Source organism: Sceloporus occidentalis, unplaced genomic scaffold (assembly GCF_023333645.1).
Source record: "Sceloporus occidentalis isolate IW3139 unplaced genomic scaffold, rSceOcc1.0.p SCAF_5, whole genome shotgun sequence".
In the NCBI taxonomy this organism is placed as follows: Eukaryota; Metazoa; Chordata; class Lepidosauria; order Squamata; family Phrynosomatidae; genus Sceloporus; species Sceloporus occidentalis.
In genome coordinates this window covers 130,662,939-130,951,296 of record NW_028316985.1, presented here as the reverse complement: position 1 = coordinate 130,951,296, position 288,358 = coordinate 130,662,939, and the positions used below count along the sequence as shown (strand labels likewise).

Sequence of the window (288,358 nt, the reverse complement as noted above, 5' to 3'; positions counted from 1 at the left end):
GATGTGCATCTTTTCAACACCTGGATAAGACATCTGGGACATCCATGCATCCTGGGCTCCATGACAGAAGAACAGTGGGACACCAGTGTGCTGAATACATTAATCTAGAGCCATATCTAAATTTGACTTTACTATGGAAATTATTCAATTTTGATCTTGTGCTAACCCAGCAATTACATATAAATTATTTTGCGCTAATCCAGTTCTACCCAAAGGCCTAAAACCATATTTTATGAAGTATAGTACAAGTTAAATAGCCCTTATCCAAAATGCTCAGGACCAGAAATATTTTGGATTTCAGACTTTTGAATATTTGCATATACATAGACAATGAGATATCTTGGAGCTGGGACCCAAGTCTAAACATGAAATTCATTTATGTTTCATACACACCTTATATGCATAGCCTGAAAGTAATTCTATATAATATTTTAAATAATTTTGTGCATGAAACAAAGTTTGTGTACACTGAACCATCAGAAAGCAAAGGTGTCATTATCTCAGCCACTCATGAAAAATTTCCAATTTTTGAGCATTTTGGATTTTTGGATAAGGGATACTCAACCTGTATATAACTATTTTAAATGAACATCACTGCATTTCCCCATCGGCATTCTCTTATGTAAAGGCTAGGGGAATATGTGGTCCCTTTTTTCATTGTAATGGGATTAATGAGGGGAGAGAATACTAGAGCTGAAAGATGGCATGTAAAGTTTCAAAATTCTTGAAAAGGATGTGTGGATGCTAGACAGAGTAGGCAAAACTGAAATAATATGACTAGAAATTGTTTAATAAGAAGTAGGGGAAAGGTGAATCAATATCTAGAGTTTGGATTTAAGATTTACAATTTAGGAGGTTATCGCACACCAAATCCCTGCTGGGATACAAGTGGGTTGTAACCATCACTGATGGATCTTATCATACTGCCCCATGCCCAAGCAGTAGGCAGCCCATATCAAATCTGGTCTTTTGCAACTTTTCAAGAACGGGAAAACTACTTTTTGCACTCTGAGCCCAGTTTGCAGCAATTGAGATAAGCTGAGGTCAAAGATTGAAAGTGGGAGTAGAGTGAAAAACTGGGACATTCTAAAATCAGCTGGAGAAGTGGGATGATAGAAGGTGAATAGGAACTGTCCTTGCCCAAATTGGGACAGTGGGAGAGTATGGTATTTCCAACCAGTCCATATTATTCCTCTTGGGTTTTCCAGTCTTCACACAAATTACTCAAGCGTTCCGAAGCAAATTAGTATGTTCAGGTATAGATTCCCTTCTTTATAGTTTTATTCCTTTCTATTTATTTTTATTGCTTGTCATAAGCACATTTCAACATCCTTTTACTGCACAGGGGGTATCATTTTGGCTTCACAAGCAACACTGAGAATAGAGAGAATACTGGTATTTTTTCTAGGTTCCTGAAAATTATAAAGTGGTTAAAAATAATCTTCAGAAACTGTTCTGGGAAAAAACAACAACAACCCTCTGCTATACAACAAAGCTTATAGAAACAAGAGCCAAGACATGAAGGAAAGGTCTGAGGAACCAGGGTTTTTGACTTCTAATAAATAGGGTATCATTGTGTATGCTGAATTGAGGAGCAGAGATCATTTTCCAGGAGGAATTGTTTTCACTATATTGTTTGTCTTATAAATGCAACATGCACCACACGCTCTTCTGGTGTATTGAAATAGTTATTGTTTCATGCTGTTTTTTCCCCTCTTGCCTCCCACAGCTTCTTTGTGATGCTTAAGCAAACCATCAGAAACTGTTTATGTCTGATGTTGTAGAAACAGAGGAGGCAGCAGAAAAAATTTTTTGGACATGAATAGCTGGCATCAAAGAATGATATTGCTGAAGATGTTGGTTCTGCTTCTCTGATTTAATCATCACTTTTATTTTCAAGCACGTGGCCACCATTTTCCTATCCAGTATGGTGGCCAATAAGCTACTTCATGATATTGACTTATGATAGTGCTTTAAGTACAGGGAAACTCCTAAGGATCTTAAATAGATATTTTTCTATTCTATTTTCTAATGACTCTATCCATATCCTTTGTTATGTGTTGATATTCTTTGTGCAACACCTACTTTAAACTGTTTTTATTATTTTTTAAGGAAATAGCAAGCAAATTAATCCCACTTAGCAGTAGTACAAATGAGATTAATAAACCAACTGCACACACAATGGCAAACTGTTTGAGGAAGCTCATTTCAGATGAACCTATTGTACTGGACCATCTCTGCCCAGATTTTGTTACTATACATTTTTAAACCTTTAACTACATCTTTAAAATGCTTCACAATTACATAAACACACTGTAATTTACACAGGTGTAAGTTCATTCATTATAGAAGAAAGAACAAAGAGCCTTGTAACACCTTACAGTCTAAGAGCCTGGAATCGTGTAGGGGTTGTATGATTTTGTAAGTAGACTTACATCTGTGGGCATTACAATTGGGTTGTTCTGTAACATTCAGATCCAGTAAAGGGTGCTGTTATGACACTATATATTAGAGTCATCAAAGTGAATGATGTACCTGTACAATGTGATGCACATCACATTGGTCCCAATGTGCACCACATCAGTTTGAATGCACCTTGGACACTAATACACATCAGGCACTCTTGACAGTGTTCTATGTAAGACATCTTCACAATTCAGTACAGGGGTTTCATAGCACTTCTTCCATGTAGCTAAATATACATAAATATATATAATGTAACAGGTCATATAGAATTCTGGTTTAGATTTATTGTAGCATAATCTTTCACTGAGTACATATCACTTCTGAAATACAAAGAATGAAGTTCATTCTAGTTCAGGAAGGCTCATGCTGTAGCTTACATTATGACGTATTAATCTTTAACATACCATTATCCTATGTTGTAAAAAAAGAGTAAAGTAATTAATTCTTAAGCTGAAAATCATTGTGTATCCTCAATGCAAATACAAGGAAGGGTTTCTATTCAACTAACAGAAATTGTTTGTATGAACTAAGTGCCCTCCTTTGACTTTAACTGAGTAGGTGTTAAATCATATTTCCTCTGAACATGTCTTCATTTTTTTAAAAAAATAACTCAAAAGAAGTTTGTTTCCTCAAAGTCAAGCTCATAAGACTTTCTTGTATTTGTTTTAAGTTAGATATATTGATGCTCTGCCTTATTTCATTCTATAAGAGAAAATGTGAACAAGATAGCAATACAGAAAGCTATGGACAAAACAGTCTGGAGTTTTCCTTTATACTGTTCCATGTTTGCTTTGATACTGTGATCTGAAACATTAGTAAAGTTTATACTGGTTCCCTCATAATAGATACAAAGATGAGAGGTGAGATAGTATTCTATCCAACAGGTCACTAAGAAGATACTGTTCCTGTGTTAAAAATAAAATTTACCTGAGTGGGTCAGGGAGGAAATGTTCAAACCTCTGGTTCTGTCCAAACACAGTACACTTCTGGCCCTTCCTCTAAAATTGTTTATTTTTCAAATCACAGAACCAAAATAGTTTGGGGAAACAAGAAATACACAGGCAAGTATAACAAATAATTTACAGTGGGCCCTCCACATTTGCTGGTGTTAGGGGTGCAGGCAAGAACACCACCTCAAACATTAATTCTACATTTTTACCATCCTTTCTTTAATGTCAGCTAATCAGATACAGTTGGCCCTCCATATCCATGGATTTTTTAATCCACGGATTCAAGCATCCACAGCTTGAAAATATTCCCCCAAATATATAAATTCCAATAAGCAAATATTGATTTTGCCATTTTATATAAGAGGCACCATTTTACTGTGTCATTGTATATAATGGGACTTGAGCATCCACAGATTTTGTTATCCAGTTTTGTTATCCCCCCGGGGATCCTGGAACCAAACCCCAGCAGATACCAATGCCCCACTGTATACAGTGTATTTAAAATGGTTGCCTGAGAGAAAAGAAAACATTGAACTGATACAATGGGTGATTTGCTCCAGGACAATGAGCAGAAGTGAAAGATAGGTCATAGTTGCAGCATGTACTGTTACTCCTTTCAGAAAGAAGAGTAGGTTGGAGAACAAAGAGAAACAGAACTCCAGGACAAACTAATAAATCATGTGTACCTTCTACATCTCTGCATCTCTAACACTGTGGCAAGTATATGTTTAAAACTGTACAGGCGAAATCTATTGCAGAAGAATTACTACTTATTTAGCTCACACCAGTCAGGGCAAAATGGGAGGATCTTCCCTCCTCCCTGTTGCATGGATCATTTTGTTCACTTGCCAGAGAAGAATTAACCACACTAACTTCATGAATGGCATATGTAATTACCCTCTTTGGGTGTGTGTTAAGAGGATAAGAATTTATATATTTATATATATATATATATATATATATATATATATATATATATATATATAGTGTGGAACTGCAATTCCCTGAATCCAAAGCTGGCTGAAGGATTCTAGGAGCAGTAGTTCAAAAATAACTTTTCCAAGATGTGATCCAGTGGAAAAATGACCTCTTCCAAATTCACCTGGAATTCCACATTCCTGATCTCACCACTGGAGCAGCCACTAGGCAGTAGGCAGGTCTCCATCTGAGGACCTCATTTCTGTTTCTGAAGAAGATATGTAGTATCCTTTGGGCCCTCAGCTCTTTTCCCAGGGCTCCTTAATCTATTGCTAGTCCAGGAAAACTTTTGTCATAAAAAAATCTGTTATACTTCACGGTGCCACAAGATACTTTTTTGTGAGTGTTTGCATTCTTTGAAATTAAAATGTAGCACATTATCTGAAAAGGAAAAAGAGCTTATTTCCCTGAAAACAGCTGTTCTCCCACAACCAGCTGCTTTGATATCTGACAGGATGAGTTCAGGCAAAAAGAAAACCATTCAGTGAAAATTCCTCTCTTTTTTCTGAAGAAAGAGGAAATGAGGGCAGCCAGGTTAAGTCAACTGCCAAGGAAGCTCCAACTTGCCACAACAAGCAAATGTAATACAGGGATTTTTGAGGAAAGGAAAACAAGCATCATAATAGCCCTATTCAAATCCTATTCAGGAGGCTGCAGGAACATTAAGAAGCTAATATAATTAAATAAATGTACGCTATACTCACAGTTGTGCTGTGTGCTTATATAGTCAGAAAGGATACAGTAGAATGTGAGAAGGTGCACAAGAGGGCAACCTTTAAAACAATGGATGGTGAAGGAACCATTTTCATTTCAAAGAAAGATTAAAGTGGCTGGGATTTCTTAGTTTAGAAAGTATGGCTTTAAGGAAACATAGTGGCAAGGCTTGTAAAAGTATGAATGGAGTGGACAAAATATGAACTGATGGACAAAAGCTCTCATACCATATACCCTGATTCAGAGTATTCTATGAGGACAAGCGGCATGCCGCTGCCAATACTAGGGTTTGGGAGTGTGCAGTAACCACATGCTCCTGAACCCTAGCGTGTAATGGTGGCAGCATCATGGTAGCATCCTGTCCACACAGGTGCCAACATGATGACATAAGCGAAGTGCAGTGAACAGAAGTCGCTGCACATCACTTACGTCACCAGTGTGCCAATGGCACACTCGTGACATGCACCGGTTGCCTTAAAAAGAACCTGTTTTTTCCAGGTTCTTTTTACTGTGGAGGGATGCTGCACGGTTTGCCTGCTGTGGCGTCCCTCCAGAGTTAAAACAGATGCCTCCAACCCACCCTTTTGGGGCGGTATGTAACGTGCCTGTGTTTCTTTTGGTTGTTAGACAGTGAAAGCAGTAGAAGGCAGTAAATAGCCACTAGTGGGTTATTTCTGAAGGTAGTGTTGGTCCTCCATAGTCACAGGCCAGCTATCCATGGTTTTATGCATCCACGGCTAGCCTTGCCCCATATAAGACAATGATGGTGAATGTACAGAGTTGCATCAATGTGGATGCAAACATATTGCTGTCCACAGACTTATATGGACTTTGGATCTCATGTTATTTTGTATTTGCAGGGGTGGGGGGAAGGGCAGGAACCAAACTCTCACCAATATGGAGGACTGACTGTACTTGGAAACTTTTAAGAATTCTGAGATGTGCTATCATATCATATGGTAGCATGAAGTAGTGGTTTGAGCGTTGCAGTGAAACCCACTGGGTGACTTTGGGCAAGTCTATGCTCTCTCAGACTGAGCAATGGCAAACTCTGAACAAATCAGGTCAAGGAAACCCCATGATAGGTTTGCTTTAGGGTCACCATAATTTGGAAATGACTTGAAGGCACATAAGAACAACAACAATATTTTTATGTCAATAAGTATATATGGTAATTCATTCTTTCAGCCAATCAACATGGTTAGCTTTGTTTCATGGAGGGCAGCTAATGGTTTCTGCTGTGATGAAGCAGGGCAGCATCAGGGGAATTTTTTTTCTCTCTTGTTCTTCAGAGAGACTCTACAAATCATACATTTGTTCGTGTTAATGCTCTCTTTGGGAAATTCTGTAGTTCTGCACTCCTGTACCTCACCTCTCAGGATCAAACTAGAGATGGTTTTGTACATTTTCAAAAGAGGTTTTCCCTCAAGAGATTAAAGAAATCTATTTTTATTTTTATTTTTTTGCATTTAGCATGGTTTGTGTTGAGAACTGGCCAAAGGTAAACATGGGTTTAATTTGCAGGTCTGATTGTCAAGGCATCTCTGGGGAAATCCCATTGTGGGAGGAGAAACATGGTTTATCTGCATTCCCCTTCACATCCAGTTTGATCCTCAATTAGAATATCAAGAAAAGAAGGCGGGATACAAACCGCCGCTTTGTAGCGCTTTGCCGCCGGCGCCATTTGCTCCGCGTGGGAGCTGCAGCAGCCAAACCACGTGGCTCCCGCGCGGAGCAAAAAAGAAGCTCCATTTCAGAGCTTCTTCTTGCGGCGCACTGATGATGTCGTGAAGCGCCACTGGCGCATTCGCGACGTCATAGGCGCTGCGACACATCTGGACGCTATGCGTCCAGTACATAAAGATGGCGGCGCCCATGTGGAAGGGGCGCCGCCATCTTGTACGTATTGTATACGTACTAGGGTTAGGGGGGTGCGGAAGCACCGCCTCTTCCTAACCCTAGTACGTATACAATACGTACTATATGGCGGTGTGTATCCCGCCGAAGAGATAGTATTTTGATCCTGGCTGTGAAAACACTACAGGTCCACTCTGGATGAAGCTGAGTAGACTACATTTATGCCAGCAGCCACAGAACAGACTAATGTTGTCATTTCTGAAACTCATTAAAAGTTTTAGAAACATGTGAATAGATCTGCACACCCACTAACATGTTTACAACTTCCTGCCAAAAAATACAACCAGGCATGTCCCAATCTGACTTTATGTTTCAAGAAACTTGGCAGCAGTTCCATAAACAAAGCTTCTGAATCAGCTGGTAGTTGCATTTCAGTTATGTCTGCTCAGCTCTTTTTCAATGGTAATCTGCTTTTTGATTGCTGAAGAGTAAAAATGAGGGGAGGGGGAGAGGGACAAACAGGCTATACACTTGGTTGCATTTGTCATATGACAGTATTGCAATTCACTAATTATCATTATACTAGACCATAAATGAGATGTGGTTCTCAACTAACCCCCCCCCCCCCCCCCCAGATTTCTATGGGGCAAGGTAAGCCATGTTAACCAGTTGTACTGCAAACAAAAAGTCTTGGATGGAGGAAGAGGCTTGGATGGAGCAGTGGCAACATGCTAGAGAAGAAAAGGGATGCTAGAGAGAGAAAAAGGAATAATTATGTCTTTGGTCAATAATTTGTTTTATTTGCTGCTTTTAATCCTTCCATCCAATGTTGTGGAGATATTGTTGAAGAGTGGCCATTTCTATAGTACAGAAACTCCAAGGAAACATGGGCTATGATCCTATTCCTTTTTTGGCAGAAAATTACTTCAACAACTGGTGCTGGTTGAGTCTTTTGAGCCAAAGTACTATGGCAGGAATCATCCCCTGTACCTTTGTTGACTGACCATTTCCTAAGTCATTCCTCTCATCATGGCTTGTTCTCAGGTCTGATCACAGCTAGACAGCAAAGAATCAGATGGTTCTTAGCAGACATGTCCTCAGCCATGAAATACACGCTCTGCGTCTGTCTCAACCCTTGGGAATGAGCTAGCCCTCAAACAGGGAGGTCTTGGGTACCTTCTTGCACAAGTGACTGAAATGTCTAATTGCTCATTGCAATTTTCTATTGTTAAACTGAGTCTTTCAGTATTAACAAAAATAGCTGACTATTGGCAAAGGTATATTTTACTATACAAGTATAATAAAAATAGGAATGTTTTGCAACATTGCCTGAGCAGAGACTGGATAATAGTCTTGAAATCCTTGTAACTGATAAGTCCAAACAGATTGTCACACTGGGGACAATATTAATTGCTATGTACTTTGTACAATATATTCAGTTTTATGTTATTTTTGTTCATTTGGCTGGTAAATACAATATTGCAAATTAGATCAAATTTTTCTTCAGTCACACACATTATCAGTGTTTCCTTCCAGCAAGCAGAAGATATGAAAATTACCTTCCCAACTAAAATTTCAGTTTGCAAAGTGTTTGCAAACTGTGAATTAATTTGTAGTAGACTTCCACAACTGCCAATGCCAAACTGAGTGAAAATAAGTAAAGTCTGTTTGTAAGAGTAGCAAAGGTTACAACCATACAATCACAGATCATAGATATTTCGCATTATACAATTATAGCTCTATCATTTCATTTCAATTGCCAGTTATGTGCAATGGAATCTTGTACATGGAAATAAGTAGGAAAGTTCAGAAAGAAAGCAGGAAGAGAAACTTAGTGATACAGAAGGAAGACACAGCGTAAGGGAAGAGCTATTAGGAAACAATTAAATACAAACCAATAAAAAAAAAACTGCTGGAGGGAAAGAAACTGACTGCAGGCTAAAGTTCCTTGTTTTTTGTTATATAACTCCTATTGGACTCTTACTGATAACAGAATACATGAAACACTGGGGTTTGTAGTTTGTGAGACACCACATTTTCTCTGGCAGAGCATTCTAAATACCTCTTCCTACATTACAAATCGCAGGACATTATCGGATGGAGCCAACTTTCTATTTCTAATGTCTCCCAACTTCTGGTATTAAGTATAAATATGGGGTAAGATGTTTCAGGCCAAAGTTGTAAAGCTGTAAAATTCCTAATTGAGATAGTGTCTGCTTCAATGCCAAAATTTAGAAATTCTGTAGGTGGGGTAAGGGCAACAAAATAAATATCACAACTGGTCACAAATTTTAAGACTAATACCTTGATATCACACTGAAAACAGGGCTTATACAGTTCCTGTTACAGCTTACTCAGAGTATCTTTCATCATACATTGTTGCAGGGTTTCATTTCCACTCCTTCAAGACCATATGAGCCACTTCTGCTTTTAACTTCCCTCACCAATGTGTGTTCTTCTCATTTTGTATTGCTTAAAAGGTCATATTCCAACTTTAGAAACCAAGTTTTTTTTAACCTCTATTGAGAATTATGAGGAAAAAGGCCTATTGTCTTTCCAAGGATTTTCTTCATGGTGTACTTTCAATTTATGCAAATCATCTCTGGTTATTTTTGTTTTCTTAATGTTCAGCTGTAAATTGTAAATTTGGTGTGCTCTATTATCCAACTTATGTTTGCAGCATAATAATGCCTAGTCTGTTTCTGAATGCAGCTTGGACATCTGCCCGCCTCCATATACAGTATAGAATTTAAAGCATCACTTTGCTTCCATGGGAGATTAACGCAATGCTCCTGTGATTGATCCAAACCCTGGTCTCCCCTTTCTTGGGAGTTGGAATGTAGACTGAGTGTTTCCAATATGTGGGCCATTGTTTCATTTTCCATATTGTTTGGTCAATTGTAGTTAGAACTAGAGTAGATTGTTTGTCTGTGGTTTGAAACATCTCTATTGGTATGTCATTTGTTTTTGTTGATTTATTTCTCCCAAGTGCTCTGAGTGCAGTTTCCCTTTTGCTTTCCTTGCTAGCTGTATAGTATAGTATACTCTTAGTTTAAAGTTCCCTTTGGTTTCTCAGATCTTATGGAAGAGGGAACTTGTACTTCCATACGTCCATACGATGCAGGGAAATCTTCTATTTCTCTATACTGATTATTATAGTAGTTCTGTTTGTCTCTGCACATAAGTTCCTGAGCAGTTGCATTCAGGGCTCTGACCCTATTTCTGTCTTCTTTTATTTTGTTACTCATCTGTCCTCAATAGCTTGACAACTTTCATGTCATTTATTGAGTTTTTGCCTTTTTTTCTGGCTACAGAAAGTGTCTTTTTGAATTCTTCCGTGACAATATCCCTGGCTCAATATCCAGAGTTCTTCTGGCTCCAGATCATTTAGGCTAAACAGTGCAAATCTACAGCTTTTTGTAGGTTTTTCGGCTTTGTGGCCATGTTCTAGAAGAGTTTCTTCCTGACATTTTGCCAGCATCTGTGGCTGGCATCTTCAGAGAATGCTTGCCTAGAAAGGAGTTGGGTATATATATCCTGTGGAACCCTGGTAAGGCAGGAGTGATTTGCATGTGTCTTGTTCTGTTGCTAATGGCAGGTCTGAGAACAAGACACATGCAAATCACTCCTGCCTTCCCAGGTCACACAGTGTGTGTGTATATACACACACGCAACTCCAAATTTCAATGCATTACAGCTTTAATAGATAAAATGCAATGAATTAATCTTAAGTGTCAATAATATATAAACATATTTTATTAGCACTAAATGTCTTTTTATTGAAAATTGATACAATTAAAATATTACTATGTAATTAATATTAAAAAATGAAGAATAAAACTAGGATAAAACATTCAGAAATGGGACTTCAACACAGATTGGCATAAAGAGAGGAAATCTTGAATGAGACATGACACACAAAGTAATAGGAATAAAGAACACAAACACACACTCAGAGGCAGCATAAAACAAACAGCCTGCTTGTGCCTTATTACATTCATAATGTAATTATATAAAAAGGAGCAAACTAGCCCTGCTAAAATTAAGATAAAATGTATGTGTATGTTTGTCATATTGTATTGCTATTTGTTCCATTGTGTTTGACATGCAGATGCTGTAACAAATTTCTCACATTTATTAGACATTTGGAGTTCTAATACCATGATCATGTATTTGTTGTTGCTGTGTTTCTTCAAATCATTTCTGACTTATAGTGAGCCTAAGGATACCCTACCATGGAGTTTTCTTGGCAAGATCCATTCAGAGAAGTTTTTGCCAGTGCTTCCCTGTGAAGCTGAGAGTGTGTGGCTTGGGTAAATCCACCTAGTGGATTTCCATAGCCGAGCAGGGATTCAAACTCTGGTCTCCAGAGTCAAACCACTATACCACACTGGCTTTGGATATTTTTCTTTGTATTTGTTTCAGCATTTGTTTTAACATATTTTGATATATGTATTGCTCATTTGCACTACCCCTGAAAAAGAGATTAAAATGCAAAATCAGTGTTACAAGGCATGAGATACTGATAATGCATTAGTAAAGCACAATGCAACACATTGCATTTGTTTATATCAATAATCACCAGAACAATAATTAATTCCTTTTATTCAAGTAACATTTTAAACACTGACCATGCAGACCTTGCCTACCAAAGTACCTCAATAGCAGGTCCTTTGTGCAGTCATGATAATTAACCTGTTATAAGTTTTGGTTTGGTAATAATGGCTCCTTTGATTTTGACAGGTAATGTAGTAAGTCACACCAAGAATAGATTGAAACGAACCACCAGGTAGAAATTAAATAAAGAGCCATTTCATCTATTGAACATATTAAATATTCTGATGGGGAAAAAGACCTGACAACAGTGACATAATCAATACCAGTGATATAATGATATAGAAGTTTGAATAACATGTTTATAAAGTGATATCAGTAAATCCAGTGTTCCACTGTGGTTGTAAGAGAACTTTTCTTTGGCTTTACCAAAGACCAACTAGTTAATTAGATTTTGTTAAATTTTTCATTAAATTATTGTAATGGTAGTTAGTAACAGAAGCACTTAATCATAGAATATGAAGAGACCACAAGGGCCATCCAGTCCAACCTGCTAACAATCAAAAAACTCCCAACAGATGGCCATCCAGCCTGTTTTAAAAAAATAATAATCCAAAAAGGAGATTGCACCACACTCAGAGGCAGCATATTCTGTATAGCGAGATATCACTCATCCTATATCTGTGCATTTCATTTCCATAAGTAAAATGCCTTACATTTTTCCCTGTTAAAATTCCTTTTGTTAGTTTTAGCCCAGTTCTCCAGTCTGCTAAGGTCATTTTAAATTCTGATCCTGTCCTCCAGGGTATTGGCTACCCCCTCTGCCAATTTGGTGCCATCTGCAAATTTGATAAGCATATTCTCTATTCCATCATCTATCAAGATCTTGAATAACACTGGGCCCAGGACAGAACCCTGTGGCACCTTTGGGTTTGGTTGGTCAACCAATTGCAAATCCACTTCGCATCATTGTCTAACCTACATTTTACAAGCTTATTTGCAACGTCACAGGGGACCTTGTCAAAGGCCTTACTGAAATCAATATATGGTATATCCACAGCATTCTTCATTTACTGAGCTTGTAACTCTTTCAAAAAAGAGATAAGCTTAATCTAGCTTCGTACTGATGTTAGGCTGGCAAGATGGTAATTATCTGAGTCCTCTTCCCCCCCCCCTTTTTTTTTGAATATGAGGACAACATTTATTCTCCTCCAGTCTGCTAGGATCTTTCCTGTTTCCCAGGAATTCTCAAAGATAATTGACAGTGGCTCTGAGATGACATCTGTCAGTTCTTTTAATACCCTTGGATGTAATTCATCTGGCCCTGGAGACTTGAATTCATAAGAATATCCAAGTATTCCTGTACTACCTCTTTTTACCTATTCTGTGCTGCATTTCCCCTACTGCACCATCTCTTCCATTTTTGCCAAGCTTCAGGGACTGGGGATGCTGCTTTATAGTGAGCTAGTGACTACTAGTGCCTTCCTCAATCAAACCTCTGACCCACTTCCTATATACAGATACCCTGCTTCCTTGAGACCATGTGCTGAAGCAGAGGACCTGGGCCTACACACACAAAAAAATTAGAAGACTATCAAGCCCCCAAGCAAGCCTCCTCCCATGTCACACAAGTCATACACATACCCCCAATAATATGGGTATGACTACATTCCATTACAATTATAACTTAATGAAGGATAACTTCACTTGTTCTGCAGTGAAACAAAAGTTATGTCAATAGCCATACAGGAGGCTCACTAAACTGGAGAAGAGGTATATCATGTGGTTCAAGTGCTGCCTCTTGTGCTCTGTTATGAGTATTGCCTTGAGATCAAGACAGATAGGAGGAAAGTATCCTTTTTACCACAGGACAGTCATTAAATTAATTTAATATTATTAAAATGTAACTATTGTAGTTACTTTTGAGGTACTTTAAAAAGTGTAACTATTATAGTAAATAAATACTTGAAGCACTGGAATTATAACTAACTTCTTGTTGTTTGCCTTCAAGTCATTTCTGATTTATGGCAACCCTAAGATGAATCTATCATGAGGTTTTCTTGGCAAGATTTCTACAGAGGAGGTTTGTCACTGCCTTCCCTTGAGGCCGAGAGCATGTGACTTGCACCCAGTGGGTTTCATAGCTGAGCTGGGGATCAAACCTTGGTCTCCAGAGTCCTAGTCCAACACTCAAACTACTACACCACATTTAAAAAAAACAACCTTCTAATCTCTGAAAGACAGAACAGAAAGGGCTATACTAAGTGCACAATGTTTTAGCCACATTCAGAGGTACAATAAAGAAGCGGGTTTGCAGTTTGGTGAATTTTACATTTTGTCACAAATAAAATTAGATAGTATTCAAATATTTTTGCAGCACTTGAAATGCCATCTGATATAAAAATAAGTAACAACAATATTAAAGTAACAACAATATAAAAATCATTTTTGCAATATAGCTAGTCCTTCACATAATAGATTTAGAACACAAGTGAATTCTTACTATTAAGCAAGATTTTCTTATTGCTTAACAATTCATTCCAACAGTCTCAAGGATGCAAATAATATTTCTTCTCAAAACAGTCACATAACAGGTTCATTGCATCTTGGAATGAAATGGTAGTGGACTGTATTCATGAAAATGAATCCCTTGATTTGTTGTAATCTTCATAATTTCTCCATTTAACTTGTCATCTTCAAGAAGTTTTATCAACCCTTCGGCAATTAATTGTGGGCTAAAAATAAATTTAGATTATAAGAATTAGAGATAGTATGCTTACAGATATGCAGAACATACCCTCAGCCTTAGAGCTATTAAGGAAAATACAGAAGCTAAGTAATACTGCAACCCTATGCAAGGCTAAATATACTTGAGTATCTATGCATACTGGAGGCAAACCATTTGTGATACACACATGAATACACAGATACACATCCAGGGAATAATTTCAACACTTGTTTAAATCACCATTTAAGTGTTCATATAATCCATTGTATTTTAAGAACCTATACTGCAGGCACGTACCTGCATTTGCCCCACAAAAAGTCTCTAGCCAACCCTATCAGCTTCCCTTCTGTCTTTATATCCCATATTTGTTCTTCTCCCTCCCAAGTTACATTTGGTACTATTAAAAGTTTCACTGCAGCATGTAATTTTCTGATGGAGAGACTAATTATTTTCTTTACACTGCTGAGCCTCTGTGCTGGAAATCACTCCCCCCTATTGCAACAAGACTTTCAATAAGCTTTTGTTGATATAAATGGAAGCTTTTAAAGAAGACTCAGGAGACTCACACCACCTCTGGTGCCCAACTTACCTCTTCTGAATTTGGCTCAATTTCAGTTTATCACACGGACCTTTCTCTCAAACAGCAACTTATGGGGCCCGAATTCAACACTGGAGGGAACAGGAAGCCGTTTTGAGTAAAATTTCCATGTGATAAAATCAGCCTAACTTCTGGATTTGAGCCAAATTCGGAAGAGGTAAGTCAGGCACCTGAGGTGGTGTGATAATCTCCTCAGTAAAGCAGTGGAGAATCAGGCTGCAGAATTAATAGTTTGACACTGCTTTAACTGCCATGTCTTAATGATATGGGATTCTGGGATTTTAAAATTTGTGAGAGTTAGCCTACTTTGTCAGAGAACTCTGGTGCCACAACAAACTACAAATCCTAGGATTCCATGGGATGGAGTCATGACAATTTAAGTGGTGACAAACTGCATTAATTCTGCAGTGTGACAGCAGTTTCAGTGTGATTTGTACCCTTTGTTCCATTGCAGCCACGTGTGACTCCTTGAGGCCCATTTCAACCTGTGTCCTAGTTTTTATACCACTGCAGCCATCCTTATGAATAAAAGCAGACCTGGGGCAGGGGTTATTATTTGGTTTGCATAATTAATTAACTTAAACCCAATGAGAGCTAAACATCACTACAATAAACATCTAACTTAATGTAAACCAAAAATGGTGCAAGCACATTCACAATTTTAATGGATAGCTCTACACTGATTTATGTGTTGCTCTGTTTGGTATGGGCTTGTTTGCTATGACCTGCCAAAAGGAGAGAGGAAGAAGGAAGCACTCAGTTAATCATATCCCTCTCTGCTCTTGGGCCACTCCCTTGTAATTTAGGGTTGATGCTTCTCAGGCTACCTGATCTGGAGGACTGTCAGTCCCCCCCTCCCCCAATGTGCCAGTGTGCTCATCCATACAGGAAGTCCCTGGAAGTATGGAGACTTTCCAATTCTTTCTGCTTTGATTTTACCAGCATACTCATGGTGTTACATCCAAACTGTTTCTCACTCACTCCTTGTGTTGTTTCTCCTTCCTCTCCTACTGATCACACATCATATCTAGATTCAGGCATTTTAGAAATGGACTTTCATCAATTTCCACTGAGACCTTTTCATAACATTACACTAGATAAGCATTGGGATCATTTTCTTTTATCGCTAGTATTCCTTTCCTTCACTTGATCTCTGTTTAATCTGCTGTACTGGGAACAGTTACTATGTTTCTTAGTGATGCCCGTCTTACCTAGCTGTGGGATAACAGAAACACACTGCCATGGAGATGTAAATTGTATTTTGGGAAATGTAATTTTAATTTAAACTGACATGGAGAGTGGAAATAAAAAAAAGTCCTTGTAAGTGTTGGGAGTTCCCTGGGAATACTTCCGAAGGGGGAAAATGTCATGTAGATCTCCAAAAAAACCCAAAACAAAACAAAATCACCACCAACAACAAAACAAAGGGAAAGGACAAGAACAAAACCAGGGACTTTCTGGTTTTCCAGTCCATTCAGATGGGCCAGTGACTTGTGCTCAATTGACTACAACTGTTTATTTCCTGGAAACATGCCAGGGATGGCAGCCTGTTGCTTGCAGATTGGCATGCTGGAACCATCTTTTTTAGTACTGGTTTAGTGCGGGCTGAGACCTAAGTCTTGTGGGAGAGATTTACACTTATACTCCTATATGAAACAGGCAGGGCTGTGAAAAAGAGAGGACAAGTGAGGCGATAGGGAGGTCAGTAATGAGATTTGCAGAACAGAGTCTACAAGAGTTTAGATGTGGAACAAGACTATTACTAAGAAATGGCCTGGGAAAAATGGGAGTAAGAGAGCTCATGGGGAAACTGGACAGCACTTGGGCCTTGCAGGTCCTCACATTTTTTCAAGTGATGTTAATTACTCACTGAGAATAAAGCCAGAGTTTTATGCAACACAAACAAGTTGCTTACTTTAGTTGCAGTTCTTTCAGTGGTCATTTCACACATATGCACTCTCATGTCCCTCCATAGTCATTGTGGAAAGCTGAGGCATTTTGGGCAAGACTCTCACTCACTCCCACTCATTCCAAATATGGCTTCTGCCTCTTCACTCAATTACAGTCAGCCACAATGATACTCCACAAAACGTTATTCACACTTACATGCCATACTTAAAGGAAAGAGGGCAAGTTGTGCGAGTTCACAGATGGTTACTGAACAACCACAGTTAAAGTTAAACAGCCTGTTTTTCTTCTTTGCACTCTCTGTGACTCATACATATGGGAGTATAGAAAGCTACACTCACTGCAAAGAGTGTAATTGAAGAACCAATGCCAGCACTAGTTTGCCAAAACATGCCTCTTGTCTGTCCCTCAGGTCCATGTGGTAATGTTAAACAAAGGTTGAAGGCAGGGGCCAAGTTTCAAGCAGTGGCATTCCTGTCAGAAAGCTGCCAAAGCATCCAGTCTTCTAGTACAATGCTATCTAATGGTAAATGGAACATGCTTGTCAACAATCTTATTGTTCCAGACATACATTTAGAAAATGTTTGCAATACTTTGGCTCACCCTTTACTGGGCCACTGTACTAAACAAAGAGTTTTGAAGCTTACATGAACTCTCTGGTCTAGCTGAAATAAAATAAGTAGGCTCCTCAGACATAGAAGGAGTACAACTAGAGGCCTAAACAGATGGCCCTAAAGAGGAGGCATCATGCTGCCCTTTGTGTGTCTGATCGGGGCTGCAACAACTGCACGCCGTTGACTGAATCCGCCATTTTTCCAGCCCCCAAAGAAGTGGCAAAATGTGGTGGCACTTTCTGGCTCTCCTTTTGGGGTGCATCATCTGAATGCCATGCTAAAGGAGCATCGTAATGCTGCTCACCGGGTGTGTGGGTAGCATGATAGCGGTTTGGGGGTGAAGTCAGGTGGGTGTTGTGCAGCCCCAGGCCCCCACTCTACCCCAACACTGGCCCTTTTGGGTGGTCTGTTTAGCTCCTTAGACTGAGAAGGATAACTACAAACAAAACAAAACAAAATAAAAAAATTCAAAGCCATGTGAAAATGTGAAACTACTTTGGATAGAAAAGTTATTGGAGGGATGTAACACCACCTGTTCCTTGTGAAATCACAGAAAGGGTAGATTGCGATGGAAAGCAGATCAGTTTGCCAGCCTCTGTGCTAAAGTAATGATGACCAATAAGACAGTCTTCATTGCCAGGAAATAAAGTTTGGTGGTACCCAATAGCTCAGTGGGCTTTGATATGAGACAAGTTATTGCAAAAGTAAATACCTACAGGAACCAATGGCCTCTGACACTGAGATGGGCTGTCAATCCACTTGAAAGTGTATATGAGGTCAAAATAAACCATATTGGCTGCCTTTTCTTGAAGGAAGTTGCAAAATTTGGTCTACTACTGCAGGAATTACAAAATTTCGTACATCTGTTCAAATGACCACCCAACTTGACTAGACTAAATGTCCTATTACATTTGGAGATAATTAGCTAATTGTTTTGAAGGTATGTCAGTCATAGACTGTTTGCATACTTTCAGGATGTAGCTACTGTGGCAGTAACATGTCTTGTTTGGGTATCCTTTTGAGGGGAATTAAGCCAGTCTGGGTGAGTTCAGAAGTTGTCCCAGTTCCTGGAAGGTAAATTCTCTCAATATAAAGGCTTTTGGTCCCAACACCTCACTTGGAAGTGACAAATTAATCTAGAACTATATGGGGCTGACCATGGGTTTGATTCTGTCAGACACCTGTGCAAAAGATGAAGCAATGATTGAATCTGATGTAATTCAGGCAGATGAAAAGGCATCAATCAGAAGAAAAAGTCAGCGAACAGCTTCTGGCATGTGGTGATTGCAATCAAAATCAACAAAATGGAGTACAGTGCGCCCGCGTCATATGCGGATGCACCATATGTGGCTTTCAGCATATGCAGAAAGCTGTGAGGGAGCCTGTGGGAGTGTGCGGGGCACAAGAGGTGGCGTGTCCCATTAAGACTAATGGGGTGCATGCCCATGGCGCTCGCGTGCCACTGCGCCATGCACGAGCCCCATTATTTTCAATGGGGCTTGAGCATACACATTTTTTTATGCTGGGGGCCAGAACGGCTCCCCTGCATAAGAAAAGGGCGCACTGTATGATGTTGTACAGTGCCTTCGAATTGCAAAGCAATGTGAATTTTGTCTTGATGTAGAACAGTTTGCTTTTCTCTTTTGCTACTTTGGAAAATAAACTAATAACTGTCAATTATCTTCCTGAGATATGTGATCTACTGCTAGGCTCTCTTGAATCTAAATGTGAAACATATCTTAATCCTGAAATACATCTTCCAATTGGAGCAGGTCTTGGACTCATTAAGGGACTGTGCAGACAGCCCCAAAGGGGCGGCCTTAAGCTGCTCCTTTTACAGCCAGTTCAGGGCCATAGCAACTGCACGCTGAACCCCCAATCTGGTCTTTGCAAGGTGCAAAAAGGAGCTGGAAAAAGCAGGTTGTTTTTGTGCCCTGGAAAAGGCACGATAGCTGCAGTGCTGTGGCTTTACAGTGCTCCTTCATGCAGATGCAGCACCAGAGGAGCCCCATGATGCTGTGCGCCATGTGGAGCAGCACGTGGCATCACGTCACCCTGGGGGCAGAGTCAGGGTGTGTGTCATACGGATGATATGCTCTGACTCCACCCCCAAGCTGGCCTTTAAGATCAGTCTGCACAAGGTCTAGTTTTTGCAAGGTACTGGCGAATAAAGTGCCACAGGACAAAGAGAGAACTGAAAGTTAGAGTAGAGTGCATCAGTTCAGACTGAGAGGTCAAATCCAAGGGTAGGCATGTACATTCATGCAGGTACATTCCTTCTCTCCATCTTTTAAATATAATCTCACTTTGTGCGTACTTTACTCACTCTAATATACCGTAGAATTTCATCATATCTCTGATATTTTCTTTGTAAGCTGAATATTGGCCCATGTTTTCTTCCTTGTCAATTGATTGTAGAATTGGTGTGTTGACAAAACCAGGACAGATAGCATTTATTCGTACACCATACTTTCCAACTGAAGAAGCCATCTACAAAATATATCAGATATGTTAAATGTTAAATGGAGAGTCTGAGTGGCTTTGTATTCAAAATATTCCAGGTTCAGTCTTAGAATCATAGAATCATAGAATGGAATTGGAAGAGACTGCAAGGGCCATCCAGTCCAATCCCCTGTCATGCAGGAAATCCAAATCAAAGCATCCTCGACAGATGGCCATCCAGCCTCTGTTTAAAGACCTCTAAGGAAGGAGAATCCAATACACTCCGAGGGAGTGTGTTCCACTGTCAAACAGCCCTTACTGTCAGGAAGTTCCTCCTAATGTTGAGGTGAACTCTCTTTTCCTGTAGCTTGCATCCATTGTTTTGGGTCCTAGTCTCTGGAGCAGCAGAAAACAAGCTTGCTCTCTCCTCAATATGACATCCTTTCAAATATTTAAACAGGGCTATCATATCACCTCTTAACCTTCTGTTCTCCAGGCTAAACATCCCCAGCTCCTTTAGTTGTTCCTCATAGGGCATGGCTTCCAGACCTTTTGCCATTTTAGTCACTCTCCTTTGGACATGCTCCAGTTTCTCCACATCCTTTTAAAATTGTGGTGCCCAGAACTGGACATAGTATTCCAGGTGGGGCCTGACCAAAGCAGAATAGAGTGGCACTATTACTTCCCTTGATCTAGACACTATACTTTTATTGATGCAGCCTAAAATTGCATTGGTCTTTTTAGCTGCCGCATCGCACTGTTGACTAATGTTCAAGTTGTGGTCTACTTGGACTCCCAGATCCCTTTCACACATAGTTTCATTCAGCCAGGTGTCGCCCATCCTATATCTGTGCATTTCATTTTTCCGCCCTAAGTGCAGTACCTTACATTTCTCCATGTTGAATTTCATTTTGTTAGCTTTGGCCCAGCTTTCTAGTCTATTCAGGTCATTTTGAATTTTGGTCCTGTCCTCTGGGGTATTAGCTACTCCCTCCTAATTTGGTGTCATCTGCAAATTTGATAAGTATGCCCCCAATTTTGTCATCCAAGTCATTGATAAAGATGTTGAATAGCACTGGGCCCAGGACAGACCCCTGTGGGACACCACTGGTCACTTCTCTCGAGGATGAAGAGGAGCCATTGTTGAGCACCCTTTGGGTTCGGCCGGTCAACCAATTACAAATCCATGTAACAGTTGACTTGTATAGCCCACATTTTACAAGCTTGTTTTCAAGATTGTCATGAGGAACTTTGTCAAAGGCCTTACTGAAATCAAGATATACTATATCCACAGCATTCCGTTTATCTAATAAACTGGTAATTTTATCAAAGAAAGAGATTAGATTTGTCTGGTATGACTTGTTTCTCTGAAACCCGTGTTGACTTTTTGTGATTATGGAGTTGCCTTCTACTTGTTCACAGACTCTCTGTTTAATGATTTGCTCTAGAATCTTTCCTGTTATTGATTTCAGACTAACTGGAGGATAATTGTTGGGATCCTCTTTTTTGGGAAGCCCTGCCGTTAAAAAGAAATAAGGCAAGAACTGGAGAGCCATTGCAAGTAAGATTAGACTAGAAAAGGGAGGCATCTGGTCTAGGGTTGGCCTGCAAGTTCCCCATTCCTTTGCAGAGGGAGAGGAATCCCTGCAGAAATAACAGCAGAGCTTCCCTTGAGCTTGCAAATATATCCCCACTGTCATCTACAGTCTCTGTACCATGGCATGACTTGTCCTAATCCAACTATAACTTCTGCTAGGAATACAGCCCCTGACATCATTCAGTCCATGGAAGGCTTCTAGCTTATTCTACTTCTCTAGAGTAGTTAATACCCAATTTAATGACAAATAGCTGACTTAGTAAAAGATAGCTTCTTGTGTTCCTCCATAATCCTCATCTATGTTTACAAGTCTTATTTTGTTCAAGTTAAAAAATTGATACTATACTGTACAGTATTTCCAAACCTTGCTTCTTCATCAACATTTTACTTGACTTTTTAATGGCAAATGGCATAGAAAGGAGTACTAAGTGTTATTAACTCAAGATATGTTGTTAGCTATACAGGTTGAGTAGCTCTTATCTGAAAATCAGGAATGCTCCAAAATCTAAAACTTTTTGAGTGCCTTCATGAAGCTTCAAGGGTTTAAATTTGGAATGTTTTGGATTTGGAATTTGGAATACAAGTAAGCTAGCATTCACTATATTTGCAAGGCTGGTGAGACTGGAGAATGAAGTAATGATCCCTGAATTGACAGAAGGTGTGGATTTGCACCTAGCACTACACGGTGATTTCATAGATCCTTGTGTCATTCTCCAGCCTCATGTCTCCCGAGATTCTTTCCAAACCTTGCAAATACAATACAGGTACATACTATACTACTTGTATTCAAAAATAAAGTAAAATAAAATCCCAACTCCAAAATACTTCTGGTCTTAAGCATTTTGTATAAGGGATATTCAACTTGTATTAGAATTAAAGAAGCAAAATTACCTTTAAAGCTCACTGGAAAAATTTCCAACAATGTGGTCCCTTTGCTTAACCATGATTTAATGATTTATTGCTTTAGAAAGCTTATTACAACATTTCCCAACTTGGTGCCCTACAGACCTTTTGATCTGTAACTCCCATCTGACCCAGCCCGTCTAGCCAATGGTTATGATACTGGCAGTCCAAAACTTCTAGAGGGCATCACATTGAGAAAGACTGATACATCCATAGTTGGCAGCTAGCAAGCTGTGGGCCACATCTGGTCAACATTTGTATGACAGTTATTCCATCATTTATCAGTGTCCCTTCAATATCCCAAAGCAGCCCTTCTGCTCACGGCAATCTTTTTATATCTGAATTTAGAACAAAAAGGAAATGGACAGATGTATACACATGCAATATTACTTGTATCTCTCATGTAATTACTCTGTTCACCACACAACACAGAATATGCTAATTTGAAGTTTCCAGTCTCAGAAAGATACCAGTACACTTGTGGAAACAAATGGAGAAGAATGGACTTGGACCATTGGCCCTTTACTTTGGTTGTCAGCTGACTCATTGATCAATCTTGTTGCTGAGCCCTAGTAAGTGACAAGGAGACAGACTCATATCCAAAAATTGATCAACATTTGTCATTTTGTCAATACAACATCTGTTCAAGGTATGCTAATTTATAATTGTACCTATACTACACTGAATACTTGAACATTGGACACAAAAGACATTTGTGAGAACTGGAAAGAACCTATTCTCTATTAATTTAAGCTGCTGTCAGACAGGTGTATTTCTTAGCATTGTTGTCACATTATGCAAATTATGTGAGAGACAATAAAAATACAGATAATCAAATTCTGAAAAGCAAGAGTGATTGTAAACTACACAGTTGCTTTCAGCAGATGAAATACCAAGGTAGCTGTAATTCAGATAATGAAGCTACTTTAGATACTGAGTGAAGGGAAAATAGGAACATAGATTTTTCATAAGGAAAATTGTGAGATTCTACTTATACTCACAGCAATTGAACGTGTAAATCCAACTACCCCATGCTTTGATGCAGAATAGACTGGCTGGTGAGGAGCTGGCATAAGTCCTTCAATAATAGAAAGAAAAGGGTCACAGATATTAATTGATGTATATTAATTTTTCATATAAATTGATATATTTTAAATCTGAGAACTGAGTAATACCTGTGAAAATAAAAAAAGAATCTATTTAGCCAAACACTTTCCCCTTTGGAGAAAGATGAGTTATTATTTATATTGTTTTTGTGTGCCTTCAAGCTGTTTCTGACTTACGGCGACCCTTAGGCAATCCTATCATGGGGTTTTCTTGGCAAGTTTCTTCAGAGGGAGTTTGCCCTTGCCATCCTCTCAGCTTGAGAGAGTGTGACTTTACCCAGGGTTACCCAGGGTTTACATGGTTGAGTAGGGACTTTAACCCTGATCTCCAGAGTCACTGTCCAACACTCAGACCACTAATCACGCTGGCTCTATTATTTATATTATTAATATTTGTATTATTTATATTCCCAGTCATTAAAAATAACAAGAGAATAACTTTAAAATGAACATTTCAGAAACATGTGACAAACGATATGAAACAAGGGCAAATGATTTTGCTTTACATCACAAGCACTCTCTCTCTCACACACAGTCCATATATATTGCATGAAACTGTTCAATCCATGTTCGAGGAATTGCAAAGGTGCAGAAAAAGCAGTTTGGGCTGGTGGCAAATAACTGTAAGTTGGTGCTAGGTGAAGTGGAGTGTCCAAACTCTACTCAGGGAATTTAAGTTTCAGACCATTGAGAGTCCTCAATATGCTGGAAACTAGAGAAAAGATTTCGATGGAATCATAAGTGATAAACTTGCATACCATAAAGCTCTAACTAGGGAACAGAAACACTTCTTTACCCTGAAACAATTGTCTCCTTCCACTGAAATGACAGACCATTTGGTATAGTAGGAATACAGAAAATAAAAGTGTCTTCCAAATGAAACAGTGTTTTTCTCTCTACAGAACTAAATTAGAGTGAGAAGTCACATCCCCCCAACTCCCATTAGTTAAGAATACTGTATTCTGGGTTGGGTCTGTTTCCTCTGGATGGAACAGTTCCTTTAATCCAGAAAAGGCTTTTGATTCAGGGGAAGTACCCACTGATCAAAGAGAGGGAGGTGGTATTTGTTGATTACTCTTTCTTCCTGCAGTCTTCTATGCCATCAAAAATCTGCTCAGGAAGCTTCGGAGTTCCTTCCAGAATAGTGGGAACCGTGACACTGGGAAATGCTGGGAAACGGGGTACTGGAAATCACTGATTCCACTCCCTATTCTGGCAGCAAGAACTGGAGCAAGTCCTCTTAGGGAATGTTATCATAAGTGAAAAAAGAAGCTGTATTAAAATCAATATATATTTTCAAAGTTTTAAAAAGTGAATGTTTAAAAATTAACTTGTGTTCCAATTGGGTACTTGTAAAATAGTACTGAATGGGAGTGGAGGGAGTTGGCAATTAGAAACTGAAAAAAAGGGGGGCCTCATTGCTAAATCTCATATATACACAACATTAACAGTAGAACAGTGTGTTAGGTCTCAAAATTATGCTATGGCTTTCTAGAAATAATGCATTTAAAACACTATTCTTCTTTATCAGAGATCATTTCAGGCTTGAGGGTCCCTTTATGCACTGCCCTCTGTGGGTTTCCTCCTCTATCTTTGGGATGCCAGTTGTGATACTCCTTTGAGCAGCTCTGTGTACCTGACATTTTAACATAACCTTTTATTGTGGTTTTGTAGGGAAATTAAAATAGCACATTGCTCCCTGCCCCATTCCTGATGAGTAGAGCTTGGTAAAGGTGTCACTATTTGCCCGGTAGCCATGGAAAGATCAGATTCTAAATGCATTTATTTGCATTTCTAAAGCTCCACATGCATTTCTAAAGCTCCACATTTGTAGACAATCAGAAAGTGAGAAATTTGGAGTAGAAATATAATTCTGGAGGCATCTACAAATTATTATTTCTTTATTCTGCTCACATTTGTTTTTTGGTTGGTTGTAACTCAGGGGCTGTGCAGACCGCCCCTTTTACAGCCAGATCAGGGCTGCAACACCTGCATGCTGCAGCCCCAATCTGGCCTTTGCAGGATGCAAAAAATAGCTCCTTTTTTACACCCTGCAAAGGGAGCGATAGTCACGGTGCCATGGCTTTACGGTGCTCCTTTGATGCTGGGTCATGTGGATGCAGTGCCAGAGGAGTGCTGGGATGCCATGTGCAATGTGGTGTGGCACACAGCCTCATGCCACTCTGGGGGTGGAGCTGAGGAATACATCATATGGACACTATGCTCCAACTCTTTCCCCAAACCAGCCTTTCCTGCCGGTGTACATAATTCTCATTTATAAGTGCTTGGCTGAAGCAATCCCTGTTCACATCTCTACAGTTTGTCCCACTAGTGCTTTGAAAGCTGTATGGGTTTTTGTTCTTGGTTTTTTTATTGTTATAACTTCCCTTGTTTACTTAAACTGGAAATAATTATGCTTAATGGATACATAGTTTCAAGCTTGAACAGTGCACTTCAAGCAACAGGAACTTCAATGATAAGAGTTTGCCTCTTATTCTCAACAGTGTTTTTATACTCTTTATCCAATCATACACATTTTTACTTGAAACTAACACCCATTAATTTCAGTTGGGTTTTTTCCCAGACAAACAGGCATAGGATTGCATTTTAATGTCAGAATATGGTCCTTATCTACTTAAAAAAACTTTTATATCATTAGTATTTTTTATAATGCAAATCACCAATTAATTTGTCATTTAAAGCAATCATGACTAGATTGCTATAAAAATGTGGGAAGGATTGTCTGCATGGAGGTTTGGAGGACAAACACACACACTAAAAACCGGGTTTAGGGGACTGACCAAGGGGGCTATCTTTCATGATGATAAAAGGAAAAGAGAGAAAGTGGTCATACTTAAGTGTAGAATCATGTTTCCAGCATTCACTGCTTTTCTTTTCTTTCTTTCTTTTATTAAACAGGGATACAGAAGTGAGAAAAGAGGTGATGGAGAGGGTGCAGCCTCCCTAATGGGCAGAATATTGAAGGCATGCTGCTAGTGGTAAAAAAGTGGGTACTGACAATGATGATTATGATTTCTGCAGAGTTTAAGAATGTTGATGTTTGGTATGTTTGAACTGGTGTGCTTGATCCAAGCTAAATATCCTGTTTGAATTTCATAGTATAGTCCAGTGGTTCTCAAATGGCATGGTGGGACCCCCAGTGGGATGCAGGACTTGCTCGGGAGGGGAGCACAAGATTGGGAGACTCTGATTCCTCCTCCTCTTCTTCCCAATTTTTTTATGTGTACAATTTATAGTGCTGAGTCAAATATTGAATATATTTAAATAAAACTGTTCTAATTTGAACAATGCTACTTCCCTATAAGGTGTTAAAAGATGAATATAGATGAATGTGTGAATGAAAATACATACACTAAAAAAAACAAATTATTTTTATTCATATGCTGTGCTGAGTGGAGTACATGTGATATCTTCACGTAGATGTAAAGAGGGGTGGCTAAGAGTAAAATGTTGAAGTATCACTGGTATTGTCAGTACTGTTCTGGCACTGTGGCAGCCTCAGTTACACCCCTAAAGGGTTTGGAGGGCAATTCTGCCATGTTTTGGCCATTTTAGGCCCAGAGCAGACCATTTTTCCAACGGAAAGTGACCAGAAGGTTCATTTACGGGTCAGATCCTGTTAGAAATTGTCCCCACCTCAGTAGTAGAGCTTAAAGGTTCTGCCTTGAATATATGCTACAGAAAAAACACATATATCAGAACACAGATAGTTTTAAATTACAGCTTTGCCTTAAAGTAAAAACAGGGGCATGATAACTGAGAGATTCTTGGAACTCTTGTCCAGACAAGTAATTGCCCTAAACTCTTGAGCATGACATCCATGAAACCAAGGGCTCAATCAGGCTTGGCACAGAAGTACAATGCTGGTGATACATAAGACACCAAAGTTTTACTTCTAGGACTGCTATGACATCAGACACCTTCTATCTTTCCTCTGCTTATCATTTCAGTAGTACAACTTACAGTTCTCTCCCTGTGTCCTTTCACCCTCAACAGTCAAAGACATGGGGTGGTGTTACCAAAGGCATGATGGTATAAGTAATACAGCATAGGCAAGTGTGATAAATGGGAATACCTCCCCAGATAATAAAGGATTAACTGTGGGAGGGTGTCCTGTTACTTTGTGAGGAGAGAACCTTAACAGCAAGTCTGCCTAAACATTATGGGGCATATGTGAGAACTAAAGCCCTTTTTGCTGTAGGAATGTCCTTTTTACACATGTTCACTTAGCACCTTTTTCAATAGGAGGCACCAGGTGAGGTTTATTCTTTAGTTACTGTTTGTTTTAATTTATCTGTTCTTATGCTGCTAAATCTGAAGCCAGGGGAACTGGTGTGGTGATGGCATCATTAGAGTTGGTGTAACTCATGGTGTCAGCCCTCTTCTCATTGACCATTTCCTATACCAAACCATACAGAATCCTTACTAATGTTTTTGTACTGATGTTTTCTAAACCATATTATATGGTTTATTAACATTTTACCTTACAAGACAACAAATTAATCACATCCTATCTCAAAAGTGTTCTCAGCTATTAACTAATCCCCCACACACACATTCTATGTATTTATTTTTACCTCTCCCCCACCCTACCAAAGAACAGTGTTTTCTTTTAAATTTCTTTTTCCTCCCATGTGAAAAATCATTTTAACTGTTTCCTTAACAATTTCACATCCCTTCTCCTCTTCAATAAACTCACTTATTATTTTACATTGTACTGATATTACTTATTAATCCTAATTTCCATACATCACTGAATGTCATGGTAAAAGTTGTGTCATAAACAAACAGCATAATTAAAATTGTACTTTTAAATTACAATATCATACACACATCCTAAATGTATTTATATATACATAGTTTCATATGCGTAAGGTGAACATTTGGTAAAATGTGATGCTCTTAAAAAATAGCTTTTTAAAAAATTAAGGAGTATTTTTGACATGTTAACATTTATTTTTTTTAAAAAAAACCTGGGGCCTCTCCTTTCTCCTCCCACTGAGCCTCATTCCACACATACCATCTCTTCAGTATTTTAATGGGACACAGGTGAATACCATAGCCTGTTTCTGCAGATGTTTGAGGAGCTGTGGTGTCATCTCTTCTTAGGGTAACACCTGGTGTAGTCTGCCCCCCCCCCCCCAGTGATGCCACTGAAGTGTAGTGCTTTGAGTGCTGAAATAGGACTCTGGAAGAATCAAATTTAACCCATAGTCAGCCATGGAAACTCATTGGGTTACTTTGGGCAAGTCACACTTTCTCAGTTAGAGAATGGCCATGGCAAATTCACCACTGAACAAATCTTGCCAAAAAAACAAAAACAGACAAAAAACAAACCACTCTGTGATAGGGTTGCCTTAGGGCTTCCAACTTCCATAATTCAGCAATGACCTGAAGGCACATAATATCATTAACAACAGTGCTGCTACTTATCTTCAGGCTGATATGTTTTATGTGTAGGAACTTTATGTAAATCTCTCTGAATTTTAATGAGATTGTATTTTATAATGTAAAACAAAGAAACAATCTTCTTACCAGCTAGTGATGCTATATTAACAATAGCTCCTCCAGTGCCTCCATTTTCAGTTTTCATGTACTCTAGCCCAAGATATGTTCCTCTAATCAATGAAATCTGACACAGAAAACACAAAGGAGATAACCATATGTAATACTATCTGTCTGGCATCAATCTATTAAATTGATTTTTTCAGGGTGCATTCAATATTTACTCTTAATGATGAAGTTATTTCAGTTATCATGGTAGTGAGAATTTATTTACCTAGGCTGCATCTACACTACAGAAATATTGCATTTTGACACTGCTTTTAACTGCCATGTCTCAATGCTATGGAATTCTGGGATCTGTAGTTTTGTGAGATATTTAGCCATCTCTGTCAAAGCACTGTAATGCCACAACAAAGAACAAACCCAGAGGATGGAGCCTATCATCACTCCTTTACTTGCAGGATGAGATAATTGGCAGGTTTTTTTTTTCTTCCTTGGAGGAGGCCAGGCAATCAGTCACTTTGGGAGGCTTTTCCCTCCTTTAATCAATTTGACTTTGTCCTTTGTCACCTTGATTGTATTTCTGTCTGTATGTCTTGTTTCCTTGTTCATTATCTTTCCCTCTCTCCTCCACATGTTCATCTTCTCTTTCTTTCTCAATCTCTCTTTTCCTTTGCTTTTTTATTGCTTGGCCAGCTGAAAATTTGGTTTTGGATTGTGGTGCCCCCTGCAACAGTTTTGTGTCAGAAGCCAGTCATTTGGATCTTTCCCCCAGTCAGTGACTGTGTTTCACTACCACCAGTGGCAGTATGTGCCACTGTGATGCCAGTGATCGTGGCTGGGGGTGGCTGCACTGCTCCACCATTATTGGTGTGGGGGCATTTTGCTAGAGCTGGTTTGTTCTGCTCTGCTCCCACCAATATCATTGGTGTACTAGTTGTGCTATTTGGGGGGAGGAATCCTCCCTGATGTTAGCTTTTGCTGATGTACTGTCATCAATTCTCTCTCTACTTTTCATAGAATCATAGAGTTGGAAGAGACTTCAAGGGCCATCAAGTCCAAACCCCTGGCATGCAGGAATACACAATCAAAGCACCCCTGACAGATGGCCAATCCAGCCTCTGTTTAAAAACCTCCAAAGATGGAGACTCTACCACATTCTGAGGGAGTGTGTTCCACTGTCAAACAGCTCTTACTGTCAGAAAGTTCTTCCTAATGTTTAGGTGGAATATCTTTTTCTGTAGTTTGTATCCATTGTTCCGGGTCCTCTTCTCTAGAGCAACAGAAAACAAGCTTGCTCCATCCTCAATATGACATCCCCTCAAATGTTTAAACAGGGCTATCATATCACCTCTTAACCTTCTCTTCTCCAGGCTAAACATCCCTAGCTCCCTAAGTCGTTCCTCATAGGACAGGGTTTCCAGACCCTTCACCATTTCAGTTGCCCTCCTCTGGACACGCTCCAGCTTGACAACATCCTTCTTGAATTGTGGTGCCCAGAACTGGACATAGTATTCCAGGTGAGATCTGACCAAAGCAGAATAGAGTAGCACTGTTACTTTCTCGATCTAGACACTATACTTCTATTGATATATAGTCTAGAAACTATTGGATCTTTTAGCTGCAGCTGTTGAGTCCTGTTCAGTTTGTGGTCGCTTGGATTCTGAGTGATTAAGCGGAATATAAATAATAATAATAATAATAATAATAATAATAATAATTATTATTATTATTATTATTACTAGGACTCCTAGATCTCTTTCTCATGTACTGTGTGTATCCAGGGTATCCCATCCAATATCTGTGCATTTCATTTTTCCCCCTAAGTGTAGTACTTGGTACTTTTAATTATTTCCACCACCTATCTGTTTTGCACAGTTGGCTTATAACTTTCCTCCATTCACATGTTATTTGAACACTGAGTGAAGGGCGTTATAGTTTCTTTCTGTGTTCTTTTGGGTGAGAGAATGGAGAGTTTTGAGCAGGGGTCGGCAACCTCCGGGCCGCAGGCCGGATGCGGCCCGCGGAGGCCTGCCGCCTGGCCCCTGGCTGCTGTTGCCGCCGCCGCCGCCGCGGCCACCCGTCACGGCTTTTCGCCGCTCTGGGCGCCGCCATTTTGGGCAAAAAAATGGCGGCGCCCATAGCCCCAGAGGCCGCTATGGGCGCCGCAATTTTTTTGCCCAAAATGGTGGCGAAATCTCGCGCGACCTCAGGGAAGGTCGCGTGAGACTTCGCTGCCATTTTGCCACCCAAAATGGCGCCGCCCAGAGCGGCGAAAAGCTGCGATGGGCAGCGGCAGCGGCAGGCCTTTAGGAGGCCCGCTGCCGTCCCTGGGGCCCGCCAGGAGGGCTCCGAGGGCGGCAGGGGGCCTCTGGGTGGCCCTTTGCCGTCCCTGGGGCCCTCCAGGAGGGCTCAGAGGGCGGCAGGGGGCCTCTGGGGGCCCGCTGCCGCTCCTGGGGCCCTCCAGGAGCGCTCCGAGGGCGGCAGGGGGCCTCCTGGGGGCCCGCTGCCGTCCCTGGGGCCCTCCAGGAGGGCTCCGAGGGTGGCAGGGGGCCTCCGGGGGGCCCGCTGCAGTCCCTGGGGCCCTCCAGGAGGGCTCCGAGGGCGGCAGGGGGCCTCTGGGGGGCCTGCTGCCATCCCTGGGGCCCTCCAGGAGGGCTCCGAGGGTGGCTGGGGCCTCTGGGGGGCCCTTTGCCGTCCCTGGGGCCCTCCAGGAGGGCTCCGAGGGCGGCAGGAGGCCTCTGGGGGGCCCTTTGCCCTCCCTGGGGCCCTCCAGGAGGGCTCCGAGGGTGGCAGGGGGCCTCTGGGGGACCCTTTGCAGTCCCTGGGGCCCTCCAGGAGGGCTCCGAGGGCGGCAGGGGGCCTCTGGGGGCCTGCTGCCATCCCTGGGGCCCTCCAGTAGGGCTCCGAGGGCGGCAGGGGGCCTCTGGGGGCCTGCTGCCATCCCTGGGGCCCTCCAGTAGGGCTCCGAGGGCAGCAGGGGGCCTCTGGGGGGCCCTCTGCCATCCCTGGGGCCCTCCAGGAGGGCTCCGAGGGACGGCAGGGGGCCTCTGGGGGCCCTTTGCCATCGCTGGGGCCCTCCAGGGGGCCCTCCAGCGCTGGCGGCCCCCACCAGCTTTTTTGCCGGTCTCTGATGGGGCCTGGGGCCCCGTCAGGGGCCAGCAAAGATGGGGAGACCTGGCCCCCGGAGGGTGGAAGCTCCGCCCCCGGCATGCGGCCCCGCCCCAGAGGATGGAAGCTCCACCCCTGGCACGCGGCCCCGCCCCGTAGGGTGGAAGCTCCACCCCCCGCATGTGGCCCCACCCCGGAGGGTTGAAGCTCCACCCCCGGCTTCGGCCCCCCAGTCGCCTGAGGGACACCAACCCGGCACCCGGCTCAAAAAGGTTGCCTACCCCTGGTTTGGAGGATGGCATTCTCTAAAATCCATTTGCATTTTTATTGTGATTTTTCTCAGTGTTTTTTCTTCTGTCTCATTTGTTTTGCTCAGTATCTATTGTTAGAAAGGTTGGGTGAGGGGGAAATTGATTATTCTGTCTCTGTCTTTCTTTTTCCTACATGTCCTTCACTGAATTGTTGCTGCAGGGCAGACTGATTTGTCCTTTAGAAGAGCCAGAGTGGCTCAGTGAGTTAAGCCTTAGGAAGATCAGACAGTATTTCTGACCTTATGAGTATAAACCCGCCCTGCAAGTAGCTTGGAATGTACTCATTTATTTATTTAGTGCTGGTGTTGAAAGCTAAATAATTTATAGCTTCCACATTCCCAAACAATTTTATCAGTTTTAGACTGTGCTTTGTTTTTGTATGTTTGAATGTTGGCTTAATCCTGTTTAAATTAGTCTGCATTCATTCAGAACTGATGGTGGCGGCACCTTGTCTACCTCTGAAGGCTTCAGATGGGACTACACTCAAAAGAATTGAAAAGAATAATTCATTTTGCATTTGAAATATATATCAAACTTTATTTGGTCTTGATGGGCTGACTTAGATGGCTGTTGCTACACTTTACACTTCAGTGTTTAGATGGCTTTGTTTCCCAATCTTTCTTTGCTCTTTTGATGCCCAACTGGAAGATGGAGATGATGGCTTCTCTAACTCCAGGAAATCAGTGAAATACATTATGTGCCTGACATTTGGGTAGCTGAGTTTAACAGATTCATCTAACAACTTATAACAACAACCGTTGGTAGAAGAGTTCATGTCATTAATGTCCAACTGTCTTCCTCCCCTAAGCCTTTAGAACACTGCATGATTCACTGAAAACTTGCTGCTAATTTGTAAACAAGACTGCTCATATTCTCCCATTTACAAATAGATTGGTTCTATGTTCTATTGCTGGGGGACAATTTATACCAGGAGATCCTGTAAGTGGATGCTTTAGTGCACAGTGGTACAACAGACTATGGCAACTACTCTAGAACTATGGGGCTCTACAGACCACCCCTAAGGGGTGGAGGGATGCCTCCCCTTTCCTGGGATGATCAAGGCAGTGGCAACCTCATGCCATGGTCCCAACCTGGCCTTTGGAAGGTGCAAAAAGGAGCCACAAAAAGCGGATCCTTTTTGTGCCCTCCAAAGGGTGCCATAGCCACGGCAGTGTGGTGTATAGCACTTCTTTGATGCTGTGTCTGGAGTGGTGCATGGCATCATGGCGCCCTGGGGGCAGAGTCAAGGTGTGCATCATCAGGATGCTGCACCCTGACTTCGCCCACAGGCCAGCCTTTTGGGCCAGAATGTTCAGGGCCTATGTATGTGAGCTAATTACTGTAAAGGAGTTGATGAGTGTTCTGTGTTTGGATGTTGGCTGGGTTTAAGCTTATTGACTTGCCCATATAAACCACAGTTTACAATTTGAAGACCACTTAAAGATCCAAGGTTTACCCTGACTGAGGACTGATGTTAATTTTTATAAGGCACCTTAAATACCCTAAAGCTGCAATTTCCAACCTGTGGGTGGGAGAGCCCTTAGGGCTTCATGTTCATTTCCCAGGTGCTCCACCACCAATGAATACCAAATGCTGTAGGCTATATTTTAAAGGAACAAACTGGCAAAACTACCACTGAGTATTCCTTGCCTAACAAATTCATGGGGTTGCCATAGGTTGACAGGCAATTTGAAGGCAAATACACACAGAGAGACCTTTCCATTAACCCATGATTGATGGCTTCCTTCTCACTAACTGTAAGTTTTAGGCTGCGTTCTATGTTCTATGTTCTATTGCTGGGGGACAATTTATACCAGGAGATCCTGTAAGTGGATGCTTTAGTGCACAGTGGTACAACAGACTACGGCAACTACTCTAGAACTATGGGGCTCTACAGACCACCCCTAAGGGGTGGAGGGATGCCTCCCCTTTCCTGGGATGATCAAGGCAGTGGCAACCTCATGCCATGGTCCCAACCTGGCCTTTGGAAGGTGCAAAAAGGAGCCACAAAAAGCGGATCCTTTTTGTGCCCTCCAAAGGGTGCCATAGCCACGGCAGTGTGGTGTATAGCACTTCTTTGATGCTGTGTCTGGAGTGGTGCATGGCATCATGGCGCCCTGGGGGCAGAGTCAAGGTGTGCATCATCAGGATGCTGCACCCTGACTTCGCCCACAGGCCAGCCTTTTGGGCCAGAATGTTCAGGGCCTATGTATGTGAGCTAATTACTGTAAAGGAGTTGATGAGTGTTCTGTGTTTGGATGTTGGCTGGGTTTAAGCTTATTGACCTGCCCATATAAACCACAGTTTACAATTTGAAGACCACTTAAAGATCCAAGGTTTACCCTGACTGAGGACTGATGTTAATTTTTATAAGGCACCTTAAATACCCTAAAGCTGCAATTTCCAACCTGTGGGTGGGAGAGCCCTTAGGGCTTCATGTTCATTTCCCAGGTGCTCCACCACCAATGAATACCAAATGCTGTAGGCTATATTTTAAAGGAACAAACTGGCAAAACTACCACTGAGTATTCCTTGCCTAACAAATTCATGGGGTTGCCATAGGTTGACAGGCAATTTGAAGGCAAATACACACAGAGAGACCTTTCCATTAACCCATGATTGATGGCTTCCTTCTCACTAACTGTAAGTTTTAGGCTGCGTTTCATTCTCCTCTGTCTACGTGTCAAGGTAAATCTTGCTTAGTTTTTAGTGTACCCATTCACAATTGGTGCTTTCACTCCTGCCATTATTGTGAATTTAGGGGAATTTTTAATCAAACTGATTGGCTGGCAGAAAACAAACACAATTCAAACATACTTCAGATTGTGACTGGATGGGTTGGGTGGTTGTTGCTTGGAATTACACCCCATCTAGCTTTGTATTTTAGGGTAGTTGTTATTCCCCAGCAATCATTTGAATTTCAATGTAAATCGGACCTTGAACAGGTTGATAGGTAGTTACTACATTCTACTCTCTCAGATTCTTTAGAGCTGTTTGCTATGCTCCGATTGTTACAGTTTAAACATACAACAGACTTTCAGTCATTAGACCATCAAAGGTCAGTGCTGAAATAAACGGAGGCTATTCTGACAACCTACTCCCTCAGCTTCTGGAGAACAGTTGATGAATTCTAGCCTGATTAGTTCATGCTTCAGTTCATTGTAATTCTGTTCTCTTTGTCACCAGAGCCTTCTTCATTTTTGGTGGGCATTTTGAGGATCAAGAAGCTCTACAATAAGCACACAGCTCAGTATTGACAAGTGAGTAAATGTGGCATGTGACAGAACCACTTCTTTCTGCTGCTTTGGCAGTAATTTGCACACAGTTGCCCCTTTCGTTTATGCATGGTGTGTGTGTGTGTGATTTCTTGGGGTGGATCTGGTCTTATTGAATCAGGTACGCTAGGACATCTTAGAGATTCACCTGGTTTGACTGTTAGAACAGGGTTCGATTCCCAGCTCACCTATGACATGCACTGGGTGACCTTGGGCATGACACATGTTCTCAGCCTTAGAGGAAAGCAATGGCAAACCTTCTCTGAACAAATCTTGCCAAGAAAACCACATGATAAGTTTACTTAGGGTCATTGTAAGTCAGAAATGACTTGAAGGCACACAACAATAGCAACAACAAATGACATCTTAGTGTCCTAGGCTTGGCTGCAGTGGTCTGAACTGCTTCAGTTAATAATTTGCAAAGAAACCATTGGCCACAACACAATGATTATGTGGCTATAAATTCAACTGTTTCCATGGGGACCCTATTTTGGGCACAGATTGATTTCTCTCATTCAGCCATTATTCTGATCCAGTATCCTTTTTTTGGGGGGGGCGGGGGGGCGGGGAGGGGAACCAGCAAATCTTCTGATTTGTTTTTGACCAATATGCAGTGCGGATGGATGACTTTTTGGTTAACAGGTGAGAAAAGGGATACCAAGCGTAGGTGGTTCCAATATGTGATAGTAGACCTGGGGCCAAAACGAGCATCCAGATTCTACCTCCCCAGGAAATATTTCCACCGCATCACACAATGAAGACTTTGTCCTCCTGGGATTGTCTTCACTACAGAACTCACTACAGAACTGCCCTTCCCATGTGAAGACACTCCATAATTGAATCAGGTCCTTGGCCCTGCCCCACGCAGACAGGATGATGCGAGAGCAGGGGGGGGGGGGAGAAACTGATGCAAATGGCCTGTGTAGACATGCCCTCAGTCTAAGAAAGCTTAGGCTACAAATTTATTTCTCTCAGGTCACAAAAGTGCTACAATACCCCTTTGCATATTGATCCAAGGTTTCCCAAATTTTGGTCCTCCTGGTATTTTGGGCTTCAACTTCCAGAAGCACCAACTAGATTGGCCAACAGTCAGAAATTCTGGGAAGTGAAGTCCAAAACATCTGGAGGATCAAAGTTCAGTAACCACTGACCCAGAGTAACATGATTATGGCACGATACACATGGGCACAAAGCGGCATACTACCGCTGATTCTAGGGTTCTAGGCCACGCTACTGTTACTGTTACCTACTGTTATTTAGTTACACAACAAAGGTCAGTATTCATTTACCTAAGTGGCTGGAGGTGACTTAACTGCCTGGATAGACATACAGCTATATTGATGTCAAAACACTGCCATAGACTCCACTAGCTGTAGCTACTGTCAGTTTCCTTGTCACATTTTCTTCCTTGGAATGTTCCATGGTTTGTTTGTTTGTTTTTTAATCCAAGTTTTGGATCAAGAATTGATGCAGGGACATCACTAGAGGGATGTGGACTGCACCAGGTGACACCCTAAGGGGTGTGTGTGACACAACTGCTCTCCAAACATCTGCCTTTTGTCAGAAACAGGCTATGTTCATCTGTGTCTCTTTAAAATGCTGAAGAGATGGTGTCAGTGAGTAACATCACATATTATAAAAATTTTACTTTCATCATATGAAAGTATGTACATGTAAATACATTTAGGATGTGCATCTGATATTGTAATTTTTAGGTATAATTTTAGTTTTGTAGTTGTTTATGTCACAACTATTACCATTACATTCAGTGATATATGGGAATTATGATTTATGAGTAAAATAAGTACAAAAACATTACTAAGAATTCTGTATGGTGTGGTTTGGGAGAAGGTCAGTGGGTGACTTGAGTACTGGACTATGACCTGAGAGCAGGATTTGAACCCTCAGCAGGCCATGGAACCCCAGTGGATGACCTTGTGCAAGTCACATTCTCTCACCCTCAGAGGAAGGCTGAGACAACCACCCTCTGAACAAATCTTGCCAAGAAAACCCTGAATTGAAAGGCACACAACAACAACAACATTTAAGGCATTAAATCCTGTCTGATCTTGGAAGCTAAGCAGGGTCAGCTGTAGTTAGTACTCAGGTGGGAAACCACCAACAAGCTGTAGGCTGTATTTCAGAGGAAGGGACTGACAGAACTACCTCTGAGTATTCCTTTCCTAAGAAAACCCTATGAAATTCATAGTGTCTCCATAAGTCTACAAACACTTTGAAGGCATATACACAGACGCACATTCCCAGTGAATAAGAGATGAGAGGTGGCTAATGACTTTAAATCAGGGGTCGACAACTTAGTGGCAGCCAGGGGCCAATATTTCTTCCAAAACTACACCCCTCCCCACAGGCCACACACCTACCACAGCAAGCCCAAAAAAACCAAAAATAAAACCCAACAACCTTTTCCTGCAGACTTTCTCAAAATGATGGTAGGAAATGAAATCATAGTTCTTCCTGTCACCATTTTGAGAAGAAATGAGGTGCTTGTGGGGTTGTGTAGTGGGATCTTTTTTTTATGCATTGGTGGGGTTTCTCAGTGAATTCGGGCAAAAAGTGCTCAAAATCATGCCGTTTATATTTTGTGTGGGATCAAGAGGCTGTGGAGAATTGAGGAGGAGAATCAGGGGCCACATCTCTTCCACTCTTGGTTTACAGTGATTCCCAAACTTTGGTCCTCCAGATGTTTTGGACTTCAGCTCCCAGAATTCCTGATTGTTGACCAAGCTGGCTGGGGCTTCTGGGAGCTGAAGTCCAAAACACTTGGAGGACCAAAGTTTGGGAATGCCTGGTTTAAATGAATAATGATTTATTGATGTCATCAACACTAAGCTATTTTTCTGCTGGTCCCTCAATGCTCTTTTCTCCCTCTCTGCAGAACAGAAACCAAAGAGATAAAGTAAAAATATAATAAGATTTTCTGACTTGGAAAAATGGCCACTGAAGCAAGTTCAGGGACCCACATTAGAATCGGGCTGTACCTGGATGGTGGTTTTGGTGAGAAAAACCATGCGATAACACTAGGGTACAGCTCGAATAAAGCTTGAATTCAGCAGTGGTAAGATGCTTTTTTAGTGGTGTGCTAATCCTTTTTGTCTACTGAATCCAGGACTTCTAAATTAAGATTTCTGTATCACTTTATATTGCTGTTAACTACATACTGAAGAACCTACCCAATCAAAAGCATATAGTTTCTTCTCTAAATTCCTAAAGACAATCCATATTTCTCTCTTCAGAAAATACAGATGCTCTTTTTTTAAGGTGGGTGTCATGTAAATATTTAATGCACAGATTGTACTTACTAAATTAGTTTGGATGGTGAGCTCCCAGTTATTTTCATTATTTACTCCAGCATTGTTAACCAAAATATCCAACTGTCCAAAATGGTGAACTATCTTCTTAAATGCATCTGTAAGTAAATTGTGGGGTGTATTGGAGGTAATTAATTTTAAAAAAATACATTAAAATAATGGCAATCTGAAGTATGAACTTTGCTTAAATAAAACAAGTGAAGCATATGATTATACTCATGCATATGACATCCCTAATTCTTCATGAAGTATATTTACTTTGTACCCTTTAATTAACAGAATGGGAAAAAACTAATTCAGAGTGATGCATGACTTGTCAGAAGTAAGCACTGAGTTCAGTGGGATTTATTTGCATGCTAATATGTACAGGTTTGCAGTCTGTCAGTTTAATCCAGCTAGTGGGTTAAATTGTCTTTAGTGTCACTATCTTTGCAAACTGAGCATACACATAATCTTGTTGAGTTCTTTTATAAATCCCTTGCTGATATTATTTATTTATTTAGGTAGGTTCATTTTAGTAGCCATGAGAACAAATTCCAGTCATTTTTAATTTCTGTCTCATTTCAAATAAAAAACACTATAAAGTCCAACTGTCTGCAAAGGTAAAGAACTTCATTAATTAAAATTAATTAATTAAAATTAACTAAGCTGTTGTTGTGTTGAGATTTATTATTGCTGTGTGAACAGCAGAGACCTAGTATAGATTCTAACCTGCTAGTAATCATGAGTAAAGAACCAAGGTTTAGCAGTTAGGCTGATGAACCCAGAGCAAAGCATATAATTTGTGAGTTGATGTATAGGTGCAATATGTATGTAGTTGAAGGAGATAAATTAATCTTTTAAATTCCCTGACTTATTCCTGATTTCTACTTTATGAAAATATTTTTTCTCTCCTCGTGTCCTCATGCCTCCTCAACAACTTTGCCCTTTATCTTCTTGCAGTTTTTAAGCGTTAACACCTGTAACTGGGTGGACCCATGAAAAACACAAGATGACATGCCTATGTGCAGAAACCAACTACACTGACAACTGAATATTATTTTCAGTGCCGGTGATGGGATACCATCCTCCATTGCATCTGAAGTGGAAGTGTTCATTAGGAGAGCCAGCCCAGCCCAGCAGTATACACAATTCTATCTTCCACAAAAAGAAATCACAGTCAGGGGTGTGGTACAATTTCTCTTTAGCATCTGTCAACTGAAATGAAACATGGTATTCTGCCTAGGATCAGACTATACTTATACAGTATATGCTTTGTCTATACACTCTACCAGAGTTGTGCAATCCTGCCAAACTGACAGAAGATCTCGCTACATATATTTTTTCCTCACGAGTCTTTGTCATCCCCGTTAGGGAATTATTTAATTTTCTTAGTGGGGTTGTTTGTGTTTTAGTGGGCTACAATTGGAATAACCTGACACCTACATGACACCTAGTAAAATTTAATCTATTTATGTCTGAAGAGTCACAAACAAACATATTTGTGCATTCCATGTTAAGACTCTTATTCTGCAGATTTCATGACTTCACTATCTAGTCACCCTTTTGGCATCTGCTCTTCCAGAGGTCACAAAGTTGCTTTTAATTGAGCAATGGTAAAATGATGTTCTGGATTTCAGATCATAATCCTAATACCGCTCAGTTATGGATGGCTTCAGCATGACATATTAATTCTTCTCAAAAAAGAACTTTCCAATTAACAGTCTTCTGTTAGTTGCCTTCATTTTCATTCCAGTACCGCTTTTGACCAAATGTTTTGTCTTCCCTACATATTATTATAAAAACTGACTCTTGATTTCATTTTTCAAACTGTTAATTTCAATACCCAAGGGAAAAGAAGTTCTACATTAAAATTGTTTTCTTTTTTTAAAAACAACAACAACAACAACAGAGTACCAGACTTGTAAAATAGTTTAGCACAGTAGAGGCTTTGGCACAAGAGTGACAACTGCTCTGTGATGTCTTTTTTTCTTTGCACTATGTCTATACACTCAGCCTAGAACACACATCCTTAATATTTGATATTTTAGAGTGGATACTTTTTTTTAATAAACCCTTTTTCAATGTAGCCTTTTCTTCAGAATTCCTAATTGAAAGGTTTTTAAGTTCTCTTTTCTTCTCTAGATGTTAAAACAGGGCATAAATTATGTGTGTGTATGTGTATGTGTAAAATTCATGCCTTGTTTTAACATCTAGGGTAGAATCTATCTATCTATCTATCTATCTATCTATCTATCTATCTATCTATCTATCTATCTCTTTAATATATCTTTACTTACCTTTTAGTTTCTCTTCATTTGAAATATCACAAGGAACAAAGATCGTCCTCTGTGCATCAAACTGCTTGTCAAGAGCATCTTTGCAAGTCTTACCTACTTCCACATTCAGATCTACAAGAGCTACCTATGTGAAAAGGAGATAAAGTATAATGATCAACCAACGCCTACACAGATTAAGTTTTTCATGTGGGAAGGAGGGAGGAACAGGCAGCTTGAGAGGGTTATAAGCAAATGTAATGCCTGCATTCAGGGATACAGTAGCTTTTATGTAAAATAAAATGAAATTTGATATGCACTATATGATATGCTGCCATGGAGTCTTTGTAATGAAAAAGGCTGGACAGAAATCAAATAATAAATAAATAAATGTGTTCATGTGCCTTTTAGTTACCTGTCGACTCCAAGAATTTCATAGGATCTTCTTAGGTAAGGAATGCTCAGAGGTCATTTTGCCAGTTCCTTCCTCAGAATTATAGCCTACAGTACCTGGTATGCTTTTGTGGTCACCCATCCATGTACTATCCAGGGCTAACACTGCTTAGCTTCCAACATAAAATGGAATCTGGTGCCTTTACGGTATTTAGTCCCTAACAATAAACAAATAAATATAATTTGCATTACATCCAAGCATCTTTAAGCATCTTTTTTGTTTAAATATATGATTTAGTTAAGTGTTCAATGCATACAGGTTTATACACTCCATATGTTTAATAGTGTAATCTTATTCATTCAGAAGTAATTCCCAATAGGAATGACTCCTCAGTAAGCTAGGATTGCAGTGCAGGGAAACCCTTCTCAGGGAGTAAGCACATTTCAATTTAGTGGAATTTCTCCTTCAGTGTAGATAGAATTTTACTATGACTATATAATTCTCATTAAGGGCCCAAATAAACTAAAGGCACCAGATCTTAACTTGAAAGCTAAGCAGTGTCAACTCTAGTTAGTACTTGGATGGCAGACTGCAAAATGAATACCAGGTGCTGTAGGTTATATATTTCCAAGAAAGGAACTGACAAAACAACATTTGAGTGCTGCTTGCCTAAAAAAAAAATCTATGAAATTCATGGGGTTACTGTAAGTCAACAGGTGACTTGAAGGCGCGCACGCACACACACACACACACACACAGAGTTCTCACTGTATATGTGTATATTCCGCACCAGAAGCAAATTGGATGATATTTGAGGTCCCTTATTATTCTAGGATTTCATCAATTCATTTGAAATATGCTGCTGTAGGAGAGTTCTAAGGAATAGGCAAATGAAGACTGAACTCTTCTGAGAAGCTGAAATAACTTAACTAAGGCTATTGTACTTTGAACAAATCATGAGCTCACATGATTCACTGGAAAAGATAATAATGCCTGGTAAAGATGAAAGCAGCAAGAAAAGAGGAAGATGACAATCCAGGTGCACTGACTCAATCAAGGAAGCCATGGCTCTGAGTTTGCAAGACCTGATCTGATCTATTAACAACAGGGTCTCTTGGAGGTCTCACTGGTCTCTTATTCATAGGATTTCCATAAGTCTAAGTTGAGTTAGAGAGTCAGTGCGGAATAGTAGTTTGAGAGTTTGGGCTATGACTTTGGAGCAGGGTGACCAGATGTCCTCCTTGTCCAGGGCATGTCCTTCATTCAACCTTCTGTCCAGGCAGATATTCAAAATGTCCTCCATTTTGAGCATGACTAAGCAGCATGAATTTACATTTATATTAGTGTTTTTAGCTTTTATTTTGTCATGTCCTACATTTTTCTTGAATCTTCTACATTTTGCAGTGACTACTCCTCTTTTGTGGTTATGGCATCTAGTCACCCTCCTCTGGAGACCTGGGTTCAATTCCCCTATCAGCCATGGAAACCCACTGGGTGGGCGAGTCACACACTCTCAGCCCTAGAAAACCCTGTGATAGGGACACACAATAACAACACAGCTGACTTGATGGTGGACCACAACTATGGATTCACACACACACACATGGACATGACTTCACATCACAGAAAGAAGCACAGATTACTCTGTTGGTATGATCATGTGTGTGTACTTTTCTTTCTTTTAAAAAATGAGCAAGTGCCAGTACAATAAAGTTACTCTGCTGTTTATTGCCTGTTTATTCCTGGGATAATGGCCCTTTAATTGTGACATTGTGTGAAAATGTTAATCGCAACTGCACAATTTTCATGCGATTTTCACTGTTTAAGCCCCTGATTTTCCCTGTGTGATAAAGTCCTAAAACTGCCTGCCAGATGAATAAGACTCAGGGAGGTCAGGGGCCTGAATTTACAGGATCTAAGCAGAGCAGGAGAAGGCAGAGGGTCTAGGAGATGTCTCATCCACAGGGTGGCCATAATGATAGAATTCACTGTGCCGTGCCAGTCTGCAGAATCAGTACGTAGAGAAATCTTGTAGCACCTTTGAGACTAACTGAAAGAAAGAAATTGCCAGCCTGAGCACAGACAGTGGTGTCCTGTCTGCACCCAGAGATACGCATACAGAGAGCAAGGTTTTGACACAGAAATATATGTTACATCTGTAATCTCCCACCTCTAATACACCAGCTGCACATTTCACCATCACTGTTTTATTTGTATTTTGTAGAATGTATGCCATTGGCAGGTTTCATTTTTATCAATTTTATTGTTTGTATGTACAGCGCTGTATAATAATCATTATAATAATAATAATAATAAGCAGAAGAAGGAAAGCCAAGTTCTGAAGTACAGCTGCAGTGTGAACCAACAAAGGAGGAGCCAGGTTGGTACTTTTGCTTTTTGTGGTGTGCCTTCAAGTCCTTTCTGACTTATGGCAACCCTAAGGTGATCCTATCTTGGGTGTTTTCTTGGCTCGATTGATTCAGAGGCAGTTTGTCACTGCCTTCCCCTGAGGCTGAGAGAGTGTGACTTTCCCCCAAGGTCACCCAGTGGGTTCTCATGGCTGAGCAATGGTCCCCAGAGTCCAACAGTCAAACCACCGCCAACGCTGGCTTTACAAACTGGTCCTGTGTGTGGTTGGCCTTCAAAAAAAAAAATTGTTTGCAACTTTTGGCAACCCTATTATGGCAACCTCAAGAGAGCTTTCCCCCTCACCATCCTGAGGCTGAGAGAGTGTAACTTGCACCATGGGAACCCCATTCTCCAAAGCCATAACCAACATTCAAACCACTGAAGAACTTGTTGATGTGTCCCTTTGAGTTGTTTCTGGCTTATGGAGACGCTATGGGGGGTTTTTCTTGGCAAGGTTTCCTGGGGGGAAAGGCTGAGAGAGTGTGACTTGCCCCCAGGGGGTTTCCACAGCCAGGCTGGGATTCGAACCCTGGTCCCCAGGTTCCAACACTCAAACCACTAACCCCCCACAATGCTGGCTTTACAAACTGGTACTGTTTGTATTGGATACCTTTCTTGGCCAACCCAATGTTGTCTCTATTTGTTAAATGGCCAGGACAGCTCCCTCTGAATGTTTTTGGTCCTGTGTTACTTCAAAACATTTCCCACTTTTGGCGACCTTGTTTTGGGGTTTTCTTGGCCAGTTTCCTCAGAGGGCTTTCCCCCCTTACCCTTCCCTGAGGCTGAGAGAGTGTGACTTGCCCTCAAGGGCTTTCCAGAGATTCGAACCCTGAGCTCAGACCACTACAGTGCTTCAAGTCGTTTTCTGAGGCCACACTGGAGAAGGCTATGGACTTCTGGGAGTTGGAGTTTGCTGTGGGGCCCAGAACAAACTCCAATTCCTAGTATTCCATAGCCTTGAGCCAGAAAGAGAGTTAAAGCGGTGCCAAAGCGGGTTGTTTCTCCAGTGTGTGGATGCAGAGTAGAAGCATGGAAGGCTCTCCTCCTCCCATCCAGTCCCTTCTGGCAAGGGAAGAGGGAAGAAGTCTCCAGTGGGGGACTAGAGGCTCCCCTGGGCTCCCAGGTGAAGGGAAGGGAGCAGCCAGAGGAGGAGGAGGGCAGGCAGGGCTTACCTTGCAGCCCTTCTCCAGCAAGGCTTGCGCGAAGGCTCTCCCGATGCCCTGCGCTGCCCCGGTCACCAGCGCCACTTTGTCTGCCAGGTGCATCCTCCTCACGGGCTCCAAGGGGGCTTGGCTCGGCTCGGCTTGGCTTGGGCCACCCTTCCTTCGCTGCTGCTGCTGCTCTTTTGAAGCTCCCCGCGCGCCTCAGGCTTTGTTTTGGAGTCTGGGCTTTGCAATAGAAGGAGGAGGAGGAGGCGGGAAGAAGAGAGGAGGAGGAGGAGGAGGAGGCACACCTCTGGGGGGGAAAGAGAAAACAGCCAAACACAGGGGCTGGGAGAAGGAGAAGGAGAAGAAGAAAGCCCTCAGACTAGTCACCTGCCTGGAGGTTGCTTCTGCCCACCCTCCTCTGCCTCCTCCAGCTCCACCCTCCAGCTTCCAGAGAGCATGGCTCCCTCTTGGCTTCTGAGGCAACAGGCCAAGACACACTGCAGAAAGAACCCACTTTCAGGCTGCTTGAACAGCCCTGGCTCAGTGGGGGGGGGGGGGGGGGGCTGGGGATTGTAGTTTATCCAGGCATCAGAGCCCTCCATGACAGAGAAGGCTAACTGGCCAAAAATGGGAGGAAAAACAAAACAACAGCCAAGAAATGGGTATACTATAGATCACCAAGTACGAATGTTAATGGAGAAAGGAGTGCTACAAAAATTCTTAATGGAGATCAGAAAATAAGAAATGTTTCTCTTATATCTATTTCATTGTCATTTCATGTTCATTTAGAATCGTTCAGTTATATATATATATATATAGAGAGAGAGAGAGAGAGAGAGAGAGAATTTTTCTAGCATTCCTTTATTCATTAACATTTGTACTTAGTGATATATAGTATACCTATTTGTTGTTTTTCTCCCATTTCTGACCAGTTACTGTGTAAGCCTCCTCTTGTGTTGGTTTCCTTAGGAGAAGGCTAAATGCCTCACAAAAGTACAGCTCTCAGAATGCCCAAGGCAGTTCAAGTGGTCAGACTGGGTTATTTCTGCAGTGTGCTTTGGACAACAAACCAACGTGCCACCCTCCTGGCTCCTCCTTTCTTTTTATTTGTCTGCACTACAACTGTACCTCAGTTGTTGTTGTTGTTATTATTATATTGTATTATTATTGTTCTTGTTGTTGTACCATTGGCCCTCCACCTTTGCAGCTTTTGACTTTTGTAGATTTGACTTTTGGGGGTTTTTCATACATAGATTTTCTCTAGGAGTTCCCCCAGAGCAATTCTGCTGGAGGTTCACCATAGAATGGCACTAGAGAACCTAGACGTTTAGAGAGAAAATGCTTCTCTAGCCATTTCTGGGTCCTCCAGCGTGTTCTATGATCAACATCTGGCAGGTGTTGGCCACAGAGTTGCACTGAAGGACCTGGAAAGTCCTAGGAGCTTATCCCAAGGCTTAGATAACCCTGGGCATGGTTTCCAAACCCTTCACCATTTTAGTCACTCTCCTTAGGACACGCTTTGGTTTAATCATGCTCCTTAGGACATGCTCAACATCCTTTTTAAATTGTGGTGCCCAGAACTGGACACAATATTCCAGGTGGGGCCTGACCAAAGCAGAATAGAGTGGCACTATTTCTTCCCTTGATCTAGATACTATACTTTTACTGATGCAGCCTAAAATCGCATTGGCCTTGTTAGCTGCCGCATTGCACTGTTGACTCATGTTTAACTTGTGGTCTACTGGGACTCCCAGATCCCTTTCACACATAGTCTCATTCAGCCAGGTGTCGCCCATCCTATATCTGTGCATTTCATTTTTACACCCTAAGTGCAGTATCTTACATTTCTTTGTGTTGAATGTTATTTTGTTAGCTTTAGCCCAGCTTTCTAGTCTATTCAGGTCATTTTGAATTTTGATCCTGTCCTCTGGAGTATTAGCTATTCATCCTAATTTGGTGTCATCTGCAAATTTGATAAGTGTGCCCCCAGTTCTGTCATCCAAGTCATTGATAAAGATGTTGAATAGCACTGGGCCCAGGACAGAGCCCTGTGGGACCCCACTGGTCACTTCTCTCCAGGATGAAAAGGAGACATTGTAGAGCACCCTTTGGCTTTGGTCAGTCAACCAATTGTCTAGCCCACATTTTACACACTTGTTTGCAAGAATGTCATGGAGAACCTTGTCAAAGGCCTTACTGAAATCAAGATATACTATATCCACAGCATTCCCTTCATCTAACAAGCTGGTAATTTTATCAAAAAAAGAGATAAGATTTGTCTGGCATGACTTCTTTCTCTGAAACCCATGTTGACTCTTTGTGATTATGGAATTGCCTTTTAGATGTTCACAGACTCTCTGTTTAATGATCTGCTTTAGAATCTTTCCTGGTATTGATGTCAGACTAACTGGACGATAATTGCTGGGATCCTCTTTTTTCCTTTTTGAAGATGGGGACAACGTTTGCCCTTCACCAGTCTGCTGGGATCTCTCCTGTTCTCCAGGAGTTTTCAAATATGATTGCCAATGGCCCGATATTACTTTTGCCAGTTCTTTTAATACCCTTGGATGTAGTTCATCTGATCCTGGGCACTTATATTCATTTAGATTAACCAGGTATCCCTGTACTATGTCTTTACTTATTCTGTGCTGAAATTCACAGCTATGCACATAGATGTGGTTCCATAGTGTGAACAATAAACCCAGAATGTGTGAGTGAGATTATTTGCATAGTCACACTAGGAAAAAAAGAATCCTATGACTGCAGTGTAAGTACTTTTTCAACAATCAGTCCTAGACAAATTTCAAAAGGATAGGACATTCATCACTAGATCAGTTTTGAGAAACACAGTTGGGTAATAACCTTTGAAACAAGTGGTGTTCTGTTTTACTGAAGTAAGGCAACTCTTTATTCAAAATTGCTAAATTTGGAACCAATTAATGAATAAAAATAAGACATATGTATCTCACAAACTTATACGACATGACTCTATATGTGTCTGAGGCAAATAAAGATAACAAAAAAAAAATACTTTAAATTGTTGCATTTCCTATAAATTACAAGTCTATTTATTATTTAAATTAAAATCATATTTCTAGGTTGCTTTTAAAGGTTAAAGCCCTAGCACAACAGTTTATATAACCAACACCCATATTATAACAGCATAAATAATGAAATCAATAGGTACAAGCAACAAGTAACAAATATCCAGCCCAGACAACAGTTAGGGCTGGATATTTGTTGCACTTGTTTCTCCTAAAAAACAAAAAGAGTCCACTCAGACACAATAAAAAGAAAACACCACAGAAAGCATAAAAGTGTTCAGGGTGATTACCAATTTATATTGACATACAGGGAGTTTCCATGTTTTTAGGGATTTATATTGACATATAGGGAGTTTCCATGTTCCTAGCATGATTACTATATCTTCATAAATCACCAGTTATATTTTCTGACCATTGAAGCAAAATAAAGATTGCATAATTCTGCAAAAAATTAACCTGATTTGTACTACTTGTTTTTCCTTTGGTCAACATGCTAGCTGTGGTTTATACTAAACATACCTAGATCTATGTTCTAGATTATGTACAGAGTTGCATAATTTCACATATAGCTATTGCCATTTCAAACTCCCCCTCTCAATAATTTCCATCTTCCCCTCCCAAGATCTGTCATTTGATTTTACTTAATCAACCAGAGGAAGGTAGTTCTGACCTTGAAATCATCAGTTGCCATTTTAAGAATAAATTAAAAAAAGAGAAAGGCTCTATTTTGGCAGTGCAAAGCAAAAAAGTAGACTAGGATTTATATTAATTATTATATCTTACAGTGCAAATGTGTATGTGTGCTTAGTGGTCAGATGGTAAAGGACTGCACAGTCTTGAAATGATTGCCTTGTAAGGTTTAACCCTCCATGGGTATTATACGATGTATGTACTATAGCATCTGGTCTTGACTCTTTTCTTATTTCTTTGTATTTATTTCCAGTATTGTAGATTCAAGTTGACTGACTCAGACGCAAGTAACTTCAATGACTCTACTTGGACCCAACTTAGCAAAAAATGATGCTCTGACTTCTCATGTAGTGCCCGACTTGCTGGTGTCATTCACACACACACACTGAGCACAAGGGGACAGCAAATCCTAGAAGGGGAACAGAAAATACGCTAGCTGACCTTCTTGAGGTGGAAGCTTTTGACAAGCTTTAGAAGGCTACCCCGTTGTGCAGTTGGGACAGTTTGTTAAGCAGACCTCACAGAAACACATGCTGCCTCCTTTTTTTCTGTTGAAGTTGGCTGCCAGACATGAGACTGGTCTTGAAATTATCTTGCCAGGACATGAGACTTGGCTTGAGATTTAAAGGTAGAAAATTGACATTTGACTTGAGACTTGGAGTAAAAGACTTGAATACATCACTCTTTATTTCCATTGTTTTAAGCCACATTGCTGTGGATATAGTATATCTTGATTTCAGTAAGGCCTTTGACAAGGTTTCCCATTACATTCTTGCAAACAAGCTTGTAAAATGTGGGCTAGACAAAGGAACTGTTAAATGGATCTGTAATTGGTTGACCGGCTGAACCCAAAGGGTGCTCAACAATGGCTCCTTTTCATCCTGGAGAGAAGTAACCAGTGGGGTCCCACAGGGCTCTGTCCTGGGCCCAGTGCTATTCAACATCTTTATCAATGACCTGGATGACAGAATTGGGAGCATACTTATCAAATTTGCAGATGACACCAAATTAGGGGGAATAGCTAATACCCCAGAGGACAGGATCAAGATTCAAAATGACCTGAATAGACTAGAAAGCTGGGCCAAAACTAACAAAATGAAATTGAACACAGAGAAATGTAAGGTATTGCACTTAGGGCGGAAAAATAAAATGCACAGATATAGGATGGGTGACACCTGGCTGAATGAAACTACGTGTGAAAGGGATCTAGGAGTCCAAGTAGACCACAAGTTGAACATGAGTGAACAGTGTGATGCGGCAGCTAAAAAGGCCAATGCTATTTTAGGCTGCATCAATAGAAGTATAGTATCTAGATCAAGAGAAGTAATAGTGCCACTGTATTCTGCTTTGGTCAGGCCCCACCTAGAATATTGTGTCCAGTTCTGGGCGCCACAATTCAGAAAGGACATTGAGAAACTGGAGCGTGTCCAAAGGAGGGCGACAAAAATGGTGAAGGGTCTGGAAACCATGCCCTATGAGGAACGACTTAGGGAGCTGGGGATGTTTAGCCTGGAGAAAAGAAGGTTAAGAGGTGACATGATAGCCCTGTTTAAATATTTGAAAGGATGTCATATTGAGGAGGGAGCAAGCTTGTTTTCTGCTGCTCCAGAGAACAGGACCCGGAACAATGGATGCAAGCTACAGGAAAAGAGATTCCACCTGAACATTAGGAGGAACTTCCTGACAGTAAGGGCTGTTCGACAGTGGAATGCACTTCCTCGGAAGGTGATAGAGTCTCCTTCCTTGGAGGTCTTTAAACAGAGGCTGGATGGCCATCTGTCAGGGATGCTTTGATTTGGATTTCCTGCATGGCAGGGAGTTGGACTGGATGGCCCTAGTGGTCTCTTCCAACTCTACTATTCTATGATTCTATGATTTCAAGAAAAGACCTTCTATGGCATTTTTCAGTTTTGAAAACTCATACGTACTGAGGTACAGATGGAAGAACAACAGCAAGATTCAAGAAAGAACAGCCAACAGCAAAATCGCAGAATGGCCTTGTAAAAGAGAAGAGTCTTTAAGGAGTTATTCACACAGTGAAAACAATCCAAGCAGAATCTGGGCAGAATCTTTGTTGTTCACATACATTTGGAATGCATGTGATTAAGTTTTTGGAGGAACGGGGCTGCCAAAAAGTCCCACTTAGCCCAGGATAATCGATGTCAATTTTTTTTCCCTGAGTTTTTTTAAAAGATTTGGATTCTCAGCTGTTTAAATAACTTACACAAATATACTCAGGATAAACCAAGGTAAAACTTTGCATGCCTTGAATATGCTTTGAATACATTCACATCATCTATTCCTTCTTTATGCAAGTGCTGACACATGTGAGCAACCGAACTCACAGAGATGCATATAGATGCAGTTCCATAGTATGAACAAAAAACCTGGAATGCGTTAGTGAGATTGTTTGCATAGTCGTGCTAAAAACAACAACATGAATGACCCTTGTCTAAAACTATGTAGTGATAGAGCCAAACAGATTTTGGGGGGGAACAAAGTCATATTATGGTGTCTTTCATACTATACAATTATAGCCTATTGATATCACTTTGACTGTGATGAGACTACTTATTTTCCTTTTATTTTTTTCTTGAATTTCTACCCAACATCTCTTCTGAGATGGGACCCAGAGTGGCCGTACCCAATGAAATCCTGGTTTTGTAGGATTCTATAGCACTAGAACTCTCTGAGGAGAGCTAAGATGGTATAGTGATTTGAATGTTGGAGTAGAACACTGGGAGATTGGGGTTACAATTCCTGCTTGACATTGGAAACCAACTGGGTGACCTTGGGCAGGCCACATTCTCTCAGCCTCAGAGGAAGGCAATTGAAAAACCCCTCTGAAAAAAATTCTGCTATGAAAACCTTGTGACAGGTTCACCTTAAGGTCAACAGAAATTACTTGAAGTCACACAGCAACAAAGACTGCTCTGACGGAATTGTATGTACCTCATCAAACCACAAATACCATGATTCCATATGATGTAGTCATGGCAATGAAGGCGGTATCAAAAGTGCTGTAATCCTGTGGCATGTCTACTGAGAAGGCCCAGTTCTCAGTACCTGCCAGTGCAAGGTACTTGATAGGCTTGTGCAGGTGCAAATGGCCTTTGAAATAACCTGACCCAAATTGTTAAACCCAGGACTTGGAGCTAAGTGCTGGATCAAGTAGGAAACCAATTAACTGATGTAGAATTTGTATTATTGAATTTGTATTATTATTCTTGAAGCCATTATAGAGAATACATGGTGAGTCAGAGTTGCTTCTGTGCCAAACCTGGCCTGCCCTCTGATTTTGAAATGACTTATTCAGAAACTTGTTGCAACACGTTAAGGATAACTCTTGGTTGTTTGTTTGTTTTTAAAGATAAACTTTTTATATAAAACATTTGATTCACAATTGTTTAGGATTTCTGTTATATTGTATCAGTTTCTGAACAGATGTTTGGACGTTATCACTCCCATGTAACATCCCATTTAAGTTTGTAGGGATTACTTTTAACTAAATGAGTTTGAGTATCTACTAGATTTTATATATTTTCTTTTAAAAATTGGGAAATCAGCCACACATCTTGTATGGGGCTTGTATCTTTGGCTGACCAGGCTTTGTATATTACAAATGGGTTTTTTGCCCTATGCAGGGTAATATTTTGTTTTTGGATGATTTGGAACAGGAGGTGAGAGATGCTAAGGAGATGCTTGCCCTTTGTCCGCAGCAGGTAGTGGGAGGAGAAAGGTAAGATTACAGTGCACTTCTGTGGCACCTATTTTAGTGAAAGGATGGCCTCTGGAGCTGCATTATTAAGTCATGGGACTAGGGGGATGTGGAAAGAGACTGCCCTTAGGGCTGACCCAGAAGCTGTGCCTTCACTTTCAGTCATGCGCCATGAAGGCGGAAATCCCTATGTTTACCTTCTATTAGAGCCAGTCTGGAAGCAACCCAGGTATTTGGGTTTTCCTTGAGGCTCTGATGTTCACCTAGGTTCTAGGAGAAAATGAGGAATGGTCTGGTGGAGACCTACTGCCTCTGTTGCATTCTCACCTGGTTGCTCCGCCTTCTGTTTAACACAGAATGTAAATAATAGTTCAATATATCAATAGAGTGGCCCTTATTTAACCGAAAATCTTGTGTCTTTATTCCCATTTTAGGTCAGCAAGACTGATTTGCTCCATTTTCTGCTCAAGACCTTTAAACATGTTTGGTGGATGTATGGTAGATCTGAAGAAAGTAACAAGCATTGCAGGCACAATCTGGAAGACGGGTCCAGACATAATGGACAGTAAGAGGAAAGGGTTAAGATAGCTGAGGAGAGTGGAGCTGGATGACCAAAGTTCAAAGTAGGGATGTAGCAGAAGAGGACAGTGGAGAAATGATGAGGAGTTTTGAAGAAAAGATATATGTACCATATAAAAGATAAGTACAGAAAGAAATCAAATGAATACAAGATCAATCAAGTCCAGATATCAGCCACTGGAGATAAAAATGGTTAACAGGAACAGTAATGTAAGCCAATATCTGAATAAACACAATGAACCTTTGTACTAAGCAGGCTTTGGAACCATTGCTAATTAGCAGGATTTAAATATTTTAAATAAGTAAAATAAATGACTTATACAGGAATATGTTTCAAACATAATTTAAATGTTTGTCAAATAACTTCCAGTTAGAATATTCACATTGGAGTCCTCTTTGAAACCTTCCTTCACAGAGTGCTAGGAAAAATATGTCTTCATAGATAGAAAAAATAATACTAAAGTGCTGAATACCTCAAAAAATGTATTTCAGAACAACATGAAATGTTACAGATTCTCTTCTCAGTTTTTGCAATTTCTAGTATCTTGGCCTTCTTCATTGCATATTCATGAAGTAAATGTTTCTGAGAAAATGCATGTGAGAATAACAAATCAAAGGAAGTATTTTGACAGGTAGAGGGAAAATTTCCAGATTGTTATTATTAAGGAGCATCCATATGATATAAAATTGCCAAGCTATGCAGATGTGCTTAGAAAGAATGCAAAATTCCACTAACTGTTCTTTTTCAGGTTTATAAAACAATTGTAAAATTCCTATATAAATAGTTCCTGAGATCATATGGTGGTGTTCATTTCTGAACTGTGTAATAGAGAAAGCCAGCTAATACGTATCCATGTGGAAAATGAAATATCTGTTCCCTTTTACTTTTGAGCAGGAATATATGATTACATTGTAAAATATACATTTAATTTGGAAAGTTTTGCCAGTGTGCAGGGGCAACTTTCAGTGTTACAAAGGACATTTAATATTGCATTATTTTAAATTATTTAAAATATTCTTGTGAAGAGAAGTAGACAGATACTATAATTATGACCCAATTTTATATCAGCTATATAAGCAGACAGAAAGTATATTTATGGCTTTATTTTAAGAGCTGCAGTGGAATTCCCTTCCCTTGAGTCTTCAGTAAATTCGGAATGTGTTTGAAGATGTAGGATGCTTTATCTACTCTATTTTTGTATGTGTGTGCTTGTGCCTGAAATTAAGATGATGGCAGGACTGGAATTTAAATGTTATTCCTCTGCACCCACCCTTTCCATGCATATGTTGCTCTTCCCTATTCTTTGAATTTGAATCATGTTATCACCTCTCAGAATCTTTCAGGAGGCAATGTGGATATGAACAAGGTTATGCTAGAAAATCTTAGAATTGGTGGACATAAGACCTGTGCTTATACTTGACAAAAGTAGATTAGATTTTGACCAAAATAAAATAAAGTAAAACAAATCAAAGGATAACATATTTTAGTGTGAATTTAGCAGAATTTTAGTGTGAAATTAGAATACTAAATTAAAAGGAGACATCATTGAGCTTTTTAAGCTTCAGGTTCCTTTCTATTTAATTCAGCCATTTATAACCTTTCACATGTGTAAGCAATAATGTGATAAATTTTGCAGATTAAACAATAATTACAACTATTAAATAAAGTATCAGAAAATAAGGGAACAACCAGAATATATGTTCCTATAAACCACTGCTTATTCCAAAAGTGGAAGAAATAAACCAGATAAAAATATAGATCTTCTTGTTGTTGTTGTTATTGTTGTTAACTGCCCTCAAGTTGACCCCAACTCACAGCGACCCTGTGGATGAGACATCTCCAAGATCTCCTATTGTGTACTGCTCCAGTGAGTTCCTGCAAATTCATGCCTATGACCTTCCTGGTTGTCCATCCGTCTGGCATATGGTTTCCCCCTCTTTCTACTACCTTCTACCTTTCATAGCATTATTGTCTTTTCCAATGATTTGATTCATTTTTTCCAATTTCTCTTATTGCCTCATCTACTTCACTTTTTAGAATTTGGGGTTCATCTTCATACTGTTCTTCACTCTATATGTCATTCATTTTTTAATCTTTTTTTTATATAACTCTTCCGTGTATTATAGCCAACATCTTTTTATTTTTTCTTGACCTATTATGTTCTTTTTCTTGTTATAGAACATTCCAGCTCTTGGTTTGAACTTCCTTTTGAGTTCCTAGATTTTGTAGAAGAGGTCTCTCTCTCTCTTTTTTTTTTTGGTTATCGTCTTTTATTTCTCTGCATTGGTCATTATAATAGTTCTCTTTATCCTTTCACACACAGTTGTATTCATGGTTCTGATTTTGTTTCTAACTTCTTTTACTTCTCTTCTTTCATCTGTCATCCGTGGTTCCCTCTCTTTCCTTTTGGCCACTGTTAGTGTTTTTCTGCATTTTTCCTTGATTATGTTCTTGGCTTCTACCCATAGTTCTTCAGATTCTCAGTCAATTATACTTAATGCTGTGAATCTGTTTCTTACATTGTCAGTAAATTCTTATTACCATATGATCGTATTACAATATGATATTTGCTGAATCAGCTGCCAGTCCTTAGAAAGCTGTTAGGAGCAGGACCTAACAGAAGTATTGCTACAAAGTTATTGTAGAAAGGCAAGCATACATGCCAGCTTTATTATATTATATTATATTATATTAATTATTATTTATCTTAGGTATGCCAATGGTAGTCTCAGGGCAACATCCAATGAAAACAGAACTACATAAAGTGGTCTGAAAAACAATTCTAAATAAGATCAATGGGATATTTGCACCTCCTTCCTCCATATACCAGGAACAACAGATAAAAGCAGATCTTTATACAACCCAATGAAAATGCCCAGCAGGATGAGACAATTTGCATGGGTCCGCTAGAGTAACTGCATATTTGCTCCCATTGTCTGGGTCTGTCTAAGTATTGTCAGGAATCAGGCCCTTATCAGAGCAGTATCTCTAAATGCAGCACTTGATTTTACCAGTGAAGGACTGAAAATCAGAACAAGTAAATTAGAGCAAGTGTGTAAAATAAAGGGGATACTCTCAAGGACACTATTTAGGTCAGCAGGTGGTGGTAATTTTGCTCTCTCTCCCAATGCTGCAGTGACCCCTTGATTGCAAATCAAAACAGCTGCTATTTGCATGTGCCACTTTTCGTTTTGCTACTTGGTTTCATTAGGTGTTCCAGCAAACCTTTTATTCAAAATGAACAACATACACATGTAAAATGAAATAACCAGACCAGGTAAGCCTTGTGTAAGTAAACAAAAATATTTTGAATCTCCTAGAAACCACTTGAAAGCTTTTTCCAAAGTGCATCCAGGAATATTTTTTGTTGGTCCACTAGCCTCAGTTTTTCTTATGATTTTCCTTTTGGTGGCTAGACTTATAGATCGGTGGTTCTTGCTTGGAGTACCTGGTGAGGCAAGCTCATTTCCTCTTCTCTTTTCTCTGTTTTTCTGTACATGCATCCTTAGTAAGGGATTCTGGAGGCAGCTTCTGTATACATTGTCTATTGGAAGCAGGCACACACAGCATAAATAGTATCATTCTGGGCAGAACTCTGCACTTTCCCATTTCAAACTTTTATTGCACTCTTTACTGCAGACTTGCTGCTACAACCTGACCTGGATAATCTGTGTGAAGCCCTCCACTGTCCTTCCCAATGCTGATGCTGCTAAAAATATTCTGGCTACATAGAAGATGAGGAGAAAAGGGGGGTTGTTGGGGATAAAAAGCCTTTGTAAAAAAAACAACAACCTTATTTGCTATTGGACTTGTTAATGTTAGGAACTGGATCTTACTTCAGGAAAATCAGTCAGATACACTGCTAAATACTGTGTAAAGGGCAGAGATTGTCTTTGCCTGAGGTGGTCCATTGGTACAATTACAGAAAAAGCTTGGTGCATTTTTAAGGAGGAACATTTTCATGATTAATTTATGAAAGTAAGAGGAATCACTACCCAAAAATTTTAGCTTGAGTTTAGAAGAAAGAATATACAGTAAGGTTCATTATTCTGCTACCTTGGTTTGTATCTTAAGGAGGCAAAATCATATAATAAATTTTATTGGAAACCTCTTTATTGCCTCATAGATAAGCTTCAAATCAAACTTCAGAAGATGTAGGAATGATGTACATGGAAAGGAAACTGTGGCCTGTTACAGACAGCCAAAATAAAGCTGCTTCGAGTCACAGTGGAGGTATGGTGTTTCAATGATGTATGTGTCCTAAGAGTCCAGAAGCCACACCAAAGCCACGCTCTGGTCCTTAGGGATGGAGTGTGGCTTTGGTGCAAATTCTGGACTCTAAGGACGCATGCATCATTGAAACACCATACCTCCACTGTGACTCGAAGCAGCTTTATTTTGGCTGTCTGTAACAGGCCTGTGCTTGACAGACTGAGGATTACACTCCTGAGGCATTTTAGAGATAAGGCAAAAGTATAGATTCTCTTGAGAGAATCTGTATAAGGAAATTCAATCAAAATTAATCTGCAGGACATGAACGATAATTTGAAGATAACCCAGACAACAAAAAAAGTGTTCAAATGAACAACTAATCTGACAAATAGATAAGCAGTGGTGTTTAGTGTGGGTGTAGAAGTAATAATTGACAGGGTTCATCTCAGGAAAGATTTGAGTCTATCATTGCACAGTTGTGGCTTTCTATTTTTTTTTTTAATGGTGACAGTAGGAGAGGAAAAACAAAAAGTATTATTTACATGGGTGCCAACTTTGACAAAGCAGATCATGATCTTTTAGTAGATTTCATAGATGCTGCATATAAGTAGCATTACAGCAATAATAATTGCAACAATTTAAATATAGCATGTTGACTTGGTGCCCTGAGTAAATGTGGAGGATCTTTTTTCTTTGCTGGTTGCAGAAAGGTGTTTTAAACAAGCCCTGAAGAACTGTTTGAGTCCTGCATGTGATGTAGAAATAGCTTGAGTGGAATCCTTTGAGACATAATGGGATACTTCCTATGGTATAAAGCTTTTCTATGGCAAAACCAAAGACTTGTAACAATCTGACAACTGAAGAAAGTGGAAAGGGACTCCTGGTGTCACATCAAGAGGTCTTTAGGCAGATTCTCAGAAGTTGTTACAAAGTACTTGTTCTCCCGGATTTCATAGATGCTGCATAGAAGTGGTTTATGGTAAAGGATTCTTATAATGTCCTTTTTTTTTCATTTGCAAATGGCTGACAGTGAAAAATAAATATTTAAGGCAGAAAAGGAGAAGTGCAGAAAAACTGATAATGGAAACATGCTGGAATGACAAATCCCACAATCCCTTCTCCTCTTCTCAGGACACCATTATGCCAGATTCCCTCTCCAGGCTGGCCCTGCAATTCCCAACCCTTAGGCACCTGTCATGCACTTTGCCCTTTCTTTCCCAGATCAAGATTTGTCCCTGGATTGGGTACTTGGGCCTCAAACTGATCCCTATAAAGAACTGTGGATGTGTTGTTCTCCGTGTTTGCTGTGGTGAGAGTGACCACAGCAAGACTTAATAGGAACAGCTAGAGACAATTGTAAACAACAACAACAACTATAAGTTTATTTTTTTTAATTTTATTACAAAACAAAACAAATTACATTTACCTAAACCACATAACACAAAACATATAACATATATAACATATAACAGAAGCATCTTATCAAAATACAGTCATCCACCATCCCTCCCTCCTCCCCCAACCCAACATAAATATCTTTTACTCTCTCCGCTTCATTCTTCCTAAGACCTTGACAGACATTGACAAGACTTCCTTGGTCAAAACCCTTACTGTTTCATTATATTTTCTAACTGCTTATCTGTGTGTATCTGTTTACAGATGTTCATTTTAATTTTTTTCTATGACTTCACCCATTACCCTTCTTACTATCTTATTCTAATTTTTTACAGTGTAAAGTTCTTTAGCTAGTCAATTCCTTCTAATCTAAGCTTACTTACATTCATAAGTACCTTGTTAGATTTTATCTTGTATGTTTGGCCATTTCTCCTTTATATAATTGTACATTTTTTCCCAGTTCTTCTTATCCTGCTTTTTCTTCTCCTCTATTTCTGAAATCGTTTTTGTATTTTCTCTTAATCTTTCAGAAATTATGTCTATTTCCATCAGTTTCATCAGTTTGATAATCCACTCCTCTATCTCAATATCTTTCTTTAATTTCCAATATTTTGCATATGTTAACCTAGCAGCAGTCAACATATAGAAAATTATTTTCCCATAGCTCTTTTCTATCTTATCCTCCAACATATTTAATAACAAGATTTGCTATCTAAATTTTAAATCCACATCTAATATATCTTTGATTCCTTTGGCTATCATTCTCCAAAATTTTTCAGCTTGAACACATTCCCACCATGGGTCAAAAAAGGTACCTGTTTCCCTTTCACACTTCCAGCATAAGTTTTGTCCCTTTCCATAGATTCTACATAATTTTTCAGGAGAGAGGTGCCATCTATACATGATCTTTACAAAGTTTTCCTTAATGTCCTGACTAACTGTATAGGTATTTCATTTTTTTCCCCCATGATATTTCCCATTGTCTTAATTCCAATACTTTCTTACAATCCTTTGCCCGTTTTATCATATTTTCTTTTATTAAATCTCCTTCCATTTGAAATTTCAAACAATTATAAGTTTATTAAAACACTTAGATAGCACCTTAGTCCCTGAACTATTTAATCATTCATAGCCCCCCAAAATCTTATTCAGGTCCTTCTTCTGGCTACTTGTCTCAGCTCTGCAAATCATATCCAGCAGTAGTTGTGTTGGCCATACAGCATAGTATAATAACATTCCAAATCCACAAAACACTGATACTTTTATCAAGCCAACAAAAATGCACAAAATACATTATGCAAACTTTCAAAGCTCCACTGGCTTCTTCATCAGGTAAAGGTAATAAAAATCAAACAGGTGAAAGAAAAAATGATGATGATGGAGTCACAGGTATATATTTTGTCAAGAAGTTTTTATAGCTGTTCTCAGGTAAGATGATACAGAGGGGTATCCATGTAGGCAGAGGCCATTCGGAGTAGAGCGATAGAGGTCAGGGGGTCTTGGAGGTGTCTCACCCATGAGGTTGCCATAATTGAGTCTAGATCGGTTAACAACAGCAACAACAAAATACCAATTTTCTCTTGTCTGTCCTCTGTCAGAGACAAGCCTCAGTTTTGCATCTTTCTCCCCCCAGTAAGTCCCCTTCCTGGCATTTTTTGGGCTGTGATTGGCTGGCACCAACTGGATTTGCCCAGTTCCCCTCTTCACAACCATTTTCTCCTCATGGTCAAATGGCTCTATAAATATTACACTCTTCTTTAAGCAAGGCAAGTTGGTCATGAATCAGAAAAGATTCAGAGGAAGAGAACCAAGTGAACTTTCCTCCACCACAGTGGTGCTATTTCAGCTGCAGTGCTTCCTTTTTAAGGTCAGTTGTGCTTTGGGAATGACAGGAGGGAAAACTAAGCAAACATTATCCCTCCCATGCTTTCATCTTGCTGTTCTAGCTAAAAACTGACCATTCTCCCTACTATGATGTTAATTTAAGGACTCATCTCTTTTAGGATGGCTCCCTTTTGGATTCTTACAACTTGGGTACATAGGTAGTCAGTTAACTGAGATTTCTGTTTTATGTATCTTGCATGTTTCAATAAGTCAGGCACGGGAGAATGAAAATGCACATGGTCCTATTAGTGCTTACCATTTCAGCTGCATCAGGAGATGCAGCACCATAGACCTGGGGTCTCCATCTCTGATGGGAGGATGCCTTTAATAAGTGATATGTTCACTTACGATGCTTCAGATAAATATTTTTTTAATTTGCCCCAAAGCCTTGTAATAGAGCATTTCTATATAGATTTCTTAAAAAAAAACAAAAACAAACCTAACTTATTTACAACTAAGTAACTGGATAGTGCCTTCCCTGTTACGTATATAAAAATAGAGATTTACAGAAATTTCTGTCTTTTAAGTATCTTTGAAACCAATTTCCCATGCCAGTTCATGAATGCATTGTATAGAATTAAGTCCAGTTGAAATAGCTGGGGATGATACTGAAGAAAATGCTCTTAGAATGAAGATTTAACATTTTGATCTAGCTTCTGTAACTATTCACAATACTCTTTCTGTGTTCATCTTGGCTATAGTAGTATACATTGAATTCTTTAGGGAACAAGACTGAACATGCTACTTTTATGCAAAGTGTATATATGGTACGAATTTGGAATATCTAATCTAGTATCACTCCAAAGGAAGAAAACAACAACAACAACCACAAACATTTTCCTGCTTGTGTTGAAGTCTGAGTATAATTCCAAGAATTTCAAGCAGATTTTCATGAGATACGAAACACAGTAATTTTTGTAATCTGTTTGTAAATTGTAAATTTGCACAACCTTCACATTAGTTTACTTCTTTAAGATCTTTTAAAATTTTAATGTTTATGAAGAGAGCCACCATTGCATACATTATTAATAAAACCATTATTTAACAAGTTAAATAATGAAGAGAACCACCATTGCATATATTATTAATAAAACCATTATTTAACAAATAATATCTGTAAAGCTTGGTTTGATTTGAGGACAGGGAAAGAGATGTTTTATTGATTTCTTTTCTTTCTTTTTGTTGTTGGTGGTATAGGCTACTCAATGATCCAAACAGTAACATAACAGTCCCAACTGCAAGCACATTTCTTTGTTTTCTGATATGTCCTTGTGGTTAGCTCCTATTTTAGAAAATGGCTGGATCAGCAGACTGAGAGGTGGTTTTTGTTTTGATGTCCCACAGGGACAAGCTTATCTAAGTTTTCTCACAGAAGATAGATTTACGCTTCTTACCCTCCATGGAACCAAGAAACTACATTTGGCTGGCTTGAAAAGTTAATATGACTCTTAATCCAAACTAATGAAAGCATTCTGCTTTAGTTAGTGGTTTATATTAGCTTCCATTTTTGTAGTTAGTGTAAATGCTGAATTGCTTATTTAGAATGAGAAGTAAAGTAGGACAGATTCCCTTAGTGAACAAAGATTGTATAATTAAGTGAAAAGGCCCTAATCTCCTTGCCCTGAAATAGTATGAATGTCCTACTTGCACAGTAGCTAGGGCCTGAGAGGATTGGGGGTGGAGGAGTAACTCAATAACCAGGTCAATAGAAGTCCCAGACTCCAGTCTGGGAGCAGGACAAGATCGATACAATTCAGAATCAAGGAGAGGAAAGTCTTCAGTCACATGTATTCTTCTGAACACACAGGGATTTGGAAAGCTCAGCAGAGTTAGATCTGGTTGTGGATGGCCATCTGTCCAAAGTGCTTTCATTGTGAATTCCTGCATGGCAGGGGATTGGACTGGATGACCATCATAGTGTCTTCCAACTCTATGATTCTATGATATTTGGATATGAGACCAACAGGGAGTACCAGAAATCTCCAGGTAGGATTAAACAAAAATCCAGCCTGATATCGAGCAGAATTGCTGACAGTCAGAGTGGACAATAGCAGTTAGTATAAAGACAACTTCCTATGTTTCTTTAGTAAGAGTCAGGTAGAAGGTCTGGTCAAAGGTATTCTAGGCAGAGGCTTGACAGACAAGGGTCAGCCTGTCCAAATCTACTTAAAGTAATTCTACTCAAGGAATAGCTAGATAGTCAAGGAGACAGTATACTGTGTCTAAACCTGGTATAAAGGTGTTGTTGCTCCTGATGTGTTTGCATCATGAAGTGGTCTCCCACCCTCATAATCTATGGGAGATGGAATCCATTTCATGGTGAGAACACATCAGGAGCCTCTTAGGGCCTGAGCAGACTGACAGGAAAAAAAGCAGCTCAATCCTGCAAGTGGCTGGATGCATGGATGCCTAGGAGTGGATTTGTACAGCTAAAATTAGTGTGCTGGCTGTGTCCGTTCCTTGAGACTTCAGCTCTGGCTATAGTGACACATGCCTTGGTTACGTCCCATTTGGACTACTGTAATGCACTTTCTGTGGGGCTACCTTTGGAAACTGTAAAGGTAAAGGTTTCCTCTTGACATTAATTTCTAGTCATAACTGACTGTTGGGGATGATGCTAGAGGCTTATTTTCCCTTTTAGCAACTTTTAGAGGACAATTTACCAGCGATGCAGGCAAAGAGCCAGCATTGTCCAAATACAACTTTGGTGGCCATGTGGCTAGCATGATTGCACTGGATGTTGTTACCTTCCTACCAAAGTGATACCTATTTATCTACTTGCATTTGCATGCTTTCAGACTGCTAGGTTGGCAGAAGCTGGGACTAGTGATCGGAGCTCACCCCATAACTGACACTTGAGCCTCGAACTGCCAACCTTCTGACCTTACAATTTTCAGAATGCTGACCAGGGCCAATTATATAGTTTATAATTCCCTTGTTAAAACAGCTTCACTGTTTTGTTTCAGGGCAAAATTCAAAGTGCTGGTCATGACCTGTAAAGCCCTGTACAGCTTAGATCCAGACTGTCTGAGAGTTCATATCTCCCCATTTGAACCTGCCAGAGCCCTAGGATCTTCAGAAGAATGCTTTCTTTCAGTCCCACCACCTTCATGTGAGGACGCCTGGGAGAGCCTTCTCAGTGGATGCTCCCACTCTCTGAAATGCCCTTCTACTGGAGGCTAGGCTGGTCCCCACCCTGCTTTCCTTCCAACAGAAAGCAAAGATGTTTTTGTTCAAGCAGGTTTTATCTAATCATTGTCAGGGAGGCCTATGCATGGCGTGTGCGCGCGTTCTGTATATGTCTTTTAGCTTTTGTATTTTTAGTGTAATCTTAACTGTTTTAATGAGATGATTTTAATTGTTTTTACGTTTTTACCATTGAGGTTTTAACCAGCGTTATCTGGGAGCCACCTTAGCTCCCACTCTGTGAGAAAGGGAACACAATTAATTAATTAATTAATTAATTAATTAAAAATTAATGGCAGACTCAGAAACAAACAAACAAAAAAACCCAAGATCATCTATGCCATCAAGAATTGCAATATATTATTGATCATCATCATTATAATTATCACCATCATCACCACCACTGTCACTTAATTGGGCAAAATAAGACTAAAATTTGAGGGAAGGATCCAATAACATTTTTAAAAAAATGCATCCAGACCTCAGTGAAATATGGATAGGCCATATTTATTTTTTGACAATTTCCAAATACATTATTTACCCAAACCAATCTGTTCAGGGGTCAAAATGAATATTTAGATCATTTGTCTGAATCAGGTCAGAACCACACATACCCACATAAAGTGCAGATAATCAGGAAGCTCACTAAGAAAAAAAACATGCTTGAGCATGTGTAGTTTAGTATACTCTTCCTTCTAAAACCTAAAGGACGACAGACAGGATTTGCACACATCTGAGGAATGGATTTGTACACATCTGAGGAAGTAGGCTGAAGTCTACGAAAGCTCATGCTGCCAATTTCTTTCAGTTAGTCTCAAAGATCTCTCCACATACTGATTCATAGCAACACTGTCTTTGTGATAAAGGGTAGCATTCAGTTGCTTTTTGCTAGGAATCTTTTATCCAAATTACAGTGTAATGTTTTACATGTTTACTCAGATGAAAGTTCCATTTTCATCCAACTTACATTGTGGAACCAGTAAAGGCAGCTAGGACAGAAATTCCCCCCAAATACCTGTCAGACAAGTTAGATGAGTGCTTGAAGAAAAATACAACTAACATTGTTTTGGATGTTGCATCAATAAAGGAACTTGGGGGGGGGGGGCTTTCAGGTAAGAGAAGGAAAAGGTTCCTAGGAATGACAGATATGGTCTGGAAAGTTATAGGGTAGTTTTATGACAAGATAATAATTTTTATTTTGTCACTTGATTCTGGAATAACATTAGATCTTATAAATAAAGCATACGCAGTTGGCAGGAGACACAGTTAACAAAATATAAAGTTGTATTCTTGGAAGTTGAAGCATTTTTACAAGCTTTCTTTAATTTTAGGAAAATTCTGAAACACATGTCATATCATTTTCCTGTGATAAAAAAATCTGTCGGGAATTGTAAAACTTTACATAAAAATCTCACTCAATGTTTCATATTTCTATGGTTTCATTACATACTTTCCAGCTGGTGAGCTGTGTGACAGTATTTTTATTTCAGCAGAAATTTAATTTCCCCTGTACATAGCTTTGACCCAGTATGACCCAAGCTGCATGAGCACTGCAGAAGTAATCCAGTTTGACACCACTTTAACTGCCATGGCTCAGTGCTATCAAATTCTGGGAGATGCAGTTTTGTGAGACATTTAGCCTTCTCTGTCAGAAAACTCTAGTGCCACAACAAGCTACAGTTCCTAAATTCCATAGCACTGAGCCATGGCAGTTGAAGTGATGTGTAACTGGATTATTTCTGCAGTGTGGATGCAGCCCCAGTCATACTTGGTGCAACTGGCAGAATAAGGGTCCTTGTTGCAATTCCCCCTTGAGATCATTCATGTGAGAGGAATGTCAGTCAGCTCCTTTTGGATTGACAGGAGAGCAGACCCCTCTTTATTACCATGGCTGATGCCTGGTAAGTGAGGAATAGGAGACTTTCATAGTCCCTACATAATTTCTAAACTAGGGTAGGGAAGGGATCATGAATATGTAACAGTCACAAGTGCATAACTCTAGGTTACACATTCGTACCTATCATAGAAGATTCTGGCTGGTTTTTTACAAACTGAAAATTATCCAGATCTAAAATTACTAGTTAAAAGCAATTGAGCTTGCTGTGCCAGAGAAACCTGGTGGCTTTGAAAAATTCACTGGCAGTTCTTAATTCTGAGCTCTTCTAAACATAAGACCCTTCAGAACAGGATAAAAGACATTTTCTGTATTTCATATTACAACTGACTTTCAAAAATATATCATTTTGTTTTTTTTTTAATCCTGTACAAATACCAAAGTCATCATCCTCATGGTTGTTATTGTTTCATTTTATGAGAGCATTTATATCCCGCCTTTCTTTGTAGTTGCGATTAAAATCAAAATGCAACACTCAAGGCTTCTTCTAATCTAATACTAAAATACTTACAATGAAATCTTTCAAGTATAGAGATATGATCAATTTTCCACTTTGAAGAAGAACCTTATCGACAGCTTCCTCTGAATTGTTTCAGTTAAATAAATGCTTAGCATGACTGACAGAGAATGTAAATCTGTGGTCAGTCATAAATAGCAAAAAGATATTATCTAATTTAAAATTGAAATGGGTAGGAGGGAGCTGGCATTAGACTTTTAAAAGTCAAACTGTTATCATGTATTAGGTCTGACCTACCTCTATATGTGAGAAAATTGTTCTTCCATTTCTTTTCACAGTGTTTCCAATTATCATGGACTAAGTATGTTAAAAATGATGCTATAAAAAGTCTAACAAAGTAGAAGTCCCTGATACCTTCACAAGCCTTCAGTGACTTATTTTTGGAAGTGTATTTCATGTATATAATGTGTAAAAATTACCTCATAGACAAGGTACACACTCATGAATATCTGTTACTGGAATGTACAAAACAATTTGTTTTCATTGTGAAGTCCCAAATTGTGAAATGTGAAAACCCACAAAAATCCAATTTGTTTTTATTTCAACAGAAAACTAAGGCTTGAATGGCCTTGTTTTTTAACTGAAAAAATATTGTATAATAAACTTCTTTTGTGTGCTTGGTAATTTAAATGAAGACTGATGATTTCTCATGTGTGGATGCTGTAAAAGGGAAAAAAACCCTTATTAAACCCTTATTGGTGTACATGTTTCTTAATAGAACAGCCCTCACCTTGAGTGCAGAAACAATTGAAAATTTCCTAGGAAAGGTTATCCAAGACATGAGTGACATGAATCAGGAAAGAGCTTTGCAAATGCAGGTGAGGTAAACAGTTTATACTAATTTTATTCCAGTCTTTCTGGTGTCTATAGTTACTCTAGACTCATACACTATAGAATATTACTCACATCAGATTCATATGTTGACTAGCAGCTGATCAAATAAAGCACATAAGAGAGTATTTAATTTTCAAACTTGGAATTTTGGTATTACCTCTTTCTTTTTGAGAGTATGCACTATGCTACAATTGTTTATATGAATGTTTTTTACTGATGTTCTTACTGACTTTGCATACTCTTTTTAGACTTTTAAAAATATTTTCTTTATTAAACAACTAAAAACAAACAATAAAATATGTCAATTTTACAGAATCTTGATCAAAAAAAAATATTCTTCAAACTCCCTCCTCCCCCTGATCCCCTATAACATCCAAACTTTCTTGAACATATTATATTCACAGCAGTTTATTATTTATTCCTCATTTCTATCTTTGAACTATCAACCACATCTCCCATCTTATATAATATTTTGTTTTCTAGAAAAGAGTGTTTAATGCTGCTAATATACTATTATATACCTCTTATCTTTATACAAAACATTCAAGATGCAATACAGATGGTATCTGACTCCAGATAAAATTGCAAAAATGACTAACAATTGTAGAAATAATTGCCGGACATGTAATATGGAAGTTATTATGCTTCACTGTTGGTGGGAATGCAAGAAAGTTAAAAATTACTGGACAGAAATCCATCTGATAATGCAAATAAATAAATAGATAGATAGATAGATAGATAGATAGATAGATAGATAGATAGATAGAAAATTCAAGACCATAATAAATAAAGATCCAAAGATTTTAGACTGTTTTTGAATGCCACTGCAAATGCCATCCAGAGCCATAGGGGTGTTAGTCTGGAATACCAGTATACGGAGGGATCTTGTGGCACCTTTGTGACTGAGCAAACTAAGTTGCATAAGCTTTCAGACTTTCATGACAATACCACACTACACTGTTATTGTGCTATTATTCCACTCTGACTGTGGCTGGCTCCCATGGAATTCTGGGTTTGTAGCTTAGTGAAGTCTAATGCTCCCTGGCTGAGAAATCTAAATGACATGCCTAAACTGCAAACGCCAGGATTCCACAAGAGGCAGCCATAGCAGTAAACAGTATAGAGCGATATTTCTTCTAGCCTAATTCCTCAGATCATGGAGTAAACATGCATCTGAGGAAGCAGGCAATGAGGTGAAGTAGACGTAGCAAAAGGAGGTGCAGGAGGATGCTCACCCTCGATCCCTGTGGGACCATGGCAATCAGACATGATTCTGAAGGCAGCCATTGCCACAGTCCCAAACACGTCACATAAAGGAGTGATAAAAACTCACTTCCTTTGCGGCCGGGTTTGGTCTGCATTAGGTGGCCCCAGCGTGGCTTCTACTTCATCTGGGGGTGTGCATAATGTGCATGCCCCACCTGCAGATAGGGCCAATGGCAGCCCTTTGGGGCCATCTGTTTGAGGTCTAAGTCTACAAAACCTTATGCTACAACTTCTTTTGCTCAGTTAGTCTGAAAGATGCTACAAGAACCCTCTGCATGCAAGTGCTATTCTTTGGCAGATCATGTTTTAGAAACATTTCAGTAAATAAATGATTCCATTCCAGACAGAACCTGAAGCTATGGATTTGCTTTGGTAATTAAAATCAGCAGGTGAAGTTACCCTATTGCCTTTAGGCCAAAAGTAAGCCCTAGAGATGCCGGTGCCTCACCCCCAAAATCCTTTTGTGTAGCCCTTGACTTGTCCAGATCACCCTTTTTCTTGCTTAAAAAAAGGATTTACTAAAACCTTTCAGGAAGAGCAATTCATGAATGAGCACAGATTAATAACTATAACAGTACTGGCTGTGCCAATTTAACTGTTTGATTTCCCATTTAGGTATCAATGGATAAGCACAAGCTTTCGTAGACTTTTATGACATCACCACACTATAGTTTTATTGCATTATTATTCCACTCTGATTGCTGTGACTGCCTCCTGTGGAATTCTCCTGAATATGTTCCAAGCATTAGTTTTGCCTGATGTATTGGACCAGCATTCTCATTCCCAAATGTACCATATCTGTGCTTTTTGGTTACAGTTCCTTTTTTCTTTCCTGGACTATCTCCAGGGACCAGTATGATAAACACTAACAATATTATATCATATTGCATGTTATATTTATATTATACCATGTTATATCTATATTATACCTTATAGTGCCATAGAACTCTTTCTTGGTTTCGTGGCATCAGGCTAACATAGCTACCCTATTAAAAATAAAACAGTAGTGAATATATTGATTCCCCTTTGTGGAAACCCCCACCCCTCCACAGGTAATCCAAAACTCCTAAATGTGGACTTAACATTGGATGAGAAGCAAGCATTCCTGCATCCCCACACCAACATTTTCAGGGGTGAATTGCATGGATAGCTTGGAGACTGAGCAGGGGACTATGCTGAGCTGCGACTTCTCCCACTGTTCAAGTCCAGGAGTGTCCACTGCACTAGATCCCAAGCAGAGTTATGGATGGATTCATTGATGGGATATAGGATGGCATCCTAACTTTCTCTTGATGTGATGTTACAATGACAACCAGATACTGTGAAGAATATAAAATCAGTATGCTTTCAAGGACTGTGGGTGATACATGACTGCAAAGAACTTCATTTTCAGCAACAAATTGGAATCTTTACAGCAACTCAATGGGCAACCCAGCTTGCAGAACTCACACACAAATAATTTTTCTGTTGTTTGCGGGCATGAATCACATACAAAGTATCTTCAGAACATTCCATAAGGAGGAGCAACACAGAGGAATATCTTGCTGCTGCTGTTCCTCCTCCTCTTCCCTGAAATGAACTGGATGGTGCAAACACACCTTCAGAGAATATCTTGCTTCTCATGCCCAGGTGTTTTGGAAATAAAGCAATTAAGGCTGCCAGTCCTATTTAGTAAACTAGGAAGGCTGCCAATAGCATTTTTGACATGATGATTAATTTGTATTCATCCAGGAAGCATAATAAAAATTTATTTCTAATGCTACTGTGGAACGAGTGAGACCAGTGATTTTAAAAGGTTTCTTTGTTTCCCTTTTACATTTGTAGAAATCAGGACATGTTTCAGCATTGGTACACCTTTTTATGCAATAGCATTTTTGTGGTATAGCCTTTTTCTGGTAGTCTAGTAACTAGAAACAACATTGCTCTAGCTGTCCCTACATACACATGTGGGGCAGCATTTTGTCTGAAATTTGGGCAAAATCTATATTTTTGAAGAGAGTCAACGTGAACACTCAAATTTACTTGTAAACTGAGGCATTGGACTTCTGTCATAGGCAGACACTAATGTATCCAGTACAAGAGGTGTTGTTCAGATTTTCTTTCTCATACTAAATTATTTGACAAGCTCTGAATACTCTATACATTGTGTTGTTGCAGTAGAGGCAAATAGTTTACTATGGCCTGTTACAGACAACCAAAATAAAGCTGCTTCGAGTCACAGTGGAGGTATGGTGTTTTAATGATGCATGTGTCCTAAGAGTCCAGAAGTTGCACCAAAGCCACGCTCCAGCCCTAAGGACTGGAGCGTGGCTTTGGTGTGGCTTCTGGACTCTTAGGACTCATGCATCATTGAAACACCATGCCTCCACTGTGACTCGAAGCAGCTTTATTTTGGCTGTCTGTAACAGGCCTATGTATGATATAACACATACAATTGAAACTGACCTTTTTGGTTGTTCAAAATATCTAGTCTTAGGAAATTTCAAATTGGTTAAAATATTCAGTTAGGCAAAGCATTGTGACTCCTATTTTGGATAGTCATAACCAACTTATGTATTATAGTTGAGCTAAGAAGTCATTCACAATATATAAATCAAGGAATGAAGATTATTTTCAAACTTGGACTAACACTTTTCATTAACTTGTCTATCCATATATTTTATTTCCCTTTAATTAATTGCAAATGTTCTAATTTTCCAGATTTTTTTTTATTTTGGTCTGCATTAGGAGAGATGTGTTTACATATGTATATGCATGCATGTATTGATATACTATCTATACCTATATATAATATATATTATTAACATCCTTAAGAATATATTTTAAGCATGTGAAAAGACAGGGAAAATAACTTCTAAAAGAAACTGAAATAGTACAACAACATGTTTACAAAGCAAAATCCAAATTGTCCACTTAGGTGTTTGAAATAATGACATCTTTGCTTTCTGATAATTTAGTGTACACAAACTTGTTTCATGCACAAAATTATTAAAAAACATTGTGTATAAAATTCCCTCCAGGCTATGTGTATAAGGTGTATGCAAAATATAAGTGAATATCATGTTTAGACTTGAGTCCCAGCTCCAACATATCTCATTATGTATATAGAAACATTCCAAAATCTGAAAAATTGAGAAATCCAAAATACTTTGGTCCAAAGCATTTCGGATAAGGGGAACTCTACCTGTATGAGTGCTACTACTGCTAGCAGAAAGGGGCTGCAATTAGATCTGAGTAAATGTGTGAAGGGTAGGTTCCCTTAGGAATATGTTGCTGTTGTCAGCTATCTGTGGAACTCATTCTTCTGTCCTTTCAGTCATGCAGTGCACTAAAAACAGGAACAGGAGGAAAAATTGTGGTAAAACCTGCTGAGGCATGCATGTCACTCCTGAATGATGGATGTTTTCTGCTCCCCTACTGTGAGGTAGAACTATCCTATTTTCTTTTCTTTCTTTGTGGTTTCTCTGTTGATAGCTGGCAGCTGCTGTGGGTATATGTGATGACAACACACTTGGTTGTTATTGTTTTTTTACAGTTGTAGTCACAAGGTTCACAACAAACTGACGTAGCAACTGAGAAGTAAAATAGAAAAGTCAGTGTTTAAATGTTTGCCTTGTATTAGGAGGGATCTGTTAGATAAGTAAAAAGGCAATTCCTTACTAATGCACATATGCCATTAATCTTGTAATAAAGTCCTTTTAGCAAGCATCAGCTAAACACAGCATCTGACTTTTTGTGAACGTTTTATTTTTGTTTGTGTTAAAGCATTTTCTCTCTCCACTTACCTTTTTGAATGGTGCCAGTATTCAATATTATAAGTAGTAAGCTCATCTGTATTTAGCTTTATCAATACGGATGGAAGGAATATCCAAAAATATTTGAAAATTGATTGGAAAACATGTTTTTGTTTGTTTAGAAACCATGATGAGAAGAATCCTGGTCTGATCAGAATTTTTAGCACTTTGGAATTTACTCTGCAGGAAATTTGCATGTCTCTGTTTTGTGCATAAAGTAGCATTAACTGTGTAGGAGAAAGCATTTACAGAAATGTCAGTTTCCTCTGCAAAAAAACCCCAAAAACCCACAGTAATTCAGGATTTATTCATGCAAAATCTGCACATGGTTCATGTAGCAAAACAAACAAACAAGCAAGCAAGCAAGCAGTATTTTGTATGCAGGAAACAGCATTTTTCTGTGCAGAAAATAATATTTCTGTGTAGAAATATTTTTGCACAGAAAAGTCTGTTAACACAGAGATGGCAGTTTTCTGCTAAACATTTGGGGACTGAAGGAAAATTTAATTTGATGGGAAGAATTCTTATTTTGGAGTGGACAGTGACTTCCATTCTATAGCTAAGTCCTTTACTAAAGATTGGCGCCTGAAAATGTCAACATGAATAACTTAAGTAGGTTAGTTTTAACTGGAACTCTTGCAGTGTAGATCTCCATTTCATTCCACAGTACTGGGGTCACTGGGACAAAGATGTCAGTTTCCAATTATCTTAAGGAAGGGCTGATTTATGTGGAAGAAGTGTTCTTTCAGACAGAATGATCTCAAGTCATTCAAGGATTTGTCAGTAGGAGGATCCCCCCTTCCTTCTCAAAATGAACTATTCCTAAAAACAAAGGGATGTACTTCTATGTGGTGGCTGTCCAAAGAATACATGAGGATTCTGATGAATTTTTAGACTGCTGAAGAACTGTGTCATAGAGAACTGGGAAACAATTTATATGCATATTGGAGAATTTCTATATATGCACTACATACTCACCCTTAAAGAAGAAAACAGGAAGACTGTATGGGTTTAGGCCTTTGGATCAGTCTCAGTGTCCTGTTAAAGGATGAGACTATAGAGATAGGTTCAACTATTCAAAATCTAATCTCATATCCTGAGCTTGTTGTGTTTTCAGAAAAAGAAGAAGATTGTGTCAGCATTCTAATGAGAGGTCATAACCAAAATAGCATGAGAAAGTGATATGAGTCAAGCTCCCAGCTTTAACCAGCGCTATCAGCAGTCCCATTTTCATGATCTCCAAAGTAAACTGAAGTTAGGAACAGGCAAGATTACAAATGTTCTAGCTAGAACACACACTGAAGGAGTAATTTATCTTGTGTTTTTCCAGGAGTTGATAGTTTGCATCTGCATCAAAATAGTTAGCTGATGAATGGGAATGTGTTATTTTCATTTGCTTTGAATGAAAAGAGTGTTATTTGAGGAATCTTGCTATGATAGAATGATCAGTCCAATATCTTTTCCCAAAGTTAAAAATCAACAGATTGACAGAGGGAAAAGACCCCAAAAATAATTAAAATATAAATAATGATAGCCTGATAATTCTCTTCAGATTCGAAAAGCAGGATTAATATATTTATTTGAAATGTTAGCAAACACTTATCTTTGCTAGCATTGCACAGTGGAAAATGTATTCACTAACAAAATGCAGCAGAGCAAGTATATGGCCATTTAAGGATGAAATGGGTACAACTGTTTTACATCTTTGAAACAGTGGTTAGTAAATCATAATAGTATAGCTAATATCTATGGCAGTAAGAACATGGAAAACCTAGGTCTTATTTCTGTAGAAACAGGAAAAGTCCAGATTATTCTGAATTTTGTTCCAAAAAGAAAATATAGGAAACATAAGAAATACATTTAGTTCCATGAAATATACATCAATTCAAGGTGCTTGTGAAGAGATTTAAATTTCCAAATAGCTTGGGACTTTGATACTTAGCTGATGAATGGGAATGTCTGATATTTGTCTGATATTTGGATCTTTAGTACTTCTGTACTGAGAAGCAGCGTAGATCAAAACATTAGAGACAACCTAATGTTCTAACTCCTTCCTAGCAACTGGAACTTTAGTACATCTGAGATGAAATGGAATTCCAAATACAAGAAATAACTATATGAGGATTTTAGAAGTAAATCAGCCTGTGCTTGGTAGATTATAGCAAAGCCTTTGATTGTGTTGATCATGAAAAATCTTAAAGAAATGGGTGTGCCATGAAATTAGATTATCTTGATGACTGTACTACTGTCAGGACAAAATATGGAAAAATGGAATGGATTCCAGTTGACAAAGGGTCAGGCGAAGCTTCATTTTATCACCCTCTGTTTAAGTTGTATGCTGAACATATCCTACTTAAAACAAGATTAGACTCAGAGGAAGGAGGATTGAAAACATCGACAATTTAAAATATGCAGATAACACCATACTGCCAGCAGAAAGACTACTGAAAAAAGTCAAGAAACAAAATGCAAAGGAAGGGTTACCTTTGAATATTAAGAAAACAAAAATAATGACCACAGATTATTTACATAATTTAAAAACAGATAATTAAAATAGTTCAAGGTTTTCCAGACCTTGGCTCAATCAAGAATCAGAGAGGAGATTGTAATCACAAAGAGACTGACTTGGAAGGCCAGCTATGAAGGGAGGGGAGCCCTGGAGGCACAGTTGCTAAAATGATAGTACTGCAGCCACAACATTGAGAACTTGATTCCACAGTGCTCCAGGTTGACTCAGTCTTCCATCCTTTTGTAGATCAGTAAAACGAGTATCCAGTTTGTCTTATAGATTCTAAACTGTTTAGAGAGTGCTGAGTTCACTACAAAGTGATATAGAAATGTAAATGCTACTGCTATTGCTATGAAGGAAGTAAATAAATTTAAAGATTTATCATTGAAAGTAAAATTAGCCATCATATTACCGATTTTTATGCATGGTTGTGAAGAATCCAATGCTCAAACCACTACACCACACTGGCTGGGTCCTGATTTGATTTGCCATTTGATCTGTTTGTTTTCTGTTTTGGTAGTAACCTCAAATGTGCTGTTTACTTTAATACTGGGTAATACAGCCATGGAAATCAGCTGTGTGACCTTGTGCAAGTTACAATCTCTCAACCTCAGAGGAAGGTAATGGAAAAACCTTTCCAAGCAGACCTTGCCAAGAAAACCCTAGTATAGAATGACCATGCGCTGAAGGCAACTGGAAGGCACATAGCAGTTATCTACACACTACATTTGAAAGTTAATGTTTCCAAAAAAAATTAAGGTGACAAGGAAGAGCCTGGGATCACATTCAGCCCTATGCGTATTATCTTCAATCCTACCCTAGTTGCTAAAATGGGAATGCAAAATGTAATGATATGAGTCGATAAAAGATTAATGTTGTCATTTCCAGAAAATGGGTTGGATTCAAATTTAAGCACTTGCATATAGACTGGGGGAAGCAGATCCCACCCCTCCTTCACATGGCAGTACATCCGTTTCTCTCACAATGTGATACATAGTTGGATTGGAAACCTGCTGAATGCAATACTCTATAGTTGAAGGGGCTGAGAGAGCTTGAAAATCAGGTAGAGACTGTCATCCTGTGAATATGATCTCCTTACCCTCCATGTCACATTTTTTGTGAGCTGGAGGGGTTCCTATGGGATGAACAACAGAAAAGAATTCTGTATACTCCAGCCCAGGTTAATATACCTAAATCTGGGTGCAACCCTATCAGCTATTATGCAATTAGTAATATAGCCATCAAACCATTATATTAGGTTTACTTAAGGTAATTTCAGTTTCACTTTTTCTTTTCTTTTTAAATCATGCCATCACCTTGCCTCATGGTTCTTCTATGGCATTCAGAATTCTTGGCCAGAGAACTCCCGTGACTCGCCAGATGACAAACGCCAGGATTCCCTATGATGGAACAATGGCAATTAACGTGGAATCAAACTGCTATAATTATGTAGTGCGAATGTGATGTCAGTTCTTGAATTTATGGGGGCTTCACATATTATCCTATTAGGATAGTTGTCTGCCTATTGCAGCCCAGAAAAATAGCTAATAGTAGCCAGACACTCCTTAAGAGGTTTTTCTAACACTTCTCTCTTTTTTTCTTCCAGGTAATAATAATAAACAAAGACAGAATAATTTTACAATGCTTTCTGACTGTTGGTATGAGAAGCCCTCTGTCTCAAAATGTCCTCAGGCTGAAAGTCACAAAACACTGAAGAGTATTTAGCTTCACCCGCACTAAGCTAACCTAACTTTTGACATGCAGAACAAACATGTAATATTTACTAAAGGTTTTGCTTTTTGTTTCCATAAGACATGACTTTTGCTCCAAATCCAAAGGCTGTCCTAGGATTACTCACTACAAAGTATTTGATAACTATAGTGAAAACAGTGTTGCAGAATCTGAAATGTTAGAATCACGTATTGGGAAGGCTGCCCTAAACATCTCTGTTCAAACACGTTTGAAATACCGTATGTGTTATCTTTAAAAGGGGGGAAAAGACCCTAAATATCCTATTAGGATAGTTGTGTTTCAGATGATGCATATTGCAGCCCAGAAAAATAGCTACAGGGAAATAACTACCAATTTGAAAATGATAGTGTATTTGTATTGAAGATCTGCCATGTTACATATATCAGTGTTTACTTTATACAAATTTAAGAATCAAATACTTAGACAGAGTACTTTTGGGAAGGGCCTTTGGTCAGGTCTGCAAAGTAGCTGAATTGCTACCCATAATAAGAGCAATGTAATGGAGAAGATGGCTTCTTCTAGTTCTGTGGCTGCAGATGCATAGTATTTCTTTCTGGAAGACCCATGTCATTAGAAACTGATTTTTGAGTTCATTGATCTTTTGATTTTATGATAAGTGATTTGTTTTGGGTTTTTTTGGTCAGCCTATGTTATAACCTATGGTTGAAATGAAGGTCACACAATCTTTTCTACCCCAAAGTGTGCCTGCAATTGCTACATTAGGGGCCATGTGGGCATAACTGCATGCTGTACACACGCACAAGTGATCCTCTTTCTTCTGGGAAGCAGTGGATACTCCATACCTAACAGTCCAAATAAAGATAGTGCTTTTTTGACTGCAACCTGCAGCAGAGAAATAGTGATCTGTAGGAAATTAGATTGAGGAGATGGAGGGGTTGAAGGTATCTTTTATATCCTTAGGAAAATTAAATGAACAGGAATGAAATTCATCTTTTCCTCCTCCTCTACAATAGCTGTATCCTCCCAACCCCTATCCCATTCTTCTCTACATTCTGAAATAGCTCAAAGGAAGACACAAAGAGCCTGAGAAGATGGAAGGGGAAAGCCAGCTTACCCCTGGGGTTTCCTGATTCATGGGGAGAATGTGCTGATTGCACAGCCAACTCCCATAATGGGCTGACAACTGACACACAGTCCACACTGCCCCACGTCCTCTGTGAAGATGGATCCACCAAAATGGAGCCTTCATGGCTATAAGCCATGCCACACCTTTATTTTTTTTCTGTACTTCTGCAAATGTTTGTGCATGAGTACACAGTCACTCTGCCAATGACTGTCAATAACTTCCCTTGTTCAACCAGCCACCAGCCCATTGAATGTCCCACACAACTGGCCAACTAATTCCATGATCGATTGACTGCCCATACTGTCAACAATGCCCCAAGTGACACATTGGCACAGCATGATTATGGAGCCTCTCTGTGCATGCCCTCTTTCTCTCCCTCCCCACCCCCATGGAGCCCTGCTGGACCAGCCAGTTTGTTACTGTATTCACTGTAAATCCCTTGTACTGCTGCTGATGATGTTTGTCATCATTTCAGTTAACGGGGTGTGTGATGGGTCAATGGTGCAGTTGTCCACTCATGTGCTTCTGCAATCAATTTCTGGGTTGTGAGGAAAAAAATTATGGACAGCAAAGGTGCCAACAGTGTGCCAGCCCTTTCTCCTATCTCCACACTGGCATGCACTCCACATACTGGTGAAATAGTCTACTCTTTCCAGCTGGAACTTGAGCAAACCAGGATGTTTTTTGCTCAAGTGTTAAGCCCTGGAGTGTAGCTTGGGTATGTTTTCTTCCTTTTTCAGCCAGATGTGTTTTCTGGACAGGGAAGGTTTAAAACTGGGTGGGGCTGTTTCTTTTAGCCCATGTAGTCAGTCCCAGATATGTGATTACATTGTGTTTTTACACTGAATTAGTAAACTTGCCCAAAGTCTTACCACTTTAAGAAAAAGAGGATTCAGTTGTGGTTGGGGCTGCATTGGTGGAAACAGCCTTACAAATAAACACACCTCAGTGGAAGAGTTTCTGGGGACAGCTTGAAATCTCAAGTTCTTTTTCTCCTGACATTCCAAGTCCCTACATCCCTGAAAAATGCAAAAAATGGTTGGACTTACTGTGAAGCCAGTGTTGCATTGGGGTCTGGACCATTCCTTCCCTTCATTAAACTTAACAGTATGCTGCTGCTAGAACTGGTTGTCCATGAGAGACTTTGGTCAAGAGGCATTTCATTGACTATTCAAAACAGTAATTCCTGAACTTTCAGGTGAAAGGCTGAAAGATGTTGAGCAATGGACAGGAATTTCCAGTCAATATTCTTTGCATTTTTACTAAATATATTTTGTTTAAAGAAAAGATTAGGGGGGAAACTACTGTCTAATATCCCTTAAAAAAATCAGAATACACCCAAGACTTTTGTTTCTGCATATGTGATGGGGTGGGGTGGGGTGGGGGAGAGAATTTCATATTACTTTTTAAAGACAGGCAGAACGTTTCACCTTACATGGCCCTTGCAGTTGTAGTACAGATAATATTTACTGAATCAAGCCTAGAGATAGCAGTGTATATCTTGGACTAAAAGTTCTCAAATCAGTACAGTCCTTGCAAAGTTCAAATAAAAAGTGGCACCAAGCACCATTATGAATGAAGGCCATTTTATTTGACACATTCCCATCTTCTTGAACTTTTAAAGGTTATTTCACATTATAATATATTTCTGTCTCATTCATCATGACAGGAACACTAGGAGGCTGGCAAGATAATTAATTACAGTCAATTTAAATAAAGATAAAAAGCAGAATCATGCCACAAGCTAGTATTTGAACAAGAATACTATTACTTAACATGTACATTTATTAATTAATGAAAACATTTTGTATCCAGCCTCACTTTTGACATCAAGAATGTCCCCCCCTCCAAAAAAAATTGTAGGCGTACAATCTCAGACATAAACATAATACTAAAACATTAAAATAAAATAAAATGAGTCAAACACAGGCCATGATATAAAACAACAAAAAGATAACAATAGGGGGTCATTTTTTCTGGCACAAAACTGACTACAAAACCTCCTTGGAGCTGTGGTTGGCCATTTTGCTATGTTTAGGGAGGGGGCTTTTCACCCTTTAACCTGAAATAATACATTTTTGATACCATCTATTTTGATTCAGACATGAGACATATTTTTGTTGAGGATGATTGACAATTTGTAGTCAGGAAACTGACTTTTCAAATTACATTAACATTAGGATACGCCATAATGCTTAATTTTCCATTTGGTTGTCACAGCTGTGTATAATGGAAATGAAATAAATTAACTGGATACCATATGCTCTTTCACCTGTACAATTTGATTACATCGAGTCAGGAAGAAAGAACCAAAAAGCGCACTAGTAACTTGTATAGCTAAGTCAATTCTGAATCTTTATTAGTTGATGGAAACTGATTTCCAGAAACAAGCAGCTAGTATTGCGTGTGATGAGTACAGAGAGCAAAGTGCTGTGTTGAATATTTTCCATATTTTATATGTGAGTACATTGCCTAAAATAGAGTTAATGAGCAAAGGCAATAAAGATAAAGAAGCTAGTTAGTTTTGTACAAGGTTTATTGGTTGAGCTGCACAATTCCTATTTACTCCTTTTTACAACATTCAATATTTCAGCTTCCTTGACGATTCAGTGGGGGAATGTTTCCTATAATTTAGGGAAATTTTTACCCTCCATATATTTTTGAGTTCAACTTCAAGAAGCCCCAAGAAGTATGGCGAATAGTATGTGGAAGCTAAGAGTTCAGGCCATCAAAATGTGTTTCAAAACTATTGGACAAATGTGTGAGAAAGGGATCTAATAGTGAAATTATGATGTGGAGGTACTTTATTTTAGGTCTAGGCAACTAGTGATGGAAGGTAATTGCAGGCTCATACATCACCAGGTTGAAGAAGTGCTGAGCCTGTTTTAATGATCAGGTTTGGTACTTGGGATATCATTTAAATTTAATATAAAAACCCAGAGAAGATTAATTGACATGGAAGATACCAGGCATTGCTTCCTGTGGGCTTGTTCTGCATAAACTTCAAAGATCCTTTCTACTCTTATCAGCTTCTTGTTCCATGTGTGAGCCAGAATCAGACCCAATACAGTCAGAAAGCAGTCAGAGATACTCCAGTGGAAAACTATGACAGATCCTTTTCTGCAATTGATACTGAGGGGAAGATGTTGAAAGAGGTTTTGGGCAGTATCTTCAAGTGAAGTGCATAATGATGCAAAGATAGTGCTGAAAGACCTAATTGGAGAAAAGGAGGGTCAAAGAGTTTTTCCCCAGTATTACAGGCAAAGGAGGTGTCAGTGAGCAAGGCCAGTTAATGAAATCAAAAAAATCAGTTCTGACAAGTACAAAACATGCTTAAATATTAATGGTTGCTGACCCCAGCTGTAATTTGTGACAGTTCTGCTGTTTCTTAGAGGATGGCTTATTTTGTTTTCACTAACATTGATCCACTTTACTTACAGAGCTGTGCTGTTTTAATGTGTGCCATTTCATTCATGACTGCACTCAGGTTTGTGGGTTTTTTTTTTTTTTTTGTAGTTTTCAGTTTTTATTTAAATGTATCCCCCCCCCCCCCCCCCCGGTCACAGACACTCTGCATCATATTCAGTGTACGCTAGATGACCACTAAGGCCATAGGTTCCACAATGCCTGTTGAGTGGGAAATATAATACACTTGGATAAAAACTACACTCTTAATATCCCAGGGTTGCCAAAGAGCCTGATAAACCTCATATACATGCTATTCTGCAATAACAGAATTTCAAACTTATCCATTTTAAATAGGATTGAGTGGCAACTGAATGAAAAACAACTTATTTACTACAAACCAGTGAACCCAAAGAAGTTTCAGTGGTGGGTGCTAGAATACTATGCCATCTCCAGAAGTTGATGTATAAAATCAGGCCAGAGAGCTGTTCCAGAACTTTATGTGAGGGAGGAAAAGGCCATCCAATGTATAAGAAACTCATACTCAGGATCTGCTTTCCCACACCCAGATGTGTCATCTCTGGGATCTAGGGCACAAAATCAGGCCAGAGATATTTCAGCACCTTCTCCAAGAAGAATCTGTTCGTCAGCCAAAAGAGGAACCTGATTTTTCATTACTAGTGATATGAATCTTCTATAGTTTTATTTGTAACTTATTCATTTTCTTTTTTGGGTTACATTTATTATTTCATGGGTAACTCTTTTTAAATTTTCTTTCCTTTGTTCTTTGTAATGGCTTCTGTTTCTTCTATTTCTACTAATCTGATACCCATATTTTTCAAATTTTCCCTTTTCTTGTTCCTTAAGGAACTGCTGCTTGATTGCTCCTAAAGTTACTGTACTACTTGTCTCCTGATCTTTTCACCTTCTTTCTCTCACTGAAACCTGACTTCTCATCCATGATGCTAATACTTCAGCTTCCCTTCCTTCAGAGAAGTCTCCTTTCTCATAAAAGTCATCATGCGCTTTGGGTTGGGTGTATTAGATCTTCTGTTACTTGATTCAGTCCAATTTCATATTTTCCCCTTTCTACCAGCATACTGTTTCTTTTTGAACACCCATATAAAATTGCATAGTTTTATATTTTTATTAAACCTGCCTTTGCCTCTGCCTCTCTGCCTGTCCCTCTAACATTAAAATCCATCAATAATACCTTTATTGTATCACTGATGAATTTTTGTTTGTATTTGTTAAATGGCCCAAACAACTACCCCTGTCTATTTTCTCTATCAGATTATATGCCTTTGGCACGGGTGGCTTTTTTGTTGTTCTTTTACTTGAAAAACACTATGTACACTGATAAATATATGATAATACAGTAATAAGTATGGGTGGTTTATGTTAGGTTAGCATCTAATAGGAAATATATATGAATATACAATGAATATCATCAAGTCTCTGTTTTTGCAGGGTGTGTGTGTGTCTGGAACAGATCCCCTGCAAAAACTGAAGGCCAACTGTATATTGATAAATTCCCTGGTTATTCCTGAGATAAGTGCTCTTTAATCATGATGTTGCCTGAAAATCTTCACCATAATTGTGTGATTTAGGTGGGCTATTGACTCTTTAAACCTCCAATTTTCCTGCTGTGATAAAGTCCTATGTTTTTATTATATTCATCTTAATTGGAAAGCGAGCTTGCATCCAAATTTTTGGGAAAAGCCCTCTCCTGCTCCATGCACAATGATGGGAAGGTTGTCTAAGCACATTTGCAGTCTTACTGGACAAATGGACAAATGAGTCAAAGGTGTTCAGAATAATTTTCTGCATTTTGTCAGAGAACAGTGACTTCTCTTTCACCAAACTGGTGAAACTGGCCTAGATGGAGAAAGTAACAGTTGTAACAAAATTTCTATGATAAGTGAACTGTAATGAGATGCACTACATATGCCCCCACAATTTATGTTTACTGTCATGTTTGCCCTTTGTGAGACTTTTGTAATAATGTTATTGCACGGTTTTATAATAAATATTTTACATCCCGCATGAGTGTTCAGTATCACAATAAAATAAAAACACACTTTGTTATATGACAGTTATCTGATGACCCAACTTAGCCTTATGAATATATTATTCTAATAACTTGATCCAAACGTAGTTATACGTAGAGTAGATTCACTGAAACAAATGAAACTTAAAAATGAATAAAGTCCAATTCATTTCTCATTGAGGTTCTACAGTACTTTTTAAATCCTATAGATGTCTGCTCAAAGGAAACTGCTAAAAGGAAATGAAACTGTTGGAGCCTAAAGTTACATATGGATTTACCTGGAGGTAAGTAAAACACAGCAGGATCTCATTGAATCCAAAGAGACTTAATTTTATTGAGAAATATCTCAGACAGTATTGCTAATGATTTGTTTTCCCTGTTGCTGATTTCCAAGCTGTTTTTGCTTTACTATAGAACATCACAAAATCCAAGAAATCAAATGGAAATTTAAATAATGAATGGGGACCAGCAGGGGAACACATTACAGGACCAAGTAGAAATAAAATGACAATTGAAACAATATACGGAAGAACTATATAAAAGAGATAAAAGAGTGACAGAAGGTGCTGGAGAAGTTCTACAGATACCAGAGACTGCTAAAAAGACAAATGAGTCCTAGAGAAAATTAAGCCTGAACTCTCTCTAGAAACCAAGATGAATAAACTGAGATTGTTGTACCTCAATCATATCAAGAGAAGACATGACTCACTAGAAAAGATAATAATGCCGGTAAGGCAGAAGGCAGTAGGAAAAGAGTAAGATCACATTCCAAATGTATAGACTCAGTCAAGGGAGCCATGGCCCTGAGTTTTCAAGACCTAAACAGGGCTGTTGATGATAGGATGATGTGGGCTGCAGCTACACTTCATTTTGACACCTTTTCAACTGCCATAACGCAATGCTATGCAATTCTGAGATTTATTGTTTCATTAGATATTTAGCATTTCTTGTCAAAGAGCTCTGGTGCCCCACCAAACTAGACATTTGAGGATTCCATAGCATTGAGTTATGGCAGCTAAAGTGGTAGGAAACTGTCTTATTTCTGCACTGTGGCAGCAGCCCTTAGAGTCACTGTAAGTTGGAAGTTGGTTTGACAGCAGTTAGCAACAAAAAGTTGTTTTCCATTTGTACCTGTAACATTTTAAATGTGACTCAACAATGGCAACTCTTAAGCTATTTGATTGTACTATGAAGCAATTAGCCATTCCCCTTAATTTCATCAAGGAGGAGACATGAGAAAGAGATATTTACATAAGGAGTAAGTGAATGGTTTATCTCTCTGGCAGTGGAGTTGCATAGCGAAAGCAGGAAACAGATTAGCATACAATTCTTTCTGGCATGCATGTTTCCCTTTGGCGCCTGACTATGGTTCACCACTAGTAATGTGATATCTTTCAAGTATTTTTAATTTGACATTAGGAATGGAGCACCAAAGCATGTATACACATGTTACTCTTTAACAGGTAATGAAAGAGAGCCATCTTGTGGTATGCTTGCAGTGGTACTGACAAGTACAATAATGCTATGAATAAAGAGTGGTATGAGGACACAAGAAAGTGGAAAAGAAATATCACAGGGTTTTAGGTAATTCCAGGATGGGGAAAGTATGTTGTCGGACAGTTCTTCAACACTGGCTGTGCTGAGTCAAGCTGATGAAAGGTCTAGGTCAACAACACCTGGAGGGCCATAAATTGCATAATGTCATTTGTACACATAAAATATTTGCAAGCAATGCACACTGAACAAAGTGGGCATTCTAGTGTTGTTGCTGTTTACAGTTTTTGATACAAATGTAATTTTACAGCTCTTCACCCAATTTATTGTTGTGTGCCTTTAAGGTGTTTCTGATTGGGGTTCTAAAGAATCACAACAGTTACTTGGCAAGATTTGTTCAGAGAGGGTTTGATAATGCCCTCTTCTTAGAGTGAGAGTGTGTGACTTGTCCAAGGCCACTCAGTGGGTTTTTATGGCTAAAGGGGGATTTGAACCCTGTTGTCACAGAGCTCTAGTCCAACACTCAAACAACTACACCATGCTGACTCTCAGTTCACTTAAGTGTTGTTGTTTTTAACTGTCCTCAGCTCAGCCCCAGCTCTTTGCTACCCTGTGAATGAGACATCTCCAAGCCCTTTGTCTTCCACTGCTCTGCTTAAGTCTTGCAGCTTCATGCTCATGTCCTTCCAAATTGAGTCTAGCCATCTGTTGTGCCAGGTGGCCTTCCTCTCTTCCTACTGCCCTCTACCTTTCCTAGCATTATTGTCTTCTTAAGTGAATCATACCTTCTCATGATGTGGCCAAAACATGACAGCCTCAATTTCATCATCTTCATGTGAACCTATCCTAGGATTTTCTTGACAAGATTTTTTTGGAGGGAGGTTTGCCCTTGCCTTCATCTGAGGCTGAGAGATTGGGATTTGCCCAAGGTCACACAATGGGTTTCATGGTCGAGCTGGGAACTGGGTCAAGCAAGGCTGCATTTTACCACCCTATATGGTTAGCTTTGGTTTGAACAATGCACAACAATCAGATCCAGCTGATGATAGAATAAATCTTAATATTATTGAATATTAAAATTAGGATTGCTCATGTCATTATATTTCCCATTTCTGTGTATGGTTATGTAAGCTGGACATTGAAGAAATCTGACAGAAGGAATATATATATATATATATATATATGAAATGTGGTGCTAGAGAAGAGTTCTATAGATTCTGTGGATTGCTAAAAAGACAAATCAGTGGGTCCTAGAGCAAATCAACCTGAACTCTCCTTAGAAGCCAAGATGACCAAACTGAGGCTGCTGTACTTTGGACATATCATGAGTAGACAGAACTCACTAGAAGGCTGGTGGAAGGTTGTCAGAAAAGATAGATGGTTGTCAGAAAAGAGGAAGATTCCCAGCACCAATGCCCAGTAGTTTCTTGCCAAAATTTTATGTTTCTTTTGAGAAACTGATGGCTTGCTAAATGCTTGGGAGTTTTCTGTAGCCAAATATTAGGATCATATCAAATTGAAAATTGTTATAATATCAAAATAAAATATAGTTCCCTTGGACAAGACTTCTTTTATAATGCTGATAGTAAACAGAGTATTTGGGGTTATTGCCTACTGTCTGCTCTCCTCAAGACCTCCAGCACAAATATGGTAGACTCCACCAATGTCCAGTAGGTTCTTGGCCAAACTTCATTTTCTTTTGAGAAACTGATTGTTTGCTAAATGTTTGAGAGTTTTCTGCAGCCTTACGATCATATCAAATCTTTTATCACTGATACATGGCTGCTACAGTGTGTTTTCTTTTTTGGAAACAGTGATATAGCTCAGTGTGGGTTCAATTTCTATCTTATCTTTTGTAGAACAAAGGCAGGAGAAGATTCAGGAATGGCAGGGCTCTGTAAGAACCCATCTCAGGAAACATGGCACAGCACCATGACGGCTGCCTGCCCTACATCTCTTCCTCCCTTCTACTTGCCTAGTGGGAGAAAACTATTATGTGATCAGTTATCATAGTCCTATATGTTTCTTCATTTGAGAAAGCATTGTTCAGCATCATGTATAGATTTTTCCCCTGTATCAATGCCAGAAGTGTGTGAAAGGGCAAATACCCCGAGGCAGACATAACAGAAGTATTCTCCCTGCTCCCCACAGTAGAAATACAAGAAATTGTCTTATATTGGGTCAGGCCAATTATTTCTCTTTCTCTCTGTTTCACCTTCATGTCCATCACATCTTTTTAAAAATAAAGTGCAGAGTTGCAGACTCAGTGCATCCTCCTGGTCGGAAAAATACAGTGTGGCACTATCAAATCCAGCTTTTAATAGTGAAGCCAAGCTTCCCAAAAAAACCTTTAAAACAGAAATCAAAGTAGGTAGGCAATAGAGCAGCCTTCCTCAGGAGCCTGCCTTTTGCCCATCAGCCCAAAGTAACAAGGCAACTTTGGTGAGGGATGCTGGGAACTGTAATTTAAAATATCTGGACAGCAGCAGATAGAGGAAGACTTCAGTAGAGGGAATAATGGACAGATACAGCATGACATATTCTGGGAATTCATTTTAGAGAACAATCAAGACACTTACAACAGTCAAGGCAATGTTTATACTGTTGTCACAGTATCCTTATTTGTCTTACAAACTGCTCTTAGATCAGATAATGAAGTTTTCAATTGCTCCTATAGATGTGATTCCTCCTTTTATGAAATTTTAAAATTATGTTTAATTTTTGTACATATATACAAATGTTAAAAGAGCAACTATGTATGCAATAAGAGCAGCATATACATATATACAATGTACATTTATGTAAGATCACAGTGTGCATTTCTGATCCATGGAATGTAGCTTATTATTTCTGCCTTAATGGATATTAGTATAACACTGCTTCAAGTTGATGTCAAATTATCATTTAAAAATATTATTTAAGTCTGCATCACTACCTGTAGCTATTTCAACAGTGCATTAAAATGTTGGGAAAGAACAAAACATATCAATTAAATCACATTTTCAAACAGGTCACTTCATCTGATATCAAGTATCATATCTAAGCAATAGCTGTACAAATCTGTTTGCCTAAAAGGTCATAAAGGAGCCAGCACCTCTGAGACTGACTGGGAAGAAGAAATTTCTAGCAGAAGCTTTTGTGGATACAGTCCATGTAAACTAGACACCCCCCCCCCCCCCCCCGCCCAGTTAGACTGCAGAAAGAGAGAGCAGTCTTTAGGTAGAAAACCTTATTGGTCCAGTGGCAGAAAATTCTACAGGCATGTCAGTCCCACTTCAGTTCAGCAAGTAGTGGGGACAGAATGTAGTATTCCAGAGGTGGGTTGTAAAAGATGCATACGATTCTCATACCCTCAATATACCTGAGATGTATTGAGGGTTTGGACCTGGAATAGTTAATTCTCTCCCATTTGTTTTGATTAAACTGGGAAGTGTTTCCTTTTCTCTGGAAGCCCAACGAACAGGAAGAAAACAACAACCACCCTACCCCATGCCTTACAATTTTATTTTATTGCTTGTGTTATGGTAGATGTTCCATAATGGTTCCTACCTATCCACCTGATACATAGAATTGCTGTTCCCATGTTTGACTGATTTGCACCACACATAAATGAAGCATCCAAAAACATTCTGTTTACTTTTCTAAATAGCTGATGATCCCAAACAATAAGAAAATAATAGCACATTTCTTTTTGCCCTTTTAATCAGTGAGCATCTTCAGCTAGGGGATGCGAATTATACTGTTTTGATGAAAGATGGTACTTTCTTCTTGGCTGCTGCTTCATAAACCCATTCCAATGTGTTCTTTTTCATCCTTTTTTCTCGTTGGATTTTAGCACATCTCCATATAACTCAAGGATGCAGACATTCCATAGGCCGGTTTATATGTTACATGCCCTAGATGAAATGACCACAAATAGCCTCCCATGTTGAATTTTTGATTGAAAGTCCACTGGGGCAAACCCTGACCTCTTGTATTCTCTAAAGCTCCAGTATACAATGATGTCAATCAATCAATGTCACAATCATAACATTTGCCAGGCATGCTGTTCATTCAATTGATCCTTATTGCTGAACAACCACTGAAATATAAAAGTAAATTTGGCTAAGGGCGATTTACTTTCCCATAAGCTAACACATATCAAGTAATTACAGGTTGATAAGGGTATATGAGACATTATTGCATTTGCCATGGGATCCCTCTTTTATTCTGGCTGGGAAATGCAATGTGACTTATCCTGTTAACTCTTAAATAAATCAACAATAACAACAACAACAAAATATTTGCAAATATTCTACCATATGCACTATGGTGTTGCTAGCTAGCTTATATGGTACTACAGCTCTCACAATCACTTACCATGCTCTATGCTGGCTGGGGATTTGGAAGATGAAGACCCAAAGATCTTGAAGGCCAATGACATATTCCTATTTGTCAGCAGCTAGAGAACAGGAGCTATGTGGGGGCATTATATAAGCGCTTACTCATGACTTTAACTCACCTGCAGCTTAAAAGGTATTTTAGGAATGATGACTGATACCATCCAAAAGGGCAATAGCTTAAACAAATTTATGTGCATGTCCTCTTGCAGCTGCAGACAAATTATTCACCTCACAGGGCACGCTTGCATTATTTTCAGTATTTTCTTATGAGCACTTCCTATTTTGCATCATAGATCCTGCACTTAAAGGGAATTTGCGGGATTTGGTACATTACCCTTCAGGGAAATTTTATTCAATTTTTATATGGGCCACTAGGCTTGGAACAAAATGTCATATAGCTCTTTAAGCCTGAAGAGAGTTTAAAATGAAGTTTGGGGATTTTTCTGAGGAAATTGTTGTCTCTGAAATGTTAATGACAACATAGATATCTTACCTGGAACCCAAAAATACTGTGTATGAACAAAAGTTATTCTGTCAAATACTAGGGTTTTAACAATTTATCGTTCTGGCTGCACCTTCTCACATACTCCTGCATGTTTGAAATTAAAGGTTTCCAGAACTAGAAGAGCATGGGAAGAAGGCTTCATGGGGAAGGGGTTTGAATAATCTCTTGATAGGTTAACATTTTTGCTTCATTTGTTTTGCTTAGAATATACCAAAAGTTTCAAAATGTGCAGATGGGAGAAAATGAAACTGACACATTGTCCATCTGGCACAGTCTGTATTTAGAACCAAAGTGTTAGTGGTGTGGTATTAATGAGAAATAGTAAGATAGAGAGGACATTTGCAAAAACAGATTTGAATCACACAGAGCTTCCGGCCACCACAGATGGATAGGATTTCTCCAGTTGTCATCACATCAGGAAGTGGATTAATGTGACCCTGAGTTCTCACCAATGCATTGCCCACAGAAGGAGTATAACCAGATAGTATATGACAATTATCTATAATTTTCATTTTATGAGTCTGGATTAGTGAAGGAATCATGCTAAAAGTCTCCTAAATCTTTTATTTTAAAAATCACTGTAATCCACCCTAGAATCCTTATAGGACTCCATCATCTCCCAAATTCTGCTGTCGTGTTTCATGATTATAATATCCCTTCTACTGGTTCCAGTTTATTATCCATTATCCATTAGACTATCAAATGTCAATGCTTAAATCATGGCAACACCTGAGCAGCATCTTGAAAAATGGTAGCTTTTATTCTTGTTTTAGAACAAAATATCTACATTTATATGAACACCATAGGCCACACAGATCTGAACACCCCTGTCACCAGAGCATGTTAATTGCAGTGCTTAATAAAGAAATAATACAAGAAAGAAAAAAAATGGAATTTAATAAAATTCATGCATGACATTTTTCATTGGATTTACTGGAAATAAATACTTCTAGACATGAATTGGCATTTGTTGTTGTCTAGACAGAACTCACAGAATGATATGTTTAAAAATTACAGACAAATAATTAACACACTATTTTATCATCGTCGTCGTCATCGTCGTTTTTTGCTGTTGCCTTTTAAGGAAGCTTGGCGCACTATCACACAAGCTACTGTATATAAAATTTAAACTTCATGTTCAAAGCTTATGGCACAATTTCTTTTTACGTAGCTCACAATTAAATATCCATAGAATGTTGAAATTAATATTAGTTCTTTTCATCCATTTTATATCCTCTACTGTAGGCTGACATTGCAAACTCAAAGAATGGTTTTTGCATATTTCATGGAGATGAAAGTGAAGAAGTGCAAAAATACTGAAGCGTATCAAGAATACAGTATGAGCCAGCATTTCATGGCCTTTTACACATCAGTCTCATTTACTTCCACAAACCTTCCAAATAGGTAATAACTTAGAGACTGCCATGCACCATATGTTTTGCCTGGAGCCACCATTTTGCCTGGAGGCACTTCTGTTGGAAACAAAAAAGCTCCCATATAACACACACCTCCCAAAATCTTGTGTGTGCACCTTCTTATTTCCAGACAACTTAATTTGAAAAACAGATTTCAAAACTATTTTGAAAAGAAACAAATTAAAACATCCTTATGCCTGTTTAATACAGTTTTTTCTTATCCATTATCTACTTTTTCAGTAAAGTACAGATTAAAATTCTGCACCAAGTTTTTATATTCATGACCAAATTAATAAGAAGCTAATCTCAGAGAGATAAACATTCATCAAGACTTCTACCTCAGTCACCCAAGAGCATAGGTCTTCTGTAAAGAGATATTTATTTTGTATCCTCTCTGACTGTCATTTCCTTTCATTAATAAATTTTGTCATTGTTTAAATTGGGCTAAATCATACTACTGGCCACTTTTCTCTAAAAATATTTTATTATTTTAAGGTAAATGATAATTTTAGCTTTAATATTATTGTCTCTTCTTGGTCCAACTCAAAAGAATATTCATTTGCCTAATCACTTATCAGTTCTGCAACAGCAGAAAAATATAGTGGAAGCAATTGTCCCTTTAACTCTAAAGTGCACATTTATAATTAAATAGAGGTCTACATGGTATTATACAGAGAAAATATGTATTTTCACTATAGATTTGTAGTTCTTGCTCTCAAATATATAATTTTATCATAATGTTATATTTAAGATAAATAAATAAATAATACATGTCATTAAGGGTTCTTCCAGACAGATTGTTCCTAGTACTGCCAAGCAAGAGATATTACAAGTGGGGCTATTTCATTTTTTCTTCTATACTATTTTTGTAGTAAGAAAGGAAGATGGAAAAAACAATGAGAAAACCTGGGAAGAACAAAAGTTGAAGACGATGTCTGAACCCCTTATTGCCTGGAATCACTATTCATGAAAAAAAAAGTCATTTGTAATGACTTCATGACCATTTAAACAAGTAGCGCCTTCTGTCAAAGCACATTCCTTACACTACTTGAGTACAATTTAAGTAACTCTTCTTTCCTTTCACCCATAGAATCTTTTCAAGAGCACACTATTATGTTTGGAAGTACAACCAAGCCATCCTGCAATATCATGCAGCTAAATGTGTAGCAAGCTGACAGCTGTTTAGAATTTAGGAAATCTGTAATAGTGGAATAAGACTGAAATCTAGGATAAATTGACACTAAATTTTTCTTCATTGACTGCTAAAATTCTTAAGGTCTGCAATTTGAAGCTGTATACATTTTTAAAACACCATAAAGGAAACTATCATATTAGTCCTAAGGTCACGTGCCTTTTACCTTTGTTATATTGCACAACCATTCATAGGAAGCTACTTCATACCAGATCAGACAATTTGTCAATTCATCCCAGAATTCTCTAACTTGCAGTGGCTTTCAGTTATTTCACATGTTTTGCTATCTAATTATTTTAACTGGAAATGCAAGCAATTAATCTCGAGATCTTTAGCTGGGAAGACTATCACCGAGCGATGTCCCATCTCCTAAACCGGGATGGGTAACATCAAGCAAATGGGTCTCATGGAGCCCCATGGCTATTTTTGCAGTTCCTGTTGCCCACATTTACATACACCACTGATCTCCTCTGGCAAAATCAGTGGGATTGATCTAGCTGCTGACAGTTAATATGCTGTGGTAAAATGCTGGTGGCACTACCACAAAAAATTGTGCTTTGGGTCTTCTCTTCTGGAAAGAAAGAAATGCTTGACCTCCAAACTGGTGTGGGAGGGTGGTCTCATACCCTCTAGCACCATGAAGAGCTGCCACAGTTGCTGTTGAATTTTGGCAGAAAATGCAACAGCAATGGGAATTATGGCAGCAACTGGCAGTGTGGGCTTGTGGGGCTTGGTGGAGTCTGATGCAGGCCTCTGACCTCAGGAAGACGACAGCTCAAACCCTAAACTATCACAAAGTAGTTTCTTTCTGCAGCACTTCTGTAGAGGGCAAAGAAGATAGTGCTGTCCTGTGCTGCTTTCTCCAGCATCTGGTACAAAAAGACTGCCCGTGTATTGTGCTTCAGTACTGTGATGGCAAGGAGCAAGATGTATTCAATATATTAATTCCAAATGTCTACTCAAGAAACAAGTACTTAACAACGGTCAGGAATGATTGATTAATGGATCATTTGAAATTCTCCCTGGAGATTTAATATCAACTATTCTGAAATGTGAGAAAGCCAGTGTCATGAAGTGGTTTGAATGCTAGACTAGGGTTTCAAGAAACTAGGATTTCAATCCCTGTTCATGGAAACCCACTAAAATCCAAAAAACACTATGGAAACAATCTAGTTTGAGACCACTATTTGTGCATCTCCTGCAATGCTAGCTGGTACTGATCTCAGCATGCCCCATTTTAAAACAGTTGTTTTGCTGAGACAGTGAGAATTAGGTTTATGTCCAAAATGCATTACATTCTTTCGATCTGAAAAACTAAGAAGCTGAAGTAGGAGGAAAAGACTGAAGAGTGGACTGCGATCTATTGGCATACGAACCAGAGGCATATATGCCAAAGCTGGCTGACTGTTTAAATCACAGTTCAGGGCCCTTACTCTTCCATATTCAATCCAAAGAATAATGGACTATATTAATATCTTGACATTGAAATCAATGTGTATGAAGCAGTTGCCCTCATGATGTTTTAGCTGTTTGAAATAGCGACACATGAATAATGGACAGCAAGGCTACATTGCCACCTTTCATGTGATTCATGCCTTCCTAGTTCACCAGCCTAACCTCTCCACATTGGGCAAAGGTGTGAGCTATGCTCAGGTAGGCTCCTCAATACAACCATGAGGAGTCCTACAATCATGTAGGGGTCTAAGTTGTGCGGAAAAGCCCATGGAAGCACAAATTGTTTCAGATTCAGACATTCTCTTTTATCTCCTCTGACAGGAAGGGAATAAGAAGAACTGGCCATGTATGAGGAGACAAGATCAGGTGATGGCCTTCTGTTTTTCCTCTAGACTCAAGCCCATTATAGTGAAGGCTAATACCTGGAGTGGGCTCTAGACTGAAAGAGACCAATTCTACAATGTCTTTGCAGACAAAAAATAAATAAATCTGTTTTTAATTTTATGTGGCATGTAAAAACCATATAGGCCAGTATTCTGTTTCCAAAAAGCCAGTGCAGTTTCTTATGCTGATGTTATTGTGCCTTCCAGAAGACTTTTGAACAAACCCTCATGAAAAGAATCCACATATTTTAGTAACTAGTTGAGCTGAAATTAACCTTATCCATTTGCTGCCTTGCTTGCAAGCTGTAAAGTTGTACTGTTTCTATTGATCCTCTAGGTGGGATAGGGCATAATTCACCCACTGTGATGCTCTCCTTCAACTTCAAAATTATGGCTATCCACAGCCATGATAATCAATCTACTGCAGCATATTGCAAGTAGATCAGAAGAATAGTCACCCACTTGCTTAGGCAACAGCTTCCTTAACTTTCTGAAGCATGCTGCAGCATAGTGCTGAAACACTGGAAGGACTGATCAGTTGCCTAGGCAACTTGGGGATGTTTTCTGTTCTTCCTGCAGTGTACTGCTGCAAACCTCCTGGTGGCACCAATCACCACATCATGTGTAGCCACAAAACCAACACCAGTAGTTCTTCTGGGTCCTTCTCAGAGGCCAGAAAAACCACCACTGAATTCTAGATTGGTTAATATTTTAAGACAGTTCAAGTAATTACATTAGTGGACTGCATCCAACAGTTCAGTGCTAAAGAACACCACAGGCTGAGTCTTCCTTATCCAAAATGCTTCTCTTGAAGCATTTCAATGGGTGTAGATGCCAGAGGTGTTTTGGATTCTAGACTTTTTTAAAATTTGGACTATTTGCATATACATAATGAGATATTTTGGAGATGAGACCCAAGTCTCATGTTTTGTACACACCTTAATGGCATGAAGGTAAATATATGCACAATATTTTAGATAATTTTGTGCATGAAACAAAGTTTGTGTACATTGAACCATGAGAGAGCAAAGGTGTCCACCTATGTGGAAAATTTTGGATTTCAGACTTTTTCAGATTTTGGAATTTTGGATGTGGGAGACTCATTCAATACTAGTAATGTGAATACAAGGGAAGCACTTTGTCACTGTATTATAATCTTTTAGCATTGGCTACAACATTTTAATAAAGGTGTACTAAAATCCATTTGAATTGTGAGATTTTCTAACAGAGCCTGTAACAGAGTCATTCCTGGATTGATTTATAATAGGTTGTCATGTGCCTGCTGGTATTCTGAATTTTTAAGAGGCACTAGTCAGTTGCTGGTAATTTTTTAAGGGGTGGCACAAGACAACATAAACCATTCTTTATCATTTTATATACTATAACAGAAGAGTGAACTGAATTAGGAGATAGTTTTGGCAATATACCAGTTTTATCTATTTGACATTCATGATAAACATCATACTGTGTGGAATTCATACTGCTAGTTTGCCTTCTCTTACCCCAGGTTACAAAGTGTTATCGTTATATCGTGACTTCTCTACATGATTGTCTCCTGATTTAGAATGACATTTATTTTAGTACCTTGTCTAACACAAAACATACCAATAGTATTTCTAACAGTCTTGGCAAATGTTTTATATTGTGTTGAAGGAGAGCCAAAATAACTTCCCTACCTGGGGCTAGTAGAAAGGTCCAAGGAAACTCTGTAATGAAATTAGAAATTGTTGCAATGTGATGTGCTGGATTTAAGAATTAGGTTATAGGAGGGATCCATCTGCCTTCTGGACATAATATGGATAATAGAATCCCTTCTTGTTGAGTGTGGAATTTTACTATAAGATGGTGGCTATAGCCAGAGGCTTTAGGCCTCTTCTTGTTTGTTTTATGTAGGTAAAGTGTTATGACTTAGTCAAGAAGCAGCTTCACTTTTCAATGAATACCCAAGGAGTTATTTATAACAATTGGAATCAGTTCACCAATACCTTGCTATTTCCATTTTTTCCCTTTAAACCATACAGTAAGAACCATATAGCAAAATTTTTCCCATTGGTGGCTTTGGAGTGTCTATGAATTCTGTTATGCAGATGGACCATATATAAACTGAGTTATAGTCACATTACTATTTACCTAATAATGCATTTTGAAACCTTAATTGGTGTAGCAATCATGCTGAAAGAAAATTCAAATATATATACTTAAAGTATCGTTGTCCAAACACATGGGCTGTTACACTCCTAACCCAAGTTTCACATTGAAATTTAAATTCTTTAAATTGTTCAAAAATAAATATTCCCACAATAAAATATGTCTCCAGATAAACTAAACTAGAGCTGTTTTTCATAAAAATCATAATTTCATCTAGTTTTTCTTTAATTCTCTGAGAATCACTGAAAATCACATTTGCTTCTTTCTTGTTCTTTTATAGTCATCTAAGTCATTTAGATTCTTACAAATATACTATAGAACTTTCCAATATATTATTTGATACTTGAAAGCCTTTGTGGCTGAAGAGTGGGAAATAAATACTTCAAATAAATAAATAAATAAATAAATCTTTTAAACCACAAAGGACCATCACAAATACTCAGACAAAAGGATGTTGAAGAATATACCAATTATAAGTGAGAATGATATTTACAGCCAGTATGGATAAAAAATAAATAGAAATAGAAAAAATATTTCCTTAATATCCTTTCATATCTATATTTGTCATGGTCATTTGCTTATGCATCTGTGTTTGAAAGCCTCCCATTTCGCCAGTTCAATGGAAAAGTTTTTAAATGGTTTCTTCAATGTTTGGCCCTGTGCAACAGTCCTGATGTTTGTCTTATTCTATACAGTAGAGTTACCAGTTCAGGATCATCACAAGTCCTGACATTTCTGGGCCCAGATCTGGGACCTCAGTATGACCCCTGGTGATATGTGTCATGCATCAAATACCAACCAGAGTTGTTCACAGCTTGTTGTTAAAACATACACACAGAGAGACAAAATGTATTTTCTTCTTTGGCAATTAAAGCAGAAATCTTATCTAAAGAGGCTGTTCCCAGCTCTGGGTGACCTGAGGGGATTGTTCCTTCTCACTCAGCTACTTGCCTTTACCAGAAAGTAGTTGCAAAGCAAATGAAGCAAGTGATGCCACAACAGCTGAGAATGAAGGAATACATTAAGTAAATAGACAGATTGCCCATGGAGAATCTTTGCAAGTTGAAGCAAAAAACCAATGAATCCTTGCAAGCTGCTGTTCTAACTGAGATTTGAACACAGACCTCTCCTGTTGCCTGGAGCCCAACTCTCCAAAACTGGAGAATTTGTACCTCATCTTCTGCCTGGAGATGATACAAGAAAACTGAAGACTCAAGACCTGGCCCTGAGATCTGGCAAACCTACTATGCAAGTAGAGAAGAAAAGGAAAGAATTGAACTGACTATTGATCCACTATTTCAGGATGCACTACGATAAGTTCAAGATAAGAGAAATGAAGGGAACCATCTTTTTTTCTCCCTTTCATACAATTGCCCCCAGGAAGTAAAGGTAGATCAGGTAGTATCACTGCTGTTGGATTACCGTAAAAGGCACCATGCAAGAGACCCTACACTGTCTACCTGCTACATATTTTTAACATCAAGTTCAAAATTAAAAGAAAATGAAGGGCAGCCCCTAACCATCTTATAGCTTCCCTGCTATAAACAAATATATTTTATGAAAAAGTTAAAATTTGGGCTAACATTGAAAACTATAATTTTCATGATAATTTTGACTATTCATCTGCCATGCATCTTACGCATTTTGCCTCTGAGAAAGATTCATGTACTACCATTTCCACAGGATATTGGTCTGTATATGTAGACTTGTATACAGACAATATGCGAATTCTTAAATAATAACATAAGAAAAGGCATATAACTATTTTAAAAGTAAAATATTTGGAACATTTATGTTTTGCCATATTCCAAGGCCAGAAGAAAAGCTGTTAACTTCACAGAAATAGTACTGCGTCTGATTTACAACCTATAATTATAGTATACTTTTTTATACGTGTTATTTAGGTTCAGTGTCCTAGCATTGCAGTCAGATGTGTAATCTGGTAGCTATGTTTTGTCTTTAAGCAGTAGCTTGCATACTGGAGGTCTTCCGCATTGTTGGAGCCCTATTAAAATTACTAGTGATTAAATTTCACTTAATTTTTAAAAATTATACATTTTTCAGTGGTGTTTGTGGAAGAAAGACTGCTGGTGAATAATGCTATTTAAAAATGAAACAGAATGAAACAAAAAAACAGGCCACACAGCTACTGTATTTAACTTTATCCAAATAAAATGGGGCTTAATTTTGGCTCAGTCAAGCTTCTGCTGTAGTTTATAGGGCAGGGGGAGTCTATCAAACTGAAAATAGTTCCAGCAATAAGATTTAACATTTAAAAGCAAAAAAGAAGAAGAGAAGAAAAGAAAAAGAAACCCTTGTAGCTATCAGCAGGTATCAACTGTAAGACAACGTTTGGATGCTCAGTTTTGTCCCTTCTTCCGCATCTATAATTAATGAAAGAAGGAATCCAAGGGATTGTGAAATCCCAGAAAAAGCAGAGCGTCTTCATGATTTAAACTATCCAGATTAGAACCACGATGTATATTTTATTAAAGAATATTGATTTTGCTATTATAGGAAATACTTTTCTCCACATTGTGTCCTACCTAACTAATAGATATTTTAGAGGCTGATTAATTAGCCCAGCTATTTCACATGTATAAAGCATCCAAATACTTCACCAATACATATTGGACCAAATTCACTCTCAGGGCGGACTTTTTATTGCAGAATTTACACAGGTTTAGTAAATAGCATAGACTTTCTAGATCATAGTCATATGCGTGATAGTGAACACTATCCTATATTTCTGCTATTGAACCTGAATTGTTTTCTTTCTGTAAAAAATAAAGTATACAGACATAAAATATTCCAAGCAATCTATTGGTATTTGGCACTGGGGTATTCTTTTGTCCAGCCAGAATATACTGGGGGGGGGGGGGGGGGGGGAGTCTCATTGGAGTTTTTGAACAAAACTCACCAAAACAGACTTATGTATCCATTCTGACACCCAACATGTGGATGCATTTTGGGATATTTACTATGCCAAAATACATTGAGATTTGGCTTAGAGCAGAAAACAAATGTCTCAAAAGGCAATTATGCATTTCTCCCCCATCAGTGAGGGATGGAACTTGCAGGCTAATTTTAAGCATGTTTACATGGAAGTATGTTGCAGTGATCTTAAGGATAAGCACTTTCTAATGAGTATGTATATTAGTAGGCAATAATTTTTCCATCAATTTCCCACAGTTTCAATACTTTTTAACTTAATTATCCTTCTCTGGCTTATTGAAATACTGTCACCGGACTGCGTTATACTAATTTGTGACATGGCTGGGAACTATCACTGGAATCAAAAACACTTTTTAAAAAAGGATTTTGATCAATTCAGCACATGGCTTATTTCAGAATGGTACTGCAGCATGACTAGAAAAATCAATGGGATCTCATTGACTTAGTGGTTTGTGGTTTTCCTCACTATGAAATATTCTGTAGGAAGTTTCTCTTTGTAACCTATAGCCTATAATGTGTCCTGTGCTTATTAGAAAAGCCACTGACAGTGCCCTTAAATCTAGAAAACATGCGTCATCACTTAAAAGGGAAATCTCTTGAACAAATAGCTACATTTTTCAGAATTAAGACGAAGGCAAATATTTGCTTGTAAATTTAAAGGAGAGTTAAAAGTGTAATAGCAACTTTGTTAGTATGGCACTTGTCTAAAGACATCTGGAATTTCCTTTGATAGATTTGAAAAATACATTGAATTAAAAATTGTAGCAAGGAACATCAAAGAATGCTGTACTATTATGTAACACTATGTATAAATTTGTTGGCAGTAGAGTTTTAGTCTAGAATGTTGTGATTTTACTTTGAAAAATTAGGTTACTTCTAGTTAATAACAAGTAGAAACACTGTTGTAGCAAGTACTGTATCTTCATAGGATGTCATTCTTCTCTCTTTGTGACTTTGCATAGCAAGTCAAATATTATTTACCCCCCTCCATGCCCTTTGCGAGCCTATCAGTACATGTATACTGATCTGTACCACCAAGACGGTTATGCCCTGGAAATCTTAATCTTGCTTTTGGTGAATGTCCTCGTGCCTAACGATTTTATAGATGACCCAGTAAAAAATGTTGAATATCAGAAAAGCTAGTGGAAAACAAGCTCGGGAGATGGTGTCAATTTTCTTCGCCCGATCAATGAATACCTTCCTCATTTCTTCAGGGGTTTTTGGTGCAGGTTGAGTTGGATTATTTGGCCCCTTTGGAGCTACTCCATCTTTTGCTTGTATACATGGTGGTCCCATCCCATACCCTGTGAAACTGAACCGATTCTCTCTCATGTCATCATCCTGTAAAAGAAACAAAACAAACATAAACAATCCCTAATGGGATTATAAAGACCTGGATCATTGTGACAATCCTGTATTCCAAATATGTGAAAATTAGCACGCCATACTTCATTCTTTTCTTTGTTTTTCAGTACTGTAATCTTTTGTTGAAAATACAAAAGCTTCAGTAACCCAACAACTGCTTGCTGCTTCTCAATCTATTTACTTCCATGTCAGTCACAACTTTGCAGTTCCAGAGTATTCATTGACAGCAGCTTGCCTGTGAATTATTTGAATCAAACATCTTCTTTTGCCATACTATGGCCAAGGAGCATCATGAGAGAGTTTTCCTCCAGTCACCTAGAAACTATGAAGGCTATAGATGGACATTACATAATGTAAGAGGAATTCTTGCCTAGAGCTGAGTAGTACATGAACAGTGTACACTATATAGATTTTTTGTTGCTTATTGCATGGGGGAATAGTATATGAGAACTGCACCTCTGTGAGTAACTATGCTGACCTATGTCTTTGTATACAGACAAAGTGTAACAAGGCTGCTAGCAGAATATATGAAAGCATAGAGCAAAGACCTTTAGGATATAATGTTTGGATTATTGGATAAAATGCTGATGCCAGATAGTGCCCTTAAAAACTTCATACTCATGATGCAAACTCTCATTAAAACTATATTTTCAGAGAGAACAAAGGATATGGGTAATGCCAATGGAACATATTTAAAGTGCTGAATTGTGGAAGATATTGTACTAATAGTAAAAAGGAAAAGAATAAAGATACCACAAGGAATCTTTAAATGAATGTACAGAATGAAGTGGGCAATGTTCTTTCCTGTGCAAGGGGCCTTTTGGACAGCCAAATATTAAATCCTGCAAAATCTGGGCTACATCCAAATTATTATGAAGTAAGATTTTAATGTGCACTTCATTTTTGCAACAGCTGTTATTTGGAAGTAGCAGTTTTGAGTGCTGGAAGGAGAGAATTATAATGATCATTTTCTTTGGATTCTTCATTGCTTTTCTTCAGTGCTTTTCTTTGGATTCTTCATTGAGTACTATCACTAGTATTGACCTCTACATCCTAACCATTTCTTTTCACCTTGTGACATATTAGACAGATACTGCAAAAAATATCAAGAGTCTTTTGCTCTTTCCTTAAATAAAAGTGGTCAAGGAGGCTAGAATAATTTCACCTGCCTGGAAAAGAGGAAACATAATTTCATAATATATTTCCTCGTTTTATATTATTTTATATCATAGCTTTATATAAATCACATATTAATAGAGAACTCTCACATTAATTTTGTCTTAGTGCCACACAAGACAATTTGCCATGTCATTTTTTTCTAAGCTGCATGCTTTATTCTAAATTTCAGCTCAATTAAGACTATTTAAAATATCAATTTTAATATGACAGCAGCAGAAATTGCTTCCACCTGTAGATGGAGCCAAACTAATTTTTAAAAAAGATATATAAACCTCATATATCAATAACAATTCACCAAACACATTTCTAGATTGAGTTTGCTACATCTATTGCTGCCAACGTGAAAAAGAAAAAGAAATAAAAAATGATCCAACACCAAGGAAATGAATAAACTGTGAATAACTAACAAATAAAGGAGAATAACAACAAAAATGTTATCAAGTTGCAAAGCACTGGTAATTGAACATCTCGCCTAGATTTGCTATGGCTGCTGTGATACTGCAGAATTAGTGCAGTTTGACACAGATTTAACTGTCATGGCTCCAGCCTATGGAATCATGGCATTTGCAGTTTGTTGTGACACTACAACTCTCTGACAGAGAAGGCTAACTATCCCACAGAACTACAAATCCCAGAATTCCATAGCATTGAGTCATGGCAGTTAAAACACTATCAAACTGCAAAAATTCTGCAGTGCAGATGTACCCATGTGGTTGGCATCCTGTTTGTTAGTCCCAAATAGAATAGATGCATTCAGTCAATTGTTGGAACATGTAGATAAACCTAAAGCATTCAAGTCAGGACTGAAGGAGATTTTAGCCTTGTGTTAGAACTTGAATGACAGATTGTTAAGGCATACTAGGTGCTATAGGCTATATTTGAGAGAATAGAGCTGGCAAAACTACTTCTGAGTATTCCTTGCCTTAAAAACCCTATGAAATTCATGAGGTCACCAAAAATCAGTAGGTGACTTGAAGGTACATAGACACACACAGAGAAGCTGTAAATATTGTGGGTGTTTTTGCACTAGGGTTCCCGACTACATGAAACCCTTAAATGCTAAGATAAATAGTATGTATGAATGTAATGTCCATTTAAGTGTTTGACTGTTTTAATTCTCATGGCTTAAAATAGGGTTTTGGTTGGATATATAGTTTAATGTTTTTAAAATCTTGTGTGCTCTACAGCAGTTTTAGGAGTTATGTTTTAATGTATATCACTTTGCATCTCATTCAGGAGAAAAGCTGGATAGAAATCAATCAATCAATCAATCAATCAATCAATCAATTGTAACATTGCCACATATTGGTGTGGTAGACTAGATTGAGGGCACTAGAATATGGTGAACCTAAAAGAGAGACAAAAGCTCATGATGCTTGGGGAAAAGGGAGATTTTTGTTCCCTAGTCTCCTCCCTTGTCCTCTGTGCATTTATAGAACTCTTCCCCTGCACCACATTTCAACCAGGAATGGGAAATATGATGGCATGGACAATCCTAACTTTATATTGGATTATATATAACACTTGAATGATATATGACACTACAGGATCTTGTCTAGTTCCTTCATAGTGGCCCTTTCAAGTCTCCTAGTCTTCTGATTTCTTGAATGCAAGTCTCCATTTTGTTTGATGACTGAGCCAAGGTATGGAAAATCATGAATTATTTCAATGGAGATTATCACATTCGCTTTATAGTGATTTATCCCTGATGGGATAAAGTTGCCTAAAAGCCGGCTCGGCGAGGCTTGGCTTTAACCCCTGTTTGCGGTTGCGGTCTGCTCTCGTCCTCCAGCTATTTTAGTCCGAATTAGAGGTTTTTAACCCTGGCAAAGTTGCTAGTTATAATGGTAATGAATTATTCCCTTCTTTGCCACAAGCATTGCCACTACTAGCATAACTTCACAGTATAGCCATACCTGTTTGCCATCCAGGTAATATAAAGAGGAATGGAACTGCCAGATTCTGTACTAGAAACATTATGGAAGTAATGATTTTTAATTCCACCAAAACTAATTGGCATCTCGTAAACCAGAGAGCCTGAATGATCTAGTGGTTTGAGCATTGGACTACAACTCTGGAGATCAGGGAATGATTCCTTGCTCTGCCATGGAAGCCCACTGGGTGACCTTGGGCTAGTCACACACTCTCAGCCCCAGAAAACCTTAGGATTGCCATAAGTCACAAACAGCTTGAAGACAACAACAACCCTAGAATGGCAATTTTAGCAAGGTAAATAATGCCACACATGCAAACCTTTGGGCCAGGTCATACTAATGTGAATGAGCAATACTGTCAAGCTCTGTATTCCAGATTCAAGTAATGGGACATAATGAAGGAGCTTGAAGATATACTGAAGCTAGAAGCACTTTTATTCCCACAAAAACATTCATCTCTTGGGTTAAAAGGATAATTTCATTCATTGATTATATTTATACTTGGCTATACGTGACTTTTACAAACACATCTAGAAATACAATTCATCACCTCTATTAACACTCTTTGCTTAATTATTTTCCTATTAAATGTAAAGTTGCCCTGATTTTTCATCAGTTATGCTCCTTTTTCCTTACTCTACCTTACTCTGTAAGAAATTTCCATACTTTACTCTGTAAGAAATTTTAGTATTTCATCATCTGTATGTAGGCATGGTATAATAGTTTAAGCGTTGGACTAGGACACTGGGAGACCATGGTTTGAATCCCTATTCAGCCATGGAAACCTACTCATTGACCTCTCAGCTTCAGAGGAAGGCAAGGAAAAAACCCTCTGAGCAAGTTTTACCCAGGAAATCTTGTGATAAATTTGCCTTAGTATCACCATAAATCAGAAATAACTTGAAGGCACACAACAACATTGTGCCTATAGCCTCTACCTTTCAAATGTTGTTGTTGTTGTTGCTGCTGTGTGCGTTCAAGTCATTTCTGACTTATCGTGACCCTATAAAGGGATTTACTTGGCAGCTTTTATTCAGAAGAGGTTTGCCATTGCCTTTCCCTTATGCTGAGAGCATGTGACTCATGTGGGTCTCATGGCCAAGCTTGGAATTGTCTCGTCTTCAGAGTCATAGTCCAACACTCAAACCACTATGCCATGCTAGCATACCACCTTCTGGTATATCTGGTATTTTTTTTTAGTATGACCCCTAAAAATGTAGAAATTAAAAAAAAAACCCACACGGTTCTTAATATGCATGCAGGTTTTTCTAAGTCAATGTTTCTTAATACACATGCAGACTTGCTAAATCAAGTATCATCTCAGGAGCCATCAAAGTAAGGGGCTGGGCTGCTGTCTTGGCATATCAGCATCACTGCACAAAATGCCCAGCCTTAAAAAGATGAGAACATTTCATTTTGTTTAGGTCCTTGACTATACTAGTTTGTGTTTGATGCATATTTTGGCCATTTATTATTCTTAGCAAGTGTACACAGCTATGCCTGTGCCACTCAGGACATGGTGACAAGAAAGTGAAACTAGATTTTTCTGTCTTCTGTTGCTGTAAGTCAAGGCGGACAGCTCTGGTGGGTTTGAGGGGCTATTTCTGCCCCTCAGGTCCCTGAGTCAAAAGGATTACCAAAAATACAAAACACTTCAGGTTTTAAGGGAGCTTTTTGAGCCTTCCAGGAAAGGCAGTTCTCCCGTTTTTGGGGGGGAGATGGAATAAAAAAACCCAGTTTGATGCATCCATTGGAGTCCAAGACCACAAGGCAGTGCCTTTCCAATCAAGTCTTTATGTATTTTGGAGGGGATATTACTGCGAAACAGATACACTGTAAACAACAATGATTGCTTTGTGATACACTGCTTGTACTATGTTTGAGAAGATGAAAATCTCAACAAGAAGTGGTAATCTGTTTCATGAGTCAGGTAGCTACCTACAGGTAGTTCAACTGTAACTACCTACAGGTAGTTCAACAAATTAGCATGACATGGTTCAAAATAGCCCGTCTCTTTCAGCTCCCTTCTATTTTCTTTGATCCCCAAAGCAAACAGGGATCAATATATTTACTTTTGTTTCAGGATTCTTGGAGAAACTCTGCTGTGAGATCAACTTGAAGCTCCTTCTTGAGTATTTCTAAGAGACATTGGCAGCTCATTGTCCAAGCAAGGGACTTTACTGGACATCAAGAGACTATCAATAAGGTCTTGGCACTGCTTTAATTTTATAATAGTAGAAGATCCTATGATTTGTGTGTTGTATTTATAGTGTGAGCCAGCATGGTGTAGTGGTTTGAGCTTTAGACTGTGGGGCTGTACAGATTGGCAGTAAGCACCAGCTTGGGTGGCTTAGGGGCATGGTGTTTGGACAATGCACACCCTGACACCAGCCCGCCCTGGTGTCACGTTGTCTGCCTGACTGCACAGTGGGAAGTGTTATGACGTTCACATGCTGCATGGAAAAAGGAGCATGGAAAAGTGCTGCCATGGTGGCAAGGACACCATTTTTCCAGGCCAAAAAGAAGTGGCATTTTGCTGCTTCTTTTTGGACTGGAAAAATGCCGCTCCTTTGGGGCGGTCTGTTTTACCCCTATGACTCTGAAGACCAGGATTTGAATCTCCATTCAGCCATGAAAACCCACTGGATGACTGTGTGTGAATTACACTCTTTCTGCCAGGAAGGCAAAGAGAAACCTGTCTGAACAAATCTTAACAAGAAAACCTCATGACAGGGATGCCTTAGGGTTATCATAAGTCAAAAATTGCTTGAAAGCACACAACAACAGCAGCTTTATATTGTGTTGTTATATGTATTTAAGTGACTATAGACTGAAACAGACCGGCAGTAAACGCCAGGTTGAGGATGGATGGGGGCATAGTGTTTAGATGACACACTCCATGGTGCCTCCCCCAAGCCAATGTCACACCACCCGCCTGACCAGATGGAGGGCAGTGTTGTTTCATGGCAGTGGTGCAGCGTTCATACGCTGTACACCACAGGAATGCAGAAGAGCCACCTCCAAGGAAGAAAGGGTGGCTTTTTTCCACCCCAAAAAGGAGGGGCATTTTGGTACTTCTCTTTGGGCTGGAAAAACTCTGGATTGGGACAACGGTGTGCGGTTGCTGCAGCTCCAATTCAGCCCCAATCCTTTAGGGCCATCTGCACCTGCCCTGTCTTTTTATGTTTCTGTATTATATGTATTCAAATCCAGTCTTGTTACAGTCAACAAAAGCACTTGCAGAAAGTAAGACTTAGGCTTGCAGCCTTAATGTATTAATTTCAAGGACATTTTACTATTGAAGATTCAGATATAAATTTTATGGGACACATTAACATCAATCAATGTTTGATTCAGTTATAAAGAAGGGGGGTGTCTTTTGAGTACAACATATGTCATCACATAGAGGTCATATGGAATTAAACAGAGTTCATATGGAAAGACATTAGTTCAGACAAATGGACTGGGCTGTTGTTAATGACTGGATATCATGTTATGACAAATGGGACATCTTTTACAGAGTTTACCCTTAAATTTATATTGTAGATTTGAGCCAATGTTCCGTCTACGACTTCTGCACTTCTCAAGCCATTGCTACGCCACAATGATTCACTGATTTCATTTCCACCAAGCTTTCCCTCATGAAACTTCCATCAAAATGGAAGGAGGACCAAAATAAATGAAAAAAAAGAAAGGAAGGGGAAAAAAAGAAAAAAAGAGGAAAGGAAATTAAAAAGTGATTATTGAGTTAAAACTAAATAAAAGGATGTAGTCAAGCAGGTGCACCAACTGATTCACTCTCTAAAGAATGAGATACTGTACTGTGGCTTCAGTTAAAAAACTGAACACTTCTGAAAGGTAAATAAAGAGTATTAAAATATAGCCTGAGAACAAACTATGTTTTTTCCCTAGCACAAGTACAAAATTAGTATGCATGCTTGCTTTTTTAAAGCTGGAAATGTCAACAAGCAAAGCAATAGCCATATGTATCAATTATGTATGATACATCTCCAACTTGCTCTCTCCACTGTCTTGTAAGAGCTTTCTAAAGGGCAAAATGGTGTACATTTTAGATGTAATCATCATAAATATCTTCAGAATCAGCCTATAAGTATGAACTGAGTAACAATGATTTATGGAATGATATTTTTACAATGTGATTTCTTCCCAAAAGAATGCTGGTTGCAACTGATTTTTTAAAAATCTGTTTTCCATTTGTTTTTCATGTTTACATTATTGATAGCCCTCATACATGTGATAACTTTGGGTTTTATCTCTCCTTGAAAATGCCTCACAACATTTCTTCTTGTTGTGATAATGACAAGAACGTGCTCCTAAGTCAGCAAGGAATAAGGAAATACATTATCTGTCCATGTTTTTGTTGAAGTTTGTGGCCAAGGTCACTTTCAGTTCTTGAGCATTGTAGTTTATATCTGAAATGAACTTGCCCCTGTAAATCAGACTTGGAATAATGCAGGATGAATTTAAAGGTCAAATATATCTGCTTCAAGGTACAATTTACTGAGGAAAAAAGAAATCTAAAAGTCATGTTTGTGTGATATCTGTTGGAATGATGCACAGATAAAGCTATTTCGTTAGAAGAGTGCCAGAAAGTTAAAACAAAACCAATCAGAACTAGTCACATTTATTTTTTTAAAATGATCTGCTTACAATCTCACTCCAAAAATGGAGGAGGTACAAAGTAAATATGACACTGAAAGTGTTGAAACAAACGTCTTTTGTCTAGCTTGTCTTAGTACACGAATTAAATGGTGATACCTAGTATGTACAGGAGATAACATTTCTTCCCCACTTCATCATACATACAACTTTACTGCAGTTTCCAGCTTATAGAACCACACTAGGCTGGTTCTGGTGTTATTAATACAATTTCTTGAATATGTAAAGAGGTGAATGTGGAGCTCTGCCCAGCTCCATTGTCAGTTCTCTCTTGTGGAAAATGACATGCTTGAAGAGATGTTTTATTTGCTTGAAAGTTCTCTTGGTCAGTAAGGTTCCTGATTTTCATGAGAACAGGAACTTCTCCTCTTCAGATATATTGTTTCCCATATGATGAAAATGACAATAGAAGGTGGCAAGACTAGGAATTTCCCTACTCCCATATTCAAGAAAGAGTAATGTGTAATATTTTGAACAGAAGCAATATTATTCAACAGAGCAGAGGAGAGTAAGTTGATTAATCTCAACATAGTAGGTTGGTTAATCGCAGATAGGTGACAACTACTGTTTTACAAAGAAATTGATCAGCCAATTTGGAATTCACATCTTGAATATTGAAGTCAAATTCCAGTTTTGTAATCTGATTCTTTTCAACGCTATTTCTAATGACATTTTTAGAGCACTGGCCCCAGGCAGAATAAGACAGCTTCTTATATCCAAGAACAGATGGCAAGTGGTGCCTGAGTAACTACTTCATTGTTCTTCACTTTTCTTCACCCATAGCCTTTATCCCTTTATTTATATCCCACCTTTTCCCCAGCAGTGAGACTCAAGGGATATAGAGCTCAGTATCACCATGTCTGAAAACTGATACTATGCTAAACCGGTTGGTTGTTTGAGCCATTTAAATGGAACATTCATAATGCTCATAAAATAAACTTAAGGTGAAATTCCACAAATCTACTTGAGTCATTTATACTCTTATTTTATTTATTGATTTCTGATCATTTCCTGGTTAGATAAAGTTCAGTGTTTCTTCTTTTACCCTAGTTGCAGAATGAGAAAATGCAAATCTATGTCTTAAGCTAGAAAACTGGCAACTGTTTAGCCACTGTCAGATGGTTCACAAAGTAAGCACTTTATAATTATCTGAAGGCAAAGGGAATAGGAAAAGCCAAGTCAGGGAGTCAACGAAACCCAGCTGCTTGGTCTGATTTGCTGAAGAGAAAATCAGTTGCTCTTAAAAACCTTAACAAATTGTCTGTGCTTTACAAAAAAATATTTTCTTACACAGGCACTTCAGCATAATTAAGTTTCTCACTTCTGTGGATTCTGGCACACTATCATCTGCATCATCAGAGCTTATCTGGTAGTAATGTTAAATCCTCCAGTTAGTTATCTGAAACTGCATAAGCCTTTAAATTATCTGTGTATACACATATTTAAATCTGTATCCTATCTTGTAAGAAAGACTATTGGCAATTAACTCCTTGTAATATGGGAAATATTTGCAATTGTAAACTGAAAATGTTTTAGGAAACAGAGATGTCTCTAGTGCTTTGTGGCTTTGACTTGCTTATGGAGAAGGATGAAATAAGTTTCCATTCTTCATTTAATAAATAATTGCAACCAGTCCCAGTGGGGGTTATATTACTCATCCCCCCCCCCCCACAAGAAGTTGCTGGCTTATGAAAAGGCACCATAGTTTTTCTACTCTGTGTCCATCATTATAGGACATCGTGCCACTACTGATCTCCTCTTTGTTTTCTCCATAGATCTCAGAGGTTTTATCTATGTTATGTGCATCGTCCCAGCCACATTAAAAATAGAAATGAAGGATGAAGGCAGAAGAATAAAAGAGACAGAAACCAAATTATAAAACAGAAACTTAAAAGATGCTAGGTCTCAAACTGGAACTTTTTAAAATATATATATAACTAAATATTTATGTATTATAGTGTATGATATTGATGATGCATATGGACACTTGTTTTTGATAGAGGCAAAACAACTTGAACTATCTTCTTCCATCACTAACAGCAACAGAGACTCAGTGAGAGAATTATATAAGAAGTGGCCCTCCTGCCTGTAGTTTGCAGACCCCCTTCTCTTACAGTCATCTTAGAAGGAGATTTATCCCTTGGATCAAGTGCTTTGTAAGTAGCACATAGGCTCAACCTCAGTTTACCTTGAAAGGGTTTATGATAAGTTGTGATAAAAAGATTAACTCATCTCAAATGTGTAAATCAAAATACAGCATTCTACTTAAAATGCTTACAGTGTAGTGTCTAACTGACTTGAAATGATTTTCCTTGCCTCTACCTCACACAAAATGACTGGCAATTTTCTAATTAAAAAAAAAAACAAACCCAGAACAAAACAGGGTGCAAAACTTTTGCTAGAAATAAGGTTCTTGTGTTTGATAAAAGCTTATAAAAACCCTGAATGCAACTGCCCAAGCCTTCCAATGAGCCAGTGCAGGAAATTATTTTAACACATCTCTTACCAGCAGTCTCCATCATGAAGGGACAATCTGCTAGTATTCTCTAGTGGAGAAATTAAACTCTGTGCAGAAAGCTTCTACATGTCTCTCCACTCAAATCCCTTTTTAATCCAGACTTGGAAGGTTTCAGTGGGATTTGTGAATTACTGAGGCCTTGTGGTGACCTTATGTAAAGGAGGGAATGTCATCCTGTGTTAACATGTTATTTCTACAGCCATTTTTTAGACAGTATCCCATTGTTACAAAGTTGACAGGCTCCCCAATGCCCCCGGCCTGTGTTTCCCTAACTTAGGCTTTCCATATTTACCTTGTTCTTCTTCCTCTTTCGGTGAAATCTCAAAAGTTCTTTATGTTGTCTTGACACAAAGTTTACAGCTGCATATTCCAGGAGTGCCGAGAATACAAAAAGCAGGCAAACAGCCATCCAGATGTCAATAGCCTTGACGTATGATACCTATAGATAGCACAGAGCAGAAGACTGCTGGTATTAGAAACACAGATGGGAAGTTTAGTGTCTCCTAATGTCAAGGGAATATAAATGTATTTCCTCACATCAGAGTAAAAACTAGCTGTATAAAAAAAGACAAAAGACAAACCTATATGTCTACTAAAAGTAATGCTTTATGAAAAACTCTTACCCTAAAGGCATTTTCCTAAAACTATTTGTGCCATTAAATATAAAATGTTTAGGATGAAATACAGCATCACAATACATGGTGTCAACACCAACAATGCAACTGGAAAAAACAGCCCAAATCTTCAAACTCAGTTTTCCCCCTACATTTTGAACATAACGAAAAGATTTCTTATGTTTGACTATGGCTGCACTATCAGCTTGGGCAAATGCAGTACCCCAAGTATGCAGATAGTAGATTGGATCTGAAGAGAACCAATTCAGATAAGCACACAGGAGTTTTTGCATTTTCTTGACCTATTTGTGACCCACATAAACAATTTCTAGATGCAATGGCCCATCATGAACCATATAAGATAGTGCATAGGGTGGATAGTGCAAAAGAGGAGAGAAGAGAGAAGTTCCTTCCAAATAGATCTTTAAGGGTATATCTACACTCTCGAAATAATGCAGTTTGACATCACTTTAATTGCCATGGCTCCATCCTACAGAATCCTGGAATTTGTAGTTTTGTGAGGGACTAACTATGAGGCAGAGAAGGTTAAAGACCTTGTAAATCTATAAATCCTAGGATTCCCTAGGCTACAACACTTAAAGTGATGTAAAACAAAATTATTTCTGCAGTGTAGATGCACTCTAATAGCTTCCAGAGACCTGCAATAAAGGCCGGCATCAAGGTGGAGTGGCGGCGCGGTGTCCACATGGCGCACATCTTGACTCCACCCCGATGTCAGTGTGACACCACATGCCCCACTGCACATGAGGCAGCATCATGGCGCTCCTCTGGTGCTGCATCTAGATGACACAGCACCAAAAGAGTGCCAAATAGCCAAGGTGGTGGCAACTATGGAGCCGCTTTTTGTGGCTCATTTTTGCACCACAGAAAGGCCAGATTGGGGCCGCAGCATGTAGTTGCCACAGCCCTGATCAGATACTCAAAGGGGCAGCATGTGCAGCCCCAAAGCAGCATCTAGCCCGATTTAAGACTATTTTTTTCCTCCTCCTGAAACGTACTCTTACCCACTCCACATTTTTCAGGTGAGCCCACAACCCATTCAGAGATAATTTTCATGAAGTGCAGTTGGCAAGGGAATGTGGAAATTTACTTTCAAAAACTGCCTTAAAGCTTCAGTTTGATGCACACTCTCCTAAGTTTAAGTCCTACTGAAAAAAATGGGTCTAGCTTGTAAGTAAAATACTTCCAAGAAAAGATTTTGCTGCAGATTCACTTTAACCAATGTGTTCACATGTCATCACAAACAAAGGGAAGAGCGCAAATTAAATATAAGGCCCGCATCACAATTCTGTGTAGCAGACGATGTATCTAATTTTAAATATGTGTGTCTGAATGGGAAAATAAAAACCATATACTCTTTTAATTCTAGAACCATGTCCTAAATGTGAACATTTTTAGGACATTTCTCAAAACAAAATAAGTGAGGAACTGACCAATTCTGACAGTTTCACATAATGCTTAGTTTCAAACTAATCTGGCCTTTTATTTAGAAATAATGATCAAAATTGTTTTTTGACAGTACTAAAGCATTAATTCAGTTTAAGTAAATTAGAATTGATGAAACCATTAGTTTAAATCAGATGGCTAATCCCAACTAGAATAGAGTAATTGCATCAGTAGGACATACCTAAGTGTTGATTTATCATTCAGAAATCAATTCCTTAGAATTAATCTAGATGGAACTCGCAATTAGATTTTAGCTATTAATGATAAAGGAGCTTAATTGTCTAGTATAGCTAAAAGCAGTCTTAAATTTTAAGGGACACATGCGAAATACAGTACAGTATTTCTTATTTCCTCAGTCCTTCCTCCAGCCATGGTTAGGTCTGTTTTCTTAATAGGTGCACTGTAATTTTTTTTTCTTCTGGAAGCATTTGAAACTCTTTTAAGAATTAGCACGTATACTATTTTCTGGGGACAACATGACAAAAGAAATTAAGCTACAAAGCTGATTGAACTGTTCTCTTTCTTCCCAGACACTGGTTAATTATTTCCTAAAACTGAATAATGAGTATTAAAACATTTAAACAATGTGAGTTATTTTCAGTCCAGTGATCTGAACGGTGCTTACTGTTTGTTTGTTTGTTTATTAAAAATCTATTTTAAATATGTCTGTTAACCTCCTTGAGCACTACTCTGTTTAGCAGAAAAGTGGAACAAAAATATAACAATAAATGTATGTCTATAGAACTTTCTTCCTCAAAACTATGGTGGTGTACTTTTTACTGTAAAAAGCAACAGAGATTGATATTGATGTAGTAATTAAATAATCTGTATCTCCTTAGTGATGTCTTAGATTGGCAATCAGTCAGTAATCTGTGATGTAAGTAGACATAAGGAGATAGATAGATAGATAGATAGATAGATAGATAGATAGATAGATAGATAGATAGATAGATGGCTGGCCCAGTCTGCAGTGTCTCTTGTGTTCCTTGATTCTTGTTTGCACACTGTGTTTGGTGGTCCCTACAGCATCCATCCCAACATCCAATTCACTATGGAAAAAGAAAAGGAAGGAACACTGCCATTCTTGGATGTCCTAGTCATCCACACACCGAACCAACGTTTGGGTCACACAGTATACAGAAAACCCACACACAGAGACCGATACCTGCACAAGAACTTCAAGCATCACTCAGGACAAAAAAGAGGCACAATTAAAACACTGGTAGACCGAGCAAAACGCATCTGTGAACCCCACTTCTTGGAAGATGAACTGAAACACCTAGACCGGGCTCTACAGGCTAATGGTTATTCCAGATCAGACATCAGAAGGGCTGTCAAGCCCAGAAAAACCCAGAGGAGTGAAGACAAGCAGTCACCCAAAGGGAAGGTATTTTTACCAGACATCAAAGGAGTCACAGACAGAATAGGCAAAGTGGTGAGGAAGCACAGCCTGCAAATAGTTTACAAACCGACAAAGAAAATCAAACAAATGCTTTGCTCAGCCAAGGACCAGAGAGACCCTCTCACAGCCGCAGGAGTTTAATGCATACCATGCAGCTGCTGACAAGTCTACATAGGGACCACCAAGCGCAGTGTGCAAACAAGAATCAAGGAACACGAGAGACACTGCAAACTGGGCCAGCCAGAAAAATCATCATCAGCAGAACATGCCACAAACCATCCTGGGCATAAAATACTGTTTGAAAACACTGAAATTCTGGACCATGCCAACCACTACCATGTCAGGATGCATAGGGAAGCCATTGAAATCCACAAACATCTGGACAATTTCAACAGGAAAGAGGAATCCCTTAAAGTAAACAAGGTTTGGCTACCAGTCCTGAAAGATAGCCAGATAAAGACAAATGCAAATGAGAAATCTCTCAGGGTCAGGGGTTTCCCAGCAGACAATGTGCACTAATCAAGCAGACATCAGTCCTCTTGTACAGACCCTCACACCATTAGTAACCAACAATACACATGCAAATCACTCCTGCCTTTCCAGATCACACAATATATATAGCCAAGTCCTTTCCAGGCAAACATTCTCTGAAGATGCCACCCACAGATGCTGGCAAAACGTCAGGAAGAAACTCTGCTAGAACATGGCCACATAGCCTGAAAAAACCCACAAAAAACTATATGAAGCCTTTGACTTCATATTAAAACTTTTTTTTGGACAACAATCGGCAAGTTTCACCTATACAAGACTTAAAAGACTTTCCAGATGTAACAATACAGGGACATATTGAGAAATGCAATGTTCTCTGTCTAAGAAAGGAGCAGCGAGTTTCGCACAGCACAGGGACCACATGGAACTCAAGGGAAGCTACTTTTCTGTGCTAATTGAGTTGAAGTTTTATTACCTGTCTTTTATTGCTCTTTGCCAGCACTGACAAACCTCCAGAACAACTGAACTACATGAGAAACAACATCTGGCACAAAGTGTAAGCCTATGACTCCACCATCATCATATTTCTTCTTCTGTATGATTTTAAAAAATGTTTTGTTTGATGAAGAAGCCAGTGGAGCTTTAAAAACTTGTATGATGTATTTTATGCATACGGTTGGCCAATAAAAGTATGGTTCTTTTGTAGATTTTGCATTCTTTTGTATTCTCTCCCTCATGGCTCACCGCTACATTCCCAACATGCCCCCCAGGACTAAAGCTCTACCTCAAAGAAGGGCCACATGGAAACCTCTGGGATGGCTGGAAGTGGCCAGAAGGAGGAGTCAGAGACCAAATCTCCCCCTCCAGTGTTGGAGCTTTGCTTAGAACTGTGGAGGGAGCATCTTTCCTGTGGTCCCTGAAACATTCTCCCTGGCATAATAAAATTTCCCTCTAAAACAAAAAAGATTGCAATATGTACTAAAGTAGAATCAACAAAAAGAAATCAACAAACTATTTCCCCAGTTAAAAAAACCACTCCTATAAAATGACTGACATTCATTATTTATCGTATTAACAATTATTCATCATTCGATGACCAATGGTACTGCCAATTTACTCTTTCTCCATAGTCTTGGTGACTGCTAGAGGAAGGCATAAAGACACCAAATCATATGGTAAATGTTTTGAAATATGATAACCACGTTTCTGTTTGCCTCAGGGAAGAAGTATCCCAGGAGAACTGTAAATTTTTCCCAACCCTCAAAGACAGTTCTACATTTGTGGACCAGCGAACAGAATTGCTTCTTTATAGGCACTTTTACTTCCAAAAGTTAAGAACTGCTAGCCACAAGAAGAAACTGCTAGCTACAAGAGATCAGGTAAATAGGTAATAGAGAAGGCAGTCAATAAAGAATTATCATGTATCAATGAGCTTCTATAATGATAATATAGATTTGTATAATGCATTTGGCATAGTCAAAAATATAAAAAAGTAATTAGTCTGATTTAAAATGGGAAACCTTCTCTTATCTTTCCTCCTTCAATGAACTCTGGTATACATATCTTACAAGGAACACATACTTCAAGGCTCTGAGGGCTTGAGCCTGCTATGCTAAAACAAAACACAATATTCCAGAATCAACCAAAATTAAAATGCACAAAGTCCAAGAGCTTGCATACCTTTGGGAGTGAAGCCCGTGACCCTGAGCTCTGTGTTGTCATAGTGAGTACAGTTGTTATACCTAAAGCAACTCTGGCTGGAGCTGCATCCATATTGATCCAAAATGACACCCAGGACAGTATGACAATCAAGAGACTTGGTATGTACATTTGAATGAGATAATAACCCATCTGTCTTTCGAGGTGGAATCGAACTTCAATACATGTAAACTTGCCTGTTTACAACAAAGAACAACTGTTAGTGGAATTAGCATTGTTTCTCTTTACCAAATAGTTCTTGATGAGCAATTTTAAATAGTTTTCTGTTTATAACAAATTGTGGAAATTTTCTAAAGTGTACCAATTTCTGTTTACTTGCTTATTGCTTAGTTATTTAATTATTAAAGAATGTATGTGATAATTTACTATAGCTCTGTTCTGCTTTTATGTATTTATCTTTTTAATGGGAGCTTACAAATGAAGTGATAAAACAAAACAATAATAAAAATTATACAGTGGCAGTGGGTATCTTCTATTTCAGTGGGATAGTGAATCAGAGGAGCTACAAAAATATTCCCTACATGTAATATGTCCAGTAACTTGGACAGTTCCTTTAACACCCTCACAGCAGAAATAATCCAGGTTGACACTGCTTTAACTGCTATGGCTCAATGCTGGGAATGCTGGGAATTGTAGTTTTATGAGACTTTTAGCCTTCTCTGTCCAAGCTCTCGGGACACAACAAACTACAGTCCTCAGAATTCAATAGCACTGAGCCATGGCAGTTAAAGCAGTGTCAACCTGGATTATTTTTGCAGTGGAGATGCAGCCTAAAATAACATTCAGATTAAAACTCAGGGAAGATTCACCACACCACTAATGTGGGAGCTATAACCCACCACTAAACAATAGTCCATTAAAATAATTTTTACAAGAAAACCATTAAGTAACACTGAAAGTAAGGGTAAGAGACAAAACCTTGATTAAAATATAGTGCAATAAAATCATCACAAAGCAGAGGCTGAAGGCCAACAGGGCTATCTCCAGACATTTTGCTTCCTGAAGTGGAGAAGTAAATGGAACATAGTGCATAGTTCACAACCCTGGGGAAGTTATGTTTGGCACGTGAGACAGAAAAACATGTGAGTGATTCTGTCCACACACCAACACTTGAGCAATAAAAACGCAACGATAATATGTTTAATGACATATCGATTTCCTTCAAGATACCCTTGTCTTATGTGCCAGGCCTATAAAAATGTACCTGTGGGACAAATTCACGGAACTCATTAGAAATCACTTCTGAATAGACATGCATAAAATTGCATGTTAAGGCAGTCCTTAATAGTAGAGCATTCCTGCTTACACAGCAATAAATAAATAAATTTATTTGCACAAAAATAAATCAAAGTAATAGGAATGTGTAGAAGTGAAATTAAATATTATTTTCTCAGTGTGAGATAAGAAATCATTCTTTCTTTGGGAGCCACAGACTTAAAGCCTTAACATATTGTACCACTTGAGCTCTGTTTTATATATTATTACTATTATTATTATTAGTAGTAGTATTTTAAAAAAACTCTTATTGAAGGGAGTTCATCACTGACACAAGGACGTCTATAACTGTCACAAAGGTGCTTGCTTTTCTGTTATGGTGTCTATTGAGCAACAGTTCAAATTAATATATCTGTGGATAAAATATAAGCTGTACACTCTAGTAGGTGCCAATGGTGGTTTCCAAGAGTTCAAGAGGAAGGAGTTATAATAGAATCAGTTTCCTGTGGTATACAACATATTTTGATAGAAGAACAGGTTGTGTCAAGAATCCAACCAGTATAACACAACTGGGCTACCAGTGGAAGTCAATAGAAGGAACTCCATACTTTACTTGAATCCATTGGTGTCACTCAGCCTCTGGATCCATTATTGCCACTTGGAGGCTCAGATGGAATCTGTAGTTTGGAGCCCCTTCTGCATACTTACGCTGGTAGCCCAGATCTATCTGGATGGAGGTAGGTTTGAGTCAAAGTCTACACTCAACTAAAGTAAAATTATATTATTTTTATCTGTTTTTGTTGGGTTGCTTTCAAAGACTGTCAGAGTCCTTACTTTCCCCTCTTAGTTCAGAACTGAGGCTCTTGTCTTGGACTAATCAGTGCAAATAGAATATCTATCTATCTATCTATCTATCTATCATCTATCTATCTATCTATCTATCTATCTATCATCTATCTACAGAGATATTTTGAGGTTTTTGTTGTTGTTACAGTGGGCCCTTGGTATATGTTGGGGTTTGGTTGCAAGACACACCACTCACCCTGTGGACACCAAAATACGTGGACTCCCATGTCTCATTAAATACAAACCATCCGGTAAGATAGTGTACCTTGTATAAAATGGCAAAATCAAAGTTTGCTATTTGGAATTTATCTATTTTAAAGAAATTTTCAAACCATGGATGTTTGAATCCATGCATAAAAAATCCATGGATATGGATGACCGTACTGCTTGAGTCCATACTTAATGCCTCTGTCCACTGGGATTTCTGGTTTCCTTCCCTCCCCCCCCCCCCCCCCCAACATTTCCCACCTTTAATCTCAGGAATCCTAGCAATAGTACCCCAGATAGTTCTCTCCAATTTTCTATACTCTTTTAAACTACAGGAATCTTAGCAAGATTCTCTCCTATTTTCTAATCTATCTTACTGACATTATTATTAACTTTATTTATTTAGCCTTTCTTCAAATTGGGACTCAATAGAGCTCTAAAAAAGACTCTAAAAAGGCATTTCTTTATGTGTTATGGCACACCTACCTATTTCCTTCTGTGAAGCCCTTCATTTGGAGTTTCACCTTTTAAATTTGAAGCTGAGATTAGACAACCACCACAAATACAGTCAGATTTTGAGGAATCTAACATGATTTTTATGGGTTATAGCTGGTCCCCCCCCCTTTTTTAGTGAGCTTGAGTTTGAAATTTTGACTTGAAAATATGCACTGCAATTTGAACAACAGCTATTCTTGCAGATTTTGAGACATATAGTATGACATCCTTGTAAATTATAAACAGATGCAGAGATGTTAAATTTCATTGTATTGTAGTTGGATATTCGTTTTTGTTTTTGTGTGAGTTGTAACCTAATTTGTTTTTTTTTAAAACTGCATTGGGAGGTGACACAAAAATTAAATATCATAATATATTACCTCCTTGGGAAAAGTGACCTAATACACATGCACTTATTAGTCTTCCACAATGATGGTGATGTTGCTCATTTAACATAATAACTTCTTTAGTTGCTACTTGTTGGTGTCTGTCAAGATATCCATGTACCTCACTTTAGGGGCCCTGGTGGGCTTAGAGGCAATCAACAAATGCCTTAAAATAAATAAATATCTAGTGTTGTAGTGATCTGAGCATTGGACTACAGCTCTGGAGATCAGGGGTTGATTCCCCTCTTGTTCATAGAAACCCAAGTGTGACCTTGGTTGAGTCACACACTCTCAGCTCCAAGAAACCCAGTGACAGATTTGCCTAAAAGTCACTAAAACTTGGAAACAACTTGAAGTCACACACCAAAAAATGAAACCCCACCCGCCTTTCACCAGTCATTGCTGCTCTGTGGTTATATATTTTGAATATGTTGCTGAATAATTCAACAATTAACAGTTAAAGAGTATCAATTGTCTTTTGGAATTTTTAAAAATATGTAAATGTTCTTTATTGTTTAAAAAAACACACAAAAATATACAAACTACATAATCAACCTAATTACATACTCAAACAACCCTAAAAATTTGAAATTGAAAAGACTTCCTAAGTACCTAATCTCCATGATACCCCTCATGAAAATCATCTTCCACCTAAAAAAGCAGCCTATTTAGCTTTATAACAGCTTTGTGTTACTAAATTAATTTCACTCCTATTATGTAAATCTCAACCATGTTTCCTATTTTTATTTTTCATTTTTCCAAAATCTTCATCATAATTCCTTTAATTTGTACCTTTAAATCATTATGTCCTGAATGTCATTTAAAAAAATTCAATCTATTTAATAAAGCTTTTAATAAATTCTTTTGGACTTCTAATAGAATAATGTATCTCTTACCTGTATTGTAATGTTTGGTGCAGTAACATAAATCCTTATCTTCTTTTAGCAAGAATTGTGGTAAAGTGAGACCATCTGCTACTTGCACAGCACCATTTTCTTGCCATTCAAAAATAAGATCATTCATTGTATATCCAACTAGGGAAGGAAATGAAAACATAGTTTGGATGAAAGAGAATATAACTGAAATGCCTAAGATGATCAAAACAGAAATAAGGGCCAGTTACAGACCGGCACTTGGGACGTCCGCAGGACGTCCCATTTTAAAAAAGGGGCGTCTCTTCTAGACGCCCCTGGCTCTAATACGGACTCTGTCCGTACAATATGGCTCCGGCCGTTCCACACGGCCGGCGCCATCTTTACATATCGGACGCTGTGCGTCCGAACGTGTCGCGGTGCTAATGAGGTCGCGAGTGCGCCGGCGGCGCCTCGCGATGTCATTAGGGCGCCGCAGAAAGAAGCTCCATTTTGGAGCTTCTTTTTTGCTCCGCAAGGGAGCCGCATGGTGTGGCTGCGACAGCTCCCTTACGGAGCAAGCGGCGGTGGCGGCAGACTGCCTCAAAGCGGCGGTCTATAACCCGCCCCGGTCAGAATAGACATCTACTGTCAAATGAAAAAACCTTCATCAGGTAAGAAGTGTGCAGAACTGATTCAGCTTTTGCTAGGATCCTAGTTCTCTCTCAGTCCTTCAGTGTGTTGATATGAGCCATGTTAGGCTATCTTGAGAGGGGAACAGTAGCAGTAGTTCAGTATTGTTATTGACACTGACAGAGAGGCAGTATGATGTGGTTGTTGCTGCTCTGATCCCCCTTGCTCTCCAGCAACCATGAAATGGCCACTGGGAGTGGACTATTGCCTTGTAGGGGCGCTGCCACAATAATCACAGAAGCATATCTTGGAGAAAAGGCCACAACTTTATTAATTGCAAGCAGCAATAAAACAGTATAGGGTTGGCCCATAGCATGAGGTCAGGATCTGGCAAAATCGACCAAAACCCCAGTTGCTCGATACCCAAGGCCTGCACCAGGCCTGCCGTCGGGAAGACCAAGGGACTATGGACCACCGGATAGCAACCAGCCAATTGTCCATATTTCCACTAGCCCCTAGTCACTGGGCCGCATAAAACATAATGGCCCCCGCAATGGCCATACGTAACCGCTCAGCGTACCCAGGTTCCTAAGGACTCCCTCTCCAGTGCTCTGCAGCCCTGGAGACCATCCACTCCAGATCCTGGCCTATGCTGCCGCCCCTGGTTGTGACAGTAACACCAATCCAAGGGTGGGAGGGTGGGTAGCTGATCGCGAAAGACCCCGGACTCCACGCAGCACGGCCTTATATAGGCCAAGTCCGGGGCGGGGCCAAGCTAGGTCACTCCTCCCCCTCAAGGCAGCACCAATCAGTTGCCTTGGAGGACCAGAAGGAGCGACCATAGAGAAGCCCTCCGGCCGGCTAGAATGGCCACCCCCGGAAGTACCATCTCCAGCCCCGCCCACAGCCAATCAGGAGCCTCAGCCGCCCTGCAATGCATTCTGGGCGCGCCGAGGCCCACATCGCCGGCGCTCCTGCCGGCGGCAACATGGCTGCCGGGTCATTCCGGTAGCCATTCTTTGTATCAACATGGTGAGTCCTGCAGCTGGCGACAGGGGAGCCATAACACAGTTTTGGATGGAAACCTTTTATGCCACGAGAATCAGACAAGATCTTGGTCTCAGAGTGAAAGGCCATATTAAGCCAAATATTAATTTGTAGCTAGGTGTCAGGGCTTGTCTCTCGCTCCCTTTATATATACACTTTTCCCTCCACGTTCGCTGGGGGTTAGAAACACAGGACCCCCTGTGAATGTAGAAAACTGCAAATAACAAAAACACTATGTTTTTACCCAAAATAACACCTCTCTAGGAATCTCTAGGTTCCTAGTGCAACTCTGATCAACATATGGCAGACACTGAACATATAATTGAGCTGGAGGAGCTACAAATGTCTAGTGGAGTGTCCTCTCTAGGAATCTCTAGGTCCTTCAGTTTGACTTTTGGTTAAAGTTGACCATAGAGTTACGCTGGAGGACTCAGATATTCCTAGACAGAACATATTAATAAAATCCGTGAATAATCAAATCCGCAAAAATCAGAGCCACAAATGTGGAGGGACGAGTGTGCGTTCATGTATAAATTATGTTTCTACTAATATAGAGATCACAGAAACAGTGGGTAGCAGGGCAGAAATCCAATTGTTTGTCTCAGTTAGGGAAGAATCAATGAATCTATGAAACATATAAATGGTGACTAACAACTTCCCATTGATTCATTGCATCAGTGACTTAGCTAGGACTAACAAGTGAATTGAGGCCAGCGTATTAAATACACTAGCTGTGTAATGGAAAGTTGCATCATGGAGGCCAGTATTTAGTTTCTAGTATGGAAGATGCTGTGCCTTAGCCTGGAAGTCATAACCCAGAGTAGTAAAATGTTTTGGGTTGGAGAGCTACATCCATTGTTGGCTGGGGGTGTACAGGCATGCATACATACACAAACATGTGCAAACTCCTCAGACATACTCATCTAAGTACCACTAGTGTAGCAATAAATGTTCAAGTGCAGGATTTCATCATGACAGCCTCTACTTTTCACCAGGAGCAGGACTCCTGGGCCTTACAATGTTTGTTAATGTCTACTCAAAACCAAGCCATCCCCAATACTTTTGAGTATAAAATGACAGTCAAGTATAAAATGACATTATTGCTGGGAAAATCTATTCTCCCTCAAGCTACTGAGGGGAATGCAGCTAAATGCTGAGGGAATAGGGGATTACAAGGGACTGGTGGATTATAACATTGTTGTTTTGTGTCTTCAGGTCATTTCTGATTTATGGTGACCCCAAGGTGACCATGTTATGGAGTTTAATTAGCAAGATTTATTCAGAGGAGGTTTTCCATTGTCTTTCCCTGAGGAAGAGAGTATGTGACATGCCCAACGTCACTGAGTGCATTTCATGGACAAGCAGGTAATCGAACCCTGGTCTCCAGATTGTAGTCCTTGCTAATCAATTTTTTTAACCAGTTCAACCATGTGAGCCATTGCTCTACTATACCACTGCTGACTGCCCTCCTATCACAAGTCATTTCCATTGCTGTTTGTCCATTACCACCAACCCTGAGTATACAGCTATTTTAAGAATCAGGAATCAAGTGGGAGGTTGGGCAAAATGAGTGAAGTCCTAATATGAGAGCCAAAGGGGATACAGTTGTTCATCCTTCTTATAACCTAAAACCTCTCCAATTTCAAGATTCCATCATGAACAGAAATTTCAAATTTTAGCATTTCCTGAATCATGAGTGGAAGGCCATTATATTACTCCAAGTGTTGACTGAAAAAGGAAGCCTGATGAAAATCTGTAAGATTTGTTAAATCCTAGCTTTAATTAAGCCCTGGATATTAGCATTAAAATTTCATTCTATTGATTTATGAAATGAATTTTTAAAAATTGTATTGTCTAGAGTTTCTGAATATAGGGGTGAAACAGATTGTCATAAAGCAGCCCCTGCCAAAGGTGGATTTTGGCTGCAGCAACTGTATGCTGTGGCCACAATCCACTTTGAAGCCAGCCAAATAAAAAGAGCTGCTCTTTTTTCAGGCAACAAAAAGCCAGCTTCTGTAAACATTGTGCCACTGAAGCTGCTCTGGTGTAAATGGCTGCCTGGACGGTGACACAAAAAGGCCATCTATTTCTTTTTTCTTTCATTGATTTTCCTTTAAAATTAAGATCTAGTTGGGCTATAAACTGTGTAGTTACATTCTTTATAAAGCAAAATGATGATTGCATGCCAGAATGTTATCTTGTCAATAGATAGATAGATAAATGGATGGATGGGGTGGGGTGGCGTGGCGTGGGAGGCAGGAGTGGAATATCTTATGTTAGATTTCTGTCCTCTTATGAGTTTGTGTTCCTTTTATTAACCAGAACAGTTATCTTAAAATCAGTTTGAAATGGATTTCACTTTTAAATGCACAACATCATACAGCATCACACTATTACAAATCCATAGGGGAACCTTTCAGCCAGAGATCCACAGATGCATATCTTGTATCACACACTGTATGGATTCAGACGAAAACCAACAGTGTATAAAAGAAATTAGCATTTGAAGCATGTAGATTGTAGCCAGGAGAAAAATCTCCTGAGTGCAACTCATTGAACTGACAAGAAACAACTGCTGTGTCAAAATGGATTTTCCCAAATGAGATTCATTCATTTAATATGTATTTTAATTATAATTAACTGCCATGACCACTAATTCTTTCTATGATAGAATTAATTTCTATGTGAAACAGCATGACAATTGTTGCTACATTTCCCCTCTTTATCCATAAACTCATTATTTTTCCTGATTCAAGGCAACTTGGTGCTCTGCTTTCTAAGTGCTATGTTTCAAAATCACTAAGAAAATAACAGCCCTCTAAAATTATTCATATATATATATATATATATATATATATATATATATATATATATATATATAAATAGAATTAAGAACACTAGAGTTGGAAGAGACCACAAGGCCATCCAGTCCAACCCCCATGGATAACAAAATCCGTGGATGATCAAGTCCCATTAAATATAATGACATAGCAAAATGGTGTCCCTTATAAAAAAGGGAAAATCAAGGTTTGATATTTGAAATTTATACTTTTTTGGAACATTTTCAAACTGTGGATGCTTGAATCCGTGTGTAAAAAATCTGTGTATAAGAAGGGCCGACTGTATATGCAATAGTGCATAAAATTAACACTATCCAAAGCATGCTTGAAGCAAGCCCATTCCGGGGGGAGGGGGGCACACCTTTGCTGGCCCCAAAGCTTCAACACTGTCTGTGATGTGAAGCAAGTACCTAAAACATACCTAGCAAAATGAGCCAAAGCTCATTGCTATATGCGTTCCTGGTAATATTCAGAATTAATCAAGGTGTCCATGTTTTCCTGATTAACTCTTGGTAATGATAGTCATTGCTACTCAGTAACATCCCATATATGCTTATTGTAATGAATGGGTACTGTATAGCAGAAATGTCTTATCACATTGTACACTGGGAAAAAGAAGAGTTCTAGGTTCTACAACAGTTTCTACCCACTATACACTGAAGTAGTGATACTCCATAGCAAAGGATGGCACCCAAATCCATGAATGCTCAAGTCCCATTATATACAATGTAGTAAAATAGTGCCCCTAATATAAAATGGCAAAATCAAGGTTTGCTTTTTGGATTTCTTTGTCATGAATATTTTCAAGCCATGGGCAGTTGAATCTGTGGATGCAGAATACATAATATGGATGGCCAACTGTATTTTAGATTACTTATGATTTACTCTGCTCAGGGCATGGCAGGGTCATAGACCAAGAAATTTTGCTGCCTCATCTGAAAAACAGAATGGGTGCTGCATCCTATTTCATGAACAGAAACTGACCAGATTGGCAGGTCAGTCAATGAACAAACATGTTCCAATGCACCTGGAGGCAGCACACTTTCTTAGAAAATGTGTTACAAGCCATATGGCACAAAGCAAGTCTGCCTGCCAACATTGTGCTGTCACTCCCTGTGAAGCAGCACCTGCAACCTGTTGCCCAATGGTATGGCTTGCTTGGAAGCAGAAACAAAAGCAAACCATGAGCACGAGCTACTTTGTCAGATCACTGGGAGTAAACAAACCCCTCACGCCATTCTTCCATTACTCTCACTCTGAATGGGATGAGGAATGCCTTCCCATTACCTCAGTAACTGAGTAGTATTCACCAGTGATGTATTCAAGTCTTTTATTCCAAGTCTCAAGTCAAGTCTCAAGTCTTTACCTTCAAATGTCAAGTTGAGCCTCAAGTCCTTGCAAGATACTTTTAAGTAAAGTCTCATGGCTTAAGTCTGGGACCAGCTTTAACAGAAAAAAAGGAGGGGGTATGTATGAGTGGTGGGTGTTTGAGGCAGGAGGATCCTTCTTCTAAAGCTTTGCCAATGTACAGCAGGGACAAGCTACTGTGTAGACCTGAAGCCCCACCTTAAGCCCATTGCCTGACATGTATGCTGTTTCTGAATGAAGTTAGGCCAGCAAGCTGGCCACTAAAAATATACACGTCTTGAGCTGAGTCAAGTCAGTGCCTCATTTATTGCCGAGTCAATTCCAAGTCAAAACATTAAAGTGGCTTAGTCTGACTTGAGTGCAAGTCAGTCGACTTGAGCCTACGCCACTGGTATTCACTATATCTTTGTACTGTCCTGGCAGTTTCATTGCCTGCCAATACAAAGAGACATTACTTTTGGCTTCATCAAGATCTAGTGGTACTTAGCACTTCATATCTAGCTGAAGCAGAATGTAGGTAGAATATGATGCAACCCTAGCACTGCAGTCCTATACATTACTCAGAAATACTTCCCAGTGAGGTCAATGGAACATACTCCTTTGTATGTAGGTATAGGACTGCACCTTAAGTCAACAAGGATTGGCAGACATGCCTCAATGTCCTGACTTCATACTGTTATGAAAACATCACTAAAGAACTGGATGAATGTTTGCAAAACATTCAGTTTAGCACTATGCAAGACTAGCAGCAAATTAAGGCATTTTAAAATATTTAAGACGGCAAATTTAAGTGTCCTAATGCAAGTATATTATTTAATAAGTCTGCTGGTTCTTATTCTTTATAATTCTCTGCACACGAGTTCTTTCTGCCAGTATTTTTGTCCCTTGTCCCTTGTTATTTTTAACTCACTGAACAAGCTGCTGTAGGGTAAATATTTCATTTAAAATTGGCAGAAGCAAAAATAAAATAAAATATTATCTCTATGATGAACTTTGAACATTCTCCACAGAAATATATTTATGAAAACATCAATATAGCACAAGATGCAAATACATTTTGAAATGTGTAACTGACAACATGTGAGTTCAGTTATTTATGACCTAAATAGTCAAGTGACCTAAATAGTCACTTCAGTGGCATGCAGCAATCTGCTATGGTCTCGGCTTCTGCTTCCCAGTCTTTTTGCCTCACTGTTAACAATTTTTCATCTGTGCCCATATGTGTTTGTATGTATGTTGTCTCTCAATCTTTCTTTTTCCTAGCCCATGAAGACTAACATTACACGTACATAATTATTTGGCCTGTAGTTCCCAAAACCTTATATCACAGTAAATTTGTAACAGCACAATCGTATGGATAAGAAATGTGCCCTAATGGGTTCAGTGAAGCTTTATCCCCAAATAGGAATGCTTAGGATTGCACCTTTAATCCTTAAAGTACTAAAATGCTCTTTTCCCTCTTTTGTCTCTTGACCTTGCTATTGTAAACTAAAGGCTCTTACTGAATGGCCAAAAGACTTGGGATTTTCTGGTCATTGTAGCTGTACATTTCAGCTCAAATAACAACACAATATTTTTTTCCTAATTTTCATCTACCACCATTCTAATATGAGCCACAATCTATAAGGTTTTTGTTTGTTTTTGTTTTGTTTTGTCCCAGGTTCCTCCTGATATATTTTTAGGTCATACTGATGGCATTTCAAATGGAGATTTGACTCATCACAGAGGTTTGCTGATGACGTGCATTCCCTCATTGCATCTCTGGTTACGAGACTAAATTATTTCTCCCTTCTCTCTTTTTTAAAGAGTTATATTGTTAAAGTATATAATCTTATATACGGCTGGATACTGAACAGTTACAAGGTGTCAATTCCCAAAGCAGAATGGAACTACTAGGAAATCTGTAGGAGCCCTAATATATTACTCCTCTGGGGTTTGATACAGTATCACTTCCCTAAATTCTTGACTGAAGAGTCTATGTACTTTTCAATTTTTGACACCAAAATACTGAAGTGATAACTATAAACTAATTCAGGAATAATGCATATCCTGTTAAAGCACGAGTAGATGATAGGTCAAGAACAAATGTGGTGTAGTGGTTTGAGTACTGAACTATAACTCTGGAGATCAAGGCTTGATTCCTTGCTTGGCTGTGGAAACCCACCAGGTGACCTTGGGTGAGTCACACGCTCTCAGCCCCAGAAAACCCTGTGATAGGTTCACCTTAGGGTGAACGTAAGTTGGAAATGACTTGAAGGTACACAACTACTAAAACAAGAGAATGGGCCACAGGTTAGAAGCACTTGAAAGGATATATGAACTTGTCACTGTGAATTTTGTAGTCTGCTCCTGTTGAACTTTCTCTTTTGCATGCATTGGGTAACATTAATATTCAATACAGCTTAACTAATGAAGGGTCACATTATTGCACTGGCATAATTACCAGACTATATGTGAGCAATGCCCGAAGTACTGACTTGGAATAGGCAATGTGGAGTGTATGTGATGTGATAAGAAAAGAAAAAAAAAGACCATGGCTTCTCCTAAAAGCCTTTCAAATCCAACTATAGCATTGCAGTTCTCCATATTTGATAACTGATATGTGGATATGTATTCATCAGCCAACATACCAGGACGGTTTTACCTTGGATAAAGTGCTGCAGTAGCTATATAAGAATAAGTCGCACGCCATCACAGAGGGTGCATGAACACATGATATGGATAAGCAAACAACTACACATGGGAAACAGATACTCCATCACAACATTAGTAGCAATGTGTTACAGGCATGCCAATCATTCAGGAGGCAAACCAGTCCCCTACCCAGTGTTATTTTGTAGAGGAAAATAGCAGTGTTATACCTGCAGGCCTTGCCATCACTGGCTCTTTTCTGCCATTTTTAACCTGAAGTTCACATATCTGAATAAAACAGCCTGCCATATCTATCTAGGCTCTCCTCATGATGTAGGAGTTGACCAAACAGGGGTTTCAGTCATAGTGGGAGGGCATCACAGATAAATTTCATTTCTTTGTTTCAGATAGTCACACTAATGGATGGCCAACAGGGCTGTTACAGTAGGAACAATTCCAGTGAGCTGACCCCATTCTCTTTTTTTGCATTTAATTACCCTTACATGGTTAATAATGTATGAAAGTTGCTTCAAGTGAGTGGCATTTCTGGTGATAGGGCTTTGGTGATACATGTGCTGCCACTCTGCAGAAATAAAGTAGTTTGACACCACTTAAACCACCATGGCTCAGTACTATGGAATCCTGAGATTTGTAGTCTGTTGTGGCACCAAAGCTTTTGACAGAGAAAACTAAATATCTCACAAAACTACAAATCCAAAAATTTAATAGCATTGAGCCATAACAGTTAAAGTGGTGTCAAACAGCATTGTTTCCTCAATGCACATTGGGCCCCAATGCTATGGAATCTTGGGATTTGTAGTTTGGTGGGGCACCAGAGCTCTCTGACAGGGAAGGCTTAATATCTGACAAAACTACCAATTCCAGAAATCTATACATTGAGTCATGGCAGTTAAAATGGTGTCAAACTGCTTTATTCTGCAGTGTGGCAACAACCCTGGTCTACCAGTTAAGTGTGAACTCTAAGCTTTTCAGATTTTATGCAGTTGAATTGCTTCTTCAAGTTTGTTTTTTAGATTCTACTTTTTATTTCTATACCATTTAACACTGCCAGCATTTATTTTAAACCACATGATACCATCCCCTTTGCTTCATTTGACTGCAAAGTGCTTTGGACACAATGGGAAACTCTGTACTGTTTTTTGTACAGTAAGTAATTATTCACCAAGAGCTCAATGTGATTAGACATTTGCCCTATAGTTCTTCAAGTCACAGTGACTTGAGTTCTGCTCTCATTATTTTTTTACAAATGACTATTTAAGGCACATGTTCCAGTGCAGCTTTGCTTTACTAACTGAATCCAAATGAATCTCTAGGCATCTTGCAGTGGCTAAGGAATATTGTCCTGTTGACTGCACTGATTTTACTACTTTTCTGCAAGGCAGGCCAACAGCATGCCTCCTGGACAGCCAAACACACGAGCCTTTGCCTTAAGATTAGAATTCCTAAAGCTAACTATATCACAGATTCTTTAAGCATGACCTGAGCTCCACTTGAATAACAAGTAGGAAAACAAGTGCTTATTATGGTTTCCTTTTACATTCTACTTATTTTCAGTTCAACTGGAAGATTATTATTGCTAATAAAGGTCTGACATACTATGCCTTCCCCCCACCTCCCTTCCAATGCAAACTGGGCACTCCATTTAACTAAAAGTAGATAGAAATTTAACTATTTCAAAGATGATTTGGATAAAGAAGAAGTACTCCCTCTTCTCTGCATTTCTGAATTCTATCCACATTTGTTTGTTTATGTCCATCCTTTCAACTGGCAGGATTATTTCCCCCAGTCGAGGTGCCAACCAGAATTTTGATACAATCAGTGGCTGAAGTGACAGGGTATTTCTCAATAAAACCATTTGGACCCACTAGCTTCCTGGGAAGGCTCATCTTTTCCAGTCCCTCATTCCCACATAGACTTTCATTTCTGTTAAGTCTAAATCCTACTATGTAATGATATGTCTATGACTAAAGAACTACAGCATGGTTCTCCACACTCAGATCACTGTCATCTCAGCAAGTAGGGAAAACCAATTCCAGAGAATGTCTTGCAGAGAGTGTGAACAGATACAGACTGGGACAGGACTCTAGTTGCCATGGAGGCCACAAATTCATGATTACTCCCCTCATAGTTGTCTCAGCATGGATGTTGGGAATACTCCAACAAAACAATCTGAGGGGACTGCAGCAATCTTTGCAATCTGAAATCACCACAGGCAGTTTAGAAAAAGTGATGGTTGTGCACCAGAACAATCCCAGTGCTGTCTCGGGAACCCGTTTCAGATGCAAAAATGCAGGTTAGAGGGATGGAGTGATGGTTGTCTTGGATGATACAAATTATCGGGACCCATTTCAAACTGGCTTCAGAACAGGTTATAGTGTTGAGATTGCTATGGTTGCCTTAGTGGATGATCTTCACCTGAGTGTTGACAGTGGAAATATGTCACTGCTGGTACTTTTGGACCTCTCAGTAGCATTCAGTACCATGATATCCTTCTGGAACACTTGGGATATGTGGGAATCAAAAGAACTGGGCTTCAGTGGTTCCAGTCCTATCTCTCAGGAAGGTTCCAGATGGTGGTGCTTGGTGATAGCTGCTCCAACTACAAGGTGCCATCCTATTCCTAATGCTTTTCAACATCTACATGAAACCACTGAGAGAGATCAGCCAGAGGCATGAGGTATGGTGCTATTATTATGCTGATGACACCCAAATAAATTTCTCCATGCCTTCAAATACAGCCTCAACTAAGGATAGTGTGTCTTTTCTGAATGAATGTCTAGAGAAGGTAATGGGCTGGATGAGGAAAAACAAATTGAAGCTGAATCCAAACAAGACAGAAGTGCTTGCTGTCAAAGCTCCTAACCTGGATTTGAAGGTATGTCAACCAGTTATGGATTGGCTTCCACTTCCACTGAAAGACTGTGTTTGCAGCTTTGGGGTGCTTCTGGATCTATTGCTCCAAAAGGCAGCTCAGATAGATGTGATGGCCAGGAGTGCTTCTGCAGTTATACCAGCTGCACCCTTACCTAGAGTCGGAGGACCTAAAAATGGTAGTGCTCATGCTGGTAACCTTAAACCTGGACTGTTGCAATGTGTTGTAAAGTAACCCACTGTGGGCTACTTCTGTACCAAGTTTGGAAACTTCAGTTGATTCAAAACACAGCAGCCAGATTTATTTTTGGGACATCCAGGAGTGATCATATCATGTCAGTATTTAAATCCACTGGCTGCCAATTAGTTTCCAGGCTAGGTATAAAGTGTTGGTTATTACCTTTACAGCCCTACATGGTCTTGGTCCAGGTTATCTATGGGATTACCTCTTCCCTTATAATCTGCCCCCTACACTCAGGACCTCTGGAAGACAATTACTCCAGTCAGACAAGACTAGGTTGACAATTGTCAGCCAGAGGACTTTTTCTTCAGCTGTCACTTTATTGTGGAATGACCTGCCTGATATTTGACAGCTGAATAGGCTGTCTCAATTTAAAAGAGCATTGAAGACCAGTCTCTTTCGTCAAGCTTATCCAGATAATTTTTAAATGATGAATTTTAAATGATGGATTTTAAATGTGGATTGTTTTAGAATGTCTGTGTCTTATTTGTCCTTCTAAACTGTGGTATATTTTAATTAATATGTTTTCATTGATGTTGTGCATTGTTTATTTGTTGTTGTTCCCCACCTCAAACCATGGGGTGAAGTGGATAAGAATTATTATTATTATTATTATTAGTAGTAGAAGCAGTAGTAGTAATATTGACAGACCACTCAGCTCCTTCTTTCCATCTGCCAAGACACATAGTACCCATTGTTTATCAAAGATTTATCATAATCCAGTGATGTACAGTGCGCTCGCACTATATGCAGGCGTGCTTTACGTGGACTTGAGCGTACGCGCTCAAGCTGCAGGGAGTGCACGAGGCGCAAGGGTGTGGTGCGTCCCATTCAAATGAATGGGGCACGCGCCCATGGCACCCCACATGCTCCCACGCTGCCGCGCCACCGCACATGAGCCCCATTCTAATGAATGCGGCTTGAGCATAGGGGGAATTTGCCTTACGTGGGGGGGGGGTCTGGAACGGATCCCCCGCATAAGACAAGGGCCCACTGTATTAAAGTCTTTTACTCCTAGACTCAAGTCAAGTTTCAGGTCTCTACCTCCCAGCTCCAAGTCAAGTCTCCTGTCTTTGCAAGACATTTTCAAGCCAAGTCTCAAGCTGAGTCTTACGTCTGAGAAACAACATTAACCCTCCCCTCCCCCCAAAAAGAGATGGTGGCGGCCATGGAAAATCAAGATGTGCACAAAGTCAGGTAAAAAACATTATCTGAAGGGAAGAGCAAATGTGTTAGGCCAGTGGTCCCCAAAAAGTGCTCTTTAAGGAATTTTGGACTCCAGCTCCTAGAATCCCAGACTATTGGCCAACATGGCTGAGGCTTCTGGGAGCTGAAGCCCAAAATCTGTTAAAAAGCACAGTTTGGGGATCACTGTGTTAGGCAATGTGCTTGAAATGGAAGGGTCCTCCTAAAGCTTTTTAAAAGCTTTAGAAGGCTCCCTTAATGTGCAGCGGGGACAGGCTGCTGTGTAGATTTCAACTCCATTGTCTGATGCATTTCTTGTTTCTGTAAGGCCAGCAAGTCAGTCACTAAAATATATATAAGTCACAAATCAATTCAATCCAGTGCATCATTTATTGCCAAGTCAAGTCCAAGCGACTTGAGCCCAACTTGAGTTTGAGTCAGTTGACTCAAGTATACATCACTGCCATAACCCTTCCATCCTATTCAGTATTAATACTTTCAGCCTTGTCATTAAGATTGCTCAGGGTCAGGCTCTCTGAACTGGGAGAGATAGAAGCACTTTCAATATAGATGTGTTTTTTTTTCTGGATCAGGAAAATGGGTATCTTTAGCCTATCACCACCACCACCACCACCGCCACCATCATCAATCTTTTGTGCACCAACACCATCTCTTTTATGCCAAGAAAAGATCATGCTGCAATGAATTAACAATGTTTAATAAGGTGAAGGAAAATTTACAATAAATATGAAAATACTATGGTTACACTTACAGCTTTCCAGCTGCATTATACATGTTTGGACATCCATTGGGAAATTTTTGAGATCCATTGGACAGGAGAGTATTAAAGTCAGTCTGAAATAAAACAAAACAAGGATTAAAAATTGTATTTTGGATGACACATATTCCCTCATATTCATGCATTTACTATACGCATGCATTTGTATACAAGAAAAAGTAGAGCTCTTGGCAGCCAGCTCCACACATGTAATTCAAATATAAATTTACAGTCATTTGATTATTTCAAGTATTAGATTTGAAAGAAGTAAATTTGTCTAACATACTGAGAAAGATATTTTAAGGATTTTAATTGTACGTATGTTACCTGTGAGTAAACCCCAGATGTGAATTATTTCACACCTACCACAACCTAAGGTTTGGTTCAGATGTTATCCTGCTAGCTCAAATGTTCAAGACCTGAGTCTGTTCAGTGGCTTGAGAAATGCCATACATTTCAGCTGAACTTTAGTTGAAATCCTATTATCTGTTATCAGTTAAATTGACTCTATGCTGCTATAATATGAAGGCAGTCATGGGCAAATGGAACTCTGTACTATTGTTAATTATATTTGAAATGTTATCATTGTTCTACCACAGTCAGAAACTACTGGAATGGTCTATAAACTTCTTCAAAAACTTCATTTTTCATGAAGCCAAATTTTGGGAAATACAATGTCAGCCAGACTGATTATGAGTATTTCTAGAAATGATTATATAACACTGGTCTTGAAGTCCCTTCACTGGCTGCCAACTAGTTTCCAGGCAAGGTACAAGGTGTTGGTGATTACCTTTAAAGCCCTACATGGCTTGGGTCCAGAATACTTGAGGGAATGCCTTCTTCCATATTGTCCATCCCACACATAAAGGTCCTCTGGGAAGAATTTATTACAGCCTATTACAGAGGTCTAGGCTAACAGCAGTTTCCCAGAGGGCCTTCTTTACTGCTGCTCCAAAATTATGGAATGACCTGCTGGTGAAGATCCATCACATTTCCACTCTGACAGCTTTTAAGAAAGCACTCAAGACGGATCTCTTCCGGCAGGCCTTTCCAACTTAGTTACCCCTCCCTAGATATAGAGATATAGATATAGATCTGGATATGAACCTGACTTGAACATGATCACAATTATGAATACCAGATGCTGGGAAATAACACTGGAAAAGGACTATTGTTTTCCTATGCTGCTTTTGGACTTCTCATAGGCACCTGGTTGATCACTGTGGGTAACAGGATACTAGACTGTATAAGGTCTTGGACTCATCCAATATGGATCTTCCAGTGCTGGCTAGTGGTTTCCATGTTAATGGGATGATGAATCCACTCTAGATTTTCATCATTCAGGTTCTGGTTCAGGTTTGCACACACACTCACTGACTGTTGCCAGGGAGGAAACAATTAACTCCGTACTCTTCTAGATAACAGCAGTTAAGCCAAAACAGTAAATTAAACAGGACTCTCTAAGAACATGCTTGCCTGTAAGCGACCATTTGCAAAGAGATAATTCAAGCCAGTCCAAGGTTCTGTGTGTCAAGAAGGGAAGTCAACCATTCCAAGTGTTCAAGAGCCAAATAGGTTTGTCAGCCAGTCCAGTGGTCACAGTCTCAGGAATTAAGAACAGGAACATCTAGCCAAAGCTGGAAAGCAGACAACTGTTTCCAGCAAGAAACATGAGCATGAATGTTCTCTTGAACTGGCTGCATCCAGCTGTCCATGATTAAGAGTGCTTCCCCTGTTCTTTGGCAAGGAACCTCATAGACTGTCTTTGTTTGGCTTTCTTCTCAGCTCACCAGGTCCAAGAGCTTGAGGGCTGTGCCTCTTCTTCTGAGTCCCATTTGTTGTGCTGGTGCCTGTGCTGGACCAGCTTCAGGTGAGTCCTGACTTTATGTCCCTTGATGCTGACATTTCACTGGAAGAGCTGCATGATTGTCCTCATCCTATGAGTCCAATTCCTGGCCCATGACAGTATAGGGTTGGGGAATTAGGTTCATCACCCTGGATAGAGTTCAGCATTTGGAGGATAGGAGTCAGTTATTTAGACAGTTCCTTAAATTTTTGGATGAAAATCAAAATGGATTCCCTCCCTCAGTAGTATGGAGGCTACTAGTCACCACTAAGTTCTTCTTTTTGTATTCTTCTAGTGACTTTCATGAGAGGGACTATTTAGAGGCAGTCACAGAGAAGGTGACAAAGTGTTATACCATGTCTAGAAATCTAGATGCGAGTCACTAGCTAATCATTATAAAACTGAAAAAAGGCATTCACACTTGCTTCTAAGGCCTGGAACAGATGGGCCAAATGAGGTGGCTTCTGACCACTTTGGAGGTGTGGAGTTCAAATGATGCATGCCTCCAAAGCAGCCTGAAGCTGTGCTGAAGCTGCACTCTGGTCCTTTGGACCAGAGCAAAGGGGAGCTAGGGTAATCCAGCTTGTGGTGATGCAGACTGGATCCTGTGGCCTTGGTCCACTTTGGTGGTGGGCTGTGCAGTCGGCATGGTCTCAACCTGCTTGTGGCCCTTACTCAAAACAGCTCAGTGGTGACTTAACTGGCCACACATGTCCCAAACAAAAGAGCAAATCTTCTTATTACACTTTCTATCTATCACACATGGAGACCCCTGCAGAGGAAGCGAGGATTATAATGTTTCTGACAGATCTGTTCCTTGATCTGGGCCAGGTTTCTTAGAATGTCTTGGACTAAATATAGATATTTTTCTGCAGGTTTTCTATTGGGTATCTGAGAAGGCTAGGATGGTTGGTCTGTGGCCTTGCAGAGGGAATAAGCTTTTAAGCATCTGGAGAATCTACATTCTTACTTCCAAGCTCTCAAGACCTCTAAACAAAACATGCATGGTCCTATTTCTCTATCCATATTTATCCCTCATGCATTCCTCCATGCATACTTCTATGACATGGGTCATATATACAACATTAGTCTCATTGTCCCATGTAAAGACAGTTTCTTCATCAGAAATTTACCTGATTGAATAAAGAACATTTCCATTTTTAAAAATTCGTAGCAACTTGTTATCTGTTGTGACTTCATGAAAGTTTGCACCCTTTTCATTGGCAAAGAACAAATCTGGCTTCCAAATAGAGTCCAGCATAGATGGATCTAAATCTAAAGAGTCATCTGGGTATTCACTATAAGCAAGACGAGGATCATTCCAGTTCTGTCGGAGAAAGATGTTCACTCGATAATCCTAAAGCAAAAGGAAGATAATTTAAGCTTTCATATAAGACAGCTCTTTATTTTCATTTTGCCGAGGGATAAGGATTTCATTAGCTTCATCTTATAGCATAAGCCATTGTTTGTGCAATAATTGCACACTTCATCTTTGTAGTTTTTGGACGTTAAACATACTTATATATTAAAATTGAAACCACATTACAAAATTCCACTCCTGGAATTTGCAAAAAAGCAATCACAGTTCTTAAATACTAATAACTTTCAGAGCATAAGGTTTAAATGCTTTAAACATGTATTGTTTTGTGTCAAGAAAGAAGAGAATTATATTTCCAGTATAAATTGCTTTCCTGTAAGAGGATTACTAAATTATACTTTAGTTTCTCTTTTCACTTTTTATTTATGGAAAAGAACCAATTGTCCATAAGACAGAATGGATATATAAAATTCTTCACCAAGACTCTTGAGTTACATGGGGGGGGGGGGGGCTTAGAAAGGTTGTAGATGGGTGCATGCATTCTTTATTGTGCTCAACCAATTCGTAAAGGGTGGCAGAGACAGAACAAATCTGGGAGATGAGCAGACCCTATCCTTTTTGGAACTAAGAACTTCCTTGGTTTTCTATAGCTGTAAGAGTAGGTATTGTCAAATACATTGTTAGGATAGGACTGGGGAGATACTTCTGTATCACCAGTCATCTATGAAGTTCACTGTTGTTTCTTATATGACATATCTAGTTTATATAAGATGGGGTGATTTTATTAAAATAATCAAATCTAATCTACAAACTGTGAACCACCACATTATAATAACATGGAGCATTCTATTATACTCTTTAAAATTCTAAATTAATATAGAAAGAACTCATCATACATTATATTTTGAATGCATGCCATTTCCTGATATTTAAGTATAGATCTTTATAATGCTCTTAAATTTTCTACCAATTTCAGTGACCTTTCTATTTTACTGGACTACTATATATTCACTAGTTATGAAATTCACTAGGTAATCTTGAGTCACAATTAACCCATTTAACCTAGACCAAAGGTTTACTGTAAGAAAAAGAGTGGGGGGAAATGTGTGTGGTAGTGGGGAACACACTGAACCACTTTAAAGAATGGCAGAATACTTTTCATTGCTTTTTTGGTTTTATGAACAAGAATGCTGGACTATTTTAAACTCTGCTTGGTGGCTAATCCTATAATCTTTCTATTATATTTATCATTATAATTCTTTATATCTTCCTCAATGCATATACTTATCTTTCTATACATGTCTGCTCAGATGTAAGTCGTATTACATGCAATGGAGCTTACACTCAGAAACATTGGGATAGCATTGGCATCTTAAGGATTCAAATCCTTCCAAAGTGGCTTGAAAGTCATTTGAAGGAAAGCAAGGCATTGAGGCATCTGTTCGGCATTTGGTCCAGTTGCACAGAAATCTGTTTGGAGCAGCTGGGGTTTTCTCCGTCTGCCTCCCTTGCTCTCTTGCTCCTTCCACAAGGTAAGTGGTGATAGGTGACCCTATTGAGAGGACAGGATGCTCCAAGGAGATATCTGTTTCTAAATATTGTGTTTTGCATTTGTTTCCACTGACTTTTTTGTTTAATTGCTTGCTAATATAGAAATGTTAACATACATAGCACAAAACAGAACAACATAAGCATAATCAAATATTCCTGTGCCACAGATCTTACTATTTTTTGCTAATTTTCTCAATGAAAGAAGCAACAAATCATTTTAGAAATTTTCTTCTCAATGTGTGCAAGTCTCCAAAAACTGCCCAATTTGCAGTTTGTAATTTGAGACATGATGGCTCAGTGGTTAGGACACTGAGTCTGACAATTTCAAGAACCTCAGGTTGGCAGTTCAAGGCCCAAGTGCCACATGGTGGAGTGAGTTCTCATCACAAGTTCCAGCTTCTACCAAACTAGCAGTTTGAATGCATGTAAAAGTGCAAGTAGATAAATAGATACCACTTTGGTGGGAAGATAACAGTGGTCTGTGCAGTCATGCTGGCCACATGATCACAAAGTTTTCTTTGACAATGTTGACCCTTCGGCTTAGGAGATGAGCACCCTACAGTCAGACATGACTAGACAATCACATTTACTTTTTAATTTTAGATTAATTCCGTGCCAAATTTGAACATGGCTGTTTCACATAGAAAAACAGCATTATACCACCGGAAACAATATTTTATGCACATAAAATTAATATTGCTAGACAGAAATATAATTTTCTACAACCACATGCAAAGTTTGTGTAGAATAAGTCCCAAACTACAAAGATTCTTGCTGATCTAGGGTTTTTACCTTGGTGGAAGGAAGGTAACAAATGACAGAGAAAAAACAAGATCAAAAGAGAGCTAAGGATCACTGCAAAAAAGTATAAGCAAATGCAATTACACATGGAAGGGGAAGTATCAGCAGTCATTGAAACCATGGATGAATGGACCTGGATCAGCCAATATGTTGCTGAGAACAAAGAGTCATGTATATTTTGGTCCTCTGTCACTGAGAGGATGATGAAGATGAAGCGCACTTGTAAACTGCTCAGTATGAACTCCCACTTGTCTGTGCCCCACTGCTCCAGACCTTTTGTTTTTCCTCACCACTCTCCCATCTTTTGCAAGAAATCAAGAGATCTCAAAAACCTGCATGTATGTTGTTATAATAGATTATCACATGGAGGATAAGGTGGATCACTCCCATCCTTATGCCATCCTTATCATATGATCACTGGAAAGATGATCACACACATCATGCTTATCCTGTCATTATCCTGTCAATGAAGTAGAATTGTTCCATCAGTTTTCTATTAACAACAACTTCTGTTATTAAAAATGACAGGTCCATTCCACTTCATTTACGGGATAATGATGGGATAAACATCTGATAATCTTCACACGACTGCGCAATAAAGACAGGAGCGATCCGCTTTGCTCCTATCCTTTTCTGTGTGACAATCTCCATATGAATGAAAGGTGCATTCCTCTGCATCCGCACATGAATATCCTGATGTGTACAGTATGGGCTAATCTAGGGACTACTTTACCCCAGTAGCTATATTTTGTACATCAGCTTCTACTACTCATTTCCCCTTTTCTGAAGGCCTTTTTAAAAAACAGAGGGAAAGTCCGTCATTTGTATGACAAAAATATGTATTAATAGATTAGAGTGAATGTTCACCTGATACATTGTGACAGCCTCCCCAGCTGTGGAAAGTACCCAGTGAGCCATCAAGGCAGAATTAAAACCCCTCTGGCAATCTTTGCACTTTCAGTAATAAAGCTTATGAGGATCTTCATTGAAAACTGAATATGTCCTTACATTTGGGTGTTTAGAGATGACCTTCCTAGCTGTTCTTCTGGTGTGGTATATATGTTCAGTGACATTATTCAAGATTCTCTACCACATCTTATATTTAAAATCCCCAAAACAGTGATATCTTTATGGATCCAACCAAAATATCCAATAAAATGTTGCTGTTTAGTGGATTTTGGATGTTATTGTACTTTGCTGTATAGTATACCCCGGATACATCTCATATTTGTTTAGCCTTCCTATTGATGGTGATGAAAATGGCTAATTTTGAAATTAAGTTTTATTTAGTTCATTACATTTCATTTCTATGCTGCCTTTCTCCCAGAGAGAGAGAGAGACCCAAGGTGGCTCACAGATAAAGTGACTTTTAAAAATTACAATAAATATATATAAACAATTAAAATAATCTAGCTAAGAATGATATAAAATAACATAAAACATACAAAAGCTTTAAAACATAACTAGAGCACACACCCCATATAAAAGCCTCTCTGCCAACGATTACATATTAAAAACCTGCTTGAACAAAAACATCATTGCTTGCTAGCTAAAGGAAAGCAGGGAGGAGACCAGGCTTCCCTCCCATGAAAGGGAATTCCAGAAGGCAGAAGCAGATACAGTACTGAAAAGGCTCACTTTAGTGTCCTAATCAAGCAAGCATGTGATGCTGGCAGGAAAAAGCCTTCTCTCATAGGTCTTAGGACCCCTAGGCTCATCGGGGGGGGGGGGGAGGATACAGTTTTTCAGATAGACTGGACCTAACCTGTATAGGGCTTTATAGGTCAGAATCAGGACTTTGAATTGTGCCAGAAACAAACTGGTACCCAATGAAGCTGTTTCAACAAGCCAGTTAATATACTCCCTAAAACTGGCCCCAGTCAGCATTTATAGCAAAATTATCTTTCAGTGCTCACTGAATCTGTCTGTGAGGATTATTTGTCATTACCATGATTGTGTGATGAACACTGCAACAAGTTGGCAGAAGCATCCGTATTGTAATTCACAATAGTCATGTTCATTTTCTCAAGATCATTCAGTGAAAAATTCTTTCTGTCCCTCATTTCAAGGAAGAAATGGATGACCACAAAACAATTACTATCCCCGTTGTTGTTATTGTTGTTGTTGTGTGCCTTCAAGTCATTTCCAACTTATGGCAACCCTAAGGAGACCCTATCATAAGGGTTTATTGGCAAGATTTGTTCAGGGAGAGTTTGCCTTTTTCTCTCTTTGAGGCTGAGAGAGTTGGACTCACCCAAGGTAATCCAGAGGGTTTCCATGCAAAAGTGGAGATTCGAACACTGTTCTCCAGAGTTGTAGTCCAGTACTCAAACCACTAACCATGCTAGCTCTCTTACACCACCTCCTAAGTACAGTTGGCTTTCCCCATTCACAGGGGTTAGGGGAAGAAGATCCCAACTAATGTGGAAAACCTGCAACCCCCCCCCCCCAAGTGGCAGCCACTTCCAGGGCAGGAGGGGTTTGGGGAATGAAGCGCTCTCTTTCTCTGGTCCTTCCCACCCTGGAAAGGCTTTGCAGATGCTTCTCCCAAGCCTTTCCAGGGTGGGAGGGGCTCAGGGTTTAACATTCACAAATAACCAAAACAGGGAATGTCAAAACCTAGAATGTGGAGGGCCAACTGTATATCTCTCCTTAGTTTCCTCATCACCACTTTTGTTTTCTCCTCTTTGTCTCAAGAGCATCTCAACAGATCTCTGTTTTCCTCCAACCTTTGTTTTTCTTTCCAAAATAGCAGCTTTCATTGCTCAAACAAAACCATTATCCCCATCCTCATCCTCATCATTCTAATTTCATTACCATTTGTTCAAACTTGGATGAAAAAATTTGGATGCTTTCCAAGACCCATAAACAGCTTTTGCTTTAATCTTTTTAAACCAAACTTATTAGAGTTGGATACTAATGTTAAAAATACAGTGAATGATTTATAGCACATTTCATTTCTACCTGAAGTGCTTCTAAAGCAGATAAAATGTACAGGCACAGACATACATATATAAAACATGGCTGTTTAATAAAACAAAACATAAATAAGAGTCCCATGCCTCACACTGCTAACTCTAGCAGGGTGTCAATGTCTGAGCCACTGAGAGAGTTTACCAGAGGAGGGAGCTGCTAGCCTGTTTTCTGTTGCAAACCCAGCAGGCAAGTAGGCAGAGGGTAGTATTTCAGCTAGTAACCCAGTAGGAATCAGGTGCAGACCTGAGCAAGAATAGTTTCCTTTGCTTTTTTTTAAAACTTTCGAAAGCACATCCATTTTTCATGGAGCTTTCTCCACTAGCCCCTTGGAATTTCATCTATTTTTCAGCTTGTCCTGGAGAAAAAGTGAAACTCAGACAGAGCAATAAAAGCCCTACAAGTTTGGTTTTAAAGGTGCAGTGGTGCTTTCGCAACCCTCAGCTCATGCAAATTTTTAGAATGGACAAATCAGTCTTATTTGTAGACCATGCCACTTTTGCATTTTGGAAATGAGTACATAATATATCTCAGCTCAAAACATACATTTTTAGATGTGTTTTGATACCTTTTTTGAGTGGAGAACGATCACCACATTACAAGAAGTGCATCGCTTCTTGGATAGCTACATATAGACTTGACTATATAAGTCTACCTCATGTATACATTGAGGGAAGGATTTTGGTATGACCTGTGGATGAGTCAAGGGTAAAACATAGGGACATGTAACAAACGATGTAAAGGAGGAAGCAAAGGAAAAGATGCTGAAGAGCTTGCAAAATTCTGGCAGGCATAACTCACTCATTTCCTAATCCTAAAGGCTGAACGGATGAAGAGGGAATTAAAGTAAATGGTGGCTGTGTGATATATGTGGGATGCCACCAGGCACAGGTTGGACTAAATAAAAGCACACTTGTCAAATTTGCCAAGGAAACTCTATGAGAGGTCCACTTTAGGGTCACCATAATGACTTGGAGGCACACAACAACAATAACAACAATTTTATTATATATAATTTTAAATATTAGAGTATTGGCTAATATTTATTTATTAATTTATAACATATTTATATATAACAAATATTTAAATATATTCTTTCAAAAGAAAATGGCAAATGGGGCATTCAAAGAGGCTGATGGGATTAAGTTTACCTCCTTACCGAGCCTTCAAAAGAGAGGGCAATCCAATCCTTCCCTTGTTCAAGGGAAGGATGGCCTCAATGGACTGGATAAGGGAGGGTAAGGGAGAACAGAATTTTTCTTTCACTCAACTAAAACATTATGCTTAATTTTTAAAAATAGATAAAAACAGGAGGCACTGTGAGACGACATCATATTAACTTGTACCCTCCCACCATCCACATCATCAGCACAAATGAGCCTGAAATGAGCCTGACACATTGGATGGGAAAGCAGCACAAAAGTGACACAAGGCAGTAAAAAACCTCAGAAAGTCTGGAAAAGACCTTAATCACACAGCAAACCTCTACAGACAGAAACTGGATTGACAGAGTGAAAACTGGAGGTGTCTCCTGCACTTTAGTGGTTATATAGAAGACTGATTTTCAGTAGGTGTTGCTTGTGACCTGGTTGCGTGACAAGCAGCACCTGCTGAGATTTCCACTTCTACATAACCATTAAAAGTATCGGAGCTGTCTCCAGTTTTTAGTCTGACAATCCTGTTGCAGATGTTATCCCTCAATGTGTGCAGGATGACAAGAATAGTAATGGAAGGGAGAGGAGAGCTAGGATATTTGTCCATTCTCTTCTCCATTGTGGGTTCATTGCACAGAGATGGAAAATGCCTGAACATGGCTGCCTTTGCTGCAAGGCCTTATGCAGACTCTCTGAAATCTCTCCAATCTCCTTTCCTCTCTCTGATCTTTAGTGTTCCCCCACAATATCCTCACATTTACAGAGGCCCCATACAGACAGGCCAAAATAAAGCTGCTTCGGGTCACTTTGGAGGTATGCTGTTGAAATGATGCATGCATCCTAAGAGGCCAGAAGGTGCACCACAGCTGCGCTCCAGTCCTTGGAAGTGGAGCGTTGCTTTGGTGCGGCTTCCGGCCCCTTATGATGCATGAATAATTTAAAAAGCATACCTCCAAAGTGACCCGAAGCAGCTTTATTTTGGCCTGTCTGTATGGGTCCAGAATCTCCTCAGAAAAACTCCTACAGTTTCCTAAAGCATTTCCTAAGGGCCATTCTAGTCATTCCATTAACCCTGAGGTCTATTAACACATGCCCTCCAACTTTGCACATTTGAAAAACAGGACACACATTAGAGTTGTTATTGCGGAAGAATGCACAAGCACAAGGAGACAGATCAGCAATTTGCTTTTGCCTGAACAGGAAAAGTGGGATAACAGAGGATTAATGGGGACTGTCCCTTCCAAGTTGGGATATTTGGAGAGCATACCAACAAATAAAAGATGTAATGTGGGAATCAAAGGACTAGATAGGTTACTTTGCATATGCAAAAAGATTACCTCCCCACTCCACTTCACTCCATCACAATATTTGTCCAACAGTATACTTCAGTATAACTGTAGAAGTCATTGCATGTCGGTTACCAGGTCAGAAATATCTTGTTGTTGTTGCTGTGTGCCTTGAAACCTTCATGTTTCCTACTTATGGCAATGCTAAGGTGACCCTATTGAGGGGTTTTCTTGTTCAGAGGAGGTTGAGATGTGACGGGCCCAAGGTCGTCCAGTGGGTTTCATGGCCAAGTGGGGAATTAAGTCCTGGTCTCCAGAGTTATAGTCCAACAGTCAAACCACTACGCCATACTTGGCTTCCAGAAGCATCCGAGCCCTTGAGATTTTAGGACTCAAATCTGAGGCTTTCAAAATGACTTCCCTCACAAGCTCTACACTGAAAACAAAACAAACAAATACAAAGTGAACTCCGCAGTTCTTTTTTTAACATGCTCCCAAGCACTGCTTTAAGAACACATGAGAATTTTAAGTGGACACCAAGAAAAAATTCCAAGCTCTATATTAGAAGGAATATGCGCCACAAAAACTTTTACTAGATCTATTTCTGGGAATCCCATGATGCATCTACATGGGCCAAATAAAATAATCTCATCTAGTTTTCACAGCAAGCTGTCCAAACAATGTACAGAACACTTGGGGCCAAATCTGGGCCTTTTCATAACCACAAAGCTTTAATCCATGGAGAAAATGGGGATTTATCTCAGTTTTCAGTGGAAAATCTGGATATTTGTGCATGTGAATGAAATGCATTCCATAGTGACATTGATGTGAAGCTGGGGAGGAGTTCAGACATATATACATTCACACTCATGGGGTCCATGGACATGATGTGATTTATTGGATCAGGGTGTATTCGCTAGGGAGAACTGTGTGGACAAGTCAGTGGTCACTGCAGATCAGGGTAACCTGAAGATAAACTGGATTTTCCCGTCAATGTAGACATGCCCTCGGTCTCTATTCCCTTGAGAACATGTAGGACCAGAGTTTGGGTATGTTGTTTTTTTAAGGCTATAGTTCCTAACATCATGTAGCCATTTCATTCCTAATCTCCTCATAAGATTGCTGCCTGGCAACAGAATCCAATATATACAGTGAAGCCTACCATATTCAATGGTACTTCTCTTAGGTAGGTGTGCATAGAATTACAGCCTGAGTCACTAAAATAGCAGGAAACATGACATTCTTTCAATGGACAGCCTGTGAAAAAATTATGGTCTTTTGAAAATAGCAGTCTTATTTCATTTGTTCACTGTTCCATTCAGTGATACTGTTTTATTTTAGGTAGATGAACTATTCTGAGCAAATGAATAGGGTTCCCTTAAATTATCTTCACCGTTTTGAAGGTCAACTACCTATCATATTGCACCAGGCATGTTAAAGGACTCTTAGCTAATCATGCTCTGTCTAGATCAAACTTCTCTTAAACATGACCAGTTTTTCAAGAATCCAGGAGAATGGTGGCTAAGGAACTAGGTGTTCCATTATGTAGCTGGAGGGCTTGAGCAATTCCTCATGCATAGAAAAGTGCAGCCTTTAGTAGGTATTATTTATTTAAAACATTTATACTCTGCCTGTTTGAAGTGCAAGGCTATTCCCAGCAGAACAGAACAATAAAAATAGCAAACAACTTTTTAAAAGAGAAATAAAGCCGAATCAGCAGCATCAACAACACAAGGACACAACATTCTAGATCTTTCAGAAGTGGTACATTTTATAAAATCTACCATGGCTGTTAGGACTAGGGAACATACATTTTTTAACTGTTACTACTATATAATACAAGCAACATAAGCTAGAAAGGTGTTGTGGTCCAATCACATCTGGTGGTCCACACTTTTGCCAACCATGCTACAAGACCATATCAGTTCTAAATCTCAACAGATTCCATAGCATCCAGATAACTGAATTATGACCTTGCTCTCCCAGATATATCTATTTGGTGTGTGTACATGGAACAGAGAGAGTCACTGTGGTGTAGTAGTTTGAGTACTGGACTACAACTCTGGAGACCAGGGTTCAGCCCTAGAAAACCCTGTGATAGCTTTGGCTTAGGGTTGCTATAAATCAGAAATGACTTGAAGGCACACAACATGGAACAGAGGTCACCCTATAGAATATAAGTTAGGCATGCATAGTTTTCAGCTTCCAACTTAGTTAAAGAACTGCTATTCCCTTTTGGCCTAACCATTAACTAAGTGGGCTAGAGTTGGGGCTGATGACATATGCTCACTAGCCATAATATAAGCAATGAATTGAAAAGACAGTCTATAATCTCTCTCTCTGTATGTGTGTGTTTGTGTGTGTGTTTAAAAAATGCTGTGCATTCTACTTTTGTACAAGAGTATTGAAGGTGACTTATAGTAGTAAAAGAATGCAATTACATCAAGATGACAGGTGATGTGGAGTTTTAAGGCTAAGGGTCAACATATAAATTGAACCAGGAATGTAACTTATAAGTAGGTAGTTCAGTTACTAGACTAGACAGGACACATTGACTCTTCCTAATCCCTACCATGAGACAGATAGCAATATTCTGCACTAGGTGAATTGACTTCAAGGACAATCCCTTGTAAAGCATGTTACAGTACAGAAAAAGAGAGATTACCGTACACTCTATATGTAGTACTTAATTTTTTTCAAATAGATCAAGGTAAAAGCTCAGAGGCATAAAACTGGCTATGTTCGTAAAAGACAGCCCTCTCCCCATCACAAAATAGTGGGGCATAATACAAGCATATTTAAATACATTTATGTCCTATTGAACAACTTACCACATAACAGCATCCAGCCTTAATTTGTTCACAGCCTGTGTTGCAACTGCAGACTTAGGCTAGGATCCTGTAATAGATTATACTTAACTAAAGAGTTTATCGCTTGGCTTTTTAATTCAGCCTACCTCTCCTGGTTTAAATTTCAATATAACATCAGGATGCAGCCCAAATTGAAACCTAAACCAGGAGAGGTAAGCCAAATTAATAAACCAAGCTATAAGCTCCTAAGATCTAAATACAGTTGGCCCTTCTTATACACGCATTCAAGCATACACGGTTTGAAAATGTTCAAAAGAAGTATAAATTTCAAATATCAAACCTTGATTTTCCATTTTTTATAAGGGACACCATTTTGCTATGTCATTATGTTTAATGGGACTTGAGCATACACAGATTTTGTTATCCACAGGGGATCTTGGAACCAAACCCCAGCATATAACAAGGGTCCACTGTAAATTATCTTGGCCCATCCCAAGCTGCCCAAGCCTGATGGAAATATCATTCAATCATGCCACAACCACATCAGAATGGCCCTTCCTCTCCCCGTGGAGCTGATGCCCAGTCAAATAGGCTGGGATGTGTGTGCAATTGTGGCAATAGTGTCAAAATTGTGACTAATTAGTGATTGCAAATAAAAAATATTGCCTAATTGTTTTGTACTCAAGATAGCTACTTATTAAATAAAACAGAGCATAACAGATTTAATTTTTCCTTCAGGTAACAATGGTTTCTTTACACTAGTCAACAGCTAAATTCCAAGCCACACATTCATCTGTCAAGCATTGATCACGTCAGTTCATATCAAGAATCACAAATACTGAATTCCTCAAGCACCCTGATTCAAGTGTATGTTGGCGTAAAAGCTTCTGTTAGAGACCAGTTGCCCCAATGTCCCTGGAGACAAAGCTATCACTGCCACACACCCTCTTGTTAAAAAGATATGTGAGGTTTGACTGTTCTCTGCCCTTGAGAAATTCCATGTGTGGTTATTTTCTGTCACAAATTGCTGAGGGATCCATTTCCATGATTGTTAAAGGCCTTGAGGCAAGAATTAGTGCAATTATACAAGTTGCAATTATACAATACAAGATGATTATAATCGTTCCTTTTGGCCTTAAAATTCATTTAAATCCTTTTAAAAAACAAAACAACAGAAACAAAACTTCAAGCCTGCAAAAGCCATTCAGATTGGACATTCTTTTCCCATAGGTTGTTCACACAGTGAAAGTTATTTTGACAGTCTTTTCATTACAAATCAACCTCATTTGCCACAAAACATGGCTATTTTCTTTTAGAAAATTTAACAGGTAACATTTCAAATTAAACATTTGGAGGTGATATGAGACCAGAACACAGTAGTGCACTAACTCCACCAATTAAATAAAATTCCTGCTTTCATTTTACTTCTAAGGACAATCTAGGCAACATTTGAATGATATAAGAGATTTTTAAAAACTCAGAATAAGCAAAGGGTAATTTTTCTAGATTGGATCCTTCTGTGGGTTTCACAGAAGGATCCAATTTTTTTAATTTCCTGTGGTCTCAATCCAGATCAGGCCTTCTACATTTGTTCCCCCCCACCAAAACAACAACAACAGATAAATTATTTAAAAATAATATATTGTAGGTGAATCACACCCACAGCAAGAGGCAAATTTGCCTACCTCCATGCTAGTGTTGCAATTCAGATTGGATTGCCCACTAATATCTCTAAGGTATCATCTCATTTAGTGGATTTTCCAATTGTTTACCCTCCAGATTATTTGGACTTCTAGTTCTCAATAGCCTCTATGAACACTGCCACTGATCAGGAACATTGGGAAATATACTCTCAATCACCTGGAGAGCACCAGGTTGGAAATTGTTTGACTACTTAAACCCTTAGGAAGAACTTGATTGATAGTTCTTTATGCTAATGTGTTCGGTCAGATAACAGCAGTGGATGTGTAATGTAGTTCATTTCACAGCTTGGCATGAAAAGAGGAATAGTATTAAAATATTATTATTCATAAATGTCAGATCAACCTAACACTAGCCTCAACAAGAGCAGACCAACTGAAATCAGGGGGATTTACATAAACAATGATGAACAAGTTTACCATACATTTAAATGGAACTAGTTCAGTTGGGACTAATCATTGATTTTTTTTCAATGCCTTATATGCATTATCTTGAGACCTGTTTGCATGGGCCAAATAAACTGGCCTCCTCATGTCCTCTCCATGGGGAGTCCAGAAGATGCAAGGCCCAAACCCAGTTCCAGTACTAACAGATCAGTTGATGTCCAGCATGTTCAGCACCAGAACCAGGCTACATCCCCTTTAATATTCTTTATTAAAAGTTGCCTTTTGCTCCAGATGCTCTAGGAAGATCTGTCTGGAGCCTTGTTACAATACCAAGTGGCTGTTTGAAATGTGTCCCATTGAGCTATCCAGGATGTCCACCACTGTTACCAGTTGCTTGCTCTGAGGTCTGAACAATGTGCCCGGCCATGTGATATATCACTGGGTGCCTTGTTCTGACCTCAGAGTGAAGTGACCCATGGTGGATACACTAGGCGGCTCAGCAGGACACATATGAACAGTTGCCTAGTGTTGGAATGGAGGGCTTTTGTTACAGGGAAGGGTTGGGGCAGCTCTGTTTTAACTTTGACTGCATCTACCCTGGGCTGTCCCTAGAGTATCCTCCTGGCCATATCAGACAAGAACCAATAACCTTACAACAGTAATCTTTATATTTTATCATATCCTTGATCATAAGTTAGTATAATAATTTCCATATTACAGACAGGATGGGGGGCTGAGTAGTTTAACAGACTGCCAGGAATTAAAATGGGAACTTTTTGGTATGTGTGAAGCTCACTTGTATTGTGAATAGCTGAACTGCCTGGGCTATTTGGTATCTTTTTCAGGTATGTCAGGTTGAGGGTTTTTTAAATAATAATAACAACTTATTTATTTATAGCCCACTCAATCATGAGGAATCCAGGCACGTTACAATAATAATATGTGTAGTCAGAGGACTGAGTCATACTTTCTTTCTTTGATAAAGCTTTCATTTGTATGACATTAATTTGTATTTAGCTCATTAATTTTTCAAATTTCAGTTTGTGTTTTGGAAAGCATTGTTTCAATAGGAAACTTTCCTTGCCTTCCACTATCTGTAACATTTGCATTTTAAATATGAATGGCAGGAAATTTTCAGTCTTTTGAGTACTTCTTCATCCCATAATTCCAGACAACCCACAGAGAGATTAGACAAAGGGTCACATTTCCAGATGCCATTAAAATACATGTTTCCACTTCCCCTATTGTGATCAATAGGAGATCTGCACTGTCTTCTCTCACCAGTATATTTGACAATTTAAATCTGAATTGCATGCAATTTGCAAATTCTATAGAACTTTCCAAGAGTGTCTGGCTTTCCAAATTTTCAGAAGAAACAGACTTCTAGAGGCAAGAGGAAAATAATTTCTTTTGAATGTATCTGACCTAGAAATTCTGGGTCAAAAGTTTAGTGGCTTAATTGAAATCTTCCTTTCATCCTCAGTTTGTCAGGTACCCACAATTCTGGCTCTCCTCTTTCCCAACTGCATGGCATTTGTAAGACTCCAGTAGTCCCTTTGGGCATCAGGCCTGCCATGTTTTTAAGTGATAAGACTCCAATCTAATGAGCAAAGGCAGGCAAAAAATGGCAACAACTAATAAATATATTCTGTAATGGAGGAAAAAGAACAAGATTAAATAAACAATTTTGGTATAAAACACAAAGAGAGGGAGGGTTAGGCCTTCCCAATTTAAGAGGATATTATGAGGCTAATCAATTGAGATATGTGATAGAAGGCATGTTGGGTGGGATAGGTTTAGAATGGCTGGAAGTAGATACAGAAGAAGTAGATATGAAAATATGGAATTTTTTAAAAGAACTTTATTAGGAAATAAATAAAAATTATTGGAAACCCACTTACGAAAAATATAATAGAAATATGGTATAAACATAAAAAAGAATTAATGAATGAAGATTCAATAATAACGCCAATAATAATGGAAAAGAAATTCCCAAAGAATTTGAGAGAATTGTTAGATAAGGAGTTAAAAGAAAGGAAAATAGACAGAATAGAAGATTGGATAGATGTAAGAATAGAGAAAGGAAATATAAAAGAAAAACTTATGGGAATAAAAATTTCATGGTTTCACTATATGCAAATAGAACAATGGATTAAAAATTGGAGGAAAAGGAATGTAGAAAAGAAAAAGTATACACAATTTGAACAAATAGTTCAGAAAGGAAGAGAAATTGAAGAAAATAAGAATATAAAAGGAATTACTAGTAAAATTTATAAAATGTTGATGGAGAATAAAGGAGGAAAAATAAAAGGAAAAACTTTAAAGGGATTATGGGAAGAAGAATTGGGATGTAAAATAAATGACAAGGAATGGGATAGAATTTGGGAACAAAGACACCTGAAAAATTTATCGGTTCGGATAAAAGAAAATTATTATAAGTTGATTTGGAAATGGTACCTGACTCCAGTGAGATTACACAATATTAATAAGAATAATTCAAAAAATTGTTGGAAAGGCTGTCAAGAAGTCGGGTCTTACATGGTGGTGGCAATGTAAATATGTACAAAATTTTTTGGGAAAAGCATTATTAGAAATAGAAAATGTTATGAATATAAAAATAGATAGAAGACCGAGTATTGTTTTGTTATCGTTATACAATTCAGAGAAATGGAAAAAAGAAGAAAAAGATTTGGTAACAAATTTGCTTCCAGCAGCGAGATTAATAATAGCAAGGTGTAGGAAAACGAAAATAGATGTAGAAGTGGAGGATTGGTACAAAGAGGTTTGGAAATTAGCTATTAATGGTAAGTTGACAAGTAAATTGAAAGCAAAAAAAGGATTATGGAAAAGAAATGACTTTGAGGGGATTTGGAAAGAATTTGTCGAGAAAGTATTGAGAAAAGAAGATGGAAGATTACCTCCAGAAGACGAACTGAAATTTTGGATGGAACATAAGGATGGAAATGGCTCCGGGGAAGGGGAGCACTGAGGGATATATAAAATAATGTGTTAAAATATAATAGTATGTAAGAGAATGTAGGAAGATATTTGTTTATGGAAATATTATAAAAAATTAAATAAAAAATCCATAAAAAACAATGCTTTAAAAATTGGAAAGAATGATGTATAGACAAAATTTACAAATTGACATATTTGGACATTTGGTCGGCTTTTAAAGAAATGAAACTTATGCAGTTATTTTCCTTTTGTGTTTTTATTTTCTTTTGTTATACTAAAACAATATCATATATAACAGAAAACCCTTTTGGACATGAATAGAAAATATATATTTTTAAAAAAAGCCCACCCAACACCCTCTTTCTTTCTTTCTTTCTTTCTTTCTTTCTTTCTTTCTTTCTTTCTTTCTTCTTTTTTAAAAATAAACCTAGGGAATTCCTCACCTCGTCACCCCACCCAAATTGGTTAAGATCATTGAAAATTGTAATAATTTTGTCTGTATAACTCCACAAACCCACCTCAACTCCCCAAACCCCATCTGCTGAAAACTGACCAAATATAAAGCCTGGGTGAAGTGACATCACTTTTAGTTGCACTGGCTGTATAAACGTGGGGGGGGGGGGGGGTGAAAAAAGGATCCCACTTCTCATCGGGTCTCTAGCCATAGTCTAGAGACAAGAAAGAGATAAATTCAGTAAGATGAAGATGAGATACATTTGGTTTCTTTAGTTCTGTGTTTCTAATACAGTTGCCTCCTGTAGGCACATGGCTGTATTCCATTTTTAACCAGAATTGGAGAGGAGAGGGAGGGACAGCATAAGTGATATGAGTGCAGAAAGCGAAATGAAAGGGGGGGGGGAGGAGACACTCTTTTTGCCTTGAGCACCAAGGGCATGGACGCCCAAAAGATTACCCCAAAAGGTGTGTGGCCACAAAGGAGGATTACCCATAAAGGCATGTGCCCCTGCCCCACTTAATTAAGTAGTCATCAATGTCCTTTTAGCTTACACTGAATCTTAACTGTTTCCACCGCTGCTGGTTGAAGCGGTACCTCCCCCCCCCCCCCCAGCTTGTGAAAAGGAATGTATTTGACAGACACGCTCAATAATGAACCATGTACTCAAAGGTGTGATTGCTGACTGTAACAGCAGACATATAGATTTTTATGTAATCTCTGCATTTAACATCAATGCTACTGCCAACCAGTCACCAAGGAAGTGAACTGTGGCAAACAATTTGCTGAAGGCCTGCTTGGTAAATCATGCAGACATGCTGCTGCTTTCTATACACTTTCATTCCTAAGAGCAAATCTGTGTTTATTATACATATTTATAGTTACATTGTTGTATATTTTTTGCATACTTTGCAAATTTACACTCTGAGACCAGTTGGAGCTTTTATACAATATGTATTTGTCTGTGTGCCTGCGTTTATATGTATATTTGGGAATTAGAAGCTAACCATGGTCTAAATACCCTAAAGGCACCAAATCCCATCTGATCTTGGAAGCTAAGCAGGACCATCTCTGGTTAGTACTTGGATGGGAGACCACCAACTAATACCAGGTGCTAAAGAGTATATTTCAGAGGAATGGCATCAACTGGCAAAACCACTTCTTGAATATTGCTTGCCTAAGAGAAACTGTAAGAAATTAATGGGGTAACCATAAGTTGACAGGTGACTTGAAGGGGCATGCATGCATGCACACTCATGCACACACACAGAGAGAAGCTAAAAGAGAGGGAAACAGCTTTCAAATTCCTCTGGCCCAGCTCTCTTTTCAAATGTATATTTAACAAATGGGTGTTAATATCAACTTCATACATGTAGCATTCAGCTTCACACACACACACACACACACACACACACACACACACACACACACACCGTTTTGACCTTAATTCCTATACAAAGTTAATGGGAGTTAGCCATAAATCTTTCTCCATTAGTATAATGCATCCTTTATACTTGTTTATAACTGTATAACAGAAAAAAACAAAAGGAAAAAACAGAACAAATTCATAGTCATCCTTTGCAGCAGTGCCATTCACAGCTACTTAATGTGTGCATTAGGAATGGATGAATCTGCAGCCTGCAGGCTTGGCTGATATAGCTTTCACCTTTTTCCTGTCTTAAATTCATTCTGCCCCATTTCTGCATCAATCTGTGAATATTTTTTTTAATTCCCACAAAAACTGTATGCACCCACATTGTGGATGAACTTTTCCTAATGCAATGAATTTCCACACATCATTTTCCATGACATATGCATTTCTCTATGACCATTTCCCTAAGATACACATTTATGTGTACAGTACTTTAAAAAAGACAGAACTGTTGTTTTACAAAATTCAGAAAAGGGTAAATGCTGACAGATAACAGCTTTTCCATTTGCACACTGGTTCCGAAACAGGACTGGCCAACTCTGTTTGTCATCTCTTGATATCTCAACTGAGTGAGAGTGAGATGGTCTCAAGTAGTAGATGTTAGGAGATGTCAGCAAAGTATTGGTGGAGGTAGCCTTGTGCCTCTTAAGCTAAAACTTGTTGACCTTAGGTATAGTGAATAAATTCAATGACCAATCCAATCAACTTTTGTACATGGGATGGGAAAGGTTCTATCTTGTCCTTTGCCTCAGGCAGCAACATGTGTTGGGGCACACATGCTTGGGAATAGCAAAATCTTTCTCCCACCTCAGTGGAGATGTCAGGAGGTGACAATATTTATTTTTCCTTGAGCAAGTCTACACTAAAGACTCTCTGACCTGTTTTGCCCTGGACCTGCCCCAGTACCTGTTTCCCTACAGGGACATCAGGTACTTGTCCACATGTGGTGTTGAGGAGGAAAAAAACATTTCTGTACCCATTACCTGCTAAGGACTGGTCTGGACATTGAGGTAAATGGTGGTAAGTGCCAGGTAGCAATCTGTCCTGCCTCTGTATCCAGGACAAATCTATTGTCCACGCTACAGGGAACACCAGCATTCCCTGCAAACTCCAGAGAAAACTGTGCGTATTAAAAACTTGGATTAAGGTAGTATACCCTGAGCTTGGTGTGTGTAGAGCTGAACATAATATGGCCTTATCGCACCAGATTTTTTTGGGAGGGCATCTACCCACCCACCCACCACCCACCCCCACTGTAGACAAGGTCCTTATGCTGCAGAAAGCATGGTCTGCTGATACTTACAGAACAAGTATCCATTAGGGAAATGAGAAGAGACTGGCCACATACTGTTCCTAGAAACCCCTTTTGTACAACTCACGGCTATACTTGATCTTTCATTATGGAAACAGTGATTCACTTCTTCAGCACCATTTCACAGCTACACTTCCAATCATTCCAGAATAATTTCATTGGCTTCAGTGTGGCAATTGTGAGTAATGGACATGTGTGTTGTGACATGTTTTGCCTTTAAAACTGATGCAATTACTAGAACTTCAAAAAATAAAATTCTTTTTTCTTTTGTATTAGCGGTAGACAACTAAATGAGCTCCCAGCCATTTTAGAGGACATCAGCTGGCAATTATCAGGGGTTTGGGGAGGTGTAGCCAAAACAGCTTTAGGATTCTAGATGGCTTACTCTCTCCATACCATAAATATTCAACAAAGGGTTTGGAGAAGAATCTTTTCTTAGTAGGGAAAGGTGACATCCCACTGTGATTTGTGAGTGTGGAAGAGCTAGCTGCTTCAAAGCTGTAGCAACTAAATCTGTGATATCCGAACATTAATTGTTCCTACAGTAGTTGAAGCCAGCAAGCTGCTCAGGTGAATGAAACCAAGTGCAGATCAAAACATTATCTGGTTTGTCACCAATTTTCTGAGCTTTCTGGCAATGAATGTGTGTCGTTAAGTGGATCTTTCCAGGCCTCTGGTATGAAATGCAATGATGTTGAAAGCTTCACTTGTTGAAATTTTACTCATCTTGTAGCAGGGTACAGGAGACATGTCAAAAAAGAGTTGGAATGGAATCTTAATTTCCCAGTTATTCTTCCAACCATGAAGGTGATGTTTAAGGCTGAAATCCCTTCTGATTATGGACTTACTCAGACAAACTCTTTTGACCTGACTTACCTAAGAATACCTCACTGAAAAGAACAGATCTACTGCCACAGTGTGTATATGCACCCAGTCCAAATGATATTCCTATTAGCAGCTAACCTAGTAATGCTTGTGAGGAGCAGCTTGGCAGGATGAAGACGCAAGAGACATGGTTTACTTTTTACAGATAATTGGCTCCATTGAAGTAACCTGATGTTCAATTTATTCCTACTGTCACTGACAGAGCAACTGCAGTATATTTACTGGGCTCTTGCATTATGTTGGCTTCTTTCAGAAGTAACTTCATCAGGGGGCAACTATCTCCTTTTAAGCAGCTTAAGGACAAGGAGACAGCTAATCTCATTTGAAGAAATCATAGCAGCATTATGACAAGGGTCATTGACTGGCTTTTCTGAAGAAAGACCTCTTCAAGAGCAAGAAACTCCTACTGTTGAAAAGCTAGCAAGCACAATGTGGCCTTGATGCTTCCTCCTCAAGGAACACAGCATAAAACAATTGCTTTCTTTACTTTTTGTATTGCTTTCTTTGATGCAGAGCTACTTTAGTAGCTCCTTGGAGGTTTCTGCTAGGAGCACAGCTAACAGGTTGAAACCTAGGATGTTTCTTTAAGCCCCTCAATGGCCCAGTCCAGACGGGCCAAAAAGGACGTCCTCATCACGTGCAAGGAGTGCCTCGGGGCAGTGCTTCTAGATGCCCTTCGCCCCTCGCACGTGACGAGGGCGTCAAAATGGCAGCGCCCTGTATAGATGGGCATCACCATTGTTACGCATGCGCCATGCGACATCCACATGGTGCTGCGCAGCACTTGCATAATGAGTGCACCAGTGGTGCACTGTGGTGTACTTGTTACACTGCCACCGCCGCGTAGAAAGAACCTGCTTTTTACGGGTTCTTTTTCCGCTGGCGGGAAGCCTTGCCATTTGGCGGCTGAGGATTCCCTCCAGCAGAAAACCCTTTTTGGATGGTCTGTACCCTGCCATAATTAGGGAGAAGAATTTTGTCACACATACAGAAGACAGAGCAGTTGTAGCTTCTCTTGGAGCCCCAGTCTCTTAATTCTTATATTTTAATATGTACATGGATCCCAGGATAGTGAAGCAGATGATCTCTATTCTAATTTTGTATTTATTTTTGCAAATCCATTTTTGCTTCTTCACTTGACCTATTAGTTCTTTTTCTAAATGACATTCTTTACCATAGGGATATGGACCAGATGTTTTGGCCCACTAAATTCCATGTGGCCCATAGTCAACAGCAAGAGTTCTTCAGAGCTGAAGTATATGGCATCCCTTGTGGTCCAGATACAGTGAGAATGCCATGTGATTCCCAACCTGCTATACCCACTTAGACTAAGACCTTACTAGGACTCACCTCTAGGAAGGCAAAGTTAACATAAAAGCACAAACCACTGGTGTTTAAAGACCTGGAAAACTGATTTTTAAAAAGAAAAATAAACCTGTACTCCAGTATGCATGATTATGCAGAATTAAGCATACATAATTATTAATTTACCTAATTGTAGAACCTTTTCTTTAATGTTCAAGTTTTCAATAAAAACAAAATAATAATAATAAAAAGAAATGACACACACATAACATACACTCATAGCTCAAAATCAAAGTGATGAACTGAAATGAAATAATTCACAAACATAATTTCTTAACTGAAGAGATATAACCTAAATATATGGTTCAGATGCAAGTATGCAAGTTCAATATAGAATGTAGCTTTAATATTCATATATATATTCTATTTAGAATATAATAAACATATACTATAAAATATAATAAGATGTTATGCCCTCGCAATCAAAGCATTATTCAGACACTTGTGATCCTTACATTTACAGAGCATTTTAACAATGCTTCAACATAGGAACTTTAACGTAGCAATATTTTCCTTCCACATAGTAAGAAAAATTTAGTGACTACATGGAAAAAGTGATATCTATGCTGAATGTGTAGGATGATGCTGTTGTTGGGTGCCTTCAAGTTGTTTCTGAGTTATGATGACCCTAAGGTGACCTATAAGGTTTTCTTGGCAACAATTTATTTAGAGAGGAGAGATTGCCATTGCTGAGGCTGTGAAAGAGTGTGACTTGTTCAAGGTCATCCAGTAGCTTTATTTGGCCCAGCAGGGATACAAATCCTGGTGTCCTAGAGTATCCTGGAGTCCTAGTTCAACACTCAAACAATTATACCATGCTGTTTCTCAGCATTAAATAATCTCAAGTAAAACTAGTTCTCCAAAAATGTTAATATGTAATAAAAGTATGTAACTAGCCTACTTTAATGTTTAAACATTATCTTGTGCCATATAGTTACACTAGATGGTAAACCAGGAGAAAGGTCACAAACAGAACTGTGTGTGTTTGAAGTATGCTCACATTCTCAAAATGATTGCTTTGATTCTGACAAAATTTGACAATTGCTGACCGCAAAAAAGTCCTCCTCTGAGCAGCATTGATGCATAATTTAGAAGGAAACTATTACAGAGCAGAGGCAAACCTCTGTATTCAGGGCGGCCGTTTACTAGTCAGTTCTGAAAACGGATGTACTAGGAGCAATGAAAAAGAAAAATTATGCAACAGTTTCTCATTGACTGCACTCAAGACCCTAGAGATTGATGTCTGTTGTGTGCACTCACTAAATGATAACCTTGATTTTAGAGGCAGGGATTTCTGGATGGATTAAAGAGACCATAAAATGTGGGGGCAGGACCTGCTAATGGCAAAAAGCAACAACAACAGAATCTTGTAAGCACTTCCAGAATGACAGAGATAGGGAACACTGCCAGTCAAAGGATATTATAGAGTTACTCTATCTTTCCAGATCTTGGAAAAATAATTTTTGGATTACAGCTTCCAGCATTCATCAGCTATATATTTTTTTTCACCTACAAATTTTTAGTGGTAAGATGAGGGAAAAAAGATGAAAGAAGTGATGGGAAAACATAGGTGGTTTATTAACTGAATGGGGTATAATCTCCCAAAATTCAGAGTTTAAGGCATGGCAGTGTTATAGTATGAGTTTTATCTAGTAAACCTTTTTTTTAAATCACAGCTTTACAGTTACAGAATGAGTGGCATTATTGTTCATTTGTTACAATTTTCTGGGTGCAAAAATTAATAACAAACAGATCTTAGAATGCTAGGTTTGAAAACTAATATCAGTAATGCTAAATGTTATAAATTATCAATTGATCAATTCACTAGCATAAGCAGAATAATGATAAGCAAATATCAGTTCACTAGCATAAGCACCAGTAATTGGAATAATTTATTTTAACACTTCATCATTGAGTAACTTGCTGATTAAAACATGAATGTTGAGTCAGGCCACTGGATTTAAAGAAAATGGCATGGAAGTTGTCACTGTTGATGTTAGGGGAATATTTTGTTACTGACTCTTTCAGAAGGTCTCTTTATGTTGTTTGCCTTCCTCCAACTTGGATTTCTCTCCCCACATCGACTACAAGACCCATATTGAATGTACACCCCTTAAATGTGACGAGGGGCAGATATTTGCAGACCCCATTTTTGAATTGTGTATGTCACTCTAATCAAGCTCCAGATGTTCTCCATCATGTTGTATTGCTTTGTCCATTCTATATAATTATGAGGGAAAGATTGTTAAGAAGCTTATTGGAAATGAATATCTGTTTGGATGAGTTATTAGTGGAATACTTATTGGAAGATCGGAACCCACATATTACCAGGTTAATGGCCAATTTTCTGGTGGAGGCAACAAGATTATGGCTTAAATTTTAATAATGATCCTGAAGTTTTATTGTAAATGAATGTTGTTTTTCTATGCCTAATAAAGGTTGACTGACTGACTGACTGATCCATATTAGAATTGTTGTTGGGAGTGGTGCGAGTCCACCATGTCTGGGAATTGCCAAATTGGGATAGACTGTTCCAAAGCACGGGATCTCACATTTCAGCCTCTGCAATTTAACTTGTCACTCATCTTTCTGTTTTGCTACTGCCCACCAACATATCCACTTCATTCACTCTTTGAATGCCTTATTTGTTATAGGTTAATAAGGAGTGCTTTACTTCATTTCAAGGGCACTAATCTGCTGTAAATTCAGCAATCTGTGGGCAACTATAAAATCTGGCCAGTGAATTCAAGCATGGAGAATTCTTAATCTGAAATTCTTGAGAGATTCTGATTGTGGCCCAAAACAGATGGGCCAAATAAAGTGGCTTCTGGGGTGTACATTTACATGACGCATGCCCCTGAAGTGGCTGGAAGCCACACTGTGCTGAAGTCGTTCTCTGAGGCAGAAAAAGCAGACCTCAAAAGAAGCAGATTAAATCTGCTCCTACCAGCTGTCTATTTGGGACCACAGTGTACAGCCCACTTTGAGAGTGGGCTCTGTGGTCACCATGGTCCTGGCCCAACTGGGGTTGGAGCAACCAGAGGCCATTCCTTCTGGGCTGTCTCTTTTGGTCGACTATGAGAATATCTTTTTCTACAAAATAAAATCATTGCATCCTTTCTGCTTTCTGCTTTCCCTCTCTCAGACAAGAAATGTGGTCTGCAAAAATCAGTGATAAAGTGCCTTTCCCTTTCTTAAAGGGTATGAAGTATTATGTAATAATTATACATTGTAAAAATAACAGAAACCCATCCAGAATATAATCAATAAAAGAAGAGGTGTTATTGAAAGGAGTTACAATGCCTGCTCCATACCAAAAGGCTCAAAACACTTTCCTTCCATATAGAGCCATCGGGAACATTCTGAAAGGGACCCAGCTACTTGAAGGCAATGATTTTCTTCTAAGCAAACAAATCACTTCCTTCTATCTCCATCTCCTTCTAAGATTCACTTTTCCCCTCTGCCCCACACCCAGTCATTCTTCTACTCCAGAAGTTCAACTATCTGACCTGGGCTCCAGGAAATTTTCTCTCCCCACTCCATTCTTCCCACTGACTTTCTAAAAGAAAACAAACAGATTCATCTGTTTAACAACACAGCCGTGTGACCCATTTACAACAAGTCCAGTCTTGGGTGTCTTGAACTTGTGACTGTGATGAGATACCCAAATATGCAATCTAAGTCAAATAGGCAGAGAAAGAGGAAGTTTTGGGCAAAAAGGTTGAGAAGGTTGTGAATAGAACATGAAAGGCAGAAACAGAAGCAAGATGGCAAAGTTATGCCACCAGAACACATAAGTTGGTACACTTCTCTAGTCTAAGTATGCTAGAAAAAAGGGGGGGAAAGGCTGTGGGACAGTGGGGGGAAAGAGTGGAAAGGAGTACATATTTAAAGTCAACCACAGACAGATATTCTCATATCCTTCAATGATATTCACTGTCCAAAGAGCATTACTAGCAATAATATTAAATGAAGATAATTCTTCCAATGAAATGAATGGATTCATATGTTTATGCAAACACTTTGCAAGTACATCAATAAATATGCATACCACTGGACTACACTGGTTAACCTAAACCGAGTTTGTCTCATTACAGGAGGTTCCATATATTAAGTAGGTGCCATGGAGGATGATTTTATGCATGTTTGTTCAGAAGCAAGTCCAATAAGATCAATGGTCCTTATTTCTGGCTCAGTGGCAACCCTAGGCTCAATAGTCATACATCCTAAATATGTTGAAAATTGAAAGTTTGAGATATTGTACATCTTACCATAGTTGTTTCTGCAATGGATCCAAAACTGTTTATAAAGATGTTGCATGTGACATTTACTGGAGGCCCTGAAAAAAATATTAAGGAGATGCAGAAATTAATGCTTACACAAAAGAAAAATATGCACTGCTGTTAAAATATCTGAATAGATTAAACAATGATAAAAAGACATCAGCTCTGCTTTAGAAAGAATAAATATATTTGGTTAGCAAAAGAAACTTAACGGATTGGCACTGCTACTGTATTACCTTCATCAGTGATCACTTAAGTTGCTAGAAGGACTGTTTCTAAACAGAACATTAAGAACATGATAGCTGAAGGAAAGATCTGTCTACCTTTGGGTAAATAAATATATGCTTTGTAAGCCTATAATAATCAGTAGTAAGCCTGTCACTTTCAATGAAACAATGCACTTTGCAGCCTTGCGATGTGATGACTAAAAAAAACCTGACACTGTTTTGAGTTTGATCTATTCCTTTAAGATAAATCCAATCATATTTTACTCCTCTGACAAGTTAGAGGGGGTTGTCAAACAGAAGAAAAAGGACATACTCCCTCAGGTATCTGTCAAAGACAGTCTAGACATGTTTTCTGCCTTAATATTAAACATTTGGAGAGGTGCAAGAAAGAAAATCCTCCTGAAAGCTGTCTGCATAGCAATTTGTCTCATGTGTGTTTGAATGCACCAACCGCTGTTTCCTGATTTTCAAAATGGTTGAGAGCTAGTGAGCTAAAGACAATTCGAAATCCAGCCAGGTAGATTAGTGAACCGAATTGTTACTTTATTAACTGATATGCTATTTCATCTATGCAAATAGGTCCTACAAGCAAGAAAGTCCATTCAAAGCCAATACCTAGGGGAGTATGAACAGCACTTCTGAACTGTTGATAAGATGGAGATAGACAGGACTGGACATGCTATGAGGCAATAGGGGGAAACCACCTCAAACAGCAGATTTTGCATGCCATGGCTATAAAATAAATAGTTAGTTATTTAATTTATTCTTGCATTTTTACAGTTAAGGAGAAGAAAGAGTTGATGTGATATTTCTTCCTCCTGTTTTAAAATAACACCAGAAGGTTTGTGTATTATAGATCTTGACAGTGAGGGAACAGGGATGCTGTTTGGTGCTCTGCCTCATGCAGCAACATGACACTGGCACACACAGTATTCTACTGATAGGAATAATCCTGTGTTCAATAGGAGAAGAGGGTGGTTACGTATCACCATGAATGCATAACCTTCAGGAACATTTAAAAAACTTTTAATTTAGGGCTCAGTTGGGCCTGTTGGAAGGAGCATGCAATGACCCCTAGCCCCATTCTACATACAATCTACCAAATTATTTGCAATTTGTCCTTTTGTGGTTTAGTACAAAGGTGGTATCCAGACCGGCGCTTTGCACCAGCCTGGATACGTGCTAGGGTTGCCTTGGGGCATCCTTTACAGACGCCCCACAACCCTAGCATGTAACCACGGCATAAAAATGGCAGGGCCCTGTCTACATGGGAGCCGCCATTAAGACGTCATGGCTGCGCCACAGCCAAACAGCACAGCACGGCCGTGACGCACATGCACCACTGCAGGGTGCTTGTAGCGCCCTTTCAGCAGTGCCGGAAGGAGCTCTGAAACGGAGCTCCTTTCGCTGTGGGTATCACTGGCACAGCCCCAAGGACACCCCTTTCCAGGCTGCGGGGAAGCGTCATTTTGCCCCTTCCCTGAGGCTTGGAAAAGCGGCTGCCACTGTGGCCACTGAGGCCCTGATCCATCGGTTTGTATCCCACAAAAGGGGCGGTCTGTATCCCATCAAAGTCTTCTTTTCATAAGATATCAACGTTAGAACAGCATGAATCCAAGTGCTAACGTTCTTAGATTTTGGAGAAGAGGCACAAGTTTCCCATTGCTCATGTATATTTAAAGGAAATTAAGATGGAATCCATCTTGAACAAACATTAAAATTTCTTTAAAAGCACAAAACAGATGTGCTTTTATACTTCTCCATTTATTCCAGTGTTTGGCTTCTTTTGATTAATTTCTACAGACTATTTTTCATGCCTTCTTCTCTAGGCTAGTTGTACCTTTCAGCTAATTCCCACATTTAGGTTTTTCAGATCTGTTTCATTACTTTTCCTCTCTTTTGCACAAGACTATCTGCTATCAACTTCCTTTCTTTCTGTATTTTTCTACACTGTTGTTATAACAAATATTTAAGGCTTATCTAAGATCAATCATGCTGTTTTGGCTCAAAAAGAAATCTATCCTTTGGGGTCTATTAGAAGCTTATTTGATAGGAAAACATGCTAGCTTCATATTTACAGTTCTATCAAGCTCTTCTTTTCCACCAGTATCCTACACAGATTAACTATATTAAAGGGCTGCAAATTTTGAAAATTCTGTTCTCACAGACACTAGAGCTCACAGGCAAAGGCACCAGAGCTAAAATGAATAATTTTAGCATTTTTCTTCTCTCTGTGAGAAAATCATTGGAAGCTGCAGTTTTTAAAAACCAGTCACAGTTGAGGACTTATTGTCTGAAAAAACAAACAAATCAAAACAAAATGAAATCACACACAACCCTGCCACACTTTTTTTGCACATTTCCTGTGCAGAACCAAATTTCCTGCACAGAGCGCACCTAAGGAAATAGATGTGTGCATTTTTTTTCATGAAAAATAAGTCCTGAACTGCAAAGCTTCTCACCCATCTAGGCTTCTCCTTGTCCAGATTTTCCAGTCCTGGAGAAAGCCATTGTTTTTCCTAAACACATTTCAAAACATTTTAAAATATCATTTACATCTCTAATATATTTTTGTCCTCCAGCCCTGAGTTATTCTCCACTGCACTTTCTGGTGATAAGTGAACACTTATTTTTCAAAGTGAGTGTAATGTGTTTCAAAACACTTGAGTGCTAGACCTAAATGTTGGAATATCTGGTTTAACAATTTTTATTTGTCATCAACCACTGGGTGGCTTGGAGAAGATGAGTATCCCAGTTGCAGATTCACATCAGTAAAATGGAAATACAGTGGGCCCTTCCTTTACACAGGGGATCTGTTCTGGACACCACCACCCTCACATAACAGGTATGCTCAAGCCCCATTGAAAACAATGGGGTGTGTGCATGCACTGTGGAGTACTGCATGCACCACAGGCACATGCACCATTGTTATTCCACAGCATGGCTTCAGCATAAGCTGAAAGCCACGTATGGTGTGCCCACGTATGGTGTGGATGCACTGTAATTACATATTGCCTAGAGTGCTATAACAAAGATAACAAATGCTTTTGAGAGCAACTAATAAATGTTCATATCTAGTTCAAGGAAACTGAAAGTGAACCTAAGGTCATTCTGGGGTAAAAATGGGAATCAGCATCTGACATGGAAAAGAACCTTGTTAAAGAATAAAAACTATGATGGACCATCAGATTATGCCTGAACTAATAAAGCAACAGAATCACTCGAAGATTAGAAGAGTGCACTGCCACCATTTTGCTACAGGCTAAAAACCCAAAACCATTTTTTAAGCTTATTTATAATGAGCTAGTCTGTCATAAGGAATAAGCAGTTCAGTTGCTGCTAATGCTTTCCTGCATGAAAGTCAGCAGTGAGCAAACAATGCAAAACACAATCCATAATTGAAAATGAGTACAGAAAAACAATCTAACTGCCTGAACATGGTTGAACAATGCTATGAAAAACTCTATGCCCTGGCTCACTCAATGGTCTTTTATACAAGATCAAAGCTTTTTCAAATATGATGTGAAGCTGTTAGGATGAATATGTAACAAAACTTGGTGTCAAGACAAATAGAGTATTATTTCTTCAGTATTTCAATATTATAGGACCCAGCGAGCCATAGTTGGATTATGGAGACCAGGACTGGAATCCCTACCTGGCTATGGAAACCCATTGGATGACCTTGGGCAAGTCAAACACTCTCAGCTTCAGAGAATCCTTTGATAGGTTCATCTTAAGTTCACCATAAATTAGAAATTACTTGAAGGTACACAACACATTTCTGTACTACAGATATCAGAAATCACCATCTTTGCATGACATATGGTATACCTACAGTGCCAAATTAAAGTATTTTGATGCTAAAGCAGTTTTCCATGACTGTATCCTACATAATCCTGGGAATTGTAGTTTGGTGAAGTATTCAGTCTGGTCTTCAGAGAGCTCTGGTGCCCACCAAACTACATATCCCAGGATTATGTAGGACAGCATCATATCAGTAAAAGTGATCTCACACTGCTTTAATTCCGCATTATGGGTACACTTTTAGAAGCCCTTTCCCCCAATCGATGTTCTTTCTCTCTCCTTGATAAAAAAAAAAATCTGGATTTTCAATTAACTGGTCCTAGTCTGTGGAAGACAAGGTAGACTCCAGCATGTTTAAATTATGTCAACTTTGATATTGCCCAAATTCTATTACTTATTGGGGTATAATTATCCCTAGGGACTTATTTCAGGTGATTCATTTCAATATAAGATTTAGGGAGCAAGGGAGATCTCCTCCTAGAATTTAAATGAAAAGGATGCAAATTCCAATCAAAGAAGGAGGGTTCAGCCTTTCAGATCTTCTTACACACTACTGGGTATATCTGTTATCTTGTATTAATTCCTGGATATATCCACTTAAAGTACAGAATCCACCTTGGCCACCCTTGGAGTCTTCATTTATGGCAAATGGATAGTACTTGATCCTTATTTTATTAAAAAGGGCAGTGTCCACCCAAGAGTTTCAGCAGTTAGAACTGGCAAATGCTGTTTCATCAACTACAGTTTGACCCATATACTCATGCTGAATTGATTTCACTGAGAAATCCAGATTTGAAAATTGGTACGGAATCATTTTTTTATGCAAGTTATGAGTTGACAATGGGATTGTTACCTTAAATCAGATATTTAGTGTTGGTTATGAATGTTTTCAGTTTTGCAAGAGCAGTTTAAACCACCTCTATCAACTAAATGGCAATATCTATACCTGAAATATTTGGGCCCGAACAGACAGGCCAAAATAAAGCTGCTTCAGGTCACTTTCGAGGTATGCTGTTTAAATGACACATGCATCTTAAGAGGTCAGAAGCTGTGCCAAAGCTGCTAGGACTGGAGCGTGGCTTTGGTGTGACTTCTGGCCTCTTAGGACACATGCATCATTTAAATAGCATACCTCCAAAGTGACCCGAAGCAGCTTTATTTTGGTCTGTCTGTTCAGGCCCATTTCTTACAATCCAGATTTGACCCTGCAGCTTAGTGTGCATCTGAGGTTCCCTTAATATTAGAGACCTTAATTGAGACCAATGAAGTATCCAGACCAGTAACTAACACACACACACACACACACACACACACACACACACACACACACTATTATCTATAAATAAATATTAAATGAATATGAAAATGTTAGGAAAATGGCATAAAGTTGTCTCTAGGGAAGAAACTCAGAAAGATGTGCTATTTGGCAACATTTGCTCTCAAAGTAATGGAAAGTTGCTCAATGAAGTAAAAGAAATGCTTATTTTTTTGGCAATAGACCCATCTCTCGCTTGGAAATTGCATAATTCATCAGAAGATCAAACAAGTTAACGATTCTAAAAAGGAGCACAACATGTCAAATTAGGTCTTCATCTCTTCTGAATTCCAACAATGTATAAATAAAAGCTTCCAACCATTTTATATTTAGGAAATGTGTGGTATACCCCACTGACAACTAAACATCTGCTTTATTCTACCCACTAGCTTTACCAGATGGGTGTGATTGCATTGTGTCGATGATAAGCTCTCCAATCCAATCACCAAATGAACCGCTAAGCCATAAGCTTTCTACTAATCTTTTTCCAGAGGTCTTTAAAAGATTCAAAGAAAAGGGCCCGAGATTGTTTTGTCTAAAATTGTTTGCCTGAAGTCATCTTCTGTGCTATCTCATGTTACCTTGGACTGAACCTGACATTTTAGGTGCTGATAGGAATAACTATGGTTGGTAAATGAGACTGGCTTAAGCAACAAAGCTGGGGTTGTGTGGAGTTGCAGGGTACAGGCCAATTAAGATGATACTGACACAACATCAGACGTTCACAACTTATGTAACTGTGCAAGTTCACTTGTGTACCAACCTAGTTTTATTTTTCCCCATCAAGCAAAAACCTCAGTCACCAGGGATCAGTACATGTGGAACATCTGTCCATAGAGGCGTACTAAATCACTCCCCTTTGCTAGGAAGCTGCTCAAGTGAAATAATCTGCTGAGTTGCTCTTCAGATTTAGGAACAACCATTTACTCTACTATGGACATTTGGCTTTTTAGATTCAGTAGAAATGGAACTACAGATCCCCCCACGGCATAGTCATTGGGGAAGGAGGTGTGGTTTACTGGCCTCCTGTGACCATAAGACCATGATTTAAAAGTAAGCAGCATCCCAGAGATGCTGTTAGCAAACTCAGGAGCAAAGCCAAGGTGTTTGGTTGTGTTGCCACCCTGAGCTCTACCTCTTTTGATTGGGAGAAGGTGTTGTCTTCGAGTGGCATGGAAGGAGAGGCCTCCATTGGCATGGCTTGTTGCCATTTTTGTTAGAGGAGCACAGTGGGCTTCCTCCACATGTTCTTGTTCTACATTTAGGTGGAAACTACAGTACACCTGCGTCATATGTGGGCACATTATATGCTGCTTTTAGCATACCCTGAAAGCAGTGCTGCTTCTTCTGGTGCTGTGCATCTGAAGAAACAATGGTGTGTGCACCTGTGGTGCACGCACACCTCTACCACCACACAATGCCGTGAGCACAAGCTCCATTACTTGTACTGGGGCTTGAGCATACATATTTTTTGTTTTATGCGGGGGGGGGGGGGGTCCGGAACGGATTTTAGTTACCCTTGGGGCTCAAGTGTCATCGCCCTGGGGAAGCTGCAGAGGAGATCTATGGAAAGGACCACCTGCTGCAGCTGCTCCCACACTAGTATATTCCCCTTTTAGTTGCAGTTCTTCCAAGAAATATTAAATAATTAACTTAGGCCCGTTACAAATGGGCCTATAGTACGGCCTGGGTCCGTATTAGGGTTAGAAAGGGGCGTCCCTTCCAGATGCCCCTAACCCTAATATGGACTGAGTCCATACAAAATGGTGGCGCCCGTTCCACACGGGGGCCACCATCTTTACGTAGCGGACGTGCTGCGTCTGCACGTTGTGCAGCACATATGATGCTGCGAGTGTGCCATTGGTGCCTCGCAGCGTCATATCCGCACTGCGGAAAGAAGCGCCATTTTGGGGCTTCTTTTTGCTCTGCGAGGGAGCCGCACGGTTTGGCTGCTGCGGCTCCATCGCGGAGCAACCGGCAGCAGTGCGAGACTGCCCCTTCTGGGCGGTGTGTAACACGCCTTAATAAAGTGGCCCTTTTGAAACCCATGTTCTGTGTCTGCCCTCTTTATTCACTGGTTGATCAGTCAATAGCGTATTGGGCTGTTCCAGTCTTCAGAGTAAAAGATATAAGAATGTGGTATGTTCCAACTATTAACTTAAATGCAACATTGATCTAAATACACCATTTATCTAAACACAAGTACAGTTACCTAAAAACAACAACATTTATCCTTGACTGTTTATCTCAATAAAGATTAGTAGATTATTCAAGGTTACCAAATTGTAACAATGGGCATCTTTAGGAGTGTGCTGTCATCCAGGGGAGATGTGAACTGCTACTGCTTTCCTTTCATGCTGGTAACTGTTTAGATAGAGTCATAAATTCAATCTAGACAATGAAGAAATCTAAATAGTTAAAGAATTCCCATACCTAAGATCAAATATTGATTGGAATGGTGACTGCAACCAAGAAGTAAGAAGACTAGGTAGGAATGGGAAAGACGACTATGAAAGAATTAGAAAAGATCGTAAAATGTATAGACATACAACTGAGCACTAAAGAGATTTCACCTAAACATTAGGAAGAACTTTCTGACAGTAACAGCTGTTAGACAGTGGAATACGATGCTTTGGAGTGTGGTAGAGTCTCCTTTGGAGGTTTTTAAACAGAAGCTGGATGGCCATCTGTCTGAGGTGCTTTGATTGTGTGTTCCTGCATGCAGGGTGGCCCTTGTGGTCTCTTCCAACTCTATCATTCTATGATAAAGTAAGAATTATCAAAGCTATAGTATTTCCCATTACCATGTATGGATGTTAGAGCTGGACAGTGAAGAAGGTGAACATAAAAAATGATCAACTCATTTGAGATGTGGTGCTGAATATACCATGGACAGCAAAGAAAACAAATAAATGGGTCCTAGAACAGAACAAGCTAGAACTCTCCCTGGAAGCTAAGATGATGAAACTGAGGCTGTCGTACTTTGGCCACATCATGAGAAGGACTAAAAAAAACTCACTTGAAAAGACAATAATGCTATGGAAGCTGGAAGAAGGAAGAAGAAAGAGAGGAAGACCACATAAACAGGTGCTAGCCTCAATTAGGGAGATCATAGGTATGGATCTACAAGACTTAAGCAGAGCAGTAGAGGACATGGGGCTTGAAGATGTCTCATCCACAGGGTTGCCACGACTCAGGGCCAACCTGAGGACAGCTAACAACAAATAACAAAAAATCAGAATGTCAGAATGCTCTTTGCCACTTTTTCTCTCCACTTCTTTTCTCTGACAAAGGTTTGTCTTTAATAGGCACTCAGTTGTGGAAATCTTTTCAAAGGGAAATCAGGTTGGCTCTTTTTTTTATTATTTGCTTGTATGATCAGCAGGCACCTGAGATTGTACACTTTTGTAGGGCCTCTGCACTTGTTTAATTATGTATGTTTTTTAAAACTGTGTTTTAAAATGTTTTTGTTTGTTTTTAAAGGAATATTTTCATATGATATGAAAGACAAGAAGTTAAATGATACTCCATGACAAAGTGCAGGCTGATGCGGGGATAGAATGAATGTCTCTTTCTTCCAATTGGATGGACAAATGTTGTTCACTGTGCAAGACAACCTTGTGTGAATTTTTTGTAGAACAGCAATGAACATTTTTCAAAGACTTCTTGCAACAGAAAGAAAATTGCTAAAATTTCTCATTGCTTTCTTTGGAAAAAACATGTGAGAAATTGCAACCCATATGACTTTAAATCGACAATGTGAAGAACTACAGCCCAATCGCATGTTTACAACCCTATTGACAACTGTGCCCTCCTTTCTATATTTAGTCTGAACTCTCTGTTAACAGATTTCAAGATAACAATTAATGGTATATGTAAGGCTCTGTCTGCACCAGCATGGGGTAGCCCAGAATATGCTGGTCTTGAAGCTGGTTTGACTCTCTCCCATTGCAGAGCCCTCCATGCTGCGTCTGGGTGGCTGACTGAGCTACCCATCATATCTGCTTCCACTGTGTGTCTCTTTCCTCTGAGATCAAAATGTGATGGTCACATGGCTGGGTGCCTTGATCTGACCTCAGAGTGAGCAACTGGCAGCAGCAATGGACACACAAGGTGGCTCAGCAGAACACTCATGTGGTGAGCTGCCCCGCTGCAGAACAGATGGCTCTGGATCTTCCAGGAATCATAGAATCATAGAGCTGGAAGAGACCACAGGACCTCACAATCAAAGCATCCCTGACAGATGGACATCCAGCCTCTGTTTGAAGACCTCCAAGGAAGGAGACTCCACTACTCTCTCAGGGCATGTGTTTCACTGTCAAATAGCTCTTACTGTCAGGAAGTTCCTCCTAATGTTTAGGTGGAATCTCTTGTCCTGTAGCTTGCATCCATTGTGTCATGTCCTATTCTCTGGAGCTCCAGAAAACAAGCTTACTCTATCCTTAATATGACACCCCTTCAAATATTTAAACAGGACTACCATATCACCTCTTAGCCATCTCTTCTCCAGGAAAGATCTGGAGCAATTGAGGACTTTGGAAAACCTGCAGTAAGAGGGGTAAAACCCAATTCTTGTGCTGAGTGGGTCAACTGTTATCCAATTTGCTGGTCTCCCTGTTAAGTGGATGGGAAGAGGCAATTGTTTTTAGCCCACACAGAAAGGGCCTTAGAGTCATGGTCTTAGCTCTGTTGCGGCTGAGGTCTTCATCTAACCATCCTAATTATTTGAAAAAAGCGGATTCCTGGGTCAATATGAGTTTTAAAGACAGTGCATAATATCTCATATTTATTCCACTCAATCTAAAGTGGATTTGGCCTGAACAACAGTGAATGTACCTTGTCTTTTTTAAATGCTTTTTAGCTACTTTAAAAAATACTTTTAATTTTTATTGTTAACAACTATGCGAGTTCTGATTTCCTTTGAAATAAACAAATATTCTTTTTAATTGCAGTAACATGCATTAGTTTTTAACCACACCTTCTAGGCCCAAACATGTACCTGAACATATTTTATAGCCAGCAATCCATATATTGAGTTCACAAAGCAATTTGTGAAGCAACAAGAATGTTGGAAAAACATACAATTGGAAACCTGCACATAGTTGAATGCTATGAATGCATACCAATTTCTGTCTAGGAAAAAAAAAGGGTCATAAACTGGTATGGTTCCAATTGAACATGCCTAATGCTGGAAAAACAAAAATTTAGGGCAATATTAAGAGAGATGTGCATATCCTTAGCTAATACTAATTACCAGATCATTTAAGAAAGGAATTTAATAACACATTAAATCATTTTTATGGTTTCTGAATAATAAGAGCAATAACAGTAAGGTATACGCATTTAAGCTTATGTCATAAGAAATCTGTTAAATCTATGCTCCACATTTTTTTCTGTGTTAGCTTCCTGCCTGGGGAGGAGGGGGGGGGGAGATCTTGTGGTAGAAACAGACTAGGGCAAGGTCAGGAGGTTGGAAAACAACCTTGGCTTGCCCCTCTTCTCTGATCTCTGTGACACTGCTGTCACATTTAGTTTGTCCTCTAGTAACAGGCATACTACAGAGCTGCTTGGCAGTAAAAACATGCAGCATTCCTTTACTGTTCATTATTTTGATTCACATACTTCACTGTTTTTACAAGAGTGAGTACCACTTTCAAACAAAACCCTGCTTGTAAACATCTTTTGTTTTTCTTGTCATTTGAATTCTGCTGTGTTGCTGTCACCTCAAAATGCTATAAACATCCTCTTCTACAATTGAACTTTGACTCTGCAAGGTCACCAGAAATTTCAACAAGGTATATACTGAACTGTGAATGATCAAAGCTGTATTTCAGACTATTAGCTAACTCTATTTCCTTGCTTTCAAAATATTTTTTTTTCTAAAACATCTCTTTGCACAAATGAAAACATTGTATTCCAATGAATACCTGGATGATTAAATTACCTTTGAAGTTTGGCCTGATTCTTGCATCGTAGCCAGACATTCTACCCATTAATTTATCCAGGAAATCCGATGGGGACATTGGCATGCTACGAGATCTTGCACTGTCTGTTTCTTTCGTGGCCACCAAACTAAAAACAAACAAAATCCACACCATTAATCAGATATAACCCTCAAGACCATTTCAGCAGCCAACATCTTTTAGACTCACATATAATGTCTTTCTAAAACTGAACTTGATCTGCTATCAGAGGTTCAAAACACACTGCAGAAATAATCCAGTTTGAGACCCCTTTAATGCTAGGCAATTCTGGAAACTGTAGTTTTGTGAGGTATTTGGCCTTTTCTGTCAGAGTGCTCTGGTGCCACCACAAACTACAGATCCTAGTTTTCCCTAGCACTGAGCCAGGGCAGTTAAAGCAACCGGGATTATTTCTGCAGTTTCTTTTGGACCCATGTCAAGTATACCACAAAAAGCCATTGAAATGAAACACTTGGGGCTTGTCTACACTGGCCAGAATTCTCTGGGCTGTTCTCAGAGTATTTTGGCCCTGGAGCTGCCACAGATTTCCCCCATTACTTCTGCACTCTGTAGTGATTCTGGGAATCTCTCTGCACACATGTTCCACTGCGCTGCCCAGCACCAGGGCTGCTGATGCAATTCTCTTCTCCTTAGGTCAGAAACAAGGCACCCAACATTGATCACATGGCTGGGTAGCAGGCCTGTAGCTAGGCCTTTAGGGGCCCTGGGGCAGAAAGTATATTCGGGGGCACTATATTTCATTTTTAATTTTCTTGTATTGTCTTTGGGGTCCTCTTTGGCATGGGCCCCCGGGGTGGTGGCCTGGTTGCCCCAGGCTAGCTATGGGCCTGCTGGGTAGCCTGTTGTGACCTCAGAGGGAGTAATTCATGCCAGATGCAGTGGTATCAGGTGGCACAGCATAATACATGTGTAGACAGCCACCCAGCATCTCTACAGAGTTTTCTGGATCTTCCTTAAAATTCAGTACATAAGGTGGGTTTTTTTTTTTTTTTACACTAATTTAAGGGAGGGATAGAGCAAAACATTGGGAGAAATGTTTGTTTTGTTTCCTTTCTTTTAGAGTGATGGGCCAGTTTTGCTTTGCTTTTTTTTTTTTTTTAACTAATTTCCCCTTGGTTAGTGACATGTTGGTTAAAGCAAGTTGTCTCTCACACATCAATTGGTTTTTATTTCTTTTACCTAATACGTATGACAATTGTCCTAATATGAATTCTCGATTTTTTTTGCCTTGTGGCCAACTTGGATATCTTTATTTTTATTTTTTATTTTTTGGTGTGAGGATAGTGTGATCCTACATCACATAAAGAAGATTTTATGCCCCCTAAACCATGGCTTGTATTCTTTGATTCTGTGCAATGCAGATTGATGTTGCTAGAGCCCACTCCCCAGCCCAATTAATGGTTAAGGGATGGTGAGTCACCTGGGCACCATCTTGCTAAATTTGGATAGTAGGGAGAAAAAGGAAAAGATGTCAACCTTCTGGAAGTCCTTTACAAAAGATCTGGGACCTTTACCCTGTCCCTTTTTCATGGCTGTCTAACTGCTGTTGGATGGTGCCTGGACATCTCCTTTCTTAGCCACTAATTGGCCATCAGAATGTGCCCTGTGTATGGAGAGAGAGCAAGCAAGCAGTGGATGTCTCCCCTTTCAACATCACTGAAGAATATATTGTCACTACGATCCTGTGTTCATCTCCTCCAACTGTAAGTTGAAGGTACCTAATTTGGCTTCTGGGTTTTTTTTAATAAAAAAATTGATACACCAGCTAAAATTGTGTCCAATGTTGTTAATATAAAAACTGACTGGTTTCTGTTTTCCACCTAATAAGGAAACTCTGTTTTTTGTTTAAAGATGGAAAAATACACAGTATTGTAAAAAACAAAGCAACAAACAAACAAACAAACATGGGTTTGACCATTATTTGTTTCTTGTTCTCAGGAGTTTTAGAGAAAGTCTTGGGTGCCTGCTAATACCAATGTTATCACCTAGTAGAGGCTAATTTGAATGTATACAATCTTATCCTATTTGGCTGTTAACCTAATTTGCCCTCATCCTAGCTTGCTCTTGAGATTCTGGCCTCTGCAGACTTTATAACTCCAGTATCAAGCCAGTATTTCTTTTCCTCTTCTCTTCTTCATCCCTCCCATTGAATCTACCAGGCAACCTGGTTTTTGTGATATCTTACCTGATAAAGAGCACTGGAGTTCTCTAAAGCTTCCTTTTTTAATATTTTGCTTTTGTAATAATTGAGTTGACCTCATAAAAATATTGCCCTGACACCCAGAACTTTGGCATTCTAATTTTTGAGAAATACTAGTACTTATTAAAGATCTGTGATCCTGTGAGATGGATTGCAGAATAATATAAAATTGAATAAAGTACACCATCCTCATCATCTTATTTTTATGAATAAAAGACTTTTTGATTTTTTGAATAATATGCCATTTATTAATTCTTATTTCTAAGTTGTTTATCTAATATTTTTCCTTCCCTGTCTAGTTCAGGGAAGGGTGAATTTCAGCCACTTTCCTGGGCTTAAAAATTGCCCCCTATAGGGACTGCAACATTTTAAAGTCAAAACAAATGTAAAGTCAAAACAAATGTTCAGCCCTCCAAGCTCCAGAGGGAGACACACGTTGTCCTTAGGCTCTGACCCGCCCCTCCCAGGTTTTCTTCATCAGTTTGTTTTTCTTGGCTATTAGTAAAAAATTGTTGACCCTTTACATACATATATTTGTCCACCACACAATAAACAAGTATATATTGGAAATGTTGCAACACTACATGCCTTCCCCCCTTGCATATAGAGACTATGCTGTTTGTCACAGTTTCTCAAGAGGTTGCACTTGGTACACAGTTTGGTAACTGCACAGCAGGTGTATTTTAGGCCTCTGATGTCTATTCTTTTATATATGTTGCTTAATCAGAAACCATGATATTTAATTCACTGATCTCAAAATATCACCTGTATCAACATATTATCTCAAAATAGGATATGTTGTAATTTGAAAGTTTACTGAATAATGAGCAAAGCTAGTTAAATGCAAGAAACACCCTAGCAAAGATTCTTAGTTTTAAATCCATTTGAGAAAGTCCATAGGAAACTGTAATACCAACATAGTTACACAAGACTCCAAGTCTTTGGTATCTAATGCATCCAGGGTGGTGGAAATGTGAAGACAATGACCCGGGAGTGGTTTTGCATATTTAAAGCTCATGCACCAACTGTGCCCATTCCTTGAGATGCTGTATCTGGCCACCGTGGTACATGCCTTAGTTACATCCCATTTGAACTTCTGTATCACACTGTACATGGGGTTGCCTTTGAAGAGAGCTCAGAAACTTCCGCTCGTTCAAAGAGCTATAGTCAGAGTGCTAACTGGGACAGATTACAGGGACTGTACTACTCCACTGCTAAACAGTTCAGCTGGCTCACAGTTTGTTTACAGTTATGATCCATAAAGCCCTATATGGCTTGTGTGTGTGTGTTTTGTGTACCTTCAAGTCATTTCTGACTATGGTGAACCTATTATGAGGTTTTCATAGCAAGATTTCTTCATAGGGGGTTTGCCATTGTCATCCTCTGGGGCTGAGAGAGTGTGACTTACCCAAGATCACCCAGTGGGTTTACATGGAAGATCTGGGATTCAAACCTTGGTCTCTTGAGTCCTAACCCAAAACTCAAACCACTATACCAGGTTGGTTCACCCTATCTGACAAACTATGGCCTCATACAGACAGGCCAAAATAAAGCTGCTTCGGGTCACTTTGGAGGTATGCTGTTTAAATGATGCGTGTGTTCTAAGAGCCCGGAAGCCACACCAAAGCCATGCTCCAATCCTAAGGAATGGCCTTGCCGCAGCTTCCAGACTTGCTCCAGCTTGCGGACTCTTAGGATGCATTCATCATTTAAACAGCATACCTCCAAAGTGACCCAAAGCAGCTTTATTTTGGCAATCCGTATGGGGCCTTAATCTCCCTGTATGGGCCTACTCTGGTTCTGAAATCCTCAGGAGAGGCCCTTCTCTCACTTCCACCACCAATTGCAAACACAGTTGGTGGAGCCACAAGAGAGGGCCTTCTTGGTGGCTGCTTGTAGACTCTAGAACTCCCTTCCCAGGGAGGCCAGAATGGCCCCCTCCTCATCATTCCATCAGTTGGCAAAACCTTTTTATTCTGACAGGCTTTAATTTCAGAAACATTTTAAAGAATGGGCTCAGAGGTGTTGTATTGTTTTAAAATGTATTGTTTTTAATCACTTTCTGATATTTTATTATTTTGATTAGAGAGATTTGATTATGTTTTAACATTGTGCCTAGTTTAAATCTATTTTAATGTTCACTTTTTGTGTGTTTTTAAATGTGTAGCTTTTTTAAACTACAGTCCGCCCTTCCCTTATGTGGGGGATCCGTTCCAGATCCCCTGCGTAAAGAAAAAAATGCGGATGGGGCTCGTGCCTGCAGAGGTGCAGCGGTGGCATGCAGGGTGCATGCCATGGGAGTGCGCGCCATTGTTTCCTTCCGGCACATGCCTTCCTCACTTCTGTTACAGCTTCCAGCATATGCTGGAATCCACGTAAAATGCTTTCGCTGTATACACATCCTGGGAGGAAAGCAGGACACAACATAAACATAATAATAATAGCAACAACTAGAACAACAACTGTTTCCTATTCATATTTACTATCATGTTAGCATTGGCATAATCATAAATGCCCTCTAAACCCACTTTGAATTATACTTCCAGCCTCATCCCATCTGTGAGCAACAGTGCACTGATGAGTTGTGAAAGGACTCCATGGGGTGCCATGTAAATTGCTGGTAGGAGGGGTTGGATGTATCATCCTTCAGTTTTCAACACATCAGCACCACAGAATTCTATCCCATAGTACTACGTGCTTGATTTTAAGGTGGATTTGTGGGGTCAGATTGCGAGACAGATAGCAGTCATGACATCAAGGCTGTCTGGTGCCAATCTCTTCATAGTTGTGAACTGTGAAAAAACCATGGGGTTGCTTGGTTTAACCTTGTAAATTACATAGCTAAGGATCAGGAACACATTGAATTGCACCTTCCACAGACCCCAGCCAGCATGACCAGTAGACAGGGATGATGTGAGATGTAGTCCAACAAAATCTGGAAAGCCACAAGTGCCCTCTTCCTGCTGTAGAACTTTTTAAAAGGTCTTTAGGGATATCTTAGGGATCCCCAAAATCTGAGTGTGGATTCTCAGAGAATATATCAGAGGATAGGATTCTTAGAAGGACACACTTCCCCACACTTCTAATTGCCTCTGAATTAGCATGTCACATTTTTTGCCTTATAACCGGCATAACATTATTTCTCCCTTGAAGTTAACTCTTCACCTCAAGCTATCTCATGGCATCAAACTGAAGGTTCATTTCCCTTTAAAAGTAGCTTGTAGAGCAGAATTAAAGGAAAAGTCAATGAAAGGAACTCTCTCAGGCAAAATTGTCAACTTGGCCTCACATGGCAAATGTCATCTTTAATATCATGCACTCTTCTCATGTGTTCAGAACTCCCCTGACATTTTAATGTGTGTTCTTGTACATACTGGAAGATCACATTCTCAGTATGGAGAACAAAAACTTCTTGATTTACTCAGTTAGTTAGATTCTTTAAAAAGAAACTGCAGTAATAAATACACAGAACAAAGTTTTTGTGGGTTTTTCAGGCTATGAGGCTGTGCTCTAGAAGAGTTTATTCCTGACGTTTGGCCAGCAGCTGTGGCTGGCATATTCAGAGAAGACAGCTGCTGGCAAAATGTCAGGAATAAACTCTTCTAGAACATGGCCTCATAGCTCCCAAAACCTACAAAAAACTATGGATGCCAGCTGTGAAAGCCTTCAACTTCACACAGACCAAACTTTTTCAACTTGGCACCAACAATTTTGGGAGTCATCAGATTGGAAAAGGCTGAAACGAGACTGAAAAGCATTCAGGCCATTAAAGAAAAATAAAAACTTTAGCTGCCCACTATTTTTACATAAGCTTCCCCCTCTACTGTATTAATGAAAAGGAGCTGAGCCTCTGAATTTAAATAGTATATCCACTAATAAACCCAGCACTAGTAACCTGAGTGAATAGAAACATCTTTTATCAGATCCTACTTCTTTCGTTGGTGGCAACTACCCTTCCTGAACATGTTTCATTAACTTCCCTGTTTGGTTACTGAAATGTTTTATACATGGGACTATCCTTGGAGGTAACCTACCAGCTTCATCAAGTACATAATTCAGTAGCCAGAATTGTAAACTGGTATAGCAAAGCAAAACTGTATTACAATTATTCTGATGAAGCTGTGCAGGCTGCCTCTTCATTTCCATACCCAAAGGCTAGTTCCCAATCCTTTTGTTCACAAACAACCATTAAAACTGGACTTGCCACTTCATTTCCATACAGAAAGGATTTTGAATTTGAATTGACATTCTCACATACCAATGGCATTTAAATGTCTGTCCCTGGTTTCCACTCCACCAAATGCATCTGAGGAAGTAGACTGAAGCCTACGAAAGCTCATGCTACCAACTTCTTTCTTTCAATTAATTTCAAAGGTGCTACAAGATCTCTACATACTGATTCCACAGACTAACACACCTGTATCTTTGAATCTTAATAGCTATCTTTGGGCCTGAACAGACAGGCCAAAATAGAGTTGCTTCGGGTCACTTTGGAGGTATGCTGTTTAAATGCTGCATGTGTCCTAAGAGGCTGGAAACCATGCCAAAGACACACTCCAGTCCTAAGGACTAGAGTACAGCTTTGGCACAACTTCAGGCCTCTTAAGATGCATGTGTCATTTAAACAACATACCTCCAAAGTGACCCAAAGCAGCTTTATTTTGGCCTGTCTGTTTGGGGCCCTTTGTCTCTTTTATGGTGATTCCCCCCATTGTATTTTAGCTTTTTGTATCAGTTATGTCATTGTTTTGATTTTATTGGCACATCATCCTCATATCCACATAAATGAATGATAGTTTTAAGATGTGATGAGAGCCAGCATGGTGTAGTGATTTCAGTATTGGGCTTGAACACTGAGAAGCCAGGTTTCAAATCTCTACTCAGCCATGGAAGCCCACTGGGTGGCCTTGAGCAGGTCACACTCTCACAGTTGCAGAAGAAGGCAATGGCAAATCCTCTCTGAACAAATCTTGCTAAGAAAGCACCCTAACAGGGTTACTGTTAGTAAAAAATGTCTGAATGCTCACAACACAACAAATAAAAAAAATCATCTACATAACTGCTCTCTTCCATCTGTTTGTATTCTGTTTGTAAGAAAACTCTTTCCAGTGATGGTATTCAGTACAGAGAGAAAGTCACCTTCCACATTTTCAGCCATGTTTCTACTTTGATCAAATCTGCTCCTCACTCCAAAATGAAAAGAGTGAGAAAGAAAAAATACTTCCAGGAAGATAAAGTTAAAAGTAGCTGCAAAAATAAACTCCATATTTTGCACAGGATCACATGTTTTTGACTATTACTACATCAATAGGTCTTCACCTACCATCTCACTCTGGATGGCAAGCAACATAACCCTTTTAAATCGAAGCCCTGGGTCACACCCTGAATTCTGGTGCTTTGGTGAAAAACAAAAGTGATACAGAACTTTCCTTAACAATGCATAATTTATCATGTTCCAAGATGATCTGGAAGGAGCTTGTTTTAGTGCCCACCAGGGGCCCAAATAATCTATATTTCTGGTCTGATTTAGCCAGAACAGCAATAAGGGTTTCAAGGCCCAAAAGAGTAACTAATGGAACAGCAAAACCTGACACTGAATGCTTGCTAAATGCTGAAAAAGAACACATGTCTCAATGGAATGCAGTCAGGAAATTCTGGTAACACACACACACACACACACACACACACACACACACACGGGCAAATGCTTGCCAGGCCAGTCCATTGAGACAGACGGGATGGTACATTCTGTTTACCTCACCATTGTGTTTCCCCACTACCATCCTGCTACTTAGGTAATGCAGAGACATCATGGTGAGTGCTCTGGAAGACTTTCCTGCCCCTGCCCTTCCACTTTGGGAAATGTGGACAAGCCAGACCTTGAGGACACCTCATACACAATGACTCTAACAAAGGACCTTCATTCAGCCATGAATTTCAGCCTGCCTAACTCTCTATAGCTGTCATGATTCTCCAGAGAGCATACAAACCTCTGTCTTTGTCTAATGGGTGATACATAGGTTCCGCCTTCCCCAAATGCACCTTACCAAATCCAAATACTGTAAAACTGCTTGAACTTGATAGTGTTAGACTACTGTAAGGTGTTGTACATGTGTTGCCCTTGAATTCACTGACCATGGGGCTGAAAAATGTAGCAACCAGACTCCTATCAGGGGTTGCTTTAGAGACCACATGGCACTGGTCTTGTACCAACTGCACCAGCTTCCAATTTGCTTCCAAGGCCAATTCAAACTATAGTTTTATCATCCAGGGCAATATATGGCATGAAGCCTGAATACGTAAAGAACCATTGACTTCCATTTGGATTGAAAAGAATTTGAGATCCTCAGTTGAGGTCCTATTGCATGTCCCACCATAGGAGACCAATTTTATGACTGCTCTTCTCACAGCTGTTCTAGTTTGTATAGCGGCCATCCAGATATTCTAGACCCCATTCCTGACAGATTGTTGGCTCATGTTCAACCCAGAACAGGTTCAGGAGAGCAGTGGTAAAACCAAGAGTAGATTTGCCACCTGTGGTAACAAATCCACTGGTTTTGCTTGCCTTTGAGCTTCTGATAAACAGCTACTGTAAGACTAGACTGTTTTGCATGGCTGTTGTATATGTTTTTTTAAAAAAGCCTTTAGGGCTGAAGAGCGGGGTATAAATACCATAATAAATAAATAAATAAATTTAAATAATGTTTTTATATTATATGCATTATCTTGTGGGCCCTTGTTAATTGAGAGGCAATAAAATATTTTAATAAATAAAAAGTTTTTAAAATACTGTTGGCGTAAAGCCTTCTGCCATTAAGCGCTATAGCTCCTGAAATACACTGAAAGGAATGTGACTGTATTGGTGTCAGTCAGGCGAGGTGGCCCGTGATAAACCATGTACTTTGAAAAAGCGTTAGTGCGGAGGAGTGCTTGGTTGTTTCTCTTCTCTTGTTGAACTCTGCACGCACACAAGCCTAGATGTAAAGTGAATTCTTAAGAAAGAGGGAGGGAAGCACAGATTGTACATTGCAAAAGAAAAAAAAATCCAAGTAGGAAATCAGTGTTGCACTGATCAATACTTTCCCACCTTTTTAGTTAAGTGAAGAGATGGGTGGAAGATTGATCCCAGGACAAAGAATAAAGGATACAATATGTGTGCGCTCTGGCTACAATTGATAGTAAATATTCTGACTTGCCAAAGCCAAATGTCAATCTGTTCAGGTATGGCAGTTCAATAGGAGCAAAATGTTTGAATCTTGTTGAATAGATTCAAGAAGAAAACTATGGAAATGCAAGAAGCATAATTATTTGAAATGTTCATTATAAATGTGGACCATAGGTGCATAGTTCAAGTTGTCCATGTTTGCAGGCAAGCTATCTAGCAAGGAATAGATACACGTTTGCATACTCTGGTAAAGAACATAGGCTAACTGAATGTTCCAGATAATCAGACTGAGAATGGTATTTATATTAGGTGTAACAAACATCACTAGTGCAGCAGAAAAGACATTCTGTTACTGCTGCTCCACTGGAGATGAGGTGAAATACAAATATAGCAAAAAACAAGAAAGGCAAAAAACTGAGATTCCAGCCTTCTAAAGCTGCCTTTTTTTAGCTACATCCGCCCTGCAGAAATAATGCAGTTTGACACCACTTTAACTGCCATGGTTCAATGCTATGGAATTCTGGGAACTGTAGTTTTGTGAAATATTTAGCCTTCTCTGTCAGAGAGCTCTGATGTCACAACAAACTATAATCCCCAGAATTCCATAACATTGAGCCATGGCAGTTAAAGTGGTTTCAAGCTGCATTAGTTCAGCACTATAGATGCAGCCTTAATCACAAAATCTATGTTTGGTTCAGACAATAGATGCTGTGCTAGCCTAGCACCATTGCAGATCACTTCTAGTTACTCTAACATTTGCAAGTGAAGGGGTAATTAGAAACACAGTTAGTGGCAATATGATAGAATAACAAATCAATCCAAGGAAACATATAAGGAACTGAGACATATTTTGCTGCTATTTTGTTGTGACGAATTGCTCTGTTACTTTACATGCCGTCTTTGCAGAATAAAACACTTCTAATGAGTTGATGCATAATACACAAATGTTTTGTCTCAGTCATTGGAATTACTGTTACCATCAAAGTTGATGGGAGTTTTCTCATGTAGCAAGAATGGAATCTTATCCCCTTATTATATGTGTATTTGTAAACAGCTTCTTAAAAACACCAATGGAAGAGAGGACTCACCTGCCCATACACAATTTAAAGTGGAATCTTAATCTCATACGTGACATCTTAGGTGGTGTCTGCTTAATATGTTGGTACTTGCATTTTATTATTTTTGTTCTGATGACAAATTTTGAAATCTTCAAAAATAACACTTTTGGCAAATCCTTGAAACAGTCAGGTAGCATTTGAATTACTGCCACACATTAACTATAAGGCATTTTGCCTATAAGACATTTTGAAGGCCTACTAGGTTAAAAAAGTGGGATATTAATATTTTATATAAAAAAATAGAAAAATAATAATCAGCCACGTGTAACCCACCTTATAACCTTTTTTCAAGTTAAAGCTAACTTAGAATGATGCTTTTTGCAATTGCCTCCTTACACCTGAAAAAGTAAGGTGCTTCTACTCGTGTGTGTGTGTGTCTGTCTGTCTGTCTGTCTGTCTGTCTGTACTGTATTTGTATTGTGAAATAATAATGTTAAAAAGACAAGCACCAACAAAGAGCTTGGAAATAACTCGTGACTTACTTCATTTAGCTATTGATTTTAAAGGTTTTTTCTAATGATATGGCTTAACTCACTATGGCGGGATACATACCGCCATTTAGTACGTATAGAATACGTACTAGGGTTAGGAAGGGGCGGTGCTTCCGCACCCCCCTAACCCTAGTACGTATCCTATACGTACAAGATGGCGGCGCCCCTTCCACATGGGCGCCGCCATCTTTGCGTATCGGACGCTGAGCGTCCGTACGCGTCGCGCCGCTTGTGACGTAGCGAGCGCGCCCCTGGCGCCTCGCTACGTCGCAAACGCGACGGTAAAAGAAGCTCCATTTTGGAGCTTCTTTTTCGGTCCGCGCGGGAGTCGGGCCGTCTGAAGGCTCCGGCTCCCCCGCGGACCTACTGGCGGCGGCGGCAGACCGCCGCAAAGCGGCGGTCTGTACCCCGCCCAAATCTCTTGAATAAGGTTCAAGGTAATCCCAAACTTCAATGACTTAATTACTTGAAGAGTATTAGAATTCATTCCTCTGGGGCTGGTCTGCAGATGCTTCTTTACTAGCCAGATCGGGGCCATGGCAACCTCATGCCATGACCTCGATCCAGCCTCCACAGACTGCAAAAAGGAGCCACAAAAAGCAACTCCTTTTTGCAACTTCCAAGGGGCACCATAGCTGCAGTAGCACAGCTCTATGATGGCCCTTTGGTGCTGCATCATGTGGATGCAGCACCAAAGGGGCATCATGATGGTGCATGCCGTGTGGACTGGTGTGTGCCAAAATGGCACCCTGGGGATGGGGTTAGGGCATCCAACATGTGGACACTGTGCCCTAACTCTGCCTACAGGCAGGCACAAAGTGCTGGTCTGTATTGGGCCTTAGTACAAGAAATCATTAAGCAAAACCTGTCCATTATATCATTAAGAAAAATTTGACCATTCAGGAATCCACATTTCCTCTTTGATCTCCTTTGATTCTCTTGCTCATGTAGAGAGAGACTGCAAATCAAATCTGAACTGTCATTGACCACTGGATTTATGTAGCTCTCCTGAAATAATGCAGATGTGTTCTGAAGTTTTCCTCTTGTATAAACCTTATAATCTTACTTTCACATCTATTTCTCTCTTTTACAGCCTGTATCTCATCTATTCTCAGCTAGAAGCTTTTGCCTCCTCCTTTAGTTTGCTTCCATTTTCTTGTGTCTTGGACTTCCACTCATGGGATATCCCCAACATTTTTAATGACTAATCTATCTATATAGAAGGACAGTATGGAACAATGATATTTCACCTTTCTCTCTGTGTGTAATAATTGAAACAGTATCTATCATTTGGCTTTTTCTGCATGCTGTAAACTCCAAAACTAATATCACAGACCCAAATGTCATAAAAATGCAAAGGAAGGGAGTAACAATACTTAAAATACAGGAGAACAAAATGAGGTATTTCACCTCAATGGTTCTCCTAACAACTCACCCCCCTCCCTTCTGCTGCATGCTATCCTTGCTTTCTCCTCTCTCCTTCTCTCATGCAATAGGAGGAATAGAGAAGTATGTCAGACAGTGAACGGAAATAATGTAAATGGGGGGGGGGGCAGAGAGACAGTGAGATTCTCTTCTTACAGGAATGTATCCTTTGCTTGTCATTTCACACTGGGAAGTGTGGACCAAGCTACAAACTTCTTCAGGGGAAATGATAATCTGTGCATGATTCCCCTGCCAAAGAGAGGACCAACAGTTCTCTCTGGTAGGAAATAATCTGGACATCATTTCCCACTGGAGATCATGATGCCTATAGACCCTTGCTTACTAGTGGAAAATGTGGTCTGAATGTAATTTCTTGGGCCCAAATAGCTGGGAGTTCCCCATCCCATTGTGTACAAACCAGTCCTTTCCCCCTTTGAAGATGAGGTTTTTTTCCTCCTTCACTAAGTAAGGAAAGAAAATATTAATGAAAATGTGATAGATTTATTGATGGATTTCTTCTGTCTTCAGCTGAATTTTGGGTACACTTTGGACTTAGCCTCTCTTCTGTTGCACTTTCATTGGCAATCAAAGATATTTTTAGACAAAATTTGACTGGCTGAAATACCTTCTATTTCAGTTTCTACTTTAAAAAATAATAAGGGAACACCATGGCTCAGTGGTTAAGACATTGACTTTGATGATCTCAAAGTTGGCAGGTCGGCAGGTCAAGACCCAAATGCCGTGTAATGGAGTGAGTGCTGTCACTAGTCCCAGCCACCTAGCAGTTTGAAAGCATGTAAAAATGCAAGTAGATAAAGGGGTACCACTCTGGTGGGAATGTAACAGCGTTCTGTGATGTAATACTGGCCACATGACAACACTGGCTCCTTTGGCTTAGTAACAGAGATGAGCACCAATCCCTACAGATAGACATGACTTAAAAACCTTGTCAAAGGGGAAACCTTTACCTTTTAAGGAAAGACAAAAGTATCACTCAGTCCCAAAAGTCTTCAAAGTTTTTGAAACTTCAACAGGATTACTCAAGCAGTCTGATTACTGAGGCAAGTGACTGGCTGCTCATCTGTCTCCAGTGACAGATAACATAGCTTATTGTGGAAGGTCCTGTCCTTCATTCAGTACATTTCCTCACTTCCAGGAGTAATGAGTGGAGAAGACCCAACACTGGAAATCCCATATCCCCCCAAAAAAAGACATTGGATGCACAACTGCCACTTTTATTAACTGAATATGATACATTTCATAAAAAGAAATACAGCAAGTCGAACTCTCACTGGTTTGGATATAATACAGTGCACCCACGCCAACCATGGGCCTGCCGTATATGGTTTAAACTTGTGTGGATAGCAAGCCTGGACAATTCCAATGTGCGTTCACATGTGATGATGCAAGTGGGAGAGGCACACCCATTGACTTAAGGTCCCAATTTTTTGCTATATGCAGGCAGGGCAGAATGCATCCCCTCATACACTCCCTTTCACCATCTCATTGTCACCACAGAGGCATTACTTGGACTACATGATATTCCTCCACCACTATTTAGCAAAGTCACAGCTCTGCACTTAGGGTGGAGAAATGAATTGCACAGATATAGGATGGGGACACCTGGCTGAATGAGACTACATGTTAAAGGGATCTAGGCGTCCAAGTAGACCACAAGTTGAACATGAGTCAACAGTGCAATGTGGCAGCTAAAAAAGCCAATGTAATTTTAGGCTGCATCAATAAAAGTATAGTGTCTAGATCAAGGGAAGTAATAGTGCCACTCTATTCTGCTTTAGTCAGACCCCACCTGGAATACTGTGTTCACTTCTGGGCACCATAATTCAAAAAAGAAAATTAAGAAACTGCAGCGTGTCCAAAGGAGCTCAACTAAAATAGTGAAGGGTCTGGAAACCATGTCCTATGAGGAACGACTCAGGGAGCTGGGAATGTTTAGCCTGGAGAAGAGAAGGTTAAGAGGTGCGTCACCACATGTGAATGCACACTGGAAAAGCCCGGGCTTGCTATCCACACAAGTTTAAACTACAGATGGCAGGCCCATGGTTGGTGTGGGTGCACTATTTTCTGCTGCTCCAGAGAACAGGACCTGGAACAATGGATGCAAGCTACAGCAAAAGATATTCCACCTCAACATTAGGAGGAACTTCCTGACAGTAAGGGCTGTTTGACAGTGGAACAAACTCCCTCAGAGTGTAGTGGAGTCTCCTTCCTTAGAGGTCTTTAAACAGAGGCTGGATGGCCATGTGTTATGTATGCTTTCTGTGAGTTCCTGAATGGCAGGGGCTTGGACTGGATGGCCCTTGTGGTCTCTTCCAACTCTATGATTCTAATTTTGTTAACAGTTTACACCATAAAAAGAATGAAATCAAATGAAATTTCTTGTTAAGGTAGAATTAGAATATTTACCTTGGGTTTTAAAAATCTGAAATTAATTACAAATAATTATTTATAGCAAATTACTTCCATTTCTTCTGTTGATGCAAGAAAATATATCTTGAAATGGTTAAGGCAGTTGTAATCCTTCTCTAAATGTTTTTAATTTGTCATATTTGCAACAAGAAATACATCAAGGATTTACTGTAATTATATTGGACCCTAAGTTTGTGTGGTAATACATTGCTTCTGTCAGATGTTTACATAGTCTAGGGCTTGTAAAGGTTCCTCAGTCAATATGGGCTGTGGTCATATTAACTGAATGATTTTAAGGGTAGTATTCTACAAGAGTGACTTTTCTAAGTGTTGGCACAGACACAAGTGAAGAGATAGCAAAATAAGTTAATATATGAGATAACAAATCTTTGCACTATACCAAAGGCCTGGCCTTGTACTCTGGTTCAATGCAATTCTACATGCCTTTTTTCCCCTTAGTAAACTATTTTAAGGGAATTTAAACAGACAGGCAACATAGCAGAGCTGAACTGCCTCACAAAGAATGTCTCAGTAGTAATGTCTTTTTGTGTATCCTGCAGCTACTCATATCTATAGATCACAGGATGAAGAATCAAAGAAGGTAACTAAATAATAGTTTTCAAGAAGCAGAACAATTCTACTCCATTTTTGTTTTGAATTAGGATATTTTAAGACTAATTCCTTGAATGTATAAGAAAACAATGGTTTATACAGAGGTTGAAACTTGACCAAGATCTTAAGTGTTGTGAAGAAAATGAATAGAATGTGGAAAGGGATAAAGATCAAAAGCATGAACATGTTGAGATACCATATGTGTAGTTGTTCACATACATAAAAACACTGTGGCTATTGCAAAGAGAACAATATGCTTATATCGAGAACATTGACAATAAGAAATCTTTACACTGAACTTTCTGGACCTCTCATTTACTTTGAGACAGAGAAGGAAAAAATTACTGATGAGTTGACTCTCAACAAGTTATTTATGCTTAAGCTCCACTGAAATCAATGGGATGTGAGTAAGCTTATCACATTAGACCCTGAGGTAAATATTTCCAATTTGCCCCAGCATAATAACATTTAGGCATTCAAAATCTTCTCTGTTTGAAAGCCAGATCTCCTATCATTTTAAAACCATTTGCTGCTTTCCATTGTGGGTCTGCAAAAGAGAGCTCCGATTCCTAACAAAATTTTCCCACTCTGTAAATCAGAACGTATTTCCATGAAAAATTCTCAGTTTTGCAAACCAAGATCCCTGTTTGATGAAAAACCTTCCCAATCTGCAAATCTGTTTAAGTCCTGTTCCAACAAACCCTTCACAATCAGCAAATGAGACAAACCAGGAGAAACCTCTACTGTCTGCAAACAATTAGCCCTATGCAATGCAAAACCTTCTGGTTTTTTAAATGGACTCTTACCTCTTGTCTCTGATCACTGATCATTGATCAGGGGAGACTGGCAGAAGGAGCAATGGGAGCTGAATGGGGGACTCTCTGCTGCCAGATTAAACCCACAGGTTGGAGATTTCCTTTCCCTGTTAGAAGCATAGGAATCAGGAATGGGCAAAGGAAAGTCTGAACTCTATTATGATGGACGTTATCACAAGGGAGGAATTTCTCTTAATTTTGAATGAAAAGAAAGTGGGTCCAGAACACATTCACGTGAATTTGCTAGTTCGGTGAATTTACGTGAATTCGAATTGCGTTCGAACTGACTTCCCATTGCCCGAAAATAGCTTGCCATTGCCAAAAATTGCATGTGGTAGTCTATCACGCAATAATGTGAAACCCCATGATTGCGTTCAGACTGACTTCCCATAGCCCGAAATTGCGTGTGGTAGTCTATCACACAATAACGTTAAACCCCATGATTGCGTTCGGATTGCCATTGCATTATACTTCCAATTTCCCTTGTCTGATAAACTCCGATGTGTATCATGAGGAAGGGTTTGTTCCCCCCATCCTTTCTGCAACTCTAAATAGCGTTATGAGAATGTCTGGGCCCCAGAAAAGAGGATAGACTGCAACCTTTTGTTGTGTCCCTGTGTAACATTCAGAAAACCTATTTACTAAAGGAAGAGAAAGGGGTGAGGGGGTGAGTCCTGAGGTTATATCTAATCTTGACATATTTATGTAGTGCATAGTATACCAGTTTGCGCTCTTTCTTATACTTTGCTCTTTGGGCTAAGTAACCTTTTAAACAGGAACTAAATGTGACCTATTGCCATGTTTTGGCAAGATGAGAGGGATTAACTCCCCTGCCCTCTACTTAATCTCTCCCAGATCTAATTGTGATAAAGATCAACATCAGCATTTTTATTTTTTATTTATGTTTACTCATAAGTAAATCTCACCATACTGGGGGAGGGGGATTTGTTTCTTACAAAGCATGTTCAGGACTGCAGCTGGACATTATTCTGTCCTATGCATTATTCTCAGAAGTAAAACCCATTGTTTTCAGGGGGACTTACAGGTAAGTGGATGCATAATTGCAGTCTAACTCACACTGATTTGAATAGGAAAAGAAGAAAAGAGCACAGGGATTAAGGGAAGAAGCAGATTAAGCAAGTTGGGAAAAGGAGCAAGGAAGAAACAAAATGAAAAGCCAACTCATACAAGCAATTTTTTATTACAAAGGAATAATCAAAAGTAGATTTTCTTCTCTAGATATGACTCTGTAGAATGGCGAGTGGGCCTTTATGTGTCAGGAGAGATGTTTACAAGAAATGTGTAGAATTCCCAGGTTCGATTTACTTTTAACCCTTTTCTTCAGGTCCAGGCAGCAGACTTGAATCAAAAACTGCTCCCCTCTTTAAATTGTGAATCTCTGTGTTTATGTTGTCGTGACTTCTTATTGTCATCATATATAGTGTCTTGCAAAAGTATCAGAGCCCTTTCAACCTTTCCACATTTTGCTGTTTTTATCTCCAGTTTGATTATTTTTAATCATCATCATTATCACTTGATGTGCTTAACGTCCTCAGCAGTGTGAAGGTGAACACACTTTTATTGGGGCACAAATCTTAAGTAAATAAAAACAAACTGGTACTTACAGATTGCCAAAGTATTCACCTCATTTGCAGTCACATGCCCAAGTCAGTTCTGGTGCAACCCACAGTTTCTAGACATCACCTAAAATGGTTGAATGGAGTCCAATTGTGTGAAATTCCAGTGATACATGTGATGCATCTACACTGTAGAAATAATGCAGTTTTACACCACTTTAACTACTATGGCTCTATCTTACAGAATCATGGGATGTGTAGTTTTGGGAGGCATTTAGCCATGAAGGCTAAAGACCTTGTAAAACTACAAATTTCAAGATTCCATAGGCTGGAACTATATCATTACAATAGTATCAAATTGCATTATTTCTACAGTGTAGATTCACCCCTGATCTCAATAATTGCTTCTGGGAGGCTCAAATGCTTGTTGGGGAGCATATCTAAACAAACAGCATCAGGAATAACAAGAAGATAGGATGTTTTCATTGTGAGTCAGTGAAAGTCAGATAAGGAACCTGACTGGTTCTTCAGTGAGAGTCAGGCAAGGAATCTGACTGTTCTTCAGTGAGAGTGAGATAAGGAATCTGACTAGGAGAAGGAGAGGCTGTGCAGACCGCCCCTAAAGGGCAGCCTGCAACTGCCTTTAGCTGCGCTGGATCGGGATTGTGGCAACAGCATGCTGCGGCCCCAATCTGGCCTTTCCTGAGTGCAAAATGGAGCCACAAAAAGCAGCTCCTTTTTGCACCCTGGAAAAGGTGTGATAGCCACAGCACTGCGGCTTTAAGGTACTCCTTTGGCGCTGTGTCATGTAAATGCACTGCCAGAGGAGTGCCATGTTGCTGCGCACTGTGTGGAATGGCACACAGCATCACACCACCATGGGGGCAGAGTTGGGGTGTGTGTCGTGTGGGTGGCACGCCCCAACTTCGCCCCCAGGCTGGCCTTAATTGCTGGTCTGCACAGCCCTGAAGTCATTTAAGAAATTCTAGAGGGGATTATGATAAGCCTGCAAGTATTATGTTAAAGTAATCACGCTAAAGTGAAGTAACCCACTTAAGTTATCTTCTTGCTATATGTTATTTAATAAAGTTACTGTTTAAGTTTTATAACAGATTTCTCTGAGTAAATTCTAGATATTATAAACAAAGGCAAGCACACTACCTAAGATATTGTTTTAGGGAAGCCACTTGAGACTCTAGTCTCATGCACTTAGGGAGACTGTTAAAAGGCAAAAAGCAGGGAAAGTGTCAGTGAGTGGGGCCTTGTGTGGAGAAGAAGTAAAAGGTGACCTCACATGTATAAGAAAGGCTCCATCACAAGCCCCAGTCAGGTGGTGTTTTTTGTTTTTTTTTTTAAATCCATACTATGGAAATATTCCAGAGCACCATTAAATTCATTATTACTGGGTAAGGAAAACATTAATCAGAGAATCAAACAAGAGGCCAGTGGTAACCCGGACGACCTGTACCAATAGCTGCAAGGGGTGAAACTGTCCCATGTTGATGCTCAAATCTGTCCACCCTAGTAGTGAGAAGAAAGAGTAGTGAGAGAAAAACTGCTATTGAAACCAGTCCCATGTCAAAATCCATTTAGAGTTTGTAGAAAATACAGAGGGAGACCCAGGGAATCTGCAAAGGCTTTCTGGTCTCAAAAGAGCAAAACTGAACTCTTTTGCCTTGTCACAAAACACTCCATGTGATACAAAGCAAAGATTGCTTATTACCCTGAAAACACCATCCTCCAAGTGAAGCATGGTGTTAGTAGCATCTAGTTATAGAGCTATTTTTCCTCAACAGAGTTTGGGAAACTGGTCAGGATTGAATGCAAGTTGGATGGAACCAACTAGAGAGCAAATTCTACAGGAAAATCTGTTTCACTCTGCCAGGGACCTGAGATTGAGACAGAGCTTCACCTTCCAGCAACAATCCTAAACACATAGTCAAAGTAACAGCAGAATGGTTGCAAAACAAGGGCACAAATAATCTTTTGAGTTACTCAATCAAGATCCAGGCCTCAGTCCAATTGCAAATCTATGACAAGACTTTAAAGTTCCACTTCACTAACAGGCACCATCTATCCTGACAGAGCTGGAGCAATTTTGTCAAGAGGCAAAGTCAAAAACTGCAGGATCCAAATGTGCAAGCTGACATAACCTTACCCAGGAGGACTCAGAGCTGTAATTGCTGCCAAAGGTGCTTCTGTCAATTATTGACTCTCTCTGTGTGAATGTAATCATCAAGTGCCAGTTTATTTTTGTTTACTTAATGTTTGAGCTTCACTGTATCTGTTTTACATCTTCACAGTGTGGTGTACCCTGTGTACATGAAGAGGTAACAATGCCAATTAAAACCATTTTACTTCCAAGTTGTTATACAACCAAGTATGGAAAAGCCCAGCAGATGCAGGGTAGCCCTAGAATTTACAAGCATATGCACACACACACACACACACACACACACACACACACACACACAAAAACAACTGGGGGAAAACTCTGCTGTTCCTCCTCAAGCTCTACACTGTCAAAAACAGAGTATGTTGTGTGAATGAAAGAGGAGATCAAACTGAGAATATGAGTAGGAACAAAATGGAGAAGCTGAAAAGGGAGAAAAGTGTGTGTGCATGTGAGCTTGTGCATGTGCGTGCATGCATTCATGCATGAGAGGGAGAGAGGGGAAAAGAGCACATAAATGTATTGAAAGGGCTCTGTCTTCTCTGGATAGGCTAGCTCTTGGTTCACTCTGAGAAAGTTTTATACAATTTCCTCAGGCACAGAAATAAAAAATGCACATAGATCTACACTGAGAAATCAATACTTTCAACAGACCTGGTACAGGCAGAAAGGTATATCCCAGTCCCTGGTTGGGGGGGGGGGAATAGAAGGAAAGCCTGGAAAGGCTGAAACAGTGGTATATTTCTCACAGTGACATTACATTGCAGGATCTCACTGAAGAAGCATATTCCACTAGCAAACAGTTCTTACTGTCTGGAAGTTATCCCTAATATTTAGGTGGAATTACTTTTCTAGTAGTTTGAATCCATTGTTCCATGTCCTAGCCTCTGGAGCAAGCAGAAAACAAGCTTACTCCATCTTCAATATGACATCCCTTCAAATATTTAAACAGGGCTATCATGTCACCTATTAACCTTCTCTTCTCCAGGCTAAACATATTCACCTCCCTAAGGTGTTCCTCATAGGGCCTGGTTTCCAGACTTTTCACCATTTGGTTGCCCTCCTCTGGACACACTGCAGCTTGTCAATATCCTTTTTGAATTGTAGTGCCCAATACTGGACGCAGTATTCCAGGTGAAGGCTGACCAAAGTACAATAGAGTACTACTATTACTTCCCTCGAGCTAGACACTATATTCCTATTGATAGATCCTAGGTTCATATTGGTTTTTTTAGCTGCTGGATCACACTGACTTATATTCACCTTGTGGTCTATTAAGAGACAAAAAAGCCTTTTCGCATGTACTTTTGTCAAGCCAGGTGTCTCCCATTCTATATCTGAGCCTTTCATTTTTTTCTGCCTAGTTTTAGTACCTTACATTTCTCCCTGTTGAAATTCATTTTGTTAGTTTTGGCCCAACTCTCTAATCTGTTAATTGAATTATCCTCTGGAGTATTAGTAACCCCTCCTAATTTGATGTCATCATCAAATTTTATAAGCATGCCTTCTATTCCATCATCCAAGTCATTGATAAAGATGTTGAATAGCACTGGGCCCAGGACAGAACCCTGTGGCACCCCACTGGTAAATTCTCTCCAGGATGAAGAGGAGCCATTTGTGAATAGCCTTTGGGTTTGGTCTGTATTCAAGATTTCTAATGCTGATGGAAATGGTTGTAGTATGGTGTAATATATTATAAGAAATGTTTGCAGTACGGAGTGAAAGCTTTGTTTCTACTTAAGGTTTTTTTGGGGGGGAGGGGCATTTCTGCAAACTTTACTGTTTGCATGATGGTGTTATTTCTCTTTCTTAGTGGTCCCATATAGCTTACAGTCTTGTTGGCACCCAGCAACTGAATTTGCTGTTAGAGTGAGGTATGCATGTGAGATTTCTACCAAACAATTTCTCTCAGGCTGCAACGGCACTGTAGAAATAATCCAGTTTGACACTACATTAATGTCATGGCTTAATATTATGGTATTCTGGGAACTGTAGTTTTGTGAGACATTTAACCTTCTCTGTCAGTGAGTTCTGGTGCCACAGCAAGCTACAGTTCCCAGAACTCCATAGCATTGATCCATGGCAGTTAAAGTGGTGTCAAACTGTATTATTTCTGCAGTGCAGATACAGCCTCAGTTTCATTCTATTTTTTTAAAAAATCTTAAGAGTATATAAACTACTTCCTCTCTGTTTTCCTTTGTCCCATAAAGTGAGTGGCATGAGAAGTACACTTTGTGGATACTAAAGTTCAGAACACACTCTAGAAATAATCCAGTTTAAGACTGCTTTAACTGCCCAGGCTCACTGCTAGGGAATTCTGGGAACAGTAGTTTTGTGAGACATTTAGTCTTCTCTGTCTGAGAACTCTGATGCCACAATAAACTACAATTCCTAGGATTCCCTAGCATTAAGCCAGAGCAGTTAAAAGTGGTGTCAAACTGGATTATTTCTGCAGTGTGTTTTGGACCTAACAAACAGAGATATTGGTGATGGCTTGTTTGTGATTTTTGGTAAGCAGCAGCCTTTTGTTGGAGTGTATGCACAAGATTATAGGAAGCTGAGGGAGTCAGCCTTTGGAAGATTTTCTATATAAATGCCCCACTGAATTTGTTCTAAAAGTACTTTGATGGGAACAAATGCAGCAAAGTAAAACTCATTTCCATAGCTAAGTTAAAGGAGCCAGAAACATATATTCCACCCTCCTGCTTTATTGCTCATCCCCAAACTCTTGCACCCACTTATTTCATTCCTTTGGTGTTACTCAAGTGCATAGTCTTCCAACCAGAGGTCACTCTCACTTGTCACTAGCATTTTTACATTCATCATTGCCTCTCTGCTGTTGACTGGGATAATTCTGGTCTTGCTTGGATAGCTGACCATGCATTCTAACTCTAAAGTAAAACACACACTTTATATTCTAAATGCTAGAAGTTTCAAATAAAAATATACAATAAACATACTTCAGGCGGTTTATTCAGTTCAATATATTCCCCCCAAAAAATGTTGACTCCAACTAATTTTTAAAATCAGAGTGAATACTAGAGTGAATGATTAAAACCAACTGCTAATCTAAAACTTCATTGTGTGATTGTTAGATAATTTCACATTGATTCTTACTGATAGATTTATTGACATTGACTTATAAGTATAAGTCAAATGGTGTTATTTTGGAAAGATTTGTTATCCAAAGGGGAATTACCATTGCTTTCCTTTTACGCTGAGAATGTCTGACTTGTCTAAGGTCACTGGTTTCTATGGGCTAGTGGGGCTTTCACCCCTGGCCTCCACACTGGTTCCCCAACTAGGGTAGATGCATTGAATGAATTTTATGAATTGCAAAACAAAATTGATGTTAATCCTATAGAGTGTATGGGTTTACTCCAGTTGGGACTAGGAACTGGATTTAGGCTTCTGTGTTTACTACTTTTTACTGATGTGGGGTTGGATATAATTGAGTCTATTGTGAGCGAGCATGGTGAAGTGGTTTAAATGTTAGACTAGGACACTTTGAGATCATGCTTTGACTCCCTGCTCAACCATGGAAGCCTACTGGGTGACCCTAGGCAAGTCACTTTCTTTCATAGAATCATAGAATCATGGAGTTGGAAGAGACCGCAAGGGCCATCGAGTCCAACGCCCTGTCATGCAGGAAATCAAAATCAAAGCATCCCTGACAGATGGCCATCCAGCCTCTATTTAAAGACCTCCAAGGAAGGAGACTGCACTACACTCCGAGGGACTGTGTTCCCCTGTTGAACAGCCCTTACTGTCAGGAAGTTCCTCCTAATGTTGAGGTGGAATCTCTTTTCCTGTAGCTTGCATTCATTGCTCCGGGTCCTGTTCTCTGGAGCAGCAGAAAGCAAGCTTGCTCCCTCCTCAATATTATATCCCTTCAAGTATTTAAACAGGGCTATCATATCACCTGTTAACATTCTCTTCTCCAGGCTAAACATCCCCAGCTCCCTAAGCCGTTCCTCATAGGGTATGGTTTCCAGACCCTTCACTATTTTAGTTTCCCTCCTTTGGACATGCTCCAGTTGCTCAACATCCTTTTTGAATTGTGGTGCCCAGAACTGGACACAGTGTTCTAGGTGGGGCCTGACCAAAGCAGAATGGAATGGCATTTTTACTTCCCTTGATCCAGATAGTATACTTCTATTGCTGAAAACTAAATTCACATTGGCCTTTTTAGCTGCCACATTGCACTGTTGACTCATGTTCAATATTATTATTATTATTAACCTTTATTTATGAAGCGCTGTAAATTTACACAGCGCTGTACATGCAATCTTTTTAGTTAGACGGTTCCCTGCCCTCAGGCTTACAATCTAAAAAGACATGACACAGAAGGAGAAGGGAGTGGTGACGGGTAAGAGGTCCAGCAGTTCCTCTCAACCTCCGAGGCCTGGACCAAGGCAGATGGACAGGAGGGAGGGCTTGGCTTCAAAATGGAAGGTTAATCATTATCCAGGGAAAATACATACTCACAAGTAGGATAATACATATACAGTACATAGCAATACAGGAAATGGATCGATAAACAGTCAACAACAGAACATCAGATAGTAAGCGACAATTATGCGATGCCTGGGAAGGCTTCTCTGAACAGGATGGTCTACTCTACTTGGACTTCTAGATCCCTTTCACATGTAGTCTCATTCAGCCAGGTGTCCCCAATTCTATATTTGTGCATTTCATTTTTCCACCTTACATTTCTCCATATTGAATTTCATTTTGTTAGTTTCAGACTTTAAGGGAGGCAAGGAGAAACCCTATGAACAAATTCTGCCTTAGGGCTGCCATAAGTCAGAAATGGCCTGAAGATACACAACAACAACATTGGGTCTACTGCTTCTACTTTGCAAATTATATTAGGCAAAAATACCATACTACTTCCTAGTTCATCACTCAGTTTAAAGCAAAGTTATGCCATCGGTCAGGGAGCCAATCTTCTGTCCAGAGACTCCACAGACTGTCAAAAAAGCTACACCCATCAAACACCTAAAACAAATCCAGTGGTAGGCAGAGGTCCACTTCTAATTTTTTTAAAAAAATAAAATTGTATTTTTATATATAATAGAGCAAAGTCTGGCTACTATCCATTTAGAACAGTAACTGTTTCTCCTGGAGGCTTCAAGGAGAGGCAGTTTGTGAAAGACACATTTAAGAGACATATTTATCATATTTACTTCTTTTGCCATTAAAAAAAGAAAAGAATTGCCCATGGTCTCTGGAGAGGTTGAGGCTGCCGAAGTAGCTGGGAAGGGGGAGGCATATATGCAGATCCAATACTGCACTTTGCTCACTCTAATCTAAAGAAAAGTAGACGCACTGACAATCCATTGAAGTAAGTGATTTTAAGGATGCAAAAAGTTTATTTTGATGGAATTGTGCACATCTGTCAATAATTTTTCATTGCACATTTAGAAATCCTCTTGTCTTAGTAAAATAAAGCTTACATCTCAGGTTAAATGGGTGATTTGAACAAAATGTCAATGGCACACTTATATTAGTTTCTGCTTCCTTTTGTTTCCTTCTCTTGTTTTGTGTATCTATGTGCTCTCCTTCTAAAGTCTAATTATGTGCCCTTTCCTTTGACCTATTTAACTTCTCAATGCTGCCATAGCTGTTTCAACCTATTGCCTCTTGAAGGACCCATGACCCAGCATGGGAAAAAATGGAATAAGATGTTTGCATTCTGGATAGTGGTCAACATGAATGTTTAGGCTAATAGAGCTCTAACTTCTAGGATAATAAAGCTAATACTTCTGTTTCTCAATGGTTCAGTAACATCACTCAATGCTGAGGCTGGTGGCTCACTCTCCTCAGTCTCCATTCCAGCAGTTGTTGACCTATTAATGAATGTGTTTACTGCTTGTACTGCTGAATAAAAATGATATAAAAGATCCTCTTTCTTCAAGTTTGGAGTGGAGGTTCATTTGCTTCCTTTGCACATGGCTTCTTCAGGTTTGCAAGATCAATTTTACCATGCTAGGCACCCAAAAACCATCAAATCTACCTCCCACAATTCACTTCATCTTATACAGGATATAGTTATTTGCATTTTCCTTTGTGTTTGAGATACAAACTAAATAAATTGCTTTGGTTTTCCATTTCATAAATGAAAAAAAGCATAAATTACTGCCCACAAACTTGCATTTGGTTGTGATGCTAACTTCAACATTTCCTTTTCTTACATGTTATTTGTAGCACCATGCATGTGTGAATACAAGAGAGCATTATTTACACATCACTTTCCTGTTTGAATGTTTTCATTAGAATATACTTATGCTGATAAACATGTCTCTTACATGTATATCATACACAACATATATGGAGATTTCTTTCAAACCAAAGCATAAGAAACATAAAAGCAACCTAATTTTTCAGTTTTCTTGGTATGATGTTTTTAATAATAGCCATGTGATTTTAATAGCAAAGGTTCCTCATAGTATATTCTATCTAATCTACATAGATTGGCTGTTTATGATTAGTGTTTGGAATGAAATAATTATTAATAGCCTCATGACTGACATAAACCATTCTTTAATTATTTACACACATTTTGTCACATACTATTTTGATGAAACTAAACTGGCTTAATTTCAATCACTTTTGGATTTAAGTTAAATTCAATCACTTTTGAATTCCTGTGGAGTGAGCCACATGAAAACTCAGATGTGCTTGTCAGGTTTAATAATATAAATATATATTTTTGTATTAATTGTTTCAATTAAGATGGGGATTTATCAGAAGAGAAATTTTTGAAATTCATCCTGCATATTCTCAAGTATCTTGGGAGGGGGAGATGACTTTTAAAAATGGCTGCAATTGCTGTTTAATGATTCTGAAGGGGAATATGGGGGAATCCACTAGAATCCACATCAGAATAGTTGGCAATACCCCTCAAAATTAAACATCACACAATTTGGAAAACAAATAAGAGTCCCATTTTTTAAAACTTGGTTTCTTGGCAGCTGTGTCAGATACTGGAACCAGAGGTTTGTATTTAGGAATCGGTTGCCATCTCTTTATTATAGTATTATTAGATAAGACATGCAAAGTTATTTCTAGGTCTAGAAAAAAAAACCAGTGCAAACACTTCTCCATTTCTCATTTGCTAACGAGCTGTGATTCCTAGTAGAGTAGGGAAACCATCTCCTCCATCTGTGGAGGAGAGGAGGGAGAAAAGAAGCATGTAAATATTGGCCACAAAACAATAACAGTTATGGAAAACAAGAAACCATTACACAACAGCTTCACAAGGTCCACAGAAATCTTGCTTTGCTAGGCGACATGTGCGTGCATGCGTGTGCGAGGTTGAGACATATTTTTTCTCATTGTACTCATGGGTCCCATGGGTTAGATGTGCCACAAAAGCAGCATGGCATATCAGTTGGAGCATTGGACTCTGGAGCCCAGAGTTTGATTCCCAGCTTCGCCATAAAAACCCACTGGGTGACCTTGGGCAAGTCACACGCTCTCAGCCTCCAGGGACGGCAAGGGCTGAGCACCTCTGGGCAAATCTTGCCAAGAAAACCCACACAATCAAGTTCACCTTGGGATCACCATGAGGACTTGAACACCACAAAGCAGTCCAAGCAACTGAGGCACACCTGGATCTTGTCACACCTCAGCAAGGATGGGAAAGAAGTTGGCATCGTGAAGACGTGCCATCTCCAAGGTGCGACAAGCTCCCTTGGCATGCTGACTCCCCAGCCTTCTAGCCCCTGAAGTCCCCAATCTGTAAGGCATATAAGGAGCCAACCTTTGAGCGTCGGACTAGGACCCTGGGAGACTGGGGTTCGAATCCCGACTTGTGCAAGTCACACACTCTCAGCCATCGAGGATGGCAAAGGCAGCGCCCCTCTCTGAGGAAACCTGCCAAGAGATTCCCTAGTATATGTCGACAAGGACTGGAAGGCACACCTGGGCGCTGGAAAGGGAGACTCACCTGAGCAGCAGGGCAGCTTCCCACAGGTAGAATCCCGACACCACTGCCCTCAGGTATGGGATCCGGGCCATGATATGGAGAGGCATCTACCAGCCCTTCCAAGGAGCCCCTCTGCCAGTCATGAGGGAGGAGAGATAGCCAAGGCGAAAGCAAGCAGGAGGGAGAGAGAGTTCAGCCTGAGCGCCGTCCGCCAGCAGCCAGGTTTCAGCACCCTGGAGAGCTCCTCGGCGCCGCCTGAGGTGCGCCTCAGTTGCTTGGACTGCTTTGTGGTCTTCAGCCGCCAGGTTTCAGGACCCTGGAGAGCTCCTGGGCGCCGCTCTCCGCTGCTCCTTGGCTCTCCACTCCAGCAGCCCAGGCGCCTTTGCTTTGGGGACCCTTCTAGCAGCCCCCGCCTTGGAGGAGAGGCATGGGGGGCTTCTGGGGGGCAAGGAGCAGGCGGTGCCTTCACAAAACCCAGCTGATCCCTGAAGGGAAGAGCCCACCGTCCAGCAGAGCCATGGTGGGGAGAAACAGCCCAGAGAAAAGCAGGGGGAGGAGGAAGACCTCCTGGCCAGCTTTCCCAGCTCCTTGCCTTGCTTCTCCGGCCAGCAGCCGGCTCGCCACATTCCTGAACACTGAGGGACTCCAGGAGAGGGAGGGCAGAGGAGGAGGAGGAGGGGGAAAAGGAGGAGGGATCCAAGCCCTGGACTCCTCTCAGCCATTCAGGGGAGCTCCCCTCTCCACAGAAGGCATGGGCAGAGCTGCCTCGCCAAATTATAATACTACTAAAAAGAAGGATGGAGCAGAAAGAGATGCCAAGGAGGAGGAGGAAGAGGAGGAAGAGGAGGAGGAGGAGGAGGAGAGGGTGTTTGCATGGCAACACAGGGAGCACTGAGGGAGGAGGGTCTCTTCCTCTAGGAAGGGGTGTTTGTTTTGTTTGGAAGGAGAGGATCATAGAATCATAGAATCGCAGAGCTGGAAGAGACCACAAAGGCCATCTAATCCAACCCCTTGCCCATGCAGGAAATCTCAAACAAAGCATCCCTGACAGGTGACCATCCAGCCTCTGTTTAAAGTCCTCCAAGGAAGGAGACTACACCACTCTCCGAGGGAGTGTGTTCCACTGTTGAACAGCCCTTACTGTCAAGAAATTCCTCCTAATGTTGAGGTGGAATCTCTTTTTCTGTAACTTGCATCCATTATTCTGGGTCCTGTTGTCTGGAGCAGCAGAAAACAAGCTTGCTCCCTCCTCAATATGACATCCCTTTAACTATTTAAACAGGGCTATCATATTGTTATTGTTATTTTTATTTTGTGGATTTGTGATTTTCAGATTAATGTTTTTATTGTAAATTTGTGCGTTGTTGGATTGCAAAATCCACCACTGTAACCCGCCTTGATCTCTGGAAAGGCGGGCTAGAAATAAAGCTATTATTATTATTATCATATCAGCTGTTAACCTTCTCTTCTCCAGGCTAAACATCCCCAGCTCCCTAAGTCGTTCCTCATAGGGCATGGTTTCCAGAACTTTCACCACTTTAGTCACCCTCCTTTGGACACACTCCAGTTTCTCAATGTCCTTTTTTAATTGTGGTGCCCAGAACTGGACACAGTATTCCAGGTGGGGCCTGACCAAAGCAGAATAGAGTGACACTATTACTTCCCTTGATCTAGACACTATGGCGGGATACAGACCGCCATAAAGTACGTCTTCTATACGTACTAGGGTTAGGAAGGGGCGGTGCTTCCGCACCCCCCTAACCCTAGTACGTATAGAATACGTACAACATGGCGGCGCCCCTTCCACATGGGCGCCGCCATGTTTACGTATCGGACGCTGAGCGTCCGTACGTGTCGCGGCGCCTATGACGTCGCGAGTCCGCGCCAGGCGCCTCGCGACGTCATAAAGGCGCCGCAAAAAGAAGCTCCGAAATGGAGCTTCTTTTTTGCTCCGCGCGGGAGCCGCGCGGTTTGGCTGCTGCGGCTCCCTCGCGGAGCAAATGGCGCCGGCGGGAGACCGCCGCAAAGCGGCGGTCTGTATCCCGCCCTTACTTCTATTGATGCAGCCTAAAATTGCATTGGCCATTTTAGCTGCCGCATTGTACTGTTGACTCATGTTCAACTTGTGGTCTACTTGGACTCCTAGATGCATTTTACACATAGTCTCATTCAGCCATGTGTCCCCCATCTTATATCTGTGCATTTCATTTTTTGTCCTAGTACCTTACATTTCTCCCCATTGAAGTTCATTTTGTTAGCTTTGGCCCAGCTTTCTAGTCTATTCAGGTCATTTTGAATTTTGATCCTGTCCTCTGAAGTATTAGCTACTCCTCCTAATTTAGTGTCATCTGAAAATCTGATAAGTGTGCCCCTAATTTTGTCCTCCAAGTCATTGATAAAGATGTGGAATAGCACTGGGCCCAGGACAGACCCCTGGGGCACCCCACTGGTCACTTCTAGATTGCCAGGCTCTTTCCTAAAGCGAGAGGGGAGGAGGTGATGCCAGAAAGGCAAGGAGAGAAGACAAGTAGGGGGGTGATATCCTACAAGAGAGTAACCCTCCTGCTGGAATCTGTAGCACTTTGGAGACTCTTTGGAAGATAAAAGTTGGTAGCATGGGCTTTTGTAGACTTGAGCCTACGAATTATGTCCTTGGAGCCATATGTATATTCTATACGTATTCTATAACGTATGGTATATTCTAACTAATATGTAAACTCAAGTCTATGAATAGCAATTTTGTCTTTCAGCTAGTCTCAAAGGTGCTACAGATCAATTTTCCAGTGGCATCTTTTGGGGTGCGGACCACACCAAGTGACACCCCAGAGGAGGGTGACTGTTGGTCAGGCCCTTCTCCCACTCTGTGAGGATGTGTGTGTGCTCTTGTTGCTGCACCTGGCACCAGCCTCTTCTCCACTGCCCAGCTTTTGGGGGAGGAATCTGGGTAGGAGCTAGGTGGGCATCCAGGCAAATGAGAGAGCAAGTTAGGAAGTGGGAGAGGAGGAGAGGCAGGGGTCTCTGCTGTTGCCACTGCCAGCAGCCCTGGCAGGGTATGGCCAGGTGGCATGCAGCCAGGGGCAGGGGGAAAAGGCAAGGAAGGCAGTGGCAGGGAGGGCAGAGCAGGCCACTGCCACCCCCCAGCAGCCCCTTCACACTAGGTGGTCCCAAGGCTGGTGACACCACTTCCCTTTGCATACTGTTTTTCCAGATGAACATGGCTGTGTCTTTGAATTCTATCTCCTTCTGTGGTTACTAGTTAACTGGGGTGCAAAAAGGCAGAGGAATAGCTTTTCCCAAGCCCTACTGGCTAGAAAGGCTACAGTGAAGAACAGTGTTGGGTCTTAATGTGTGTCTCGGTGTCTGTAGGTAAAAATCTTGACAAATGTGGTGATCCCTTGTGTTTTTCGAGGGGAGGGCATGGACCTAGAGACCAATCCAAGTACTGTAATAGTGGCATGGATTATTCAGGATTTGTGTGTGTGTGCCTTCAAACTGCCTGCTGACTAATGGTGACCCCATGGGTATCATAGGGTTTTCTTGGGTAAGGAAGACTCAGAGGCAGTTTTGCCAGTTCCTTCAACATTTTAGTAAACCTCATATTCACAGAGAAACAAATACACGGAAACTGGCCATGTTATCATATGCTTCTTGGAAGGAAGCCCCATTCTATTTTGTGCAGTTTACTTGGTAGTAAGCATAATTAGGACAGAAGCTTGCCTGTATGTTGCTGGTGGTGCCTCAACCTCCAGGGATATTTATCTTCACTAAGAAAGATAAGACATGAAGAACCTCCTTCTCTAGGCATTATCAGAATGTCAACAGATTGGCTTCTATTTGTGTGTGTGTGTGTGTGTGTGTGTGTGTACTGTATCAATTTATTGATCAAATGGAACTACAAATATGAATGACACCACTACATTCCCATAATATGGACTCCTTGGAAGGCATAGATCAGAACTAGAATAGTTTTAATCTGAACCAGTGACTTCTAGAATAATGGCACCTCATTAAGCTAATCCCATTGAAGTGTGTAAACATTATTGTTAAAGAAACCATGAGGTGACACCATGAGTAATGTATCAGTTCTAATCAAGAATATTGAAGGTGGAAAAAGAAAGGTACACAGAGCACAAAATCCCTTCTATTTGAGTACTGAGTTTTTCAACTAAGCCATTTAATTTGCTCACTTTTCCCAAGAGATGAAGCAGACATGTTTTTCACTGTATTAATTAAAATTCCCATCAAGAGACTTCTTCGGTAAATAACCTGTCATTCCACTTTAAAAGAAAAAATGTCAAGTATGCCTTATTCAACCACACCAAAATACTATGAGAGAAAGCACACTGAAAGTAATAATTTATTCATTGATTTCAGTAGGCATATTTTGATTGGTGTTCTGATTGCCTTTCTCATTGTTTCTCAGCTTACGAAACCTATCACACTGGAGAGGAAATGTAGGGGGAAATACACACAAAAAACAAATCGAGGGGCCAAGGGTTGTAAAACTTTCACCATGTGGTCAGTTTTGATTGTTTTTAGCTCCAGGTTTGACTAAGAAGTATGTCTTTATAGCATGACTGGGGGAAAAAAGCAGTTCACTCCTGCTGACGAATGTGTGAACTCTTCATGTAAATAAATCGTGTTTCCTTTTTGCTAGACTAAATCTAGCGTGCTAGATTTTATTGTTTGCTAAAAGGTACTTTTCTTTGTAATTGTTATATACTCTATCAACAAGCCTAAAACTGGCAAAAAAGAAAACCTTATCAAATAACTGGCAGAGCCTGAGTTCCATAGAACAAGAAAAATAGATATGTCCATCCATGGATGCTTTCAATTTGAGACAGCCCCCTGTTTTAGATACACCATGTTTCAAAACCTATTCATCTGTTTTTTCTTTTTTCTTTTTAAAAAAGAAATAATTGTTTTGGTAAACTATGCCAAGTATAGTACATACCCAAAGCCAAACAGAAATAAGATTTCTGGACAATTGTTATATATATGGATAAAACATCTCTTTAACAATAATTGAAAATGCAGTTCCCATTTGATGTTAGAATGGTTTTCTCAGTTCTTTTCTTGCTTGGGTACCAAGGCAATCTTTAAAGATATGACTGAATTTTTAAATTTGCTAGTTTTGAACAGGAACCTCATCAACATGTGATGTTGTTTCAAAAATGAGAAAAGTGTTATGACCACCTATGATCTTCTCCAGCTCAGACTTGGACCTAAAATGAAGAAAGTTTCAATCTCTCCCTCTTTATTCACATGTGTCTGGCCTTCACCTTTCCTCTCACTGGCACATGTGGCAGTCAGAGAAATATGTCAGGAGGGACCTTCACATCTTCTCACTTTTCCCTCCCAATCCTAACCTATACCCAGCACTCTAATATCAGCTGTCCAGAAACTATGAGCACCAGGAAGTGGGAGGTTCATGTGGACATGAGTTTATGTTGGGGATAGGACTTCCTCATGTTCCTATCAAGTTGAACATGAGTCAACAGTGCAACGTGGAAGCTAAAAAGGCCAATGCAATTTTAGGTTGCATCAATAGAAGTATCGTATCTAGATCCAGGGAAGTAATAGTGCCACTGTATTCTGCTTTGGTCAGGCCCCACCTGGAATATTGTGTCCAGTTCTGGGCACCACAATTCAAAAAGGACATTGAGAAACTGGAGCGTGTCCAAAGGAGGGTGACTAAAATGGTGAAGGGTCTGGAAACCATGCCCTATGAGGAACGACTTAGGGAGCTGGGGATGTTTAGCCTTGAGAAGAGAAGGTTAAGAGGTGATATGATACACGGATCTCTTCCGGCAGACCTTCCCAAATTGACCTCCTCGGAATGTTCACTCTCCAGTTGGGAATTGTCATTTTTAATGGAATTTTAAGGTGGGATACTCTAAAATTGGAATCTTCTACATGCAGAATTTAAGCTGTACCACTGGCTTATAGTCTCATCTCCTTCTGAGGTTTTCAGATATAGGAGTGTGCATGCAATGATTCAGACACTCAGCTAAAGATAGGTCCAGGCACTGGGTTGGACTTTAGTGAGAGTAGATTTTCTGAAATCAGAACTTAAGCCAATTCTGTAGTTAAAAAAATAGAAAGCAAGCCTTGCTCAGATTGAAGTAAACCGATTGATTTATAGATGTCATATAACTGAGCTCTTTGTATGTCTAACCATTTATTCATTGTCATTTATACACACCACATTTCAAAGCACTTAACCACACTCCAGCAAAACAGATTTTTTCCACACTGTGTGGATATTTTACTGTGTTATCCCTACCATCTTCAGCAGTAAGAAGCAGCCCCATGAATAGCATGATACATATCTTAGGAAGGGGAGAAGCATACCTGTGTGGTGGCTGCAAGAGAATACACAATGCTATATCAGAGCCCAAATTAGTTTTATGGTTCTGGTAAATGAAAAGAAACAAGAGATCATCAGGATTCAAACATAAATCTTGGTTGATTCTACTTGGCTTGTTCTGCATTGTGATGACATTCTGTCTGCTCATCTGCTTCACCTAAGATTTACCTAGGTAAGAGATGGTCAATTTGTGATTATCCATGGATTGTCAGATTGAACTCCCATTATCCCCCACCACTGACTACAGTTCCTAAGACTAAGGTTAACTGCAGTCCTTCAACATCTGTAGAGCCATGGGCTGATCACCCCTCATATAGAGGTGTATCTACACTGTAGTAATAATGCAATTTGACAACATTTTAATTGCTATTCCTGCAGTATCCTGGGATTTGTAGCTTTGTGAAGTGCCAGCATGCTTTGGCAGAGAAGACTAACAACTTTGTAAATCCCAAGATCCCACAGAATTGAGTTAAATCACTTAAAGTGGTATCAAAGTGCATTATTTCCACAGTGTTAGATGCACCCCAGGTCATTTATATGAATCTCAAACAAATCTTTAAGTCAACAGATGTAAACATGAACATCTTACCATCTTACAAAAAATATGGATATGATCATGTTCACTCATTCAATAGTATAATCAGTTAAAAAAACAAAACAAATTATGTTCCAATATGGTAAATCTGTTGCTAGTATTGAATGAACTTATCATTTAAAAGAAATAATATCTTTTCAAAACAATAATATTCAGTTTTAATCCCATATTTAATGCATGTTAAGTGGCCAGATGGTTTTCCAAGTGTTTAACCCAATAAACTAAATTCCTAACTTGTCTATGTTGATGCTAGGAAAAAATATATATAAATAAAAAAATTGAATTATAGAAAACTTAACAAAATGGGATGTCTTTGTTAACATCTCTTATAACGGACTCTGAAATGACAGAGATAACAGCTATGTTGCAAATAGCATGTTGCAATTAATTATGTAATCATGGTTAGTTGTGTCATTTTTTCAGCTTTCTGCATACAAAGCTTCCTCCAGATGTAGTTCAATCAAGTGTGCAAGCCTAAAGGCTTTGACCTATTATTAAACACACAGCCATAGAGAAAATGTCCCTCATGATTAATAAAGCCTCAATATTTAAGAGGCCAAAGAAACAGCAAAGACAATGCTTATTTAAATTTCCATACAGTAGCACTTTGATTATCATTGTACAGCCTTCTGAAAACTTAATAAGCAGATCTTGCTGAGATCAGTCCCAGTAAACCTACCTAGAAGTGATGTGTAAGCTAAATGGCAACTCGACGCTTATATAAAATCCATTAATTCAACAGGCTTATTTAACGAAGGACTAGTTACTGGACTTAAGCCCTATAAATTGGCAAGAAGGCACATGTCATGAAACAGAAGTTACTCTCCTTAGTGTGTCTTTCAAGGTAGTTTGTCCCCTGCGCTTATTTATTTTGCTTATTTCTGGGCTGAAGAGAATTAAAGGTAAGATCACATGAAAGCATTGTCAGTTGATCGTGTGCTAGAGCAGTGCTATTGTAAAAATTTAACCTGCACCACATTTATCTAAATCATGACATTTTTTAGTGATTTTTGTTTTAAAAAGGCATATGATAAATAGCTTTCTCCCAGAATAACTAACAGGATTTTCAAATATCATAGCCTCGATAGCTAGTCTGTTGATTATGTATGATCGGGCAGCATTTAGTATTTGACAAATAGCACTTGTCAGTCAGTCATGGACAGTTCTTGCATACAAGCTTGTAAAATGTGGGCTAGACAAGGCAACTGTTACATGGATTTGTAATTGGTTGACCGGCCGAACCCAAAGGGTGCTCAACAATGGCTCCTTTTCATCCTGGAGAGAAGTGACCAGTGGAGTCCCACAGGGCTCTGTCCTGGGCCCAGTGTTATTCAACATCTTTATCTATGACCTGGATGACAGAATTGGGAGCATACTTATCAAATTTGCAGATGACACCAAATTAGGAGGAATAGCTAATACCCCAGAGGACAGGACCAAGATTCAAAATGACCTGAATAGACTAGAAAGCTGGGCCAAAGCTAACAAAATGAAATTCAACACAGAGAAATGTAAGGTATTGCACTTAGGGCGGAAAAATAAAATGCACAAATATAGGATGGAGGACACCTGGCTGAATGAAACTACGTGTGAAAGGGATCTAGGAGTCCAAGTAGACCACAAGTTGAACATGAGTCAACAGTGTGATGCGGCAGCTAAAAAGGCCAATGCTATTTTAGGCTGCATCAATAGAAGTATAGTGTCTAGATCAAGAGAAGTAATAGTGCCACTGTATTCTGCTCTGGTCAGGCCCCACCTAGAATATTGTGTCCAGTTCTGGGCACCACAATTCAGAAAGGACATTGAGAAACTGGAGCGTGTCCAAAGGAGGGCGACAAACATGGTGAAGGGTCTGGAAACCATGTCCTATGAGGAACGACTTAGGGAGCTGGGGATGTTTAGCCTGGAGAAAAGAAGGTTAAGAGGTGATATGATAGCGCTAGTTAAATATTTGAAGGGATGTCATATTGAGGAGGGAACAAGCTTGTTTTCTTCTGCTACAGAGAACAGAACCCGGAACAATGGATGCAAGCTACAGGAAAAGAGATTCCATCTCAACATTAGGAGGAACTTCCTGACAGTAAGGGCTGTTCGACAGTGGAATGCAGTTCCTCGGAGGGTGATAGAGTCTCCTTCCTTGGAGGTCTTTAAACAGAGGCTGGATGGCCATCTGTCAGGGATGCTTTGATTTGGATTTCCTGCATGGCAGGGGGTTGGACTGGATGGCCCTAGTGGTCTCTTCCAACTCTATGATTCTATGATTCTATGAATTACCTTAGCAAAATATTGAAGGCTTGTATGTATGTGTGTGTGTGGTGTGCATTCAAGTCATTTTCAGCTTATGGTGACCCTAAGGCAAACTTCTCACAGGGTTTTCTTGGCAGGTTTCTTCAGAGAGGATTTGTCATTGAGGCTGAGAGAGTGAGAATTGCCCAAGATCACTCAGTGAGTTTTCATGGCTGAGTAGGGATTCACACCCTGCTCTCAAGAGTTATAGTCCAACACTCAAACTACTACGCCATGCTGGAAGATATGCCGCCCATTGCCAATTAAATAACTGCTCGTCTTTATCAAGAAGGGAACACCTATGAAAAGTTCTCAGAGTGGTCTTGAGCAGTTCCACATTAAATTATATTAGAGGTGCTATCTGGCATGGCTACCCAGTTCTGTGATATTTGACCAATGAAGATGGATATCATTGGGTCAGTTGCGCATGCTTCCACTCTTATTATTTTTGTTTCTCACAATGGAGCACAAATGACCCCCTGTTTTAATCCATTTCTGCTTTCTGTTTTAATATTATGATTAGCATAGCTGAGATGCAAAAAATGTTAACTGTCTACATGCAACACATATGTGAACATTTCAATATGTGGGAGTAGGTGGAATTGCACTCATTGTGTACCTTCAAGTTGCTTCTGACTTATGGTGACCCTATCACGGGGTTTCCTTGGCAAGCTTTGTTCAGAGGAGGTTTGCCATTGCTTTTCCCTGAGGCTGAGAGAGTGAAACTTGCCCAGGGTCGTACTATGAGGAACTCAGTGGGGTTACATGTCTGAGCTGGGAATCAAACCCTGGTCTCCAGAGTCATAGTTTAACACTCAGATCACTACACTACTCCAAGATTGCACTTAGTGTGTCCCAATCTTCTACCTTTGTGAGGTGTTTAGATCTTTTGTATCTAAATCTTAGCTGCAGGTAGGATTGGTGATTTTTTTCTACAATACAACATGAACTAACACACTCCACTACTCCTCAGAAATCTAGGAAATGTGAAAAACAAGAATAGTTTCACCAGGCCATGTAATAATAATCAACTATATGGTTCAACTACCAAAGTGGACAGTTGTCACGCAGCTGTCATGTGGTAAACCTTCAGGTGAATCGACTCGTGACTGCATTCTGTTGCTGTTTCTTCCTATGTGATAATAAATTGTAGTCACTTGGCAATACGACTCTACAGGAGTCATACTGTCCAGTTATCAAGAGTTTCATAGAACTAAAAACATTTAGATTTGGAAGGAAGGTCATCTGATTGAGGTCTTCTAGTGGAGATACCTTCCCTCCTCAGTGTGGGATCTATAATGCAGCATGTAAATGCAGTATCCCTGGGAAATTGTTGTTGTTGCATGCCTTCAAGTTGCTTTTGACTTATGGAAATTCTAAAATGAACCTATTACAAGAGTTTCTGGGGCTGAGTGTGAGTGACTCGCCCACAGTCAGCCCATGGCCAAGCAGGGAATTGAGCCCTGATCTTCAGAGTCATAGTCTACACCACTACACCAAGCTGGCTCTCTAATACCTTCAGCTTAATAAATACTCCAGAGAAGGAGAGATCACCATCTCTTGGGAGAGTCCATCCAATGTGAAATGGGGTTGACAACCAATTACTGACAAATGTCCATCCTACACAAGTGTGTGCATGTTTGTAAGTGCATGTATGCACATAGATCAGAATTTCTCTTTCACCCCTCTCTCACATTTATGTTAATGGAGAGCAGGGAATGGTTGAAAAACATCTGGCTGTGGAATTATAGAAAGATGCAGAACATGAAGGCGTCTTTCAGGATGTGTGTGTGTGTGTGTGTGTCCTGCCTAGGTCTTGGAAGATGATGTAACTGTGTGCCTGGGTGTAGGCACATGAGAAGACATTTCTTAGCTCCCCCTGCTTTTCAATAACCAATACATGGCCGGGGGGTGGGGGGTGGGGACTTCAGGAGGAAGGTGAGTTCAGCAGGAGGGAGGCATTTTGTAGTGCTCTTATGGTAGAGCTTTCTGATATGTCCTAATGCTCTGATGAAATCCACTTCCCTGCAGTGGACCCCCTAGTTGCCAGTCCTGCTCTTTGGAGTAATGATGAACAAATCCATTACATATTCTGCATTATAGTCCCTCAGTTTTTTGACTACAGTTATACTGTCTCCCCAGTGTGCAGGGGTGAGGACCATACCAAGTGACACCCCAGAAGAGGAATGACACCTGGTTGCCCCCCTCCCCGCCTGGATGCCATCGCCTCGTTCTCATGAGAATAGTATCATGAAAAAAACGAGGCAGCAGCATCAAGAGAGCACAGCACCTCTCCCCCCCAGTTATCATTGCCTTGGTGCAGCATGTGGCACCGAAGGACCACACCCAGCTCCCCTCTCTGCTCTACACATGTACTGAATGGAGTAGAGAAGAGAGGGAGACTGGACATAGCCTTTCCCTGCTGTGTTGCTCTACATGTAGGTAGAACACCAGATGGCAGGGAGTGAGCATGCCCAGCCTCCTCTTCCTGCTGTATGTCATTCTACTCATGTGTAGAGTGGCACACAACGGTGAGGTGCGCAGTACACTTTTGGCCATATCCCTGGAGTCCTGCCCCCCGCACCTCAGGTAGTGACAACACTGTGTCTCCCCTTAAGATGATGATGATGATGACGAGCCCTGCTTTCCCCCATAAAATTGGGATTCAAAGTGACATACAGTCCAAAACACAGTACAAATATAAATGTACAAAATGACAGTTACAAAGGAATTAAACTACTACAATATTTAAATAGATCATTTGTGCAAAAATAGAATACAACCAAAAAAGATAAAAACACTTAAAAACCATACACTATTATTTCCTAAGCTAAATAAATACAGTTCTTCCAACTTTTCTTCATAAGATGAGAAAGGTTTCTCGTATCACTTCTAGAAGTTTCCTCATAGTATGAGTAAGATGGGAGATTTTGCTGAAAAAAAACAAAACAATCTGACACTCTTTTAAAATGAGAATTGAGTTCCTTGTCAGAATGATTCTGATTTTTAAAGTAATTGGTTTTGCATAGGCTATGGTATTTGTACAAATAGTTCACAACTAAGGCCCTCCAAATGATTTTGGCCTACAACCCCAACCAGCCCTAGCCAGCATGGAAAATCATGAAGACTTATGTAAATGGCAATCTAAACATATCAGACCTGTGACATCCTTGTCTGTTCCCTGATTTAGGCAGTCTTACCTTGTTTAGTCACAGGTATTTGTTATTTATTCATTCATTAAAATATTTCTATCTCACCATATATCTGAACATCCCAGGACAGCATATAACAAAATCAATTTACAGCCGTTTAAATCAATAAAAACAATTTTAAAAGACTAAAAAACACAACAGTTTAAAACCAGTTAGAATAACTGAAAATAATGTAAACTATAACAGAAGTACAAAGTGGATAAAATCACTCAGGCCCCAGAGGTTTCAATAGAAAGCCATATTTTAACTTGGCATCAGAAGGACACAAGTGAATGGTGCCAATTAGGCCTTTAACAGGAGGATAATTCATGACCATGCAGCTGTTGTGTTTCATACTACTCTGAGATCTGGAGACAAATAAACAGAAATGAAATGAGTCATGAACATTTTCTTTCTATTATCCATTATAAACATAACATAAATGTAATTTCATTGCAGCGGAATTGTAGCTGGATACACACACACACACTGCTTTATATAGCAGTGATAGGAATGTAGCAATGATGGGGGGAAATGGATGGAAAACAGCTGGAATAAAATATCTCCTAATTACAAGGATGGTATAACTATTTGAATATTGGTTACTGAAGATAAAAAAGCCAGTAGGGAAAGGTGTGCAAGCATGTCAGAGGGGTACCTTTAAATGCTCCCCTTGTGAAGGCATCTAATTAAATATCTAAGAATAGAATGCTTAGACATTAGTCATGGTTCTTTCAAACTGCATGCCTGCACTTAAATACAACCCAGCAGGTATATAAATAGGTCTGTACACCATTAACAGCCTGCCACCGAAAGATGAGTTCTGAAGTTAAGTGAAGATTGCTTATTTTTTAAAATGGTAAATTATTAATGGAACCATAGTTTGTATTCTTCTTGTGTTAATGCTATGCAGCCTCCAGTTATACATGACTCTGAGAACAAACTTCAATAAATGTCCCAGTGATTACACTTGATATTGTCCAGTTAAAAGGGCCATACAGTTTCAGCTAGTAATGGAAAGCAGGTTTGACTTAGTGCAAAGAATGCTTGGGTTCATATCAACAGGGTTATCATGGGCCAGTCCATACCTCCCCAATTAATCTACCTCACAATGATAAAATGATGGCATGGAGAGAAATAGCTTTACTCATTGTCCACCAGCGATGAATCATAGAATTCCAGAATCATAGAGTTGGAAGAGGCCCCACAGACCATCCATTCCATCTCTCTGCTATGCAGGAATACACAACCAAAGCATTCCTCAACAGATGGCCATCCAGCCTCTGTTTAAAAACTTCCAAAGAAGTAAACTCCAAGGGAGTGTGTTCCACTGTCGAAGAACTCTTACTGTCAGGAGATGCAGGAGATGACGATTCAGAGGAGGAGTTTTTTTTCAACTGAAAGAGCAGTACAGCAGCTGAAGATGCTGTGTTGGATGCAAAGTGAGCAGCTATTAGCTGCTAGCTCTGAATAGCTGCTCCCACAGTCTGGCAGAGCTCAGGAGGAGGAACCCATGAGCAGGGAGAATAAAGTGATCATTTTACATGGAGTTTTAGTAGGGGAGTTTGGAGGGGGGCACTTTAAGCTTCTGGCTATGTTTGAAGCAAGAGAAAAAACCAAGGAAGTGATAGGTGCACTATGTAGAAAGAAGCTGGAGAATGTTAATGGGTTACAGAAAAAAAGGCAGAACCACTTTACAAGCACTTTGCCTCCATCTTCTTACAAAAAGCAAATAGTGTTCAGCCTGGTGAAAAGAGAAAATATGATGTGGTGAAGAATTCTGAAAGCATGTAAACTGCATCTATATGTAAATTTGTAGCACAAAATTGACCACAGAAAATAATTGGTCATAATTTAATGGTCACCAGCATTGCAGTTAGTTATGAATGAAAATAAGAAGGCACTCCATCAATGACAAAATGGATGATGAGAAGTTGGCAATGTTCAGGTATACAGGTATTATTATAATTAGATGGTATGGTCAGGGCCTTAAAAGCTGTAAAGGAAAATGCTCTTTTTATTACTTTGTGTTGTTGAGAATATTATATAGAGAATATTTCAAGTAAACAATACAGTAAGATCAGTAATAGTAAATTGGATCAACATAGTTGCTATTATATTTGGATTAAACTGCTAGCATTGATCAATGTGTAAATTAACCTTTTGGAAATATGTATATAATTGTCTATGAAACTCTTGGATTTTAAACATTCACACACACACACACACACACACACACACACACCGTATTTTCCGGCGTATAAGACTGGGCATATAAGTCGACCCCCAACATTTCCAGTTAAAATATAAAATTTGGGATATACTCACTGTATAAGACTACCCCTCTTCCAAAGCACACCAAATAAAAATTTAAAGAACATCAGATTTGATTTCAATATGGTCATTTTAATTGAAATGCTTATGACATGTAGATACTTAGCAGGAAAACTTGTTGTATACAAAGCCTGCTTGGACTGGTCAGCCCTCCCTGTCTGCCCAGCCCTCCCTGTCTCCAAGACTATCAGAGCGGTATTGCAAACACAGCTCTTTTTCCCATACCCTGGGCGTCCTGGGCGCCTGCACCTTGTTCTGCCCTTCAGTTACACATGTGGTGACTGCAGATTCTCCAGTCCTGCTCGGAAGTTTCAGCACCTGCCCTGTAACATGACACCCGGCGTATAAGACAACCCCCGAGTTTTGAGAAGATTTTCCTGGGTTAAAAGGTAGTCTTATATGCCAGAAAATACAGTATATATATTTAAAAATAATGGGCTGTTCCTATAAACTACACTTGTGTATGTGTAACATTGGGAGACATACATACTTTTGGAAGAAGTTATTGTGGTCAGTCTCAGAGGCAGCTTATCTCAATTAATCTGCCTCAAATGGATATTGTGACTACTCATTTACCAAGATGGATCCTGTGTTTTTTATTCAGAATCGAGTGCTATTGGACTGTGGATATTAGTTTTTACTTAATTCCAATTTAACACCTCATTGGTCATTCTTCTAGGCTCAGCAAAGCTGGTCTAGTGTATAAATCCTCTGGTAGGTTCATTAGGAAGTTATCATGCTATATTGCTCAACAGCCTATCTATGAAGAAATTCCTTATTTTCTCTGGTATTGTTCTTGCTTGCAGACAAACCATTAGTCATAGCTATTCAAGCAGAAGCAAAATGAACTGTAGGCAAAGGAGGAATTATTAACTGGGGTTTTGTTTTATCACGTAAATAAGACTATGAGGGGCAACTTGGGTCATCAAGCCCAATCTTTTACTCTGCAACAAGACTCAATAAAATTAAATTGTTCCTGACAGGCATTTATCTAGTCTTCCTGTAGAATTCTCTCGATATAACTGTGTGTGCTTGTATATGTGTGTTTATAATTTCTGCAGGCTACTTCTTCCATATGACAGGATCTAGATTCCATCATAGCTGTTTAACTGCTCAGGGCAGGTGTCCTAGCCTTAGTTCACCAGGTTCTTCCCTGCCAGGGGCACAGCTGCCAAGCTAGAAAACTAAGCTACTCTATAGGAAGAAATACCTGGACTGACTGCCTAGAAGCCCATGAATTTTTCATTGTCCAGAAGAGGACAGAGAAGCCTCAAGGCTGGGTGATTTAAAACAATCCCAATATTTTACTTATCTGAACTTTTTTACATGTTTACCAGTCAGGGCTGGGAAGTCTTGGCAGTTAGCACTATTATTATTGATTTAGTCCGAACTATGAATTAATATATTTGCATGCTTTGCGTGTACTTTGTTGAAATATAACTCATGTACTCTGCTGAAATGTAAGAGCAAAACATCACCAAAGATCACAATATATTTCCATTCTTCTGTTTTGCTCTTGCCTTCTGTTTTTGCAGTAGGATCAACTGGAGCTCTTCCTTCATTCTCTTATTTCCCCCCTTTTTGCAATACTCTATTTTCAGTGTTTTCTGCTTTAGAGTTTGCTGATTTCTTTTCTATAAAGAAACCTAGAAAAGATAGCATTAGCTTCTGAGCCACTATTAAATGCTTTCTTTCTGCCCCATTTGGACATATTTGTTTGAATCACCAGAGCAAAGAGTTTTAAATCACTATTTTGGGCATTGTTGATATTGTTATCTTGGTGGTTAAGGGGAATGTTGTCTTGCAAACTTTTTACAACATGGAGTGTCTGTTCCCTGTTTTTTGAAGCATCCTTCTTAACTGTATTTTATCAAAAGCAATATTGTCTGAAATAACCTGTTGATCACACTATGCTTTTTCTCCCTTTGTGGGAAGCAGGAATAGTTCCTTTAAGTGCATAAGCTTTTGTTCTTCTTCAAAGTTTCTGGTATGCCACCCAGCAAATGTCCCGTTCTATAGCTTTTTGACATTATTGTTAAGAGTTATTTCACCTTCTTCAGTCTGTTGCCTCTCAGAGAAAAATGAAAATGCTTAAGTGGATATGACACTTGAATCATAGAAGTGCTTTCGCATCATGTAGGACTGTTCCTCACCTCCATGTTAATGTTTAATTTTTCATTTCTAATTGAAAGCCTGTTTTGAATTCAGCTCTCAAAAGTTTGAAGGTCATTTTAAATAAAGAAAGTGAATTCTCAATATATAAATGCAAAGAATGGAGGGAGAAAAAAAATAAAAGAGGAAGAGGAAGAAAAAACAATAAGTCATTTTGAAATATAGGCTAGGCATATAAGGTGCTGATGGGTAGCATCCTGTTAACGGTATACATATGCCTAGCCTTTATTCATGTATTTGTCTCTTTTAGGATGGAGCACAGAGAGCTGTTCTCTAGCCTTTTGTGCCTTGTCCCAAATCTGCCCCACACCTGTCAAGCCCTGGAAAGTGCTGTCATTGCTGCAGCTTACAGTTGTGGAGTAGGAGGCCACTCAGACTCTGAAAATCCAGCTGTTCTTCCTCTCAAAGAAAGGAAAAGGAGAATTCTATACAGCTGTGAGCTCACCTACACTTGTTTTCCCCCCATTCCAAGTTGGGACCACCTGCTTCTTCATCATCTGAATTGTCTTCCTCTCCCCACCGGTAAACAGCAGCAGCCGAGGAAACCTCCTACTGGGATAAAGGGAACACATAGAACTGAGCAGGTGGAGTATTATAGCTCGCTTGCTTGATGTAGGATCTCAGCTGATATGTTCATACACATTCATGCATAGTGAAGACAGTAAGATCTGACCACTGAAAATGGGTGGTGAATGTTTATTTTTCCACCCATGGAGTGTTATGTCTTTCAGCACATAAAATCAAACCATGTTGGCTGTCAATTAAATTTCAAGACACAGGACTATGTTCTAAAACTATATGTTCTTACCTTCTTTTTAGAAAGTTTTAAAATATAAGTTTAATGTGTTTTATTACTATTTTATTATTGTGACATCACAGAAATCAAAATTAAAAACAAATTTTGAAAGGAGAGATGACTGACTGAAAATATTGAGTTAAAACAACCTTTCCGTTGAGCATTTAGAGTTAACAGCTTTCCAAATTCATTCAACCTCCAAAATGCCAGGAAACAGCAGCTGTTAAGGCCATGCTGAGCCATGATCAGATTAGCAGCTAGGAGTCTGCCTTAAAAACTGTCAGTAGAGCTGTGGTAGATGATCTGGAATTTGGACTCCAACTGTTCTCATCCTCTGAAGTAGTGATATTTACTTTTGGCCTTGGTTGTATTACAATATAATACTGAAAAAGACAATGATGCTCAGTAAGGTTGTAGGCAGTATTAATGAGGAAGACTGCATCACTGTTGGGCTGAGTTAATAATGCAACACCTGGCCATGCATTTACAAGGCCTGAGTCGAGTTATTAGTAACAGGGTGTCTTACACATCTCTCATTTATAGGGTCAACATAAGCTGAAGTTGAGTCAATGGCATATAACAACAACACGATATTGTACTAAAGGAGTATAAAGTTGGGAAGATGGTTACTAAAACAAGTCCTTCCTGGATCCCACCATTCTGAATAACTATTAGCCAGTCTCTAAACATAATAGACTGAGAACAAAGGGAACTATGGTCTGAACCCAGAGATATAATAAAAGAAGAATGCAGACAGACACTTTCAATAAACGAAAGGAAAGAGAAAAAACATGGATGACAGAAAAAACACTACAAACAATAAAAAAGAAGAGAGGAAAAAGAAAAGGGAGATAAGAACAAACTAAGAATTATACTGGCTTGTGCAGAAATACAAAGAAAAGTACTACAGTGACCAATGCAGAGAAATAGAATACAACAACAAAGAGGGAAGAAGAAGAGATTTATTTCACAATATCCAGGAAATCATCCAAGTGAACTGAAAGCCACATTTCTGCCTTTCTGCAGGGAAGGATGAAAAGCACTTCAAACAGCAAATGTAATCAAGGAAAGGAGAGGGAATTTCCTTAGGAACAGCAGAAGTTGGGAAAGTGCCACCTTTCTCATTCAAACTCAAAGAAAGTACTAAATAAATGAATAAATCAATAAATAAACAATTGAAAATGATTGTTGTGGTCTATAAATCCCTGTATGGCTTAAATCTGGGCTATCTGACAGTCAGTTTCTTCCAATATGAGCCTACCAAGGTCCTAAGATCTTCAGGAGATGGCCTTCTCTCACTTCCTCCATCTTTACAGGCAGAGTTGTTGAGAGTGTGGGACAAGGGCTTCTCTGTGACTTCCCCTAAACTCTGGAATTCCCTTCATGGAGGCCATGATGCCCCCTTCCTTGCTGTCTTTTCACCAGCAGGCAAACATTCTAACAGACATTTAAAAGGGAAGTGTGTTTTTTTATTTGTAATTGTTAAACAAAAATCATCCTAATTATTAAAATATTAACATATTGCTTTAATATTTTTATTGTATTGCAATTGTGATATCTTGTATGTTTTAACTGTATTGTATTCCCTGTAATATGTTAGCAGTTTGGGGCAAGAGGTAAGGATATAAATAAAGACAGAGATCCAGCATGCTGTAGTACTCTGACCGTTGTATTGGACTCCTAGAGTTCAGGGTTTGATTCCCACTTGGCCATGGAAACCCAATGGATGACCACTCTCAGCCCCAGAAACCTTTGGATAGGTTGCCTTGGGGTTTCCATAGTCAGAAATGACTTGAAGGCACATAACAACAACAACAACAATAAGAATAACAAGAACAACAATTAAAGGTGATGATGATATTATTAATTGTAATTTGTAACATTGTCCATTTAAGAACTGTGACATATATCACTAGGAAAGGATAAAGTGAAAGAAGTTGATACAGCTCAGCCAGATTTTGTGCATGACACACTCTCACTACTTTATTTCTGTTTCAAAATGTTTTCTGCATTCAACAATAAAGTTAATTAAATCTGCATCACCAAATCCAAGCAGCCACAACTGCATATATTATATCTTGAGCCTTACTAGTTAATGCCATTTTAGCCAATTCATTTTTTGAAATGTTTCATAAATTTTGTCCTCATGAATTGCAGAAATGGCCCTTTTACATCAAATCTTTCCACTTCCGTTTTTTCTCACCAGCTTTCAGAAACTTGTGTTCACCTCCTATGTTCTCTAACCTGTGAAGTTCTTCCAAAAGGTTAATGAAAAAGATGGGAAAGGTGACATATAGTGGACATAATTTAAGTACTTTTCTAGATCTTTGATAAGATTTTTGTAGGAAACAGTGAAGGCAAATAACTGCAAGGTGGATTCAGGAGTATGTTTTTAGTATATATTTTAAAAAATAGATACTGATAGGAATAAAGCAATAGTAAAAAGTAATAATAGAGTAACCCCTGGAGTTAATATTATCTACAACAGTCACTCTGGAGTCAGAGTTCAGAGACATTTCTCATTTGAATATGCGATTAGTCTTTAACACTAGTAAATTTTCTTACAACATATGTTCATAACTTACTGCTTTATTGATGCACTTTATTAAATACAGCAAAGTGTGCAATGAAGCAGCTGGTGGTTGCAAAATCTTGCAGAAAATTTTGGCCCCCATCTTGTGCTGACAACTGATTTGACATCTAGAGCAATCAGATTTTACTTTGCTATTTGGGCAGCTATAACATATCCTTTTAAGCTACAGTAGTTGGGTTTAATGTGTTTTGCAACCAACCCATAGGAATAGTCATGGAAGAAAGTTATCTGAGAAAACTCAACACCCACTTTTCTCTCTCAGTGTTGCAAAATACTTGGGAACAAATAATGGATCTTTGCTTCCTGAGGAAGAGAGGCTTTCGGATTGTTGGGAAGATAGGATGGGAGACTTTTCTTGGTATAAATGCAGAGAAATTCACTCATCCATTTACTGCCCAGAAATAGGGCCCTCTGCCAGGAGGGAACTAGCTTGTTTTCTGCTGCTCTAGGAAACAGGACCCAGAACAATGGATGCAAGCTACAGGAAAAGAGATTCCACCTGAACATTAGGAGGAACTTCCTGACAGTATGGGCTGTTCAACAGTGGAACACTCTTCCTCTCAATGTAATGGAGTCTCCCTCCTTGGAGGTCTTTAAACAGAGGCTGGATGGCCATCTGTCGGGGAGGCTTTGATTGAGATTTCCTGCATGGCAAGGGGTTGGACTGGATGGCCCTTGTGGTCTCTTCTAACTCTATGATTCTAGGACCCAATTAGCAGGATCAGTGTGTGCATCTACACTGTAGAAATAATGCAGCTTGACACTACTTAAAGTGCTGTTGTACCATCCTATGGAAATCTTGGGAGCCATAGTTTTACAAGGTTTTAAGCCTTCTCTAATCCCAGGATCCTTTAGGATAAAGCCATGGCAATTAAAGTGGTGTCAAACTGCATTATTTCCACGATGTAAATACACCCTTGGCCTAAGGAGTTTATCACATGGGGAAAATCAAGGGGGAAACTGGAGGTTTAAACTGTCATTATCCTGGGAAAGTCATGCAATCGCAGGAAGATTTTCACACACATTGCGATTAAAGAGGACTTATCCTGGAAATAACTAGGTAATAACGAACAACAAATCATTCACAGGATTTCTTGTGAATGGTTTGTTACTGATTATTACCTGGTTATTGCTGGGATAAGTCCTCTTTAATTGCAACATCATGTGAAACTCTTCAGCATGATTGCATAACTTTCACAGGATAATGACAGTTTTAAACCCACGCTTTCCCCTGATTTTCCCCATGTGATAAAGTACATAGACAGGAGGCCTTTCCTATGGTTTATGCATTGCCTTTGCATGCATGCACACATACCATTTCAAGTTTATGTGTTGTGTTGAAAATTTGGGGGCAAATCAAATACAAAAAGTTCTAATGTTAAACAAATCATAAAATTAAAACACGATTACATTCCAAGCAATTCAAAAATAGATTTAAAAAAAATACAGCACCCATCTGTTAAAAGCCATTTTCTTAACAATCAAAGTGGCAAAGGTCCATCTGACAACAAAATATTTTCCTGCTGGTGGCAAGACAACAGCGAGGGACCCGGCCCTGCTGCCTTTGTAAAGACGTTACATAGCCTAAAAGCAACCCAAAAGATGTGTGCTATAACTTTGAAAAGCCAGGTGGTACATAAAATTTTGTTTCTGCTAGGTGGAATAATAATATCTCAGCAGGTTTCTTCTGTTCCTCATTCCACTGAAGAACAGATTCATACTGGATGCAACTACAAACACAAGTAAAATTCAAAAGTTTCCAATAAGGCTTGAAATAAGAAATACCTTGACAGAGGAAGAAAGCAGTAAGCTAGCAAAACGTACCAAGCTGAACTCATTATTGAAAACTTTGGCAGATGGCAGTTACAAATGCCAGATGGATTATTTTTAAATGCAAGTAGTGTATAGCAGATGTAACAATCAACACTGATAACAAGTAAATTAAACTTGGTTCATGGTTGTTTGGTGTGTCTACTGGATGCTTTGATGAAGCCATTTTTAAGATCAACTGGAAAATTAAAGGAAATGAAAATTAAATAAATTTTAACAAAATACATTTAGAGTCTTAAGAGTTTGTCAGATGTTTGTTATCTCAGGCTGCTGCCACATTGCAGAATTAATGTAGTTTGACACCGCCTTAACTGTTATGGCTCCAACCTATGGAATCCTGGGATTTGTAGTTTGTTGTGACACCAGAGCTTCCATAGGAAGGAGGCTTGGCTGTTAAAGCTGTGTCAAACTTCTTTATTTTTGTAGTGGAGATGCAGCCTCAGAAAAGTTACCTTTTGGATTACAGTTCCCAGTAGGCTTCATATCCTGAGCCAGAAAAGTCACCATATCCTGACGGCAACTGTCCAGGAACATTGAAATGCTCTACAATCTGTTTGGGTTTGTTTTTGTTTGTTTCAGGCGAAAACAAACAAAAACAAACCCAAATGGATTGCAGAGCATTTCAGTGTTCCGGTCAGATATAATCTGATTTACAAGTAGCAGTTCTGAAACAAAACACAATCAAAGGAATATTGGAAAGAGAAACTATCCAATTGGGGTATGTTCACAAATTCTAGGCCATTAACAGCAGTATTCAGAGATAATGGTTTCTTGGCACACTGCATATATCATACAGGTTCTCATTACTTAATTTTTTCTTTAAAAATTCTTCTCAGTAAAGTCCTTTCTTCCCTCAAGGAAACTGTGTCTTGGTAAACAGATGCATTGCTTTCACACCTCTATATTACAGACCAGCTACTTGAATGACCTGTATTGGCTTATATTACTCTTTCCATCTTTCTGTATTACAATTTCCATCTTTCTATATCCTATTACATTTTGATCCCACTTGTATGACTATGTTGATGTACTTAAATACATGGGATGTAATGCTGTAATCCATCAGTGCATCTGAAGAAGTAGATTAATATCTATGAATCCTCATGCTGAAATAAAGCAGACTCAAACGGCTTCCTAGATTCCATCTTCCCATCACCCCATTTTTTGTTCCACATTTCTTAGTGGAAAAGAGACTAGGCAGAAAAAGGCTCCTTCACTGATGTCTTCATCAAAGGACATAGCACTAAAGGCATCACAACAGTCTTGACACATCGAAGTAGTCCTAAGGTTGATGGCATTAATGACAGACCCTCCCTTACTAGCTTTTACACCTAGGCCCTAAAAGCCAAATGTTTCCCTCCCTGTTTTTTTGACATCAGCTTCCTTAGAAAGGTACCTAGGAAAGCAGAATAAAAAAACAGTGTGGGCACAAAGTCTCTCTCATACCTATTTGCACTCTCATGATGACTTAAGTACAAAAATGTTAAGATACAGTTTTATGTAACAACAACAACAACAACAACAACCCAATAAAGAAACCAGTAAAGCTTTGAAAGCTATCTTGACACATTTTGTGCTTTTATTTGTCCCAGTAAACTACAGGATATATTTTGCATTCTATTATATATTTATTTAGACAATGCATCTCCTACTCTCCGTGTTCCAAATAGTAGTGCTCAAGGCAGCTTACATACTAAAATAAAAATGAATAATAAAATAATGAAAACAAGAACATTCATATGATAAGGCATTAGAGTTAGATTAGGTTAGCCCTCTTGCACCCCAACATCTGATGGGGTTATGGCTACAGTGGGAGAAGTAAAATGAAAACATTGCTTCTCCTAAATTAGAAATTTTCCTTCAGTCCCCCAAATTCCAGCATTTCAGAAAGTGAGACATCAAAAAAATATGTATCAAGAATTCACACTGAGAACTCTTATATCTGCTGTGTTTGTATTCCCTTGGTAATTTTGTCTGCCCCTTTTCTCTGAATGCCTAGACTGTATTAATAAATACTCAACTAAAGTTTTAGTTAGGGAAGTCAACATCCCTATTTTCCCATGTAGCTAAATCTAATTTGGGTGGCCAATTCCTCTATGTAGCGATATCCCTGATCTAATATGGTGCTGTCCCCAAATATTTGGGGGTGGAGGGGAATGGATTGTGACATCCTAAACCTGTCCATGGATGGATACCATTCCACCACTATATGGAACCAACTGAAATTTCTTCCAGAGAGTCATCACACAGTTATAAAATCAGAGTTTCCATGACTGTAATTCCCAGAATCCTCTATCCACCATGGCCAATTGGCCATTCGGATTGAAACTCTGACAAGAAGATAACTGGAATTCCCATGTAGTGTCACAGATATCAATAAGACCAAGAATGAGGCAGCAATGGTGTTTTTCTTTCAAATCCCCTTTCCTGCTGCTATCAGCAGCCATCACCAAAGGAAGTTCTTGTCTGCACTGGCCAGGATATTCTGGGGGTAGACCAGAGTATCCTGACCCTAGAGGTACTCTGACCTTCCCCTGTTACCTGATCCTTCTTGCCTGTGCCAGGGCAGTTGTCTGCACAGATGTCCTGCTGAACTGCCCACTTCCACCACAGGTCACTAGCTTGTGAAGTCAATGAGTGCCCAGTGATGATCACATGGCTGGGCACCTCATTCTGACATTAGAGTGAGTGGCTGGCAACAGCAGTGGATGTGCTGGGTGGCTCAGTAAGATACCTATGCAGACAGCCATCCAGTGCAGGAACAGCACTAGATCTTCCTGGAAGATACGGAGTACTGAATGTGCCGGACATTGTCCTGACTGCCCCAAAACTGGAATATGGGCTGTGTGACATCCAGAAAAGACAATGCAAGAACAGGGGGGAAATGGGCCTTCTGGCCCATGCAGACAAGGCCTGTGCCTCCACCATGAACTATTTGCCTCCCTATAATTATCCTTCCCATATCAATCACAATTTCATCCCAACACTGAAATGTTAGCCACAACACTAAGGGAGTCAAACTTGGTTTACTTCTAGTTTAAATATTATTTTTAAAAGAGTATGGCCCTTGTACTTTAGAAAGAATTCAAACCATTGCTATAATAAATTGGTAATAAATAAGTCTGAAAGTCTTCTAAAGTGTTTTATAATATACACAGCTAGTGGTCCAGTGTAATCTAGCCTAATCTACTATACTTTTGCCTGTTTCTCAAATATATTTGAGATGTGGGGGGTAGATATTGGACTAAGTAAAAGCTGGAGAAAATTAGAATGCAAACTGGATTTGCAAATGGAAAGTAATCACTTGAAGGAAGTAGCAATGAAAATAAGCATCTCCCTCCCAATTTGCGTCATGTCTTCAAAACTAGCAAAATGTGTCCTAATAGACTTGCACATCAACACTGATTATGATCATCCTGTAATCAAATTCTGCATGCTTATAGGAATGTTATTAGAGCACTAGTAAAAGAAATAATTCAAAAGTTGAAATGCTCTTTCTGTCTGTACCCAAATAGCAACATCAGTTTTAGGGTTGTTTTAAGGCTATTTCTGCATGATTATAACTTTAAAACACCATGATAGAAGTGAGAATTTGCTTGTGAACAAACTAGAATATATTGTTATAGAACATAGCTGAGGATCCTGATTATCCTTTTGCTAAGTAGGATGCCAGTTAAGTGACAATTAACTGATGGTATCTAATAGAATAGTTGAGAGTCTCTCTGAATGAGAACTCGAAGAAGGTGTTACACACACATTCTTAGATGAAGGGAGAGGACAGGTGTGAGTTTATGCACATTTGTGAGAAACACTGTGTATTCCAGAAGAAAAGAGCTGGAAAGAGAAGCAAGAGAGGGCTAACTCTGGAGTTTTCTCTTGGAGTCTGGTGAAAGATAAGAATCCTAAAGCATGTTTATTGCATACTGTGGAATCCACCCATTTTGTTTTGGCTTCATCCCATACCTAATCCCTGGTAACTACCAGAATATGGCCCTTCAGATTCTTCCCAAATTAGAATTTAGGACCAAAACCAAAACCAAATAAAATTAAAAAAAAACATGCACAGATGGGGGAGGTGGGTTGAAACCTGGCTTGATGGCAGTACATGGGAAAGGGACTTACAGTAGAAGTCTTAGTGGATCAAGGGTGAACATGAGTCAGCAATGTGATGCAGCAGCTAAAAACTCCAACGCAATTCTAGGCCACTTCAATAGGAGTATAGTGTCTAGACTAAGAGAAGTAATAGTATCACTCTCTTCTGCCTTGGTCAGACCTCACCTGGAATACTGTGTCCAGTTCTGGGCACCACAATTTAAGAGGGATATTGACAAGCTGGAGTGTGTCCAATGGAAGGTGACCAAAATGGTGAAAGATCTGGAAGCCATGCCCTATGAGGAGCAGCTTAGGAAGGAGGGTATGTTTAGCCTAGGAAAGACAAGGTTAAGAAGTGACATGATGGCCAAATTTAAATATTTGAAGAGATGCCATATTGAGAAAGGAGTAAGTTTGTTTTTTGCAGCTTCAGAGACAAAGACATGGAGCAATGGATTCAAGCTACAGGAAAAGAGATTCCAGCTCAACATTAGGGAGAATTTCCTGACAGTAAGAGCTGTTTGACAGTGGAACACACTCTCTCAGAGTGTGGTGGAATCTCTGTCTTTGAAGGTTTTTAAACAGAGGCTAGATGGCCATCTGTTGGGACTGCTTTGATTGTGTATTCCTTCATGGCAGGGCGTTAGACCAAATGGCCCTTGTGGTCTCTTCCAATTCAATGATTATATGATTATTTGATTCTACATGCAATTGTTACTAGTCTTGATGTTTTCTTACCAATGTTACAGAGCACAGATCAGTATTATGCATGTTCATTTGCAAGTGATTTTCAGCGTAATAACGTTCTAAGCTGCAAACCAGAGCTTGGTTTTATGGACCATGTTCTCAGGCTGAAAACAATAGTATCATTCATTTCAACACATTTTGTGAGTGTAAACTGGAACTCATTGCCATCTCAATGGTGCTTTGAGTTGGGGATGCAAACAAAAACTCATTTGATGAGTTCAAATGAAATATTATTTGCATCAAGCTAGTGATCATTGCAATTATAACAAACATAGTACATACTATCAGACATGATGAACACAACAGCTTACTAGTACTAATACCAGCCAACATTTCCCCAGGCTGCAAATCAGATTTCAGTTGTCCAGAGTTCTTGGATTTTAAAGAGCCACTTGTCTCCAATCACCAATGAGAATCCACAACAAAAGAATCTACAGAGTGGATGGAGAACCTTTGCAGGCCACATCCAACCCTTGGGAAGCAGGTTCCCTGGGTTAAATGGTTCCTCTGTACCCACACTTGAGTATGCACCTAATATCACCTGCATGATTTCCTGGTTTCTTATGTGGTAGCAATGGCAAGGTGAGCTCATGGCTATCTGTCTGTGAAATTCTACAGACTGCTGTGACCCTGTCTTTAGTCATACTTGGGAATATTGATGGCATTGTTTATAGCAGTATATTGATAGTAGTCCTGGCTATAAGCCTTCTGTGCCATTAGTTAAGACAAACAAAGGACAGGAAATGATAACGAGGGTTCAAAGAGCAAGAGTGAAGGACCTAGATTGGGTCATATAACTAGCACATGGTGCAGAAAGCCTGAACTGTGGAAGAAACTGGGTCCAACTCAGCATAAGTTAGAAAATCAAACTTGAATCCCAGTTCTCTCTAAACTATTCAGGTACCCATCATCACTAGGAGAATTTGAGTACTGAGCAGCCTGGCATTCTCAGAAGCGAAGACAAAGGATTAACATATGGTGATCATTCTTTATGTTCTACTGGAACCTTCATGTTTGGCACTGTCCTAATCAAGTGGATTAATTAATGCTATTTATAGAAGACTAAAATTTCCTTTACCGTAAAGTATTTGTCATAAGCCAAGTTTATGGTGTAATGAGATCAGCAGAGTGAGAATACAAAAGAAGGAGGAGGGGTAGGAGGAGGAGAGCAACAGCAGCGGCAGCAACATCAGCATGTGTTGTCCATGCTATAGAGTTCTCTTATAGTGGAGACCATCAGAGACAAATTTGGGGGATGCTTCTGCACTGGAGCTTCCTATAACCCACATTTTGTACCTTACAGTTATAGCTGCAATGAATATATAGTATATTTTCTCAAGCAATAAAAAGACAATGTTATGTGGAACAATATAAGATCTGGTATAGGGTAGACCTTGCCAGTGTTGTTCTATGATGGTTCTGTTTGCTGTGCAGAAGGATCAAGACCTGAAATTCCTGTGACCTGCAAGAGCTGAATCGGCTTTAAGAATCTTGTTATGAGCACTCAGGCTGATGTACCTTACCTCTTCTCTTCCTTGAACTGCATGCATTTTAGATCCTGTTCTCTCTATCTGTTCATCTATTATTTCTTTGCATAAAAAGATAAATGTATGATTAGATGTAAAGGGAAGCTACTTCTAGCATGTCCCTTATCCAGTTGAAAATGGACATTCTCACTGACAGATGGGAGATATAGTTGTACTTTTAAAAAATAATTGGAAACAGGCTTCTTCATTTAATATGCATAATGACTGAAGCCAGTCTTGCTATCTATGAATGGATGGTGAGTTTAATATAGCAAGTTCAGAATGAGATTACGAGTACAAATAATACAGAAAATAATATAAGATGCAAATGTATGTGTATGAGTGTGTGTGTGTGTGTGTGAGAGAGAGAGAGAGAGCCTTTCTCTGCCATAGCTTTAAAAATTAAACAACAACATCAAGTACTCACAATGAAATCTACTCTCCTGAAACCTGGCATTCAGAATAAAGAGACCTTGAATCTATGCATATTGATGTAATTGTGTTTGAAAAAATTGTACTTATTCATTTCAATTCATTAAAACCTGTACCCTGTAGTATCACATTAATTCACTTGATAATATTGAGTCATTATGGCACGAAATGGTAAATCCCAGACTCCTCAGAAATAAGAATCCTACATAAGAGTGAAGGTCTATCATGAGCAAGAATCTTTGAGATTTGTTTCAAGTACTTATAGCTGGCTTGGCTGGGGAGTGCTATGGAGGATAAAACTATAGAAACCTTATTTGCTAAACTTCCTACTACTGGAATAACATAAGTCTATGTACCAGCTTGCTTGTCCTTTAGTCCAAGTATATATTTGTGTACAAGATATGTGTAGATATATTTGTGTATATATACTATGTGAATTTGTTGTTGCTGTTGTTGTTCTTGTTGTATACCTACGAGTCATTTTTGACTGATGGTGACCTCAGGTGAATCAATCACTGGCTTTTTTGGCAAGATTTGTTCAGAGGGGGTTTGCCTTTGCCTTCTTCTCAAGCTGAGAGAATGTGATTTGAACAAGATCACCAATTACTGAGCAAGGATTCAGACCTCAGCCTTCAGAGTCATATAGTCCAGTGCTCAAACCACTACACCACACTGGCTCTCTTATGTGAGTTTGCACACATGTAAATACAAACAAATGCACAGCAAATGAATAAGAATTCCTGTTGCCTGGCATGTGGTCCTGTCTTCACTGGCTGGATGGCAGCTTTTTTTTTAGAACTGCAGGAGAGGTAGATCCATGAATGTGAATGGGTGTATTTGTGAGGGGGACAGGAAAGCAAGGGGAAGATGGCCAAATGTCTAGTATTGCAGTAACTTAAACTTCAGTTGAGCATTTTGAAATATAGTTTATGTACCCAAAGAAAAGAAAAAGAAAAGATTGGCAAGTTAGGTCACCTTCCAGATGGCTTGGGAGTGCAATGTTTACATGCCACACGCTCCCAAGCTGCCTGGAAACTGCTCAGTTGTTGACATGGGGGCAACTTCATGATGCTCTGTCAGCACGGCATTTACACACTGGACGCCATCATTAAGCTGGTTTCTGGTCATGGCACAGGTGCAAAGCTGGCTTTTTGCCACCCAAAAAAAGACCGTCTCTTTGGTACTTGGGTGGCTTCAAGGCAGACTGGGGCCACAACATGCAGTTGTCATGGCCCAAATCTGCCTTCAGAAGGGGCTCCTTGAAGCTGCCCCTTCTGCTGGTGTATTTCAGCCCAAAGTTACCAAAGGAATGTAAACACAGCAAGTAGTTTTAACTGTGAATGATTTTCTGTGTCTGTTCTCTGCAATGCTAGAAATTTGAGGACTGAAGGAAAGTTTTACATTTAATGATATCGTTCTTATTTAGAGGGACAATCCTTTCATTTGAACCCTGCACAGAAAGTGCTGTTTCCTGTGCAAAGCAACTATGTGCAAATTTGGAACACAGTAATTCCCAAACTGAAAATTCTTGACAGTTCAGAATTCTTTTCATCAGATTTTCTTGACACCCAATTTATTATTATTGAAATATTTTTGAATATTATTTACATCCCTAACTGGGGCCTAGTCATACTTGCACTTTAACCTTGTTGTATACTTAGGATCATATGCACGGAAAGATCCCAATGTCTATGATCCCCATACTGAAACAAGCAGCAGAACCACAGGTTAGAATGGCAGATTGCAAATTTCATCATCGCTGCACTCAATCAAGTCAGTTTGCACTTGAGCATAAAGTGGCATGTGTTTTGAGGTGCTTTCTTTCATTGTCTCTTTAAATGTAGGTCATATTTCATTTTATGCACAGACAAAACCAAATTTCCATTTCATTTCTTCTTTCTTATCCCCCGAGTGATCACACAAAACAGAGTAATGCAAATGGAAGTTTTCTGAGGTACTCTCAAACCCTGCAGCAAAATATTAGAGAGGTTCTAAGAGGAAATGCCTATGTCTTGTCTATGTGAATTTGTACTAGCCTTTGCGACAGTGTTGTTTCTAATGACTAAGGGTGAAATCCAGCTGGTGCCTCCTGCTAACAGAACAGTGTCCATTATCCTGTGTTAATCTATGACCGTAATAAAGATTCTATTCTAATGTCCATCATCAGAGTGGGAAGAAAATGATTTTACTTCTTCTTACAATTCCATGCTCCTCCAGATCTGTTCCACTAGTCTTGTGGGACCACTGCAATGGATTTTCTTTTGTAGGGATGGGATGGGCAATGTTTCATTTTATATCACTATAATTTATTTGTTGGTACAGCTGTTTCCTAGATAAAATTATGGACAGGATTTGAGGACTATGGAGAATATTAGTTGGGGGATGGGACATCCTTGTCTCTTCCTTCCTGTACAATTGTAGAAAGAATTTAAAATGATGTCATACTGATCATGTATTGTCCCATCAGTGAAGTGGAATTGTCCCATCCTTGCTCTTCATTTTTCATTAATGGAAGAACCTGTTAATGCAATTCCACTTCACTGACAGGTTTATGACAGGATCAACACAACATGTGAGAATATCTTTTGTGCAGTCGCTGTCATGGATACGTATAGGCTTTGCTCCTGTCCCTCATCTGATAATCTCCTTTGGCTAGTGGAGCATACAGAATCTAGCAGAGGTAGTGCAGGTGGGACTCTTTTTCCAATTGTAGTCCCTTATATGTCCCCAAATTGTGTGTATGACCTTGATAAACCCTCTGGTGCTATGAATCAGGTAAAACCAGTAACCATAAACATATGGGTAAACTCATTAAAGGAAGCTTTGACCATGATTGTGAATGAACAAGACTTATAGAGGCCTCTCATTCAAAAGATACCACAAATCAGAGCATCTACAATAATAAAGATGGGGTGGGGAGAGAAAGTTCAATTTCATATTGCAGTGTAAGGTTGGATTTAGCCATTTTTTTCTTCAATCCCCAAATTTTTAGCATTGCAGCTGAGCATTTAAAAATACCATTAGGTCATCCAAGAAAAAGGTGAGGCAGAATCCTGCAAAACTCCTGGATTCCAGCATTTCATCTTTAACTTACTAAATCACTGTACATATACAAAGAAGCCTCTCAATGCATGTACCCATTGTATGCTGTAGGAATTAACTGCAGCAAAATTAATTCTCAGCTTTGACACATGGGCTGATGCTGGAAATGTGTTCAGTGTTTCAGCAGAACAAAAGTATTTAGCAATTTTAGCTTCTGAAAGTAACATTAATTTCAAGTGAAATTTCACAGAATTTCAAGTGAAAGTAATGAAGGAACTTCAAGTGACAGAGAGGTTCAGTTTGTACTTGAAAATCATTGGCAGGCAGAAACAGCAACACGACAGCACTGTGACTAAAGGCAATCTCAACTGAAATGTAAGCAGTCTGCTTACCCACAGCAGAGGCAAAGGACAATTTGAGACCACTTTAAGATGGGAACAGGTCCCAGGATTGTTGTCTACCTGCACTGTGGGCAGCAAATGAGCAGAGATAAGTTGCCAGTGCCTCACAGCATGCACAGCCTACTCTTGCATGGGTTGGTTAAACTCACTTGGCCGACTGCTGTTCTGTTCTTTCTCTATGTCTGCTTGCCCACCATTGCCAAGCACTGCTGCCAGCCTCTGCTGCCAACTACTGCTGCAAGAGTAGGGCCCATGAAACTGTTGTTCAGTGAAATCTTTCTGGTCTGAAAATTAGATTTGATCTTTGCAGCAATCCTTCAATTTGGAAATTTAGTGATGCACTTTGGGGGTGTAACATGGTGCCAACAGTTAAGGAGACTATGCCTGGAAATGGCATCTTTGATTTAGCAGCCTGTTGGCATGTTCTGTTCATAGCCAGTTGTCTGAAATGTCTACCAAGTATTTCCTTTTCCAGTGTCCAGTGTGTTTTCAGTACAATTCTGTACTGTTGCATTGACAGTACAATTCACATTTAATCTCTTTCTTTCACTGGCTCTTCTTTGATGCAGTTTTTTAAAAACTGTATGGATTTAAGGGAAATGTCTCCAATACTAGGAGACATTGATAGGGCAAAAATCAATCATTCAAACCAATCATTTTATTTATTTATTCCACCTTTTCCTGAAAAATGGGAATTGAACAGAAAGATATGGCAAGACAGCACACAACTGAATGGGTATGCTTTGAAAAATTATATTTTGTTTTTTGGGCATTTGAGGGAGACTTGAAGTTTTGGAAGTAAATTTTAAAAGAGCCAGGATCACCAAGTCAAAAAGGACATGAAAGCACACAACAACAACAACAACAACAACAACAACAACGTTTAAAATCCTATGAAGCTACCTGTGTGCAATTCACTGCAGTTAATCCCCTCACTTGGTTTTTCATGTCTTCAAATTTTATGTAGAATCCAGGAGAAAATGGAACAACAACAACAACAACAAAAAGATGTCTAACCATTTGGAGCTGGTACAGGCTGCCTGAGCACTGGGCTGGAGGACAGGAAAGCCCAGCAAGAAAGGAAAAGGAATTTAGGGAGAAGAGCTATAGCACAGGATGGGATTACAAGCTTTGAATTTTTGCTAGTTGAATAATCGAAAACTTGGCCTAACATCTTGGCAGATATCAGAGTAAAACAAGTGGGTTTCATTTTCAAATCCTGTTTAAAAGCCAATAAAAATAAGGCCAAACATATATATTCTAGGAGGAAGTTATACACATATTATCACAGTGATAATAAACTCAAGCTCCAAAGTGTGAGTGTTCTCCAAGTCAGAAGGCTGCAAATGCAAGATTCATCATATCATAGGAGTTGTATAGCTGAGCAGAAATGGACTTTCTGGATAGGAAAGAAATTCCTTGTGTTTTATTCCTTGTGTCCAGATTAACCAAATTGTGTACACAGGCTCAGTGTCAGGGATTGATGTGAGTGGGCAGATACTGAGGGACCACAGCTTCAGAAGTGTCCATCTTTGGCCTTGCTGTACTCTCCACCATTGACCCTACCATCATTACATCTGCATACCATCAAACTAATTAATCATCTGTTATCCCACTTTTACATCTACTTTTAAAATACCCCAGTTCACTGGCACTGCTGGAGCTTCTCTTGATGTCTGTCACAGCAATAACTCACCTCATTTCCCCCCTCCAAACAAATTTCTTGATGCGTAATGGCAGTGTCACCTCAGAATGGGAGCCGATGACACAGCCTGTCCACCATATTAGACTCTCCAGAATGCAATGCTTGATCCAAAATTGAGCTGGGTGTCACATTTTAGGCAATCTAAAAGGATGAATGGCAGGCATGGCATAATGCTGAGAATAGCTCAGCTCACCTAGGGTTGCCTTATTCCAGTTCCTCATATTAAAACATTTAATTTCCATTTTATGCAAATTATTATAATTATGCATATTATTAAATTGCATTCTGGTTGTGCAAATTCAACATACTAACTTTCAACTTATAATTTTAAAGCAAATCTGTGTGTTCCAACATGAAGCCACTTTAAAAAAAATGGACTTAGTTTGGAATGAAATTATTTTTGTGCTGCATGTTATGACTGTTACCTGGCCTCAGTGGTCTGGGAATGTCTGTAGCATGATTTCATCCTTCTCAGTATGTTTATAATTTGTTTCTAAGGCAACTATGTGTATTCGCTTCTTGGTTTTAGGCATTAATACAAAACACCCTGTGAGTGTAAACAATTCAAATTGAAAAGAGAATCTGGCAAAAGAGGATGAGTGCAAAACAGCCGATGATAGTAGTCCTTTCCTGGCTGAAGGTCTTCAGGCAGAACCTGGACAGTCATCTGTTGGTTTTTCTAACACAGAGCTGAGGATTACTCCAGATGGCCTTCAAAGCCCTTACAGCTCTTTGATTATCTGATTCTGAAAAACAGCCCTTCAAGATGATCACCAGAATACAAGGGATACAAGAAGCCTAGCTGTGTTACATAATTGTATTGTTTTAGAATGCATGCTGAATGCAAGTAAAACATTTATTCATCCATGCATCTATCTGTAAAGAAAATAACCCAGACCTCTTTTCCCAGTCATACTAATGCAAAGATCTCACATGACTACAGCATACCCTCAAATGAAGAAGGGATGGTCCTAAATGAGTATCTTGTGTATTCATCTGGGCCCCAGGTTATGGATTTACTGACTCATCTTAGCCGCAGTTGTGGATTTCCCTCAAACAGAGGATTCAAGCTGAATTTGAATTAGTATTCCTTAGTTGGCAATTCTGGAAAAAAGGTGAAATAAAAGCCAGCCATAATAGGCGTAAGATCTATAATAGAATTATAATAGTTCTATTTCTCTGAGATGGAATTAATTCCTAACTAAATAGGTAAGGAAGACAGGAGGATGACAACAGAGATAGCTTTGATGAGCTATAGAGAAAGAAACAAAATGGGAGAGGGAAAGAGGGAGTGGAGATAGAGAGAGAGGCACAGGCAGAGGCTATGCAAACCTGGCTTACATTTTTACCATTAGTCTTGTGATATTTGAAAGCAATGTATTTTCAATTTTTTTTAATGTAGAAATACAAACAAAAATGACGAATTACAGACAAACAAACGAACACTAAGCAATAAAATAAAATCAACATCGATGTGCAAAGAGTACATGATGGCACCATAATATCATCTGAAATTTACATTCATTCTGTTTAAATGCATCATTTCAAATGTTTCCATGAGCTTTGAGAAGTTGTTTCCACGTGTCCCTGTGTTTATTCCTATAAGTAATAAAAGGAAACCAAATTTCTGTAAAGTTGTCTGTATCTGTGTCTTGATTCAGTTCTTTAACTTTATACTTTAGTTTTTCCAAAACATCAAGATTCCAGATCTTAGTATACCATTTGTTAATATTTAAATTGTCAGCTGTTTTCCAGGCACAAGCTATCAACTGCTGGGTTGCTTACAATAAAAATGTAATAAGATCTTTGAGAGATAAATTAGCATTTGGATCAGAGAAAACATTTAAAAGTGCCAAGCTAGGAATAGGTTGAACCTTTTGATTAGATATATTACTTGTTTCCTGGAAGACATCTTTCCAAAACAGACTTTCTCACAATCCCATTAATTTATATGTTAGTTCCTTAAATTGTGCAAAGATTGATTTGAAAGGTTTCATCCTCCATAAATTGTTCCAGTTAACATCACTAATATCATGCCCTTAATTTTTAATTCTTGCAGTTTTGAGCAGTGTATTCAATAGAAACATTTTGGCTTGATGTGATAGTTGTTAACAATTTACTCAAACTGCCATTTTCTCTAGAACTGGGACTCAAAATGGCTTATAGACATTTTGTTACAGATTCATGGTGGTGGAAACTCTTGTGCCTTCTCTCTTGCAAGTTGTTGAACAATGTATGTAAGTGGTAATAAGACCAAAGGGCCAATGAATTATAATGCCATGATAATTCTAGGATGCTACATATAGATCCTTTTTTAACTGACCTGTTCAGTACAAGTAAAACTCTGCCTCAGTTCTGCTCACTTTAACTCCCTACCATTGTTTCTGCAGAACATTCCAAAATTCATCCACACAATATGATGTATAATGTAATAAAATGAGCATTAATGGAAACAAAGAAGCAGAAAAAGAAATTAAAAGTTAAATCTTAGGTTGCATCTACAGTGCATAATTAACACACTTTGACATCATTTTAGCTGCCATGGCTCAATGCTATGGAATTCTGGGATTTGTAGGATATTGTGGGATATTTAGCCTTCTCTGTCAGAGAGCTCTAGTGCCACAACAAACTATAAATCCCAGGATTCTATAACATTGAGACATGGTAGTTAAAGCTGCGTCAAACTGCATTGCTTCTGCAGTGTGGCAGCAGCCTTAAAGTATGCGCATTGCTTGTTCCTCATATGAAGCTCCATTACCTCAGCTTGATGCCTTCCCAATCTTTTAAACTATGACTCTTATGTGCTGCAGCTTATGGTGAAGTAAGATAGCCAACACATGGAGAATACCAGATGTTGAGAGTTATTTACTTGCACTGAAAAATGAAAATGTGCATGTTGAAAAGTATCTTTTCATATCAACACATTTTGCCATTTCTTATATGTATGCTTTGGCAAATTGATTTTTCATTGTTGTTTTGTTTCTTTTTCTTTTCATGTTTTTTAAACAGTGCCTGTATAGAGTAAATGCCAATGGTTATCAGAACAATAAATTCATCTGCAAGCCTTGAGGGAAGAAACCTTCATACAGCAAAGCTGCATTAGTCACTGAACTGTAAGCTACTTCTGTATTAGAAATGAGTCTTTTTTCCACCAAGAAGTTCATGCAGAGAAATATGATTAGACAGACAGACCGATTGACAGAATCATAGAGTTGGAAGAGGCAACAAGGGCCATCCAGTCCAACCCCTTCCATGCAGGAACTCTCAATCAAAGCATACCCGACAGATGGCTATCCAGCCTCTGTTTAAAGACTTCCAAAGAAGGAGACTCCACCATACTTGGAGGGAGTTTGTCCTGCTGTTGAACAACTCTTACTATCAGGAGTTCCTCCTAATGTTTAGGTGGAATCTCTTTTCCTGTATTTTGCATCCATTGTTCTGGGTCCTGGAGAAGAAGAAAACAAGAGACAGACAGAGAGAGAGATGAAATGCTGGTAATTCCTACAGATTTATTTTTCTAAGAGGTACACTTTGTGTTGAGACAGTGTGCATGACTTAACAGTGTAAGCTATCTGAGAGAGAAATGCATATCTTGAAGATCTATAATAAACCAAGGTCTGTGCTATTGCCTTGAAAACTGGATAAGAAGTGAAAATAGATTCAATTTTCTAGATATTCAAGATATAATCCTAACTTTATGAAATTATATCATTTAAAGACAATGAGTTCTGTATTTAGAGATAAAAAGGTGCTGATGCCAGAACACATTTTTCTCTTATCAAGAAAGTAATACCATTTATTTATGGTAATGAAGCCCTGCAAAACCTTCCTTGTAACTCATACCATGGCTGCATCTACAATGTAGAAATAATGCAGTTTGACACCACTTTAAGTACTGAAGTCTCATCCTATGGAATCCTGAAATCTGTAGTTTTACAAGGTCCTTGGCCTTCTCTGCTAAAGAGTGCTGGTGCCTCACAAAACTACACATCCCAGGATTGTGTAGGATGGAGCCATGGCAGTTAAAGTTGTGGCATTATTTCTACAGTGTAGATGCACTCTATGTTGCTTTAAACATATCAGCAGACACTTCAAATCATCCATGCGTGAAAAGTGTCACTTAAACCTAAACTACGTACAGCATTAATTGTTTGCAATCATTTAACAAACACACTTCCCATCCCTGGCTCTTTCATTATTAGCCAGGAAAGAAGGATTGGGACCATGTCACTCTCTGCATGTATATAAGTATGTGTGAGAGAGGGAGAGAGAAAGAGAAAGAACCCTTTCGTATGAACCACAGTGTCTCCACATACACACTTGAAGCTAGTGATAGCAATACATAGTTTCTTCCTGGGATTAATACTATATTTGAAACTTCAGCAGGACTGTATTCAGGGGAATAATGTCCCCAAATGACACAGTTTCAGTTCTGCTCAGGTGAAGCTTGACATTTCAAGAAAAATATATAAACATTTGTGCAACTAACATATGTACTTTCATGATTAGGTACATCAGGAGTGGGGATGGATGACTATCCAGATGTTGTTCAGATCCAGTTACCATCATCCATGACTACTTACCATGTTTTCTGGGGATGATGGGAACTGAAGTTCCCTTACTATTGATACCTTCTGAAATGTCTTAATAGAACATTTCCAACCCTTTGCAAATCCTTTTGGGGGAAGTTAAATGTGCTGCTACTTAAAAGAAAATTATGAAACGGTTTGGTGGAGACAGAGAACTTTGTCATAGGCATGTGTGAGCACCAGACCTGAAGCTTGCACTGTTGTTAATCTCCCAAAATGGCTCCAAGCCAAATGGGTAGAAGGAGCAATAATTTCAGATGAAACAACTGGAGTTAGAGTGTAGACTAAAAATATGACATTCAAAGGCTTTCTGTGTGTGTCTGCATATGTGTGTGTGTGAGAGTGTGTGTGTGTGTGTGTGTGTGTGTGTGTGTGAGAGAGAGAGAGAGAGAGAGAGAGAGTCAACACAAATGGATTTGACAATATATCAAAATTTGATTCTTTTAAAAAAATATCCATCAAGTGTCTATGCAGGAGCTTTGTTATATGCACCATTCTTTATCCTTGTCAGTTTTGAGGAAAGCTCTGCACACTTCTGGAGAAAGCTCTGTGGGGAAATCCTTGCTTGACTGGAGCTCTATCTATGCATCATTGCTCCACAAAACCTTGGAGGGCATCATTTGTGACTTATGAACAACAAGAAGGTCATAATTCTGCTGTGTGGTGCACAGTCATTCAACTGTGAACTCCAATGGACTCTGCATGGTTGAAAGCATTTGCTTGCATTGATACATTTTTTAGATATTTGTCTTTAATGGTCTATTTTATTTTCCAAGTTTAAACCATGAAATGTCTAGGTAGTGAATGGAACACTATTAAATACAAAGGCACAGGAAGTTGACTGACACTAGTGTCTCTCTAAGGTTTATGTTGTACTTCCTTGAGTCACTTGCTATCAGATTGCTTTAGCTGGAAATGTTATGGATTTTCTCCATCCAAAGCATGCCCTTTAGCACACTGAGCTATGATTCTTTCCTTACATGTGGTTAAAGTTCTTCTAGGGCAAGGATAGACATCTGCACAAGGGGCAGGAACCATCCCCCCTTTCTGCCTTGTCTGGTGGACTGAATCAGCACATTTCATCATGTTCAAAGTTTCATGAGGCAACTTTTGACAGATTTTCAGCCCATTTTTATCCAATTTGGTTTTCTGGGGAGAGGGAGGTTGGGGGCTTTGGAAGGCTAGTGGATGTGAAATGCTACCATTTTGGCAGATTTTGGCTGGTTTTGGGGGGGGGGGACTAACAAAAACACATCCCAAAAATTAATTGGGGGCTTAGACAGCTTCTTGGGGGTTTCAGAAGCTGCATGTAGGACTCCCAAGGACTACATATGGCTGCATTTTGCTTATCCCTGTCCTAAGTTTGCTTTGGATGGCCAGGATTTCTTAAATATCAATATACCATAGATCAGATGTGGCCCTCCAAATGCTACTAGACAGGGTAGCCAATGGTGAGAGATGAAGGACGTTCCACTGCAACAACTCCTGGTGGTCCACAGGATGTCCTTTCTGATATAGGTCAACAAACTTGAGCTCATGAAACATTACTGTCACCTCTCAACAATTGAACCTTGAGGCAACCACCTTGTTCTAACTATACTGTTAACCTTACCTTTCTGTCTCGCTTTTCCTTGTGCCTGGAATGCCTTCCATGAGCATGTATGTGGTAAATTCTCCCACCTTCCTTCAGATAACTCCTGAAAATAGTTTTCTCTTGAAGGCTTTGACTTAATCCAGTATCTGCACCTCCAGTGTAACAAGGCCTAAAGACATAAAATAGTATTTGTTCTTATGGCCTCTTTTCACTTTTTGTCTCCCTCTCTACTTCTGTCTTTCTGGCTGTCGACATTTTGATTATAAGCCTCTTAAGAATACAGAATACAGAGCTGTCTTTCTTGCTTATGGAACTTCACAAAGTGCCACTTACAGTTCTGAACTTCTGATATTGTATAAATATTGTAGAAAAAGTTATGTCTAAGAAGAATTGATAGACTGACTTGTGTATTCAAGGAATCACTGGAAAATCTGTGCTTTTTCCTAGCTGGTATCCAAGACTTACTCTGCTAGAGACTGGTATGTCTAGCATTCCAGCTGGAAAAAACAAAACATTTTTTTTCAGTGATTCCTTGAATCAGCAGGGCAGTCTATCAATTCTTCTTAGGCATTTTGTAAGTAATATAACTTCTTGTACAATAAAACAAGCATGGTATAGTGGTTTAAATGTTGGACTACGACATTGGGAGAACAAGATTTGAGTCCCTGCTCAACCATGGAAACTTAATGGGTGATCTTGGGCAAGTCATGCTCTCTCACTATAAGAGGAAGGCAAGACAAACCACTTCCAAATAAATTCTGCTAAGAAAACCCTATTACATGTTTGTGTTAGGGTCTCCATAAATCAGGAATGACTTGAAGGCACACAATAACAAGTGCTAGACCTATTGACACTCTGGTTGCATTTGCTTTGAAAACAGAAGTTTCAGGTAAGCAGATGGATAACACAGTAGAAAGTGTCATTTAACCTGGGCTTTTTGTACTGCACTAAATCCTCATAGAACAGTACTGTCAACCACAAAGGAATTGTTTGTGGAGCTGATTAGTGCTTAACTTTTAATATTACCATGTGAGCACAGCATGCTGCCCCAGGTGGGAAAGTGGCAGCGAGCCATGGCAGAGATCAATATCTCTGAAATCTCTTATCTGTGGGGGGAAAAACAGGGTAGATGAAACCGAGGCAAAATTTATTGATGTGATATAAAGATTTTCTCACTAAGGATTTATATCAGCAAATAGCATTCCTTTCAAATAGAATTCCTCATAAATGGTCCATAACGGGAGCAGAATGCAAATGAATCAGTTTTCCATAATTAGTTTTCTTTCTTTTCCCTTTAGGGTTCAGTGTCTGATTACTCACAGAGGCCATAAAATAAAATTGGATATAAAAACCATTCCTTGAATAAACAAATAGAAATCTGAGCCCCATTAATGCTCCAAAACATACATGCAACCCTCCAAACGGACTCTTCCTTTCCATACAGTCATTCCATTTCACTCAAGGGAACAGGCCTCTCCATCACTATGAATAGGGCAGTTCTTGCAGGAGTGGAAGATCTGAATCTAGACATTGGTTCTTGTACCTCTCAAATGTAAAAAGAGTGAAATTAAAAGAAATAGCTTACCCTCTTTTAAAAGATTTTTTAACAGTTTAACAAAATGTAGGATCTCTGAGGCATATAACCAGATAAAATGGGACAAAAACGAATTGATGAAAAAATCCTGTGTGAAGGAGCTGGCTAGAGAAGATTACACATAAGTAAGGACATGTTTTAGTGTATGGGTTCTTCCAACAATGGATGTTTACATACTTTTGCTCTCCAGACAAAAATATCATCATTCTAGATGGAGCTTTAAAGCCACTTAAGGAACTCAGATGGCAAAGAATTTATTTATCCAAGTGTTAGAGAGAAGTTGTGTGATAAGCTCAAGTATGCTACCTGTACTAACTACCAGTACTTTTATGACCTTAAAGTTTTGTTTTGTTTTAAACTTTTAAAGCTCAGAGTTACCTGATGGATTGCCACTACACATAGCAAACTACCTACACTTTGCGATCATCAACAGAGGGCATTCTATCTTGTTTAATAGCAGAGGCAGCTACATTGGTGAATATGAAAGTGGCCTGCTACTTATAGTACAACCTTCCATCAAAATCCTTCTTTTCCCATGATAATTCTAAAGACTAAGCTGTTCTTGCTGACCATCTCTTGCATCTTTGTGTGTGTGTGTGTGTCTATATCACCATTTCCAGTGCCCTTTACATATGAGGACTTTCAGAACTGAATAGACTCTGCTATCCATTGACAATCTCAGCATGAGTGGGAATCCTGATTTTCAGGGTTCAGACTGTATCTGTATAGAGCCTACTGAAGTCTCTACACTTCAGATTTGTCCATGTGTATAGAGTAACAAAATTGGGGATGGAAGCCTTAGAGCTAGCATATCTCCCCTCCTCAGATGTTTATTCAAAATCTTTTAATAGTTAATGGTTGGGACGAGTCAATGCAAACATCTACTCCTGGGTTTACTACCAGGCTAATTTAGCTGTTGTAGCTCAGTATGTACCCCTCCTTAAGCATTTCTGTTAATCAAAATAGTGGGTATGCTGCAGATTGAATCTAAGCACTCATTGTGAAAGAAGACTAACAATTATCTCTTGCACGCACACATGCGCACATACCCACATTGGAAATATTTTTCATTGAAAAGGAGAAATATGTTTTAAGTGTAATGGCTGACCATCATCAGATCTGAACTTGTATATGCCCTGAAAAAAGAAGGGGAGGAAGAGTCAGTGACAGAGGAGGCTTAACTTTATTTATACCCTGCCCCCCCCCCAAAAAAAAACCAACCCCTGCACTAAAGGTGGCTGAGTTTGAATCAAAATATGAATCTTGAAATTGGAAACCATAGGTTTAGATTTGTTAAAACATAGTCCTGTGGAATGACTCTAGCTGTCTCCTTGTTATTTCCGAGGTTAAAAAAAAAAAACCTTTTTGACAACTGATTGCAGCATTGAAATATTGAAACAAATAGAAATTGTGGGAGTTGATAAACCTCTTCTATAAAAAATCAGTGCATCTGATGGTGCTTTATCAGATTCCTTGACACTCAGTGATTGGCTGTTAAATGTGTGAAAGTTCTCATTGCAAAATATGGTGTCTGAGATGACACAAAAGTCTAAAAGTTCTGTCTGTGATGTTTGCCCTAATTTGCACAGATGCAAATAATCCTGGAAAGCTGCACAGAGTGAATGAAATAATGGAACCCATCTCAGTTATCCATACATTGAGGCATGATCCAGTCACACTCTCTTAGCCTCAAAGAATGGCAATGCAAAAAAAAAAAAAAAAAAAAAAAAATCCCTCTGAAGAAACCTGCCAAGAACACCCCATGATAGGTTTCTCCTTAGGGACACCATAAATCAGAAATGACTTGAAGGACACCACCACAACAAATTGTTAACATACTTTACTCCACACAGCACTCTTGTGGATATGGGAGATCTTTCAATCCTGCTACATAGTAGAATTGACATAGATTTACAAAACCTCCACACAGATTGAGACACTAAATGGAAAGGTTTTTTTAAAAAATAAATGAAAATGGCCTGGGTGTGGGTTTAAAAAAGCTGTTTTGAAGCAGATTAAGAGGTGGTTCACTGAAGATATTTGGGTGGTTTCTTCTTAAGGATACTGTAATTGATCTTTCAGTGAGCAAAGGTGGACTATCTGACCTCCAAGGTACCTTCCAATTCTACTACTCTAACTTAATGGTGCCTTTAATTATGTCAACCCTCCTCTGTACTTAAGACTTGCTCACACCATACAAGATGGTTCTCTGTCAAAATGCGTACCATTCAACATGGTTTCTTTCCATCAGGGATATCATGAAATTATAGGGTCATCACTCCCCTTTGGCCAAATATATCAACACCATAATTTACTGTATGCATTTTCAGCAAAAAAAATTTGAAAAGTAAAACCCACTCAGTTTCCCATTCAAGCTAACCTTGGCAAAGAGAAAACCTCCATTTAAGCTTCAAAAGAACTATAAATAATGAGCAACTACTGTGAACATTTTGTTTTTATTGTTTTTAAATGCACTGTATTAATTCTTTGTGTCACAAATGCTCAAGGGTCACAATGTACAACTGTATCTATATATTTCTTCTTTAGATGAAAACTGAAGCTGTAAATTGGATCAACAAATTAAAGTGCACAGTAAAGGGCACATCATGAATGTATTTGTTTAAACTTAGCTTTTATTTAGCTTCATCAAGATAACTGGAAGTGACCACCAGCAACACAATGTATTAACTGAGCTTGCCGCTGTTCTGGGTCGTGGCGCCCAACTTTCTTTTCTGTATTGCAGAATGTCAGCATTTCAAATGATACTAATGTCTTTTCTCTATTCCCTTCTGATTACTATGAAGCCAAGACTAGATAATAGAGATCCTTGTTGTGTTCTATATCTAATGTGTTACTATGGGTCAGTTAAAAAAAACAACCCTACAGTTGCAAGAACAGTTGCAAATAGTACGTTGGAGCTCTTGGTCATTCCTAAAACTTGAAAAATATGTCTTTTTGCAGATGTTATTGGGATTAAAAATGTATTATGTCCGGGGTAAAATGTAGACTGTAGATGTGATGTAATATGTTCTTGATTAGCCCATATTTCCTATTCCTATGCTGGACATTCTTTGAGTCTTTATTGCCACAGGGAAACAGGATACTCCTTTTAATGCATCTATCTACATCAGTTAGGGTTGCCAGAGTGAAATCTGGGAAGGTAGCCCTGTACCTTTAATGGTTTTGTAGAAGAGGGAATTTCACCAAGTGTTGCTTGTTACTTAGTTGCATGACAAGCAACGCCTGCTAAAATTTGTTCTGTGATACATCCATTAAAGGTTCAGGAGCCTTTTGGTTTTCAGTCTGTCAGCCCTAATCTCACCTGTGTCTTCAGTAGAGATGAGGAATGTATGGGTATCCAAATGTTCTTGGGCTGCAATGCCCATTATCCCTCTCTATTGGCTTATGGTATCTTGGTGTTCACCCAATAATATTTGGAGGGCTAAATATTCCCCACTCCTGTTCTTTACAAGCTGGCAAGGGTGATCCTAGAATTTAGATAAGAGTCATTCCCAGCGGTACCTAGAAATTCTAGGGTTTGAATTGGAAACATTCCCCATAGAAAAGCTTGTTTTTCTTTTACTGGGTTATGGCTCTTCCCTTATGTACCATAATCCTTTTTACATTCCAGAATCTGTTTATCCATCAGTGACGCTTACAGGGTCATCATTGCTTAAGGGTGACATCTGTCCCAGAAACAAAACAGGGATTGTTCATTAATTGGTCCTTCTGGTACATTTTTAAATTTGTCTGTAGCACAACTGGAGATATTTTTTGACCTTGACTGAGAACTACATCTGAATGACACAATAACATGAATAGGGCAGAACACATGAGTCCCTGTAAAATGAACACCCATTTTTTTAGTGTAGCAGGGATTCTCAAAGAAAATCATTACCACACTATAAGCATAGAATGATACAGTTGAAGAGACCACAAGGGACATCAAGTAATTCCATGCCATGCAGAAATACACAATCAAAGCACCCTCAACAGATGGCCATCCGGCCTCTGTACAAAAACCTCCAAAGGAGGAGACTCCACTGCACTCCAAGGCAGTGTATTCCACTGTCAAACAGCCCTTATCATCAGGAAGTTATTCCTAATGATTAGGTGGAATCTCTTTTGCTGTAGTTTGACTCCATTGCTCCATGTCATAGTCTCTGGAGCACCCATTCTATATCTGTATAGCCTGCAAGCAGCTCTACTCAAGCAGTTGTATAACCAGGAGTTAGCACTAACTGTGTGAAAACACAGGAAATAAAAGTGTCCCCATATGTATATCAGTGGCAGTTCTGCTGAGAAAATAAGAAAATAAGGTCAGATGCCTTTGTATACTATACAGTGATTCTGCTTTAATTGCTATGCCCACATCCTATAGAATCCTGAGGTTTGTTGTTTCATGATGCACTAGAATTACTTTCTGGCTGAGAATTCTAAATACTCAGCAGTTTTGATTTTCCCTTTGAGCATATGTAGCTTTATGTAATTTTAAATCTCATGTAATTTAATTATTACATTAAATAATTGCTTGATTCCTTTAATCTTGAATTACATTTCTTAGGCTACATCTGTACTGCAGAATTATTGCAGTTTGTACTTTCACTGCCATAGCTCAATGCTATAGAATTTTGGGATTTGTAGTTTTTGTGAGATAGACTTCTCTGTCAGAGAGTTCTGGGGCCACAATAAACTACAGTCCCCAGGATTCCATAGGATGGAACCATGGCAGCTAAAGCAGTGCAAAAGTGCATTAATTCTGCAATGTGGCATCAGCCTTATTCTTCAGATCAAATATCTTAACTGTATTTTGTGTCTTTGGGCAAAAGAGAATACAGCCAGTGAGCTAATGCCTAAGACCTGGAGAGGTAATCATTTCAGCACACAAAAACCAAAGAAGATATCTGAAGGGCATTAGGAAGGAAAAGTACAACCATGATTTTGACCCATAGTGCTTTCTTGTAGCACATGCCATATTGATTTGGCTGGGTGCCCAAAGAGCTGAACAGTATCCAGCTACAGTTTGTTACTATAAGAGTCCTTTCCTTTCCTTTCCCTTACTACAAACCAGGGCAGAAAAAAATTATATAAAATCAACCAGAAAGACTCTTGTTATTTGCAAAGTCATAATATCATAACAACTATAGCTCATAAAAGAAGGGAGCATTACTCCTGGGCAGAAAAAGAGTTATTAAAGGAGAATGCCTCTTTTGGAGACAAAATATCCTCCAAGCTGTACTTTTTCTCATGAGGATGCAGGCAGGTGCTGTGAAGATTCCATTAGCCGCAAATAATTGACCATGAACTATCTGCAAGTCCAAGACAGATAGGTGAGAGAAGTTATTTAAAATGTACTTTCATGCAGCTGAAGCTCTGTTTGTTCAGGACCGCAACTGAATTTAAAACCTTATCACACTGCTTAAATAACCTGGCTTACCTCTTCTGAACTGAAGTCTAATTTGGACTGCAGCCAGGTCCTATCGCAAGCATTTTGCCATCAAAGCTGCTGGGCAAATCCAGCCCGGTTGCAGCCCACATCCCCAATGCACGTTGGCAGCCATTTTTTGAAGCCAGAAAGCTCCCAGTTTCAAAATGAGGCTCCCGAATCATGCCTGGGACCCGGGCTGCAGCCAGGCTACACTTGCCTAGTGGCTTTGGCAACAAAAACCTTGTGATAGGACCCAGCTGCAGTCTGAATTAGACTTCAGTTCAGAAGAGGTAAACCAGGTTATTTAAACGGTGTGGTAAGGGCCTTTGTATGGAAAGAAAAAGTGATTTGCTAGCTGCTCTTGGGCATATGGCAGTTATGCATTTCAAAAGAAGACTGGTAACCCTTCCTTATAATACATTTTGGTCTCCAGCGTGCTAACAGGAATGACTAATCTTACCACATTACCACACTACCCTCTTATAGTGCTCTGGCTGCCTCCTGTTGCATTCTGAGGCTTGTAGTTCAGTGAGACCAGTTTGGCTTTGGAAACTAGCCTGTAGGTGGGGAGAATAGATGAGTGAAGGATGCTCCCCTGAGGATGGGGTCAGACAGTGTTGAAATGTGTATAGTGAGCCAGGAAGCCATTATCCCTGTTCAATTCATTGCTGAGGGACTGTAGTTTATGGATGAATTCCAATTCTGCTGTTTCTGCCCCTATGAAATGTTTGATTAATATTCACACCCCTTACAAAAGTGATATCACATGTGAAGATGAAGAAGTCTAATTTTTAATTTTTGATCCACAAATTGAAACACATAGAATAATGTGGGTGAACAAATTGAACTTAAAAAAAAATAAGCTTTCAACTCGGTGCATAAAACGCAAATCTAAACCAAGCAATTAGATTCTGATTTATTCTGAAAAGATGGAGTGATGACTCATGACTTACCACTCAAAGACACAAGCTACTGTTTGTCATATCCCCTGAAACACCTCACATCCCACGTTGGGAACCCCTTTTCTACATTGATTCAGATATGATTTTCTAAAGCTGCTGAGTGCTTTTCTGACCAGGGAACTGTTTTAAAAACAAATAACTAAATTATTGCACTACATTCTTATAGAGCAGCTATTCCACTTTAACTGCTTTAACTGCCTCCTGTTGCATTCCACTTCTTGAAAGCTAAACACAGGTGCGTTATAGAGCACCCAAAAATAGCGCTCTGCCAGCACCGCTGGTTGCTGCATCCGGGAACCGCAGCAGACAAACTGCGCGATTCCCAGACACAACTAAAAAGAAGCCACAAAAAGCAGCTTCTTTTTGCACCCCAGAAGTGGCGCCACAAGTCGCGCACTTGCAGCGTCACTTCCGCCATGCGACGTGCAGATGCTAGGCGCCCACAATGTCAAGATGGCGGCGCCCGTGTAGAATGGGTGCTGCCATTTTGTACGCGCCAAGCGCGTACTAGGGTTGGGGCATCCAGAAAAGACACCCCTTTCTAACCCTAGTACGCGCTTGGCGTGTACTTTTGGCCCATGCGGAACGGGCCACAGTCAGACCTGGTTAGTACTTGTCTGGGAGACTGCCAATGAATTCCAGGTGCTATAGGCTATATTTCAGAAGAAGGAGCTGGAAAAATACACCTCTTAATATTCTTTGCTTAATAATATTATTTTTCCAAGACATATAAGAATAGCATATTCCCTTCCCTTTGCTTCTTTTCTGTTTTAATTTTTTAAAAGAGTTATAGTGCTTAGTATGCATTAGTGAAATAGCACTTTTACACTATTAACTCTGTAACTTAAAAAAAATCAGAAAGAAGAAAAAAATCCCTTCAGATTATACATGTAGCCCAGCAAACCATAACCAGGTTTATTTGTTTTCAAAATAAAAACACCAACATTGGAAAGAGCACTTGTGCCAATACAAGAAAATACAATAATCCACCACCTCAAAAGGATGAAATGGATGGATGTGGCAGCAATAACAAACAACAACCAATCCAAAAGAGTCCTCAGGCATTTTCATTTAGTTTGCAAAAACATATAGACCACAAGTTGAAGATGAATCAACAATGCGATGCGGCAACTAACAAGGCCAATGCAATTTTAGGCTGCATCAATAGAAGTATAGTGTCTAGATCAAGGGAAGTAATAGTGCCACTCTATTTTGCTCTGGTCAGGCCCCACCTGGAATACTGTGTCCAGTTCTGGGCACCACAATTTTAAAAGGATGTTGAGAAACTGGAGCATGTCCAAAGGAAGGTGACTAAAATGGTGAAGGGGCAGGAAACCATGACCTATGAGGAATGACTTAGTGAGCTGGGGATGTTTAGCCTGGAGAAGAGAAGGTTAAGAGGTGATATGATAGCCCTGTTTAAATATTTGAAGGGATGTCATATTGAGGAGGGAGAGAGCAAGCTTGTTTTCTGCTGCTCCAGAGAACAGGACTCAGAACAATGGATGCAAGCTCCAGGAAAAGAGATTCCACCTTGACATTAGGAGGAACTTCCTGACAGTAAGGGCTGTTCGACAGTGGAACAAACTCCCTTGGAGTGTAGTGGAGTCTCCTTACTTGGAGGTCTTTAAACAGAGTCTGGATGGCCATCTGTCAGGGATACTTTGATTGAGATTTCCTGCATGGCAGGGAATTGGACTGGATGGCCCTTGCAGTCTCTTCCAACTCTATGATTCTATATCCAGTGATCATCTTACATACAAAAGTGGAGCCAGGTAAGGGTTTGCCTTTCAAGAACTGATGTATTTTAATGGGTTTTAACATAGTTCGTTTCCACTCCAGATACATTAATTATTGAAATATTTTTAAAAGGCACACTATAATCACTTACTGATTTTGTACCTAAGAAGAGTGGCCCTACCCTAAATACCTTAAATGCACCATATCCCACCTGATCTTGAAAGCTAGGCACAGTCAAACCTGGCTAGTATTTGGCTGGGAGACAGCCAAGGAATACCAGGTGCTATAGGCTTTCAGAGGAATGAGCTGACAAAAACACCTCTGAATATGCCTTGCCTAAGAAAACCCTTTGAAATTCATAGGGTTATTGCCACATCCACTTATTTCACCCTTTTGGCATGACAAATTATTGTATTTTCTTGGATTGGCACAAGGACTCTTTCCAATGTTGGTGTTTTTATTTTGAAAACAAGCAAATCTGGTTATGGTTTGCTGGGCTGCATGTATGATCTGAAGGGAATTTTTTCTTCTTTCTGATTTTTTTAAGTTACAGAGTTCATAGTGTAAAAGTGCTATTTCACTAATGCCTGCTAAGCACTATAACTCTTTTTTAAAAATGAAAACAGAAAAGAGGCCAAAGAGAAGGCAATATGTTATTCTTATATGTTTTGGAATAATAAAAAAGAAAACCACTTGCAAGTGGGAACAAAATGTTGCCACTGTGTATTGAGAGAAATTCTCATGGTAGGCCACGGTTTCATTTAAAAAGGAGAATCACTCTGTGTGTCTTGCTTACATTGGCTGGGAAAGTACCTGAAGTGATGAAAAGATCAACACCTATAATACACCAAAGCAAGAGTACATCAGTGTTGGGGATTGACTCCAGGTGTTAACTTTGACACATTTAGCTCAGAAACGAACACATAGGAGATTATTGCACCAGACTCTTTGTTGCTGCAGTCACGCCAAAAAACCAAAACGGCAACAAACTGATTTAATTGCAGCTACCACCACACTTTCTTTCATTCATGCAACAGGCATTGCTGCCCCTGTACGCTTTTTTCCTGTCTTCTCCATGACCAGTTCTGTTCCTTCCTGGGGCCTTACCCAGAATGCCTTGGGGGGTTGTTTTGTTTTTGTTTTTCAACTTTTTTGCACAATTCTGGAGCTCTGCAGTCCCAATTTAACCTTTTAAAGACATTTTTAAAACTTTGAGGCTTCAGAGCTCCAAAATTGTGTGGAAAAAGAGGGAATTTTTTTTTTAAAGCAAGGGTTAGGAGGGAAAGTGGGGAGAGAAAGACAGTGAGTCCATGTGACTGCCTATCGTGCAAGTGCTCCAGGAATGGCTTTTTGCACATGAGGCATTGCGTGATTGGCAGTTCATTCTTGGGTTTTAAATTTTAAATGAATATTCTGGTTGGATTGATTTTTTTATGCTTTTAAAATTTTTGTAACATATATTGTTTTAGCCATTTTGTTTTAACTTATACTATAAATTAATATAGTTTATTTTGGGTCACATGCTGAGAGACAGGCATGTTATAAATCAGATTTGTTGCTATGTGCTTTCAAGTTATTTCTGACTTATGGCAAGCCTATGGTGACTCTACAACAGGGTTTTCTGGGGTTGGGAATTTGTGATTTGCCCAAGGTCACCCAGGGGATTTCCATGGCTGGGTGGGGAATAAAACCATGATCTCCAATGTCATAGTCCAATACTTAAACCACTACACCATGCTGACTCTATCTACATACTGTAATATTCCCCCCTCGTCATTTAAAAAATGACATACGAAGAAGATGTTCTAAAAGGCTGACCCCACCATTAGGCATGAACTAAAGACCCTAACAAAACCAGATCTTGTCTGATCTTGGAAGCTAAGCATTGTCAGCCATGGTTAGTACTTGGATGAGAGACCACCAACAAATGCCAGTTGCTATAGGCTATATTTCAGAAGAAGGAGTTGACCAAACCACCTCTGAGCATTCTTTGCCTAAGAAAACCCTATAAATTTAATGTCATCACCGTAAGTCAACAGTTGACTGGTTGACTGGAAGGCACACACAAGGAATAAGATGCCAATTATCACACTGTAGTGTCAGCTCTTTGGTTTTTTCTTCTATCCTCAACTTTGTATGTTTATTCAAAAGTAAATCCCACTGTGTTCAATACAACTTACTCCCTAGTGAATGTGTTTAGGATTGATATCTCAAAGAACAAGCCTAGTCATTATTTATCCAACTTTCTGACCATCTGTAGTTTCACAGACTTTACTAAAATACTAAAGTAGCCATGACAACCCTGAAGTCTTCATGCTGTATGCAGTCCTTGGGTTCCCTTGACATCTTTTTCCAGTCCAAACCCTTTAGGGATACAGTTTTAATTTTAAATGCTGTTTTGGGAAGTATCACGAAACACTTAAAAGAAAATAATTAGCAGAAATGACTGTGAGATCATAGCCATTTTCAGATAGTAGCAATGCTGAAGCTATTGTAAGATTCAAAAATGGTCTTCCAACATCACACACTTCCATGTCACCACCCTCTGAAGATGCCAGCCTCAGTTTCAGGTGAAATGCCGGGAATAAATTCTTCCAGAATGTGGTGACACAGCCCAAAAAAACCCACAAAAAAACTATAGGTTTTCCAACACTTTACATGAACCTACCCCTGATGTTAAGGCTGGTTCACATGTCTACCCTCCACATTCAATGATGACATCATGGAGAAATAATTTCCATGCATTAATAGTCTGTTGCATATCTAGTTCTGTTTTCTGTATTACCCTGTGTTTTCATCAAACACTGCTTTTCAGTTGAGTCATTTTACACATTCAACTCCTGGTTACCAAACATAGGCAGAAATCAGATACCAAGTTGAGTAGGGCATCTCTTCACATTTGATTCACAAAGGGCAAAGCAGTGTGTTTGAAGTGTATTTATGACCACTCCAGTCAGAATCTGAAACATTTAATCCCTTGGACCACTGAGATATTCAGAAACATAGCCATGTTATTCTGGAATGTCAGTATGCAAAGGGGTCCTGTAGCAACTTTGAGGCTAATTGTGCAAAAGAAGTTGTGGCATAAGCTTTCATAGACTTGGTTGACTTCCTCAGATGTATGAAGTGAAGTGTTGCCCAAGAAGGTCCTTTATAAACAGACTATATGAATAGCCATAGAAATGTAAAAGTTGTGGGTATGGTGATGAGGCAAGAGATTCAGTTTTAACTATGGTAGTTGAGTGACAAATGCAGGTGGAAAGATGTTTTGTAAAACCAGGGTGAGTGGATGACCATATGAATAGTAGAGGGAGTATTAGAATGTGACGTGGGCAGGCTGGGAACTAGAAAGGAATCTAATAAGTGGAAAGCTGCCTAATGAGACTGGGGTGTTATAATGTTTGCAGTGTGCCAGGAAGCCATTATTTCTGTTCAACCCACTGTTGATGGAGTTTTGGATATATTGTTATTCAGCTGTTTCTCTTTCTAATCTTCCTTGCTACTCTTTTGTTCAAGGACCGTTGTCCTGAGGTTAGAGATGAAATGCCCAAGAAGTCTGAAATGTTTTTGTGTATTCCCATTTCTAATATCTAATTTATGTCAATTTACCCCGTGGATCTTATATTCATCTATATGCTTTATTTATTTCCTATGTACTTCTTCCATCTTTTCATCCCTTTTATCTTTTCATCTTCCTTTCCCCCTATGTAATCATAATTTTAAAATCAATTTTTTTTAAAAAAAAATTCTTTAACTTCCACAATCTCACAGCCATCATGATCCATGTCTATACTGCTGAGGTTTATAGGAATTTTAGTCCAAAAATAATGTTTCTGAAGCTCTGTTCTATTCTCTCATTTCATTCAATTTTTTAGTATTTTCAGTATGAAGTTTATCAAATGGGGACCATATGTACTGTTATCCTAATAATGACTAAAAAGGTCTGCATCCTGCAAAAGTGTGCAAATGCGCAAATGATTTTCACATGCAAAACACAATAACACATTAGAAGCTAATTACTAAAGCGAGAAGGAGGATAGAACACACACTTGGTTTTCACACAGATGCGTATAAATCTCATTAATGGTTTGGGAATCGCGTTTTTGTGTGTGTGTAAAGAAGAATTAGTTGCGTCACCAGAAGTCACACATGGCAGCAAACAAAATCACCCAGAGAAATAAACAATTTTATTTACACAATTTTCTTTATAAAAATATACTGTACTGTTCCCTACTTTCCGAGAAATGGTATCCAACCTAAGTAAACAAGAACAAAACATTATCCAAAAGATAGGAAGGTTTTTTCAAAAAAGCATAAAAGGTTGCTTTCCCCTTGGCAACTGGGCACGACAAAGAGGCACTGGAAATAAACTCACCCCAAAGGACCATGGGAAATCTGGCAACAGGTACAAAAACTGTGAGAATCTCTGAATAAACCACAAACAGCTTTCACACTAGAGCAATTGCACAAAAAAAAATGATATTGTGAATGAAATGGAAATGAAGTCTTGATATTTTCCTGAAGATGACTAATTGCTGGTTCGTGTCTCTTTCTGGTCGGATTCTTAGTGGTTTGCGCACAATGTCGTGTGAAAACCAGTCACACAATTGCGCCTAATACGCTGGATAATCATGGGTTCTTACCCTTTTAAACTTCCAATTTTCCCCATGTGATAAGCTCCTATGAGAAAATACAACCACGGTGAATATTAACAATGGGCGCAGGATTAGTCTACCTACTAGGTGGAATTGGGGCAGTGGTATTCCTGTTCCTTTACTAACTCTGTTGTAGAATCCACCTACCTCCACCAGTATATGGACCTGATTTGCTGCACCTGTATTGTTCTTTAACTGTATAGACTATCACTGTATCTTTCTGGATTGCATTAATGTAATCCTGGTAGATTCAAAAGTGAAACCATTCTACTCTAAATGGATTAATAAAACATCTGAATTTTAATCCCCCTTAGCCACTGATTGAAATTAATAGTCTGATCTTAAAAATGGACATCTCCTGTGCTTGTTGTCCTGTTGTACATCTTTTTCAATTAGTATTACCAGGGATTAAATATGTGCAGTATTGTCATAGTGTATTTTTTCCCTTTCTATTTTGAAAAAGCAAAGTTGCTTCAGGGAAAGAAAATTGTGTCTCACTTATCCTCTTGAGATACAACCGAAATCCATGGGCTGAGGGTGGGAAACAGGTGTGGGAAGTGCAACTTTTAGCAGAAACACCACTATTATGGCAAGGGCCTCTGTGCTTCCATCTGTTCTCTGCTCTGAATTCTCTGCTCCCAAAGCTGCTTTGCTCTTTAAAAAAATTATATCAGGACCCTGGTATAAACAGGAACATAGAATATGTAGTTAACCCACTAAGTGCCTTATTTTGATACTTCCATGTTTCCTTGAAGACATGGCAAGGTCTCATGGCAGTGAGATTTAGGTGTAATATTGATTTGTGAATGTCTTGAAAATCCTAATAACATCTCTTAAGATTTCATAATGAAAGTACAGAGTCTCAGTTATTGAATGTCTCAGGGTAACAAATCTCCAATGAGTCACTTATATACTTTTGTTAGATTATAAATCCAAATTGAGTCTTCATCATAACTAGAATCCAGCAATGTTTAAAAGATCATCTAAGCCTCCTCACGGTCATAAAGATTTTGTTTCCCTGATTAAAATTTAATGATTTGTTTTCTTGGAACTGAAAGGAAGCAATTCTTTATGGCTATAGCAACCTGGGGGGGGGGGGGGGAGCCCAAGAGGAAGGGAGCAGCCAAGAAGGGCATGGACATGCTTCTCTACCCCCTTCCAATGCTTTGGTCAGTTTCCCTCAGTTGGCCAAAGCATGGGGGAAAGTGGAAGGGCTTGTGCACATGGAGGCAAGAGGTGGGCATGTGCATGCCCTTTCCCCCTTCCCTGCATATTCAAGGTTTTTCCACTTTTGCAGGGGTCTTGAGCTCCTAACTTCCATGAATGCAGAAGGCAGACTGTATTCTGAAATAACATACAATTCATTTTTAAAGTTGAGGAGAAGGTTAAACACATGAACATTAATACGATAAATAACTTTTGAAATAATTTGTTGTTATTGTTGTAAAAGTTGTAAGCCACCTTGCAGGCTGTGTTGGGAGAAAGGTGAGCTATAAATGAAATAAATAAATGTGCTTGTTAGGTCTTTCAACCAGAACTGCAACATAATCTGCTCACAAAGTCATTAAAAACAGAAATGACTAAAACACAGTAAGTTACAATATTAAAAGACAATTAGACTATATAGTATGTACAAATCCACTATTTTAAAGCTATATATATATATATATTCAAAAACATACATCAGGGTTAAAAGAAAAACATCTAACTTCCTTTCCTCAGTGGCAAGCAAACTATTAAAACATGTTTGAGTAATAATAAATTTAAAAATGCAAATAACTCAATAGATTGCTCCTCCAACTGCACAAAAGCATATATTTATCAAATCCTTATTTCTTTGCTGTGCATCTTAACTCTCTCCTTTCTTTGGGTTTCTCCTTTTATATGCTGTTTTCATCATCAGACCAATTTCTTAAGTTGGTGAAATTCAACTGGTTCATATTTCCAGTGAGTCAGTAAACAATATTGTTGACTGGCTGTCTCATATTCCTCTTGCCATTTACAGGCTTGTGTGTACTTTGAACACCAAAGTGTCCAAAGTATCCAAAGTTTTAAAGGGCACTAGAGATAGTCCATAGGAAATCATTCCCCCCCCCTTCCATTGCAGTAGTTTTATTTTATTTTAGTGTTTAAAATTATTTTGTGAGACAGAAAGGCAATGATCTTGTAAAAACACTTTCCCTCAAACTTTTTCTTTTTTTAAAAAAATGTTCCTTTCCATAAAATCTAACACTTTTGCTATAAGGGACTAAATACTTCCATACCACCATACCACCTCAACACACCTATCTTCTCTGATTTTGAAGCTAAGCTAGGACAGACCTGGTGCTTTTTCACAGTACACAATTGTAGTGATGATGTGATTCCACTTTAACTACTATGGCTGCATCCTTTGGAATTCCAGGTCCCATTCACACTACACAATTGTAATGTTATGATTTCATGTTAAATGACATTGTTTCATCCCATGGAGTCATAGGATTCACTGTATGTGGTGGTGGTGGGGAGTCATTTAGCATTCTCAACCAGAGCACCCTAGTGCCTCACAAAACTACAAAACCCAGGATTCCATACAATGGAACCATGACAGTAAGTGGAATCATATTACTATATTTGTGTAGTATGACTAGACCCCAGGGATTTGCAGTTTAGAGGAGGATATTTAGAATTCTTTGCCAGAGAGCTCTAGTGGCCAACCAGACAAAAGATCCCAGGATTCCATAGCATGGAGCCATGGCAGATAAAGTAGAAACATAACAGCATAGTTCAGTTCTGTAAAAGGGCCCCTGGATTGTACATAGATGGAAGACCACCAGGCAGCTATATAAGGAAATAAAAATGCATGAATGCATGCAGATCATTTGTTAATACTTGTAAATTTCAGAGCAGGTCTCTCCAATTGTATTTACAGATTTATGATTAAAATAACATATTTTAGAGCTTTCCATCTCCCAGAGCTTCCTATTTAGAGCCAATGTGACACAGTGACTAGAGTATAAAATTGGGATTTGGATTGTCAGAATATAGTCCTCAGTGAAGCTTGAAAGTCACTGGGTGACCGTTTCCATAGAGTTTGTGTGAGGAAAAATTGCATATTCTTCAATGGTTCCAGTTTGACAGGGACAATTCCAATTAATCTTCTATCATTTCACTTCATCAGCTGATTTTAAAATGACCCAGTTTTTCTCTTTACCTCCAATGTTCTCCCTTTGTCCTCAGCTTACTTTAATTACTACAAACTGAGGCCAAAACAGATAGCCTTGAAGGGGCAGCTTCCAGCTGCCCCTTCCAAAGTAAGATTGGGACCATGGCAACTTCACACTGTGGCCCAATCCACCTGGAAGCTGCCCAAAAATGAAGTGGCAAAGGGCTGCTCCTTTTTGAGGTGGCTAAAAACCAAGTTTCTACTCACACCGTAATGTAAGTGGAAGCCAGCCTTAAAGTGCTCCCGGGGTGTGTTACATATAAATACTACACCGCTGGAGCATCTTGAAGCCAGCCACCATATGGACAGCTGGCCGGCTTCAAGATGTCTTGGGGATGCGTGGCATATAAATGTCATTCCCTCAAGCTGCCGGGTAGCCAGCTTTTGGAATTGGTCTGTTTCGGCTCTGAATTAAAAATGCAAAAGTACAGTCCACCCTCCATATCAGCTGACGTGCCATGAGTGGATTTGAGCATCCGAGCATGGCAAGCCAGCGGGGGAGGGGGGAGCTGGCAGTCACAAAGGCGGCAGAAGAAGAGGGAAGAATAGGAGGAGGAGGAAGGACAAGGAGGAGGAAAAGAAGGAAGAGCCGTGGAAGCAGCAATGGGAGGGGGAAAGAAGAGAAGAGGAGGCGGGGAAGAGGAAGAAGAAGTAGCCGCCCCCTGCTGCCTGCCACAGTGAGAGTGACGAGGCTGGCTTCAGGAGGTTGGGGGGGGGGGGGCAAGGTGCCATTCTGTCAAATGGTGGCGTGGCCTCGTAGCCACACCACCATTCAGTACTATGAGATTTGAGCATCCATGGATTTAGGTATTCACCAAGGGCCAACTGTAGTTTGCACCTTCTAACACAGGTTTTTATGGATGCAGCCCACCTGCATATTTCTCCACAAAAGCTTTTGACTGGATTACTTTACGTCTTTTTATTTCTACACTCTCTCTTTGAAAAACCCTTGCAGTAAATGACATGTACTAGGATTTTTTTGTGGTTTTTGTGTCATCTTATGGATGACAATTGGCTAGGATGTGATCATAAATAGTTTTCCTGGCTTATATTGGGGAGATATAATAGCTCAGTGAACACCTACTGCACTCTCTTGGGTGAAGGTTAGATCTTTGGAACTGCCTCTTTATGTCTTGAGCCTAAAGGGATAGGGAAAGGGACTTACCTTGGGGCTGGCCTAAGACATAAATCCTCACTTTAGTCTTGTGAGTTAAATGAGGAGATCTTGAAATGGCATTCCAGATGCAGGTTGGCTGGGATGCAACCCAATCTTGGGTTGCCCTTGGGGCTCAGGTGTTTTGCTCAGGGAAGGTTGAGGAGGTGGTTTAGGAGCTTACCATCCGACCCAACCCCCCATTTTTTGCAGAGCTCAAAGAAAACAAACAGGTTAATTTAAGCAAAGGTGCCCTTTTATAACCCCGTTCTCTGTGTCTGGTCTCATTATTTTCCTAATTGGTCAACAATGCACAATACAATTAAAAACTCTTAGTACCAAAGTTAAAACACAAACTAAATTTCTATCTAAAAAAAGGTGTTAAAACCAAGTTTAAAACATAAAAGCATTAAAGACACCTAAAACATAATAAAATAAAAACACTACATCATCCATTTAAAGTTCTAAGTGCCACAATATACTAAAATGCAAATTCTCATTAAATAAAATGGACTTTCCCTTATGGAAGATGTAGAGCAGAGAGCAACCAGCCCTCCTGATGAAGGGTTGTTCACACCTTGGGACCACCAAATGTATGAGCTACCTAAAAGGCTCTCTCTCATGTAATCACCAGGCATGCCTGGAATGGTGTTGGGACTGAGAGAACACCTTCCCCTACAAATGTTAACACACAGGTGAGCTTATTGAGGGAGATTTTGGCCTGTTACAGACTGCCAAAATAAAGCTGCTTCGGGTCTCTTTGGAGATATGCTGTTAAAATGATGCATGCATCCTAAGAATCCGGAAGCTGCACTAAAGCTGCACTCCAGTGCTTAGGAATGGAGTGTGGCTTTGGAGCGACCTCCGGACTCTTAGGACCCATGCATCATTTAAATAGCATACTGCCAAAGAGACCAGAAGCAGCTTTATTTTGGCAGTCTGTAACAGGCCATAGTTTTCCAGCTCTAAATGAGCAAAGATGTGAAAGAGGCAATGTCCAAACCTTGATGACTGTGACTGAGATTAATCATAATCACAGAAAGATTTCACAGAAAATCTGGCTGAGTGGGAAAAGATTGTGAAGTCACTGTATCTTCAAGTAGGCAGACTGTGACTGGGATAAATCAGGGCACCTCTGAAGATGGTTGTGTGAGTTGTTATTTCTTCATCTAAAGCAGGACTGGGAATCAACCAGCCTCCAGGGATTTTTGGACTGCAACTCACAGCATTCATCACCCTTGGCTCACTATCTTGATTGACAACAGAAGTAACGCCTGAGACAAAATGTAGCCCTGTGACTCTAAAACTGTCACTTTTCTTCTGTATGATTTTAACATGTTTGCCTGATGAAGAATCCAGTGAAGCTTTGAAAGCTTGCATTGTGTATTTTGTGTTTTTTAATTGGGCCAATAAATTATCCCCTCACTTGTTGTTCTCGTTGTTGCTGTATTTTGCAGCATGCTCAATACAGCTACCTCTGAATATGTTTATCTATCTCTGCTTTTCAATTCTCCTATGAAAACCCCCAAGATTCAGATTTGGTTTTTACCATTTCCCCAGAAAGCTAATAAAAGAGTAGATCACTTATCATCTACACTGCTGCAAAGATAAGGTGGCTCACTTGGTAACCTTCAAGTTTTTAGATCTTTGGTGCAAAGGGATAATTCAGTGCCCAAAAGCAGAAAGTACAAATAGTTCCTCTCAACCTCCATCTTATCTATCAGAACAGAAAGTTGGGGGTAGAGCAGGCAGTAGCCAGAGTCCCCTATTTAAAAAGGCCTGGGGCAGTACACCCCCTAGTTCAAGAGTAGATTGACACCTGTCAGACCTTGACTTCTAGTGGGAGTGTTTATGGAGAAAGACTAAAATATCACAGAGGCAGAATCTCATACCATGGCCCTATAAATGTCTTAGGCTGCCATCACACTGTCAGATACATACAGTTTGACACCACTTTAACTGTCATGGCTCCATCCTATGCAATCGTGGGATTTGCAGTTTGTTGTGGCATGGGAGCTCTCTGACAGAGAAGGCTAAATTCTTCAGGACTATTTTGCATAAATTAATTATTGCAAACACACACACACACACACACAACCTTGGTCGCTGGTTGCATCTGCACAAAGAAATAATACAATTTGACATGGCTTTAAATGCCCTGTCTCTAGGCTATGGAGTACTGAGGTTTGCAGTTTGTTGAGGAACCAGAGCGCTCTGACAGAGCAGGCTAAATATCTCACAAAATGATAAATCCCAGAATCCCATAGTATTGAGCCATGCATCAATTTGCATTAATTCTGCAGTGTCAATACAGCCTTAGATTTGGCTGATATCTCATTTTAGAAATTGGGTCCAGAAAAAAAAAATAGTCTCATTAACTTGTCTCCCAGATAAGATTTGTGTGTGTCTTGTGTCTTCAAATGGAACATTTGATAGACTCTATTTTTGTTTTTATTTTGTGGTGTTTTTTCTGGGTGGTATAGCAAGGAGACAACACTTTTAATCTTCGTGGCTAACAGCAAACATGCCTGGTATTTATCTGCAAAAAATGACTCATCAAGTGTGAACAGCACTGGGAGTTCTTATAATGACAGAGATGACGAATGTTTACATTCTTCCTCTTTAGAGCTTGCAGTTTCTAAGTCCCTCAGTGTTTTGGGTGGAAGAATGATACAGAGAGTGCTACAAACTTATCTTCTCCTAGACACAGACTGTGGCAATCAATATATAACCATATGTAATTATAGCCAACATTTTTTTTTAGATCTTAATAAGTATTTGGGATTAGATCTTGGGACTGTAAAAGGAAGAAGAGATACAGTCCTTCACCATAGAAGATGAATAGGCCGTAAGCACTTCAGTTGTATATTTGTTTGAAGTTGTGCAACACTGATATTGGCTTTTTGGCTTATTTTCCTGCAACTTGGGCCGAGAAAAATTGTACAAAAAACATGTAGTAGAATATGTAGTGGTGAAAAAAATTGTACCTGTGTAGTAGCATTTTGTCACATTTTTCCAGCTGCTTTTAAAATGTCTCAGTTTCTCTCTCTTCCTCCCACTTTCCCCTTTTGCCCTCAGCTTTCTTCCACTGCTGCCAACTGAGTTCAAAGTGCAAAAGCAGTTTTTACTCAGTTAACTCTGCTGAGATGGGAAGGGAGGCAGAAGGGGATGGAATCTTGCCCTTTCCTAGACTTGGGCAAAAACACCCTCCCTTACCCTGCATGTTGTTCTTCACTAGTAAATGTCAACATTTTGACCACAGTCTGGTATTGCTTGATCACACATCCTGTTTTTCATCTGTGAAATGTTGGTAGGTATATAGTACTCTTTGGCCTGATACAGACTGCCAAAATAAAGCTGCTTCGGGTCTCTTTGGAGGTATGCTGTTTAAATGATGCATGCACCCTAAGAATCCGGAAGCTGCACCAAAGCTGCACTCCAGTGCTTAGGAATGGAGTGTAGCTTTGGCGCGACCTCCAGACTCTTAGGACCCATGCATCATTTAAATAGCATACCTCCAAAGAGACCCGAAGCAGCTTTATTTTGGTAGTCTGTAACAGGCCAATGTCTAACAAAATTATATGAAATTCATGGGGTTGCCATGTGTTGACTGGCAATTTGAAGGCACACACATGTCAAGTCTTGTCAGCTTGGTTAGTAGGGATACATGACATCAAACAAAAGTAAATGATTATCTCAAAAGGTTAAAGTAAATCTTTGGACTATGCTTGAATACCTATGCATTTCTGTGTGTAAATTGTATTCCTACTGTATATCAAAAATGTCAGGGCAAGCTATAGACAATCAGTCAATCAATAAATCAATCACTATTACCCCATCTTTCCCCCAAAATCTGGGACTCTAGACAGCTTAGAGATATAAAAATATACAACTAAAACATGCATTAAAAAGAGATTAAAACAGTATTAAAGTATTTTGAAAATTAAAACCATTTAAAGAATTAAAAGCATGGAATAAAGACAACCCCCAATAGACATAATAAAACTATAAAAAATAAAACATGTTGAAAACAAGATGAAAAATGTAAAAACAATTTGGAGCTGTATACATAGGCTGTGAAGTATAGACCCCAAAAGAATAGGGAAAGTGCTACGTTTTAATGTGATGCTAAAATGAGGACAATGTCCACATCCATCAGGCCTTCAAAGGTAACAAATGAAGATCATTTGTTAATACTTGTAAACTTCAGAGCAATTCTCCCCAACTACATGTACAAACCTATGACCAAAACAACATATTTCAGGGCTTTCCATCTCCCAGAGCTTCCTGTTTATGAGCCAATGTGATACAGTGACTAAAATAAAATTGGGACTTGGGTTGTCAGAATATAGTCCTCAATGAAGCTTCAAAGAAATGAGTCCACACCAATCAGGCCTTCAAAAGGAGGACTTTCTACCATGACATTCCCACCTGAAAAATGACAAACCATGTCAACAAAAAATCCTTTCCTTTCTCCTATTGGTAGGAGAAATTTCTCCTTTGATAATTCAGATCCAATAAGTGTGGCTGTACCTTTCTGTGTATGCATAATCTCATTTGTTTTGCTTTTGGTGATGGTATTTCCATGCAATTGACTTTAAGAAATGGATGCCATTTTATCATCTGTCCCATACCATCTTACTGTTCTGATTTTTCAGGGACAGTCTCAATTAATATTCTGTCAGTTATTTTTAAAGCGTTCCAGTTTCTCTGTTCCTGGTCGCATTTAATCTCTTTGTATTCTGCTTACTTCCATTACTGCAAACTGAGTCCAAAGTGCAAAAGTAGATTGCACTCAGTTAACTCAGCAAGGGGGAAGAGGAGAAGTGGGATAGAATCTTTTCCTTTGTGGTAGGCTCAGCCAAAAGCAAGCTGCAACAGCTTCTCCTATCTTGTTTGTTTTTCCTTCTTAATAACTTTTTGCCATCTTGACCATACAATGATGTTGCTTTGGCACATGTGTCTCAGTTTTAATCTGTGAAATGATGGAGGGTATGCTGTCTATAATTGGTGGGGGCTGATGTGGGAGCACAACCTGCTGAGACATGGAAGCCTGAGGGTGTGTTTTTACTTTGGTTTTATTTTGAGACCCATAGGAAAAGGAAATATGTTATACTAACCATTTAGATTTATTTGCCCAACATCCATCACCACATTGTCAAGCCACTGCAGTGTAGTACTTTGAGAGATGGAAGTGTTTTTGTACAATATGGAACACTGAAGACATGAGTATGATTCATTGTTGTATAGTGTGTTTTTATTAGCCCAGTATGGACAAGAAAGGACATTTTGTAGAACGAATTCTCTCCTGTTACTTTGGCATTTTGTATCAAGCCCTTTAATGGTACTTTTAAGAGATGCTGGTTATCCCCCCCACAAGGTTTTGATAGGTAGCTGGTGAGGTAGTTGTAGATTTGTCAGTTCATGTCAATTGCTAATACAAGATTGTTTTAAAATAATTTTCACTCTGCATCTAGCTTTTGGACAGATGAGGTAAAATGGCTGTGTTTACTTGGAAGTAAGCTCCACTGTGTTTCTATTTAGGACTATACACTTAGACTAAATTTTGAACACACTGGACCTTATCATCTGTGGCGTAAATGTGTATATAGTAATGTAAGGGGAATTATCACATATTTTGATCCTCCAGAAGCCAGTTCCAGAAAAGGCGCCAATGAAATAGTCTCTCCTTACTGTTATGTTTGAGAATGAGAACATGTTTGTGAGGTTTTGTAAATAAGAAGGATCTTATGAAATCTTTATATTCTTACTCATGGGACTTTAAAAGTTGCCCTGCTGATGCTTGCACCGAATATTAAAAAGCCTTTTTCAGAAGTGATTGTGTGCAGCAGAGATAAACAAAATGATAGAAACACAATGTTTTACTTGGTTCCCTTTGTTTTGGGAACTCCTGGAGATGGTTTATTGCATGCTGTTTGCTGGAAGGAAAAGTAGATAGTAGAAAGAAGGGCAACTTAATAAAATAAAGGTAACACATGTTGCCAGAAATTGCAAGGAAGTTTTATGAATCATCCATTGATTCTCTTTTTTCTAAAATAAAAATGTGTTTTCCAACAACACTGTTGTGTAACATAAAGCCCATTTCTCTTTGAAATATCTACTAAAAGTGTGATAGGGTCTGATAGCCTAGGTCTGTGGGGATGCATACTTCTATGGACACAAAATCACATAATGGTATCTTTGTGTGACAAAGCACTTGAGCTTTGAGTCACTTCTGAAAATGGAAAAAAACATAAAATGTAAATGAGAGAGAGACAGAAAGCCCTAACATTTGGCAGTGGGGGGATGCCTAAAGCAGCAGTTTTTGTCCCCAAAGATCAGCAGATGGTTAGTTTGTTACTACTGTATTTTTACCACCAGAGATGGGGAGAGATGCTTGGGGGGTTTTAAGGCTCAAGTTCCAAAGTAACTCGACTGGCTCTGGTTACTCTGTCTCTTGATGTGGGTGAAAGGAGGGTACCATTTGCTGCCTTGAGCAAAATGTTTTGGGGCAGTGGTGTGCATTTGTGTATATGTTGTCTAAGAAAGAGAGAGGGAGTGAGTAGATCCTTTATGTTTTATTTCAAATAAAATAAAGGATGAAGAAATGTATGAAGAGATTAGGCAATGAGGAATAAAGCAGCTGTAGAAACCATGGCAGCAGCCCTCGCTGCCTCTCAGGACTCATTATATTTTCACTTTGTTTACTGCTAAGTGTCAGTCTGCCCCAAGCAATACCAGAATATTAAACTGGACAAAAGAGAAAAACAGAAATATTATATAAAGCAAGAAGAATTCAGATCTGGGCAGCAGGATTCAGATGGTGATTTATTAAACCATGACTCAGAAACCTGTGGCCCTCCAGAAGCAGCTAGCCTTCAGCTCTCATCATCCTTCATCGTTGGCCATATTAGGAGCTGGGTCCCAACAATGTTTGGGAGAGACAGATATTTGCTAGATCTTGTAGTAAACTTTGCTTCTGAACTGTAAATTTAATTATTCCTTTTAAGATTTATATCATGAGATATTGCATAGAAGAAAAGAGAAGAGAAGAAACTGAGTGTTCTTTTAAAAAGAAGGAAGATGTGAATAAGAAGAGAATGAAAGTAGCACAGGAAAGAAAAGAAGATAATCTTGCTGTTGCTACCACATCACTCAGAAGAGGGCATCTGAAGGAGAAAGCATTGTTCTGAAAGGATGAAGCCAAAATGCAGCGGACAAGAGGGTGGTAAGATAAATTGTGCACTGTAGGACAAGAGAAGGGAAGGATTCTTCAGTAGCGGTTCTCAACATTTTGTCTTCCATATGCTTTGGACTTCAACTCCCAGCATTTCTTATCATTGACCAAGGTGGCTGCAGTTTCTGGGAAATGCAATTCAGAACCCCTAGATGGTCAAAAACTGAGCATTGCCTTGTCCGTGGGCAGCATGAAGTTGTCCTATAGTAATGTATTGGCAACAATTCCAGGGGAATTGCTGAGACTTGAGTGGCCTTGGCTGCTAAAAAGTGGTCCACTGTGACTGGTGATTTGCAATAGCTTACCAGTTTCCTCCTCACACCTGGAGACACCAGTTGAGACAACATCTTCACATTGGTAGAGCACAACCTTTATAGCCAAGCGGTCCCAAAGTTCAATCTGCAGCATGTTTAGGTGGGACCAAGATGTTGTCTTGCCTGAAACCATAGAAATTGGTTTGGATTTTGGAATTCTGGATAAGGGAGACTCAACCTGTATAAGCTACTTTCCAGTGTTCTTCACTATGTCAGCTGGGGGTCAAGCCTAATGGTAGTCATGCACATTTTCACAATCAGGCAAAGATAGGCAACTAAAGTTACTATTTCTTATACCACTGATTCACAAAAATGATTTTGGTGCTGCAGATATTGTTGACCTGTTCCCATCAGCTACAGCTGGATTGACCAAGGGTGATCAGTGTGGTAAGAGTTCACTGATATCTGGAGTCCTGGAGGTTCACTAGCCTTGTGTGTTGTTTTGTCCTTAAAAAGCCTGGAAGTTGGGAAGAAGGGAGAGCAAAAATAATTTCACTTTGCTTCCTTGATTTGCAGAAGTGTCTGTTTGCCCTGGATAGGAGGGAAAAATGTTAAGCTAGATGCCTGTTTGCCAGAAATGGGCTTTATCAGTTTATTTTAAAGAACTACTGATGGAAACAAAACCTACAGGAGTTGAAAGCATATCCTCCCTTAACTCTTTTATTTTACTTAAAGAACAGTTCACTTAGCAAGCATCTATACTATAGAAATAATGCAGTTTGATACCACTAACTGCCATGGCTCCACCCTACAGAATCCTGGGATTTCTGAAGGACCAGCATTCTTTGGCAGAGCAGGCTAAAGATCTTGTAAAACTAAAAATCACAGGATTCCATTGGATGGAGTTACAGAGTTTAAAATGATGTCAACCTGTATTATTTTACAGTGTAGACGGCACCCCATTTTTTGCCCTCCTGGCATATTAAGCTGGTGTGTTTTTCTTTGTTTGTTTTAACCAGAGGCCCTTTCACCCTTCACATCCACAGCTATGTTTCTACCTGGGTTTTGAAGTTTAGGAAATGATCTTTATCATTCTCAGCCCCCCAGGCAAACCCCTAGACTCCCTAGGACAGTGATGGTGAACCTTTTCGAGGCCGAGTGCCCAAATTGCAATGCAAAATCCACTTATTTATTGCAAAGTGCCATGTCCCTCTGGCTTTCTAGTAACAAACTCTGACAAACTCTGTGCTGGGATGATAGCACATGTGCCCACAGAGAGGGCTCTGAGTGCCACCTCTGGCATGCGTGCCATAGGTCCGCCATCACTGCCCTAGAAAGAAGACACATGATTTAAACTGGAATCATAGTGCTATAGTTGGACTGTGTAAAACTACCTGAAAAGTAATTATATTCTCAGCAGGTTTTGACAAAAGGCTTTTCCTGAATTTAAGGAGATTACTACATTTGGCTTTTAAACTACAATTAGATCTGGAAAAAAGAGGCTTTGGTGACATTTATCTTACTAGATCACTTCCATCCTGTAGCTGCTGCATTCCCTCAACCATGATTAAGGTGTCTTTTTTCACTGATGGGGGAAGTCCACCAATGAGCTCTCAATAGCACAAGTTTCCAAGTCACTCAACCAATTAATCAACCAATCAATTCATTCTGTATTATGGTTCAGAGGCCCAGAATTTACAACATATAAAATAAATTAAAAGCACAATGAACAATTAGTCATACAGAGAGAGCTTATTTCAAACACATTTCCCTTGTACAGAACATAGATGTTCTCTGATCCTAACTGCCTCAGACAAGAACATGGCAACCACCATGGTGAAACTGGGAACTTTATCTTCTAATAAGATTTTTCTTGGTAGATTCACCATTAATGGATTAATCAAGTGTTGTTGAGCCTGCTTGCAGAAATCACAAGACAAAAGAATGTGCCTCATAATCCTGCAGTATAAGGGATCCCAGGAAATCTACCTCAGAGTATTTCAGAGGGGAAAGCATTACATCTGGCCTTGATAGAAGTCTATGATAATTAACATTTAAATTCTTTAAGTACTCAGCTGGATGAAAAGGCCCAATATAATGTACACTCAATGTGCTTGGTGAGCAAGATGAGTATGAATGGACCCCAATGTCAAAAAAGCAATATCAAACAGTTTTTGTTTTACTGATTCAAAGGCAGTGTCATAACCTGGATATAAAAGGAGGGATGATGACAGACCAATTGAAGGAGCTTTTTGGGTAACTTAGGCGGGTTACAAACCGCCACTTGGGACGTCCTCAGGACGTCCCAGTTTAAAAAGGGGGCGTCTCTTCCAGACGCCCCTATTCCTGTTACGGACTCTGTCCGTAACAAATGGCGGCGGCCGTTCCACACGGCCGCCGCCATCTTGACGTAACGGACGCTGTGCGTCTGCATGTCGCATGGCACTAATGACGTCATGAGTGCACCATTGGCTCCTTGCGGTGTCATTAGCGCGCCACCAGAAGAAGCTCCATTTTGGAGCTTCTTTTTTGCTCCGTAAGGGAGCCATGCGGTTTGGCTGCGGCGGCTCCCTCGCGGAGCAAACAGCAGCGCCGGGAGACCGCCGCAAAGCAGCGGTTTGTAACGCCTCCCACTTTAGCAAGTCCCTAAGTGTGAAATGTCACTGCCAGAGCAGTTGCATTATTGGCAGTCACATTGTGTCAGTGTCCAGTCCTCCTCACCCTCACTATTCCCAAACAGGCTGATTATATTTTTCTCCTTTCTATTTCTTTTTTAAACAACAACAACAACAATAACAAGCAATAAAACCCCAAACAAATGAAATTATAATAGTAGTGTTCTGGAATTGTGCAATTTGTGTAAATAAAAAATGACCTGGAAGGCATGCCTGGTAGGGCATAGGACAGAGAGACGGGTATACAGGGGATTCAGAAAACAAGCATGATGGCAGCAGTGTGATGAGTACACACATTGACAAGCACAACTGTGGCCAGAGTGAGGCTCATGTAGTAAAGGTCTAAATCATGTCAGGCAGACAGAACATAATGAAATTGTATTCCAGATCCTCTACAGCAGTGATTCCCAAAGTGTACAGTATGCCCCCTTGGGGGGGGGGGGGAACAGTGGAAGATTCCCCAAGGATCAGCAGGGAGCATGTGTGACTTTTGGAATTTTCCCAGTCTTGATTTATAGTATGATGTTTCCTGACATGTCAGTGCATATATGTAAATCAGGTTTGGGAATAAAACATTCTAGTTATCCAGCTTATTGTTGAGTGCAAACATTTGTTGTTGTTTTTTAATCCGTTACTTCAGAGATTTGATAAGTGTTTGACTTGTTTATATTTACACAGGGGATTACTGATTATGAGGAGGCATTGACTCATGGTAGTACCATTCCAAGTGGGCATTGTTTAATTACTGGAAAATTAGTCATTGTTAAATTGTTGTTAAATTCTCAAAGGGTGAGCCTTGTTTCTCTGTATTTAATTGGATACTAGGGGCATTATTAATGAATTTGGCCACAGCATTCACAGTCAAATCATCTTAATTTCAAAATGTGAACAACTGGGATGCAGTATAAAAAGATGGAATGATGACGCCTAAAGAAACTAAGATTATTTGAAGCTATATGTGCGGTCAGGTACACCTCATTTTGCCATTTGTTATGGAGTTAGTTGTAAATGGCAATCTTCTCCAGCTTTCAAGTTCTGTAGCTGGTACAGCCGGGAAGCAATAATTTTTTTATTCAAGCAAGATTTTGGCAAGTGACTGTTGCTGTTGCTGTTACCAGTTGAATGATGTATTTTCCTTAATGTTTTAATTCTCCCTTTAATTTAATTTTGTTTATAATCTTTGATTTTCATTTTATATATTTCCAACCCATCTAAAAGAAGTAATTGCAAAACATTTGTTGAAAAAAACTTCATTAGATCGCACCTTCTAGATAATTATCAAGCAGTGTTTAATTTCTCCTTTCTAAGTAAGGACCTAGAGCAAGTGGTGGCAATGTATCATCAGGCTGAGTTAGACAGAGTGAATGCATCCCTGTTGCTCTTCTTGGATCTTGGAGCAGCATTTGATGCCATTGACTATGGTATTTTTCTGGCTTGTTTAGTTGATGTAGGACACTGTATTGCAGTGGACATTCTTGGCTGAATGCTCTCAGATGGTGGTGCTGGAGAAGTGTTTTCACTCTTTCAGCCATTATTCTGTAAGGTTCTACAAGGGTCAATACTGTCTTTTGTGATTTTTTAACATCTACATGAAGCCATCTGGATCTTTGGTGTTGGGGGTCATCGGTATGCTGATGATACCTAGTTCTATCTCTCCTTTACAGCTGATGCCAAGGAGGCCATGGTAGTACTGAATAATAGTCTGGTTGCAGTAAAACACTGGATGCAGGTGCACAGATCAAGGCTTAATTCAGACAAGACAAATGTGCTGCTGGTCAGTAGGAAAACCAACCTGGGATTGGGATCACAATCTGTTCTGGATGGGGTTGCACCCCCTCTGAAAGATTGTAGCTTGGGCATGCTTTTGGACCCAGTGCTGTTCCTGGTCAGCAAGGCTGCTGTGGTGGCCAGGAGCACCTTTGCCCAGATTCAGCAGTGTACCAGCTGCTCCCTTTCTTAGAGAAGGTAGAGCTGGCCACAATGGTTCATGCCTTAATTACCGCCTGATTAAATTATTGTAATGCTCTTTATGTGGAGCTGCCCTTGCAAAATTTTCACAAGGTGCAGCTAGTGATAAATTCAGCAGCCACATTGGTGTCAAATGTGCATTTTAGAGACAGCACACCAGTCCTGCAACTTTCAGTTTGCTTTCGAGCTCAGTTCATGTTCTGGCTTACAAAACCCCAAGTGACGTGAAGGCAAGATATCTGAAAGATTGCCTCTTTCCACATGAGCCTGCCAAAAATTTGAGTTCTTCAGAGGAGGCTTTTTGTGTGTCCCAACACCTCATAAAGTTAGGTTGGTGGGTACACATAACATAGATTTCTGTGGTAGCAGCACCTTGACTGTAGAACTCCCTACTCAAACATGTGAGGCTGGCTCCATCTTTTTTTTAAGCTGCTGGAGGGTAGCCGAAACAGTGCTGTTCCTCATGGCATTAAATGTTTAAAATTGCTGTTTTAACTGTTTCAAAAGTAGATTCTAGGATTGTTTTTAGACTACTTCTGGGATTTTGTAAAGAGTATTTTAATGTATTTAAAAATGTTTTTATCTCTGTATTGTTTTAATTTGCCCATCACCTCAGGAACCCTTGTGGGTTAGAAGGTGATTTTTTTTTTTAAAAAAAAAAACCTAATAAATTATCAGAATCATATCTTTCTTTTCAGCCTGCTTAAGTTATTGTTTGATGTGCTGCAATGACTATGTACCACATCTTTTATCTGTTAGAAACTATGATCTCATGGACCTATTGTTGGGTTATGGACTGCCTTGTAAGTAGCTGGTAGTATGGAAGTTCTTGCATTGTCACAGACCTTATTGACTTGATCAAATGCTTAACTTTAGCCCCCTTCACATATTGAACAAGCAAAGTGATCTTGACCCATTGAAAAGGCTGTGATAGGTATCACATCTGCACAGGTATGTGGAAATCTGTTAAGGTCAATTTTATTCAGGTTCTACTTTTTTCACCATCAGTCTTGTTCCTTTCACCATCTGGCTAAGATTGCAACTTTCATATCCACTGGCATGGAAACTCTATATATTTTTATTTGCAAATAGAATATACATGTGTTATACAAATATATGTATATCGGACACATTTTTACAAATGTAACTGACATTTCAATTGGCTAAAGCATGTGTGTATCTTTCCCATCTTAACCCCCCCCCCCCCCCCCCCGCAAAAAGACCCACATATTGTAAACTTGCACTTGTATTGATTTCCTTTCACATACTACACCATATTTTACCCACATACTGTTTTGCTCAGGGAGGTGCAAATCATATCAATTCTTATTGAATTACCAACCCCACAAACATGTCCATATTCTTCTTCTGTGACATGTTGTTTCCCTACCTCCAGGGTCCATATATTGATCATGCATGTTTGTAGCAGAGGAGCATATACATTTAGCCTTCTACCTGAGGTGAAACTCTTCTTGATTCAATTTAGTGTTGGCAAGTTTTTGAAACAGCTATAAGGGAGAGTCAAAATTCATGACATGAAGGGTTGATAATTAGGAAATGGCTATTAACAAGTTTGTGTTCTACTAAAATACCAAATGTGTTGATTTCAATTAACTTAGCCATGAATTTCTCTGTTAAATGTGCATATTGTACGTATTCATAAATTGCATAAATTACGTTGCTGTCTTTAGAAATGGCGCACACTCCCAAATAAGGGATTTTTGGCATCTTGTTCACACTACATACAGTAAATGGAAAATCTTAAAACCCTTTGAATAGGGGCATCACTTAACACATATTACACAAATTAATCCAATCTTTCCAGATCTCAGATGAGGGGAATCTCTTATCATAAGGGACATCTGGCAACCCTAATTGTGGCCTCAGCAATGAGCAAGGGCTTCATATAAATCAACACAATGGCAACAGCTATTGTAACAAAAAAAGTCTACAGCTTTTGATTTTGTTACAGCTAAGGAGGCTTGGCCCTAGCATGTGTCCAGATATTAGACAACCCATGTGCCAACCTATTTTTCCCAAACAGCTCAGCCTGCCCTCTGAGAAATACTTGAGATGAGTACTGGGATGCCACATGGAGAGAAGCCACTGTGTATACTCCTGCCACCTAGGAGTGAGTTTGGGGGGCTCTGCTCCAGAATTGGGCATGACTGTCCCTCCTTTCACCCACTAGGTTTTATTTTATTATAAAGTCTTTTAATTCTTTTAAATATTAGGTCCTTTTCTGGGAGAAGGATGGCATAGAGCTGAAATAACTAAAAATAAATAAAATAATAGATCCCATAGGAGGGTCCCCAACTGCTTATATAATAGCAGCTCAACCTTATTTTCTCTCCAACTGGTCACATGCCAAAACTAGCTAAAGTTGTAACAAGGGAAGTTTCAATATAGAGTGAAATCAACAGCAAGTCCATGAAAACCAAGTGTGGGACAGCAGAGATGAACTCAAATGATCTAATACAGGAAAGGAGGATACATAGGGTGTGGACCTGAGTGAAAGCTTTACTATGGCTTCCTCAAGTCCCACTTCGCAGTAGCTTAGCCATATTTGATTGGCCACTCTTTCTGCATTTCCCAAAGCTGTGCCATTTGTGCAGGGCTTCCTGGGATGGCCCCCAATGGAAGCCTCTCCTCCATGACCCACAAAATTTTATCTTGGTAGTTTGGGAAAGGATCTTTAAGTATATATCCATAGAGCTATACACTCAGTGTGCACCTACACTCTAAAAATAATTTAGTTTGACACCACATTAAGTGCTGTAGCTCCATCTATGGAATCCTGGAATCTGTACTTTAACATGGTATTTAGCCTTCTCTGCCAAAGAGTGCCGATGCCTCACAAAACAAATCCCAGAATTCTGTAGGATGGAGCCATGGTAGTTAAAGTGGTGTCAGACTGATTTATTCTACAGCATAGATGCACCCATAGACTTCCATAACCAAGACATCTGTATTCAAGATGTGGGCAATCTGTATGATGTATTGGTGGGGCTAACTTCCCCTTCTGTGTATGAAACCCCACTCATACATTTAAGACTTAAGCATTAATAGTAAAGAGTGCTTCTTATAACCCCTGGGTCTGTAAGTCTAAATGCAGTGGTAATGTCAGTATTAAAGTTTAGTTATACACTAGATTAAATGGTTTGTTTTTTTAAAAACTCAGTGGTTTCCTTTTAAAACCCTCTAGCTAAAACCTCTTCCTGTAAAAACAAGGGGAGGAATGTTCCCACCTGACCATAAAGGATTAGTCCTGCTCAGTCATTTATGGCATTTTATGGTTGTACTATAATTTATACATCCACATGGGTTCTGCTTATTGGACTCAAGCCATTAAAAGAGAGCCTTTGTGATACGCTGTGGGGACACATTATATGAACCTAAAAGAAGTAAGCAGCAAAGGTAAATGGTAACATGCAAGAAAAATCTAGTTAAGAGCCTCAAATGTAGCAGCCACTCATCAGTCTGACAGGCCCTTTAGCTATATAAAAGAGGGGGAAATGAAAGTGTTGGCAACAGATATTATTAAAATGCAAAAAGAGAGACAAATCTGCCACAACGTATCCCCACACAGAGCTGAGACATTGTCTATGGGAAGGAAATTCTCTTGAGTTATTAGAAAAGGAAGAAGACAGGTCCTCTGTAACATCATCAAGTGTGAAGAGCTTTAAAACAGTCCATGTCTGAAAAAAAATCAAACAGACTTGTCTTGAGGAGACAGACGATATGCAGCATCTAGAATCCCAACATAAAAGGTCATGAGTCATGATTCTAACTACAAAGTTCTGCAAGTGAATGTTAAAACTATTGAGCTATAGTTAAGTTTCTGAGGCAAAAATTGTAGTTAGCATTATAGTCAGGATTTTTAAAAGGAACTTTGACTTCCATATCCTCAAGAAGCTAAAATACTGCCTAATGCCTACAAAGAGAACTGGAGCCAATTGAACCATATTATTCTTCCCCCACTATTAAGTAAAGTTATCCCTGCCCCTAGTCCTAACAATTGGCTATTCACATAAATTGGTCTTCAAAAATGTAGAAATCCAATCCAGATACCTCACTTTTGTTTTCTTTAGAAATAAAGTGTAAAGGTGGCAAATGTTTTAATAATTGCATCATATGGATGTTGTTGTTGTTGTTGTTGTTATCCTATCCATATCAATGGACAAGAACTGGGAGCTATTGTTACTATTTTTATTCTAAAAATAAACATGCAATATGAAAGAAATGGAAATACATGTAAATTTTTGTAAGCCTCCAAACCCTGGAAGTATAACAAGTACTTAGTCATGCTTGTGAGCTCCAAAGGGTGGAACAGATCAGCTCATATCCTATGCTAACATAAATTATACATCTCACATGTTTTTAGAAGAAATCCTTCCTCTAAGATTGAAAGTTGTTTGTTTGACATAACACATTGTTTACTCATTTTACATTTTTACAGATCTTACATTTATCATACCTCTTCTTGTAACTGGTCATTGAAAAGTGAACAGAAACTTAATTTCAAAGTCTGATTATGTATCTCTGAAGAAATCCCATTGTTGGTAAATGTTTAATCATAAGGAATATGTATTACCTTCAATACGTAGCTTGATCTTTTAAAAGCAACCTAACTCTCAAATATGGCTTCTGTTATCATTAAACCTTTTGCTCTGCTCACAGAGACCCGAAAGTGGTAATTGATCTGCTTGATCCAGTCCTCTTAAGTTTCCTTTACTGATGCTGAGATAAGATTCTCATCTACACTGGCCTGGAGCAGGCATATTTTTTTAATGCACTGCTGAAGAAAGCAGCCACCAAGAAGGCCCTCTCCTGTATTCTTACTAAATGGGTCAGTGACGGTAGTGGGACTGAAACAATGCCCTCTCAGAGAACGATACACCTTTTCAGTCCCCTCTGCAACCCCAATTTAGATTATGGTGTAGGACAGAGAAAATATCTTAATTTCAATTAAATTCTAAATGAACAGAATCAAGCTTTCCCGTTAAATTCTTGTTTAACAATTTTCATTCTAGAGTCTCCTTTCCTGTTTCTTGTTGTTGAAAAAAATATAACTTTTATGTTGGTAATATGTAGTTCTGAGAGACTGAACTGTCAAGTTATCTTTTTTCATATGGGGCTTGTGTAGTCATTTATGCTTCTGCTTATTAAGCTTGTTTTTCCCTGTCAAGGTAGATGAAGAGTTTGTAAACATCTGGACACTGCTCAGGGACTGGTGATGTTGGAGTAGAACTTCAGCATGTACCATCTGGTGACACAGCTTTGCACTAGAAGTCAACAGAGGTGAACTGAAGTGTGTTCTTCCTCATGAAATGTATCACATTCTGTGGGAAGTACTGGATACATTGTTTCTTAAACCTCTCTGAGGTAGTAAGATAAGGCCAGAATAGTCCAGCAAGAAGAGGTGGTTTGAAGCTGCCCCTGCCAAAGATGGATTGGGGCCACAGCAAACACATTCCACAGCCCTGATCTGCTTTGAGCCTGGCCCAAATAGGAGCAGAAAAGATCTGCCGCAGCTTCTGGGTGGCATGTGTTGTGCAAACACTGTGTCGCCACAGCATCTTGAAGCCATCCACATCTGGGCAGCCAGCTGACTTCCATGCAGCTTCTGGGCAGCTTGGGAGCATGTGGTGTGTAAACTCTGCACTCCCAAGGTGCCTGGAAGGCATCTTTAATGGGCTGTCTGTTTTGAACTAAATTCTCTTTGGCACGGAACAGACAACCCAAAAAGGGTGGTCTGCCGGCACCTCCTTTTCCGCCGGTGGGAAGCCGCAGTGGATAAACCGTGCGGTTTCCCACCGGCCAAAAAAGAACCCGCAAAAAGCGGGTTCTTTTTCTGACGCACCTGTGACACCCGAGTGCACCAATGGCTAAGCGTCCATCACGTCAAAATGGCGCTGCCTGTGTGTAGAGGGCACCACCATTTTGATGTACGGAATACGTACTAGGGTTAGGGAGTGTCTGCATGGTGCGCACTCCCTAACCCTAGTACCACTGCTGCCACACCACATTTTGCCCATCTTTAATGGGCCTTTGTCAAGTATTTAGTGATGGTTCACTATTCTGCATAGTTCAGTCCTATGGAGTGAATAAGAGGCTCTCACTGGTAAGGAATCATCTCTTGGTAATGTATCAGTTCTATCTGCAGCTGGTGGAGTTTTATTTGTTATTTCTCTTCCTTGTCTTAGCTAATTTGTGGGACAGCTGAATGTTATGACATGGAAGTTTAGCAATAATATGGATAGCAATAGCAAGTACATTTCTATACTGCTTAACAGTGAACTAGCACTCCCTAAGCCGCTTACAATGTGTAAGCCAACTGCCCCCAACAAGCTGGGTACTCATTTTACCAACCTATGAAAGGATTGAAGGCTGTCTCTATGGATATGGACTCAGAGGCTGAAGAACCAGTGGTACTAGCAAAGACAATACCAGTCTCAAGCATAAATAGAGAACCAGAGACCTCTGCGCCTGAAAGGCTTCAAATTCCTAAATCTAAAATGTTTGTGCCCAAGCTTTGAAATGTGTGGTATTTAAAGACTTTCTGGCTGCATGAAGAAAATTATCAAAATCAATCATTGCTTCCTTTGGGAGGAAAATTGGGCCCTGTGCAGATTGGAACTTTGGGCTGGATTGGGGGCAGAGTTGGGGTGTATATATGATGCCCTGGCTCCACCACCATGGTGGTGTGATGCCGCACACTGCACCATGCAGCATGTGGTAACATGGCACTCATCTGGCACTGCGTCCACATGATGCAGCACCAAAAGAGTGCTGTAAAGCCATGGCACCGTGGGTATTGCATCCTGGAAAGGCCAGATCGAGGCCATGGCATGTAGTTGCCATAGCCCCAATCTGGCTGTAAAAGGGTTGGCTGGAGGTGAGGAATTAGCTCTTGAATAAAAGGTAGAGCAGATTTTATTTTTAAATCAGATAAAGCAGGGGTAGGCAACGCTTTTGAGCCAGGGGCCGGGTTGCTGTCCCTCAGACAACTGGGGGGCCGAAGCCAAAAAATAATTAATTAAATAATTTTTAAAAATTAAATAAATAAATAAACCAGGACAAATGTAGGACAAAATTTTCAAATGGAGGGCACTTTTTAAATAAAAAGAGGAGGTCACGCGAAAACATTTGCTGATTTTTTAAAAAATGTTAAGATAAATGCATGTTTCTGAGGCTTCTATAAACAATTGCCCCACCATGCCCCTTGCGCGAGACGCCAAAGCCCCGGTGGCAATTGGCGGCAGGACCGGGCTGGGGCCGGTCCCAAGGCCTCGCCGGGCTGCATCCGGCCCGCAGGCCGCAGATTGCCTACCCCTGAGATAAAGTATGTGTTTATCAGTATCATTTATCACTAAAAAGGGCAATAATAATATGATTTTGGAGACCAGGGTTCGAATCTTCACTCAGCCATGGAAACCCACTGGATATGTCACCCACTCTCAGAAAACCCTGCAGAAAACCTGTCATGGGTTTTCCTTAGGGTCACCATAAGTCAGCAATGCCTTGAAGGCACACAACAGCAGCAGCAGCAGCAGCAGCAACAACAACAACAGCTAGAAGCCAGTAGGAAAAGAGGAAGGCCACATTCCAGATGGACAGACTCAGTCAAGGAAGCCACAGCCCTGAGTCTCCAAGACCTGAGAAGGGCAGTTGATGCCAGGGTGACCTGAAAGTCTCTCATTCATGGGGTTGCTGTACGTCATAGTTGATGACAATTAACAACAATATCTTCAAAATACTGATACAAATAAAGAAAAAAGGTCATCTCTTTGTTTTACAATCAGGTCAGTGGCTGGACACTTAACTCCATAAAGAGTATGTTCTCTTGCTGTAATTCCTAAAATGCTTCTGAATGCCAGCTCTGTGGCACACTTTTGTCTGCATTGCCAGCAGATCACATTTTAACTGTTTGTATAAAATCCTTATCTAAGATCCTCACTTCCATCTGTTGCATTGGCATTCTGCCCATTCACCTGTCTGGTTTTAATTGATCACATGTCAAATAAAAATATGCTAGAATAAAACAGCTGAAGATTTAGGGACAGAATCTCTCTCTCTCTCTCTCTCTCCCCCCCCCCCCCCCCCCGTGTGTGTGTCTTCTAGTTGCCTGTTGACTTATAGCGTCCACATAAATTTCATAGAGTTTTCTTAGGAAAGGAATATTCATTGGCATCTCCCATTTGAGTTCTAACTAGGGGTGACCCTGCTTAGCTTCCAAGATCAGATAAGATCTGGTGTCTTTAGGGTATTTAGGCCCCAGAGAATCTCTAGTTAGTTTAGGTGTTTGTAATGTATGGGACCTGTGCCATATCAGAGGCAGATCATAGAATCATAGAATCGTAGAGTTGGAAGAGACCACTAGGGCCATCCAGTCCAACCCCCTGCCATGCAGGAAATCCAAATCAAAGCATCCCTGACAGATGGCCATCCAGCCTCTGTTTAAAGACCTCCAAGGAAGGAGACTCTATCACCTTCCGAGGAAGTGCATTCCACTGCCGAACAGCCCTTACTGTCAGGAAGTTCCTCCTAATGTTCAGGTGGAATCTCTTTTCCTGTAGCTTGCATCCATTGTTCCGGGTCCTGTTCTCTGGAGCAGCAGAAAACAAGCTTGCTCCCTCCTCAATATGACATCCTTTCAAATATTTAAACAGGGCTATCATATCACCTCTTAACCTTCTTTTCTCCAGGCTAAACATCCCCAGCTCCCTAAGTCGTTCCTCGTAGGGCATGGTTTCCAGACCCTTCACCATTTTTGTTGCCCTCCTTTGGACACGCTCCAGTTTCTCAATGTCCTTTTTGAATTGTGGTGCCCAGAACTGGACACAATATTCTAGGTGGGGCCTGACCAAAGCAGAATACAGTGGCACTATTACTTCTCTTGATCTAGACACTATACTTCTATTGATGCAGCCTAAAATAGCATTGGCCTTTTTAGCTGCCGCATCACACTGTGATAATAGGAAAGAAGTGTGTGAGCCCACATATGGTTGAATCTATGCAACATCTTTTTACAATTTTATCATGCAATTTTGGTACTGTTAACAGTCACCAACATTATGACATATTCTCAAAACTAAATTCTTAACAGGCCAAGGTGATTTGGTTTTTTTAATGATGATTATATGATATGTTTTCTTGAGAGAGAAATTTTAAACATTGTCATGAAATCATTTGAAATGTCAGATATAACTGACAGGGCAATTTAAATTAAGCTCTTAAGTCACTGGCATTTATTTAGTCTCTTTTTACATGACCAAGAATTACCTTTTCCACTGGCCTGCTGCTTCATTTACTATATATAAAGAAGGACACACAGGCCTTGATCTGGAAAAACATGCTCTCATGGGACCTGGCGAAAAAGCGCATAGCCATTTTCCAACTAGGCAGAATGCCGATACATGTGATGCAGAAAATCAGATTATTAATAGATTTTGCAGTTGTACATGTGAGTAGCACCTTGAAAGTGGAGAGTGAATAGGTTTAAAATTTTAAATAGGCTGATAGGTTTAATTTTTGTTTTTTGTTTTTAAAAATGGAAAATGTATGTGTTGTCATCTAGTAAATACAGTTAAACTGATGGATAACAGAGTTGTTTCATACTTGTATGTGTCATAACACCACTCATAACCCAACCACCATGCCGTTGAACTGGCGACATGACAACAGTTTGGGGGTAGAGTTGTGCATGCATTGTGCAGCTGCTATGCCCCCATCACACCCTGATCTCCACCCTTTTGGCAGGTCTATTTAGCCCCTTTGTCAAATCATGTGTGGTGATCCATTTAAATCTACAAATAGTTTTATGTAAAGCTACTACTCTCCACTAAGTAAAAAAAGGGATATATATTATAATCTGCAGAGGTTGAACATGCATAGACAGATATCACTTTTCTGGCATAAGACTGGCATATGCCTAGTAAATTTATAAAAAATGGACAAGTATTCAGAAAGTTTTGAAGATTATATCATAAGACCTCACAGATTCTTTTGTTAATAGTCAAGGAAAATATCAACCAGCCTACTTAAAGTTTTTAGAAGAGCTTTCATATTTTAGAAGATGTGAACCATTTCTCATATTTCTGAGTTTTCCTAGTCCAGTTTTGATTATGAAAAACACTTTACATGTAACAGTAGGTACTCTTTAATTGCACCACAGGACCTATACAGCAATGTAGGTCTAGATAACTATTGCAAAATGGATGGACATGGATATCTACCTTATGAACAAACTCCTCTACTGGAATGATCAAATGTCCAATATGCTATCTTGTTGTTAATTGTCAACAAATAGAGTTCATGCTTGATTTGTTCTTGGACCCATATATTGGTCATTTTGTCAGCCCATATATCTGTACAATCAAATTTCAAATGAGATCATTTTATTTCAATCAGTTTTCTTCGCTATCCAGTTCTCACATCCACATATGGTGATGGGAAATATGATGGCTTGGACAATCCTAACTTTAGTGTTACATTTTATATCTTTGCATCTTAGGATCTTGTGAAGTTCTTTCATAGCTGTCTTTCCCAGTCCTAGTCTTCTTCTGATTTCTTGACTGAAATGTCCATTCTGTTTCTTTTTGCATTTTCCCTTGACAATATCCCCTGGTTTTGGTCCAGAGTTGTGACACCCAGTCAGTTAATAGTGCAGATCTGTTCTTTATTTTGTCTTTACATGGACCGCTAAGTATAATCAAATACCTTGATTTTCAAGGGAGATTCTCCACTTTCTTCTATTTTTATTATTAATTTGGAAATAACAACAACAATAATAAAGTTTATTTATATTTCCCGCTTCTCCCAAGGATCGAGGGGGGGGGTTACATAAGTAAAAATAATACAATAATACAAAATATGATCGATAAAACACTAATAATGAATTAACCAACATTCCTTGCCAAAGATAAGTTCATAGGAAGTTAATTGTGTAGGTCAAATTCTAGGTAAATGAAATCTTAAGCCGGCTGGTGGTAAAAAAATATCAGTCACCTACATTTCACAAGCCTGTATCAACAGATGACATGTGTCTATAGACACATTAAAAATAAAAAAGAGATAATAAATTCAGATGCTATAACTGACACTTTTAGCATCCATCTTTCTGATACTTTTAGCATCTACACTGATGAAGATGTTTGTTTAGTAGTAAGAACAGTAGAGTAATGCAGCATGTGGAGGAATATCCTCTTCTAATTTTTATGTGCCCTATCTATCTATCTATCTATCTATCTATCTATCTATCTATCTATCTATCTATTTTCATAATCCACATGTTGAAGAAGAAACATTATGACAGTGCTGCATGGGACATAGTTCAGTTGACAAATCTGGACTTTAGCTAACTTATTTCTATTGAACTGACAACCTAGGTTCATAGTACTGGCTCACATTTTTAACATCATCCAGTTTTATAATACTTTTCTGTAACTGTAGTTTTTAAAGTATTACTGTTCTTTCCTAAATTTTCACTCTGGAAAATGTGTCTTGGTTTATAATAGTCTAAGAAATGGAATTGTCTCAACATTTGCAATCCTGGTGGTTTGTCCCCAACTGAAATAATTCACTCAAATTCTGCTATAAGAAATTTAATCTGGAGGGTAAAATACAAGATTACATTTTAGTGCACTGATTTTTGCTGCAACTAAGGATGTACAAACTGTACTGATTTTTTTTCCTGCTTTAATCTGCAAAGTGTTTTACAGTTAGCTGGCACTAATTTCACAACAACGCTGGAGTTTCTCAAGTTACACAGAAACCAAGATAGAGATTTGATCAAGAGCAAATGGATATTAACCTTGTGGCCATGCTGGCTAAGGACCTCTTGAAGCTATAGTGCAAAAGATTTTCCAAGTGAGTGGCTAAAGTACAGGCATTTAACCACTGTGCCACCAACAGCACCCAAATAAGTGTTGTATCTCCATTAGAAGGCCTTACTCTGTTCCAACCTAACACCTTTGTTTCTCAGTTCTTGTGTGCTTGTGTGAGTGATTGTTAAGAGTGTGTGTTGGTTTTCCCCCTTTAAAATAAAATATAATTAATTGAGGATTTGCCTCTGCAGTTCTTTTTGCCTCTGACCTTGGTATACATAGAGATGATCCCAGGACTGCATAATCCAGCCATTCATTGAGCTAATATTTAATTCCCCTAGAGTGATCTATCCCTAAAAGCAGAGCTCCTGTCCTGGTTACACTCCCAGTACTGGGAGTCAAGGTGGCAATATGTGGTCTGTATCTTTCTTTGTCAGCAAATGAGAAGCTGCAAAACTATGCTTTAATGTATAAACAATGTACTTTCCCCCTCTTTGGTTTCAACACCAGTTTTGAACTTAATGACAAAGGGCCTCTTGGAGTAGAGGGGAGACTGTGAAATCTAGGATTCCTTAAAACAAATAGAAAAGTGGGAATGAAATGGTATACCTGTGGTTTTCCCAGATGATCCATGGCAGTTGTGTGTGTGTGTGTGTGTGTGTGTGTGTGTATGTGTATGAGAGTGAACAGGGAGAGAAAGCAAGCAACCAAGCAAGCAAAGATATGCCTTTCTTTAAACCATGGTCAGAATTGTGTAGATTATGCCTTAGATGTAGCCTGCTATGACCAAACAAATAAACAAAAAAACCTACTCATGTGTTTCTCTGCCTTCAGTTGCTTGTCAACTAATGGTGACCCCATGAATTTAATAGAGTTTCTTAAGCAGGGAATAGTCAGAGGTTGTCAGTTCCTTCCTCTGAAATATAGCCTACAGTATGTGGCAAGTGAGGTAGAACACTTTTTAAACCCCTAATCTATTTTTGATAAAGAAGACATTCTTTATGGCACATTATGGTAATTTGAAGCAGAAAGAAATTCTGAAAGAAATGAGAATCGTTGCAGACTTCTTCAGATGCATACTAATAGGAAGCAGCTGGAGATATTAAAAAATAGCATTGGGTAGCAGCTGAAACCCCATGGTGGTGTTTAGCCAAAGAACCCAAACAACAAAAAGGCCCAGGTTCCCAAAAGAAGGATGTAACACAGCCTTATTGGAATTGTCTTGGGGCAAGGTGAACCTGGTTGATGGCATCATGGAAAGAAGTTGCAAATGGACCCAGATGGTGTCCTTAGTGAACAGCTGCAAGTGTCCAAAAGTATTATTAGGAAAAGCATTGGTGTTTTCAGGATGGGATGGTGGTTGATTTTGAATAGATTTGTCTTAACTGTATTATTATTATTATTATTATTGTTGTTGTTGTTGTTGTTGTTATTATTATTATTTTGAGCCAAATTAAATTTTCCCTTACTAAATGTGGATAAGGACAACAGTTATAGAAATACTGACAGATGTATGTCTGGTCTGTAACAATCTGAACTTGTGTGTTGATTGCCAAACAGATGTTGATTCCTAATTCATGCATATCAGGTTTTTTTGCAGCATCTGTGTAGATGTCAGCTAGCATTTTGTATACACAGCTAATGCACTGGCCTAAAGTAGTCACATATCTTACCCATATATGATGGGTCAATCTGAGCTAAGTATGGTCTCTATGGTGATTCCTAGTAACATGTGAAGTGTGGTGGAAAGGAAATGTGAGGACATTCTAACAGAGGTTCAAAGACACCTTGAGAGTAGAGGTTTTGTTCTTTTACCAAAGGCTTTTATTGTTTAAGGGGCACCAGAAAATATATATATTAAAGATTAGGTTGGGGGGAAAAACAAATATATTGAGAGTATTTCTTTTAAGGTTACTTCTTGTTACTCTCATTATAATAATGTTAGTAATATGGCCTGATATAATTTTTTGCTCTGGTGTGTAGAACAAATTAGTTGTCTCAAAATACAGTGGGCCCTTGGTATCTGTTGGGGTTTGGTCCCAGGACCCCCCCATAGATACCAAACTCCAAGGATGCACAAGTCCCATTATATACAGTGGCCTAGTAAAACGGTGTCCTTTATATAAAATGACAAAATCAAGATTTGAATTTTTGAAATTTTTATATATATTTAAATATTTTCAAGCCAAGGATGCTTGAATCCATGGATAAAAAAAATCAATGGACATGGCAGGTGTTCCAGGATTATAAAAGCATTTGTGATCTGAAACATCTAGTGCAGGCTGGCAGGGAGACAGGGAAATGCAAGTCTTCTTTTCAAAAGCACAGTTTCCCTGAGTGATGTCTTTGGGTGTCATAGTACCATGGAAACATTCCAATGGTGTTCTCACTGCCCCCATATAAAGCTGTCAATTCTCTTCTCTCTCCCTAGTTTCTTTCCTTCCTCTGCACTACTGGAGTTGGAGGCAGTTACAAAGGTACAAACTACAGACAATTGATGCCCTTCATTTCCCACTGGCTTGTGTGATGTTTTGGAGGTTGTTTTGCCATCTTTTGAGGTGTGGGCTTTGGAGGTTGTTCTGAATCCACCTTTGTGATAAGCAGCAGCATACAAACTTGGGTACAGACAAAAGAAATGGAAGAAATTTGGCATGCTTGCAAGCTAGCCTGCACAGGGGAAAGATATGTAAATAGCCTACTCAACCTGCAGGGTGGGCTTTTGAAAGCTTTGAATGAGCTTTCTAATAGCCAACCACATGAGAAGGGAATGAAGGATAGCTAACTATAGGAGCCTATGTGTGTGAGCACAGGGAAAATGGATTAGAGAAAGCAATTTATGGCCCTGCAGGCCAAACCCTTTCCTTGTGCATCATTTAAAGCCCTACATGGGCTGGCCCCTCCTTACTTATCAGACCTTATTTCTCTTCACCTTCCCACTCGGGCCTTCCATTCTGGTAGTCAAGGTCTGCTGTCTCAGCCCAGGATTTCCTCTGCCCCATCTCGGATTCGCCCTTTTTCACTCCTGGAACCTTCTTCCCCCATGAGCAAGAGCCATCACTTCTTTAACCAGCTTCAAAACGGAGTTGAAGACCATCCTGTTCAGAGAAGCTTTCCCAGGCATTGCATAATTTTCTCTTGCTATTTGATGTTATTTTGTTGTCTGTTTTATTGAATCATTTCCTGTATTGCTATGTATTTTATATGTATTATCCTTCTAGTGAGGCCCCTTCCCCATCACCACTCCCTTCTCCTTCTGTGTTGTGTCTTTTTAGATTGTAAGCCTGAGGGCAGGGAACCGTCCAATTAAAAAGATTGTATGTACAGCGCTGTGTAAATTTACAGCGCTTAATAAATAAAGGTTAATAATAATAATAATAATAATAATAATAATAATAATAATAATAATTTCTTATGCTGCTTATTTGCCTTGCCTGTTTGCCTTCTATGTGGCCTGGCTGGGTATTTCCAGTCTTCTTTGTCTTTGTAATCCCAAGCAGGCAGCACAGTCAGATGAATCTTCAGTAGGCATCCATTACGTTTTGATTGTATTGATATACAAACCAATTTGTACACAAATTACAACTTCATAGGTCTATAAGATCAGGAGTCCAGACTACAACGCCATTAGCGCTTCTTTGGCTCAGATTTAACACACAGCTTTAGACAAACTCAATCCACT

The 288,358-nt window shown here is 39.4% G+C and overlaps 2 protein-coding genes across 6 annotated transcripts; both read right to left on the bottom strand.

Moving 5' to 3' along the window:
• Positions 1-14,115: 14,115 nt before the first annotated feature.
• Positions 14,116-45,290, bottom strand: HPGD (15-hydroxyprostaglandin dehydrogenase). Of its 3 annotated transcripts, none has more exons than XM_089527006.1 (7): positions 45,198-45,290; positions 41,247-41,370; positions 38,959-39,077; positions 28,972-29,068; positions 23,311-23,387; positions 19,694-19,857; positions 14,116-14,254 (listed from the first exon to the last, which is right to left on the bottom strand). In XM_089527006.1, the coding sequence occupies exons 1-7, from the start codon at positions 45,288-45,290 to the stop codon at positions 14,116-14,118; spliced, it is 813 nt and encodes a 270-aa protein (XP_089383132.1). The 3 variants fall into 3 exon arrangements, with proteins under 3 accessions (XP_089383132.1, XP_089383131.1, XP_089383133.1); XM_089527005.1 differs by having other exon boundaries at positions 38,959-39,065; XM_089527007.1 differs by lacking the exons at positions 28,972-29,068; positions 38,959-39,077.
• Positions 45,291-95,952: 50,662 nt separating this feature from the next.
• On the bottom strand, positions 95,953-202,311 carry GLRA3 (glycine receptor alpha 3). Of its 3 annotated transcripts, XM_089525455.1 has the most exons (10): positions 201,707-202,311; positions 173,707-173,834; positions 162,405-162,472; positions 136,881-137,104; positions 133,896-133,978; positions 120,332-120,469; positions 116,248-116,462; positions 110,888-111,034; positions 106,925-107,044; positions 95,953-100,260 (listed from the first exon to the last, which is right to left on the bottom strand). In XM_089525455.1, exons 1-10 carry the CDS (start codon positions 201,790-201,792, stop codon positions 99,979-99,981), a joined length of 1,491 nt encoding a protein of 496 aa, XP_089381581.1. In that variant the 5' UTR covers positions 201,793-202,311; the 3' UTR covers positions 95,953-99,978. The 3 variants fall into 3 exon arrangements, with proteins under 3 accessions (XP_089381581.1, XP_089381582.1, XP_089381583.1); XM_089525456.1 differs by lacking the exon at positions 106,925-107,044; XM_089525457.1 differs by lacking the exon at positions 173,707-173,834 and having other exon boundaries at positions 201,707-201,790.
• Positions 202,312-288,358: the final 86,047 nt, after the last annotated feature.

Coding starts and splice junctions, on each gene's coding strand:
- HPGD (XM_089527006.1), bottom strand. CDS start 45,290: ATGCACCTGGCAGACAAAGTGGCGCTGGTGACCGGGGCAGCGCAGGGC. Junction 41,371..45,197: donor TGCTGGAGAAGGGCTGCAAG/GTAAGCCCTGCC, acceptor CTTTTCACATAG/GTAGCTCTTGTAGATCTGAA. Junction 23,388..28,971: donor TAATATAGCATCACTAGCTG/GTAAGAAGATTG, acceptor CTATTATTGAAG/GACTTATGCCAGCTCCTCAC.
- GLRA3 (XM_089525455.1), bottom strand. CDS start 201,792: ATGCCTCTCCATATCATGGCCCGGATCCCATACCTGAGGGCAGTGGTG. Junction 133,979..136,880: donor AATGTTCTTTATTCAATCAG/GTAAATTTCTGA, acceptor GTTTTATTTCAG/ACTGACTTTAATACTCTCCT. Junction 116,463..120,331: donor CACCAAACATTACAATACAG/GTAAGAGATACA, acceptor TGTTGTAAACAG/GCAAGTTTACATGTATTGAA.